Source organism: Aspergillus ochraceoroseus, assembly GCF_002846915.1.
Source record: "Aspergillus ochraceoroseus IBT 24754 chromosome Unknown P175scaffold_7, whole genome shotgun sequence".
Classification (NCBI taxonomy): Eukaryota; Fungi; Ascomycota; class Eurotiomycetes; order Eurotiales; family Aspergillaceae; genus Aspergillus; species Aspergillus ochraceoroseus.
The window spans coordinates 526,019-801,472 of record NW_024468482.1 but is presented as its reverse complement, the minus strand read 5'-3'; the positions used below and the strand labels follow the sequence as shown (position 1 = coordinate 801,472).

At 33.7% G+C, this 275,454-nt stretch overlaps 50 protein-coding genes across 50 annotated transcripts; 30 read left to right on the top strand and 20 right to left on the bottom strand.

Annotated features, from left to right (window-relative positions):
• Positions 1-91,224: 91,224 nt before the first annotated feature.
• P175DRAFT_0442543 (uncharacterized protein) lies at positions 91,225-91,383 on the bottom strand (the record flags this gene model as incomplete). The annotated part of the gene is made up of 1 exon (XM_040894126.1): positions 91,225-91,383. A coding segment is annotated over one exon (159 nt), but the record flags the coding sequence as incomplete, so codon positions are not given.
• Positions 91,384-126,793: 35,410 nt separating this feature from the next.
• P175DRAFT_0503467 (putative COP9 subunit 3) lies at positions 126,794-129,373 on the top strand. Its single transcript, XM_040897645.1, has 5 exons — positions 126,794-127,366; positions 127,435-127,671; positions 127,721-128,167; positions 128,234-128,386; positions 128,444-129,373. Exons 1-5 carry the CDS (start codon positions 127,205-127,207, stop codon positions 128,921-128,923), a joined length of 1,479 nt encoding a protein of 492 aa, XP_040750058.1. The 5' UTR covers positions 126,794-127,204; the 3' UTR covers positions 128,924-129,373.
• Positions 129,374-129,706: 333 nt separating this feature from the next.
• P175DRAFT_0443468 (glutamate-5-semialdehyde dehydrogenase) lies at positions 129,707-131,189 on the top strand (the record flags this gene model as incomplete). The annotated part of the gene is made up of 3 exons (XM_040894180.1): positions 129,707-130,007; positions 130,068-130,229; positions 130,291-131,189. The coding sequence occupies 3 exons, from the start codon at positions 129,707-129,709 to the stop codon at positions 131,187-131,189; spliced, it is 1,362 nt and encodes a 453-aa protein (XP_040750057.1).
• P175DRAFT_0503465 (60S ribosomal protein eL18) lies at positions 131,103-132,235 on the bottom strand (the record flags this gene model as incomplete). Its single annotated transcript, XM_040897644.1, has 4 exons — positions 131,103-131,503; positions 131,556-131,923; positions 131,994-132,098; positions 132,232-132,235. The coding sequence occupies 4 exons, from the start codon at positions 132,233-132,235 to the stop codon at positions 131,426-131,428; spliced, it is 555 nt and encodes a 184-aa protein (XP_040750056.1). The 3' UTR covers positions 131,103-131,425.
• A 517-nt stretch (positions 132,236-132,752) lies between these two features.
• On the bottom strand, positions 132,753-134,653 carry P175DRAFT_0503463 (putative mitochondrial carrier protein). Its single transcript, XM_040897643.1, has 5 exons — positions 134,127-134,653; positions 133,757-134,077; positions 133,428-133,706; positions 133,233-133,369; positions 132,753-133,161 (listed from the first exon to the last, which is right to left on the bottom strand). The coding sequence occupies exons 1-5, from the start codon at positions 134,223-134,225 to the stop codon at positions 132,939-132,941; spliced, it is 1,059 nt and encodes a 352-aa protein (XP_040750055.1). The 5' UTR covers positions 134,226-134,653; the 3' UTR covers positions 132,753-132,938.
• Positions 134,654-135,246: 593 nt separating this feature from the next.
• On the top strand, positions 135,247-136,376 carry P175DRAFT_0443268 (RNA-binding protein; the record flags this gene model as incomplete). Its single annotated transcript, XM_040894174.1, has 5 exons — positions 135,247-135,329; positions 135,639-135,695; positions 135,749-135,848; positions 135,903-136,272; positions 136,324-136,376. 5 exons carry the CDS (start codon positions 135,247-135,249, stop codon positions 136,374-136,376), a joined length of 663 nt encoding a protein of 220 aa, XP_040750054.1.
• Positions 136,377-137,688: 1,312 nt separating this feature from the next.
• On the bottom strand, positions 137,689-140,194 carry sac6 (fimbrin). Its single transcript, XM_040899031.1, has 5 exons — positions 140,108-140,194; positions 139,825-140,035; positions 139,062-139,753; positions 137,927-138,933; positions 137,689-137,893 (listed from the first exon to the last, which is right to left on the bottom strand). Exons 1-5 carry the CDS (start codon positions 140,128-140,130, stop codon positions 137,859-137,861), a joined length of 1,968 nt encoding a protein of 655 aa, XP_040750053.1. The 5' UTR covers positions 140,131-140,194; the 3' UTR covers positions 137,689-137,858.
• Positions 140,195-141,523: 1,329 nt separating this feature from the next.
• Positions 141,524-144,517, top strand: P175DRAFT_0443030 (DDHD family phospholipase; the record flags this gene model as incomplete). The annotated part of the gene is made up of 4 exons (XM_040894154.1): positions 141,524-142,174; positions 142,277-143,013; positions 143,099-144,280; positions 144,385-144,517. 4 exons carry the CDS (start codon positions 141,524-141,526, stop codon positions 144,515-144,517), a joined length of 2,703 nt encoding a protein of 900 aa, XP_040750052.1.
• An 813-nt stretch (positions 144,518-145,330) lies between these two features.
• On the bottom strand, positions 145,331-148,371 carry P175DRAFT_0442402 (PX domain protein; the record flags this gene model as incomplete). The annotated part of the gene is made up of 2 exons (XM_040894122.1): positions 145,331-147,827; positions 147,899-148,371. 2 exons carry the CDS (start codon positions 148,369-148,371, stop codon positions 145,331-145,333), a joined length of 2,970 nt encoding a protein of 989 aa, XP_040750051.1.
• A 605-nt stretch (positions 148,372-148,976) lies between these two features.
• Positions 148,977-149,776, bottom strand: P175DRAFT_0503460 (PaaI family thioesterase). The gene has a single exon (XM_040897642.1). The coding sequence runs from the start codon at positions 149,741-149,743 to the stop codon at positions 149,273-149,275; it is 471 nt and encodes a 156-aa protein (XP_040750050.1). The 5' UTR covers positions 149,744-149,776; the 3' UTR covers positions 148,977-149,272.
• Positions 149,777-149,956: 180 nt separating this feature from the next.
• Positions 149,957-151,062, top strand: P175DRAFT_0518107 (transcriptional coactivator p15/PC4 family protein). The gene is made up of 2 exons (XM_040899030.1): positions 149,957-150,486; positions 150,545-151,062. The coding sequence occupies exons 1-2, from the start codon at positions 150,202-150,204 to the stop codon at positions 150,776-150,778; spliced, it is 519 nt and encodes a 172-aa protein (XP_040750049.1). The 5' UTR covers positions 149,957-150,201; the 3' UTR covers positions 150,779-151,062.
• A 1,760-nt stretch (positions 151,063-152,822) lies between these two features.
• Positions 152,823-156,393, top strand: P175DRAFT_0511127 (uncharacterized protein; the record flags this gene model as incomplete). Its single annotated transcript, XM_040898569.1, has 3 exons — positions 152,823-153,560; positions 153,612-156,144; positions 156,206-156,393. 3 exons carry the CDS (start codon positions 152,823-152,825, stop codon positions 156,391-156,393), a joined length of 3,459 nt encoding a protein of 1,152 aa, XP_040750048.1.
• A 663-nt stretch (positions 156,394-157,056) lies between these two features.
• Positions 157,057-159,610, bottom strand: P175DRAFT_0483955 (putative C6 finger domain protein; the record flags this gene model as incomplete). The annotated part of the gene is made up of 2 exons (XM_040895552.1): positions 159,045-159,610; positions 157,057-158,877 (listed from the first exon to the last, which is right to left on the bottom strand). The coding sequence occupies exons 1-2, from the start codon at positions 159,192-159,194 to the stop codon at positions 157,057-157,059; spliced, it is 1,971 nt and encodes a 656-aa protein (XP_040750047.1). The 5' UTR covers positions 159,195-159,610.
• A 1,073-nt stretch (positions 159,611-160,683) lies between these two features.
• Positions 160,684-162,755, top strand: P175DRAFT_0325760 (uncharacterized protein). The gene is made up of 2 exons (XM_040892845.1): positions 160,684-162,614; positions 162,682-162,755. The coding sequence occupies exon 1, from the start codon at positions 160,994-160,996 to the stop codon at positions 162,440-162,442; it is 1,449 nt and encodes a 482-aa protein (XP_040750046.1). The 5' UTR covers positions 160,684-160,993; the 3' UTR covers positions 162,443-162,614; positions 162,682-162,755.
• Positions 162,756-162,782: 27 nt separating this feature from the next.
• Positions 162,783-164,377, top strand: P175DRAFT_0511126 (aminopeptidase P family protein; the record flags this gene model as incomplete). Its single annotated transcript, XM_040898568.1, has 3 exons — positions 162,783-162,946; positions 163,052-164,084; positions 164,177-164,377. 3 exons carry the CDS (start codon positions 162,783-162,785, stop codon positions 164,375-164,377), a joined length of 1,398 nt encoding a protein of 465 aa, XP_040750045.1.
• Positions 164,378-164,667: 290 nt separating this feature from the next.
• On the bottom strand, positions 164,668-165,779 carry P175DRAFT_0483945 (uncharacterized protein; the record flags this gene model as incomplete). The annotated part of the gene is made up of 3 exons (XM_040895551.1): positions 165,499-165,779; positions 165,266-165,398; positions 164,668-165,192 (listed from the first exon to the last, which is right to left on the bottom strand). The coding sequence occupies exons 1-3, from the start codon at positions 165,729-165,731 to the stop codon at positions 164,668-164,670; spliced, it is 891 nt and encodes a 296-aa protein (XP_040750044.1). The 5' UTR covers positions 165,732-165,779.
• An 800-nt stretch (positions 165,780-166,579) lies between these two features.
• Positions 166,580-169,009, top strand: P175DRAFT_0442722 (bifunctional aminopeptidase/epoxide hydrolase; the record flags this gene model as incomplete). Its single annotated transcript, XM_040894132.1, has 10 exons — positions 166,580-166,912; positions 166,978-167,062; positions 167,164-167,386; positions 167,438-167,555; positions 167,605-167,724; positions 167,782-167,907; positions 167,967-167,980; positions 168,037-168,265; positions 168,321-168,808; positions 168,883-169,009. The coding sequence occupies 10 exons, from the start codon at positions 166,580-166,582 to the stop codon at positions 169,007-169,009; spliced, it is 1,863 nt and encodes a 620-aa protein (XP_040750043.1).
• On the bottom strand, positions 169,001-170,597 carry P175DRAFT_0483940 (uncharacterized protein). The gene is made up of 3 exons (XM_040895550.1): positions 170,489-170,597; positions 169,965-170,367; positions 169,001-169,807 (listed from the first exon to the last, which is right to left on the bottom strand). The coding sequence occupies exons 1-3, from the start codon at positions 170,552-170,554 to the stop codon at positions 169,290-169,292; spliced, it is 987 nt and encodes a 328-aa protein (XP_040750042.1). The 5' UTR covers positions 170,555-170,597; the 3' UTR covers positions 169,001-169,289.
• A 610-nt stretch (positions 170,598-171,207) lies between these two features.
• Positions 171,208-172,699, bottom strand: P175DRAFT_0503451 (TIP41 family protein). Its single transcript, XM_040897641.1, has 3 exons — positions 172,290-172,699; positions 171,846-172,239; positions 171,208-171,793 (listed from the first exon to the last, which is right to left on the bottom strand). Exons 1-3 carry the CDS (start codon positions 172,619-172,621, stop codon positions 171,680-171,682), a joined length of 840 nt encoding a protein of 279 aa, XP_040750041.1. The 5' UTR covers positions 172,622-172,699; the 3' UTR covers positions 171,208-171,679.
• A 145-nt stretch (positions 172,700-172,844) lies between these two features.
• P175DRAFT_0503449 (aurora family serine/threonine-protein kinase) lies at positions 172,845-174,599 on the top strand. The gene is made up of 3 exons (XM_040897640.1): positions 172,845-173,081; positions 173,139-174,095; positions 174,151-174,599. The coding sequence occupies exons 1-3, from the start codon at positions 172,986-172,988 to the stop codon at positions 174,283-174,285; spliced, it is 1,188 nt and encodes a 395-aa protein (XP_040750040.1). The 5' UTR covers positions 172,845-172,985; the 3' UTR covers positions 174,286-174,599.
• P175DRAFT_0503447 (mitochondrial inner membrane protease ATP23) lies at positions 174,310-175,481 on the bottom strand. Its single transcript, XM_040897639.1, has 3 exons — positions 175,222-175,481; positions 174,872-175,131; positions 174,310-174,799 (listed from the first exon to the last, which is right to left on the bottom strand). Exons 1-3 carry the CDS (start codon positions 175,448-175,450, stop codon positions 174,572-174,574), a joined length of 717 nt encoding a protein of 238 aa, XP_040750039.1. The 5' UTR covers positions 175,451-175,481; the 3' UTR covers positions 174,310-174,571.
• Positions 175,482-175,617: 136 nt separating this feature from the next.
• On the top strand, positions 175,618-177,402 carry P175DRAFT_0503445 (glutamate 5-kinase). Its single transcript, XM_040897638.1, has 5 exons — positions 175,618-175,746; positions 175,812-175,999; positions 176,057-176,167; positions 176,222-176,317; positions 176,383-177,402. The coding sequence occupies exons 1-5, from the start codon at positions 175,710-175,712 to the stop codon at positions 177,205-177,207; spliced, it is 1,257 nt and encodes a 418-aa protein (XP_040750038.1). The 5' UTR covers positions 175,618-175,709; the 3' UTR covers positions 177,208-177,402.
• A 10-nt stretch (positions 177,403-177,412) lies between these two features.
• P175DRAFT_0503444 (putative beta-1,6-glucan biosynthesis protein (Knh1)) lies at positions 177,413-178,829 on the bottom strand. Its single transcript, XM_040897637.1, has 4 exons — positions 178,428-178,829; positions 178,256-178,356; positions 177,781-178,159; positions 177,413-177,688 (listed from the first exon to the last, which is right to left on the bottom strand). Exons 1-4 carry the CDS (start codon positions 178,644-178,646, stop codon positions 177,638-177,640), a joined length of 750 nt encoding a protein of 249 aa, XP_040750037.1. The 5' UTR covers positions 178,647-178,829; the 3' UTR covers positions 177,413-177,637.
• A 139-nt stretch (positions 178,830-178,968) lies between these two features.
• On the top strand, positions 178,969-180,398 carry P175DRAFT_0503442 (signal recognition particle receptor subunit beta). The gene is made up of 2 exons (XM_040897636.1): positions 178,969-179,334; positions 179,427-180,398. The coding sequence occupies exons 1-2, from the start codon at positions 179,113-179,115 to the stop codon at positions 180,174-180,176; spliced, it is 972 nt and encodes a 323-aa protein (XP_040750036.1). The 5' UTR covers positions 178,969-179,112; the 3' UTR covers positions 180,177-180,398.
• Positions 180,399-180,667: 269 nt separating this feature from the next.
• On the bottom strand, positions 180,668-182,466 carry P175DRAFT_0495004 (cystathionine beta-synthase CYS4; the record flags this gene model as incomplete). Its single annotated transcript, XM_040896047.1, has 4 exons — positions 180,668-181,291; positions 181,363-182,039; positions 182,103-182,137; positions 182,207-182,466. 4 exons carry the CDS (start codon positions 182,464-182,466, stop codon positions 180,668-180,670), a joined length of 1,596 nt encoding a protein of 531 aa, XP_040750035.1.
• Positions 182,467-184,138: 1,672 nt separating this feature from the next.
• On the top strand, positions 184,139-185,735 carry P175DRAFT_0442732 (hydrogen/calcium exchanger domain-containing protein; the record flags this gene model as incomplete). Its single annotated transcript, XM_040894134.1, has 3 exons — positions 184,139-184,953; positions 185,019-185,315; positions 185,399-185,735. 3 exons carry the CDS (start codon positions 184,139-184,141, stop codon positions 185,733-185,735), a joined length of 1,449 nt encoding a protein of 482 aa, XP_040750034.1.
• Positions 185,736-186,201: 466 nt separating this feature from the next.
• Positions 186,202-187,963, top strand: P175DRAFT_0443309 (uncharacterized protein; the record flags this gene model as incomplete). The annotated part of the gene is made up of 4 exons (XM_040894175.1): positions 186,202-186,383; positions 186,472-186,751; positions 186,811-187,293; positions 187,346-187,963. 4 exons carry the CDS (start codon positions 186,202-186,204, stop codon positions 187,961-187,963), a joined length of 1,563 nt encoding a protein of 520 aa, XP_040750033.1.
• A 2,285-nt stretch (positions 187,964-190,248) lies between these two features.
• On the top strand, positions 190,249-191,424 carry P175DRAFT_0534385 (putative RNA binding protein; the record flags this gene model as incomplete). Its single annotated transcript, XM_040900138.1, has 1 exon — positions 190,249-191,424. One exon carries the CDS (start codon positions 190,249-190,251, stop codon positions 191,422-191,424), a length of 1,176 nt encoding a protein of 391 aa, XP_040750032.1.
• Positions 191,425-192,449: 1,025 nt separating this feature from the next.
• P175DRAFT_0442168 (putative cyclin-dependent protein kinase complex component) lies at positions 192,450-193,214 on the top strand (the record flags this gene model as incomplete). The annotated part of the gene is made up of 1 exon (XM_040894110.1): positions 192,450-193,214. The coding sequence occupies one exon, from the start codon at positions 192,450-192,452 to the stop codon at positions 193,212-193,214; it is 765 nt and encodes a 254-aa protein (XP_040750031.1).
• Positions 193,215-194,392: 1,178 nt separating this feature from the next.
• Positions 194,393-196,790, top strand: P175DRAFT_0325434 (ankyrin repeat domain-containing DHHC palmitoyltransferase family protein). Its single transcript, XM_040892844.1, has 5 exons — positions 194,393-195,230; positions 195,290-195,362; positions 195,414-195,678; positions 195,726-195,838; positions 195,893-196,790. Exons 1-5 carry the CDS (start codon positions 194,454-194,456, stop codon positions 196,540-196,542), a joined length of 1,878 nt encoding a protein of 625 aa, XP_040750030.1. The 5' UTR covers positions 194,393-194,453; the 3' UTR covers positions 196,543-196,790.
• Positions 196,791-199,362: 2,572 nt separating this feature from the next.
• On the bottom strand, positions 199,363-201,433 carry P175DRAFT_0463389 (uncharacterized protein). Its single transcript, XM_040894815.1, has 2 exons — positions 200,449-201,433; positions 199,363-200,367 (listed from the first exon to the last, which is right to left on the bottom strand). Exons 1-2 carry the CDS (start codon positions 201,312-201,314, stop codon positions 199,734-199,736), a joined length of 1,500 nt encoding a protein of 499 aa, XP_040750029.1. The 5' UTR covers positions 201,315-201,433; the 3' UTR covers positions 199,363-199,733.
• Positions 201,434-207,286: 5,853 nt separating this feature from the next.
• On the bottom strand, positions 207,287-207,619 carry P175DRAFT_0534381 (uncharacterized protein; the record flags this gene model as incomplete). Its single annotated transcript, XM_040900137.1, has 1 exon — positions 207,287-207,619. The coding sequence occupies one exon, from the start codon at positions 207,617-207,619 to the stop codon at positions 207,287-207,289; it is 333 nt and encodes a 110-aa protein (XP_040750028.1).
• Positions 207,620-208,163: 544 nt separating this feature from the next.
• Positions 208,164-211,435, top strand: P175DRAFT_0443443 (tyrosine protein kinase SWE1; the record flags this gene model as incomplete). The annotated part of the gene is made up of 2 exons (XM_040894179.1): positions 208,164-210,644; positions 210,698-211,435. The coding sequence occupies 2 exons, from the start codon at positions 208,164-208,166 to the stop codon at positions 211,433-211,435; spliced, it is 3,219 nt and encodes a 1,072-aa protein (XP_040750027.1).
• Positions 211,436-216,340: 4,905 nt separating this feature from the next.
• On the top strand, positions 216,341-216,969 carry P175DRAFT_0503434 (cytochrome b5-like heme/steroid binding domain-containing protein). Its single transcript, XM_040897635.1, has 2 exons — positions 216,341-216,631; positions 216,731-216,969. The coding sequence occupies exons 1-2, from the start codon at positions 216,455-216,457 to the stop codon at positions 216,806-216,808; spliced, it is 255 nt and encodes an 84-aa protein (XP_040750026.1). The 5' UTR covers positions 216,341-216,454; the 3' UTR covers positions 216,809-216,969.
• A 388-nt stretch (positions 216,970-217,357) lies between these two features.
• On the bottom strand, positions 217,358-221,407 carry P175DRAFT_0511094 (putative nuclear migration protein; the record flags this gene model as incomplete). The annotated part of the gene is made up of 2 exons (XM_040898567.1): positions 217,358-218,253; positions 218,341-221,407. The coding sequence occupies 2 exons, from the start codon at positions 221,405-221,407 to the stop codon at positions 217,358-217,360; spliced, it is 3,963 nt and encodes a 1,320-aa protein (XP_040750025.1).
• Positions 221,408-224,670: 3,263 nt separating this feature from the next.
• Positions 224,671-226,162, top strand: P175DRAFT_0559449 (haloacid dehalogenase, type II; the record flags this gene model as incomplete). The annotated part of the gene is made up of 3 exons (XM_040900923.1): positions 224,671-225,565; positions 225,870-225,994; positions 226,113-226,162. The coding sequence occupies exons 1-3, from the start codon at positions 224,778-224,780 to the stop codon at positions 226,160-226,162; spliced, it is 963 nt and encodes a 320-aa protein (XP_040750024.1). The 5' UTR covers positions 224,671-224,777.
• A 718-nt stretch (positions 226,163-226,880) lies between these two features.
• P175DRAFT_0503429 (uncharacterized protein) lies at positions 226,881-227,200 on the top strand. Its single transcript, XM_040897634.1, has one exon. The coding sequence runs from the start codon at positions 226,994-226,996 to the stop codon at positions 227,174-227,176; it is 183 nt and encodes a 60-aa protein (XP_040750023.1). The 5' UTR covers positions 226,881-226,993; the 3' UTR covers positions 227,177-227,200.
• Positions 227,201-227,778: 578 nt separating this feature from the next.
• P175DRAFT_0463369 (uncharacterized protein) lies at positions 227,779-228,203 on the top strand (the record flags this gene model as incomplete). The annotated part of the gene is made up of 1 exon (XM_040894814.1): positions 227,779-228,203. A coding segment is annotated over one exon (246 nt), but the record flags the coding sequence as incomplete, so codon positions are not given.
• Positions 227,779-229,292, top strand: rasB (Ras small monomeric GTPase RasB). The gene is made up of 3 exons (XM_040897633.1): positions 227,779-227,878; positions 228,008-228,339; positions 228,431-229,292. The coding sequence occupies exons 2-3, from the start codon at positions 228,274-228,276 to the stop codon at positions 229,070-229,072; spliced, it is 708 nt and encodes a 235-aa protein (XP_040750021.1). The 5' UTR covers positions 227,779-227,878; positions 228,008-228,273; the 3' UTR covers positions 229,073-229,292.
• Positions 229,293-230,499: 1,207 nt separating this feature from the next.
• On the top strand, positions 230,500-232,810 carry P175DRAFT_0442906 (putative acyl-CoA synthetase; the record flags this gene model as incomplete). The annotated part of the gene is made up of 4 exons (XM_040894145.1): positions 230,500-230,878; positions 230,961-231,356; positions 231,422-232,303; positions 232,392-232,810. The coding sequence occupies 4 exons, from the start codon at positions 230,500-230,502 to the stop codon at positions 232,808-232,810; spliced, it is 2,076 nt and encodes a 691-aa protein (XP_040750020.1).
• Positions 232,811-233,049: 239 nt separating this feature from the next.
• Positions 233,050-233,699, bottom strand: P175DRAFT_0494992 (putative GPI anchored protein; the record flags this gene model as incomplete). Its single annotated transcript, XM_040896046.1, has 3 exons — positions 233,050-233,308; positions 233,386-233,468; positions 233,532-233,699. 3 exons carry the CDS (start codon positions 233,697-233,699, stop codon positions 233,050-233,052), a joined length of 510 nt encoding a protein of 169 aa, XP_040750019.1.
• A 997-nt stretch (positions 233,700-234,696) lies between these two features.
• P175DRAFT_0559445 (serine hydroxymethyltransferase) lies at positions 234,697-236,739 on the top strand (the record flags this gene model as incomplete). The annotated part of the gene is made up of 5 exons (XM_040900922.1): positions 234,697-234,825; positions 234,881-234,937; positions 234,997-235,090; positions 235,142-235,279; positions 235,349-236,739. 5 exons carry the CDS (start codon positions 234,697-234,699, stop codon positions 236,488-236,490), a joined length of 1,560 nt encoding a protein of 519 aa, XP_040750018.1. The 3' UTR covers positions 236,491-236,739.
• Positions 236,740-236,886: 147 nt separating this feature from the next.
• Positions 236,887-239,225, top strand: P175DRAFT_0503424 (putative Patatin-like serine hydrolase). The gene is made up of 3 exons (XM_040897632.1): positions 236,887-237,016; positions 237,081-237,660; positions 237,713-239,225. Exons 1-3 carry the CDS (start codon positions 236,956-236,958, stop codon positions 238,893-238,895), a joined length of 1,824 nt encoding a protein of 607 aa, XP_040750017.1. The 5' UTR covers positions 236,887-236,955; the 3' UTR covers positions 238,896-239,225.
• Positions 239,226-243,262: 4,037 nt separating this feature from the next.
• Positions 243,263-246,242, top strand: P175DRAFT_0534368 (uncharacterized protein; the record flags this gene model as incomplete). The annotated part of the gene is made up of 5 exons (XM_040900136.1): positions 243,263-243,349; positions 243,438-244,344; positions 244,425-244,619; positions 244,685-244,817; positions 244,871-246,242. The coding sequence occupies 5 exons, from the start codon at positions 243,263-243,265 to the stop codon at positions 246,240-246,242; spliced, it is 2,694 nt and encodes an 897-aa protein (XP_040750016.1).
• A 4,864-nt stretch (positions 246,243-251,106) lies between these two features.
• On the bottom strand, positions 251,107-252,427 carry P175DRAFT_0321085 (putative ATP dependent RNA helicase). The gene has a single exon (XM_040892843.1). The coding sequence runs from the start codon at positions 252,236-252,238 to the stop codon at positions 251,429-251,431; it is 810 nt and encodes a 269-aa protein (XP_040750015.1). The 5' UTR covers positions 252,239-252,427; the 3' UTR covers positions 251,107-251,428.
• A 45-nt stretch (positions 252,428-252,472) lies between these two features.
• On the top strand, positions 252,473-261,028 carry P175DRAFT_0443225 (putative translational activator; the record flags this gene model as incomplete). The annotated part of the gene is made up of 10 exons (XM_040894169.1): positions 252,473-252,593; positions 252,671-254,745; positions 254,798-255,479; positions 255,529-255,723; positions 255,779-259,603; positions 259,658-259,849; positions 259,907-260,062; positions 260,133-260,214; positions 260,270-260,411; positions 260,474-261,028. 10 exons carry the CDS (start codon positions 252,473-252,475, stop codon positions 261,026-261,028), a joined length of 8,025 nt encoding a protein of 2,674 aa, XP_040750014.1.
• A 486-nt stretch (positions 261,029-261,514) lies between these two features.
• On the top strand, positions 261,515-262,870 carry P175DRAFT_0503416 (60S ribosomal protein eL19; the record flags this gene model as incomplete). Its single annotated transcript, XM_040897631.1, has 3 exons — positions 261,515-262,033; positions 262,159-262,309; positions 262,425-262,870. Coding segments are annotated over 3 exons (573 nt in total), but the record flags the coding sequence as incomplete, so codon positions are not given.
• An 820-nt stretch (positions 262,871-263,690) lies between these two features.
• P175DRAFT_0534364 (uncharacterized protein) lies at positions 263,691-264,920 on the bottom strand (the record flags this gene model as incomplete). Its single annotated transcript, XM_040900135.1, has 1 exon — positions 263,691-264,920. The coding sequence occupies one exon, from the start codon at positions 264,918-264,920 to the stop codon at positions 263,691-263,693; it is 1,230 nt and encodes a 409-aa protein (XP_040750012.1).
• Positions 264,921-267,524: 2,604 nt separating this feature from the next.
• On the top strand, positions 267,525-269,339 carry P175DRAFT_0442278 (uncharacterized protein; the record flags this gene model as incomplete). The annotated part of the gene is made up of 2 exons (XM_040894116.1): positions 267,525-269,021; positions 269,094-269,339. The coding sequence occupies 2 exons, from the start codon at positions 267,525-267,527 to the stop codon at positions 269,337-269,339; spliced, it is 1,743 nt and encodes a 580-aa protein (XP_040750011.1).
• A 3,660-nt stretch (positions 269,340-272,999) lies between these two features.
• On the bottom strand, positions 273,000-273,689 carry P175DRAFT_0320515 (uncharacterized protein). Its single transcript, XM_040892842.1, has one exon. The coding sequence runs from the start codon at positions 273,509-273,511 to the stop codon at positions 273,152-273,154; it is 360 nt and encodes a 119-aa protein (XP_040750010.1). The 5' UTR covers positions 273,512-273,689; the 3' UTR covers positions 273,000-273,151.
• Between the last annotated feature and the right edge of the window lie 1,765 nt (positions 273,690-275,454).

Genomic DNA, 275,454 nt, shown 5'->3' with positions numbered 1-275,454 from the left:
AGTAGAATCTTATTAAGTATAAGATTTTATTTTATATTATAATAGTACCCTAATAAATATAAAATTTAAGATATTAATTTTTAAAATAATAAATTAATTTTAATTAAAGAACTTTAATATTAATTTCTTAATAAATTTTACTTTTAGTATTTTAAAAGTAATCTAGTAAATTAAAGTTTATAAAAATAAGATTTTTTTCTTTTTTAAGATAGTAATAAACATGAGAATTTATAAAAAATTTTTAATAAAATATTAATAAAATTTAATAAATCTTATAAAATTCTTAATATTAGTAACTATTTTAAGTAATTTCTAATTTATTATAATCTTAATTTTCTTAAGATCTATATAAATACCTTCTTTTCTAATAATAATATTTAAAAACTTAACTTTTAATTAATAAATTTTATATTTAAATATCTTTATATATAAATTATTATTTTATAAAATTTATAAAATTTATTTTAAATATTTAATATATTTTTTTCTTATATAACTATAGATTAGAATATTATTTAAGAATATATTATAAAATATATTTATATATTATTATAGGATATTATTTATAAAATATTAGAAGATAACTAGAATATTAGTTAAATTAAATAATATAATTAGAAACTTATATAGTCTAAAATAAGTTTAAAAAGTAATTAAGTGCTTTAATCTTTTTTTAATATAAATATTATTAAAAATAATTACTAGATTAATTTTAAAGAAATACTATATTTCTTATAAATTATTTAGAATTTCTTTAATTAGGAATAATAAATAATAATCCTTAATTAATATAGTATTTAATTCTTAATAATCTATATATAGGTAAAGGCTATTTCTGGATTTATTAATAAATAAAATTAGAAAAATAACTAAAAATAAATTAAAATATATAAAATCTTTTTTTAAAATCTTTTCTAACTATTTCTTTAAAATAATTAATTATATTTATAATATTAAGTATAATTTATTAAATATAGATTATTTTTTTTCTTAAATTTTAATATTATAATTATATAATTAGTATAATAGTAATTTTTTTATTTCTTAAGAATTAAATATATCTTAAAATTCTTATAATTCTAGGAAAAGTATAAGTAATAATTTAAAACTAATATTTTTATATTTTAATTCTTTATTAATTTTATTTAATAAGATTTAGTATAATTTTTATACTAAATAATAAATATATATAATTAATATTTTTAAAGATATTTAATATATTTTAATAAGTATAAAAGATTTTAATTCTAATAATTCTTTTTATTAATTTAATTACTTAAGTTAATCTTTTTAAAAGATATTTATTAGGGCTCTTACTCTTATAGGCTTAAGAAGTATACTATAATATTTATAGTAGTATTAGTTATTAAATATAGCTATTTAATTAGAGAAATATATCTTTAGATTATATATAATAAGCTAGGCTAGTCCTAGAATAATTAGGTAATAAGAGAGATAGATAATATAGAAGATAAATTTTTAATTATAATAATTATTTAATAATAAATTAATTTTTATATAATAAATTATTATATTTTCTTTTATTTTCTTATTATAGAAGCTAGATAAGAATATTAAATAAGAAAATAAAATAATCTTTAATTTATATATTTTTACTTATTAGTAATTTATAAAACTAACTTTTTTAATTTTAGAATTAATTATAGTATAAATTAGTATTTTTATATTTTTTTAATATAATTATATCTACTATATTATTAGATTAGCATATATATAATAAGAATTAGGAAAATTAATTAATTTAGTAATAATATAAAATAAATAAAATAATATATTTAATAGCAAGGGCTTTTATATATATTTTAGTATTAGATAGTAACTATAGCTAGGTAGACTCTATTTTTTAAGTTAGATAGAGTATTAAATAAGTATAATTAGTTAGATTCTTCTAGAATAATAAAAGGATTATTTTAAGCTATAATATAGAGAGTAGATAATATTATAGTAAGAATTAGGCTAGAATAATATACTAATATATTTATTTATTTTTAAATTTATATAAGATATTAATTAAATAAAAAATAATTCTTTATATAATATATTCTATCTTTATAATAAAAATATTTCTTATACTTATATTATTTTTTCTTAAAAAAATATAATATATAATAAATATAAAAATAAATTTATAATATTTAAATCTTTTCTAGGTATAGAGAGTATAATAGAATAATTAAATATAATAGAATTAGGGGGGTTCTTTAGTACTATAAAGCTAGAATAATAGAAGCTAGATATTAAATAAGAATAGAATATTTATAGCTAGTATTAATAATAGTAATTTTCTAGTAATTAAAAATAATTAGTATATTCTTAGAAGTTTTAAAATAAAATAGAATTATAAAATAATATATTCTAGAATTTAATTAAAATATTTTAGATTAGAAAAGATATTAAAAAATTATTAAATATTTTTTTTTCTAGAATAAAGTATTAAAACTTTATAAAATAAGTATTAAAATCTAAATTTCTTTATCTCTAGTTATAAAGGTAGCTTTAAATATTTTAAATTTAATTAGAATCTCTAAATACTATTTCTAGATAATTAAGTAAATTAAGATAGTCTAGAAACTAGAGAATATTAAATCTTATTTTAGATAGAATTAATTTATAAGCCTTTCTAATTAGATATCTTATTATATAGATTAGTTAAATATTAATAATTAGAAAATAGTCTAAATTAGTATCTATCTTATTATAGATTTATTATATAAAGTAATAAAGATTAGAATAAATATTATTAAATTTCTATAAATTAGGAAATTTCTTACTAAAATAAATATTAAAAAGAGAGCTAGTAAAAATAGGTATAAATACTCTTATTATATTAGCTACTATAGCTTTAATAAGAGAAGTATATTTAATAAAAATAAAGATAATAATAGAAGTAAATATAATAAGAATAATAATAATTTATAATATACTAAATATATATTTTAATTTAATTAATTTTTATTAAATAATTTCTAGTTTTTTTTTCTAATATAGTATTATCTTTTCCTTCTTAACTAGCTTTAGGCTAGCTTTATTAACTTAAATTTAGAGAGTATAAATTTCCTTTTCTAAGAAATTAATATAATTATTATAAGATTTAAAGTAAATAATTTAAATAATAAAATTATTAGTAATATAATTTATAAATTTCTTAATTAAATTTATAATTAAGAATAATTTAGATTATTCTAATATACTAGTAATAATTATACTTAGAGTAGGAGCTATATAATATTATAGTAGGCAGGCTAGTAATAAATATAGCTAATAATAAAGTATATATTCAGGCTATCTATATATAAGTCTAATAGGTAGAGATTAGATTAAGATAAGGATATAGCTTGGAGAGCTATAATAGGATTAGGAGTAATATAACTTAAATATAGGAATAGAGGTAGATAGTTAGGGCAGAATCTAACCAGATAGGTACACAGCTATGCTGTGACAAATACTATAGAATTTCTAAATATATTTAAAATATAGATTAGTTATATTTTTAGTATTAATTATTTTAATATAGGGGATAAAGTACTTTATCTTTATTAAATAATTAATTATAACTAGAATAATATTATAGCCATTATTTAATAATAAATATATAATAAAATCTATACTTATATCTTATTAAGTGTTAGGGTGCAGAGTTGGATTCAGATATTCATTAACTTAGGAGCTAACCAGACAGAATAACAGAGTAGCAGGTACTAGATAATAGACAAGACATAGCTTGAAGAGCTATAATAGGATTAGGAATAATATAGTTTAAATATATAAATAAAAATAGATAATCTAGGTAAAATCTTAATAAATAAATATTATAGTTATATACTATAATAATACCCCCTTCCTTAGGATTAAGCTCTATTAAGATTTAGAAAGAAAGTAACTAGGATTTCTTAAAATAATAAAAATAATAATTATTTATTAATTAATAAGTATTTTCTAAATATTTAGTAAACTTTTTAATTATATTATTATATTTAATTTACTTAATAATATACTATAGCTTAGATTTATTATAGCCTTAATAAACTTATTAAGAATTAAAGACTTCTTTAATCTCTTATTTTTCTAATTCTTTAACTTTAATAAGTAGTAGTAAATTAAGATATTAATTAGATAAAAAGTTATTAATAATAGAATAAAGTAAAAATATATTAAATATAAAATAAATTTTTATATTTTTAAATAATTTAAATTTATAAATATATAAATTAATAATCTTTTTAATATAATATAATCTAAAATTCTTTTAATTTAATTTCTTTTATAAGTAGAATATTTAAATATTATAAATATTTTATTAAATTTCTTATCTTATAATATAGTAATATATAGATTATTTTTAATAATTAGCTTATATTATATAATAAACTTAAATAAATAAGATTTTAATATAAATAAATTTATAAATCTTATATATAATATTAGTAAATTTCTTAATATTTTTTTTAATAAGATAAATAATAAGATAGCTTAGTTTAAATCTTAATATTAAGTAAAATTTATAATTAGCTATAAATAATAATACTTCTATAAACTTAAAGTAAATAGAATTAATAATAAATTTAATTATTAATAATTATTTAAACTAATTATCTTATAAATATAATATATATACTTATAAATATTATTTTAAAATAATATTAATATATTTAATTTAATTATTAATCTTAAGATAATAAATAATAGATAGTAAATTATAGATTTTTAAGTAAGATATTAAATATTTTTAAAAAGTAATAATAAACTAGACTCTATAATCTAATATAATTATTTTAAGAATATTATAGAGTTTTTAAATATACCTAAAATATAAATTAGCTATATTTTTAGTATTAATTATTCTAGTATAAGAAAGAAAGTACTTTATTTTTATTAAATAATTAATTATAACTAGAATAGTATTATAATTATTATTTAATAATAAATATATAATAAAATCTATACTTATATTTTATTAAATATATTTAAAAATTAATAAAAATCTTAATATTTCTTACTTTATTTTTTAAGAAAAAGTAATTTAATAATAAAAATAATAATTTTAAATTTATTAATCTATATATTTATAAATTCTGGATTAAAAATATTTATATAATATTAATTTATATATCTTAATTTTTCTAGAATATCTAGTAATAGGACTTTTATAATAAAGTCTTAATATTTTAATTTTTATTTTATTATAATTAAGTATATAAAGTTAATTTTAATATTTTAGATATAATCTAGTATATTTATAATTAACTAGTATAATATTAGAATATTTTAATAAATTATTTTTTAAAATATTTAAAATAGACTAGAGCTTCTTATCTTAAGAATAAGCTTTATTAAATAATAATTATAATATTAGTAGTAAGGAGATTAATTTATTAATAATAAGTTATTTAGTAAAGTATATTTAATATTAATTATTAATATTTAGCCTTAAGTTAGTAATAGTTTTAAATAATAGATTTTTAGATTTTTAGATAATCTAGCTCTAATAAAAGAATTATTTATTTCTTTTCTTAAATAAGTTCTTTAATCTCCTAATTAATATATTAGATTTAATACCTAACTTTCTAGGATAATAATATATTTAGAAATTAAATTTTAATAAAATTTTAGACTAGTAGGTTTATTAATAATTTAGTAACTTAATTAATATAAAATATTCTAGATTTTAGTAATTTATAATAATCTTTATAAGTAATAAAATTTCTTTTAATTTAAAATATTATTCTTTAAAATAATAAATAATAATTAGTAATTTTTTATTATAAATCTTATAATTATATTCTATTATAAAATATTTCTTAAAGAAAAATATAATAAAATATAATATATTTTTATTATTATATTATAATAGTACTTTAATAAATATATAATTAAAGATATTAATTTCTAGAATTATATTTTTTAACTAGTTAAAAGATTTTAATATTAGAATATTTATAAAAATAGCCTTTAATTATTTAAATATTTCTTAATAAATAAATATCTAGTTAAAATTAATATTTTTCTTAATTAGATAAACTAGTAGTCTAATAATTTTTAAAAAATTATAAATAAATTAGTAATAAAAGTTCCTAAAATTAATAAAAGCTTAAATATTAGTTAGATAAGTTAGTATTTCTTACTTAATAATTATTTTTACCCTATTAAGATCTATTTAAAAGCTATCTTTATCTATAATTAGTTTTAGAAACTTTATCTTATATATAAAAAATTTATATTTACTAAATTTAGTTATAAATTAGAATATTATTTAAATATATAATATAGAAAATATCTAAATAATTATATAAAACTTTATTAATAAATTTCTAGAATAATACTAAAGCTCTAGTAAATTTAAATAATATTATTAAAGATTTAAATAAGCTTAATTAAGTTTAAAAAATAATAAGATATTTTTATTCTTTTTTAATTTATAAATTATTAAAAATAAAAATAATATTAATTTTTAAAAAATATTTTATTTCTTTTAAATTATTTAATATCTCTTTTATTAATAGTAGTAAATAATAATTTTTTATAATAATTATATTTAGGATTTAATAATCTATATAAAATTATAGTCTTTCTTTAAGCTTTTTTATAAATAGAATAAGGGATATAATAGAGAAAAAATTAGGGTAAATAAAATCTTTTTTTAAAATCTTTTTAATTTATTCCTTTAAAATTTTTTAGTTTATCTTAAGATATACTATATAAATTTCTAAATAATAAGATTTTTTTAAATAATAATTTAATTTTATAATTATTAAATTAATAAAGTAGTAGGTACTTAGCCTCCTTTAATAAGAATATATTATAAAACTTAGTAAATTTAAGAAATAATTACTCTTATAATTTAGATTTAATAATAATAATAAGATTTAGAGTAGCTTTAATATCTATAATAATAATAATAAATATTTAATATCTATAGCAGGTATATATAGTATAAGTAATAATTAAGATTTTAATAATATCTTAATTCTTTAAAAATTTAAGGTAGAAATTAAGATATTAGGAAAAAATTTTTAATAATATATTATATAATATTAAAATCTTTATAAATTTTAAAGATATATTATAATATTTTTTATAATAAAAATTTTTAAATAAAATAATATAATTAGTAAATCTAATTTAAAGATTATAAATCTTTAATTAAAGTAAATTAAGAATAATAAAAAAATATATAAGTTAGGTTATAAAAAAAATAATATTTTTTTTAATATAATTATAAATTTTTTAAATTAAATAAATAAAATAAATAATATAACTAGATTTTATTAGAGTATTATTAACTTCCTTTAATAAAATAGGATTTTTTAATAATAATATCTCTAATTAATTATTTATAGTTTAATTATAGTTTATAAAATATTTATCTTTAATTTTAGAATTAATTATAGTAAAGATTAATAGAATCTTATTAGAAATTTCTAGATTAATAAATAAAATTAGTAATTAAAATTAGTAATTTTTTTCTTCTACTATTATTCTAATTATTATAATTTTTAATAAATAAAGAAAGTACTAGGAATATTCTTAATTATAATTTAGATTAAAGATACTTTATTTTCTAATTTAAAAAATAAGGAGTATTTAATATGCAGGATTCTAGTTAATAAGAAGTATAGATCTAGTTTAGTAATAAATATCTATTATTTATTACCCCTAATTAAAGAAATTTTAAATAATCTATAGGGAATATAGTACTTCTTTAAAATTAATTTAATAATTATTTTTAATAATATTTATATTAAGAAAGAATTAGAATACTTAATTACTTTTTAAATCTATTTTAAACTATATAAGTCCCTAATTATATTATTTAGTCTAACTAGTACTTTAGTTATTTTTTAATATTTTATAAATAATATTCTATAATAATATATAGATATATTCTATAATATATCTTTAAATAATATTCTAATTTATAACTATATAAAAAAAGAATATATTAAATATTTAAAATAAATCTTATAAATCTTATAAAATTATAATCTATATATAAAGATATTTAAGTATAAATTTTATTAACTAGAAGTTAAGTTTCTAAATATTATTATTAAAAGAGAAGATATCTATATAAATTCTGAAAAAATTAAGATTATAATAAATTAGAAATTACTTAAAATAGTTACTAATATTAAAAATTTTATAAAATTTACTAGATTCTACTAATACTTTATTAAAGGATTCTTATAGATTTTTATACTTATTACTACCTTAAAGAAGAAAGAAATCTTATTTTTATAAATTTTAACTTACTAGACTACTTTTAAAATACTAAAAGTAAAATTTATTAAGAAATTAATATTAAAGTTCTTTAATTAAGATTAATTAATTATTTTAAAAATTAATATCTTAGACTTTATATTTACTAGGATACTATTATAATATAATAATAATAAAATTCTATATCTAATAAAAATTTTACTTAAAGAAAATAACTTTAATTAAGTATAATTATAAGATATATAATAAAAAATTACTAGTAATTATTTATTATTTAAAAGAATAGATTCTAGAGCTAGAAAAATACTAGTATTTAATTAAGATTATAATTAATTATAGAAATCTAGAGTATTTTATAATAATTAAGATATTAAATTAAAAATAAGCCTAATAATTTAAATTTATATTTTATTTTAATTTTATAATTAATTATTACCTAGGTAAGTATAAGATAAAATTAGATAATTTAACTAGAAGATTATAAAATTTTCTTAAAAAAAGGAATAAATACTTACTATACTAGAATTAAATAATATTAAAAAGAAAAAATTTAGTAAATTTCTTACTTAAATATTTAGAGAAGTTATAGAACTAGTAAATACTATAATTAATCTAGCTTTAAATTATTACTAGAAAGAAGTTAGTATATTTCTAGCTATTTAAATTTAAAGAAAAAGAAGCTATCTAGTTCCTTAAATAATTAAGAAAATACTTAAATAAAAATTATAAATAAGATCTAGCTCTTAATAATATTTTAGAAAGTCTAGAAAAAAGTTATAATTATTATTTATTAATTATATTATTTAAGTATATTTACTATTCTAGATTCTTATTTTATTATAATTAATTATATATTCCTAATATAAAAGAATTAAAAATAAAATTAATATATAAATATTATAAAAATATAATTATTAATTATTAAGATAAATTAAAAATTTATAAATTATTATTAAAATTATATTACTAGCCTAGAATACTATAATTTATAAAATAATAAATTTATAATTATTATACTTATAAATAATCTATATTTTATTAAAATAAGTATTAAGATATTCTTTATTTCTTACTTATATTTAAGAATCTTTAAAAAGATATCTTTATTAATTTTATTATATATTTATTTTAAAGCCTAGACTTTAATATTATTATAATAATAATTAATTAATTAATAAAATTTTAATATTATATTTCCTATAATAATATTTATAATATTAAGAAAGTTACTTATCTATTTTAAAATTATATTTAGAAATTTTATAGATTTTCTAAATTTATTATATTTAATTAAAGATTCTAATTTATATTAATATTCTAGATATACTTAAACTATATTTTAAAAATAAGATTATTTTTATTTATTACTTATTATTCTAAAATTAATAAGTAAATTAAATATATAATTATTATTTTAAAATAATATTTATAAATTTATATTAATTATTTATAATAAAATTTACTACTAATAATACTAGTTCTAAAATTACTAGATACTCTTTATTCTTTACTTTATATAATTTTAACTTTTATATAGGGTTTAAGCTTATTTTACTTAATTATTATTTATAAATTTATAATACTTACTAGTTTATCTTAATTATAAAGTAAATATAGGAATATTACTATATTATTATAATTATTATTTAAGCCTGCTATAAATATTATACTAATTAGAAATATTATTTTACTAGATACTATATTAAAGGCTAATTAATTTAATTAAATATTAAGAATATTATAATCTTATACTTTTAAAAGAAATTAGACTAGAAAAATCTAGATCTCTTCCTTATTAAGAGGATTGTTAATTCTTATATTTATAAATTAGATCTACTTAAAAGTATAAAAATATATCTAATATTTTATATTAAATTATTATATTTAATTATTAAAAATTTATTATTTAAATAAAAGGAAACTAAACTCCTATATATTAAAATTAATAATATTAAGAAATAAGAAATTAAGAAAATAATTAATTCTTACTAAAATTATTATAATTAAAATAGCTACTTATATTTAAAATATATTATTAAATAGATTAGATATTTTATTATTACTAAAATTCCTACTAGCTACCTAGAGAATACTACTAAATATATTACTATTTTTTATTACTACTACTCTAGAAAGCCTGGATTCTAGAAATACCTTACTAGAGTTTAGCCTAAGAAAGGGGATATTATTATAATATAGTTATATACTTATCTAGTTAAAAATTCTACCCTAATTATCTATCTCTATTCTTATATTTAAACCATATTACTCCTAATCTTATTATAGCTCTTCAAGCTATGTCCTTATCCTAACCTAACCCCTACCTATTAGACCTATACACAGATAGCCTGAATATACACCCTGCTATTAGCTATACCTACTGCCAGCCTACCCGCCATGACATCTCGTATTAAAATATATATAGAAGCCCTTATTACTAAGTATATTATTTTATTTATTTTATACTATTATTAAATTAATTAATTTTTTTAATCTTTATTATATACATGCTAATCTAATAATATAGTAGGTATAATTATATTAAGAAAATTTAAAAATATTAACTTATATTATTATAATTAATTCTAAAATTAAAGAAGTTAGCTTTATAAATTATTAATAAGTAAAAATATATAAATTAAAGATTATTTTATTTTTTATTTAATATTCTTATCTAGCTTTTATAGTAAGAAAATAAAAGAAAATATAGTAATTTATTATATAAAAATTAATTTAGGGGAAAATCCAACCACACCCCTTCCCGATCCTGCGCAGCATACCCCCTGACCTAATAATGCCACACCTATTCATCACATGATGAAAATATTGCGTATAAAGTTAGATATCTATATTCTAATATATTTAAATTTATTAAAATAAGTATCTATAAAAGTTATTATTTAAGTAATTCTAATTATATAAATTATTAGCTAATTAAAAGCTAGTATTTAGAATTTATTTTCTTGTAGTAATATATTCTCTATACCCTTGGTTGCCTTCTTATTTTCTATATCTTCTACTATGTCTTCCACGCTGCGAGGTTGCTAGCTTAGTTACTGGCTTGGTTGCTAGATTAGTTGCTAGATTAGTTACTAGATTGGTTGCCTGTGAAGCTATTAGATTAGTAGCTTGTAAAGCTATTAGATTAGTGGCCTGTAAAATTATTAGCTATAAGTTTATTAAATATTATTACTCTAATTAAGAAGAAGAATACTAACTATTTTATTCTCTATAGATTAATAACCTCTCCTGCCTTCTCTACCTTCTCTACCTTCTCTACCTCCCCTGCCTCCCTTATGTTCCCTGCAAGGTATCAAATTCTCCTATACTAAGACATATTCATGATAAGATAGCTCTTTTTAAGTAGATTTATTTATATTGCTCTAGCATACTAGCTAGCTTACTATTAGGATATTTATTAAGCCTCTTAGATAGCTATAGATTTTATAGACTATAGGGTTAAGAACTAATAGCTATAAATTAATAGAAGGTAATAAATTAATATTTATATAAAGCTACTAGTATTAATAAAAATAATAAATTTATAAAAGCTTATTATAGTTAATATATTTCTTAATAATATAAATATAAGAAATCTTTATTATTCTTTTTATATTTTTATTATAATTTAAATTATATAGAGTTTTATTAGGCTCTAAAAAGTATTCTTTAATCTTTATAATATAGCTAAGTATAAATAAAAAGATTTAATTTAATATAATTTAGAATAAAAAATCTCTTATAAATTATAGTAAATACTTTACTTTATTATTATTATAGATTTATTATATTTTAATATATTATCTTACTATAGTATATTTAAAAAATTATTATATTTTTAAGAAATTATTTATAGAGATCTAAAGCTCTTATTTAAGTATCTAATAATTTAATTTATTATAAGAAATTATTATCTATATAAAGTATATATAATTTATAAAATAATAGAATAAAAAATAATATTAAATTTTATTATTTTATTATTTATTATTAATATATTCTATAGATTCTTACTAGATCTTACTATTATATATAGTTTTAAAATTATTAATTATTAAATCTTTTTTCTCCTTAATTTTTATATATATAATTATATTAAATAATATTTAGAAGACTTTTTATTACTAATTAATATAATTCTTATATTCTTTATTATTCTTTCTTATCTCTATTATATTATTACTATAGATTTCTTATATAATTTAATTAGTAAGAATAGGTTATACCTTTATAAGGATATTCTAATAAATATATTATATATAAATTAAATTATATATAAATAGAAAGATCTTATAGATTATATTTATTAAGATATCTTCCTTATTAGTAATAATAATTATAAGAGGAATAATATCTACCTATTAAAAGATTTTAAATAAATAATTTAAAAGATATTTATAATTTTTCTATTTTTTATTAAAGATAAATCTAAATCTAGTATAAAAAATCTTATTATAGGTAATTAATCTAATAATATCTAATAATAATATCTTATATTAATTTATATAATATATATAATTTATAAAGAAAATTATTAAATAATACTATAAGAGTTATAAGAAAGTCTTATAAATATAGAATATTATTATTATAATATTTAATTTATTTATTTTATATATTACTATCTAGTTATTAATTTTTAAAATAATAGAAAAAAGTATCTAGATAAGGATTTTATTATTAAGAAGCTTATCTTATAACTTTTACTTTTAATTATAGATATTATAATTTTTTATAATATAACTAGGATTATCCTTATATAGTATAAAAAGGATTTTACCTATTAATAAGCTAATATTAAGATAAGACTTAATATTAGCTTCTTTCTTTATTATTTTATAATAATAAAGCTTTATATATATTAAATAGGGAGTAAGATTATAATTATATAAAGTATTCTTAATCTTAAGATATTATATTTTATTATTAAATTTAAACTTTAAATATACTTTATATAAGTACTTTATAAGTTAAGTCTTTCCTTTTTAAGAATATTCTTTTTTATTAATTTAACTCTAGTATTCCCCCCTATAACTATAATATAAATAGACTAAGTATATCTCCTTCTTCTTATTAATTTTATATTATTTTAATTACTTAGTAGTTAATATATATCCTTACTATATAGTAAATAAATTAAGAAACTTTATAGCTGCTAGTTAGGATAGAAAGGTCTGGTTAATTAGTGGAGAAAGTAGCTAAGACCTGATCTTACTAGCATTCTTACTATTGTCTGAGCTCTCATATCTAATAAGATTAGGCAGCATTTTAGTAGTCTACATGGTCTGCATATATTTAGTATAGTTAATATTAATATTATAATATATATATAAATAGAAATACCTTATAAAATTACCCTAATACTAAACTATATATAGCAAGAAAAAAAATCATGTGATGAATACGTATGGTATTATTAGGTTAGGGGGTGTGGCAGGATTAGGAAGGGGTATGATTAGATTAATACAGGGTGTGGTGTTAATAAAACCCTTAATTTATTATTAAATAATTATTATAATTAGAAATCTATTTTTTATATTTTTTATCTTTTCTATTATTTAATTATTCTAGAACTAGCCTAGCTTATTATATATAATTTAAAGATATATTTTTCTAACTAAATAGCTATATTTAATAATTAATATTACTATAAATACTATAATATATCTCTTAAGTCTATAAGAGTAAGAGCTCTAATAAATATTTTCTAGAAAAACTAACTTAAGTAACTAAATTAATAAAAAGAATTACTAGAATTAAAATTTTTTATATTTATTAAAATATACTAAATATTCTTAAGAATATTAATTATATATACTTACTACTTAATATAGAAATTATATTAAATCTTATTAAATAAAATTAATAAGAAACTAAAGTATAAAAATATTAATTTTAAATTATTATTTATACTTTCTCTAGAATTATAAGAATTCTAAAATATATTTAATCTTTAAGAAATAGAGAAGCTACTATTATATTAATTATATAATTATAATATTAAGATTTAAGAAAAAAAATATTTCTTATTTAATAAATTATATTTAATATTATAAATATAATTAATTACTTTAAAGAAATAGCTAGAAGAGAATTTAAAGAAAGATTTTATATATTCTAATTTATTTTTAATTATTTTTCTAGTCTTATTTATTAATAAATCTAGAGATAGCCTCTACTTATATATAGATTATTAAGGACTAAATATTATATTAGTTAAGGATTATTACTTATTATCTGTCATGGTATGAAACTATAGTACCTATTTATTAAGATTCTACTTAGATTATCTACCTTTATTCCTATATTTAAGCTATATTATTCCTAATCTTATTATAGAAGCTATATCTTATTTATTATCTAGTATTTATTATTTTATTATTCTATCTAGTTAGTTCCTAATTAATAAATACTTAAGTCTAATTTTATACTTTAATATTATATAATATTTTTTTATTAAAAATTAATTATTACTATTATATTTATCTTATTATTTATATTATTTAAAGGTATAAAAGCCCTCTTATATAATATTTTTAATAAATTAAGATAATATATTACTAAAATATACTAGTTCTTTAATACTATTATAAAAGAATTTTATAAATTATCTATCTTATATTCTATTATTATTAATCTTCTTAATTATATTTAATAAAAAAACAATATAATTAAATACTAAAAAATATAAGTTAAAAAAATTTAATAAAAGTTATTTAAAGTATTTATTTAAAATAATATATTTACTAATATTATTATTTTTTTATTATTATATTTATTTTTATTATTTAAATCTTTAAATAACTTTATAATCTTAATAAGTTTAATAATTAATAAAATAATTTAAGATACTTTTTTTTAAATTTATTAAAAAATAATTATAAATTTTAATTATTTCCTAAACTTAAATAATTAAATAATTTATATAACTAATTACTTTAAAAAAACTTCTTATATCTAAATCTTATTATATATTTAAAATAAAACTTATAATTTAAATAATTATATTAAAATCTTAGAAATCTTAAAAAAAATCTTTAAAAATCTAAATTTAAAAATTAATATTTATATTAATTTATTTTATTTTTAATAAATTTATTATAAATTTAATATTTTTTTTACTAAATTCTAATATCTTATATTAGAAAAAAATATAAATAAAGATATATTATTTATAATTCTAGAATAAGTTATTAATTAAGAATTTTAAAAAATATTAATATATTTTAAAATCTTATTATAAGAATATTATATCTTTATTAATTATTTATAAAAATTAAAAAATTATTATTATTATTATATAAATATTATCTTACTTTTATTTATAAAAATTTCTAACTTTTTTAACTTATTTTAAAACTTATTCTTATATAAATAACTCCTATTATTTAGATTTTTATTATCCTTACTAATCTTATTACTATTATTACTTCTATTAAAGATTTAATAAATTTATTTACTATCTACTACCTTAATTATTAAATTTAATACCTATATTACTACTATAGTAGTACTAATTACTTGATAAATAGCTATTTATACTCTAACTAAAGACTAACTAGCTATATTTTTATATTTATTATTAAATTAAATCTATATTTCTTATTAATTAAAATTCTACTTACTAAATACTCTTTAAGTATCTATAATCTAAGTTATAATTAAAAATATTCCTAGTATTCTTTCTATTTATTAAAAGTTATAATAACTAGAATAATAATAAAAGAAAAAAATTATTAATCTAAATTAATAATTTTACTTATTAATCTAGAAATCTTTAATAAGATTTTACTAATTTTTACTATAATTAATTTTAGAGCTAAGAATAAATATTTTATAGATTATAATTAAATTATAAATAATTAATTAAAAATATTATTATTAAGAAATCCTATTATATTAAAAAAAATATTATTTTTTTTATAATTTAATTTATATACTTTCTTATTATTCTTAACTTATTTTAATTAAAGATTTATAATTTTTAAATTAGATTTATTAATTATATTATTTTATTTAGAAATTTTTATTATAAAAAATATTATAATATATTTTTAAAATTTATAAAAATTTTAATACTATATAATATATTATTAAATTTTTTTTTTAATATCTTAACTTCTATTCTAAACTTTTAAAGAATTAAAATATTACTAGAATCTTAATTATTACTTATACTATATATACTTGCTATAAATATTAAATATTTATTATTATTATTATAGATATTAAAGTTATTTTAAATCTTATTATTATTATTAAATCTAAATTATAAAAATAATTATTCCCTAGATTTATTAAATTCTATAATATATTCTTACTAAAGGAGGTTAAGTGCCTACTATCTTACTAATCTAATAATTATAAGATTAAACTACTATTTAAAATAATCTTATTATTTAAGAGCCTATATAGTATGTTCTAAAATAAATTAAAAATTTTAAAGAAATAGATTAAAGAGAATCTAAGAAAAAATTTTATTTATTCTAGTTCTTTCTTTATTATATCTCCTATTTTATTTATAAAAAAGCCTGAAGGAGGACTTAAGTTTTAAATATAATTATTATAAAAGATTATTATTTATTATTATTAATAAAAGAAATACTAAATAATCTAAAAAAATAAGATATTTCTTAAAAATTAATATTATTTTTACTTTTAATAATCTATAAATTAAAAAAAATAAAAATATCTTATTACTTTCTAAATTTAATTAGATTTATTTAAATTCTTAATAATATTATTTAAGCTTACTAAAGTCCTAGTATTATTCTAGAGATTTATTAATAAAGTCTTATATAATTATTTAGATATCTTTTATATTATTATATATTTAAATAATATTCTAATTTATAGCTAAACTTATATTAAATATACTTATTATATTTAATAAGTATTAAAATACTTATAAGTAATGAAATTTTATATTAAATTTAATAAATATAAATTCTTTATATATAAAATAAAGTTTCTAAAACTAATTATAAGTAGAAATAGCTTCTAAATAGATCTTAATAAGATAAAAATAATTACTAAATAAGAAATACTAATCTACTTAATTAATATTTAAGCCTTTATTAGCTTTAAGAACTTTTATTACTAATTTATTTATATTTTTTTAAAAATTATTAAACTATTAATTAACTTTAATTAAATACTTACTTATTAAGAAATATTTAAGTAATTAAAGATTATTTTTATAAATATTTTAATATTAAAATCTTTTAACTAGTTAAAAGATATAATTCTAGAAATTAATATCTTTAATTATATATTTACTAGAGTATTATTATAATATAATAATAAAAATATATTATACTTTATTATATTTTTCTTTAAAAAAATTAAATAATATATGAAAGTCCCCCTTAAACACCTGTAGTATGACCTGTACACCGTGCTGAGTTCTACGCGCGCCAGCAGTTTGGAAGAATTATGGCCTGCAGGGCCATCTTTTCCATACTATAGAATCTAGGGATATTAGTTAACCTATTAACTATAGAGATTCCTATATTATCTACTTTTATAAGCTATTATTATACTAATACTTACTTAAATATCTACTTTAATACCTACTTTAATATCTACTTAAATACCTGCTTTAATACCTACTTAAATACCTACTTAAATACTTACTTAAATACTTACTTAAATACTTACTTAAATACCTGCTAATACTTACTTTAATATTTATTTTAGTACCTGCTTTAATACCTACTTTAATATTTATTAATATTTACTTTAATATTTATATAAGTTTTAATTAATATTTACTTTAATACTTACTTTAATACCTACTTCTATACTTACTTCTATACCTACTTTAATATCTACTTTAATACCTATTTTAATTCTAACTTCCATACTTACATTAATATAGTAGCTATTATACTATAATTAAGACTATACTATTAGTTTGCTATATGCCCCAATAAGCTACTAAGTATAGCAAGGATTTAAGGCTAGTATTTTCTAGTAAAATATAATTATAAGATTTATAATAAAAAATTACTAGTTATTATTTATTATTTTAAAAAATAATATCTTAAACTAGAAGAGACTTTATTACTTATAAAGATTATTATAGATTATTAAAATCTAGAATATTTTATATTAATTAAATTACTAAACTTTTAATAAGCTTACTAGTCTAAATTTTTATTAAGATTTAATTTTTAAATATATTATTACTTTAAGAAGTTAGGTATTAAACCTAATATATTAATTAAAAGGTTAGAGAATCTACTTAAAAGCAAAGATAAATAATTTCTTTACTAGAGTTAGACTATCCTAAAATCTAAAAATCTATTACTTAAGACTACTATTAATTTAAGGCTAAATATTAATAACTAATATTAAGTATACTTTATTAAATAACTTACTACTAATAAATTAATATCTTTATTACTAATACTATAACTACTATTTTAATAAAGCTTATTTTTAAAATAAGAAACTCTAGTTTATTCTAAATATTCTAAAGAATAGTTTATTCTTAATAGAGCTTAACCTTAAGGAGGAGAGTACTATTATAGTATAAAGTTATAGTACTTATTTACTAGAATTCTACCTAGACTATCTACCTTTATTCCTATATTTAAGCTATATTATTCCTGATCCTATTATAGCTCTTTAAGCTATGTCCTATCTATTACCTGGTACCTGCTGTTCTACCATTCTATCTGGTTAGCTCCTAGTTAATGAATATCTGAATCTGACTCCACACCTTGACAAATAATTTATAAATTTTTAATTTACTCTAATAATTAATAACTATATTTTTATAATATTTATATATTAATTTTATTTTTAATTTTTTTATATTAGAAATATATAATTAATTATAATAAAATAAGAATTTAAAATAGTAAGTATACTTAAATAATATAATTAATAAATAATAATTATAGTTCTTTTCTAGACTTTCTAAAATATTATTAGAGACTAGATTTTACTTATAATTCTTATTTAAATATTCTCTTAATTATTTAGGAAATTAAATAGTTTTTTTTTTTAAATTTAAATAACTAGAAATATATTAATTTCTTTCTAATAGTAACTTAGAGCTAGATTAATTATAATATTTACTAGCTTTATAATTTTTCTAAATATTTAGGCAGGAAACTTACTAAATTTTCTTTTTTTAATATTATTTAACTTTAATATAGTAGGTATTTATTCTTTTTTTTAGAGAAATCTTATAATCTTTTAGTTAAATTATTTAATTTTACTCTATACTTATCTAGATAATAATTAATTATAAAATAAAAGTAAGATATAAATTTAGATTATTAAATTTATCTTTAATTTAATATTTTAATTATTATAAAATATTCTAGATTTTTATAAATAATTTTAATTTTAATTAAATATTTATATTCTTTTAGTTCTAGAATCTATTTTTTTAAATAATAAATAATTATTAATAACTCTTTATTATATATCTTATAATTATATTTAATTAGAATTATTTTCTTTAAATAGAATCTTATTAAGTATAGGATTTTATTATTATTATATTATAATAGGACTCTAGTAGATATAAAGTCTAAGATATTAATTTTTAAAATAATTAATTAATCTTAATTAAAGAATCTTAGTATTAGTTCCTTAATAAATTCTATTTTTAGTATTTTAAAAATAATCTAGTAAATTAGAATTTATAAAAATAAGATTCCTTTCTTTTTTAAGATAGTAATAAGTATAAGAATCTATAAGAATTCTTTAATAAAGTATTAATAAAATTTAATAAATTTTATAAAATTTTTAATTTATTATAATTTTAATTTTCTTAAAATTTATATAGATATTTTCTTTTTTAATAATAATATTTAAAAACTTAATTTTTAATTAATAAAATTTATATTTAGATATTTTTATATATAGATTATTATTTTATAAAATTTATATAGATATTTTCTTTTTTAATAATAATATTTAAAAACTTAATTTTTAATTAATAAAATTTATATTTAGATATTTTTATATATAGATTATTATTTTATAAAATTTATATAGATATTTTCTTTTTTAATAATAATATTTAAAAACTTAATTTTTAATTAATAAAATTTATATTTAGATATTTTTATATATAGATTATTATTTTATAAAATTTATAATATTTACTTTAAATATTTAATATATTCTTTTCTTATATAATTATAGATTAGGATATTATTTAAAAATATATTATAAAATATATTTATATATTATTATAAGATATTATTTATAAAATATTAGAAAATAGCTAGAATACTAGTTAAATTAAATAGTATAATTAGAAACTTATATAGCCTAAAATAGATTTAAAAAGTAATTAAATATTCTAATCTCTTCTTAATATAGATATTATTAAAGATAATTACTAGATTAATTTTAGAGAAATATTATATTTCTTATAAATTATTTAGAATTTCTTTAATTAGGAATAATAAATAATAATCCTTAATTAATATAATATTTAGTCTTTAATAATCTATATATAAGTAGAGGCTATCTCTAGGTTTATTAATAAATAAGACTAAAAAAGTAGCTAGAAATAAACTAAAATATATAAAATCTTTCTTTAGATTTTCTTTTAGTTATTTTTTTAAAGTAATTAATTATACTTATAATATTAAATATAATTTATTAAATAGGGACTATTTTCTTTCTTAAATCTTAATATTATAATTATATAATTAATATAATAATAGCTTCTCTACTTTTTAAGAATTAAATATATCTTAAAATTCTTATAATTTTAGAGAAAATATAAATAATAATTTAAAATTAATATTTTTATACTTTAATTCTTTATTAACTTTATTTAATAAAATTTAATATAATTTCTATACTAGATAGTAGGTATATATAATTAATATTTTTTAAGAATATTTAATATATTTTAATAAATATAAAAGATTTTAACTCTAGTAATTTTTTTTATTAATTTAATTATTTAAGTTAATCTTTTTAAAAAATATTTATTAGGGCTCTTATTCTTATAAGCTTAAGAAATATATTATAGTATTTATAATAATATTAGTTATTAAATATAATTATTTAATTAGAAAAATATATTTTTAAATTATATATAATAAATTAGGCTAGTCCTAGAATAATTAAGTAATAAAAGAAATAAATAATACAAAAAATAAATTTTTAGTTATAATAATTATTTAATAATAGATTAATCTTTATATAATAAGTTATTATACCTTCTTTTACTTCCTTACTATAGAAATTAAATAAAAATATTAAATAAAAGAATAAAATAATTTTTAATTTATATATTTTTATTTATTAATAATTTATAAAGTTAATTTCTTTAATTCTAGAATTAATTATAATATAAATTAATATTTTTAGATTTTCTTAATATAATTATACTTATTATATTATTAGATTAATATATATATAATAAAGATTAAGAAAGTTAATTAATTTAATAATAATATAAAATAGATAGAATAATATATTTAGTAATAAGAGCTTCTATATATATTCTAGTACTAGATAGTAATTATAGTTAAATAGACTCTATTTTCTAAGTTAGATAGAGTATTTAATAAATATAATTAGTTAGATTTCTCTAGAGTAGTAAAGTAGTTATTCTAAATTATAATATAAGAAGTAAGTAATATTATAGTAAGGATTAAGCTAGAATAATATACTAGTATATTTATTTATTCTTAGATTTATATAAAATATTAATTAAATAAAAAATAATTCTTTATATAGTATATTTTATTTTTATAATAAAAATATTTCTTATACTTATATTATTCTCTTATAAAAAAATATAATATATAATAAATATAAGATAGATTTATAGTATTTAAATCTCTTCTAGATATAAGGAGTATAACTAAATAATTAAATAAGATAGAACTAGGGGGGTTCTTTAGTATTATAGGGCTAGAATAATAGGAGCTAGATATTAGATAAAAATAGAATACTTATAGCTAGTATTAGTAGTAATAATTTTCTAGTAACTAGAGATAATTAATATATTTTTAGAAATTTTAGAATAAGATAGGATTATAAAGTAATATATTTTAGAATTTAATTAAAATATTTTAAGCTAGAAAAAATATTAGAGAGTTATTAAGTAATTTTTTTTCTAAAATAAAATATTAAAATTTTATAAAATAAATATTAAAGTTTAAATTTTTTTATTTTTAATTATAGAGAAAGCTTTAAGTATTTTAAATTTAATTAAGGTCTCTAAATACTATTTTTAGGTAATTAAGTAGGTTAAGATAATCTAGAAACTAGAAAATATTAAATTTTATTTTAAGTAAGATTAATTTATAAATTTTTTTAATTAGATATTCTATTATATAAATTAGTTAGATTATAATAATTAAAAAATAATCTAGATTAGTATTTATTTTACTATAGATTTATTATATAAAGTAATAAAAATTAGAATAAATATTATTAAATTTTTATAAATTAAGAAGTTTCTTATTAAGATAGATATTAAAGAAAAGACTAGTAAAAGTAAGTATAAATATTTTTATTATATTAGTTATTATAACTTTAGTAAAGGAGGTATATTTAATAAGAGTAGGAATAATAATAGAAATAAATATAATAAAAATAATAATAATCTAGAATATAATAAATATATATTTTAACTTAATTAATTTTTATTAAATAATTTCTAATTATTCTTTCTAATATAGTACTATTTTTTCCTTCTTAACTAGCTTTAGACTAGCTTTATTAGCTTAAATTTATAGAGTATAGATCTCCTTTTCTAGAGAATTAGTATAGTTATTATAGGACCTAAGATAGATAATCTAAATAATAAGATTATTAATAATATAGCTTATAAATTTCTTAATTAAGTCTATAATTAAAGATAGTTTAAGTTATTCTAATATACTAGTAATAACTATATCTAGAGTAAGAATTATATAATATTATAGTAGGTAGGCTAGTAATAGATATAGCTAATAATAAAGTATATATTTAGGTTATTTATATATAGGTCTAATAGATTAAGGTTAGGTTAAGATAAGAATATAGCTTGAAGAGCTATATAATAATTAGGATCAGGAATTTTAAGTAAGTCTCTGCTATAGGTTATATGCTAGTATCCATACTAGTATATGACTCTTAATCTACTGTCTCTAGTATCTAGATATCCATGGCTATGCCATGACACTATATCTCTATTATAAAGTATTACTTTATTTTACTTTAATTATTTAATAGATAGATAATCTAATTATTAATATAATAAGTTTATTAGTATAATAAGTATAATTATTATATTGTTTAAAACTAAAAATAAAATATTATTATTTTATATATATATTAATATTTTAAGTTATAATAAATTTCTAATTCTACCTTTATTCTTTTTATAGGTATTAGATTATATATTATATTTTATAGTAAATATTTCTATTATTACTATTACTTACTATTCTTTCTATTATTTAATACTTATTAATTTAATACTAGTAGATTTAGTATATTTATAGCAGGCATAATAGTATTAAATATAATAGAAAAGTTAATATTAGATTCTCTTCAACTTTATTCTTTATTATATTATATATAATATAGAAATATCTTTATATAGTTATTTTAATAGGATTATTACTTAAATTATTTAAAGTTATATTTATAAAGCTTATATTATCCCTTTTAAGTTTCTAACATATTATAGTAACTATTTAATAAGATATAATAATTATTTTTCATCTATTAAAAATATTTATCTTCTAGATAAAATTTAATATAAACTTATTAATAATTATATAATTCTTAGAAAATTATCTACAAAGATTTATAAAATAATATCTAGTAATAGTTTCTTTACTAATTTCCTCTTGCTTAAATATAGTATTTAACTAGCTACTATTTATAAAAGAAGTTCCTATAATTTATATTTAAGATTATTAAGTTAGGGTCTAGGAATATTACCTTTAAGAAGCTTATTTATTTTATAAAGCCTTAACTCTATTTATATAAATAAAACCTAAATTTTAAATTTAATATAATTTTCTAATATTATTATTAAGTATAGATTAAATATACTATATTTTAACTTTGCTACTTGGTTTTGGCTATTAATAATTAGGGTAGTAGCTATTAAAGGAAGGTATAGTAAATTAGGAATATTAAGATATCTACCAGGGATAGATTTAATTACTATCTTAGTTAAGTTATAGAGACTTTTTCTACTATGTTTTATACTATACTATTATTTAGGTAGGGTAATATAATACTAGGTAATTTACTAGGATCTCTATGTCATGGTGTGAAGCTGTAGTACTTATTTGCTAGGATTCTGCCTGGACTATCCACCTTTATTCCTGTATTTAAGCCATATTATTCCTAATCCTATTATAGCTCTTCAAGCTATATCCTGTCTATTATCTAGTACCTGCTATTCTACTATTCTATCTAGTTAGCTCCTAATTAATAAATATCTAAATCTAATTCTATATCTTAATATTATATAGCTCCTTTTTACTAGGAGTTAATTATTACTATTATACCTGCCTTGCTATCTATACTATCTAAAAGTATAGAAACCCTCTTATATAATGCTCTTAATAAATTAAGATAGTATATTACTAAAATATATTAATTTTCTACTATTATTATAGAAGAACTTTATAAATTATTTATTCTATACTTTATTATTACTAACCTATATACTACTAATATTAATCTCTTTAATTATATTTAATAAAAAAATATTATAATTAAGTACTAGAAGATATAAGCTAAAGAAGCTTAATAAAAATTATTTAAGATACTTATTTAAAATAATATACTTTCTTAATTATTATTTTTTTTTAAAAAAAATACTAATATTATTATCTTTTCTATTATTATTACTACTTTTATTATATTTATTCTTATTACTGAAATTTTTAAATATTTTCCTAATCTTAATAAATTTAATAGCTAATAAAATAATTTAAAATATTTTATTTCTTAAATTTATTAAAAAATAATTATAAACCTTAATTATTTTCTAATTTTAAATAATTAAATAACTTATATAATTAATTATCTTGAAGGAACTCTTTATACCTAAATCTTATTATATATTTAAAATAGAATCTATAAATTAAATAATTATATTAAGATTTTAAAAATCTTAGAAAGAATCTTTAGAAATCTAAATTTAGAAGCTAATATTTATATTAATTTATTCTATTTCTAATAAATCTATTATAAATTTAATATCTTTTTTACTAAATTTTAATACCTTATATTAAAAAGAAATATAAATAAAAATATATTATTTATAATCTTAGAATAAGTTATTAGTTAAGAACTTTAAAAGATATTAATATATTTTAAAATCTTATTATAATATTATATTTTTATTAATTACCTATAGAATTTAAAAAATTATTATTATTACTATATAAATACTATCTTACTCTTATTTATAAAAAATTCCTAGTCTTCCTAACCTACTTTAAAGTTAATTCCTACTATTTAAATTCTTGTAGGCCCTATTAATCCTGTTACTACTACTACTTCTATTAAAGATCTAATAGATCTATTTACTGCCCGCCACCTTAATTACTAAACCTAATACTTATATTACTACTATAGTAGTACTAACTATCTAGTAGATAGCTACTTATACCCTAACTAAAGACTAACTAGCTATATCTTTATATCTACTATTAAATTAGATTTATACTCCTTATTAATTAGAATCTTACTTATTAAATGCCCCCTATCCTCTAAATTAGAAAATAGAGTATTTCTAACCTAGATTATAATTAAAGATATCTCTAGTACTCTCTTTACTTATTAAAAGCTATAATAGCTAGAATAATAATAAAGAAGAAAAGTTACTAATTTAAATTAATAATTTTATCTATTAATCTAGAAATTTTTATTAAAATTTTATTAGTTTTTACTATAATTAACTCTAGAGTTAAGAGTAAATATTTTATAGATTATAATTAGATTATAAATAATTAATTAATAATACTATTATTAAGAAATCTTATCTTATTAAGAGAAGTTAATAATATTCTAATAAAGTTTAATTATATTAATTATTTTATTTATTTAATCTAGAGAATTTATAATTATACTAAAAAAAAATTATTTTTTTTATAATTTAACTTATATACTTTTTTATTATTTTTAATTTATCTTAATTAAAGATTTATAATTCTTAAATTAAATTTACTAATTATATTATTTTATTTAAAAATCTTTATTATAGGAAATACTATAATATATTTTTAAAATTTATAAAAATTTTAATACTATATAATTATATATATTATTAAAAGCTTCTTTCTAATATCTTAACCTTTATCTTAAATCTTTAAGAAATTAAAATATTACTAGAATCTTAATTATTACTTATACTATATATACCTACTATAGGTATTAGATATTTATTACTATTATTATAAATATTAAAGCTATTCTAAATCTTATTATTATTATTAAATCTAAACTATAAGAGTAACTACTCCCTAAATTTATTAAATTCTATAATATATTCTTACTAAAGAAGGCTAAATATCTACTATTTTATTAATTTAATTATTATAAAATTAAATTATTATTTAAAAAAATCTTATTATTTAGAAATTTATATAGTATATCTTAAGATATATTAAAAATTTTAAAGAAATAAATTAAAAAAAATTTAAAAAAAGATTTTATTTACTCTAATTTCTTTTCTATTATATCTCTTATTTTATTTATAAAAAAGCCTAAAGAAGGCCTATAATTCTATATAGATTATTAAGTCCTAAATATAATTATTATAAATAATTATTACTTATTATTACTAATAAAAGAGATATTAAATAATCTAAAAGAAATAAAATATTTCTTAAAAATTAATATTATTTCTACTTTTAATAATCTATAAATTAAGAAAAGATAAGAATACTTTATTACTTTCTAAATTTAATTAGGCTTATTTAAATTCTTAATAATATTATTTAAACTTACTAAAGCCTTAATATTATTTTAAAAATTTATTAATAAAGTCTTATATAATTATTTAAATATTTTTTATATTATATATCTAGATAATATTCTAATTTATAGCTAAACTTATATTAAATATACTTATTATATTTAATAAGTATTAGAATATATATAAATAATAGAACTTTATATTAAATTTAGTAAATATAAATTCTTTATATATAAGATAAAGTTCCTAGAACTAATTATAAGTAAAAATAGTTTTTAAATAGATTCTAGTAAGGTAAAAATAATTATTAAATAAGGAATATTAACTTATTTAACTAATATTTAAATCTTTATTAATTCTAGGAACTTTTATTATTAATTTATTTATAATTTTTTAAAAATTATTAGACTACTAGTTAACCTAATTAAGAAAGATATTAATTTTAACTAGATACTTATTTATTAAAAAATATTTAAATAATTAAAGACTATTTTTATAAATATTCTAATATTAAAATCTTTTAACTACTTAAAAGATATAATTCTAGAAATTAATATTTTTAATTATATATTTATTAAAATATTATTATAATATAATAATAAAAATAATTATACTTTATTATATTTTTCTTTAAAAAATATTTTATAATAAAATATAATTATAAAGCCTACTAGTTTAAATTTTTATTAAAATTTAACTTCTAAATATACTACTATCTTAAGAAGTTAGGTATTAAGCCTAATATATTAATTAGAAAGTTAGAGAATTTATTTAAGGAGGGGAATAAATAATTCCTTTACTAGAGCTAGATTATTCTAAAATTTAAAAACCTGCTACTTAAGATTACTACTAATCTAAGACTAAATATTAATAACTAATATTAAATATATTTTATTAAATAACTTACTACTAATAAATTAATCTTCTTACTACTAATATTATAATTATTATTTAATAAAGCTTATTCTTAAAATAAGAAGTTCTAGTCTATTCTAAATATTTTAAAGAATAATTTACTAAAATACCCTAATATTATACTAGCTAATTATAAATATACTAGATTATATTTAAAATATTAAGATTAATTTTATATACTTAATTATAATAAAATAAAAATTAAAATATTAAGACTTTATTATAAAAACTCTATTACTAGATATTCTAGAAAAACTAAAATATATAAATTAATATTATATAAATATTTTTAATCTAGAATCTATAAATATATAAATTAATAAGTCTAGAATTATTATCTTTATTATTAAATTATTTTTTCTTAAAAAATAAAGTAAGGAGTATAAAAATCTTTATTAATTTTTAAATATATTTAATAAGATATAAATATAGACTTTATTATATATTATTACTAAATAATAGCTATAATACTATTCTAGTTATAATTAATTATTTAATAAAGATAAAATACTTCCTCCCCTATATTAGAATAATTAATACTAAAAAGATAGCTAATTTATACTTTAAATATATTTAAAAACTTTATAATATTCTTAAAATAATTATATTAAATTATAAAGTCTAATTTATTATTATTTTTTAAAAATATTTAATATCTTACTTAAAAATTTATAACTTATTATTTATTATTTATTATTTTAAAATTAATAATTAAATTAAATATATTAATATTATTTTAAAATAATACTTATAAGTATATATATTATATTTATAAAATAATTAATTTAAATAATTATTAATAATTAAATTTATTATTAGTTTTATTTATTTTAAATTTATAGAAATATTATTATTTATAATTAATTATAGATTTTACTTAATATTACAATTTAAATTAAGCTACTTTATTATCTATTCTATTAAAAAATATATTAAGAAATTTACTAATATTATATATAAGATTTATAAATTTATTTATATTAAGATTTTATTTATTTAAGTTTATTATAAGATATAAGCTAATTATTAAAAATAATTTATATATTATTATACTATAAGATAAGAAATTTAATTAAATATTTATAATATTTAAATACTTTACTTATAAAAAAAATTAGATTAGAAAAATTTTAAATTATATTATATTAAAAAGATTATTAACCTATATATTTATAAATTTAAATTATTTAAAAATATAAAATTTTATTTTATATTTAATATATTTTTATTCTATTCTATTATTAATAATTCTTTATCTAATTAATATCTTAATTTATAACTACTTATTAAAGTTAAAGAATTAGAAAAATTAAAAATTAAAGAAATTCTTAATTTTTAATAAATTTATTAAGATTATAATAAACTTAAGTTATAATATATTATTAAATAAATTAAATATAATAATCTAATTAAAGAGCCTACTAAATATTTAGAGAATACTTATTAACTAGTAAATAATTATTACCTCTATTATCTTAAGAAGCCCTGGCCACTTTCTTTCTAAGTCTTGGTAGAGCTTAACCTTAAGAAGGGAAGTATTATTATAATATAAAGCTATAGTATTTATTTACTAGGATTCTACCTAGACTATCTATCTTTATTCCTATATTTAAGCCATATTATTCCTAATCCTATTATAGCTCTTCGAGCTATGTCCTGTCTATCACCTGGTACCTGCTGTTCTGCCGTTCTATCTGGTTAGCTCCTAGTTAATGAATATCTGAATCCGACTCCGCACCTTGACACTCTATCTAATTAGGTAAAGAATCTCTAATATAGGGGTTTTATAAGAGTTTTCAAGATCTATAAAGTATAAATAGAAGCTTAGGGAGGACTTATAACTTAATAAGAGGTTATTAAATTATAATAGTAGAATATTGACTAAAACAAATTAAAATTTAGGTCTAACTAGGAGAGAGATGGATGCTTCTTCCAAGCATGAAGATCTAGAAAGAACCAGTGCCCTAAATACACTAGGTCATGTGTCGCTATTCACTTAATGGTGATGTTGGTATTCACTGAATCCAGCACTCCAACAAGTATTAATTAGTAAGTAGGGTAAATTTTAAAAAAGAAAGAAAATATAATAGAGTATTATAATATTTATGAATATAATCTAGTTAAGTATTACTTTACTTAAAGATTTAAATATTATTATTATTTTCTTTTTCTAATTTTTCCTTTCTACTCATATCTAGGTTAGATTAATATTATTTTTTCTAAACTTAGCCTAATAACTAACTACCTTCCTAAAATAATATTCTACCTATACCTCTTTGTCTTGCCATAGCTTGCTTAAGGTAGCTAAACCACCATTCCCTCTACAGTCAGTAAAGGTATTTACTTAATTAGATATTTTTAAGTATTAATTATACTTAAGATATTAATAAATACCCAAGACCTTACTTATATAATTAACTATTTTTACATATTATAAATACTTAAAGTACTTATTACTTAAATAAGCTTATATAATATTATAGATTTAATATTTTCTTTTTTCTAGTAATTATATTCTTATAATTATATTTCTTATAGTAATTATTGCTAAGTTATATAATTATAAGAATTAGTTATCTTAATTTTTCTTAATTATACTATTATAATATTACATAACTTTAAAAATAATATAAAGAGCTTTATTTTTAACTAAATTAGGAAAATCTTAATATTAATATTACTTTATAATATAATAATATAATTTAATTATATTAAAATAAATAAGTTTTATATTTTTATATTTATTATATTATTTTATTATATTATTATTTATTATAAATAATTAGATTTGTTAATAATATTTTAGATTAAAATATTAATTTATTATTATAAATATGTTTCTTTTTCTCTCTTTATTTTAACTTTATCTTTAATTATTAAATATATATATTTTTTTTTTATTTTATTATACTCTTATTTTCATTCTTGATGATTATTATAAAGCTATATAATTATAATATTATTTCAATTATAATATTATTATATTATATTTTTTATTAATATTTCTATTAACAATTATATTACTTTGAATTATTATTTCTATTCTTTATTATTTTTTTACTTCTTTTACTTTTATTATTAGTCTTAATAAATATATAACTTATAATTTAACTCTATTTTTTGTAATTTAAAAATTATAGGTTTAGGTAATTAATCTTTATATATTACTTAACTTTAGGTTCTAATTTTTTATTATTATTTATTTTAGTATATTTAATTCTTACTACCTTATGTATTTACTTCTATTATCTTAATTGATATTATTAGTAACTATATAATTTATATAATTATATTTTTATTCCTATTTAAAATAAATAAATATTATATTTCTTAAAATCTAATTTTAGGCTATAATTTCTTTATTATTACTTATTATTTTTTTAATCTTTTAATTATTTAATCTTCTAATTTTTCTATATTAATTAATATTCTTAATAAGTATATATCTTATATTATTATATTTATAAAAATATAACCTTTATATAAAATTTTTAAAATATAATTTTTATTAAGAAAAATTATACTTCCTAAATTTATTATAAGAATTAAAAGAAATCTAAATAAATCTAGAACCTATATACTATAAATAAGTCATTAGAATATTTGCTTTATAAGATATAAATATTTTTACAGTTTACAAAATATGGTAGGAAATTTATTTATTAATATTCTAAGATTATTACTCTATTAAATAATATATTAAAAGAATAGTTAAAAAAAGGAAGAGTAAGTCTTTTAAAATAATAGAGAATAAATAAAATATTTTTAAGATATTAAAGTAAGTATTCTTTAAATTTTTAACTTTATAATATTTTAATCTAGAATTTTTAATTTAAAGAATACTAGTACAAAAGACTAGTAATAATAAATAAATTTATAAAATATTAGTAAGAAATACTAATTATATTAAAAAAATAATGAAGTAATTAATTAATTATTAAAATTATAAATAATAAAATAGCTTTAAAATAATATTAAATAAAAATAAGTTTATAAGAAATGATAGTATATTAATAGTAAAAAATTAAAATAATATAATAAGATTATTTATATTTCTTTTAATTAAATAATATATTAAGAATTATTATAGGTATATTATAATAATCTATATATAGATTATTTTAGAAAAGATATTAGATTTAATAAAATAAAAGTTTTACTAGAATATCTTATAATATAATATTAAGAAGTATATAGTTATTTAATATATTAAAATAAATTTTTAAATAAATTTTATAAGGCTAGCTTATAAAAAAGATTATACTTAAATAAAAGTATTAAAAAATTTAATATATAATTATAACTTATTATTTACTAGTAAATACTAGATCTAACTTTATTAAAGGCTCTAGATTAAAGAATAATTAAGTATTATATTTTATTATTAATTAAATAGCTAAATAAAATATTAAAATTAGATATTTAAAACTTATTTAAGAATTTATATTAATTATTAATAAATTAATAAATTAATAAATTAATAAATTAATAAATTAATAAATTAATAAATTAATAAATTAATAAATTAATAAATTAATAAATTAATAAATTAATAAATTAATAAATTAATAAATTAATAAATTAATAAATTAATAAATTAATAAATTAATAAATTAATAAATTAATAAATTTAAATAATTAAATAATTAAATATAATAGAATTTAAATATAATAATATAAGAAATATATTTTTAAAAATATTTCTTTTTAAAGTATAGTATAAATACTAGCTAGTAATATTATTTAAACTAGCTAATATTAAGGAATCTAATATAGTTATAATAATAAAAATATAATTAAATATCTTATAAATAAGATATAAGTAATTAAAAAAGAGCCTATATTATATTACTAAATAAGAAATAAGAAATTAGAATTAAAAATACTACTTAATTAAAATATTATATAGGCTAAAAAATATTATTACTATTTATAAAAAATATCTTAATATAAAGACTTAATAAGAAGTTAGATATTAAATATAAAGAGCTATTTAAAGTTATAGAGATAATAAATTAATAAAAGTATTATTTATAATTACTTAAATTATATAAGAAAATCTAGCTAGTCTTGTATATATAATTTCTTAAAAAATAAAATATAAAGAAAGATAACTTAATAATATTATTTTAATTAATTATTTTTAATAATAAGAAAGAATAAAATATAAAATAGATTATATTATTAATAAAATATTAATAAAATATTAATTACTTTATACTTAATAATATAGAAATAAATTAAATAAAGATATTAAATAACTTAATATATTATTTTTAAATATTTTAAAAAAGAACTAGTTAGAATTTCTATTAATTTATTTATAAATTTTATAATATCTAGCCTATTAATAATTATTATATATAAAATAAATCTAATTTTTATTAATAATACTAAATCTATACCTTAATAATATTTTTATAATTTAAAAATAATTTAATATATTTTAATAATATTTTAAATAATTAAGATAGATTATAAAAATAGTAATAATTAATAATATATTTAATATAAGAATCCTAATATAATTAGAGTTTTTTTTAGAATTAATCTTAAATAACTTATATTTCTAGAAACTAGCTTATTTTCTTTTTATTTTAAAACTTATATTATTTCTTAAGTATAAATTTAAAATAATATATTTTTACTTATTTTTTTAAGATTTTTATACTTATAATAATAAAATTATTTATATAGAAGATAATTATTAAAATTTTATTAATAAATAAATATTAATTTTTATAAACTAGCCTTAATCTAAATATTTTAAGTATTATAAATAGCTCTTTCTACTAAAATTATAGTAATTAATAAAAATTATAAAATATATAAAAGAATTTTATATATTTTATCTAATATTTTAATTTTATTTAGTATAATTATATAAATTAATTTATTTAATATTATATTTAAAAAGATATTTTTATATTATATTAGATTATATTTATATTAAAAATTATTATAATAACTATAATTATCTAAAATATATATATTACTAATATTATTATATATTTTTTCTTTATAAATTACTTTTAAAAATCTTCTTTAATATAAAAATAAGCCTTTATTTTAATTAAGTAATTTTCTTAATTAAATTTATATATAAAGATTTATAATAATAGAAATATAAATCTTTTTCTAACTTATTTTATTATTTTTATAATATACTTATCTATAATAATATAATATTCTTTCTTTATAGTAAGTATAAAAGTATTTTAAAGTAGATATTTAATTATTTTATACTAAAATTATAATAAGATAGGTAATTTATATTAATAGTATTAATAATTAGGATTCTAGATAATTAACCTTATTATATAGATAAATTATATTTTAATAATTTTATTAAAGAAATATATATATTATCTATTCTTATTAAATATTTTAATTATATAAATATTATTAAAATAAACTTTTTTAAATAATTTAATTACTAATTTAATAAGTCTTTCAAATATTTATTTATATAATAATAATAATATATATATATTATATAATTAACTTAAGATTAATATTAGTTTTTTTAAAATTATTTTTTATATTATCTTTAATAAATATTAGATAACTTTATAGTATAAATATCTTATTTATTAATATTAAATATTTATCTCTCTAATTAAATTTTATAATTTTTTTAATCTTTAAACTATATAAATATATTATATTAATAATTAATATTCTATTACTTAAAGATCTTAAATATTTTTTAATTTATATATTTCTTTCTTACTTTTTATAATTATATTATTTTTAAAATTCTAATAAAATTCTATTTTTTATATTTATCTTATAAATAAAATATTAATATAAAATACTAGTATAAAAACTATACTTTAAAATAAAATATTTAACTAATTTATACTTTTAAAATAGATTTAAATAAATTTTTTTTCTAAGATTTATATAATAGTATTCTCCTATTTAAAGAGTATTTTAATCTACTTTATTAAAAATTAGAAAATAGGACTAATTATTATATATATAAATTAATATTCTAGAATCTAGAATAAAGTTATTCTAAAATTAGTATACTTCCCTAATTAAGAAATTTAATAAGATTATAATTATTATTATATTTTCTAATTTTAACTTTTTATCTAGATTCTTTTAGATTACTTATTTTATAAAGTAAATCCTATTATTTAGTATTTAGTCTAGTTAATTCTTTATTAAATTTAACTTAAATCTCTAGGTCTAGTATCTAATAAAGTAATTATTTTAACTCTATTATATATAAATAATTAATAAATTAATATTTTTAGCTATAAATATATCTAAAATATACTAGTATAAGTTCCTAATTTATACTCTAGTTAGTATTTAGTCCTTAATTTACTCCCTAATTTATATCTTAATTTTAATTTTAATTCTAATTCTTATACTAGGCCTAATCCTTACTATCTAACCACCTCTTCTAACCTAGTCTCCAGGGTCGCGCCTTGCGCGCGCGTCCCTGATAGCTTAACACTTAGGATAGCTTAATTAATATAAAATACTCTAGATTTTAGTAATTTATAATAATCTTGATAAGTAATAAAGTTCTTTTTAATTTAAGATATTATTTTTAAAAATAATAATTAATAATTAATAATTCTTTATTATAAATCTTATAATTATATTCTATTATAAAATATTTTTTTAAAAAAAATATAATAAGGTATAATATATTTTTATTATTATATTATAATAATATTCTAGTAAATATATAATTAAAAATATTAATTTCTAGAATTATATTTTTTAACTAGTTAAAAGATTTTAATATTAAAGTATTTATAAAAGTAGCCTTTAATTATTTAAATATTTCTTGATAAATAAATATCTAGTTAAAGTTAATATCTTTCTTAATTAAGTTAATTAATAATCTAATAATTTTTAAAAAATATAAATAAATTAGTAATAAAAGTTCCTAAAATTAATAAAGGCTTAAATATTAATTAAATAAGTTAATATTTCTTATTTAATAATTATTTTTATCTTATTAGAATCTATTTAAAAGCTATCTTTACTTATAATTAGTTTTAGGAACTTTATCTTATATATAAAGAATTTATATTTACTAAATTTAGTATAAAGTCCTACTACTTATAAGTATACTTAGTATAAGTTTAGTTATAAATTAGAATATTATCTAGATATATAATATAAAAGATATCTAGATAATTATATAAAACTTTATTAATAAATCTTTAAAATAATACTAGAGCTCTAATAAGTTTAAATAATATTATTAAGGATTTAAATAAGCTTAATTAAGTTTAAAAAGTAATAAAGTATTCTTATCTTTTCTTAATTTATAGATTATTAAAAGTAAAAATAATATTAATTTTTAAGAAATATCTTATTTCTTTTAAATTATTTAATATTTTTTTTATTAATAGTAATAAATAATAACTTTTTATAATAATTATATTTAGGACTTAATAATTTATATAAAATTATAGCTCTTCTCTAGATTTCTTTATAAATAGGATAAGAAATATAATAAGAAAGAAACTAGAGTAAATAAAATCTTTTTTTAAATTTTTTTTAATCTATTTTTTTAAAATTTTTAATTTATCTTAAGATATATTATATAAGCTTCTAAATAATAGAATCTTTCTAGATAGTAGTTTAATTTTATAATTATTAGATTAATAGGATAGTAGGTACTTAGCCTTCTTTAGTAAGAATATATTATAGAATTTAGTAAACTTAACAGGTAGTTACTCTTATAATTTAGATTTAATAATAATAATAAGGTTTAGAGTAGCTTTAATATCTATAATAATAGTAATAAATATTTAGTATTTATAATAAATATATATAATATAGATAGTAACTAAGATTCTAGTAATATTTTAATTCTTTAAAGATTTAGGGCAGGAGTTAATATATTAAGGAGAAACTTTTAATAATATATTATATAATATTAAAATTTTTATAAATTTTAAAAATATATTATAATATTTTTTATAATAAAAATTTTTAAATAAAATAATATAATTAATAAATTTAATCTAGAAATTATAAGTCTTTAATTAAAATAAGTTAAAAATAATAGAAAAGTATATAAGTTAGATTATAAATAAAATAAATAAAATAATTAAATCTTAGCTCTAGAATTAATTATAGTAAAGATTAGTAAAATCTTATTAAGGATTTCTAGATTAATAGATAAGATTATTTATTTAAATTAGTAATTTTTTTCCTCTACTATTATTTTAATTATTATAATTTTTAATAAGTAAAGAGAGTACTAGAAATATTCTTAATTATAACTTAAGTTAGGAATACTCTATTTTCTAATTTAAGAAATAGGAGGTATTTAGTAGGCAGGATTCTAATTAGTAAAAGGTAAAGATCTAGTTTAGTAATAAATATAGAGATATAGCTAATTAATCTTTAATTAGGATATAAATAGCTACTTACTAGATAGTTAGTACTACTATAGTAGTAATACAGGTATTAAGTTTAGTAATTAAGATAGTAGTGTCATGGCGGGCAGGCTGGCAGTAGGTGTAGCTAATAGTAAGGTGTATATTCAGGCTATCTATATACAGGTCCAACAGGTAGGGGTCAGGTTAGGACAAGGATATAGCTTGAAGAGCTATAACAGGATTAGGAGTAATATAGCTTAAATATAGGAATAAAGGTAGATAATTAGAGTAGAATCTAACTAGATAAGTATATAACTATACTATAATAGTATTCCTTTTTTTAGGCTAAATTTTAATAAAATATTCTTAAGATCTAGATTTCCTAGAATAATAGTAATAAAAGATAATAATATATTTAATAATATTTTCTAGATAATTAGTAAGAACTTTAATAATAATAAGATATTTAATTTATTTAATAATATATTTTAAATATAGATAGCTACTTTAACTATAGTAATTTTAGTAGGAGTTAACTATTTCTTTAATCTCTTATTTCTTAATACTATTAATTTTAATATATAGGAATTTAATTTTCTTTTATCTAGATAATAAATTTTTAGTAGTTAGATATAATAATCTAATATAAAATACTAGATATATTTTTATACTTTTATATAGGTCTAGTTTATATATATAAAGAATTAATAACTTTCTTAATAAAAAAAAGGTCTAGATTTTTCTAGTCTAATTTTTTTTAAGAATATAAGATTATAATATTTTTAATATTTAATTAAATTAATTAGCTCTTAATATAATATTTAATAAGATAATATTTTAAGTTAATATAATATTTATAGTAAGCTTAAATAATAATTATAATAATATAGTTATCCTATATTTATTTTATAATTAGAATAAATTAATAAATATTATAAGTTTATAAATAATAATTAAGTAAAATAAGTTTAAATCTTATATAAGGGTTAAAATTATATAAAATAAAGAATAAGAAGTATCTAGTAATCTTAACATTAATATTATTAGTAATAAATTTTACTATAAATAATTATTTAACTTAATTATTTTATAAATAATTAATATAGATTTATAAATATTATTTTAAAATAATATTTATATATTTAATTTATTTATTAGTCTTAAGATAATAAATAATAAATAAAAGTAATTTTATTTTTAAAATATAATTTAGATATATCTAAAATATTAATATAAATTAGATAATTAAATATAATAAATTTAAGAAATTTATAAAATCTTTAAATATAATTTTAAAATAAGTAAGTAGCTTTCTTAATATTATAGGTATTATTATAGGAAATATAATATTAAAAATTTATTAACTAGCTAATTATTATTATAATAGTATTAAAGTCTAGGCTTTAGAATAAATATATAATAAAATTAATAAATATATTTTTGTAAGGACTCTCTAGTATAAGTAAGAAATAAATAATATTTTAATATTTATTTTAATAAAATATAGATTATTTATAAATATAGTAATTATAAACTTATTATTCTATAAATTATAATATTCTAGACTAGTAATATAATCTTAATAATAATTTATAAATCTTTAATCTATTTTAATAATTAATAATTATATTCTTATAATATTTATATATTAATTTTATTTTTAATTTTTTTATATTAGGGATATATAATTAATTATAGTAAAATAAGAATCTAGAATAATAAATATATTTAAATAATATAATTAATAAATAATAATTATAATTCTTTTCTAGACTTTTTAAAATATTATTAGAGACTAGATCTTATTTATAATCTTTATTTAAGTATTCTTTTAGTTATTTAAGGAGTTAGATAATCTCTTTTTCTTTAGATTAAAATAACTAGAAGTATACTAACTTCTTTCTAATAATAACTTAAAATTAGATTAACTATAATATTTACTAGTTCTATAATTTTTTTAAATATTTAAGTAGAAATTTTACTAAATTCTTTCTTTTTAATATTATTTAACTTTAGTATAGTAAATATTTATTCTCTTTTTTAAGAAGATCTTATAATTTTCTAGTTAAATTATTTAATTTTATTCTATACTTATCTAAATAATAATTAATTATAAAATTAAAGTAAAATATAAATATAAATTATTAAATTTATTTTTAATTTAATATTTTAATTATTCTAAAATACTTTAAATTTTTATAATTAATTATAATCTTAATTAAATATTAGTATTTTTTTAATTCTAGAATCTATTTTTTTAAATAATAAATAATTACTAGTAATTTCTTATTATATATCTTATAATTATATTTAATTAAAGTTATTTTCTTTAAGTAGAATCTTACTAAATAAGGAATTTTATTATTATTATATTATAATAATATCCTAATAAATATAAAGTTTAAGGTAATTTCTAAAATAATTAATTAATTCTAATTAAAGAATCTTAGTATTAGTTTCTTAATAAATTTTACTTTTAGTATTTTAAAAGTAGTCTAGCAAGTTAGAATTTATAAGAATAAGATTTCTTTTTTTTAAGATAGTAATAAATATAAGAATCTATAAGAATCTTTTAATAAAGTATTAATAAAATCTAGTAAATTTTATAAAATTCTTAATATTAGTAATTATTTTAAGTAATTTCTAATTTACTATAGTCTTAATTTTCTTAAAGTTTATATAAGTACCTTCTTTTCTAATAATAATATTTAGAAATTTAATTTCTAATTAATAAAATTTATATTTAAATATCTTTATATATAGATTATTATTTTATAAAATTTATAAAATTTATTTTAAATATTTAATATATAGATTATTATTTTATAAATTTTATAATATTTATTTTAAATATTTAATATATTTTTTTATATAACTATAAATTAGAATATTATCTAAAAATATACTATAAAATATATTTATATATTATTATAAGATATTATTTATAAAATATTAAAAAATAGCTAGGATATTAGTTAAATTAAATAATATAATTAGAGACTTATACAGCCTAAAATAAATTTAAAAAGAAATTAAATATTCTAATTTTTTTTAATATAAATATTATTAAAGATAATTACTAAATTAATCTTAAAAAAGTATTATATTCCTTATAAATTATTTAAGATTTTTTTAATTAGGAATAATAAATAATAATCCTTAATTAATATAATATTTAATTCTTAATAATCTATATATAGATAGAGGCTATTTCTAGATTTATTAATAAATCAGACTAGAAAGATAGCTAGAAATAAGCTAGAATATATAAAATCTTTTTTTAAATTCTTTTCTAATTATTCTTTTAAAGTAATTAATTATACTTGTAATATTAAGTATAATTTACTAAATAGGGGCTATTTTATTTCTTAAATCTTAATATTATAATTATATAATTAGTATAATAGCAGCTTCTTTATTTCTTAAGAATTAAATATATTTTAAAACTCTTATAATTCTAGGAAAAATATAAATAATAAGTTAGAATTAATATCTTTATATTTTAGTTTTTTATTAACTTTATTTAATAAGATTTAATATAATTTCTATACTAGATAATAAGTATATAAAATATTTAGTATATTTTAATAAATATAAAAGATTTTAATTTTAGTAATTTTTCTTATTAATTTAGTTACTTAAGTTAGTTTTTTTGAAAAATATTTATTAAAATTCTTATTTTTATAAGTTTAAAAGATATATTATAGTATTTATAGTAATATTAACTATTAAATATAATTATTTAGTTAGAAAAATATATCTTTAAATTATATATAATAAGTTAGGCTAGTCTTAGAATAATTAAATAATAAGAAAGATAAATAATATAAAAGATAGATTTCTAGTTATAATAATTATTTAATAATAAATTAATTTTTATATAATAAGTTATTATATTTTTTTTTACTTTCTTATTATAAAAGCTAGATAAGAATATTAAATAAAGAAATAAAATAATCTTTAATTTATATATTTTTACTTATTAGTAATTTATAAAGCTAACTTCTTTAACTTTAGAATTAATTATAATATAAATTAATATTTTTAAATTTTCTTAGTATAATTATACCTACTATACTATTAGATTAGTATATATATAATAAGGATTAGGAAAGTTAGTTAATTTAATAATAATATAGGATAGATAAAATAATATATCTAGTAATAGGGGCTTCTATATATATTCTAGTATTAAATAATAATTATAGTTAGGTAGACTCTATTTTCTAAGTTAGATAAAGTATTAGATAAATATAATTAATTAAATTTCTCTAGAATAATAAAAGGGTTATTCTAAGCTATAATATAGGAAGTAGATAATATTATAGTAAAAATTAAGCTAGAATAATATATTAGTATATTTATCTATTCTTAAATTTATATAAAATATTAATTAGATAAGGAATAATTCTTTATATAATATATTTTATTTCTATAGTAAAAATTCTTTTTTAAGGAAATATAATATATAATAAATATAAAATAAGTTTATAGTATTTAAATCTTTTCTAGATATAAGAAGTATAATAAAATAATTGAGTATAATAAAATTAGAGAGATTCTTTAATATTATAGGGCTAGAGTAATAGGAGCTAGATATTAAATAAGAATAAGATATTTATAGCTAGTATTAATAATAATAATTTTTTAATAATTTTTTAATAATTAATATATTTTTAAAAATCTTAAAATAAAATAAAATTATAAAATAATATATTTTAGAATTTAATTAAAATATTTTAAGCTAGAAAAAATATTAAGAAATTATTAAATAATTCTTTTTCTAAAGTAAGTTATTAAATTTTTATAAAATAAATATTAAAATCTAAGTTTCTTTATTTCTAGCTATAAAGATAGCTCTAAATATTTTAAATTTAATTAGGGTCTCTAAATACTATTTCTAGATAATTAAATAAATTAAGATAATCTAAAAACTAGAGAATATTAAATTTTATTTTAGATAAGATTAATTTATAAGCCTTTTTAATTAGATATTTTATTATATAAATTAGTTAGATCTTAATAATTAAAAAATAATCTAAATTAGTATCTATTTTACTATAGATTTATTATATAAAGTAGTAAAAATTAAAATAAATATTATTAAAGTTTTATAAATTAAGGAGTTTCTTATTAAAATAGATATTAAAAAAAAGCTAGTAAAAATAAGTATAAATACTTTTATTATATTTATTGTCACAGCGCGAAGCTGTAGTACCTATCTAGTTAGATTCTGCCTTGACTATCCGCCCTTATTCCTGTATTTAAGCTATGTTATCCTTGATCCTGTTATAGCTCTTCAAGCTACATCCTATCTATTACCTAATACCTACTATTCTACTATTCTATCTAGTTAGCTCCTAGTTAATAAATATCTAAATCTAACTTTATCCCCTAACATTATATAGCTCCCCTCTATTAGAAGTTAATTACTACTATCATGCCTATCTTACTACCTATACTATCTAAAAGTATAGAAACCCTCTTATATAATACCCCTAATAAATTAAAATAGTATATTATTAAGATATACTAGTTCTTTATTATTACTATAAAAAAATTCTATAAATTATCTACTTTATACTTTACTATTACTAATCTTTTTAACTATATTTAATAGAAAGATAGTATAATTAAGTACTAGAAGATATAAGCTAAAAAAACTTAATAAGAGCTATTTAAAGTACTTACTTAAAATAATATACTTTCTTAATTATTATCTTCTTCTAAAAAAGATATTAATATTACTACCTCCCCTACTATTATTACTACTCTTACTATATCTATTCTTACTATCTAAATCTCTAAATAACTTCCTAATCCTAATAAGTTTAATAATTAATAAAGTAATTTAAAATACTTTACTTCTTAAATTTATTAAAAAATAACTATAAACCTTAATTATTTCTTAATCCTAAATAATAGAATAACTTATATAACTAGTTACTTTAAAGAAATTTTATATATCTAAATCTTATTATATATCTAAAATAAAATCTATAAATTAAGTAATTATATTAAGATTTTAGAAATTCTAGAGAAAATTTTTAAAAACCTAAATTTAGAAATTAATATTTATATTAATCTATTTTACCTTTAATAAATTTATTATAAGTTTAGTATTTTTTTTACTAAATTTTAATATCTTATATTAAAAAAAAATATAAATAAAAATATCTTACCTATAATTTTAGAATAGGTTATTAGCTAAGAATTTTAAGAAATATTAATATACTTTAAGACCCTATTATAATACTATAACTTTATTAATTACCTATAAAATCTAGAAAATTACTATTACTATTATATAAATACTACTCTATCCCTATTTATAAAGAATTCCTAGCCTCTCTAACCTATTTTAAAACTAATTCCTACTATTTAAATTCTTATAATTCCTATTAATCTTATTATTACTACTACTCCTACTAAAGACCTAATAGATCTATCTACTACTTATTACCTTAATTATTAAATCTAATACCTATATTACTACTATAGTAATACTAACTACCTAGTAGGCAGCTACCTATACCTTAACTAAAGACTAACCAGCCATATCTCTATATCTATTACTAAACTAGACCTATACTCTCTATTAACTAGAACCCTACCTACTAAATACCCTATATTCTCTAAATTAAAAAATAGAGTATCTCTAATCTAAACTATAATTAAGAATATCCCTAGTACTCTCTCTACTTATTAAAGGTTATAATAGCTAGAATAATAGTAGAGGAGAAAAGTTACTAATTTAAATTAATAATCCTACTTATTAATCTAGAAATCTCTAATAAAACTTTACTAATCTTTACTATAATTAACTCTAGAACTAAGAATAAATATTTTATAGATTATAATTAGGCTATAAATAATTAATTAAAAATATTATTATTAAGAAATTTTATCTTATTAAAGAGATTTAATAGTACTCTAGTAAAGTCTAGCTATATTATTTATTTTATTTATTTAACTTAAAAAATTTATAATTATACTAAAAAAAATATTATTTTTTTTATAACCTAATTTATATACTTTCCTATTATTCTTAACTTATCTTAATTAAAAATTTATAATCCCTAGATTAAATTTACTAATTATACTATTTTATTTAAAAGCTCTTATTATAGGAAGTACTATAATATATCTCTAAAGCTTATAAAAATTTTAATATTATATAATATATTATTAAAAGCTTTTTTTTAATATCTTAATTCCTGCCTTAAATCTTTAAAGAATTAAAATATTATTAAAGTCTTAATTACTACCTATATTATATATACCTGCTATAAATACTAGATATTTACTACTACTATTACTAATATTAAAGCTACTTTAAACCCTATTACTATTACTAAATCTAAGTTATAAGAGTAACTACCCCCTAAATTTACTAAATTCTATAATATATTCTTACTAAAGGAGGCTAAGTACCTGCTACCCTACTAATTTAATAATTATAAAATTAAATTATTACCTAAAAAAATTCTATTTTTTAAAAATCTATATAGTATATCCTAAGATAAACTAAAAATTTTAAAGTAATAGATTAAAGAGAATCTAAAAAAAAGATTTTATTTATTCTAATTTTTTTCTTATTATATCCCCTATCTTATTTATAAAAAAACCTAGAGAAGGCCTATAATTCTATATAAATTATTAAATCCTAAATATAATTACTATAAAAGATTATTACTTACTACTATTAATAAAAGAGATACTAAATAATCTAAAAAGAATAAAATATTTCTTAAAAATTAATATTATTTCTACTTTTAATAATTTATAAATTAAGAAAGAATAAGAATATCTTACTACTTTTTAAATTTAATTAGGCTTATTTAAATCTTTAATAATATTATTTAGGCTTACTAGAGTTCTAGTATTATTTTAAAAATTTATTAATAAAATTTTATATAATTATCTAGATATTTTTTATACTATATATCTAGATAATATTTTAATTTATAGCTAAACCTATACTAAATATATTTATTATATCTAATAAATATTAAAATATCTATAAGTAGTAAAACTTTATACTAAATTTAGTAAATATAAATTCTTTATATACAAGATAAAGTTTCTAAAACTAATTATAGATAAAGATAGTTTCTAAATAAACCTTAATAAAATAAAAATAATTATTAAATAAGAAATACTAACCTATCTAATTAATATTTAAGTCTTTATTAACTTTAGGAACTTTTACTACTAATTTATTTATAATTTTTTAAAAATTATTAGACTATTAGTTAATCTAATTAAAAAAAATATTAATTTTAACTAGATATTTACTTATTAAGAAATATTTAAATAATTAAAAGCTACTTTTATAAATATCCTAATACTAAAATTTTTTAATTAATTAAAAAATATAATTCTAGAAATTAATATCTTTAATTATATATTTACTAGAGTACTATTATAATATAATAATAAAAATATATTATATTTTATTATATTTTTCTCTAAAAAATATTTTATAATAAAATATAATTATAAGATTTATAATAAAGAATTATTAATTATTATTTATTATTTTAAAAAATAATACTTTAAATTAGAAGGAACTCTATTACCTATAAAAGTTATTATAGATTACTAGAATCTAGAGTATTTTATATTAATTAAGCTACTAAATTATTAATAAGCCTACTAGTCTAAATTTTTATTAAAATTTAACTTCTAAATATATTACTACTCTAGAAAGTTAGATACTAAGCCTAATATACTAACTAAGAGGTTAGAGGACCTGCCTAAAAAAGAAAATAAATAATTTCTTTACTAGAGCTAGATTATTCTAAAATCTAAAAACTTACTACCTAAGACTACTACTAATCTAAGACTAAATATTAATAACTAATATTAAATATACTTTATTAAATAACCTATTACTAATAAATTAATTTCCTTACTACTAATACTATAACTACTATTTAATAAAACTTATTTATAAGATAAGAAGCTCTAGTCTATTCTAAATATTTTAAAAAATAATCTATTAAGATACTTTAATATTATACTAGCTAATTATAAATATACTAATCTATATCTAAGATATTAAGACTAATTTTATATACTTAATTATAATAAAATAAAAGTTAAAATACTAAGACTCTATTATAAAAATCTTACTACTAGATATTCTAGAAGAACTAAAATATATAAACTAATATTATATAAATATTTTTAGTTTAGAATTTATAAATATATTAATTAATAAGTCTAGAATTATTATTTTTATTATTAAATTATTTCTTTCTAAGAAATAAAATAAAGAGTATTAAGATTTCTACTAATTTCTAAATATATCTAGTAAAATATAAATATAGACTTTATTATATATTTATTATTAAATAATAATTATAATACTATCCTAATTATAATTAACTATTTAATAAAGATAAAGTACTTTCTCCCCTATACTAAAATAATTAATACTAAAGAAGTAGCTAATTTATATTTTAAGTATATTTAAAAATTTTATAGTATCTCTAAAATAATTATATTAGATTATAAAGTCTAATTTATTACTATTTTCTAAAAATACTTAATATCCTGCCTAAAGATTTATAACCTACTATCTATTATTTATTATCTTAAAATTAATAACTAAACTAAATATACTAATACTATCTTAAAATAATATTTATAAGTATATATATTATACCTGTAAGATAATTAGTCTAAATAGCTACTAATAATTAAATTTACTACTAACTTTATCTACTTTAAGTTTATAAGAGTATTACTATTCATGGCTAACTATAGATTCTATCTAATATTAGGATTTAAACTAAGCTACTCTACTATTTACCTTATTAAAAAAGATATTAAGAAATTTACTAATATTATATATAAGATTTATAAATTTATTTATATTAAAATTTTATTTACTTAAGCCTATTATAAAGTATAAGTTAATTATTAAAGGTAATCTATATATTACTATATTATAGAATAAGAAGTCTAGCTAGATACTTATAATATTTAAATATTCTATCTATAAAAGAAATTAGACTAGAAAAACTTTAGATTATATTATATTAAGAAGATTATTAGCTTATATACTTATAAACTTAAATTATTTAAAAATATAAAAATTTATTTTATATTTAATATATTTTTATTCTACTTTACTACTAATAATCTTCTACCTAATTAATATCCTAATCTACTACTACCTATTAAAGTAGAAGAATTAAAAAAATAAGAAATTAAAGAAGTTCTTAATTCTTAATAAATTTATTAAGATTATAGTAAACCTAAACTATAATATACTATTAAGTAAATTAAATATAATAAGCTAATTAAAAAGCCTGCTAAATATCTAGAGAATACTTACTAACTAATAAATAATTATTACTTTTATTATCCTAAGAAACCCTAGCTAATTCCTCCCTAGTTTTAATAGAGCTTAATCTTAAAAAGGGGGATACTATTATAGTATAAAGTTATAATACTTATCTAGTTAGATTTTATCTTAACTATCCACCCTTATTCCTATATTTAAGCTATATTATTCTTAATCCTGTTATAGCTCTTCAAGCTATGTCCTGTCTATTACCTGATACCTACTATTCTGCTGTTCTGTCTGGTTAGCTCCTAGTCAATGAATATCTGAATCTGACTCTGTCCCCTGACATTTATTACTATAACTTTAATAAGGAGAGTATATTTAGTAAAAATAGAGATAATAATAAGAGTAAGTATAATAAAAATAATAATAATTTATAATATAATAAATATATATTTTAATTTAATTAACTTTTATTAAATAATTTCTAGTTCTTCTTTTTAATATAATATTATCTCTTTCTTCTTAGCTAGCTCTAGGCTAGCTTTATTAATCTAAGTTTAAAAAATATAAATCTTCTTCTCTAGAAAATTAATATAGTTATTATAGAATTTAAGATAGATAATTTAAATAATAAAATTATTTATAATATAATTTATAAACTCTTTAATTAAATCTATAATTAAGAATAGTTTAAATTATTCTAATATATTAATAATAACTATACGTAGGATAGAAGCTATATAATATCATGGTAGGCAGGCTAGTAGTAGGTATAGCTAATAATAAAGTATATATTCAAGCTATCTATATATAGGTCCAACAGGTAGGGATTAGATTAGAATAAGGATATAGCTTGAAGAGCTATAATAGGATTAGGAGTAACATAGCTTAAATACAGGAATAGAGGTGGATAGTCAGGGCAGAATCTAACCAGATAGGTACATGGCTACGCCGTGACAAGTAGGTAATAAATAGATTTATTAGGTTTTTAGTAGGAGTCATAGTAATAATAGGATTAGTGAGAGTAATAAAAATCTAAGTAGTAGAAGTTATTTATATAAGAGTAGGTTTTAAGATAGATTAAAAAGGCTAGAAACTTTTTATAAATAAGAGTAAAATAGTATTTATATAATAATAATAGTAATTTTCTAGATTTTATAAATAATTAGTAAAGATATAATATTCTTATAATAGCATTTCAAAGTATATTAATATTTTTTAAAATTTTTAGCTAATAATTTATTCTAGAATTATAAATAATATATCTTTATTTAAATTTCCTTCTAATATAAGATATTAAAATTTAATAAAAAAAGTATTAAACTTATAATAAGTTTATTAAAGGTAAAATAAATTAGTATAAGTATTAATTTCTAGATTTAAATTTTTAAAGACTTTCTTTAGAATTTCTAAGATCTTAATATAATTATTTAAATTATAGATTTTATTTTAAATATATAATAAGATTTAAATATAAGAAATTTCTTTAAGATAACTAGTTATATAAATTATTTAATTATTTAAAGTTAAAAAATAGTCAAGATTTATAATTATTTTCTAATAAATTTAAGAAATAAAGTATCTTAAGTTATTTTATTAATTATTAAATTTATTAAGATTAGAAAGTTATTTTAAGATTTAGATAATAAAAATAAATATAATAAGAATAATAATAATAATAATAAAGATAATAATATTAGTATCTTTTTTAAAAAAAGATAGTAATTTAAAAAGTATATTATTTTAAGTAAGTATTTTAAATAACTTCTATTAGGTTTTTTTAGCTTATATCTTTTAATACTTAATTATATTATTTTTTTATTAAATATAATTAAGGAAATTAATAATAATAAAATATAAAATAAATAATTTATAAAATTCTTTTATATTATTTTAATTTATTAAAGATATTATATAAGAGGGCTTTTATATTTTTAGGTAGTATAAGTAATAAGATAAGTATAATAATAATAATTAACTTCTAGTAAAGTAAAGTTATATAATATTAGAGTATAAAATTAGACTTAAGTATTTATTTATTAAGAGTTAACTAGATAGAATAGTAGAATAGCAGGTATTAGATAATAGATAAGATATAGCTTGAAGAGCTATAATAAGATTAGGAATAATATGGTTTAAATATAGGAATAGAGGTGGACAGTCCAGGCAGAATCTTAGTGAATAAGTACTACAGCTTCACACCGTGACAAAATATATTATAAAATTATTTATTTTATTAAATAATAAATATATTCTAAAAGGCTAGTTTAATTAACTAAAATCTAGATATTATATTAGGATTAGTAATATAAGTTATTTAAATAATAAACTTATTTATTAATAAATATTAACTTCTTATAATAATTTTAGATTTTATATAATTTTTAAATTTATTAATTTTTATAAAAAGAATAATATTTTTTATTATTATTTTATATAAGTTATATTCTAATATTAGGGTATTTTATACCTAAAAGTATTAATATACTAAAATAATTATTATATAGAATATTTTAAAGATAAAAAATTTATTAAAATTAAATTTTTTTTATATTTATTATATAATTTAATAAAAAATCTTTAAAAAGTATATAATTATCTATAATTTTTAAAATATTAAAATTAAACCTTTTTAATCTTAAGAAATTTTATAATTACTACTTAAAAGATCTTCTACTTAATTAATTACTTCTAGTAATTCTAGATTCTTTTATTCTTTTAAAAGTATTTTTAAAATTACTAAATATTTTAAATTTTATATATAATATCTTCCCTAAAAAAAGAAATATAAATATAGCCTTAAAAAAAGTTAAATAACTTTATTAAAGATAATATTATACAAGCCTATCTAGTAGAATTATGAAAGAGTAAATTATAATATTATATCTAGATAAAATAGGCCTGCTATAAGTATATAAAGACTTTAAAATTCTATTTATAATAAGAAAATATTATATTTAGTTAAAATTTAGCTATAATAAAGTAGTTAGAAAAGAATTATAATATAAAGAAGAAATTATTAAAATTATAATAGTAATAATTAAAAGTTATAATAATTTATTATTTATATCTTAAATTAAGAAATTATTTTAAAGAAGTATTAAAAGTCTAGAAAGATATAGAAAATATAAAGATTCATTTATATTTGTTTTATATTAAAATATCTTTTAATTTAATTATACTAAATTATTTTAAAATTAAAGCTATATAAAACTAAGTATTAAGCTATTAAGGGCGCGCAAGGCGCGATCCTAGAGACTAGATCAGAAGGAGTAGTTAATTTATAGAAAGAACTATTAATTATTAATAAGTATTATATTTAAATTCTTATAATTTATATAACTTATAATAAGTTATAAAAATCTTTAATTTTTTAAATATAAATATTAGTATATTTATTATATTTATTTATTAAGAATTTAATCTATCTTTCTAGTATTTAGTCTAGATATTTTTTAAGCTACTAATTTTAATCTTAATATATTATATAGATGTCACGGAGGGCAGGCGGGCAGTAGGTGTAGCTAACAGCAGGGTGTATATTCAGGCTATCCGCGTACAGGTACAACAGGTAGGGGTCAGGTCAGGACAAGGATATAGTTTGAAGAGCTATAATAGGATTAGGAGTAATATAGCTTAAATATAGGAATAGAAGTAGATAATTAAAATAGAATCTTAATTAAATAGATATATAGCTATACTATAATAATATCCTCTCTTTTAGATTAAGCTCTAGTAAAGTATTTTTAAGATCTAGGCTTCTTAAAGTAGTAGTAATAAAAGATAATAATATATTTAGTAGTATTCTTTAGGTAACTAGTAAGAATCTTAATAATAATAGGATATCTAATTTATTTAATAATATATTTTAAATATAGATAACTACCTTAATTATAGTAATCCTAATAGGAGTTAACTACTTCTTTAATCTTTTATTTCTTAATATTATTAACTTTAATATATAGGAATTTAATTTTTTCTTATCTAGATAATAAGTTTTTAATAATTAAATATAATAATTTAATATAAAATACTAGATATATTTTTATATTCTTAAATAGATCTAGTTTATAAATATAAGAGCTAATAATCTTCTTAATAAGAAAGAGGTCTAGATTTTTTTAATTTAATTTTTTTTTAAAATATAAGATTATAATATTTTTAATATTTAATTAGATTAATTAGCTCTTAATATAGTATCTAATAAAGTAATATTTCTAGTTAGTATAGTATTTATAGCAGGCTTAAGTAATAATTATAATAATATAATAATATTCTTATATTTACTTTATAATTAAGGTAAACTAGTAAATATTATAAGTTTATAAATAATAATTAAGTAGAATAAGCTTAAATCTTATATAAAGATTAAAATTATATAAAGTAAAGAATAAGAAATATCTAGTAATTTTAGAATTAATATTATTAGTAGTAAATTCTACTATAAGTAATTATTTAATCTAATTATCTTATAAATAATTAATATAAACTTATAGATATTATTCTAAAATAATATTTATATATTTAATTTATTTATTAGTCTTAGAATAATAAGTAATAAATAAGAGTAATCTTATTTTTAAGATATAATTTAAATATATCTAGAATATTAATATAAATTAGGATTTTTAATTAAATATAATAAATTTAGAGAATCTATAAAATTTTTAAATATAATTTTAAAATAAGTAGGTAGCTCTCTTAATATTATAGATATTATTATAGAGAATATAATATTAAAATTTTATTAACTAGTTAATTATTACTATAATAATATTAAAGCCTAAATTTTAGAATAAATATATAATAAAATTAATAGATATATCTTTTTAAAGATTCTTAAATATAAGTAAAGAATAGAATATATTTTAATACTTATTTTAGTAAGGTATAGATTATTTATAAGTATAATAATTATAAATCTATTACTTTATAAATTATAATATTCTAGACTAGTAATATAATTATAATAATAATTTATAAATTTTTAATTTATTTTAGTAACTAGTAACTATATTCTTATAATATTTATATATTAGTTTTATCTTTAATTTTTTTATATTAAGGATATATAGTTAATTATAGTAAAATAAGAATTTAGAATAGTAAGTATACTTAAATAATATAATTAATAAATAATAATTATAACTCTTTTCTAGACTTTCTAGAATATTATTAGAGGCTAGATCTTATTTATAATCTTTATTTAGATACTTTTTTAACTATTTAAGGAGCTAGAAAGTCTTTTCTTCTTTAAGCTTAAGTAGCTAGAAATATACTAACTTTCTTTTAATAATAGCTTAGAGCTAGATTAACTATAATATTTACTAGCTATCACGGCGCGAAGCCGTAGTACCTATCTAGTTAGATTCTGCCTTGACTGTCCACCTTTATTCCTGTATTTAAGCCATGTTATTCTTGATCCTGTTATAGCTCTTTAAGCTATATCCTATCTATTACTTGATATCTACTATTCTATTATTCTATCTAGTTAGCTTCTAGTTAATAAATATCTAAATCTAATTTTATACCCTAATATTATATAGCTCCTCTTTACTAGAAGTTAATTACTATTATTATACCTGCCTTACTACTTATACTATTTAAAGATATAAAAACCTTCCTATATAATATTCTTAATAAATTAAGATAATATATTATTAAGATATACTAGTTCTTTATAACTATTATAAAAGAACTTTATAAATTATTTATTTTATATTTTATTATTATTAACTTTCTTAACTATATTTAATAGAAAAATAATATAATTAAGTACTAAAAAATATAAGCTAAAAAAATCTAATAAAAGCTATTTAAAATACTTATTTAAAATAATATATTTTTTTAATTACTATTTTTTTCTAAAAAAAATACTAATATTATTATCCCCCTTATTATTATTATTACTTTTATTATATCTATTTTTATTACTTAAATTTCTAAATAACTTTCTAATTTTAATAAGTTTAATAGCTAATAAAGTAATCTAAAATACTTTATTTTTTAAATTTACTAGAAAATAATTATAAATCTTAATTATTTTTTAACTCTAAATAATAAAATAGCTTATATAACTAATTATTTTAAAGAAATCTTATATATCTAAATTTTATTATATATTTAAAATAAAATCTATAAATTAAATAATTATATTAAAATTTTAGAAATCCTAGAAAAAGTTTTTAAAGACTTAAATTTAAAAATTAATACTTATATTAATTTATTCTATCTCTAATAAATTTATTATAAATTTAATATTTTTTTTACTAAATTCTAATATCTTATATTAAAAAAAAATATAAATAAAGATATTTTATTTATAATTCTAAAATAAATTATTAATTAAGAATTTTAAAAAATATTAATATATTTTAAGACTTTATTATAATATTATAACTTTATTAATTATCTATAAAATCTAAAAAATTACTATTATTATTATATAAGTATTACTTTATTCCTATTTATAAAAAATTTCTAGTCTCCCTAATTTATTTTAAAACTAATTCCTGCTACTTAAATTCCTATAGGCCCTATTAATCCTATTATTATTATTACTCCTACTAAAGATCTAATAAATCTATCTATTATTTACTACCTTAATTATCAAACCTAATACTTATATTACTATTATAGTAATACTAACTACTTAGTAAGTAACTATCTATACCCTAATTAAAGACTAACTAGTTATATCTTTATATTTATTATTAAACTAGACTTATACCCCTTATTAACTAGAATCCTACTTATTAAATACTCTTTATTCCCTAAATTAGAAAATAAAATATCCCTAATCTAAACTATAATTAGGGATATCCCTAGTACTTCCTTTACTTATTAAAGGCTATAATAGCTAGAATAATAATAGAAGAAAAAGATTACTAATCTAAATTAATAATCTTATCTATTAATCTAGAAATTCTTAATAAAATTTTACTAATCTTTATTATAATTAATTCTAAAGTTAAGAGTAAATATTTTATAAATTATAATTAAATTATAAATAATTAATTAAAAATACTATTATTAAGGAACTCTATTTTATTAAAGAAATTTAATAATACTTTAATAAAGTTTAACTATATTATTTATTTTATTTATTTAATTTAAAAAATTTATAATTATATTAAAAAAAATATTATTTTTCTTATAATCTAATTTATATATTTTCTTATTATTTTTAACTTATTTTAGTTAAAGATTTATAATCCTTAAATTAAATTTATTAATTATATTATTTTATTTAAAAATCCTTATTATAAAAAATACTATAATATATCTTTAAAATTTATAAAAATTTTAATATTATATAATATATTATTAAAAATTTCTTTTTAATATTTTAATTCCTATTCTAAATCTCTAAAGAACTAAAATATTACTAAAGTCTTAATTATTACCTATATTATATATACCTACTATAGATACTAGATATTTATTATTATTATTATAGATACTAAAGCTACTCTAAATCTTATTATTATTATTAAATTTAAGCTACAAGAATAACTACCTCTTAAATTTATTAAGTTTTATAATATATTTTTACTAAAGAAGGCTAAATATTTATTACCCTATTAATTTAATAATCATAAAATTAAATTACTATCTAAAAAAATCCTACTTTTTAGAAGCCTGTATAGTATATCCTGAGATAAATCAAAAATTTTAAAAAAATAGATTAAAGAAAATCTAAAAAAAGATTTTATTTATTCTAGTTTTTTCTCTACTATATCTCCTATCTTATTTATAAAGAAATCTAAAAAAAATTTATAATTCTATATAAATTATTAAATCTTAAATATAATTATTATAAAAGATTATTACTTATTATTATTAATAAAAAAGATATTAAATAATCTAAAAGAAATAAAATATTTCTTAAAAATTAATATTATTTTTATTTTTAATAATTTATAGATTAAAAAAAAATAAAAATATCTTATTATTTTTTAAATTTAATTAAGCTTATTTAAATTTTTAATAATATTATTTAAACTTACTAGAGCCCTAATATTATTCTAGAGATTTATTAATAAAGTCTTATATAATTATTTAAATATTTTTTATATTATATATCTAGATAATATTCTAATTTATAGCTAAATTTATATTAAGTATACTTATTATATCTAATAAATATTAGAATACTTATAAATAATAGGACTTTATATTAAATTTAGTAAATATAAATTCTTTATATATAAGATAAAGTTTTTAAAATTAATTATAAATAAAGATAGCTTTTAAATAGATTCTAATAAAGTAAAAATAATTATTAAATAAAAAATATTAACTTATCTAATTAATATTTAAGTCTTTATTAGCTTTAAGAACTTTTATTACTAATTTATTTATAATTTTTTAAAAATTATTAGACTATTAGTTAACTTAATTAAAAAGAATATTAATTTTAACTAGATACTTATTTATTAAAAAATATTTAAATAATTAAAAGCTACTTTTATAAATATCTAAATATTAAAATTTTTTAACTAGTTAAAAAATATAATTCTAGAAATTAATATCTTTAATTATATATTTACTAGAATATTATTATAATATAATAATAAAAATATATTATACTTTATTATATTTTTTTTAAAAAATATTTTATAATAAAATATAATTATAAAATTTATAATAAAGAATTATTAATTATTATTTATTATTTTAAAAAATAATATTTTAAACTAGAAAAAACTTTATTACCTATAAAAATTATTATAAATTACTAGAATTTAAAGTATTTTATATTAATTAAATTATTAAATTATTAATAAGTCTATTAATCTAAATTTTTATTAAGATTTAACTTCTAAATATACTATTATTTTAGGAAGTTAAGTACTAAGTCTAATATATTAACTAGAAGGTTAGAGAACCTACTTAAAAAGGGGAATAAATAATTTCTTTACTAAAACTAGATTATTCTAAAATCTAAAAATTTATTACTTAAGATTATTATTAATCTAAAATTAAATATTAATAGCTAATATTAAATATACTTTATTAAATAATCTACTATTAATAAATTAATCTTCTTATTATTAATATTATAATTACTATTTAATAAAGCTTATTTATAAGATAAAAAACTCTAATTTATTTTAAATATTCTAAAGAATAATTTATTAAAATACTTTAATATTATACTAGTTAATTATAAATATATTAATTTATATTTAAAATATTAAGACTAACTTTATATATTTAATTATAATAAGATAAAAGCTAAAATATTAAGACTTTATTATAAAAATCTTATTACTAAATATTTTAGAAAAACTAAAATATATAAATTAATATTATATAAATATTTCTAATTTAAAATTTATAAGTATATTAATTAATAAGTCTAGAATTATTATCTTTATTACTAAATTATTTTTTTTTAAAAAATAAAATAAAAAATACTAAGATTTTTACTAATTTCTAAATATATTTAGTAAGATATAAGTATAGATTTTATTATATACTTATTATTAAGTAATAATTATAATATTATTTTAGTTATAATTAATTATTTAATAAAAATAAAGTACTTCCTTCCTTATACTAGAATAATTAATACTAAAAAAATAATTAATCTATATTTTAAGTATATCTAGAAATTTTATAATATCCTTAAAATAATTATATTAGATTATAGAATTTAATTTATTATTATTTTTTAAAAATATCTAATATCTTGCTTAAAGATTTATAACTTATTATTTATTATTTATTATTTTAAGATTAATAATTAAATTAAATATATTAATATTATTTTAAAATAATATTTATAAGTATATATATTATATTTATAAAATAATTAATTTAAATAATTATTAATAATTAACTTTATTATTAACTTTATTTACTTTAAGTCTATAGAAATATTACTATTTATAATTAATTATAAATTTTATTTAATATTAAGATTTAAATTAAGCTACTCTATTATTTACCCTATTAAAAAAAATATTAAGAAATTTACTAATATTATATATAAAATTTATAAATTTATTTATATTAAGATTTTATTTACTTAAGTTTATTATAAAATATAAATTAATTATTAAAGATAATCTATATATTACTATATTATAAAATAAGAAGTCTAGCTAAATATTTATAATATCTAAATATTTTATTTATAAAAAAAATTAGATTAGAAGAACTTTAAACTATATTATATTAAGAAAATTATTAGCCTATATACTTATAAATTTAAATTATTTAAAAATATAAAAATTTATTTTATATTTAATATATTTTTACTTTATTTTATTATTAATAATTCTTTATCTAGTTAATATCTTAATCTATTACTACTTATTAAAGTAAAAAGATTAGAAAAATAAGAAATTAAAGAAATCTTTAATTCTTAATAAATTTATTAAAGCTATAATAAATCTAAGTTATAATATATTATTAAGTAAATTAAATATAATAAATTAATTAAAGAACTTATTAAGTATCTAGAGAATATTTACTAACTAATAAATAATTATTATCTTTATTATCTTAAGAAGCCCTAGCTAATTCCTTCCTAGTCTTAATAAAGCTTAATCTTAAAGAGGGGGGTATTATTATAGTATAAAGTTATAATACCTATTTAATTAGATTTTATTTTAATTATCTATCTTTATTCCTATATTTAAGCTATATTATTCTTAATCCTATTATAGCTCTTTAAGCTACATCCTATCTATTACCTAATACCTACTATTCTGCTATTCTGTCTGGTTAGCTCCTAGTCAATAAATATCTGAATCCAACTCTGCACCCTGACACTAGCTTTATAACTTCTTTAAGTATTTAGATAGAAAATTTACTAAATTTTTTCTTTTTAATATTATTTAATTCTAGTATAGTAAGTATTTATTCTCCTTCTTTAAAAGATCTTATAACTTTCTAGTTAAATTATCTAGTTTTACCCTATACTTACCCAAGTAATAATTAATTATAAAGTTAAAGTAGAATAGGAATTTAGATTATTAAACTTATTATTAGTTTAATATCTTAATTATTATAAAATACTCTAGATTTTTATAATTAATTATAATCTTAATTAAATACTAATATCTTTCTAATTCTAGAATTTATTTTTCTAAATAATAAATAATTACTAGTAACTCTTTATTATATATCTTATAATTATACTTAATTAAAGTTATTTTCTTTAAGTAGAATCTTACTAAATATAGGATTTTATTATTATTATATTATAATAATACTCTAGTAGATATAAAGTTTAAGATATTAATTTTTAAAATAACTAGTTAATCTTAATTAAAGAATCTTAATATTAGTTTCTTAATAAATTTTATTTTTAGTATTTTAAAAGTAATCTAGTAAATTAGAATCTATAAAAATAAGGTTCCTTTCTTCTTTAAGATAATAATAGATATAAGAATCTATAAAAATTCTTTAATAAAATATTAGTAAAATCTAGTAAATTTTATAAAATTTTTAATATTAGTAACTATTTTAAGTAACTTTTAATTTACTATAATCTTAATTTTCTTAAAATTTATATAAGTACTTTCTCTTTTAATAATAATATCTAGAAACTTAACTTTTAATTAGTAAAATTTATACTTAAATATCTTTATATATAGGTTATTATTTTTTAAAATTTATAATATTTATTTTAAATATTTAATATATTTTTTTCTTATATAACTATAGATTAGGATATTATTTAAAAATATATTATAAAATATATCTATATATTATTATAAGATATTATTTATAAAATATTAGAAAGTAACTAGGATACTAGTTAAACTAAATAATATAATTAGGAACTTATATAGCCTAAAATAGATTTAAAAAATAGTCAGGTATTCTAACCTCTTCTTAATATAAATATTATTAAAGATAGCTACTAGATTAATCTTAAAGAAGTACTATATTTTCTACAGGTTATTTAAGATTTTTTTAATTAGGAATAATAAATAATAATCCTTAACTAATATAATATTTAGTTTTTAATAATTTATATATAGGTAGAGGTTATTTCTAGATTTATTAATAAATAGGACTAGAAAAATAGCTAGAAATAAGCTAGAATATATAAAATCTTTCTTTAAGTTCTTTTCTAGATATTTCTTTAGAGTAATTAATTATACTTATAATATTAAGTATAATTTACTAAATAAGAGCTATTTTCTTTCTTAAATCTTAATATTATAATTATATAATTAATATAATAGTAACTTTTTTATTTCTTAGAGATTAAATATATTTTAGAAATTATATAATTTTAGGGGAAGTATAAATAATAATTTAAAACTAGTATTTTTATATTTTAATTTTTTATTAACTTTATTTAATAAAGTTTAATATAATTTCTATACTAGATAGTAGGTATATATAACTAGTATTCTTAGGAATATTTAATATATTTCTATAAATATAAGAAATTTTAACTCTAGTAATTTTTCTTATTAATTTAGTTACTTAAGTTAATCTTTTTAGGGAATATCTATTAGGGCTCTTATTTTTATAAATTTAAGAAGTATATTATAGTATTTATAGTAATATTAGCTATTAAATATAGTTATTTAGTTAGAGAAATATATTTTTAGATTATATATAATAAGCTAGGCTAGTCTTAGGATAATTAAGTAATAAGAGAGATAATAGGTAATATAAAAAATAGATTTTTAATTATAATAATTATTTAATAATAAATTAGCCTTTATATAATAAGTTACTATATCTTCTTCTACCTCCTTACTATAGAAGCTAGATAGGGGTATTAGATAGGGGAGTAGAATAATCTTTAGTTTATATATTTTTACTTATTAATAATCTATAAAGCTAACTTCTTGTCAGGGGGCAGAGTCAGATTCAGATATTTATTGATTAGGAGCTAACCAGACAGAATAGCAGAATAGTAGGTATTAGGTAATAGATAGGATATAGCTTGAAGAGCTATAATAAGATTAAGGATAATATAACTTAAATATAGAAATAAGGATAGATAGTTAAGATAGAATCTAATTAAATAAGTATTATAACTTTATACTATAATAATACCCTCCTCCTTAAGATTAAGCTTTATTAAGATTAGGGAAGAATTAGCTAGGGTTTCTTAAAATAATAAAGATAATAATTATTTACTAATTAGTAAGTATTCTTTAAATACTTAATAAGTTTTTTAGTTAGCTTATTATATTTAATTTATTTAATAATATATTATAGCTTAAATTTACTATAGTCTTAATAAATTTATTAGAAATTAAGAACTTTCTTAATTTCTTATTTTTTTAATCTTTCTACTTTAATAAGTAATAGTAGATTAGGGTATTAACTAGATAAAAAATTATTAATAATAAGATAGAGTAAAGATATATTAAATATAAAATAGATTTTTATATTTTTAGATAATTTAAATTTATAAGTATATAGGCTAATAATCTTTTTAATATAATATAGTTTAAAATTCTTCTAGTCTAATTTTTTTTATAAATAAAATATTTAGATATTATAAATATTTAGCTAGACTTCTTATTTTATAATATAATAATATATAGATTATCTTTAATAATTAACTTATACTTTATAATAAGTTTAAGTAAATAAAATCTTAATATAAATAAATTTATAAATCTTATATATAATATTAGTAAATTTCTTAATATTTTTCTTAATAAGATAGATAATAAAATAACTTAATTTAAATTTTAATATTAGATAGAATTTATAATTAACTATAAATAGTAATATTTTTATAAACTTAGAGTAGATAAAGTTAGTAATAAATTTAATTATTAATAATTATTTAGATTAATTATTTTATAAATATAATATATATACTTATAAATATTATTCTAAGATAATATTAATATATTTAGTTTAATTATTAGTCTTAGAATAATAAGTAATAAATAATAAGTTATAAATCTTTAGATAAGATATTAAATATTTCTAGAAAGTAATAATAAATTAGATTTTATAATCTAATATAATTATTTTAAAGATATTATAAAGTTTTTAAATATATTTAAAATATAGATTAATTATTCCTTTAGTATTAATTATTCTAGTATAAAAGAGGAAATACTTTATCTTTATTAAATAATTAATTATAATTAAGATAGTATTATAATTATTATTTAATAATAAATATATAATAAAATCTATACTTATATCTTATTAAGTATGTTTAAGAATTAATAAAGACCTTAATATTTCTTACTTTATTTCTTAGAAAGGAATAATTTAGTAATAAAAGTAATAATTCTAGATTTATTAATTAATATATTTATAGATCCTAGACTAGAAATATTTATATAATATTAATTTATATATTTTAATTTTTCTAGAATATCTAATAATAAGATTTTTATAATAAAGTCTTAATATTTTAATTTTTATCTTATTATAATTAAGTATATAAAGTTAGTCTTAATATTTTAAGTATAAATTAATATATTTATAATTAACTAGTATAATATTAAAGTATCTTAATAAATTATTCTTTAAAATATTTAGAATAGATTAGAACTTCTTATCTTATAAATAAGCTTTATTAAATAGTAGTTATAATATTAGTAATAGGAAGATTAGTTTATTAATAATAGGTTATTTAATAAAGTATACTTAATATTAATTATTAATATTTAATTTTAGATTAATAATAGTCTTAGATAATAGATTTTTAAATTTTAAAATAGTCTAGCTCTAATAAAGAAGTTATTTATTCCTTTTCTTAAGTAAGTTCTTTAACCTCCTAATTAGTATATTAGGCTTAATACCTAACTTTCTAAAATAATAATATATTTAGAAGTTAAATCTTAATAGAAATTTAAATTAGTAAGCTTATTAATAATTTAATAATTTAATTAATATAAAATACTCTAGATTCTAATAATCTATAATAATCTTTATAGGTAATAAAGTTCCTTCTAGTTTAAAATATTATTTTTTAAAGTAATAAATAATAACTAATAATTCTTTATTATAAATCTTATAATTATATTCTATTATAGAATATTTTTTAAAGAAAAATATAATAAAGTATAATATATTTTTATTATTATATTATAATAATACTTTAATAAATATATAATTAAAGATATTAATTTTTAGAATTATATCTTTTAATTAGTTAAAAAGTTTTAATATTAGAATATTTATAAAAGTAGCTTTTAGTTATTTAAATATTTTTTAATAAATAAATATTTAATTAAAGTTAATATTTTTCTTAATTAAATTAACTAATAGTTTAATAATTTTTAAAAAATTATAGATAAATTAATAGTAAAAGTTCCTAAAGTTAATAAAGATTTAAATATTAGTTAAATAAGTTAGTATTTCTTATTTAATAATTATTTTTACTTTATTAAAGTTTATTTAGAAGCTATCTTTATTTATAATTAATTTTAGGAACTTTATCTCATGCATAAAAAATTTATATTTACTAAATTTAGTATAAAGTCTTACTACTTATAAGTATTCTAATACTTATTAAATATAATAAGTATATTTAGTATAAATTTAGCTATAAATTAGAATATTATCTAAATATATAATATAAAAGATATCTAGATAATTATATAAGACTTTATTAATAAATCTTTAGAATAATACTAGAGCTCTAGTAAGTTTAAATAATATTATTAAAAATTTAAATAAATTTAATTAAATTTAAAAGATAATAAAGTATTCTTATTTTTTTTTAATCTATAAATTATTAAAAGTAGAAATAATATTAATTTTTAAGAAATATTTTATTTCTTTTAGGTTATTTAGTATCTCTTTTATTAATAATAATAAATAATAATCTTTTATAATAATTATATTTAGAGCTTGATAATCTATATAAAATTATAAGCCTTCTCTAAGTTTCTTTATAAATAAGATAAGGAATATAATAGGAAAGAAACTAGGGTAAATAAAATCTTTTTTTAAATTTTTTTTAATTTATTCTTTTAGAATTTTTAATTTATCTTAGGATATATTATACAGGCTCTTAAAAGATAAGATTTTTTTAAGTAATAGTTTAATTTTATAATTATTAAGTTAATAAGATAGCAGGTACTTAGCCTCCTTTAGTAAGAATATATTATAGAACTTAATAAACTTAGGAGGTAGTTACTTTTATAGCTTAAATTTAATAATAATAATAGGATTTAAAGTAGCTTTAATATCTATAATAATAATAATAAATATTTAGTATCTATAGTAGATATATATAGTATAAGTAATAACTAAAATTCTAGTAATATCTTAGTTCTTTAGAGATTTAAAATAGGAATTAAGATATTAGAGAGAAGCTTTTAATAATATATTATATAATATTAAAATCTTTATAAATTTTAAAGATATATTATAGTACTTCTTATAATAAGGGCTTTTAAATAGAATAGTATAATTAATAAATCTAATTTAGAGATTAAAAGTCTTTAATTAAGATAAGTTAAGAATAATAGGAAAGTATATAAGTTAGATTATAAAAAAAATAATATTTTTTTTAGTATAATTATAAATTCTTTAAGTTAAATAAATAAAATAAGTAATATACTTAAACTTTATTAGAGTATTATTAAATCTTTTTAATAAAATAAGATTCTTTAATAATAATATTTCTAGTTAATTATCTATAATCTAATTATAATTTATAAAATATTTACTTTTAACTCTAGAATTAATTATAGTAAAAATTAATAAAATTTTATTAAAAGTTTCTAGGTTAATAAATAAAATTATTAATTTAAATTAGTAATTTTTTTTCTTTACTATTATTCTAGCTATTATAGCCTTTAATAAATAAAGAAAGTATCAGGAGTATCCCTAATTATAATTTAGATTAAGAATATTTTATTTTCTAATTTAGGGGATATAAGGTATTTAATAGGCAAGATTTTAATTAATAAAGAGTATAGATCTAGTTTAGTAATAAATATAAAGATATAGCTAGTTAGTCTTTAATTAGGGTATAAATAGCTATTTACTAGGTAATTAGTATTACTATAGTAGTAATATAAGTATTAGATTTAATAATTAAGGTAATAAATAGTAGACAGGTCTATTAAGTCTTTAATAGAAGTAATAATAATAATAGGATTAATAAGGCTTACAGAAATTTAGATAGTAAGAGTTAGTTTTAAGATAGATTAGGAAGGCTAGAAATTCTTTATAAATAGAAGTAAAGTAGTACTTATATAATAATAATAGTAGTTTTCTAGATTTTATAAGTAATTAATAAAGTTATAATATTATAATAAAATCTTAAAATATATTAATATTTCTTAAAATTCTTAATTAATAGCTTATTCTAGAATTATAAGTAAAATATTTTTATTTATATTTCCTTTTAATATAAAGTATTAGAATTTAGTAAAAAAGATATTAAACTTATAATAAATTTATTAAAGATAAAATAAATTAATATAAGTATTAATTTCTAAATTTAGGTTTCTAAAAGTTTTCTCTAAAATTTTTAAAATCTTAATATAATTACTTAGTTTATAGATTCTATCTTAAATATATAATAAGATTTAGATATATAAGGTTCTTTTAAAATAACTAGTTATATAAATTATTTTATTATTTAAGATTAGAAAATAATTAAAATTTATAATTATTTTTTAATAAATTTAAGAAGTAAAATATTTTAGATTACTTTATTAACTATTAAATTTATTAGGGTTAGAAAATTATTTAGAGATTTAAATAATAAAAATAAATATAATAAGAATAATAATAATAATAAAAGAAGTAGTAATATTAATATCTTTTTTAGAAGAAAATAATAATTAAAAAAGTATATTATTCTAAATAAGTACTTTAAATAACTTTTATTAGGTTTTTTTAGCTTATATCTTCTAATACTTAATTATATTATTTTTCTATTAAATATAATTAAGAAGATTAGTAATAATAGAATATAAAATAAATAATTTATAGAATTCTTCTATAATAGTAATAAAGAACTAGTATATCTTAATAATATATTATCTTAATTTATTAGGGGTATTATATAGGAAGATTTCTATATCTTTAGGTAGTATAAGTAGTAAGATAGGTATAATAGTAGTAATTAACTCCTAATAAAGGGGAGCTATATAATATTAGGGGGTAAAGTTAGATTTAGATATTTATTAATTAGGAGCTAACTAGATAGAATAGTATAATAGTAGGTATTAGGTAATAGATAGGATATAACTTAAAGAGCTATAACAGGATCAAGGATAATATAGCTTAAATACAGGAATAAGGGTGGACAGTCAAGGCAGAATCTAACTAGATAGGTACTACGGCTTCGCGCCGTGACACTTCTTTAACTCTAGAATTAGTTATAATATAAATTAGTATTTTTAGATTTTCTTAATATAGTTATACCTACTATATTATTAGATTAATATATATATAATAGGGATTAAAAAAGTTAGTTAATTTAATAATAATATAGAATAAGTAAAATAATATATTTAGTAATAAGGGCTTCTATATATATTCTAGTACTAGATAATAATTATAACTAGGTAGACTCTATTTTTTAAGTTAAGTAAGGTATTAAATAAATATAATTAATTAGATTTCTCTAGAATAGTAAAGTAGTTATTCTAAATTATAGTATAAAAAGTAGGTAATATTATAATAAGAATTAGACTAGAATAATATACTAGTATATTTATTTATTTTTAAATTTATATAAAGTATTAATTAAATAAGAGATAGTCCTTTATATAATATACTTTATTTTTATAGTAGAAATATTTCTTATACTTATATTATTTTTTCTTAGAGGAATATAATATATAGTAGGTATAAAATAAATCTATAATATCTAAATCTCTTTTAGGCGCGGGGGGTATAACTAGATAACTAGATAAGATAGAATTAAAGAGATTTCTTGATACTATCAGGCTAGAGTAATAGGAACTAGATATTAAATAAAAATAGAATATTTATAGCTAGTATTAGTAGTAATAATTTTTTAATAACTAAAAGTAGTTAATATATTTTTAAAAGTCTTAAGATAAGATAGGGTTATAAAATAATATATTTTAGAATTTAATTAAAATATTTTAGATTAAGAAGAATATTAGAAAGTTATTAAATATTTTTTTTTTTAAAATAAGATAATAAAACTTTATAAAGTAAGTATTAAAGTTTAAATTTCTTTATTTCTAATTATAGAGGTAGTTCTAAGTATTTTAAACTTAATTAGGGTCTCTAAATACTATTTCTAGATAGTTAAGTAAGTTAGGATAATCTAGAAATTAGAGAATATTAAGTTTTATTTTAAGTAGGATTAATTTATAAGCCTTTCTAGTTAGATATCCTGCTATATAGATTAGTTAGACCTTAATAGCTAGAAAATAGTCTAGGTTAATATTTATTTTATTATAGATTTATTATATAAAGTAGTAAAGATTAGAATAAGTATTATTAAACTCTTATAAATTAGAGAGTTTCTTACTAAGATAGATATTAAAAGGAGGACTAGTAGAAATAAGTATAGATACTTCTATTATATTAGTTATTATAGCTTTAGTAAGGGGGGTATATTTAGTAGGGGCAGGAATAGTAATAAGAATAAATATAATAAAGATAATAATAATCTATAATATAGTAAATATATATTTAAACTTAATTAATTTTTATTAGATAGCTTTTAATTCTTTCTTCTAGTATAATACTATTTCTTTCTTCTTAACTAGCTCTAGGCTAGCTTTATTAACTTAATTATAAAGGGCATGAATCTTCTTCTCTAGAAAATTAGTATATCTATTATAGGATCTAAGATAAATAATCTAAATAATAGAATTATTAGTAATATAGCTCATAAATTTCTTAATTAAGTTTATAATTAAGGGTAATTTAGGTTATTTTAATATACTAGTAATAGCCATATCTAGAGTAAGAGTTATATAATATTATAGAGGGCAGGCAGGCAGTAAGTATAGCTAATAATAGAGTGTATATTCAGGCTATCTATATACAGGTATAATAGGTAGGGGTCAGGTTAGGATAAGGATATAACTTAAAGAACTATAACAGGATTAGGAGTAATATAGCTTAAATACAGGAATAGAAGTAGATAGTTAGGGCAGAATCTTAACCAGATAGGTACACGGCTACGCCGTGACAATAGATAGCCTATTAAAAATACTATATTATTAACTAGTAATATATTATAACTAGTCTTTTTAAAAAAGAGTATTTTTACCTCTTTCTTTTAATAATATTTAGGAAGGGCCCCTATTATCTTATTATTATATTAAAATATAGGCTATTCCTGATGTGGGAGATAGTATAATACATGTTATAATTAAATAAGTAAAGGTAGTCAAGGCCCCCCTATATTAGTACCTAAGACTGTTATCCTAGCAAAGACACATAACTATCTAAACTATATTTACTATTATATCTTTACCATTAAACTACTCCCTAGATGACCTAATATTAAATAATTAAGAGTCTTAAATACACCTAAACATACGTGAAAGAATCAAATAAGATAAACTATAATTATCTGAATTAATACTTACTATCATGTCTTTATTATTAAACTATGCCCTGGATTATTTAATATCTAATATATAATTATATAATTAGCTTAAAACTAGTATAATAAGCCCTTATCTTATTATATTCTTAAATGATTTAAATAATTTAATCTATATCTTTAGCCTCTTTTCTTAGTAATACTAGGTAGGTATTTATTACTAGTAAGATATTAAAATTAATTAAAATTAATTAAAAGTTTTTGAATTATATTATATAATATTGTATATAATATTGTATATTATATTTTCTAATTTTAATACAATTATTAATAATTTATTTTTTTAAAAAAAATCTTATATAATATAATATTATTAAATTATTAATAAAATATATTCATTATTTTATCTTTATTTTATTAAAGTTAACTATTTTATTGGATTTTTTTATATAACTTAGATTATACTATTTAAATAATTAGTTAGTAAAAATCCTTTTAAATTAATCTTAATTATAAGGATAAATTTCTCTATTTAAATTAAATAGTAAGTAAGAAGCTATAATAAGAGATATTACCTAATTAATTATTATATAGATTAATAAATATTATTATTTATAAAAAATATTTATATATAAAAATCTAGTAAGAAACTAGATATTAAATATAAAGAGCTATTTAAAATAATTAAGATAATAAGTTAATAACTATATTACTTATAATTACTTAAATTATATAGGAAAATTTACCTAGTCTTCTATATATTATTCCTTAAGGAATAGAATATAAAAAATAGTAATTTACTAGTATTACTCTAACTAGTTATTATTAATAATAAGGAAGAATAAAAGGTAGAATAGATTATTATATAATAAAAGCTATATAGTAAAAACTAATATCTAGTTAAATAGAAAGAATAGCTAATATATAAGAATATATAATAATTAATAAAAGATTTAAAAAATATATAAAATATTCTAAATAAATTTTATTATATAAATAAGATATAGGTAGGATACTAGTAAAATATTATAAATAAGTAAAATATAAAAATAATAAATTAATAGAATTAAAAAATTAAAAAGATTATAAAAATATATTAATAATATTATTTTTTCTCTTTTTTTTATTAAATTTTAAAATTTAACAAAAATATATTATAGGTATTAAGAAATCTTAAGAAAATAATTTAATTTTATTATATAAGAATAGAAATAGCAAGTATTAGTATTATAATATTAATAAATTTTTTACTTATTATATTTTTTTTAAATCTCTTTATTATTATTCTCTAACTTTACTATACTATCCCTAATATATTATATATTAAGTAGCTAAAAAAGATTATAATTAATAGATTATAGTAACTTCTTTATCTAGTTCTTAATCTTAAGATAATAAATAAAAATCTTAATAGTATAAATCTATTAAGTACATATTATTATACCTACTACCCTACTAGATATTATCTAGATCTTCTTAAGACTAGTATATATAGATAAGATAATAGGGAAATACTTTTTATATAAATAAATATATTAAGTATATTATTATTCTAGATTTAAGTATATATAGGAATAAATTTTTATAAGGCTATTATTTTTATATTACTAGAACTTAATATAATATAGGTAATATAATATTTATATAATAATAAATAAGTTAATAAGGGTAATTAGAATAACTAGAGTAGTTAAAGTTATAATAGTAGTAGGAATAATAAGAGCTAGTATAATAATAGTAGCTAGAATAACTAGAATTATAGTAGCTAAAGAGGTAGAGAGGAAGATAGTAGGAGTTACTATAATATTAGAGGTAGCTATAATAATAGAGGATATAGGGAAGATAGTCCTACTAAATAATAAAGTAGTAATAGCAGGGATTATAAAAAATATACTAGTAATAGTAGAAATTATAGATATTATAACTAGTATAAATATAAAAGAATTTAGTATAGAAGTCTATAAATAATTAATATATAGATCTATATTAATAGAATAAGAATATTTATAAAGAAGGAAGTAATAATAATAAGATAAGCCTTTTTTTATAGGGATATAGCTAGTATAGTATTTAATAGAAAATATTTAGAAAGAGCTATAAGATTTATAATATAGTTAGTTATTATTATAATACTTAAGTAATAATAACCTATTTAGAATAATATATTAATCTATTAAAAGGGACTTTTTAAAATATAGATTAGGCTAGAAAATATATATATAGAGAAGTATTTTCTTATAATATTTATATTATAATAATATCTTTATTTATTATTAATATATTTAATAAATTATCTATACTTACTTATTATTTTATTTAAAATAAAATATAATATTATTTATATCTTATTTAAAATAAAATATAATATTATTTATATCTTATTTAATAAAGTATAATTAATAAAAATAATATTATATATATTATTATTATCTCTAGTATTAAATAAAAAAGTAGATTATATTATACTAACTAGAACTAGTACCCTCTTAGTAAGGTACCAAGCTAGATTAAGTATAGTATATATAACATGTGGATGCACTATTAAGGAAAGGAAAGGTAATTATTATAGTAACTATATAATATATAACTACATGCTAGATAATTAAGGATACTTAAAAGAGGATAGTAATAATTAAGTTACTTATACTATACTAGTAACTTAACTAGATAATATAAATAGCAATATAATAATTCCTGAAGTACTAAGAGGCAATTACTTTATTTTATTACTTTTAATACCTTCCTACTATTCTTATACTCCATGTAGCTTTACTTCCTTTACTAATATTATTTATACTCAAGCACCTTGCCAGCGAGATGCTTACAGAATTATATAATTATTAATAAATTTATATTAGATATTATTTGAAAAATAAATACTTTTAATAAATAAATTAAAGATAGCTATAATATTATATTAAATATTTATAGTAATACTTTAGAAGCTTAAAAGGAGTAGTATAAGCTTTATAAATATAATTTTAAATAATCTAGATAAAAATTCTATTAAAAAAATTATAAAAATAATTTTATATAGTATATAAAATAGTAAAAGATAAAATTTAAAAGAATTTAATATTTCTTTATAAAGGAAATAATTAAGAATAGCAATATTAAATTATAAATAATAGATAGAAAGAATAATATTATTAATAGATTAACTAAGCTATTACTAATTATAAATTTTAATAAATTTAATAAAGGTTAGAATTTAGTATATTAGATATAGACTTTAAATAGCTTTATATATTACTAAGAAGGGTATATGATGTTGGAGGATTCAGTGAATGCCAACATCATCACTAAGCGAGGATAGCGACACGTGACTCAATGTATTTAGGCCACCATTTCCTTTGTAGACCTGTATGCTTTCTTCAAGCATCTCTCTTCATTAGTTTTAGACCTAAATTCAATTCGATTTGGTCAACCTTTCAACGTCATAATTTGACGACCTTCATCATATTATTAAAGAGATTTCTTCTTTTCTTTATTCTTTCCTCTTTATCTTTCTATCTCTTCTATCTCTTCTCTTCTCTCCTAAGGAAGTATTATTACTAAATCCTATTTATTAAGAATCTACTCTTCTATCTACTTTTCTTACTCTATCTCTACCTATTTATGTTTATTTTTTTATTTTATTACTAATTCTTCTTTTCTAAATCTAGGTATATCCTGCTCTATAGCTTTACTCCTTAAATAAAAGTATTTTAATTAATTATTATCTATAATTCCTATTATTCCTATTTTATTAAACCTTTCTAGTCTATATACTTTAATATTTATTAAAATTTTTAATATTTAGTATAAACTATTTTAGTAGAATTATATTTTTATTAAAGATTTAAGATCTATAGTATATTAGATATTTTATAATAAGATTAAATCTGCTACTTATAAGGGCTTACTCTTAGATTAATATTTTTAATTAAAATAATTCTTATTAACTTAAATAAATTTATTTTAAATAAAGTATAATTTTCTATATATTCTTATCCTTTCTTTTAATTTATCTTATATATATAATAATTAAATTAATAATTTAAACTAATTCTTATAAAAAGATAACCTATATAAATATCTTTAATTTAATAAGAAGAATAGCCTTTTATATTATAAGTATTTAATATAATATTATTCTTATATTTCTTTTAATAATAATTTATATAATTAATAAGATAGACTACTAATATATAATTTATTTATAACTTTTTTCTTTTATAAGCTTATTTAAACTATTCTTAATTATATAATAATATTATTTTATAATTATATTAGATTCTAGATATTATAGTAATATATTAATTTTTTAAATACTATATTTTATTATAAGTACTATTATTATTTTTTCTTAATTTTTAAGATTATTATTTATTATTACTTTTTAAGATTATTATTTATTATTACTTTTTAGAAATTCTAAACCTATATATTTAATATTTAAATAAAGAATAAGTAATAATAATAATATTTATTTATATAATTAACTTATTTTTTATTTAATTATTTATATAATCTCAAGTAATTATTATATAATTAAAATTTCTCTCTAATAATATATAGATAATATCTAGACCTATTATTTTAAAAAGTAGATTAATTTAAATACAATAAAGCTTCTTTCTTATCTAACTAGTATTATAATATAATCTAATATTTTTAATATAATTTTATATAAGTTACTACTTTATTATAATTTCTACTTTACTGATAATATTATATTAGCTAGTAATAAGTATTTTCTTACTCTTTATAATTACTTTTCTTATAAAGATCCTAGATTATCTTTTTTTTTAAATTATTTACTATATATTATTATACTAGAGTATTTTTATTACTTTACTAAAATAAATACTAATTCTAAATTATATATTTAATTATTTTCTTCTTTAATTATTTAAATTTAGCTAGTATCAAGATATCTAGCTTTTATAATATTATTAGATAATAAATAATTATCTTATATCTTTCTAAGTATTTTCTTTTTAATATCTCTATTCTTACTAGTATATTATTTTCCAGTAATTTTAGTAAAGATATTAATATAAGTATTACCTTTACTAGATTTATCTTTACTTAAATCTTTATAATTTATAATATATAAAATAATATAGCCTGCTATACTTTATTAAAAATACTATTTCTTTAAATATAATTGTTTTAAATATTAAATCTTTTTAATATTTTATTTAATACAATATTATTTATAGACTATATTTTATTAATTTTTATATATATATTATAAATATATATATCTATATTATTAGTTCTTATAATTTTTTAAAAAATATTTTTTTTACTTCTAATACTTTTTTAATTATTTTATTTATTATTTAAATATTCTTTTTCCTACTATCTAAATATTTTATATTAATTAGTATAGTAAATTTTTAAATAATTTTCTTATACTTATCTAAAGTAGATTCCTTTAATTATCTAGAGTAAACTCTATATTTTAATTAACTAGAATATTTAGGTAACTTATATTATTTATTAATTAATTAATTAGAGCCCTCTTTTACTTTCTTATTATTTTTTATTATTATTATTTTATTTATTATCTTTTCTTACTCTACCCCTTCTTTTACTAGAACTTATATATAAATTATAAGAATCTTTCTAGTATAATAGGCCTTCCTTAATCTTTTAAAGATAACTCTAGTTAAATATAATACTTATATTTATTATAATTATTTTTTTATAATATTTGAAAATTATTTTTTTATTTATTAATTTATAAAAATATTTAATATATATTATTATTATTCTTTATATTTATATTAAATTTTATCTTATATTAAAAAATTATTTTTAAAATAAAGTTTTTCTCTATACTATCTAATATAAATATATATATTAGAAAGGTAATATTTCCTATATTAATAAAAATATCTTTTATATAATTAATATATATATTCTTTCTTTTATTAGTCATTATAATCTTAATATATAGCTTATTATAATAGATTATTTTTAACTTATTAGCTAGCTACTTATTTATTATATTAAGCTCTAATCCTATATTTCTTAGAATCTTTATTACTAGCTAGTTAATTAATATAAATAAGTAAATTATTTAAATAATATCTAATTAATCTTTTAATATTAAAGAACTTTTATTTAATTTTTATTAATATTTAGGGCAGGTACTTTTTTAAAAAATATTTTATATAAGTAGTACAATAATTATTATAGTTTTAACTCTTTATTTTAGAATTTTATCTAGTATCTTATTAATAAAACTATTATTATAAGTTTAAGATAAGTTATTTTAAATAATAAATATCTTTATTATTATTACTATTCTTTATTATAGATTATTTCTATTTAATTTTTTTCAATTTTTTTTTCTTTTAGTACTTAATACTAACTATATCTTATAAATTTAATTATTAATAACTTATTATGAAGAAATTTTTACTTTCCTATTAATAATTCTATATTATAGCCTTAATGTAAGAGCATGTGATTCGGGCAACATGTCTAAACCATTGGACCAAAAGGTCACTATGATCAGACCTGATGTCTGATCTGCCCGAATCCCACCTTATATACCTAGTAATCATTGCCTTGGCACCAGTGCACCTAGTGCACGCCGTGACACTTAAATAATAACCTTAATATTAGATTTCTTATTAAAATTCTTAATCTTATTAATTATAATCCCTATTTTATCTATACTAGTAATTAGATTAGACTTTACTTGTATTAAGTTATCTAGATATATAATATTACTACTTCTAATATCTAGCTTTTAAATTTCTCTTTTATTAGTCTAATTATTAGAAAGCCTTTTCTTAAAATAATAAATAAATTATTATTATTTATTTTTCTAATATATAGATAACTAGTAATAAGATTAGAATAATATAAATTATTAATAATATTTTATACTCATATAAAATAATATAAAGTATAATAATTTAATTTTTTATAATAATAATAATAATTATATTCTAGTATTATACTAGTTCCTAACTAAAGTATTACTAGTAATATCTAGACTTATTTATTTACTTAATTAACTAATATTTTAAAAAAATATAATATTTAAAATAATTTTATAAATTCCTACATCTCTTTACTTAAATTTTTAATTATTATCAAGAAATTATATTATACTAAAATTTTAAAGTATTAATAATTCTAGATATAGATATTATTATATAAAAATTTAAATCTTTTTCTTAAAGTTTTTAAAATTTTTAAAAATAATAGATTCTTATCTTATCTTTATTATCTTAATTTCTTTTATTACTTATAATATATTTATAAATAAAAATAATTTTAATAATTATATAAAAATATATATTATTTATTAATTATATATTATTTATTTTTATATTTTTATTTATATTATTTCTTTAATTATCATATTATTATTTAAGATTTTATTTTATATTAGTAGATTCTTTATAATATTATTATTAAATAAATTTAATAACTTACTTAATTTAAAGTCTAGTCTAAATATATATTTCTTTATCTAGCTATATTAAAGATACTTAAGTACCTTTATACTTACTCTACTTACTAGACTTCTATCTTATTTAAAATCTTATATTTAGTTATAGTCCTTAATTATTTCTTAATTTATTCTAGTAATATTAGTCTATTACCCTAATATAATATTCTTTTTTCTTAAATTATTCCCCCCATTCAGCTCTAATATATAAAAAGAATAGTAGTTTAGCTACTTTAAGTAAGCTATAGTAAGATAAAGAGATATAGATAGAATATTATTTTAGAATAATAGTTAATTATTAAGCTAAGTTTAGAAAAAATAATATTAATTTAATCTAGATATAAGTAGAAAGAAGAAGTTAGGAGAAAAAGATAATAATAATATTTAAATCCTTAAATAGAGTAGTGCTTAGCTAGGTTATATCTATAGGTACTATAGTGCCCTACTACATTACTTAGGTTATATAATCTATAATATATCTTACATATTACTCACCTTCTATTATAAAAGGTTAGTAATTAGTTTTATATTATAGTACTATAGAATCTAACCCTTATATTCTACCTTATATCCCCTTATATTATAATATAATATTCCTATATTACAGCTCATGTATTTTAATTAGCGTATATTCTTAATAATAAGAATACTTAAGCTAGTAAGAAAGTTTCATATTAATATAAAGATATATAATAAATATATTAGTAAAATATTTATTTTCTAATATTCTTAAGTCTAGATAATAAGTCTTTTTCTTTAATAAAGATACTAGTTCCTCCTATCTTAATAAAAAAATTTTATTCTAGTAATAAATAGATTATATCTTTTTATAAGTATATTTTTATTTATTATTTTTTAAGTATAATTATATTAATAATTTACATTATTTAGGAACTTTTTTATTTCATTTTATATTATTTTAATAGCTTCCTAGTATATTATTAGATCTTTATTAGTAATTTTTTTAATTTAGGATTTCTTTAGGGAAATATATTAATATTATTATTTAAATAGCTCTTATCTTGGTTAATATAATCTAATAAAATAAACTAAAAATAGTATAAAACTAGGTATTTATTAGCAATATTTTTTAAGATATTTTAATCTTATTAGGATAGTAGATTATATTTTAATAAATAGAATATTTTTATATTTATTTAGTAATATTATTTTATCAATTAATTTAATAATTTTATATTTTATATTTTTTATTTCTATATTTTTTTAATTCTACATTTTTTAAAATATTTTATTAGAGAATTATTATAATATAGATTAAATAATTTTATTTTTATACTTTTATCATTAAAAATATAAAATATCTTTTATATTAAAAAATATCTTTTATATTTAAGCTTTAATAAGCTAGGCTAGTAATTATAATAATTTTTAATTTTATCCTTAATTTTTAAATTCTTATCTTTTAAATTCTTATCTTTTAAGCTCTTATCTTTTAAGCTCTTATTAATTTTAATAAAATAAATATTCTAAATTATAACTGCCTCTTCCAACCTAGTCTCCAGGGTCGCGCCTTGCGCGCCCCTAATAGCTTAATACTTAGGATAGCTTAATATATAATTCTTTAAAATTTTCACTATTTTATTTTAAATCTATTTTATTTAATTACTACCATGTCAGAAGACTATTACAAAGTTAAAAAATAAATTAAGAATACTATTAATACTTTATATTATTAAAAAAACCTAATATTTCTTAAACCACATAAGATTTTAATATATTAAGATACTATTATAAGGTATGCTAGAGGATTTATAAAATTTAATTCTAGTAATAACTAGTAACTATAAAGTTATTTATAACTTGAGATATAGCTATTTATTAATATATTAATAATTTAGATAATCTAGAAGTTTACTTATAGCCTTAAATAATTATAAATTTTATAAATTTTATCCTATAATCTAAGTATAAAGATCTAGAGATCTAATTATCTAAAATTAGTAAAAAATAATTTAATTAATAGATTTTATATAATCCTGGATATATAAGAAAGTAGGTAAGAATTATAGAATTAAATAAAAAAAGTAGAAGATAAAATTTCAAATAATTTAATTATTTAAAAAATATTGTTTTTTATTAAAAGTATTCTACCTAAAAATATATAATTATAATTAAAGTAATTAATATTATAAAATATATTATAGAGCTACTTATTTTATTAAGTAATAAGTATTATAGTAGGGTACTATAGATATAACCTAGCTAAATACTACTTTACTTAAAGATTTATATATTATTATTATTCTCTTCCCTTAATTTCTTCTTTCTATCTATATCTAGGTTAGGTTAATATTATTCCTTTTAAATTTAGCTTAATAACTAATTACTTTCCTAAAATAATATTCCATCTATTTTCTAGTATCTTACTATAGCTTGCCTGAAATAGCTAAACTACTATTCTCTCTATATATTAGAGCTGAATATAGGGAGTAATTTAAAGAAAGAAAAGTATTATATTAGAGAAGTAGGCTAATATTATTAGGATAAATTAGGAAATAATTAAAAATTATAGCTAAGAATAAGATCTTAAGTAAGATAAAAATCTAGTAAGTAAAGTATAGGGGCATGTATTCTTAATATAGCTAGATAAAAAAGTATATATTTAGAGTAGACTCTAAGTTAGATAAGTTATTAAATTTATTTAATAATAATATTATAAATACTAATATAAAGATTATTTAAATATTTTATTGGAATCTTTAAATGTTTTAAGAATAATCAATTCTTATCTTATTTTTATTATTTTAATTTCTTTTACTATTTATAATTTTAATAATTATATAAAAATATACATTATTTATTATATTTATATTATTTATTTATTTATTTTTTATCTTTTCTTATATTATTTTTTTAGCTATTATATTTTTAGTAGAAATTCTATTCTATACTAGTAGAGTCTTAATATTTATATTTAAAATTATTAATATTTTAAAATTTAAAAATACTAATATATTGGAGTGCTGGATTCAGTGAATACCAACATTACTATTATTAAGCGAATAATAACATGTATGTCACATAACTCTGTATATTTAGGCCACTATTTCTTTCTAGATCTTCATGCTTTTTCTAAGCATCTCTCCATCTCTACCTATCTCCTAGTTAGACCTAATATAATTTATTTTAGTCAATATTCTATTATTATAATTTAATAACCTCTTATTAGGTTATGAGCCTTTCTTAAGGTTCTATTTATACTTTATAGACCTTGAAAACTCTTACAAAACCCCTATACTAGAGATCTTTACCTAATAGAATAGAGATCCTAGTAAAAATTATCTAGTATTATATTACCCTACCTAGATAATAATATAGTAGAAAAATAGTAGAAAATCTCTATAATTTAACTAAAATAATAATTAAATCTATCCCTAGTAAATACCTTAATATTCCTAATTTACTATACCTTCCTTTAATAGCTACTACCCTAGTTACTAATAACTAAAATTAAATAGTAAAGTTAAAATATAGTATATTTAATCTATACTTAATAATAGTATTAAAAAATTATATAGAATTTAAAATTTAGGCTTTATTTATATAAATAAAGTTAAGATTTTATAAAATAGATAAGCTTCTTAAAGATAATATTTCTAGACCCTAACTTAATAATTTTAAATATAAATTATAGGAACTTCTTTTATAAATAGTAGCTAGTTAAATACTACATTTAAGAAATAAGAAACTAGTAAAGAAATTATTAATAATATATATACTAGACCTAGAAAGAAATTATTAAAATTAAGTATAAGAATTATATAATTATTAATAAGTTTATATTAGACTTTATTTAGAAGATAAATTAAGTAATTACTATAATATTTTAAGAGCTTAAAAAAATAATATAAGCTTTATAAATTTAATCTTAAATAATCTAGATAATAATCTAGATAATAATCTTATTAAAATAATTATATAGAAATATTTTTATATTATATATAGTATAATAAAGAATAAAATTTAAAAGAATTTATTATTTAATACTAACTTTTCTATTATATCTAATATTACTATACCTGCTATAAATATACTGAATCTACTAGTATTAAATTAATAAGTATTAAATAATAGAAAAAAATAATAGTAATAATAAAAATATTTACTACTATAAAATATAATAATTATAGATTATATTAATTATTAATTAAAATAATTTTAAAAATCTAGAATACTATATATACCCTTTTTATAAAGAAAAAAGATATAATATTAAGGACTATCTATATTTAATAATTAATAAGTAGAAGGAAGGGTAGAAACTAATTTCTATAATTTAGTATTTTAAGGTATATAAGTTAAAAAATAGGAATAATTTAATCTAAGCCTAAGCCTAAGGCCTAGCTATTTAGGCTATAGCTATTCTAGATACTAATAATTTTATATTATCTAGAATTAATATACTAATAGCTTTAACTTTAACTACCTTCAAGAATAAGTAATTATATAACTTTAGAGCAGGCTATATAGTATGTACTAATTATAATTTTTTTAATAACCTAATTAAAGATTTAAATAGCTTTAAGAATTATAATTTTATTATCTCTAATAGTAAGGTAGTATAGTATATCCCTAAGGTTATAGTAAAGTAATAATTTAATTTAAACTAGATAATAGTACTTTAATATTATACTAGATAGAATATTTTTTAGAATTTAAATATATTATATAATCTAATATATATAGAAAGAATAAAGATAGAATTAGGAATTTATTATAATTTAAAAAATTAATATATTTATAAGATAGTAATAGATAAGGTAATTAAATATACTATCTTAGATAATAATATTCTATTTTTAATTTTAAATAATATAATAATCATGCCTATTATATTAATAAACTTATTATATTAATAATTAGGTTATCTATCTATTAAATAATTAAAGTAAAATAAAGTAATACTTTATAATAGAGATATAGATATTAACTTAACTATTAATAATTTATTTACTAATTAAAATATTAAGCTATATTATAAAGAAAAAAATATCTTAAAACCCCTAATTATATATATTAAATTTTATAATTTATATATATAGACCTTTAAGAAATTAACCTAATTAGAAAAGATAGTATTAGATATATTCTACTAATTCTAGATAGTTATTCTAGATACCTTTTTATATAATACTTAAAAATAAAAAGTAATTTATTAAAGATATTAAAAGAACTATATAATAATTAGTTAAATATAATTAATATTTATATTAAAGGGGTTAGACTTAATTATACTCTTAAATTTAATAAATATACTAGATAAAGTAAGGATTTTAGGACTATATATAAACTAATATTATTATAAACTCTTAAAAAAAATAGTATTATTAAATAATTTAGTAATTATATAATTTAAATAGCATGCATAGTATAAAGATAGAATCTATTATATAATTATATAATATAAATATTATAATCTATATTTTAAATAGATTAATCTAAAATAATAATAATAAAGAAAAGTTATTTATATAGCTTTTTTATAAAAAATTTAATATTTTACTTAAAAATATTAATTTATAATATATTTATATATAAGAATATAATATATTTATATATAAGAATATAAAATATTTATAAATATTTTATATAAAAATAAAAATAAAAGTATAAAAATATTATTAAGAGTAAGAATAAATTAATTTATTAGATATAATAAAGATTATATTTATAAAGTATAATATCTAGATATAAGGAAAATAATTTAGTTTAAAAAATATAATATTTAATAAAAATAATATTAATACAGTAGATAGAATATAACTTCTTAAAGAATTAAAATTAATTAATAATAATTTATTCAAAGTAACTATATTAATTTAAATTAAAAAGAAAAAAATAACCTATAATAAAGTATCTTTTAAAGTAATACCCTTTTCTAAAGCTTATTATTAATTATTAATAATAAAGTTATTATAAGAAGAATCTAAATATTAATTCCTAATCTTATCCTATTATAGCTAGAGATAAAGGCTAACTTAATATATTTATACTTACCTACCTCTAAAAATATATCTAAGTAAAATAATTAACTAATTAATAAAATTATAAAGGAGAGAGTAAGATCTAATATAGAAGAATAATTTAGGTAGAGTAAATATAAAGAAATAATTAATTATTTTATTATTAATAATCTATATACTAGTTAACCTAGAATAGTATTTAAAAAAATACTTATATTATAGTTTATATGGTTAATATAAGGAGATTTTACTAATTTTAAAATCTTTTAATAATAATTATACTCTAATAACTATAGATACTCTCAAAAGGAAATATTTAAAGATTAGAACATTTATATTGTCATGGCATAGCTGTGGATATCCAGATACTAGAGACAGTAGATTAAGAGTCATGAGCTAGCATGAATACTAGTATATAATCTATATATAGATAGCCTAAATATATATCTTATTATTAGCTATACTTATTATTAGCCTGCCTGCTATAATATTATATAGCTCCTACTTTAAATATAGCTATTACTAGTATATTAGAATAACCTAAATTACTCTTAATTATAGACTTAGTTAAGAAATTTATAAGCTATATTATTAATAATCTTATTAATAATCTTATTATTTAGATTATTTATCTTAAATCTTATAATAATTATATTAATTTTCTAGAGAAAGAGATCTATATTCTATAAACTTAAGTTAATAAAGCTAGCTTAGAGCTAGCTAAGAAAAAAGAAGTAATACTATACTAGAAAAAATAATTAGAAATTATTTAATAAAAATTAATTAAATTAGAATATATATTTATTATATTTTAAATTATTATTATTCTTACTATACTTACTTCTATTATTATCCTTACTCTTATTAAATATACCCCCTTTACTAAAGTTATAATAATTAATATAATAAAAATATTTATATTTATTTTTACTAACTTTTTCTTTAATACTTATTTTAGTAAGAAACTTTCTAACTTATAAAAATTTAATAATACTTATTTTAATTTTTATTACTTTATATAATAAATCTATAATAAAATAAATATTAATCTAGATTATTTTTTAATTATTATAGTTTAACTAACTTATATAATAAGATATTTAATTAAAAAGGCTTATAAATTAATCCTACCTAAAATAAAATTTAATATTCTTTAGTTTTTAAATTATTTTAACTTACTTAACTACTTAGAAATAATATTTAAAGACTTTAATTAAATTTAGAATATTTAAAGCTATTTGTATAGTTAGAAATAAAAAAAAACTTAAATTTTAATACTTATTTTATAAAGTTTTAATATCTTATTTTAAAAGAAAAATTACTTAATAATTTTTTAATATTTTTTCTAGTCTAGAATATCTTAATTAAATTCTAGAATATATTACTTTATAATTCTATCTTATTTTAAAATTTTTAAAAATATATTAACTATCTTTAATTATTAAAAAACTACTATTATTAATACTAGTTATAAGTATCTTATTCTTATTTAATATCTAGTTTTTACTATTCTAGTCTTATAATATTAAAGAATCTCTCTAGTTTTATTTTATTTAATTACCTAATTATACTTTTTATACCTAGAAAAGATTTAAATATTATAAATTTATTTTATATTTATTATATATTATATTTTTCTAAGAAAAAATAATATAAGTATAAGAAATATTTTTACTATAAAAATAAAATATATTATATAAAGAATTATTTTTTACTTAATTAATATTTTATATAAATCTAAAAATAGATAAATATATTAATATATTATTTTAATCTAATTTTTATTATAATATTACTTACTTCTTATATTATAATTTAGAATAATTACTTTATTATTATAGAGAAATTTAACTAACTATACTTACTTAATACTTTACTTAACTTAAAAAATAAAATCTATCTAACTATAATTATTACCTAGTACTAGAATATATATAGAAGCCCTTATTATTAGATATATTGTCACAGCGGGCAGGCTGGCAGTAGGTGTAGCTAATAGTAAGGTGTATATTCAGGCTATCTATGTATAGGTCCAACAGGTAGGGGTCAGGTCAGGACAAGGATGTAGCTTAAAGAGCTATAACAGGATCAGGAGTAATATAGCTTAAATACAGGAATAGAGATAGATAATTAACCGCCCCTTCCAACCTAGTCTCCAGGGTCGCGCCTTGCGCGCCCCTGACAGCTCAATGCTCAGGACAGCTCAATACTTAGTTTTTTAAAATTTTAACTATCCTACTTTAAATCTATTTTATTTAACTACTACTATATCAGAAGACTATTATAAAGTTAAAAAATAAATTAAGAATATTATAAATACCTTATACTTTTAAAAAAAACCTAATATCTCTAAAACTATATAAGATTTTAATATATTAAGGTACTGCCTTAAGGCATGTTAGAGGGGTTATAGAACTTAATTTTAGTAATAACTAGTAACTATAAAGTTATCTCTAGCTTAGGATTTAATTATTTATTAATATATTAATACTCTAGATAATTTAAGAGTCTACCTATAGCCTTAAATAATTATAAATTATATAAATTCTATTCTATAATCTTCCTATAAAGATCTAGAGACCTAACTACCTAAAGTTAGTAAAAAATAATTTAATTAATAGCTTTTATAGAATCCTAGATATATAAGAAAGTAGGCAAGAGTTATGAAATTAGATAGAAAGAAAGTAGAAAATAGAGATCTTATCTCTATCTAATTTACTTATTTAAAATATATTATTTTTACTAGGGGTATCCTACCTAAAGATATATAGAATTTTTATAAAACTAGTTTTTAAATTAGAGTTAAAAAGAATTATTAAATTATCTAGCATATAAAGAAATATTAAAGGGTCTATATTTTTTTTAATTCTAATTAAAAATATATAATTATAGTTAAAGTAGTTAATATTATTAGATATACTATAGAACTACTTATTTTATTAAGTAGTAAGTATATTCTAAAGGGCTAGTTTAATTAATTAGAATCTAAATATTATATTAGGATTAGTAATATAAGTTATTTAAATAATAAGCTTATTTATTAATAGATATAAATATTTAACTAGTATATAAAATCCTATATAAAAAGTAAATATTAACTTCTTATTTATAATAATTTTAGATCCTATATAATCTTTAAATTTATTAATTTTTATAAAAAAATAATATTATTATCTTTTTTTTACTATCTTATATAAATTATATTCTTTAATCTTTTAATATTAGAGTATTTTATATCTATAAATATTAGTATATTAAAATAATTACTAATATAGAATATTTTAGAGGTAAAAAATTTATTAAGATTAAATTTTTTTATACTCTTTATATAATTTAAAAAAAAATCTTTAAAAGATATATAATTACCTATAACTTTTAAAATACTAGAATTATATCTTTTTAATCTTAAGAAGTTCTATAATTACTACCTAAAAGACCTTTTACTTAACTAATTACTTCTAGTAATTCTAGATTCTTTTATTCCTTTAGAAGTACTCCTAAGACTGCTAAATATTTTAAATTCTATATATAATATCTTTCCTAAGCAGAGGAATATAAATATAGCCTTTAAAAGAAGTTAAATAACTTTATTAAAGATAGTATTATACAGGCCCATCTAGTAGAATTATTAAAGGGTAAATTATAATATTATATCTAAGTAGAACAGGCCTGCTATAAGTATATAAAAGCTTCAAGATCCTATCTATAGTAAGAAGGCACTATATCTAGTTAAAATTTAGCTAAAATAAAGTAGTTAGAAAATAATTATAATATAAAGAATGTCATGGTGGGCGGGCGGGCAGTAGGTGTAGCTAATAGCAGGGTGTATATTCAGGCTATCTGCATATAGGTCCAATAGGTAGGGATTAGGTTAGGATGAGGACATAGCTCGAAGAGCTATAATAAGATTAGGAGTAATATAGCTTAAATATAGGAATAGAAGTAGATAATTAGAGTAGAATCTTAATTAGATAAGTATATAGCTATGCTATAATAATATTCCCTTTCTTAGGCTAAACTTTAATAAAGTATTCCTAGGATCTAGGCTTCTTAAGATAGTAGTAATAAAAGATAGTAATATACTTAATAGTATTCTTTAAATAGCTAGTAGGAACTTTAGTAATAGTAAGATATTTAATTTATTTAATAGTATATTTTAAATATAGGTAGCTACTTTAGCTATAATAATTCTAGTAAGAGTTAATTACTTCCTTAATTTCTTATTTTTTAATATTATTAACTTTAATATATAAGAATTTAATTTTCTTTTATTTAGATAATAAATCTTTAATAATTAGATATAATAATTTAATATAAAATACTAGATATATTTTTATATTTTTAAATAAATCTAATTTATAAGTATAAGAATTAATAACCCTTTTAATAAAAAAAAATCTAGATTTTTCTAGTTTAATTTCTTTTAAAAGTACAGGATTATAATATTTTTAGTATTTAATTAGAGTAATTAATCTTTAATATAATATCTAATAAGATAATATTTTTAATTAATATAGTATTTATAATAAGCTTAGGTAATAACTATAATAATATAGTAATATTTTTATATCTACTTTATAATTAGAGTAAATTAATAAATATTATAAATTTATAAATAATAATTAAGTAAAATAAGTTTAAATCTTATATAAGAGTTAAAATTATATAAAGTAAAGAATAAAAAATATTTAATAATTTTAAAATTAATATTATTAGTAATAAATTTTATTATAAGTAGTTATTTAACTTAATTATTTTATAAATAATTAATATAAATTTATAAATATTATTCTAAAATAATATTTATATATTTAATTTATCTATTAATCTTAAAATAATAAATAATAGATAGAAATAATCTTATCTTTAAAATATAATTTAGATATATCTAGAATACTAATATAAATTAAGATTCTTAATTAAATATAATAAATTTAAGAAATTTATAAAATCTCTAAATATAGTTTTAGAATAAGTAGGTAGCTCCCTTAATATTATAGATATTATTATAAAAAATATAGTATTAAAACTTTATTAACTAGTTAATTATTACTAGTATAGTAAGTATTTATTCCCCTTTTTAGAGAGATCTTATAATTTTCTAATTAAATTATCTAGTTTTATCTTATACTTACCTAGGTAATAATTAATTATAAAATTAAAGTAAGATATAAATTTAAATTATTAGATTTATTTTTAATTTAATATTTTAATTAATATAAAATATTTTAGATTTTTATAATTAATTATAATCTTAATTAAATACTAGTATTTTTTTAATTCTAGTGTTTATTTTTTTAAATAATAAATAATTACTAGTAATTCCTTATTATATATCTTATAATTATACTTAATTAAAGTTATTTTCTTTAAATAAAATCCTACTAAATATAGAATTTTATTATTATTATATTATAATAGTACTCTAGTAAATATAAAATTTAAGATATTAATTTCTAAAATAGCTAGTTAATTTTAATTAAAAAATCTTAATATTAGTTCCTTAATAAATTCTATTTTTAGTATTTTAAAAGTAGTTTAATAAGTTAGAATTTATAAAAATAGGATTTTTTTCTTCTCTAAAGTAGTAATAAATATAAAAATCTATAAGAATTATTTAATAAAGTATTAATAAAATCTAATAAATTTTATAAAATTCTTAATATTAGTAACTATTTTAAGTAATTTTTAATTTATTATAGTCTTAATCTTCTTAAGATTTATATAGATACCTTTCTTTCTAATAATAATATTTAAAAATTTAATTTCTAGCTAATAAAATTTATACTTAAATATTTTTATATATAAGTTATTATCTTATAAAATTTATAATATTTATTTTAAATATTTAGTATATTTTTTTTATATAATTATAAATTAAAATATTATTTAAAAATATATTATAAAATATATTTATATATTATTATAAGATATTATTTATAAAATATTAGAAGATAGCTAGGATACTAGTTAAATTAAATAATATAACTAGAGACTTATATAGCTTAAAATAAGTTTAAAAAGTAATTAGGTACTTTAACCTTTTTTTAATATAAATATTATTAAAGATAATTATTAAATTAATTTTAGAAAAGTACTATATTCCTTATAAGTTATTTAGATTTTCTTTAATTAGAGGTAATAAATAATAATCCTTAATTAATATAATATTTAGTTCTTAATAATCTATATATAGATAGAAGCTATCTCTAGGTTTATTAATAAATAAGATTAGAGAGATAGCTAGAAATAAACTAAAATATATAAAATCTTTCTTTAGATTCTTTTCTAACTATTCCTTTAGAATAATTAATTATACTTATAATATTAGATATAATTTATTAAATAAGGGCTATTTTTCTTCTTAAATCTTAATATTATAATTATATAATTAGTATAATAGTAGCTTCTCTACTTCTTAAAAATTAAATATATCTTAAAATTCTTATAATTCTAAAGAAAGTATAAGTAATAGTATCTCTATATTTTAGCTCTTTATTAACTTTATTTAATAAAATTTAGTATAATTTTTATACTAGATAATAAGTATATATAGCTAATATTCTTAAGGATATTTAATATATTTTAATAAGTATAGAAAATTTTAACTCTAATAATTTTTTTTATTAATTTAATTACTTAAGTTAGTTCTTTTAAAAAATATTTATTAGAACTTTTATCCTTATAAATTTAAAAAATATATTATAATATTTATAGTAATATTAGTTATTAAATATAATTATTTAGTTAGAGAAATATATCTTTAAATTATATATAATAAGCTAGGCTAGTCCTAAGATAATTAAGTAATAGAAAAAATAAGTAATATAGAAAATAAATTTCTAATTATAATAATTATTTAATAATAAGTTAATCTCTATATAATAAGTTATTATACTTTCTTTTATTTTCTTGCTATAAAAGCTAGATAAGAATATTAAATAAGAGAGTAAAATAATCTTTAATCTATATATTTTTATTTATTAATAATTTATAAAGCTAACTTCTTTAACTCTAAAATTAATTATAATATAAGTTAGTATTTTTAGATTTTCTTAGTATAATTATACCTACTATATTATTAGATTAGCATGTATATAATAGGAATTAAAGGAGTTAGTTAATTTAGTAATAATATAAGATAGGTAGAGTAATATATCTAGTAATAAGGGTTTCTATATATATTCTAGTACTAGATAATAATTATAATTAGATAGACTTTATTTTCTAAGTTAGGTGGGATATTAAATAAGTATAATTAATTAGATTTTTCTAGAGTAGTAAAGTAATTATTCTAAACTATAATATAAGGAGTAGGCAATACTATAATAAGAATTAGGCTAGAATAATATACTAGTATATTAGTTTACTTTTAGATTTATATAAAATATTAATTAGATAAGAAGTAGTTCTTTATATAGTATATTTTATTTTTATAGTAAAAATATTTTTTATACTTATATTATTCTTTCTTAAGGGAATATAATATATAATAAGTATAAAATAGATTTATAATATCTAAATTTTTTCTAGATATAGAAAAGATAACTAGATAATTAGATAAAATAAAACTAGAGAGATTTTTTAATATTATAAAATTAGAATAGTAGGAGCTAGATATTAAATAAGAATAAGATACTTATAGCTAGTATTAATAATAATAATTTTCTAGTAACTAGAGGTAGTTAATATATTTTTAGAAATCTTAAAATAAAGTAGGGTTATAAAATAATATATTTTAAAATTTAATTAAGATATTCTAGGCTAGAAAGAATATTAAGAAGTTATTAAATATTTTTCTTTCTAAAGTAAGATACTAAAATTTTATAAAATAAGTACTAAAGTCTAAATTTCTTTATTTCTAGCTATAGAAATAGCTCTAAATATTTTAAACTTAATTAGGGTCTCTAAATACTATTTCTAGGTAATTAAGTAGGTTAGGATAGTCTAGAAACTAGAGAATATTAAATCTTATCTTAGGTAGGATTAATTTATAAGCCTTTCTAGTTAGATATCCTACTATATAAATTAGTTAGGCTTTAGTAACTAGAAAATAGTCTAGATTAATATCTATCTTATTATAGATTTATTATATAAAGTAGTAAAAATTAGAATAAATTTTATTAAACTCTTATAGATTAAAGAGTTTCTTACTAAAATAAATAATAAAAAAAGGGCTAGTAAAAATAAGTATAGGTATTTTTATTATATTAGTTACTATAATTTTAGTAAGAAGGGCATATTGTCAGGGTGCAGAGTCAGAATCAGATATTTATTAACTAGGAGCTAACCAGACAGAATAACAGAACAGTAGGTATCAGGTAATAGACAGGATGTAGCTTGAAGAGCTATAACAAGATTAGGAATAATATAGCTTAAATATAGGAATAGAGGTAGATAGTCTAGGTGTCAGGGGGCAGAGTCGGATTCAGATATTCATTGACTAGGAGCTAACCAGACAGAATAGCAGAACAGTAAGTGTCAGGTAATAGACAGGATATAGCTCAAAGAGCTATAATAGGATTAAGGGCAATATGGCTTAAATATAGGAATAAGGGTAGATAGTTAAGGTAGAATCTAATTAGATAGGTACTATAGCTTCGCGCTGTAATAGTACCCCCCTCTTTAGGGTTAAGCTCTATTAAGACTAGGGAGGAATTAGCTAGAGTTTCTTAAAATAATAAAGGTAGTAATTATTTACTAGTTAGTAAGTATTCTTTAGATACTTAACAGGCTCTTTAATTAGCTTATTATATCTAATCTATTTAATAATATATTATAGCTTAAGTTTACTATAACCTTAATAAACCTATTAAGAATTAAGGACTTTCTTAACTTCCTATTCTTCTAATTCTTCTACTTTAATAGGTAGTAGTAGATTAAGATATTAATTAGGTAAAGGGTTATTAGTAATAGGATAGAATAAAAATATATTAAATATAAGATAGATTCTTATATTTTTAAGTAATTTAAGTTTATAAGTATACAGGCTAATAATCCTCTTAATATAGTATAGTCTAAAATTCTTTTAATCTAATTTCTTCTATAAGTAGAGTATTTAGATATTATAGGTATCTAGCTAGATTTCTTGCCCTATAATATAATAATATATAGGTTATCTTTAGTAATTAGCTTATATTTTATAATAGACTTGAATAAATAAGATTTTAATATAAATAAACTTATAAATTTTATATATAATATTAGTAAACTTCTTAGTATCTTTCTTAGTAAGGTAGATAGTAAGATAGCTTAGTTTAAACCCTAATATTAGGTAAAATTTATAGTTAGCTATAAATAATAATACTCTTATAAACTTGGAATAGATAGAATTAGTAGTAAATTTAGTTATTAATAGCTATTTAAACTAATTATCTTATAGATATAATATATATACTTACAAGTATTATCCTAAGATAGTATTAGTATATTTAGTTTAGCTATTAATCTTAAGATAATAAGTAATAGATAGTAGGTTATAGATTTTTAGGCAGGATATTAGGTATTTCTAGAAGGTAGTAATAAACTAGACTTTATAATCTAATATAATTATTTTAGGGATACTATAGAGTTTCTAAATATATTTAAAGTATAGATTAGCTACCTCTTTAGTATTAATTATCCTAATATAGGGAAGGAAGTACTTTATCTTTATTAGATAATTAATTATAACTAGGATAATATTATAGCTATTACTTAATAATAAGTATATAATAAAGTCTATACTTATATCTTACTAAGCATGTTTAAGAATTAGTAGAGGCCTTAATACTTCTTACTTTACTTTTTAGGAAGGGATAATTTAGTAATAGAAATAATAGTTCTAAACTTATTAATTAATATATTTATAAATCCTAGGCTAGAAATATTTATATAATATTAATTTATATATTTTAGTTTTTTTAAAATATCTAGTAACAGGATTTTTATAATAGAATCTTAGTATTTTAGCTTTTATTTTATTATAATTAAGCATGTAAAGTTAGTTTTAATATCTTAAATATAGACTAGTATATCTATAATTAGTTAGTATAATATTAAGGTATCTTAATAAACTATCCTTTAGAATATTTAGAATAGACTAGAGCTTCTTATCTTATAGATAAGCTTTATTAAATAGTAGTTATAGTATTGGTAGCAAGGAGATTAATTTATTAGTAATAGATTATTTAATAAAGTATACTTAGTATTAACTATTAATATTTAGTTTTAGATTAATAGTAGTCTCAGGCAGCAAGTTTTTAGATTTTAGAATAATTTAATTCTAGTAAAGAAATTATTTATTCCTCTCTTTAGGTAGGTTCTCTAACCTCCTAGTTAATATATTAGGCTTAGTATTTAACTTTCTAGAGTAATAATATATTTAGAAGTTAAATCTTAATAGAAATTTAGACTAGTAGGCTTATTAATAGTTTAGTAATTTAGTTAATATAAAATACTCTAGGTTCTAGTAATCTATAATAACTTTTATAGGTAATAAAGTCTCTTTTAGTTTAGGATATTATTCTTTAAAATAATAAATAATAGTTAATAGTTCTTTATTATAAATCTTATAATTATATTTTATTATAAAATATTTTTTAGAGAAAAATATAATAGAGTATAATATATCTTTATTATTATATTATAATAATACTCTAGTAAATATATAATTAGAGATATTAATTTCTAGAATTATATTTTTTAACTAGTTAAAAGATTTTAGTATTAGGGTATTTATAAAAATAGTTTTTAGTTATTTAAATATTTCTTAGTAAATAGGTATCTAGTTAAAATTAATATTTTTTTTAATTAGGTTAATTAATAGTCTAATAATTTTTAAAAAGTTATAGATAAATTAGTAGTAAAAGTTCCTAAAGTTAATAAAGGCTTAAATATTAATTAAATAAGTTAATATTTCTTATTTAATAATTATTTTTATTTTATTAGGATTTATTTAAAAGCTATTTTTATTTATAATTAATTCTAGAAACTTTATCTTATATATAAAGAATTTATATTTACTAAATTTAGTATAAAGTTTTATTACTTATAAGTATTTTAATACTTATTAAATATAATAGATATATTTAATACAGGTTTAGCTATAAATTAGAATATTATCTAGATATATAATATAAAAGATATTTAAATAATTATATAAAGCTTTATTAATAAATCTCTAGAATAATACTAGGGCTCTAGTAAGCCTAAATAATATTATTAAGGATTTAAATAGGCTTAATTAAGTTTAAAAGGTAGTAAGGTATTCTTATCCTTTCTTAATCTATAGATTATTAAAAGTAGAGATAATATTAATTTTTAAGAAATATCTTATCTCTTTTAGGTTATTTAGTATCTCTTTTATTAGTAGTAGTAGGTAATAATCTTTTATAGTAATTATATTTAGGGCTTAATAATTTATATAGAATTATAAGCCTCCTCTAGGTTTCTTTATAAATAAAATAGGGAATATAATAGAAAAGGAACTAGAGTAAATAAAACCTTTTTTTAAATTTTTTTTAATTTATTTCTTTAAAACTTTTAATTTATCTTAGGATATATTATATAAGTTCCTAAAAGATAGAATTTTTCTAGGTAGTAGTTTAATCTTATAATTATTAGGTTAGTAAAGTAGCAGGTACTTAGCCTTCTTTAATAAGAATATATTATAAAATTTAGTAAATTTAGGGAGTAGTTACTCTTATAGTTTAGATTTAGTAATAATAATAGGGTTTAGAGTAGCTTTAATATTAGTAATAATAGTAGTAAATATCTAGTATCTATAGCAGGTATATATAATATAGGTAGTAATTAAAACTCTAGTAATATCTTAGTTCTTTAGAGATTTAGAGCAGGAGTTAAAGTATTAAGAAGAAGTTTTTAGTAATATATTATATAATATTAAAATCTTTATAAATTTTAAAGGTATATTATAGTACTTTCTATAATAGGAATTTTTAAATAGAATAATATAATTAGTAAATCTAATTTAGAGGTTATAAGTCTTTAATTAAGATAAGCTAAGAATAATAGGAAAGTATATAAGTTAGATTATAAGAAAAGTAGTATCCTTTTTAATATAATTATAGATTTTTTAGGTTAAATAAATAAAATAAATAATATTACTAGATTCTACTAGAGTATTATTAAATCCTCTTAATAAGATAGGGTTCTTTAATAATAATATTTCTAATTAATTATTTATAATTTAATTATAGTCTATAAAATATTTACCTTTAGCTCTAAAATTAATTATAGTAAAGATTAGTAGAATCTTATTAGGGATTTTTAGGTTAATAAATAGGATTATTAGTTTAGATTAATAACTTTCCTTCTCTACTATTATTCTAGCTATTGCAGCCTTTAATAAGTAGAGAGAGCGCTAGGAGTATCCCTAATTATAATTTAGGTTAGGAATACTTTATTTTCTAATTTAGGGAATATAAGATATTTGGTAGGCAGGATTCTAGTTAATAGGAGGTACAGGTCTAGTTTAGTAGTAGATATAAAGATATAGCTAGTTAGTCTTTAATTAGGGTGTAAGTAGCTACCTACTAGATAGTTAGTGCTACTACAGCAGTAATACAGGCATTAGATTTAGTAATTAAGGTAATAGATAGTAGACAGGTCTATTAGGTCTTTAGTAGGAGTAATAATAATAATAAGATTAACAGGGACTACAGGAATTTAGGCAGCAGAAGTTAGCTTTAAGATAGATTAAGAAGGCTAGAAATTTCTTATAAATAGGGGTAGGATAATACTTATATAATAATAGTAATAATTTTTTAGATTTTATAGATAATTAGTAAAGTTATAATATTATAATAGGGCTTTAGAGTATATTAATATTTCTTAAAGTTCTTAATTAATAGCTTATTCTAGAATTATAGGTAAGATATCTTTATTTATATTCTTTTCTAATATAAGGTATTAAAATTTAATAAAAAAGATACTAAACTTATAATAAATTTATTAGAAATAAAATAAATTAATATAAGTATTAACTTCTAGATTTAGGTTTTTAAAAGTTTTCTCTAAGATTTCTAAAATTTTAATATAATTACTTAATTTATAGATTCTATTTTAGATATATAGTAAGATTTAGGTATATAAGATTCCTTTAAGATAACTAGTTATATAAGCTATTTTATTATTTAGGGTTAAAAAATAGTTAAGGTTTATAGTTATCTTCTAGTAGATTTAAAAAGTAAAGTATCTTAGATTACTTTATTAGTTATTAAACTTATTAGAATTAAAAAGTTATTTAGAGGTTTAGGTAATAAGAATAAATATAATAAGAATAATAATAGTAGTAAAAAGGATAGTAATATTAGTATTTCTTTTAGAAAGAGATAATAATTAAAAAAGTATATTATTTTAAGTAAGTACTTTAAATAACTTTTATTAGATTTCTTTAGCTTATATCTTCTAATACTTAATTATACTATCTTTCTATTAAATATAGTTAAGAAGGTTAGTAATAGTAGAGTATAAAGTAAATAATTTATAAAATTCTTCTATAATAGTAGTAGAGAACTAGTATATTTTAGTAATATACTATTTTAATTTATTAGAAGTATTATATAGGAGGGTTTCTATACCTTTAGGTAATATAGATAGTAAGACAGGCATAATAATAGTAATTAACTCCTAGTAAAGAGGAGCTATATAATATTAGGGAGTAGAGTTAGATTTAGATATTTATTAACTAGGAGCTAACTAGATAGAATAGTAAAATAATAGGTATTAGGTAATAAATAGGACATAGCTCAAAGAGCTATAATAGGATTAAGGATAATGTGGCTTAAATACAGGAATAAGGGTGGACAGTCAAGGTAGAATCTAACTAGATAGGTACTACAGCTTCGCGCCGTGACACTAGGTAGAATCCTAGTAAATAGATATTATAGTTTTATACTATAATAGTACTCCCCTCCTTAGGATCAAGCTCTATCAAGACCTAGGGAGGAAGTAGCTAGGGCTTTTTAAGATAATAGAAGTAATAATTATTTATTAATTAGTAAATATTCTCTAGATATTTAATAGGCTCTTTAGTTAGTTTATTATATTTAATTTATTTAATAATATATTATAGCTTAGATTTACTATAATCTTAATAAACTTATTAAGAATTAAAGACTTCTTTAACTTCTTATTCTTCTAATTCTTTAACTTTAATAAGTAGTAGTAGATTAGGATATTAACTAGGTAGAGAGTTATTAATAATAGGATAGAGTAAAAATATATTAAATATAAAATAGATTTTTATACTTTTAAATAATTTAAATTTATAAATATATAGATTAATAATCTTCTTAATATAATATAATTTAAAATTTTTTTAATTTAATTTTTTTTATAAATAAAATATTTAAATATTATAAATATTTAACTAGACTTCTTATTCTATAGTATAATAATATATAGATTATCTTTAATAATTAACTTATATCTTATAGTAAGTTTAAGTAAATAAGATTTTAATATAAATAAATTTATAAATCTTATATATAATATTAACAAATTTCTTAATATTTTTCTTATTAAAATAGATAGTAAAGTAGTTTAGCTTAAATCCTAATATTAGATAGAATTTATAATTAGCTATAAATAATAATACTCTTATAGACTTAGAATAAATAAAATTAGTAATAAATTTAGCTATAAATAATTATTTAGATTAATTATCTTATAAATATAATATATATACTTATAAATATTATTTTAAGATAATATTAATATACTTAATTTAATTATTAATCTTAAAATAATAAATAATAAATAATAGATTATAAATTTTTAAATAAAATATTAAGTATTTTTAAAAAATAATAATAAACTAGACTCTATAATTTAATATAATTATTTTAAGAATATTATAAAATTTTTAAATATATTTAAAATATAGATTAACTACTTCTTTAGTATTAATTATTCTAGTATAAGGAAGGAAGTACTTTATCTTTATTAAATAATTAATTATAATTAAGATAGTATTATAATTATTATTTAGTAGTAAATATATAATAAAGTTTATATTTATATTCTATTAAGTATATTTAAAAATTAATAAAGATTTTAGTACTTCTTATTTTATTTCTTAAAAAGAAGTAATTTAATAGTAGAGATAATAATTCTAAATTTATTAATTAATATATTTATAAATCTTAAGCTAGAAATATTTATATAATATTAGTTTATATATTTTAGTTTTTCTAGAATATTTAATAATAAGATTTTTATAATAAAATCTTAGTATTTTAATTTTTATTTTATTATAATTAGGTATATAAAGTTAATCTTAATATTTTAAATATAATCTAGTATATTTATAGTTAGCTAGTATAATATTAAGATATCTTAATAAACTATTCTTTAGGATATTTAAAATAGACTAGAGCTTTTTATTTTAGGGGTAAGTTTTATTAAATAGTAATTATAGTATTAGTAATAGGGAGATTAATTTATTAGTAATAAGTTATTTAGTAAAGTATATTTAATATTAATTATTAATATTTAGTCTTAAATTAGTAATAGTTTTAAATAGTAGGTTTTTAAATTTTAGGATAGTCTAATTCTAGTAAAAAAGTTATTTATTCCTTTTTTTAAATAGATCCTTTAACTTCCTAGTTAGTATATTAGGCTTAATACCTAATTTCCTAGAATAGTAATATATTTAGAAGTTAAATCTTAATAGAAATTTAGACTAGCAGGCTTATTAATAATTTAGTAACTTAATTAATATAAAATACTCTAGATTCTAGTAATTTATAATAATCTTTATAAGTAATAAAGTTTCTTTTAATTTAGAATATTATTTTTTAAAATAATAAATAATAGCTAGTAATTCTTTATTATAAATCTTATAATTATATTTTATTATAGAATATTTTTTAGAAAAGAATATAATAAAATATAATATATTTTTATTATTATATTATAATAATATTCTAGTAAATATATAATTAGAGATATTAATTTCTAGAATTATATTTTTTAACTAGTTAAAAGATTTTAATATTAAGATATTTATAAAAGTAGCTTTTAATTATTTAAATATTTCTTAATAAATAAGTATTTAATTAAAGTTAATATTTTTCTTAATTAAATTAACTAGTAATTTAATAATTTTTAAAAAATTATAAATAAATTAGTAGTAAAAATTCCTAAAGTTAATAAAAGTTTAAATATTAGTTAAGTAGGTTAGTATTTCCTACTTAATAATTATTTTTACCTTATTAAAGTTTATTTAAAAGTTATCTCTACTTATAATTAGTTCTAGAAACTTTATCTTGCATATAAAGAATTTATATTTACTAAATTTAATATAAAGTTTTACTACTTATAGATATTCCAATACTTATTAAATATAATAAATATATTTAATATAAATTTAGCTATAAATTAAAATATTATCTAGATAATTATATAAGGCCTTATTAATAAATCTCTAGAATAATACTAGGACTTTAATAAGCCTAAATAATATTATTAAGGATTTAAACAAGTCTAATTAAGTTTAAAAGATAATAAGATATTCTTATTCTTTCTTAATTTATAGATTATTAAAAGTAGAGATAATATTAATTTTTAAGAAATATCTTATTTCTTTTAAGTTATTTAGTATCTTTTTTATTAATAGTAATAGATAATAATCTTTTATAATAATTATATTTAGGGCTTAGTAATTTATATAGAATTATAGGCCTTCTCTAGATTTCTTTATAAATAAGATAGGAGATATAGTAGGAAAGAAATTAAAGTAAATAAAATCTTTTTTTAGGTTCTCTTTAATCTATTCCTTTAGAACTTTTAGTTTATCTCAGGACATGCTATATAGGCTCCTAAATAATAAGGTCTTTCTAGATAGTAGTTTAATCTTATAATTATTAGGTTAGTAAGAATATATTATAGAATTTAATAAATTTAGAGGGTAGTTATTCTTGTAGCTTAGATTTAGTAATAGTAATAGGGTTTAGAGTAGCTTTAATATCTATAATAATAGTAGTAAATATCTAGTATCTATAGTAGGTATATATAGTACAGGCAGTAATTAAGACTCTAGGAATATCTTGGTTCTTTAAAGGTTTAGGATAGGGATTAAGATATTAAGGAGAAGCTTTTAATAATATATTATATAGTATTAAAATCTTTATAGGCTTTAAAGGTATATTATAGTATTTTTTATAATAAGGGCTTTTAAATAGAATAATATAATTAGTAAATCTAATCTAGGGGTTATAAGTCTTTAATTAAAATAAGCTAAGAATAATAAGAAAGTATATAAGTTAGATTATAAAAAAAATAATATTTTTTTTAGTATAATTATAAATTTTTTAGATTAAATAAATAAAATAAGTAATATAGCTAGATTTTATTAAAGTATTATTAACTCCCCTTAATAAAATAGGATTCTTTAATAGTAATATCTTTAATTAATTATTTATAGTCTAATTATAGTCTATAAAATATTTATTCTTAATTTTAGAGTTAATTACAGTCGGTGATTACCTGACGCCCAGTCCCACCTAATGCCTGATTTCACCACCACTAGCAATATTAAATATGAAGTAATTTAACTATATATAATTATTATTATCACATAATCTTTTAGTAGATAAATATAGTTATTATTAGAACTTTATATATAGTTTTTAATTAGTCTAAAAGTACTATAGGAGCCAGATCTTATAGCCTTAATAATTTATTATTAGAGGGGCCTCTAGGACTTCTATAGATATTATTAGCCTAGTTTTTATAGATTTTTACTAGTATAAAGCTTTAAAGACCTTCTTTAAAGACTTTTTTACTTACTAGAAATTATTTTAAAGCTAGTAATTTATCTCCTTTACTAAGTAAGTATCCTCCTTTTATTATTTTTTTTACTCTATCTCTAGTAGCTATAATTCTTACTAGAATACTTAATTTCTTTTTTACTTTTTAAGTAAGTATTATTTCTCCTCTTTAATAAGCTATTAATAGACCTTTTCTTACTTCTTTAATATTTTAATAAGTTATATAACTTTATTTTTTTATATTTAAAAATTATAAGCCTACTAAATTTTTTAAAAAAAGTAAAAAACTATATTACTATTTTTAAGGGCTATAAGCTTAAACTATAAGGATTTTCTATATTAATATTTCTTCTTCTTATTCTAGAGGGCTAATTTAAGGCCTTAGTAATATAATTTTAGGATAATATTCTCTATAAAAAAATAATATATTATTAAGCTTAATTTCTTAATATTTTTATTATATATATTAATAATAACTTAATTTAAAAATTTCTTAATCTTCTACTAATTCTTTATCTATAGAATAGAGTATAAGGAATTACTTAAGAAAGATCTAGAATCTTTTTACTTATTAAATTAAACTAGAATTATTTCTAAATTTAGCAGCCATATTCCTATAGTTTATTATAAAGAAAGAATATTTTTTATTAATAAGGCTTATTCCTAGGCTAGCTAGAAAAGATAGAAGAAATCCTATTTAATAATATAACTAAGGCCTATTAATTTATATAAAAAGTTCTTAAGATTCTTACTATAAATAATAAAGAGAGGGCTAAAGATCCTAATATTAAGTAGCTATAATAAATAAGTTAAATAAGGTAGATATATTATTAATAAGATCTTATTAGTATTATAGTAATTAATAAATTTTATAATAAAATAAGATCTATAATTATTAAGAATAAGAAACCTCTATTACTTACATGCCTTATTCTTAATCTTATAATTAAATATATTAGTTAACTAGGTATATCCTAGCTTATTATTAGTCTAACTATTTATAAAAAAAGTAAAGAAGTAAGAATAAAGCTTAAGATTAAAATCTTAAAGCTAGAAATCTTATATATTACTAGTAAAAACCTAGTAAATAAGATCTAGTAAGAAAGAGATTCTATTAGTATAAATATAAGTAATTAAAATTATCTACTTATAATTCTTATCTTATAAGTATTACTTAAGCCCTTCTCTAGCTATATATTTCTACTTTAAGAAAATTCTAAGACCTTTAACTAGTATTCTAATAAGAAATCCTTTCTTATTTATATTATAGATATTTTCTAGCTATAGCTTATATTACTATATTTTCTAATTTAATAACTTAAAATATAAAGTATATTTATATATAAAATTAGCTTATTTTTATATAATATTAATAGCTATTATATAAGTTAAGATAAGATTATCTTAATAATATTTTATAAAATACTTAGGCTAGTATTTTCTAAGCTTCTTACTAGTAATTTTCTTTATAAAATTCTAAAATATCTTATAGAATATAAAGAGGCCTTACTTAATAAGCTTATTAATATAGCTTATTAATTCTTTTTTATATTAGTTAGTAAAAACTTACTATTACTTATATTAATAGTCTTTAAGGTACTATATCCTATAGTAGTATCTTAATAATATTATCTAATTAATACTAAACTTTTTTATAATCTTAGTATAATTAATTAAATTACTAATCTTTAATAAGTTGATTACTTCTATCACGGCTTTAATTAAACCCATATTAGTTGAGATATAAGCTGTTGAAAATTATTAAAAAAATAGTTAGTAAGGGGAAATCGGGCGTCAGGTAGGACTGGGCGTCAGGTGATCACTGACTGTATAGTAAAGATTAGTAAAGTTTTATTAGAAATTTCTAAATTAACTAGTAGGATTATTAATTTAGATTAGTAATTTTTTTTCTTTACTATTATTCTAGCTATTATAGTTTTTAATAGGTAGAGGAAGTATTAGGGGTATCCCTAATTATAGCTTAGGTTAGAGATACTCTATTTTCTAATTTAGGGGATAGAGAGCATTTAATAGGCAGGATTCTCGTTAATAGGGGGTACAGGTCTAGTTTGGCAGTAGATATAGAGATGCGGCTGGTTAGTCTTTGGTCAGGGTACGGGCAGCTGCCTACTAGGTAGTCAGCACTACCGCAGCAGTAACACAGGCGTTGGGTTCAGCGATCGAGGCGGCGGGCGGCAGACAGGTAGGAATTTGGACAGCGGGAGTCAGCTTTAAGGCAGGTTAGGGAGGCTAGGAATTCTTTATAGATAGGGGCAAGGCAGTATTTATATAGTAGTAGTAATAATTTTCTAGATTCTATAAGTAATTAGTAAAAGTATAATATTATAATAAGGCCTTAAAATATATTAATATTTCTTAAAATTCTTAGCTAATAACTTATTCTAGAATTATAAATAATATATTTTTATTTATATTTCCTTCTAATATAAGGTATTAAAATTTAGCAAAAAAAATATTAAACTTATAATAGATTTATTAAAGATAAAATAGGTTAATATAAATATTAGCTTCTAGATTTAAGTTTTTAAAAGCTCTCTCTAGAATTTTTAAAATCTTAATATAATTACTTAATTTATAGATTCTATTTTAAATATATAATAAGATTTAGGTATATAGAGTTTCTTTAAGATAACTAGTTATATAAATTATTTAGTTATTTAGAGTTAAGAAATAATTAAGGTTTATAATTATTTTTTAATAAATTTAAGAAGTAAAGTATCTTAAGTTACTTTATTAGTTATTAAACTTATTAGGGTTAAGAAGTTATTTAAAGATTTAGGTAATAGAAATAAATATAATAAGAGTAATAATAATAATAAAAAAAATAATAATATTAGTATCTCTTCTAAAAGAAGATAATAATTAAGAAAGTATATTATTCTAAGTAAGTACTTTAAATAACTTTTATTAGGCTTTTTTAGCTTATATCTTCTAGTACTTAATTATACTATTTTTTTATTAAATATAATTAATAAAGTTAGTAATAATAAAGTATAAGATAGATAATTTATAGAATTTTTTTATAATAGTAATAAAGAACTAGTATATCTTAATAATATATTATCTTAATTTATTAAGTATATTATATAAGAGGGCATCTATACCTTTAGGTAATATAAATAATAAGATAAGTATAATAGTAGTAATTAATTCCTAGTAGAAAGGAGCTATATAATATTAGGGTACAGAGTTAGAATTAGATATTTATTAACTAGGAGCTAACTAGATAGAATAGTAGAATAGCAGGTATCAGGTAATAGATAGGACATAGCTCAAAGAGCTATAACAGGATCAGGAATAATATGGCTTAAATACAGGAATAGAAGCAGATAGTCAGGGCAGAATCTTAACCAGATAGGTATATGGCTATGCCATGACAAAGAAGGAATTATTTAAATTATAAAAGTAATAATTAAAAATTATACAGGAACTTATTATTTATACCTTAAATTAAGGAATTATTTTAAAGAGATATTAGAAGTCTAGGAAGATATAAAAGGTATAAAGGTTTATTTATATCTATTTTATATTAAAATATCTTTTAATTTAGATATACTAGATTATTTTAAAATTAAAGCTATATAAAACTAAGTATTGAGCTGTCCTGAGCATTAAGCTATTGGGAGCGCGCAAGGCGCGACCCTGGAGACTAGGTCGGAAGGGGCGGTTAGGGTAGAATCTTAACTAGATAAGTATATAACTATACTATAATAATATTCTCTCTTTTAGGCTAAGCTCTAGTAAAGTATTTCTAGAATTCAGGCTTCCTAGAGTAGTAGTAATAAAAGATAGTAATATATTTAGTAATATTCTCTAGGTAGCTAGTAGGAACTTTAATAATAGTAAGATATCTAATCTACTTAATAATATACTTTAAATATAGGTAGCTACCTTAATTATAGTAGTCCTAGTAGGAATTAATTACTTTCTTAACCTTCTATTTCTTAATATTATTAACTTTAATATATAGAGGTTTAATTTTCTCTTATTTAAATAATAGATTTTTAGTAGTTAGGTATAATAATTTAATATAAAATATTAGATATATTTTTATACTCTTAATTAGGTCTAGTTTATAAATATAAGAGTTAATAACTCTCTTAATAAGGAAGGGGCCTAGATTTTTCTAATCTAATTTTTTTAGAGGTATAAGATTATAATATTCTTAATATTTTAATTAGATTAATTAATTCTTAATATAATATCTAGTAAGGTAATATTTTTAATTAATATAATATTTATAGTAGGCTTAGATAATAATTATAATAATATAATAATATTCTTATATTTACTTTATAATTAGAATAAACTAGTAAGTATTATAGATTTATAAGTAATAATTAAATAGAATAGGCTTAAATCTTATATAAAGATTAAAATTATATAAAATAAAGAATAAGAAATATCTAGTAATCTTAAAATTAGTATTATTAGTAATAAATTCTACTATAAATAGCTATTTAATCTAATTATTTTATAAGTAATTAATATAGATTTATAAATATTATTTTAAAATAATATTTATATATTTAATTTATTTATTAGTTTTAGAATAATAAATAATAAATAAAAATAATCTTATTTTTAAAATATAGTTTAAATATATTTAGAATATTAATATAAACTAGAATCTTTAATTAAATATAATAAATTTAAGAAATCTATAAAATTTCTAAATATAGTTTTAGAATAGATAGGTAGCTTCCTTAATATTATAGATACTACTATAGAGAATATAATATTAAAATTTTATTAATTAGTTAATTACTACTATAATAATATTAAAGCCTAGACTTTAGGATAAATATATAATAAAATTAATAAATATATTTTTTTAAAGACCTTTAAATATAAGTAAGAAATAAAAAATACCTTAATATTTATCTTAATAAAATATAAATTATTTATAAATATAATAATTATAAATTTATTATTTTATAAATTATAATATTTTAGATTAGTAATATAATTTTAATAATAATTTATAAATCTTTAATTTATCTTAATAATTAGTAATTATATTCTTATAATATTTATATATTAGTTCTATCTTTAATTCTTTTATATTAGAAATATATAATTAATTATAATAAAATAAAAGTCTAGAATAGTAAGTATATTTAGATAATATAATTAATAAATAATAATTATAATTCTTTTTCAGGCTTTCTAGAATATTATTAAAGGCTAGATTTTATTTATAATCTTTATCTAGATACTCTCTTAACTATTTAAAAAGTTAGATAATTTCTTTTTCTTTAAATTTAAGTAATTAAAAGTATACTAATTTTCTTCTAATAATAATTTATAACTAGATTACTTATAATATTTATTAATTCTATAATTTCTTTAAATATTTAGGTAGGAAATTTACTAAATTTTTTTTTAATATTATTTAACTTTAATATAGTAAGTATTTATTCCCTTCTTTAGAAAGATCTTATAATCTTTTAATTAAATTATCTAATTTTATTTTATACTTACTTAAGTAATAATTAATTATAAAGTTAAAGTAAAATATAAATTTAGATTATTAAATTTATTTTTAATTTAATATTTTAATTATTATAAAATATTTTAGATTTCTATAATTAATTATAATCTTAATTAAATATTAATATTTTTCTAATTTTAGAATTTATTCTTTTAAATAATAAATAATTATTAATAACTTCTTATTATATATTTTATAATTATATTTAATTAAAATTATTTTTTTTAAGTAAAATTTTATTAAGTATAAGATTTTATTATTATTATATTATAATAATATCCTAGTAAATATAAAGTTTAAGATATTAATTTCTAAAATAACTAGTTAATTTTAATTAAAAGATCTTAATATTAGTTCCTTAATAAATTCTACTTTTAATATTTTAAAAGTAGTCTAGTAAATTAAAATTTATAAGAATAGGATTTCTTTTTTCTCTAAAATAGTAATAAGTATAAGAATATATAAGAATTCTTTAATAAAGTATTAGTAAAATCTAGTAAATTTTATAAAATTCTTAATATTAATAATTATCTTAAGTAATTTCTAATTTATTATAGTTTTAATCTTCTTAAAATCTATATAAGTATTTTCTTTTCTAATAATAATATTTAAGAACTTAATTTCTAATTAATAAAATTTATACTTAAATATTTTTATATATAGATTATTATCTTATAAAATTTATAATATTTATTTTAAATATTTATGTTACGGCAACCACGTGACACGTAACCACATGCCAGATAACCAAGAGTACTTAGAAGAAGATAGTAATAATTAAGTTGCCTATACTATACTAGTAACTTAACTAGATAATATAAATAATAATATAATAATCTCTAAAATATTAAGAGATAAATACTTTATTTTATTATTTCTAATATCTTCCTATTATTCTTATATTATATATAACTTTACTTCCTTTACTAATATTATCTATATTTAAGTAACTTACTAGTAAGATACTTATAATTTAAAGTACTTCTTTAATTAAGTAAAGTAATATAGTAAGTATAAGAAGGACTACCTACTCCTTCTCTTAAGAAGTAGTAGATTTAAGCTCTATAAAATTTATAACTATAGTCCTAGAAATTATTATTAAGAAAGATTTAATAATACTAGTAACTCTCTAGTACTAACCTATTAAATTAATAAAAGATAATAAACTATAGTATATAATCTAATATATAGTATAAATTATATAAATAGGTAGGGAAAAGATACCTAAATTTAAATTTTTTAAAGTATAAAATCTAAAGAAACTTAATATTTTTCTAGAAAATTTTTAAGATTATTTTAAGTTATAAAAAAAATTTTATAAAAATAATATAATTAAAATCTATTATATTATAGATTATTTAAAAAAATAATATAAAGTAAATATAATACTTTAAATATAGAATAAATTTTAAAAAACTTATTTATATAAAATTTACTAAATTTTTATATAATTTTTTAAAATTAAAGAGAGATTATAAATAAATAATAATTTATTAATTCTTATATATAAGATAAGGACTATAATAGAGTATATAGATTTTAATAATCTAGATAGAGAAATTTATTCTAATAATTAAAATTATTCTTAAAAGATTTCTCTACTAGCTAGTTATTTAAATAGCCTAGCCTAAATTATATAAGAAAATCCAGCAAGATATAATAATATTATAAAGTCTAGCTAAAATTATTAAGCTAGAGATAAGGTATAAGAAACTCTAGAAATAGAAAAAATAGAAAAAATTAAATAAAATATAATTAAATTAATCTCTAGAATCTTATATATTAAAGAATAATTTAAGAAAAAGAAAGAAAAATAATAATAAAATAATAAATTTCTAATTAAATAAATTCTAGTAAAAAGAATTAAAGAAGGAGAAATAGAATTATTAAAGATAATAAAAGAAAGACTAATATTATTAATATAATTAAATTAGTTATATTATAAGAAAGTACTTCTAGTATAGTAAAGGTACTATAGGAGTAGAAGAATTAAAGAATTAGAACTAATAATAATTAAATATTCTAGAATTCCTAATACTCGAATAAAATAAAAAGATACTAGTAAGATTTCTTCTAGTTATTATATTTATTATAATAAATAAGAAATAAATTATAATAAGAATATTTATAAATACTAGAGTAAATAAAGATTTTATTTTTTATTATTTCTTAATTAAAGAGAGAATAAACTTTAATAAAATAAAGATAAAATAATCTATATATTTTATTAATAATTTAATAATACTATACTATATAAGATTCTAAATAAAGAGCTAAATTATAAATAGCCTTAATAAAATTAAAGAATTTAATATAAAATATTATATAATAAATTTAGAAAAAAAAATACTAATTAATTCTAAAATATAGCTAGGTAAATCTAATTAATCTTAATATCTCTTTAATAGTAAATACCTGGCGCTATTAAGAAAAAAAGCTAAAGATTAAGATTAAATTATTAAATTAATTTAAAAGTATAATAAGGCAAGAACTTACTATACTAGTCTTAAGTTAATTATATAATAATAATAATATAATAAGAATTTTTCCTAAATATTATAAAAAATAGAAATTAATATTTTTAAAGAAAGAAATAAAAGTATTTTTTTTAAAAAAAGCTAGTTATAATATATTATTAATTATTAGTATAATATTATTAATAGGCTAGCTATATAGTATATTAAGAATAGAGTTAGTAATTTTAAGGAAATATATTAATTAAATATTAGAAAAAAAATAAATCTAGCCCTTAATAAATATAGTAAGTATACTAGTACTTTTTATATAAAAGATTAATAAATTATTATAATTTTATATAGATTATAGGGGCTTAAATATAATTATTATTAAGAATTAATACTTCCTCTTATAAATTAATAAGCTAATAAATTAACTAGTTAAAACTAAATAATTTACTAAACTAGATCTATAAGATACCTATTACTAGATTTATATTTATTAAAATAATAAATAAAAGATAATATTTTATATAAAGTATAAATATTATAAATATTTAATTATATTTTTTAAATTATATAATATTCTAATTACTTTTTAAATATATATTAATAAGATAATAAAGAAAATTCTAGATAAATTTTATATAATATATCTAAATAATATTCTAATTTACTTATAAATTAAAAAAAAGTATAAATATTATATTAATAAAATATTATTATATTTTTAAAAGTATAATCTTTATATAAAATTTTTAAAATATAACTTTTATTAGAAAGGAGTATATTTTCTTAACTTTATTATAAAAATTAAAGAAATTTAAATAAATTTTAAATAAATATATATTATAAGTAAATAATTAGAATTATACTTATTCCATAATATTTAAATATTTCTAGAATTTATAGAATATTTTTAAAAATTTATTTATTAATACTTTAAAATTACTGTCCTACTAAGTAATATATTAAAGAAAATAGTAAAAGGGAAAAAAAGTAGTCCCTTTAAAATAATAAAAAATAATTAAAGTACCTTTAAAATAATAAAAAATAATTAAAGTACCTTTAAAATATTAAAGTAGGTATTTTCTAGATTTCTAGTACTATAGTATTTTAACTTAAAATAAGAGATATTCCTAGTAATTAATATATTAGGATTTATAATTATAGGAATCTTAATATAATATAATAATATCTAATTTATAAAAATATAGTATACTATTTAATAACTTATAGCCTTTTATTTAAAAAGATTAATTAAAATAAAGAGAAAATATAAGATTTATAATTAAAAATTACTAGCTATAATAAAATACTTTAAAATATAATATTACTATTTTAAAGATAACTTATATATAATATATATATAAATAAATTATATAAATCTAAAATATTTTTATATTATTAAGACCCTAAATTAATACTAGACTAGATAGATTAAGCTTCTAGTAATATATAATTTCTAGATTAAATATTAACTTAATAATCTTAATCTAATTAATATACTTTTAAGATAAAAGGATTATAAACTTATTTAATAAAATATAATTAAGGGACTCTTACCTATACTTTAGATAAAATTAAAAAGTTTATAGAATAATTAGAGTAAGAATAAGATAATAATTTCTTAAAAAATCTTAATTATATAGTTAAAAAATTTAAAAATTTTAACTTAAAGAATACTAGTATAAAGAATAGCTAGTAATAAGTAAATTTATAAAATATTATTAATTATTTTATAAAACTTACTTTAAAAAATATAATATAGAGATATTTATATAAATTAAATTTAAAATAATACTAGTAAGAAATATCTAATATACTAGAAATATACTTAAATAATAAAAAAAAATTTTAAATAAGAAATAATAAAATAACTTAAAAATAATATTAAATAAAAATAAATTTATAAAAGTAAATAATATATTAATAATAAAAAACTAGTATAATATAGTAAGATTATTTATATTTTTTTTAATTAAATAATATATTAAGAATTACTATAAGTATACTATAATAACCTATATATAGGCTACTTTAGCTAAAAGAAGATATTAAATTTTATTAAATAAAAGTTTTATTAAAATATCTTATAATATAATATTAAGGAGTATATAAAGAGCTATCTAATTTATTAAAAAATAAAAATATCTAGATAACTTTTATAGAACTAGCTTATAAAGCTTCTAGTACTAGAATATTTTTAATAAGACCTAATTCTAGACTTTATTATAAATTTATTATTATTAATATAAAAGAAATATATATATAATATTATTTCAATAATTATAAATTAATATATTAAGGAAGTTAAATATCTTTTAATAATAAAGAATATTTATAGAAGAGATTATACTTAAAATAAAGATATTAAAGAGTTTAATAAGTAATTATAATTTATTCTTTATTAATAAATATTAAACCTAACTATACTAGAGGCTTTAAATTAAAGAATAATTAAGTATTATATTCTATTTATAGATAAATAGCTAAATAAAATATTAGAACTAAATATTAGAGATTTATTTAAAGACTTATATTAGTTATTAATAAATTAATTAATTAAACTAGCTAGGTATAGTAGAATTTATATATAATAATATAAAAAATATATTATTAGAGATATTTCCTTATAAGATATAATATAATTACTAGCTAATATTATTTAAACTTACTAATATTAGGAACTCTAGTATAGTTATAGTAATAAGAAAATAACTTAACTACTTATAAGTAAAATACTAGTAACTAGAAAAAAGTTTATATTATACTATTAAATAATAAGTAAGAAATTATAATAAGAGATATTACTTAATTAATTATTATATAGGCTAATAAATACTACTATCTATAAAAAATATTTATATATAGAAGTTTAGTAAGAAACTTGATATTAAATATAAAGAATTATTTAAAATAATTAAGATAATAAATTAATAAGTATACTATTTATAATTACTTAAATTATATAGGAAAATTTATCTAGTCTTTTATATATTATTTTTTAAAAAATAGAATATAAGAAATAGTAATTTACTAGTACTACTTTAACTAGTTATTAATAATAATAAGAAAGAATAGGAGGTAGAATAAATTATTATATAATAGAAGTTATATAGTAAAAATTAATACTTAATTAAATAAAAAAAATAATTAATATATAAGAATATATAATAATTAGTAAAAAATTTAAAAAATATATAAGATATTTTAAGTAAGTTTTACTATATAAATAAGATATAAGTAGAATATTAATAAAATATTATAAATAATAAAATATAAGAATAATAGATTAATATAATTAAGAAATTAAAAAAATTATAAAAATATATTAATAATATTACTTTTTCTTTTTTTCTTACTAGATTTTAAAATTTAATAAAAGTATACTATAGATATTAAGAAATTTTAAGAAAATAATTTAATTTTATTATATAAAAATAAAAATAATAAGTACTAGTATTATAATATTAGTAAATTTCTTATTTATTATATTCTTCTTAAATCTTCTTATTATTATTTTCTAATTTTATTATATTACTCCTAATATACTATATATTAAATAATTAAAAGAGATTATAATTAATAAACTATAATAATCTCTCTATCTAGTCCTTAATCTTAAGATAATAAATAAAAATCTTAATAATATAAGTTTATTAAATACAGGCTATAATATTTACTACCTTATTAAATATAGTCTAGATCTTCTTAAGATTAGTATATATAGATAGGATAATAGAAAAATACTTTTTATATAAGTAAGTATATTAAATATATTATTATTCTAAATTTATATATATATAAAAATAGACTTTTACTAGGCTATTATTTTTATATTACTAGAATTTAGTATAATATAGATAATATAGTATCTATATAATAATAAATAAGCTAGTAGGGGTAACTAGAATAGCTAAAGTAACTAGAACTATAATAATAGCAGGAATAATAAGAGCTAGTATAATAATAGTAGCTAGAGTAGCTAGAGTTATAGTAGCTAAAAAAATAAAGGAGGAGATAGTAAGAGTTACTATAATATTAGAGATAGCTATAATAGTAGAGAATATAGGAGAGATAGTATTATTAGATAATAAAGTAATAATAGTAGGAATTATAAGAGATATACTAGTAATAATAAGAGTTATAAATATTATAACTAGTATAGATATAAAAAGATTTAATATAAAAATTTATAAATAATTAATATAATAAACTTATATTACTAGAATAAAAATACTTATAAAAAAAATAATAATAATAAAATAGGCCTTCTTTTATAAAAATATAACTAGTATAATACTTAATAAAAAATACTTAAAAAAAGCTATAAGATCTATAATATAATTAATTATTATTATAATATTTAAGTAATAATAACCTATCTAGAATAATATATTAATTTATTAAAAGAGACTTTTTAAAATATAGATTAGACTAGGAAATATATATATAAAGAAGTATTTTCTTATAATATTTATATTATAATAATATCTTTACTTATTACTAGTATATTTAATAAATTATTTATTTTTATTTATTATTTTATTTAAAGTAAAATATAATATTATGTATATTTTATTTAATAAAATATAATTAATAAAGATAATATTATATATACTATTATTATTTCTAATATTAAATAAAAAAATAAATTATATTATACTAACTAGAACTAGCTCTCTTTTAATAGGGTATTAAGCTAGATTAGGTATAATATATATAATATATAGATATACTACTAAAAGAAAGAAAGGTAATTATTATAATAATTATATAATATATAATTATATACTAGATAATTAAGAATACTTAAAAAAAAGTAGTAATAATTAAGTTACCTATACTATACTAGTAACTTAACTAGATAATATAAATAATAATATAATAATCCCTAAAGTATTAAGAGGCAAGTACTTTATTTTATTACTCTTAATACCTTCCTACTATTCTTATACTATATATAGCTTTGCTTCCTTTACTAATACTATCTATACCCAAGCACCTTGCTAGCAAGATACTTATAATTTAATATATTTTTTTCTTATATAATTATAAATTAGGATATTATCTAGAAATATATTATAGAATATATTTACATATTATAATAAGATATTATTTATAAAATATTAGAAAGTAGCTAGAGTACTAGTTAGATTAAATAGTATAATTAGAGACTTATATAGCCTAAAATAGGTTTAAAAAGTAATTAAGTACTCTAATCTTTTCTTAATATAGATATTATTAAAAATAATTATTAGATTAATTTTAGAGAAGTATTATATTCCCTATAGATTATTTAAGATTTCTTTAATTAAGAGTAATAAATAATAATCCTTAATTAATATAATATTTAGTCCTTAATAATTTATATATAAATAAAGGCTATTTTTAGATTTATTAATAAATAAAACTAGAAAAGTAACTAGAAAAGAACTAGAATATATAAAATCTTTTTTTAAGTTCTTTTCTAGCTATTTCTTTAAAATAATTAATTATACTTATAATATTAGGTATAATTTATTAAATAAGGGCTATTTTTTTTCTTAAATCTTAATATTATAATTATATAATTTATATAGTAGTAGCTTCTCTACTTCTTAAGAATTAAATATATTTTAAAACTCTTATAATTCTAGAGAAAGTATAAATAATAATTTAAAATTAATATTTTTATACTTTAATTTTTTATTAATTTTATCTAATAAAATTTAATATAATTTTTATACTAAATAGTAAGTATATATAATTAATATTCTTAAAAAATATTTAGTATATTTTAATAAATATAGAAGATTTTAACTCTAATAATTCTTTTTATTAATTTAGTTACTTAAATTAGTTTTTCTAGAAAATATTTATTAGGGCTCTTATTCTTATAAGCTTAAGAAATATATTATAGTATTTATAATAATATTAGCTATTAAATATAATTATTTAATTAAAGAAATATATTTTTAAATTATATATAATAAACTAGACTAGTCCTAGAATAATTAGGTAATAAGAAAGATAAGTAATATAAAAGATAGATTTTTAATTATAATAATTATTTAATAATAGATTAGTCTTTATATAATAAGTTATTATATCTTCTTTTATTTTCTTACTATAAAAACTAGATAAGAATATTAAATAAAAAAATAAAATAATTTTTAATCTATATATTTTTATTTATTAATAATTTATAAAGCTAACTTCTTTAATTTTAGAATTAATTATAATATAAAGTAGTATTTTTAGATTTTTTTAATATAATTATATCTACTATATTATTAGATTAGCATATATATAATAGGGGTTAGGAAAGTTAGTTAATTTAGTAATAATATAGAATAAATAGAATAATATATCTAGTAATAAGGACTTTTATATATATTCTAGTATTAGATATAATTATAATTAGGTAGACTCTATTTTTTTAATTAAGTAAGATATTAAATAAGTATAATTAGTTAGATTCCTCTAGAGTAATGAAAGGGTTATTCTAAGCTATAATATAAGGAATAAGTAATATTATAGTAAAAATTAGATTAAAATAATATACTAGTATATTTATTTATTCTTAAATTTATATAAGATATTAATTAAATAAAAGATAATTTTTTATATAATATATTTTATTTTTATAGTAAAAATATTTTTTATACTTATATTATTTTTTTTAAAGAAATATAATATATAATAAGTATAAAATAAATTTATAATATCTAAATTTTTTCTAAGTATAGAAAGTATAATAAAGTAATTAAATATAATAAAATTAGGAAAGTTCTTTAATATTATAAGATTAGAATAATAGGAGCTAGATATTAAATAAGAATAGAATATTTATAATTAATATTAATAATAGTAATTTTTTAATAACTAGAAATAATTAATATATTTTTAAAAATTTTAAGATAAAATAAGATTATAAAATAATATATTCTAGAATTTAATTAAAATATTCTAGATTAAAAAAGATATTAAGAAGTTATTAAGTAATTTTTTTTTTAAAATAAGATATTAAAACTTTATAAAATAAGTATTAAAGTCTAAATTTTTCTATCTTTAGTTATAAAGATAGCTTTAAATATTTTAAATTTAATTAGGATCTTTAAATATTATTTCTAGATAATTAAGTAAGTTAAGATAGTTTAGAAACTAGAAAATATTAAATTTTATTTTAAGATTAATTTATAAGCCTTTCTAATTAGATATTCTATTTTATAGGTTAATCAGGCCTTAATAACTAGAAAATAGTCTAGATTAATATTTATTTTATTATAGATTTATTATATAAGGTAATAAAAATTAGAATAAAAATTATTAAATTTTTATAAGTTAGGAAGTTTTTTATTAAGATAAATATTAAAAAAAAGGGCTAGTAAAAATAAATATAAGTATTTTTATTATATTAGTTACTATAATTTTAATAAGAGAAGTATATTTAATAGTAGTAAGAATAATAATAAAAATAAATATAATAAAAATAATAATAATTTATAATATAGTAAATATATATTCTAACTTAATTAATTTTTATTAAATAATTTTTAATTTTTCTTTCTAATATAGTACTATTTCTTCCTTCTTAACTAGCTTTAGGCTAGCTTTATTAATTTAGGTTTAAAGGATATGAATCTCTTTCTTTAGGAAATTAGTATAATTATTATAAGATTTAAAATAAATAATCTAAATAATAAAATTATTTATAATATAATTTATAAACTCCTTAATTAAGTTTATAATTAAAAATAGTTTAGATTATTTTAATATACTAGTAATAACTATACTTAAGATAAGAGCTATATAATATTATAGTAAGCAGGCTAGTAATAAATATAGCTAATAGTAAGATATATATTTAGGCTATCTATATATAGATCTAATAGGTAGGGGTTAGGTTAAGATAAGGATATAACTTAAAAAACTATAATAGGATTAGGAGTAATATGGCTTAAATACAGGAATAGAGGTGGATAGTTAGGGCAGAATCTTAACCAGATAGGTACATGGCTACACCATGACATATATTACTTTATTTATCTTATATTATTACTAAATTAATTAATTTTTTTAATTCCTATTATATATATATTAATTTAATAATATAGTAGGTATAATTATATTAAGAAAATCTAAAAATATTAATTTATATTATAATTAATTCTAAAGTTAAAGAAATTAGCTTTATAAATTATTAATAAATAAAAATATATAGATTAAAGATTATTTTATTTTTTTATTTAATATTTTTATCTAGTTTCTATAGTAAGAGAATAGAAAAAAATATAGTAACTTATTATATAAAGACTAACTTATTATTAAATAATTATTATAATTAGAAATTTATCTTTTATATTATTATTTATTTTTTTTATTATCTAATTATTCTAGGACTAGCCTAGATTACTATATATAATTTAAAAATATATTTCTCTAATTAAATAATTATATTTAATAACTATATTTAATAACTAATATTATTATAAATATTATAATATATTTCTTAAACTTATAAAGATAAAAGCCCTAATAGATATTTTTTAGAAAGATTAATTTAAGTAACTAAATTAATAAGAAAAATTATTAGAATTAAAATCTCTTACATTTATTAAAATATATTAAATATTTCTAAAAATATTAACTATATATATCTACTATCTAGTATAGAAATTATATTAAATTTTATTAAATAAAGTTAATAAGAAATTAAAATATAAAAATATTAATTTTAAATTATTATTTATATTTTTTCTAAAATTATAAAAGTTTTAAGATATATTTAATTCTTAAAAAGTAAAAAAGCAAGCTACTATTATATTAATTATATAATTATAATATTAAGATCTAAGAAAAAAAATAGCCTTTATTTAATAAATTATATCTAATATTATAAATATAATTAATTATTTTAAAGAAATAACTAAAAAAAATCTAAAAAAAGATTTTATATATTTTAATTTATTTCTAGCTATTTTTCTAATCTTATTTATTAATAAATATAGAGATAGCTTTTACTTATATATAGATTATTAAGGACTAAATATTATATTAATTAAGAATTATTACTTATTATCTCTAATTAAAAAGATTCTAAATAATCTATAAGGAATATAGTATTTCTTTAAGATTAATCTAATAATTATCTTTAATAATATCTATATTAAGAAAAGGTTAGAGTACTTAACTACTTTTTAAACCTATTTTAGGCTATATAAGTCCCTAATTATACTATTTAATCTAACTAATATTCTAATTATATTCTAATATTTTATAAATAATATCTTATAATAATATATAAATATATTTTATAATATATTTTTAAATAATATCCTAATTTATAGTTATATAAGAAAAAAATATACTAAATATTTAAAATAAATATTATAAATCTTATAAAATAATAATTTATATATAAAGATATTTAAATATAAATTTTATTAGCTAGAAATTAAGTTTATAAATATTATTATTAGAAAAAAAGATACTTATATAGATCTTAAAAAAATTAAGATTATAATAAATTTAAAATTACTTAAAATAATTATTAATATTAAGAATTTTATAAGATTTACTAGATTTTATTAATATTTTATTAAAGAATTTTTATAAATTCTTATACTTATTATTACTTTAGAGAAAAAAGAAATCTTATTTTTATAGATTTTAATTTACTAGACTACTTTTAAAATATTAAAAACTAAATTTATTAAAAAACTAATATTAAGGTCCTTTAATTAGGATTAACTAGCTATTTTAAAAATTAATATTTTAGATTTTATATTTATTAGGATTCTATTATAATATAATAATAATAAAATCTTATATCTAGTAAGATTTTACTTAAAAAAATAACTTTAATTAAATATAATTATAAGATATATAATAAAGAATTACTAGTAATTATTTATTATTTAAAAGAATAGATCCTAGAACTAGAAAAATATTAGTATTTAATTAAGATTATAATTAATTATAGAAATCTAGAATATTTTATAATAATTAAAATATTAAACTAAAAATAAACTTAATAATCTAAATTTATATCTTATTTTAACTTTATAATTAATTATTATTTAAGTAAGTATAGAATAAAATTAAATAATATAATTAAAAGATTATAGGATTTCTTTAAAAAAGGGAATAAATATTTACTATATTAGAATTAAATAATACTAAAAAAAAAGAATTTAGTAAATTTCTTAAATATTTAAAGAAGTTATAGAGCTAGTAAATATTATAATTAATCTAATTCTAGATTATTATTAGAAGAAAGTTAGTATACTTTTAGCTACTTAAGCTTAAAAATAAAGAGATTATCTAGTTTTTTAAATAATTAAAAGAGTACTTAAATAAGAATTATAAGTAAGATCTAGCTTCTAATAATATTTTAAAAAATTTAGAAAAAAGCTATAATTATTATTTATTAATTATATTATTTAAGTATATTTATTATTTTAATTTCTTATTTTACTATAATTAATTATATATTCCTAATATAAAAAAATTAAAAATAAAATTAATATATAAATATTATAAAAGTATAATTATTAATTATTAAGATAAATTAAAGATTTATAAATTTTTATTAAAATTATATTATTAATCTAAAATATTATAATTTATAAAATAATAGATTTATAATTATGATATTTATAAATAATTTATATCTTATTAAAATAAGTATTAAAATATTTTTCATTTTTTATTTATATTTAAAAGTCCTTAAAAAATATTTTTATTAATTTTATTATATATTTATTCTAAAGTCTAGGCTTTAATATTATTATAATAATAATTAATTAATTAATAAAATTTTAATATTATATTTCTTATAATAATATCTATAATATTAAGGAAGTTACTTACTTATTTTAAGATTATATTTAGAGATTTTATAGATTTTTTAAATTTATTATATTTAATTAAAGATCTTAATTTATATTATTATTCTAGATATACTTAAACTATATTTTAAAGATAAGATTATTTTTATCTATTATTTATTATTTTAAAATTAATAAATAAACTAAATATATAAATATTATTTTAAAATAATATTTATAAATTTATATTAATTATTTATAAAATAATTAAATTAAATAGCTATTTATAGTAAAATTTACTACTAATAATATTAATTTTAAAATTATTAGATATTTTTTATTCTTTATTTTATATAATTTTAATTTTTATATAAAATTTAAATTTATCTTATTTAATTATTATCTATAAATTTATAATATTTACTAATTTATTATAATTATAAAATAAATATAAAAATATTATTATATTATTATAATTATTACTTAAGCCTGCTATAAATATTATATTAATTAGAAATATTATTCTACTAGATATTATATTAAAAATTAATTAATCTAATTAAATATTAAGAATATTATAATCCTATACTTTTAAAAAAAATTAGATTAAAAAAATCTAAATTTTTTTTTATTAAAAAGATTATTAGCTCCTATATTTATAAATTAGATTTATTTAAAAGTATAAAAATATATCTAGTATTTTATATTAAATTATTATATTTAATTATTAAAAATTTATTATCTAGATAAGAAAAAATTAAATCCCTATATATTAAAATTAATAATATTAAGAAATAAGAGATTAAGAAAATAATTAATTCTTATTAAGATTATTATAGTTAAAATAATTATTTATGTTTAAGATATATTATTAAATAAATTAAATATTTTATTATTATTAAAGTTCTTACTAGCTACTTAAAAAATATTATTAAATATATTATTATCTTTTATTACTACTACTCCAAAAAGTCTAGATCTTAAGAATATTTTACTAGAGTTTAGCTTAAGAAAGGGGATATTATTATAGTATAGTTATAAATATCTAGATATTAGAGATAATAAATTAAAAGTTATAGACTAATATAGATACTAGTATATAATTTATAGTAGAGACTTACTTAAAATTCCTAATCTTAATGTAATTCCTAGGTCATCCAGCCACCACAAGTCATCCAGCCACCCACTAAATTTTCACGTGTTTAATTACATGTCACTATTCAAACTATTACCATGCTACCAAAAGCACGTTAATCAACTCGAAACTTGGTAGAGTAAGAGAGTAGGATCTAGCTTGCTATCCAAGTCTTTAAAAATAGTAAAATTCCAAGTATTTATTATGTAGCTATTATTTATAACATGCCTTAATCTACCTTAACTAATTACCTATATAATTACTAATATTAAGTAAAACTCTATAACTATAATCTCTAGCTATTTAAAATCTAGGAGGATATTCTATTAGAATAGATTATATCTAGAGATAAGTATAGAATTACTCCTAAACTAATATATATAGTAGAAATAGTTTATATCTTACTTTAATTAGGTAATTTAATTATCTAATTACTAATTAAAAAAAACTAGGTAATAAATTTTATTATATACTATAATTTAATTAAAAATTAATTTATAAGAAAATATAATTACTAATAAATTAAATATAAGGATTTAAAGGTATTAAATTAATAATTTAATTAATTATAAGCTACCTAATTATAATATAGTATTACTAATAAAAATATTTATAATTTTAATAAAACTAGCTTTATAATAAGTTTAATAGTAACTACTAGAATAGTTACTAGATTTAGTATACCTAGAAGATCTTATCTTATCTAACTAAGTAATTAAGAATAGGTTACTACTATTAAATATATTAATATAAGAGATTAGAGTTTATCTTTATATATTATCTTTAAAGAAAAATACTATATTAAAGAATAGTTTAAAGAAAACCTTTTACTATTAGATTAGAGAATTAAAGTTAGTATTAATAGCTAGATTATAGATAAAATAAGTCTTTAATAGTTTTAAAAAGTCTTTATCCTATTCTTTATAAGCTATATAGTTAAAAGATATTAATTACTAGTCTTAGATAGCTATAAAAGTTATCTAATACCTACTTTTAATAAGATATATAATAATAATAATATTATTGCTATCTATATACTATTCTATTCATCCTATCTTCTATAATTATTAGATATTAGTTGCTTTAGACCATTAAAATATATATATAGGGGCTTGATAGAGGTAAAGACCTAACTAGGATCTAATTATATTAATAAACTAGACTTCCTAAAGATCTATCTAGAGGCCTACTAGAAGATCTTTATACCTTAAAATATTTAAAATAGCTTTACTATAGCTAGAATACTACTATAGGATCCCTACTAGGTCCTTACTAAATTAAATATCCTATTTATATTTATCCCTCCTAGAAATTATAGAGAATCTACTAGCTCTTTTATTATTATAACTTCTTATACTATTTACTAGTTATATAAAAAGGTATCTTTTATTAAAAAGACTCTTTAAATTTAATTTAAAAGTCCTTCTTTACCTTCTAAGATAGTATCTAGAATAGTATTTAACTAGTTAGTTAAAGAATATAAAGTTACTATCTATAATATAACTTTAATAGAAGCTAAAATTCATAAACTCTGGTTAGAAAATATAAAAAAGAAGTAAAAAAAGAGTTGATCTAAATACTAGATAACTCCTAATAAAGGTATTTTAGTACAGGAAGTAAGAGATCTAATTTTATTATAAAATAGGTAAAATAATAGATCTACTAGTAAAAATATTGATCCAGTATTAATTAAAATACTATCTTTAGAAGGTTTAAAATATACTCTACCAATATACTCTAATTATAATATTCAAGGTTATACTAGAATTAGATATCCTACATATCTAAATAATTAGAATTAATAGAAATACACATGTTTTAGTAGTTAGGGATAGCTTCAAGTTTTTCAACAATTAGTAGAATTTGGTGGGTGGCTGGATGACTTGTGGTGGCTGGAGGACCTAGGAATTACGTTAACTATTATATAGCTCTTCAAGCTATATTCTTATCCTGACCTAACTCTAACCTATTAGACCTATATGTAAATAGCCTGAATATACACCCTACTATTAGCTATACCTACTGCCAGCCTGCCCGCTGTAACATATCTATATTAATACCTCTTATATAGATTATAAAAATAAAAAGTTAATAAAGAGTTTTATATTCTTTATATTTAGATTATTAATAGTATAAAGATTAGTAAAGTAATTACTAGTTACTTTAAGCTTAATTATTACTAAATTTATTATATAAGATTCTTATATATTACTTTTATTAATATTAATTAAAAAACTAAATTATACATCTCTTTTATAATAAATAGATATTTAATATTATTTTATAAAGAAAATAGTTAAACATAGTAATATTAAATTATAAATAATAAATAAAGAAGATAATATTACTAATAAATTTATTAAAATATTAGAATTTAATATATTAAATATAGACTCTAAATAGCTTTATATATATTACTAAGGAAGGTATATTAGAGCACTAGATTTAGTAAATATTACCATTACTACTAAGTAAGGTTTAGTAATATATAACTTAGTATATTTAGGCCACTATTTCCTTTCCTAGACCTTTATGCTTTCTTTAAGTATCTATCTCTCTTTAATTTAGTTTTAGACTTGAATTTGAATTTGAATTGGTCATAATTTCAATATCATCAAATTAATGATGTTCATCATATCATTATTATTATAATTTAATTATTATTTCAAGATTATATATTTGAATATCTATATTTAAATATTTTATATATAAATTATTAAATAATTTTAATAAATTTATTTTAAGATATATTTTTTAAATTTTTATTTTATAAAAATTATTACTTATTATTAATTATATAAAAATTTTTATAATATATTTATTATATTTTAATAAATAAGTTAACTAATCTTAAATTCTACTAACCTAATCTAATTAGTATATTCTAGTCTTGGCAGCCTATCAGGTTACCTAACCTGAACCTGCAGGTAGCACGGGCGGGCTGGACACCTCAGGCAACCAGCCTTGGGCGGGCGAAAGAGTGGACTGACCCGCCCGAACCCACCCATCTGCCAGTCTAAACCTGTTGGCTATGGAGATTCCTATATTATCTACTTTTATAAGTTATTACCATGCGAATACCTCCTTTAATACCTGATAATGCTTGCTTTGATACCTATACAGGTTTTAGTTGATACCTGCTTCGATACCTACTTGAATGCCTACTTGAATGCCTGCTGAGGTTGCGGCTCGCCAGGTCGCCAGGTCGCCAGGTGGCTACCAAATTTGACTAGTTGGGACCAGTAATAACCAAATTTCATTACTATATGTAACAATACTAGTGGTAAGTCAGTAATATATTCTATAAAGCTGCAGGATTCAAAATTATTTATCTAGTAGTACTGGTTATGACCAGTCATGCCTAATTCAAGTGGTAAAATACCACCTGGTGAGACAAGATTTGGTATGGTATACTTTTCATGGTATATTACAGTAGAATATATATCTAGTTATTACTAGTAATATCTAGAAGTTCTAGTACTACTAGTAATTACTAGTAAAATTAGAAGTTCTAGTTATTACTAGTAGGGCTAGTAGTACTAGAACTTCTAATTATAATTAATAAAAATAAATATATATTAATCTTTTCTAATAATCTATATCTTTTATCTAGATAGTAGTAACTAGAGATTCTAATAATTACTAGATATTACTAGTAATAACTAGAATTTCTAATTTTATTAGTAATTACTAGTAGTACTAGAACTTCTAATTATAATTAATAAAAATAAATATAGGGGACTGTTAACGCCACACCCTGTATTGATCCAACCACACCCCTTCCTGATCATGCCACACCCCCTGACCTAATAATGCCATACTTATTTGTCACATAATAAAAATATTACATGTAAAGTTAAATATCTATATTTAAATCTATTAAAATAAGTGCCTATAAAAGTAATAAAATATATATTATTTAAGTAATTCTAATTATATAAATTATTAGCTAATTAGAAGCCAGTATTTAGAATTTATTTCCGTGCAGTAGCATGTCCTCTATGCCCCTGGTTGCCTCCCTGTTTTCCATATCTTCCACCATGTCTTCCGCGCTGCGAGGTTGCTGGCTTGGTTGCTAGATCGGTGGCCTGTGAGGTTGCTAGCTCGGTTGCTAGCTTGGTTGCTAGCTTGGTTGCTAGATTAGTGGCCTGCGAGGTTGCTGGCTTGGTTGCTAGATTAGTTGCTAGATTGGTGGCCTGCGAGGTTGCTAGCTATAAGTCTGTTAAATATTATCACCCTGATCAAGAAAAAGAATACTAACTATTCTATTCTCTATAGGTTAATAATCTTTCCTGCCTTCTTTACCTCCTCTACCTCCTCTGCCTCTCCTATATCCCCTGTGAGGCATTAAATTCTCCTGTGCTAGAACATATTCATAATAAGATGGCTCTCTTTGGGTAGACCTATCTACATTGCCCTGGCTTGCTGGCTAGCTTGCTATTAGGATATTTATTAAGCCTCTTAGATAGCTACAGGTCCTATAGACTGCAGGGTTAAGAATTAATAGCTATAGATTAATAGGAGGCAACGAGTTAATATCTATATAAAGCTACTAGTATTGATGAAAATAATAGATCTATAGAGGCTTGTTATAGTTAATATATTCTTTAATAATATAGATATAAGGGATCTCTATTATTCTCTTTATATTCTTATTATAGTCTAGATTATATAGAATTTTATTAGGCTTTAGAAAGTATTCTTTAACCTCTATAATATAGTTAAGCATGAATGAAGAAATCTAATTTAGTATAACTTAGAATAAGGAGTTTCTTATAAATTATAGTAGGTACTTTACCTTATTATTATTATAAATCTACTATATTTTAATATATTATCTTACTATAGTATATTTAAAGGATTACTATACTTCTAAGAGATTATTTATAGAGATCTAAAACTCTTGCTTAAGTATTTAATAACCTAACTTATTATAAAAAGTCATTATCTGTATAAGATATATATAATCTGTAAGATAATAGAATAGGAAGTAATATTAAGTCTTATTATTTAGCTATTTATTAGTAATATATTCTATAAATTCTTGCCAGATCTTACTATTATATATAGCTTTAAAATTGCTAATTATTAAATCTCTCTCCTCCTTAGTTTTTATATATATAATTATATTAAATAATACCTGGAAGGCTTTCTACTACTAGTTAATATAATTCTTGTATTCCTTATTATTCTTTCTTACTTCTACCATATTATTGCTATAGATTTCCTGTATAACTTGGCTAGTAAGGATAGGTTATATCTCTGTAAGAATATTCTAATAAATATATTACATATAGATTAAGTTATATGCAAATAAAAAGACCTTATAGATTATATTTATTAAGGCACCTTCCTTGTTAGTAATAATAGTTATAGGAGGGGTAATATCTGCCTGTTAAAGGACTTTAGATAAATAGTTTAAAAGGTATTCATAACTCTCCTATTTCTTATTAGAGATAAATCTAAATCTAGTATAAAAAGTCTTGTTACAGGCAGTTAATCTAATAATATCTAATAATAGTATCTTATATTAATTTATATAATATATATAATCTATAAATAAAATTATTAGATAGTACTACAGGAGTTATAGGGAAGTCTTATAAGTATAGAATACTATTATTATAATATTTAATTTATTTATTTTATATATTACTATCTAGTTACTAATTTCTAGAATAATAGAAAGAAGTACCTGGATAGGAATTTTATTATTAAGAAGTTTATTTTATAACTTTTACTTCTAATTATAGATATTACAATCTTTTATAATATAATTAGGGTTATCCTTATATAGTGTAGAAAGGATTTTACCTATTAATAAGCTAATATTAAGATAAGACTTAATATTAGCTTCTTTCTTTATTATTTTATAATAGCAAAGCTTTATATATATTAAATAGGGAGCAGGATTATAATTATATAAAATATTCTTAATCTTAAGATATTATATTTTATTATTAGATCCAAGCTTTAAATATACTTTATATAGGTACTTTATAAGTTAAGTCTTTTCTTTTTAAGAGTGCTCTTCTTTATTAATTTAATTCTAGTATTCCCCCCTATAACTATAATATAGATAGATTAAGTATGTCTCTTTTTTCCTGTTAATTTCGCGTTATTTTAATTACTTAGTAGTTAAGACATATCCTTGCTATATAGTAAATAAATTGAGAAACTCCATGGCTGCTGGTCAGGATAGGAAGGTCTAGTTAGTTAGTAGAGGAAGTAGCTGAGGCCTGACCTTACCAGTATCCTTACCATCATCTGAGCTCTCGTATCCAACAAGATTAGGTAGTATTTTGGTAGTCTGCGTGGTCTACATGTATTTGGTGTAGTTATTAATACTATGATGTGTGTAATAATAGTAATACCCTATAAAATTGCCCTAATACTAAACCATATATAGCAAGAAAAAAAATCATGTGATGAATAGGTATAGCATTATCAGGTCAGGGGGTGTGGCATGATCAGGAAGGGGTGTGGTTGGATCAATACAGGGTATGGCGTTAACAGTCCCCTAAATATATACTAATCTTTTCTAATAATCTATATCTTTTATCTAGATAATAGTAACTAGAGATTCTAATAATTACTAGATATTACTAGTAATAACTAGAATTTCTAATTTTATTAGTAGTTACTAGTAATTACTAGAACCTCTAGTTATAATTAATAAAAATAAATATATATTAATCTTTTCTAGTAATCTATATCTTATTATCTAGATAATAGTAACTAAAGATTCTAGTAATTACTAGTAAATACTAATAAAATTAGAAATTCTAGTAATTACTAGTAATACCTAGTAATTATTAATAAGATTAGTTCTTTTTTAAAAATAATTATAATAATCTAATCTAGATATATATTTTACTTAAGTAAGTACTAGTCTTGACTAGTCTTAACTAGAAATAATATACTATATTATACCATAAAAAGTATACTATACCAAATCTTGTCTTGCTAGGTGGTATTTTACTACTTGAATTAGGCATGACTAGTCATAACTAGTATTACTAGATAGATAATTTTAAATCCCGCAGCTTTATAGAATATATTACTGACTTACCACTAGTATTGTCATGTATGGTAATAGAATTTGGTCATTACCAGTCCTACCTGGTCCCAACTCGTCAAATTTGGTAGCCACCTGGCGACCTGGCGACCTGGCGAGCTGTACATTCATGCCTGCTAATACTTGCTTTAATACCTGCTTTAATGCCTTGATACCTGCTAATACCTCCTTTAATATCTACTTTAATACCTATTTTAATTCTAACTTCCATACTTGCATTAATATAGTAGCTATCATGAGCGTAGCGATGATTTGAGGCTAGTTAATAAGTAAAGATAGTTAGGGTACCCCTATATTATATTAGCGCCTAAGACTATCATCCTAGCGAGAATACACATAACTATCTCTACCAATTTTTACTATAGTGTTTTACTATTAAGCTACCCCGAGGATTACCTAATAATCCAACAAGCAGCAAGGGTCATGTGGCGCGCTATACTACTTTATGCCCAGGCATCAACAGAAGCTGTGCGCGGGTAATGCATTCATCTACTAGCCCGTCCCCGCACTTTGAGCAACCTTGTCACTCACCATTTTGACAGTTCCAACTTAGCTTGATCCAACTGCCGGCTCTACCACAGGCAGTCGAATAATTGGTGATTTCCCAACTCCTGATCTCTCTCTCCCACCACTTCATTTACTGCCGGTTTCATCCGGGACTGTTTCCAAACGAGGTACCAGCCCAAGCTCCACGACACGTTATCGGAAATAGAAAGAAGCGGCAAACACATGACCCCTTCTCAATTCATGTCTATCCAAACAAGCTCCTCTTCGACATGACGGAGCTTCTTAAACGCCTTACTGCAGCGCCTTCACGCCGTTATCTCTCGATTAACGTGACTGACGAAAACTATGATCGCCAACTGCGAGACTTGGCCGTGTACTGCAAATATTCGGGCGTAGTTTCTAATATTACCGATTTTGATGAATATTTAGACGTATGAGACCCCCTTAATCAGGACAAAGAAATATAACTACAACGACATAACACGCTAATTGACTACAGAATATTAATCCATCAATCCATACCCTATCCTTCTTGCATATACTCCACTTTCAAATCCAATCCCTCCAAGCTAAAACAAAGAGCGACTTACCTGAAGACCTCCTTCCCGGTGGTAGATTGTGGACCCGAGTTTCAAAGTTCCTGAAGACATTTGATCCTATTCAGATTCGATATGCTGGCCACGAATGGCGCCAGCTTGTGGAGCTCGTAGCCAGGGCGGCGCATGCCGTTTCAAAGGCAAGGCACATCTTGAGATATCTCTAAACTACAACTAACCCATGAACAGCCACGCCTGGCAGTGAAGTTGATCCGAGATGCCTTATGCCAACTCGACCTGTCTTTCGGCGTCTTCACATCGGTACATCTTATTTTTGTCAAGCTCGCTCTGCGTTCGGCCTCGTATACAATTGCGCTTCCGATCCTGGACCGACTTCTTTGTCATTTTCCCACAGGAGTAAACACCATACATCACGAGTCGTTTCTATGTTCCGAGGATGACACGAGCGTGGCATTCATTACAGATGTATCCGGGCTTTCTGCCAAGTTAACGTATCGGGATCACCTCCAATATTATCTCTATAGCGGAATGATTTACATGGCTCTCAAGAAGTGGGACCAGGCATTACACTGCTTGAGCGCAGTAATTTCCTCACCCGCGCTAAATTCTGTCAGTAAAATTATGGCGGAGGCCTACAAGAAGTGGATCCTGGCAAGCTTGTTGGGTTATGGAAAGGTGCTCATCTCTTGTTTTATCATACTATGCTGATGAGCTATGAACTGACCGCACCGCGATTATTAGCTACAATCCCTCTCTAGGATGATCTCCCCCCATGTGATGCGAGTTTACCAGTCATTAGCCAAACCATACATATCCCTAGCGGACACTTTCGAAAAAGGTGATCTACAGAAAATGCGCGCGGAGATTGAACTTGGGCAAACTATATGGCGTATTGTAAGTCATAGTATGAATTTCTACTTTACTGCGTTACTCTTGCTGACAAGTCTCCAGGATAATAATGCAGGCCTCGTGTCTCAGCTGTTCGATGCATTTGATAAGTACACGGTCTTGAAATTAGGGAGAACCTTTTCTGCCCTCACAATGGCCGATGTGAGGCAACGGGTATCGGCTAGCTCGGGGAATTCCCATAATGTTGAAGGCTTTGTAGCATCGCTTGTGATGTCAAACGCTTTGAGAGCCACGTTATCGCATTTACCTGGCCTTGAAAGTCTCGCAATGCTGCGCTTTTCCTCGGCGCCCGAGTCTGCTGTTGTTCGGGAAGAGACCGTACGCATACGGCTGATAGAAGCCGGGCTTGCTGCGAATACAGTTTCCGAGAGAATACGACAAAGTAATCGTATTCTGGAGCTTTGCCAGGAAAACCTCCAAACTTTAGCCAAAAGCCAAAAGTGGGCGGATAACACAGGAAGGTCTAGTGAAGCAGGTGGTAGCTTTGACATTGATGAGGATCTTATGGGTGACGGTCATTGAATTGAATATTCTGGCCTTGCGTGTCGCATTGTAGTTCAGAAATATCATGGCATAGACTAGTAGGTCGGGAGAACTATCGCACACTTGTCGGTTCGGATAAACTGGACTCTGGGATTGCGGTAGATGGCTAATAACTATACGAGAGAGACGGGGGAGGAGCGTCTGATCGTAGAACTATCCGGGATACATCAATGGCAACTGATCATGTCTGTGGAGACTAGACCGGGATGATTTCCTCGTTAAACGAAGCCCATTCTAAGCAACGATGAGTATATTCCTCTCCGTCTATATGTTCTTAGTTATAAGCCAAGTGCACCACGTAGTAGGTAGTTTTTCTTCGTTACATTTCCATATACTCGGCATTCCTGGTGCTGGGGATTAGAGCCTGTTTATATGAAGGATTTGGATGGTGGGGTAGTGAAAGAAGCTATCATCTTGACTAAATGACGATAGATAGAATGATATACTTATTTTGGGTACTATTAGTTGCTGCTGTATTCTAGTGATTCCCCGGGTTTTCTAGGGGAGTGATTATATAGAAATGCTGGATGTTCTGCCCTAGAGTTGGTTTTGGGTGGATTTATAGTACATAGTTACCCCGCGGTCTGCAGTGACTCACGGTAAATAATTTAGTGGCCGAATCGAATTTTGTCGAATAGCTCGATCTGAAAGACACCCCCGCACAATTTCAAGGCGAGAACTTCCACCAATTCAACAATTGAAATTAATTTGCCTATCTCTGGTTTCCTAGGGGGTGATTAATTGATTCCCAGTACTTCAAGAATGTCTCTCACAGAATCTTCCGCGATTGACATTGCGAAAGCTGCATCCTCCGCTTCTCGTCACTTAGCAACTTTGTCTGAAGCGGATCGCAATGAGGCCCTAGTAGCACTCCATGATGCACTTTTAGCGAATAAAAATGCCATCCTGGAAGCGAACGCAAAAGACCTCCTAGCTGCAAAGCGAGATGTCGAAGGTGGCACTCTCACTCAAAGTGTGTTGAAGCGTCTTGACTTGTCAAGACCAGGTAAATATGATGATATGTTGCAAGGCATTCTCAGTGTCAAAAATCTCAAAGACCCGAGTATGTTCATATTATCTTCCAGTATTCCCACTGTTTCTCAACCCTCTAATTTAATCTCAGTTGGAAATGTCACATTAAGAACTTTACTGGATGATGGCCTTACTCTTGAAAGAGTGACCTGTCCTATAGGTGTCTTGTTGATAATATTTGAAGCTCGGCCTGAGGTCATCGCGAATATTGCCGCTCTGGCCATAAAATCGGGAAATGCTGCGATTCTAAAAGGTATGCCGATTGAATAATTGAATACTACTTGGCGTTGGTTACATTTCTGATCTCTGGGAAGGCGGCAAAGAATCGACCGAATCCTTTGTTACGATTTCGCACGTAATTTCCAAAGCTATATCGGGCACCCGCGTTCCGGGGTCATCGATTCAACTCGTGAAGACACGAGCCGCTGTGTCCGATCTGCTGGCACAGGACTCGCTAATCGATCTCGTCATTCCTCGTGGCTCTAATGACCTCGTTCGCTTTGTGAAGGAGAACACAAAAATCCCCGTTCTCGGCCATGCCGACGGCCTTTGTTCTGCATACATCCACTCTGATGCAGATCTGGAAATCGCGGTAAAAGTCATTGTAGACTCGAAAACCGATTATCCTGCAGCTTGCAATTCCTTGGAAACTTTACTTGTACATCAGGATGTCCTGAACACGATCTTTCCCGCGGTTGCTCGAGCCCTCATCGCTAAGGGCGTATGTCTCCGCTGCGATACAGCCTCTAAAGCTGTGTTACTACAAACGCTAACCTCTGAAAAAATGGAGATGGTTCAGGATGCGTCTGAGTCTGATTATCACACTGAGTTTCTTGATCTTATCCTAGCAGTTAAAACAGTTCACTCTCGCCCTCCACTCTCCGATGTCGAGGAGGTAATTGAGCATATCAATTCTCATTCTTCCAAACATACGGATATTATTGTGACCTCGTCCAAGGACACTGCAGAGCGTTTCATGAAGGCTGTTGATAGTGCAGGGGTTTTCTGGAATGCCTCAACACGGTTCGCAGACGGGATGAGATATGGGTTTGGGACTGAAGTCGGCATCAGCACCAACAAGATACATTCTAGGGGACCTGTTGGCTTAGATGGGTTGACTATTTATAAATACTTGATTCGTGGGGAAGGTCATAGAGCTGGCGATTATTTCGAAGGTGAAGGAGGCAAGAAGTGGAAGCATCAAAGCTTGTAAATACTGTAGTCTTTTATTCGGACTAATGACATTCAAAACAACATTTTCATTTTTCATTCCGTTCGACGTAATCTAACTGGAAATTCCGTGAATTGCCTCCACAGTCAAGCTGGATGGAGGAACTCGCGTTGTAGTGGCCCGAAGAGGTATCCCAAAGACAACATAGTCTTATGCCAGAGCCTCGATTAATCTAGGAATATCCCGACTGCCAAACAATCACAAGCATTCCCAATCCCTTAGACCTTGAAACCGCGAGACCTTCTCCGTCCACGAGCTCTCTCGAACTTCCGACCCTTGCTTCGGACATATGGTTTCTTTGGGAAAGTTAGTCGTAGATTACGGTCGCAGAGACAGAAAGGGACAAACCTTGTGGCTGTGAGGGCCGAAACCGAAGTGTTTCACGGCTTCCCGGGCGTTCTTGGGGCCACGGAGGAGGAGTGTGTTTGCTCCAGTAGGTGCCCTGAGAGCAAGTTGATCCAGGGTCAAAGTCTCACCACCAGCCTTCTCAATTCGGGCTCTGGCAGTGGCAGTGAAGCGCAGGGCAGCAATGGAAAGCTTGGGAACAGTCAGGAGACGGTTGTCATCGGTGATTGTGCCGATCACGACAACAGTCTTGCCCTGGTGGGAGTCGGTCACGTTGGAGGCGATGCGGGAGAGCGAGACAGGAGGGCGGTTGATACGGGACATAAACAGGCGGCGCAGCACAACCTTGTTGAAGTTTGATTCAGTGCGGCCTGCAAATTACACCCACAGTTATAATCCCACTTCTTCACATATAAAAAAAAAATTCGGGGAAAAGCTTACGGGCAAGGAAGCGATAGAGCTTCACCAAGACCTGCAAATAGACGTTCTCGCTCTTTGGCGCCTTGCGATGGGTGCTGCGCACATGGTGGCGATCCAAGTCGATACCTATACACACGATCATCAGTCTCAATCACTGCACAAATCTCGAATATTGAAAGCACGCCAACAAATAGAAAGGTGATTCCAATTGAATCTGCTTAATAGATAGTAAGGGCTCTGTTTATTCAATAATACATACCCATGGCTGCTGAGATTGTCGGACCTAGAAGTTAGCTGGCTGTCGCACCCGTATGCAAAGTGAAGCTGGTGAGGGTTTTGGTATACGATTTTCAGATGGACGGTGTGTGCGGGTTGAGCCCTACACTAGTACGTATCCGGAAGGAGCTGAAATGACGGTAACAAAACAAGGTTTGCCTCAAAGAACGGATGTATTATTTGGTATTCAGAGAAATTTACTTTATTCACGTGAAATTTTTTTCTTTGGGTCAGAAGATTTTTTTTGGGGCTGCTTACCTTATCTGTAGGCATTGTGACGATTACTATTATAATCACCTGACAAGTCGTATTACCACGCCGATTTCTGGCTAAGTACGGAGTATAATTTTTTGTACTTGCCACCATACATAGACATCATTGTGGCATGAAAGGCGATTGTCACTCTCTTTTCTAGTTGTCTTTTTTTTTTAGCTGACTAACACACAAAACAGAGGACACCAAAATCTGATATTCTATTTGAGAACGTGCGAAATTTCGTTCGCTTGCATCCTCTCTAAAAAAAAAAAGTGTATCTTTACAGAATCTTCAAGATATAGGCCATGAAGAGCCGCGAGCCTTCTGACTCGCTGCATTCGATCCAACGATCATAGAGCACTAGATCCATAGTTTCGTAGTCGACCTGTTCAAAATATTGGTCTGATGGGCAAGGTGATCCGCCGCCAATGATTATTACTTCTCGTCCAACTGAAGAAGAAAGTCCCGAATCAATTCAAAGCTAAGCCAGCTGCTCGCCATACTAGGCGCTACTTTGAGAAGATTGGGTGTAATGCCTTTAAAAAGGCCGCGGATGCCTTCTTCAGCAACAATAACTCTCACCGCATCCAGAATGGAGGTATATTGGTAACCCATACTGGACATCGTATTAATCTGAAAACGCCGTCGGAGGACATCACTAGAAGTTTATTAATATAATTGAAATTGAGGTCGAGGACGGAAACCTTGACAAGGTCCACAGCTGCTTACAATGGATATGTGAATGTTTGCGCTACTGCTCCCGAAATAGCTCCGGCGAGGAGCTTCCGCAAAGGACCCGGTGTGGTTTCTCCTTCGGGCGTTAGGTATTTTCGAACTGATTCGTACGTCATAAAATTGAGTCCGACCTATACTAAGTTAGCATGAAGTTATGCTACCGAGCTTCATCTTGTGTTTCGGTCATACATATGGCGCGACACCGGCGACAGTTGGTACAATGCCACGGTAAAGAGCAACGAAACCGCCCTCATTTTTATAAATTAAGACCATAGTCGTAAACATGCCCGGTAATTTTTCGCCAACATGTTCCTGTCTGAGAGCGGCAAAAGAAGCCGATTGAATAGAAAGTCTAGTCCGGACAATATCAAGAGGGTAAGTGACGACTACTGAGGTTATCCCAGCAGCTCCTCCGCAAAGAAGTCGGCGTAATGGGGATAGGTCCGCGTTTGGGGATGTTTCAGCGAACTGAAGATAGTTATTGCCCGTTCCTACATCATAGTCTTATCCAAACTTACTCTTTTGTAAAAGTTGTAGCTCCCGAACTGGACTGCGGAATACGGGATAATGCGAATACAGTTTGTCCCGTTTCCCCGTAGAAAACCACGCCAGCCCTCCTCCTTCCCAATCTTTTTAAGGGCTTTCCATATAGATAACTTATACTCTTCTCTGCCGATGCTTTGTATCTGGAGCAAAATTTTTAAACGTTCAAGGGGAGACACAATGGTTCTGGATACAGCACCCGCTACGCCTCCCGCAAAGAAGGCTGCGGTGATGGGCTCTGCAAGTCGAGTCTTAGCCTGATCAAGGAAGGTTGGGGTTTTCTCTTGAAATGTTTCCTAGGGATAGTGAGCGAAAATATCCCAAATTATCCTTTATCCATCCTACCTTGACAGTGTTTGAAGGGGGGAACTGTGAAAGTTTCGACAGAGCACCCTGCTCCGCCCCCCCATCGCGCTGAGCTGCTTCCTGGCGATCTAAACTCATGTTGGAATGAAGTCTGCGAAAAACTGATTCTATGGGCGACAAGAGCTTCTAGCCGTAGCTATCGCGTGAAGCCTGAAAACCCCCGCAATTCAAATGCCCCTTCCGTTCGTTATAATCTGAGTATGGAGCTTTATAGACAGAACAGGCGCCGAGGTGATATATATCAGGTGCGGGTGGCAGCGAGAAAAAGAGGTTGGAGGATTTGTTCCGTTGATCCTGCACTAGCCATGTGTGTATTATTATAGCTGCATGATGCAATGAGCGGGCGAACAAGTGGATAGAGACAGTCTGGTGTTTTTGAAGAATGAAGCGATCGCCCCGGAGACAGGCAGTGACGTGACGAATCGAATCAGGGTGTCAGTTAGTTATCAGGATGGTGATTACAAAGATGTTGGTTGTGGTATAAGAGTCTAGGTAATGGATCCTCCATACAGGGGTTACTTCCGGAGTACAGGAGGATAATATTAATAGCACGGCTAGTTAATAACTAAGTTCCTTATATCGGCACTTTGAAGTTGGAACCTTGCCTTGTACGAAGCTCGCTGATACTTAGTACTACTAACTAGTACTAGTAGTGTATTTTCGGTGGTAATTTACCCCGGAGTAGACAACTACGTACAACTAGAACTTCACGACCTATTCAAGTCAAGAAGGTTTGAAATTCATTCTGAAATCTGAAATTCTGGGGACTAAAATGAGTAGCACTGGTATTTAGTACTTACCACTACTACTACTAGTTACTACTTAGGTAGAGTTCTAATATGAATCACGGTCAAGATTTTACCGCCGGTATTATTTGGGTAATCTGATTTCAAGGGGTTAACTAAGCCAGAATTATTACGTATTATTCACGCCCCATATAAGGTTGCTTCGCTCATGGCACATCTAGCCCTCTGTAGCCCTCTAAAATTGCCCTTACTTCTTCGCTTTTGCTCCCAATTGTTCTTCTCATAACCTCATCTAGGCTCCCAAGCCGAACGCGAAACCCCATCCCACTTCTACGAGTATATTGAACAGAACAATGTCTCGCCCTGGTACCACCCTCTATGTCACCGGCTTCGGCCACGGTACCCGAGCTCGCGATCTTGCCTACGAATTCGAACGGTACGTCCCGCTCGTCGATTACCACACGCTACCATGAGAATATGATACGAATCGTATATCCATCCACCTACGCTTTCCTTCTCGGTCGGGTCTCGCAATATCGACGCCGGAGATATTTCCTGTCATGTTATGAGAAAAGCCTGCTTGTCCCGTTGATCATCTTCAATTTTTTCTCACCTCCCCGGGAACATCCCTTTCTTTCCCCGTTTTCCCCAGGACCTGGGTTTCCTTGCCTACTGTCTCTTTCTCAGCCACCATTATCTTCAGACTCATTTCCTGCAATGTACTTGATACTAATTTGATCACCAGATATGGACGCTTAGTCCGATGTGACATCCCTGCTCCACGAACCCCTTCCAGCCGGCTGTATGCCTATATATTATTCCCTTCCTTCATGTTCGAGCTTCTAACAACACCAGGTTCGCGTTTGTGGAGTATGAGAGTCGCCGTGATGCAGATGATGCGTACCATGAGATGCATAACAAGCGAATTGGTCGCGATGACCTATTAAAGATTGAAGTGAGATATCTTCTTATGCATGCATACGTTCTGTTCCCACTGACACATTCCCAGTGGGCTAGGACTCCCCCTTCTGCCTCTTGGCGGTTCGACTCTGGCCGGGACCGTCGTCGGGACCGTACACCTCCACGTCGTGGTCGTTCCCCATCCCCGCGTCGTGCTCGTGGGGAGTACTCGCCTCGTAGGGAGGATCGCTATGAACGCGATTACGACCGACATGAGCGCGATTATGAGCGACGTGACCGCGACTATGATCGCCGGGACCGTGACTACGATCGACGTGATCGTGATCGTTCTCGGGACCGTTCTCGCAGCCCCGATGAGAGGGATCGTGATATTAAAGAAGATCGTGAAAGACGCGACGACGATCGCGAGCGGCGCGAGGATGAACGTGAGAACGGTCCAAATGGTGAAGACAGAAAAGGTATTATCTCATTTATCAGACTGGCTGGTATACCTGTACTAACCAAAACAGTTGCTTTAGATCCCTTGACATCTGCGCATGATGAGCTTGATACTGCTGAGTAGATTCTTTCTGCGAACAGAGCATAGGGCCTAGACTCCACTTTATCGATCCTAGGTCATTTGTATGCTGACGGCTCTGACTGCCAGGCGTTAAGCCCCTCAATGCTGTCGCAAGGTGTACTAGTATATGGTCTAAAGGCTTGTTATTATTTGTCTCCTACATCTTCTTCTAGCCCTTCCCCTCTTCAATCACTCCCCTTCTTCACCCCCTCCGCGATTTCCTTGATCTCCTCGATTCAGAGGGATGTTCTTCCTTTTAACTTTGTTTTGCTTTTCCCGCCTCTGTTCTTTTTATTTTACTTTTTTTTGCGTGTTGCACTTCATTTATCGGCAGGGAAACCGAAGAAAAGAAGAGAAGCAAAGGCGGGGGAAAGATGCAACAGAAATTTACGGCTAAGTGTTTCATAAACTCTGACACCGGTTACTTATTCGACATGGTATTCATCGTCCTGATCAGCAGCAAGTAACTACCGATCGAACGTCGAACTGATTTTTTTTACCATTTCCTCCTCGCCGACCTTCTCGTCCCTGCGTTAATCCCGATAAAAGCGGATCGTTCGTTGCTCGCCTTGCGTCGCAGTTTAATATAAGACGATTAAATCCCCATTTCCTCGTCCTTCACGGTCTATTGGGATTATCGGTAGTCGATTCTCATTTCGGGCAGCGATTGTAATACTTTGACGTAGTTGTAGACTCCCATATACCCAGAGTGAGTCCAATCGATAAAGGTCCAAGCTATCTGCTCTGTAGGGAACATGGAGACGAGCAGACTCAGGTTCTGTAATTCCCAAACAGAGCGCGTTTTAACCGATCACAGGAGTAGACCCACCCTCCTTTGTAGAATGCCCGCCGCCTAAGCCTTCAAGTAGGTATTTACTTCCGTATTAGCATTCAATTCGGAAATGTCGCGCTGTACTTTCCCGATGGTAGGATCATATGTTATCTGCCTATACAGAGTACCGTGCCGCTGTGAAACGCGGCAGCAAAAAGACCTCTCCATGTTCTACAAAGTTTCTGCCACCAAGTCTACAGTAGAGCTTCTCAAGTTTGTGGTAGGAATTGAGGAATGCCAATCTAGCTGCTGAACCCTTGCAGATGGATATCGTGGGATCAAAATGACCTATAGAATCCCAAGCTATTACCCAGCACTATTCAGGTGTATGCCCCAACTTTATCGTATATTATTTGGGAGGTCTGTTAAAACTTTTAGGTTCCGAGATGTACAGTAGCACGGACAGGGCGAGCTCAAGAAGGGACAGAAATCCAGGCAAAGAAGAAAAAAAAAAAGGGGGTTTTTTCTTTTTTTTTTTTTTTTGAGACCAGAGCATAAGAAAATTAATTATCCTTGCTGTTTCATACTTACTGATTGATTCCTATAAAACACACCGATATGATATAAGAACATATAAATAAAACACAGGCATAACCAGGGAAGAAGAACCGATTAGTATCACCACCAGTGATCCATCAAATCACGCTGTCAATTCATTGCATTTTCTCATAGGTAGCCATAAGTGAGCCTTGCCAAAAACAGTCAGCATCTAGATCCATACGTGCGAGGACAAACCGCAACTTACCAATGAAAGTTGTAACAAGACGAGACCGGACCTGGCAGATGTCTTCGGGAACCAACCAAATAGTTGCACCCAGCTTTCTAGCAATACTAATGCTCAGTTTAGCATTCGCGTATGCTTGTTCCTCGGTGTGGCCCGGGGTCACCAGGTCATAATCAACATAAGAAGCTTTCATGCCGCTAAGCACATCAAGAAGGAACACGCCGGTTCCAATAGACTGATCCTTAAAACTGCGGATTGTCGAGGATTTGCCACCCTTTCTGGACATATCATTGGCCCATTTGATCATTTCTGAATCGGTAATTTCTCGCTTGCCCATTCGGCTGGCGAGACCAGAGAGAGTGTTTGTGATATCCCGTCGCATCAACTGCCACACCAGTCCCAAGGTGAGAGTCCGTTGGCCATCGGTAATATCAGCTCCTTGTACGCCCACCAGAGAGAAACCGTGGTGTTTTCCAAGCTCGATGGCGTAGTTGGTATTCTCCACTGCTTTAAAACGCATCATTTCCTGTCCCGATGCTGGAGGTTTGTTCACATGCCTCCAGTTAACGCTTCCTGGGATTACTTTGTCGTATGCTTGCATTAGGATTGTTCCGTCTCGGAGGTCATCAAACAGCGAATTGACGGCTGGCTGCACATCGAGCGAATTGAGCCACAGGGTGAAAACTCTAGCTTCGCGCTCTCCCTCGGCATCAAAGTCTTCAACTTCGAGCTTCTCTTCTTCTGTGATGGGGTCGAGGCCAGGAATAGTGTTGAACAGATTGGCGACGAAGGCGAGGTTGAGTTTAGGGTTTCCTGCCACGAGTGACGTGGGAGTCAGGAACTTCCGGCAGCCCAATGTTTCCGCATTTGTCAGAACCTCTTCTGCCCGTTGTAGCAGGTCCCGGGTTTGCAGGGGGCTTCGTGAGCAGGTTTCAGGTGCCAGTTGGTTGAGAAGGACAGTGTAATTCTCGCCATCTTTTACATCGGTAGAGAAGTTTGTCACCCTTACCCCCCAAAAAAAGCGTCAGCTATCTGGCTGTATGGAACAAGAGAGAGAGAGAGAGATGGAAGGAGGGAGAGAAAGGGGGGATCCAAGGGTGTCAATGATTGGGAGCGAGAATAAGAGACTCACCTTCTTCCCCAGCCGGCATTCTTCAGGTGATAGTTGAACCAGCGCAGCAAAATCTGCTCGGGAGGAAGTCGTAGAAACTGTTCCAGTGTCTCATCCTCCTCCAGCAGTCTGTAAAGCTCGGGGTGGAGTTTAATATCAATCTTACCGAGAAGCCCTCGGCGGATAATTTGCCAGATGAGACCTAGAATAAGATGCTCTCGCACTTCTATTATATCGCCACTTCCGATATTCACAACTGAACATCCAATTCCCTTGGCGGAGTTAATCACGATATTGTTGTTTTCAGTCATATGGAATGCGTTCAATTCCTTAATCTTCCTCCCGGCCTTATTCAGTACGCGTTCGTCAATTGTATCTGGGACGCTGTCGTTGATCAACTTCGCCAGCACTAACCCATCTTTGCTCTTATCGAACATTTCAAATGTATCGGTAGGGAATGGGAGAAGGTGCCCAATGTCCGGGTCGCCCGCGAGAACGGCATTGATATGTCTGGTGAATTCAGTCCTTTCATCCTCGTTGATTGTGTGTGTAACATTCGATGAGGACCCTTGGACATGGATCCTGCCTCCTCCGACACTTCCTTTGGAAACATGACGGGGTGCCGCAGCTCCAGTCCCGGGCCTGACCGTCGCAGAGACAGGGTCCTGGGTGGGAGCACTTCGCGTGGAGGCAAAGCGAAGTTTGGCGATAAGCTGGGCGATTTCAGTCAGTCATCACGGTTGCGCCGGTAGAAGCGGGGTGAGACAGGAGGTGGTGGGCTAACATCAACATAATCATCCAGCTCTACACGACGAGAGCTGTCGAGCTCGACTTCTTTCAGCGTCTGACGCACGACATCGTATGGTTGGCGCTCCGACTGTTGCGTGGCCTTGATGACAGTAGCCTCGTCCAAATAGCCCTTGTCGTCCAAATCTAACTTCCTGAACGCATCTTGCAGGGAGAAGATCTCCCCCTGTTCAAACTGCGGGTACTTTCTAATTCAGAGTGACATGATTAGTCGCACTGTAAGCTGTCTATGTGGTAGGGGAGAGGATGACCAGACAAACCGTTGGAGTTTAATCACGTTCATGTTGGGAGACGTTCTATCCGCCTTCTCTATTCCGATTGACAGCTGTCGAGGAGGGGTTTGCTTATGGAGAGTGGGTGAAATCTCCAGGGAAGAAAAAAAAACAAAAAAAAAAAGGGGGGGGGGGGGGAGGTGGAGGGGAGAGAATTGTAAGCCCGGTGTGAAGCTTGTGGTAGTACCCTTATTTAGGCAGAGAAGGATGAGGGGGGATTTTCAAAGAAATTATAAGAGAGAATTTATGTTTACTGGCAGAGCGGGGTGGGGGTTATCCCCCCGATTCCGAGTACGTGATTACACCTAGATTTAGGTACATCATATCTCCTAATAGATAAATAAAACAATCTCACCGTGTATCATCATAGCTATATTATTCTTCCTGACTTGTGGAAGATGGAAGTCGCTAGAATCCTTGATATTACCTCCTTAGGTGTTGTTATTATTCTCCTCAGCCACAATAGCTGCCAGGGTCGATGACGTAATCGGCTTACTCCCATTCCACCAGAGAATAAGAAAAGAATTAGTTATGGTTACATGTTATGTAGTTACCTAGAGGGATCCCGATTCTTTGGTATGTTCTGTTCTAGTGGTTCGAGGCTGAGTGTGCACTGCAATCCAGAGTCTGTAGTGTAGGTATACGTCATTGCGCTTCTCCCCTGTTCACTTTGGCTGTCCCCGAAAAGCCTCCTGGGAGTAGTAATTGGATGGTATTAAATATATTTGATTGTTCCTCTTGAGACTAACTGGTTTCCCGAATACTGTAGGGGGAGGGGGGTTTGGAGCGTTTCTGTTCCTCCTCTGTGTTGATAGGTATATATACATATATCTGGTAGTTTATATATCTTCCTCCCTCCTCATGCCAAGAACCTCAACCTTCCCTCAATTAGGTACTACCTAGATAGGTACTGGGTAGCTGTAGTATTTGTTCGTATTATTCCCGCCCCGTGGTCGAACCTATTGAACAGCGTCACCGGCAGCTGACAGACACTTCAAATTTAGAATCCGCCAAAACCTCAGAAGGAAACATGAATTCCCCTCCTAAATATTCTTTCCCACACTCTGCCACCACAACTCAAAAATAAAACGAAACCTTCTGATCAAGAACTGTTGCAGTACATCATACGGGTCCTGGGATCGCATGCAACAGAGTTAATGGATGGCACTTGCACGTATTCCGCGACGACCGACAGCATCTCTCCGAGTCCTGCCCGAGCCGCTCAATTCCCCTCGCTCTAAAACCCGCGGCCTACTCGTATGCTCCAAATAATCGTGTTTGAGTCTCCCTACGTTCATGCCATCTCTTGTTCCATCCGCGTCTCCGGCCTGGATCGTTAAAAACTGCTCCATCTCTGGTCCCCGTCACGCGCATATCTCGGTGGCCTCAACCATTCGGGCCATCATGGCAAAAGAAAGTCAAAAAGGAACATTCCTGGGGGCGATTCCCTCCTGGAGCACATCAAAAAATACACCGATACAACCGAGCGCCGGTCATAGCCCACTAGATCCCCTTCAACGATCTCAAGGTGAAGACCATACGGTCTCCCACAGGCAGAGACTGAGTCTACGCTACTACCCCAAAGACTGCCCGCCGTTGAGAGTCAGGTGGTTCTACGCAGTGGACTCTCCCAAATGGAAACCAAGCCCCCCAGACCAAAAGAAGGATGACTCGAAGCCCCCCCCGTCGCCGAAGAAATTCGTCCCCTTCACACCGAAAGATTCTCACTCTATCGAACAGGCATTCCAGAGGATATCCGATATCGAGATAGAAAGGGAAGAAGCCCATTACAACCGGCCGGTTGACACAACGCGGGATGTATCGGTTAGAGTGCCCGTCAATGAAGACTATCTCTTTGATGTGGACATACAACGCAGGGACTTGAGCCCAGCCTACTGGACTGGGCCCGTATACGAAGTTCGGCGTGGGACCTGGTTTGTCCAGGATGGATCAACATTCAAACCGTGTGAAGAAAATCTTGCTACCCAGCTGGAGGAAGGCTATTTGAAAGTTAAACCGTGGCGTACGGAGGACGCACAAGACTCCTTACCTCAAGTACTACCGACATTGAGAGCTCGCGAGCAAGGTAGGCTTGGTGATATACCCAAGGCTGATATATATATATACCTAGGGATTGTATACTAATTCACGATAGAGTCCGGGTGTCCCGCTAATAATACCGAGAGTACCGCGCGTGTCTCATCCGTGTCCACCAACGAGGCCCGAAAATATCGCTTATTCGGATCTTATATGAGCAGTATAGTCACATATCAGGATGCCTCATCAGCGCTGCTCGCAAATGATGATTTCATGTCTACCGTATATCAGAAGCTCGGAGGAGTCCCGGGAACTAGGCTGGTGCGAGGGTTTAGTGAGATGAAGAAGCAAAATGAGACCCAGGATATAAAGAGTTCGGATCAGAAATCTGCTCGCGAACCATCCCCCGCTGCTCCTAGGGATCTCGCCACCGGTTCGCCCAGCAAGCGCCCAGCTGAGCTTTTGAGATCTAGCACGCCTCGCAAGCAACCGGAAAACGACGATGTCACTGAAATGGACCCGGAAGAAACTCTGGAACGGCGTGTTTCGTCGCTCGCCGGCGGAAAAGATACAGCTGATATAGAGGAAGAAGCTCGTAGGCAGGAAGAAAAGGAGATGGAAGATTCAAGAGAGGCAGACAATGAGGACAGGGAGAGGGAGGTTGATCACCTGGTGCTCGTTACGCATGGCATTGGCCAACGACTGGGGTTACGTCTAGAAAGCGTCAACTTTATCCATGACGTGAATGTCTTGCGCAAGACTATGAAAAGTGTCTACAGAGCATCACCCGACCTCCAGGCCCTTAACTCCGAATTTCCAGATAAGCATAAAAACTGTCGTGTCCAGGTTCTTCCTGTGTAAGTGTGTGTGTGTGTGTGTTATGGGTTATCTCTCTGGAGAAGATTGGACCTGGCCTGTCTTCATTCAACTAACCCGGACTAGGTGCTGGAGGCATCTTCTTGATTTTCCATACCAAAGAGTTGGACAAAACCGCAAAGAACATGACCTCGGAGACGCAGACACGCTTGAAGATGATGTGTACCCTAATTTGTCCGACATCACACTCGAAAGTGTGCCTGCTGTCCGAAACCTCATCTCTGACTTGGCTGTGGATGTGCTTCTTTACCAAAGTAAGTACTGCGAACGCATATCTTCCATTGTGAAGCAGGAGTGCAATCGAATCGCCGAGCTGTATAAGAAACGGAACCCTAAATTTCACGGGTCTGTGAGTCTCTGTGGACATTCCCTCGGGAGCGCTATTCTGTTTGATATTCTCTGCGCCGAACGACCTGAGCCAATGTCCCATGGCTATAGCGGCACCAATAACGCTACCTCAGACCTCTCGTTGGCTTTTGAATGCGAAGAATTATTTTGCTTGGGTTCGCCGGTCGCACTTTTCCAGATGCTCAAGGGCAAGACGATTGCTGGGCGCCCTGCTTTGAGCCGTGGAAGCTCTAAGATATTTCCCAAGGAGAGTGACGAGTGTGCTGATCCACCCTCTTCTACATCCAAACGACAACCTGCAAATTTAAGCGCAGGCCTCAACCTAGGCGACAACCGGTCTTTACCAAAATGTCGGCAATTATACAATATATTCCATCCATCGGACCCCGTGAGCTATCGCATGGAGCCTTTAATATCTCCCGCGATGTCTTCGCTCAAGCCACAGCCCTTACCATCCGTTAAACGGAGTATATGGACGGCCTCTGGGCAAAGCCTTTCATTGATCAGCAGCCGTGTAGGCCAAAGCGTGGGGTCTCTCTGGACTAACTTTACATCTGGCGTTGCGAGCAGCCTGCTTAACCGCAGCCTGGGCCTGAGCTCTGAGGATAGCGTCTCCCATCAAAATTCGAGTGCCCGCCCGAAGTCACAACAATCCCCAGCTTCAGCTAGCCATAGCATTCATGGCGATCGAAGCCCTACCTTGATAGATCCCGAAATAGAGACCCTTTATGAAGGGTTCCAGAAGGCCAAACTTGGGCGCAGAAAGGAAGGCGCCGACTCCGAAGGTGACCGTGATATAGAATATCAGGAAAATGAGCGACGTTTGAGAAAACTAAAGCTTGAAGACGAAAAACTGAGATTATTGAACTCGAATGGACGGGTTGACTATAGCATACAAGAGTGAGTGTCCGAATTCCCCCTTCACCACCTTTTCCCCCTTTACATGCCGTGACGAGTTTTTGCAAGCTCTTTTCCATGTCCACTGAACTGACAACGCAAGAAAGGGGCGCCTTTGATATATCTTTGATTGCTAGCATCGCTAGCCATCTGAGTTACTGGGCGGATGAGGATGTTAATCATTTTATGCTCTCCCAAATGCTATGTAGAAAACGCCGACACCTAAATAACCATCCTTGATTTTAATTTCCGCAGACTTTCGGCGTTCTCTCATGCCACGATGGCTCGATTCTCCGAGTGTGTGATATCGTATCAATTATTCCCGAATACCGGATTCGTTGTCTGTGAATCCTGAGAGATCTGTCAGCCACCCTTTGTTGGTGAATTAACTGTCCTCTCAGGAGCCCCCCCCCCAACTAATCCAACCTTTTCTAGGTGCTTAGCCGTGATTTCTATCTTTATAAGGGGCATGCATTTCTTGGTGTTTGAGCATGATGATATATTGTATACAGTTAGCATTATAGTATAGATGAAATAGAAAGGCATAAATAGCCTGGCGGTACATAGCTAGCCGCGAGAATATCGATGATTGAACGCGTATACTAATCTTATTCCCCTAGATAGCTTATTCCTAGGCAGAATCTATCATATACTATATTACTTACTAGATGATAACTATATATAAATAATATACCTACCTGGTTGCTTCTTTATTTCTAGTAAGGAGACTGTTATAGTTACTTTATACGCTTAGCTTCAAGTAAATAAAAAACAAGACAAACCCTTTCGCTTATTGGAGCCGGAAGCCTAAAAGGACAGCCCATTTTCGCCTTGGGGGACTTAATCTAAGTACAGTAGATAGATATATAGGTATGCCCTGACAGAAATGTGGCCTCCTATGAGAGGAAAGCGCACAGTGGAAATTTGAATATTCATCCCAGGTAGGGCAAAGAAAAATAGTACATTTATAATTACCGCCATCGGCGATACACAAATAATAGGAGAGATAGTGAAATACTCCCTTGGCAACAACTACACGAAGCGACTATAGCACTATAGCACTATAGCCTTTAGGGCTTGCAAAAGGATGGAAAATACAAAGCCCCGGGCAATAACATCAACCTGGAGGCTATCAAATACCTTCCCCAGAGCTTCTCGACTAGCGGCAGCGCCCATGACGCCTGTTATTGCCTGTGGGAGTCCCTTCTGGACAAGAACGCGACGAGCGGTTTCCCGTAAACGCTCCTTTTCTGTATCGGTTGTGTCTGCGGGCCAGGAGCGGAGTTCCTCTTCGGTTGGTAGGGCGTTCTCGCGAAGTTTGACGAGATATAGCCCGATCGCTTCATCGGAGGTATTGCTGTCTATCATGGATTCTTGTAGTAGATTACGGATTGTTTCAAGACTAGGATTCCCTGGACGAAGTATGTAAGATTTTGCCGCATTCAACAGGGTTCGACGAATATTCCAGGCGGATGACAGGCAGTATAATTCGTTGATAACTGCGAAAATAAGTTCCACGGCCATTTGGGTTTCGTCTGTGGTGATTGGGTTGTTTTGGTTCTTGGGAGCAGGTCGTCCAGCGGTCTCTGCTTCCTTCTTGGGTTCTGGGAGAGAGTCCTGATTCTCCCCCTTGCTGGACAAACTTTCTGAACTAGATATGCCATTGCTTTCGTGTAATGAGATGGAATCAGTCGAGGTTCGATGACCATCCTTCTCAACATTAGCCTGTTCGTTACCAAGTGTCGCTCGTATTGATGTATCGGATGGGTTGGTTAAAGGTGTGATACAGCTTGGCGTCTCAAGCCCAGGAGTGCCGTTTAACTCCATGGGTTGAGATGACAGGACAGTGTCCCCTGTGTCCCTGTTCTGCTCTAGTGAAGATCTGTTTCCTTTTGGGCTCTCAGCCTTGAGTGGAAGATCGTTCTTTTGGGATAATGCAAAGCCATCTTTATTATTCTTCTGTGTGATTCCCGGGCTGGGCGTCGTTTTCTTATTGAGTCCACCACTAAATACCCCCGTAACTCCCTCAATGACAGCCTTTCCGCCCCCGGAGACCCCCTTCGGCGCGTTGGCAAACACACCCAAAACCCCCTTTCCGACATTCTCAAACGCAGCTTGACTTGGGAAGAAGAACCCAGGCTTTGTTGATGAATCTGAGGGATCAGGGCCAAGCCGTCCGTCTTTCTCGAGGAATCGTCTCATCGTTACGCTCTCAGCAAGCGGTTCATGTTGAAGGGCATCCTGAAGGTATCGTTCCAGATTCTGCGCCAAAGCTTGTCTGGTTTGACCCTTCCAGGGAGGCATGACTGGGTGGGTGTCTAAGAAGCTTCGGATTTCGTTTAATCTTGATATTGTTCCTAATGTGTCATGGATGGATTCAAAGTCCGTATACTTCTTGAACACCATCCACCCGCTGCTGCGCCCAGACGACGGTTCAACTTGAAGTAAGTAACTCGATGTCGGTTTTGATCGTAGGGGCGCTTTATCCCCGAGATCTGAGCCATCATCTACGGTTATTGAAGCCCGGTGAAGTGTGAACGAGGGTAATGTGGATGCATTTTCTGATGAAGGATGATTTGTTGAAGGGGAGATTGGAGGTTGAATCGATGAGGACGAAATCGATTCATTTGGCCGGTGTGAATTGATTGACTCGTTGGGATTGGCCGCATGGCTATCCGCGGCCTCTTCAGAAGAGCTAGTTTGTCGCGCCGCGTTATGATCGGGTAAGGCTTCCTTCCCATCAGCTGTGATACCAGAGCTGGGAGTCGATGTCGTTCGGTCTTCATCGTATATTTTGGGAGTTGCATTGCTTTGTTGCTCAGAGTACCTTTGTAGGTCCTGGGCCGCAATCATGTCGCTCAAACGTTTCGCTTCCACCATTGCGGCCTCTGTTGCCTTGTCCGATTTACTAGACTCCTGTCTCGAAATTTTTGACGGTAGAGTGGACTCGGCTATATTATTCCCTGTAGATGCTGAGGTGGGTGGGTTAACATCTGGATTAGTTGCTGTGATGCCATGACTTTGGGCACCTTCAACTCCAGCATCAATAGCACTCATGATTTCGGATTCGCCTTCGCTAAACAAATAAATAATCCAGCTGTTCATAAACTCAGGCCGTGACAGACTAGTAATTGTTGATTCGAAGACAACGCCTGCCAATATCTCTCGAAGGAAATTCCTCAGTGGGATACAGTTGTACACCTTGGGGTCAAGGAAGCGCGAAAGAATATCATCTGATATCATGATAAGTTTCTTGCGCTGTTGCTGATTTTCTAAGATATTCGCTAAACTGCTCTCAGGGTGCGATTCCAAGTAGCGCAAGATGGCGCTCTCTGATGAGACAGGAGGGCCAGCAACCTCGAAAGCGGCCGATAACTCGTTTAGGAATACAATAACCATGGACGATGAATTAGTGAGGAATTCTAGAAACGTATCCGCCGTTCGTTTACGCGATAAGTGAGATGAAATGGACGTGATAAAGCTGGTTAATGTCGCCTGACAGGATAAGGGAAATGTTGATTCCGACGGAAGAATCGGCTCATACCAGTAACTTTTCTCTCGCTAGTAAGCTCATCTTGTAGGATAGAAAAAAAAAAAAAAGAACAGAAGGCAAATACATACTTCACATAATCTTTCAAAGCCGCATCAATTAATGATGTTAGAGCAGCAGTTGTTGCGGGACCAAAGGTAGAGGTATCCAGCTCTACACTCAACTCGCTGCCAATTATCCCTCCCCCAGTATTATTCTCTTTAGTTTCGGAGATATTTGACTCGTTGCTATGCCAGTTGAGCAGTCTATGAGCCACGTTCAAGGAGAGCTGCTTCCTGCTGGATCTCTGCGACTCGGACGAATTATCGTTGTTGTGACCCTCCCATGATGCCTGGAGAAAGACCCCCAGGATTACCCCAATCAAAAGTAGCCCAAGCCTCCCCAAAAGAAGATATACAGCTCCCATTAAACAAATGATGACCAAAATCAACTTTTCGTTGCTGCATGTTGAAAGAAACTCCAATGTAATGTCCATAAGCTTTTTCGTTTGCACAGCACTTGGCGTGTGGTCTGCGACTTTATTATCATCCTTATCGAGGCTCATCGTGGCAATAGTGGAGGGAGCCGGGTTGTCCTGCTGCCTCTTATCCGGTTGGGACCCAATTGAAGTATCATTTAACTCATCCATATCTGTTGATATAACTGAACGTGGCATAAGCTGCGATTGACACATCCCCCCTGGAGACTCCGAGATTCTGGACGCCGCTTCTCTTAATCGATACCAAGATACTGTACAGGCGAGAACGAAGGGGATTGCAAGTTTGTCGCGGTCATATTTAGCACCAAATAACAAAGGTCTTTCTCGAGTTGGATTGTGTGCAGTTGGTGTACAAAGTAGGTATAATGCTGCTAGTTAGGCCATCGCCTTACATAATAAACCAACTGTCCGGAGTATTTTTCAATGACAAGGTTGGTTGTGGCTTACATGTCGATTTTTAACACCCACGACAACGAGGTCCGGAGGTCATCACGGGCGTTCCTTGGCCCACATACTCGGAAGGTACCGACAACCGACGTGTAGTAAAATAGGGGCTTGATCAGAATATGGGGAATTTTCAAATCCCTACGTGCGTAAACTACCGTTCGGCGTTCGATAGTTCGATGTAATTTATCTGCTCTCTACTAGCTAGAGCAAGCAATCCTCGTTCTGACGACTACGACTACCCCTTGTTCGGGGGAAAAACTAGGAAGAACAAAAGTCGGATCGAAAGACCACTGAGATATTATGTATGTATGTATGTATGTATCCATCATTTACTGTCTATCTCGTCTCATTAAACGACGAGATATGTCATGTAAAAAATGGAGGTAAATCTCCGCTATCCGAGTGAATCCGAGCATTCAAAGTACATGTTTTCCATGCCGGAGGTAAAGAAGATTGCGGGTTGGTTATCTTTGTTCGGGAGAGTCCCTTTGTTTTGGTAAAAGTCTAGATGGTATTCTGATCACCGTGTTCTAATGTATTTGGTATGGGATCCTTGTGCCACCAGGGTTTGCTCGCCAGAACTCGTGGATTTAGAGATGGTTATGGTTGTAAATGCAAGTGATTTGCCGACCTTGTTGGCACAACCCTCGATTTCGAGCCAGTCACCCGTAGTAGCCGTAGAAAGATAGGTAACATTGATATTGGTGCTTACACCGGTTGACTCAAGGCCACAGGATGCAATTGCTAGTCCGCCAGCCCAATCAGTAACACAAGCAGAGAAGACGCCATGCAGAGTGCCTTTTGAGTTAAGGTGCTGCGGAATCACCTGGAGTCTTGCCGAAAAGGCGCCTTCTTTGGCATGGTAAATTTCCACATCATTAAGCAGAAAAGCGTAAATAGGGCTGTTGACTCGAATACGTTCCCAGACTTTATGGACATTTTGCAATGCTGGATTCCCTTCCATGAGTGGAGATTTTGTGTTCTGTGACATGATTGTGGAGGATAAAGAAGCATTAGAGGGGTTGGGAAAAAAGAGGAATTGAAGGGGCAGGAGAAAAGAAAATTAATTTGCGCTACTCATGTGCAGGGCGACGCGTGAGCTTACCAACTTAGGTAGGCGGAGTGGTAGGCGGTATGCAGCTGTTGATTGTTATTATTTTTTTTTAAACGCGAAGCCGTCTTTCTGATAACAGGTTGACGAGAGCTACCAAACTATCAAACATATACGAGTTACCTACTGGACTGCCCCTGAGGTTTTTTTGCTGAAGGTCTTAATTCATTTAGCCAATATCACGTGATATAATGTAATCTACATCCTTGGGAAAGTCAGCGAGCAGCTCGACTTAACCTTACTTTTACTTCTTCAACTAAAATCTAACTCTCGATTTGACGCAGCCACGGGCTAAATATCCAAACATCCCATCTCTCCTTTACGATATTTCCCCCACAATGCCTTCTGGCTCTAGAAAACGCGCTTCAGATGTGAGCGATGACTTCATTGTTGATGACGAACCTCGTCTCAAGAAGTCTAAGCCCAATGCTATCAAAAGCGCAAACTCCGTCCATGCCGACAAATCCTCTGCGGGAGTGACGCGCAAAGTTGATACGAATGGAGATAATTATTGGGACATCGCAAAGATGCGTCGAGTTACTATTTCATCATTTCGAGGGAAAACCTTGGTGAATATCCGAGAATACTACGAGAAGGACGGCCAGGAGCTTCCTGGGAAGAAGGTATGCTTTCGGAGATGGAATCCGTGGAATTTTTACGGCTGCTGATGGTTTTGCGCAGGGCATTTCTTTGCCTATCGATCAGTTTTCCACCCTCTTGACTTTGCTTCCTGAGATTGAAAGTGCCCTGAAAGAAGGCGGAGAGTCGATTCCCCGCCCAAACTATGCGCATAATAGTGGACCTTCTTCAGAGGGTGATGATGGAGATGTTGGTTCTAGTGGTGAACATTCAGAAACACGCCCCTCGCGAAAGAATATTGATGCCACAAGTGATGAGGATGAGAGTGAAGAATAATGTTTCCAAAGAATATACTTCTCTCAAGTGGTTTGTGTTGTTTCTCTCTTCCCCCTGTTTCTTATTTTCTGCATTGGTACTTTTCAGTATGCAACCCTAGTACACTCTTCTTGCTCTGTTATAGCAGTAAACTGGTTACACTTAATTCGACCCGCCACACATATTTATCGGTCCAAATGTGTATCTAACTTCCGTAGCCTTTCGACTACCTTTCCGGTTCTTGGAATGATGTGGTAGGGTCCTAGGATTCAATCTCAGCACACCTGGTAGTTCAAAGCAAGATGGATTAAAATGCAATGTTTGACCCATTCTCTGCATGCATGCTCTACGCGAGAGACTACGAGTCATGATTAATAACAGTAACTTACCTGGACCCTTAGTCCCTGGAGAAGGAAGTAATCTTGAGTGACTTTGCTAGAAACGTGTTGGCGAAAATATCCACAAGATTCAAGGGAGCCTTGGCTATGATGAGGTATACGAAAATAGGTCCAGGCTGTTTTAATACTTGATATTAAGGCAGAGAGTAGGATGTATGGTGGAGTGGTATACTTATTTCTAGGTTAGTACTAACTATCTAGATCACTATCTCCATTAACTAGTTAATAGCTAACAGTATAAAGTTGTTCTAATTATTGGAATACGTGAATTTTAACCGTGACGCGGCAGTAAATAAGATTAGTTTGATTTGGTACCTCTAGGCTCTAGGTCTTGTCCCTGTCCCTCTGCAGCTCGGTTCCTTCGGAAGGTAGCCAGTTCCTTACTCCGTACCTGGCTACAATCTACTAGTTACTTAGTACTAGAAGTAGACTCGAGAGTTGACTTTGTACTCCGTGTTTGTCGGGAGTGGATCACCATTACCAAAGAAGCGTAAAACAATACAAAATACTGTATTCTGTACAGTTTCTTGTATTTGTATCGGGATGCGACAAACCGGCCCCCCTTTTCCCGTTCTTCGACCTTTTCCATCCTCATCCCCTAAGGATCAATTTTACTACTATCATAAATATTTATCCTGTTGTTGTTAATTGGAGGCGTTTTCTTTGTCTAAAAACTTGCCTCTTAACCCCCCCCTCCCAAACTCTCCAACATCCCAGTCAATATCACCTTCCAAGTTCCTGCGACAAGAAGCAGCCCAGCCTTAGGTGGTGGCACCTCGGGTCCACACTAACCACCCCCCCCCCCTGAACTATTCTTGTCTTCACGTTCCCCTCGATCGGTATCGGTGCGTCTCTCACTTGGTTTTTGATATATGTGTGATATTTCTCATTCCCTATCCATGCATTTCCCCCATGCATTTGTATTCAACGGACTAAAAATAACAAACAACTCCGCAGTGTGATCTTCATATAGGTCGTGTCTGTTCACCGATCCTCCTACCATCTCCGTTTCCTCCCCACCCGCCACCCCAATTGGAAGCAATAGGCGTGACCATATCTTCTTGCAAAATTGTCTTCTATTGCAAAGTTGCTGGAAATATAGAGCCGGAGCCCAGATATCATGCATAGCTTCTAGAGAGTTTACCCTACATCCCCGACCATCGGAAACAATGCGACAGTCTTGCAACATCCTTTTACAATAGAATAGACCTTGAGATACCATGCATTGAGCCAAATAACTACCAACAGCGGATCCAGAGGGCGCATTTACATCCGAAGCCAAGGGAATTTTCACCTTTTAAATAATGAAAGGAACGATCTCAGGTGCATCTTCTCTCATTGTTACAGCACAACCTATCTCCTATGAGGTATGTCTTCTGATCATTTCCCCCCTCTCCCGAGTGGCCTTTCTTTTTGCTCTCCCTGATTTCTATATCAGCCATGAAACTAATATCCGATATTATTGCTAGGCGGCCGTTGCCATTATCATATTTCCTAATTGTTCATAAGTTGCAAATCGGACTCTTCACCAATCCCTCTAGCCATTTTCAAAATCAGATACGCAAACGCGCCTTTCGTCCTTGCGTGTTGTCCCTTTAACTAAATACAAACATACCCGGCGGGACTGGATAGTGGATGAATTTACATCTGGCTTGCTAACAACAACCATGCCCGAGTCAGCTACAGGGGGTGTTTCAAACTCCCCCCCAAACACTGCCGACGATGGCAATATCCGCGAAGGGCTTGGCAGCTTGAACAGGTGGTCCCAGTCTACAGCATCTAGCAATTTATCGACCACTTACGTTAGCCATCGTCGACAAGAAAGTGCTCCTAGAGCGTTCATCGTAGATGGTTACGACTCCCACAAGCGGGGATTGAGCCTAGAAACTTCCACTCATTTACCCGCCCGGGCTTTCAATCCTGCGGATAATGGCGAGGAGATGCTGACACAATATCACTCGCAACATTCTATCCTACACGGCCACGCAGAGACCCCCCCGGCTGATCAGCCAGAAACGGGTATATTACCAAAATCCTCAATTGGTATGAGAACTGCAACGTCGTCGCAGTCTGAATCTATGCCCCTCGAATCTACGTATATGCCACCAGAAATCGTTTCGAAAAGACACTCCCCGGAAATGGAAACTTTGAATCAACCTGCTGGTGGCTATTCAACTCACACCGTTGTCCGACCATCAAGTCAAAACGAGAAACGTCGACAGGTTCATTCGCAGAAGGTTATGCTCTCCAAAGCGTTGCAAAAAGCAAATACCGCAGTTCTCCTTGACAATGCGGCAAACTTTGAAGGAGCAATGGAGGCCTATAATGACGCCTGTCAACTTCTACAACTCGTAATGCTTCGGAGCAATGGGGGAGAAGACGAAAAGCTAAAGCTCCAAGAAATTGTAAGAATTGATGGTCCTCCCAAAATTGCTGCCGTTTGCTAATTTCCTTAGCGGGATACATATATGATCCGAGTTACTGAACTTCAGCGCATGGACTTCGCTTTTCGAGATGCCGATAGTAAGGCTCTCCCTGAACGGCCACTTAGCCAGGAGTCATATGGTGAATATCTTCACCCAGTCCAAGACTATGACGATGATAATTTTGTCGATGAGGATCCGACTTTATCGCAACACAACTCATTTGGCGTCGCCCAGGAAAACTCTGGAGAATCAGGGAAATTAGCTCATGCACAAATTCCACCTAGACGCCAATCACTTTTACCTTTGGCTGTAGATGATGGGTACCACAAGTCCCCGCTGTCCCCGGATCCTAGAAACCAGGAAGTCCATCGTCCCCAGCCGGAATTATCCAGCCAAGCTCCTCAACATGTGCGAGAGAATTCAGCGTCCACATTCGCGGAGCATCCTGCCTTGGACAACGACGATGACGACGATGACGAAGGAATCATGTCCCACAACTCGCACTCCTCTGAATTATCCATGTTGAGTCAGGCTCGAGATGTTTATGAGTCAACCTCGTGGCTCGACACTATTGATGAATCAGGAGCGTCTTCGTCGGCTTCGGTGCGTTCCAAAGCCTCATCTATATATTTGCGCCGCAGACGAAGTAGCCGCCTCAGCCATGGTACCGAGGCTGACTTTGACGCCGCCCTTGATGCCGCCGTTGAGGCTGCTTATGACGATGGTCTTGAGCCGGCAAGCGATTTAGATGAGGACGACAGCAATGATGATATTTTCGTGAACGCCCGTCGAAATGTTGAAATAGCCAAGCAAAAAGTGAGGGAAGCGGAGCGGGAAGCGGAAGTGGCAATGACACGAGGAAGAGAGCTACGCCGAATACAAGAACAGGAAATGCTGTCCACTCCTATTGACCCGGATTTGGATTATCTTGATGAGGAAGCAGAGGAAGAGGAGCGCCTGTTGGAAGAGATGACTAGGGGATATGTGATGGATGACTTTGAGTTTGACCTCCAGTCTAAATCAGCACTTCCCCGACAATCAGGTTCGGTCAGCTTTTCCACGAGAATGTGGGAAGGGCCTATCGTACCCAATCCCATAGGTACAGGCCCACCGCTATCGACACTTGTAGAGGACGATGTCCTTCCTCCTGAATTCAACACACGCCCACATACGCAAAGCACTATTTCTTCCATCTCGCCCCAATCGGTTTCTCAGTCAACATCCGGCTCGGGCGTACGTGCGCGTAGGATGTCTGGCCAGAATAGAATAGAGCTGAAGATTGAAACAAATCCGCGCCTGAAGTCCGGTGCCATTAATGCGGAGCACGTTCAATCTTTGGATGCTCAGATAGATCGACCGCCAACCCCCATTGAAAAGGACGGACACCTAGCGAATCTCCCTGCCCATGCAAGCAAAAGCTCTGACACCAACTCCTCATTGCACTCAATACCTCCCATGAACAGGCGTAATATATCTATTGGGTCTATATCTGAAGATACATCAGCAAATTTGACTCTGGCTAGAGCGACGGCCACAGAGAATGATGAAGGAGCCGAACCTTCAAAAATTCTATCACCGCCACGCCCAATAGGAAAAGTTCCTTCAGCACCAGATAACTTGGGAAGGCCAAACCCAAGCATGCCGACTTTTCGACCAAGGAACGTCTCTGTACCTGGCATTGATTTCTCTAGCGACTCCCCGGGAACTCCTGCGAGTAGCGCATTTCCGACTTTGGATCTTCAGAAGGGAGCCGTCACTGCTCCACTGAATGTTTTACCTACACCAAGTGCTGCCAATTTCACTTCAAGCGGACTGCCAGGTGACGCGCTCTATCTTTTTGATAACTACATTCACTCGCCAACTAATCCTGGTTCCCCGAACCCGCTGGCTTCCGACTCTCCGCTTCCACTAGAGCCGTGCCCGGAATCTTTTCTTTTACGCCCATTTTGGCTCATGCGGTGTATTTATCAAACGATCGCCCATCCACGTGGTGGGTATTTGTCGACAAAACTGTTCGTCCCTTGTGATGTCTGGCGCGTGAAAAATGTCAAAATCAAGGGCGTTGAAGAAAAAGTGTCAAGTTGTGATCTGTTAACCGCGGCAATGCTTAAACTGTCTAAAGTGGACATGTACGATGCCGATGCCGTTCTGGAGGAGATGCAAGCATTTGAAGTTGTACTTGACCAAGTCCAGATGTCTCTATCAAAGAAGATAGGCAACGAGGTCGGCGTACAAGGGGCTATGACGATGTTTAAGGCTGCGCTGGCTTTGGACGATACTGCTACCCTTGATACCATTTCTTCAAGAGCCTCAACTGCAACAAGCAAGTCTTATTTGAGCTCCTGGCGCAAATTGCGGTCTAAGAACTCTGGGTTTGGCACCGGACCTTTACCAAGTTCGAAGGAAGCGAATAAAGACAATTTATCGATATCCTCGCTTCCAATGACTTCCACACCAATCCCACAGCTCTCCAAGCGAAATGTGGCACAGTTGCAGTTTAGCGGGCCTAATGCGAACTATATGAGTGCTTTAGCTAGGCTTTGCGATGCTGCTCAAGTATTAGGTAAGTTAAACTAACATCTCTCTAGACTCTTCATTGGGTTACTAATTTCTTTCTCTTGTAGATCAAATCGCCCAACAAGTCGAAGACCCGGGTCTAAGACACTCCTCAAAAACTCTTGTTGGCCTGGAGTTGAGTACGCGCCATGCTGCCGAATTCTTTGGCTTCTACATTTGCCGATTTGCCCTGAATGATATTGGCATAATGCTTGATAAATTCATTAAGAGGGGCAGTGAGTGGGTCCTCATCTAGGATGGTGATGACAAGCTTCTTTCCTATAATGTGTCGATCTTTGATTCGATTTTTATTATGCCCGCTATATACCCCCCATTCGGAAGTTCACGTACTTCCTTGTTTGCCAACGCTCTCCTGCTTTGTTAATGACCGACAATAATAGAACCCCCCCTTCCTTCCCCCTTCTCCCTTGAAGCGGGGAAAAATATTTCATACACTGTCTTTATGACTGTATATAAATATGATTATATGTATATATGAATGTATGTATATTATATTTATGATTATGTATCAGCTCTGGCTTCGCAAAGGCTTACCCGCGCCTTTCAGTTAACTAACCATCTAGCCAGACCATTTACAGTATTCATGCAATTAGTATAATATAAAAAGGACAAAACAAGACCCCCAAAGCAGTGTCAAACCATGGTTGTCTTGCTTAGACACAAAGAACGGCGGAATTATCATAATGCTATGCAAGGAGCATGTGCTGTTCTTCGTAGAATGGTGTAGGCATGGTATGGTGTATATCCCACTTCGCGACATCTCCTCGGGACGGACGATACTTCAAAGTCGAGCATATAAACAAAACACATGCACCTCGTGGAGAATGTAAAACCTAGGTCAGGCATACTCGATCAAATCAAAAACAAAGCCTTGTGATATCTCCCTTCTTTCTTCCTCTTAAGCTCGTTTGCCAGCGGATCTGAGGCAAATCTGGCGTCGTTTCTCCGCGTCTCGAATAATCTCACTGGATAGTTTCAGGCTCGGTGCAAGGTGTGCATATCTGTCGACCTCCGCAATCACGCTGGAGATTATACCGTCTACCCGTAGGGCAGAGGGGAGCAAGGTTGAAAGCGTGGGAGACATCGTGGCACCCATGATGAGCAGAGACTGTGAGACCATGGAGAGTGTGCCCTGCCACAGATAAGGTAGGTGACCCTCCCGATGGCTGGTGATATTCTCTAACTGATATAAGGTAGCCTCTAAGCACCGACGGCAGCATTCTCTGACGAGAAGGTCCGCGGAGGCTTGTTCGTTTTCGAAGACTGCTAGAATATAGGGACGGTAGATGATGGTGCGGCAGGCAAAATACCGAAGCCGGAGAACGGTTTGGACCGGGTTGGAAATGGGGGGTTGAGAGAGGGGGAATTGAACAGGTTGCGGGAGTCCCTCGTACCACTGGGATAGCTGGAAGTCTAGTTCTGAGACAATTGGTCCAAGGGAGGCGAGGGTGAGTGAGTTGTCTTTTTGATAGATCATGTGGCTTACTCGGTTGAGGAGGCGTCGGAGGGCGATTTCAGCAAGGAAGTACCAGAGCTCGTCGCGGCCAGCAGCAGTGACAAGCTTTTTTCTGGCGTTGTCGGCGTGGTTTCCATCATCGTCATCGTCATCGTCATTGTCGTCGTCATCACCTCCCTCTTCTTCGTCTTCGTCTTCGTCTTCTTCCTCATCGAAGCCTCCGGGAAGGTCGACGAGTTCTTCAAAGTGTACGATTCCGGAATGAGGAAGATCTAGTTCTGCCAGCATGTCACTTTCGTATAGTAGAGCGTTCCAGTACACCCTGACACTTAATTCTCTCCACTGAACGGGGACGCGAGAAGCATTACCAAACAGCAACTGGAGCTTCATGCTAGCATTTGAAAGTAGTGTCCATGCCTCTAGCGGCCGCACTAGGTAAAATAAATACGCTGCGGTTAGGATGATGCACTGGGCTGCGGCGACGGAATTGCGCATCATAACAGAGGGGAGAAGATTCCACGCTGTCATAAAATACGGTAACCCTGGTGGATCTCGATCCTTGGGAATCAGAGCGATACTGCCATATGAAGTAGCGCAACCAAGCGCCAAAACCAGGAGGACAACACAACTTTCAGGCCCTTCTCTAAAGCCCACTGAAACCGCCACATTATAGTACCGTGCCCATGTGTAGGGATTAACACAAGCGTACCAGACGTTGACTTGTTTGAAGAAGGCTTGAATGTAAGATGGTGCGTGGGTTAAGTCGAACGCCGCCGGGGAAGTCATTCTGAGTGGCTCACGAGCCATTTCTAGCTGCAGCAAAGTCTGCGGATCATAAGGACCGGCGACTAACTCTCGAATCAAGGGCCACTGTAACAGGTGTAGTGCCGGTGTTGTGTGCATTTTAGGCATTGTCGAGATGCTTGTGGGAGGGTTTGCCCACGAACCAAGCCCTACAACGGATGTTCTCCCGGAGACTGCAGCATGGCCAGATGATTTTACTACGACCTCATCACTGCCGATGTTTGTGTCATTGCTCGTTGTGGGAGAAGTGGAAGAGAGCGGGAAGTGTGGATTTTGTGCTGCAAGGCTGGATTGGAGCAATCCTTCAATTCTTGTGAGCCGTTCAATGATCAACTTATCCCCAGCATCGAGTTTGATTCCGGGTTCTCTATAGACACAGTCTGCATCGAGATCTGTGCAGAGCTGACATTTTGGGCGCGCTCCATTACATCTTGTTTTCCGTAGACGGCAGATTTGGCACTGCCAGGCTCATGTTTCATGGTTAACCAACATTTCGGAATGAATTCCAGGGGTACAGAAGCTTAAATCAAGAAGACCAGAGCTTGTGAGACTCTGGCGTTAGAAAATGGAAAAATAGAGAGCAAGGTAGATAACATGCTGGACGGGGGATATGGCATGTTACGTACGGCAATTGTAGCGCGCCTCCGGGGATATTCTGTCACTTCGGAGCTGGAGCGCTTTTTCTTGTGTATCTGAAAGTCATTGGAGACAGCCGAAGAGTTAGAATCCAGGATTCCATCCCTGTCCCTCTCCGGCGAAGGAGTCATGGTTTGCATTTATCCAGGGTAGATTCACATCAATACAGCAAAGAAACGCGGGAGCGAAACTGGACTCTCGTGGAATGAATACGGGCTTTTATGAGGCAAGAAGCTTCGTAAACAGGCACAATCCACTACTCATAATGTCAGAAAGACTAGTCAAAGCAGTACTTGAGTCTCTGGGTCCCTAGACATTTTTTACAGCCCAAAGGAGCGTAAAGATGCTTGAACAGGGCGTTGTTGCTGGTCTTGATCGCCAAATCATCTAGTAGATCAACAGTGGGAGTTGATATAATCACTGCCAGATAGACATGATCATTGAAACATGATCATATCATGAGTAAAGGATTAGAAAAGGGAGGGGCAAAGGGTCTTCTGGGATAAGAATAAGGATGACTTCCTGGTTGGTGGTTGGTGGTGGTGGTGATGGTGACGACGGAAATGAGGCAGAGCAATTAATATATCACGCCAGGCTAACAGTAAGACCACCACCCACCTAGAATAATAATTAATAATTAGAAGAATTAGGTATCCCCAAGGTTAAGGGATTGAGTGAAAGCAGAGATCGAGGGCTGTCCATCAGCTTATTATTTATTTAGTTATTTATTTTCTTCCCCCCCATTCTTTTGGTTTTCATTTACAAGGCGGGGGAAAATTGACAGTTCGTGTGTGGAGGAGGAGGAAAGAAAACAAGAAGACTACCTGAATAATAGTTAGTACTAACTAACTAGTTATAACTAACTAGTTAATTTTAATTCAAGACTTAATAACCATCAAAGGCGAATGATGGCCCAGAAATTCATCCGAAATTAGCGTGTTCGTTGGTCTTCCAATAATGAAGGTTGATATAGAGGAATTAAATTCTCCTTCGAGGGATACTGAAGGAGGAACGGGACGTGCGAGAAACAAGAGAGATCAAAGATCAACCCGGGGTGAGAAGATGAGAAATAATGCGGCCTAAAAGCCCTTCGATAGTCCCCCAGGATTCTCGAGATTGACTGAGGTTCAACCGTCTCCCAAACCTTCATAGGCGCCCTGCCTGACTCTAGGAGGGTATCGTTTTTACCATCCCCGATACGGTCTTTGGTCCGTGGTGGATGTTCGACGGAGCCCATGATTATTTTAGTTTGCTAGGGCATCGTCCGTTATGATCCTGATTACCCGTCGCCAGAGTAGGGAATCAGGCTGATCCGGCGATGTTTCAGGCACCTTCATCGAAACGAAATAGATACCTGCTAGTACTCTCTTGCGTTAACAAAGATAGTAATGGATCATGATGTGTGTGTGGGTGGGTGGCTCCGAGTACAAGCACCTGTATTAGATTGTCAACATCCTGTAACTTGAGAATCAGAATATTTCATGGTCTTTTCCCACTCGATACAACCGTACCTTAGTACCTGTGCACCATCATGATTTAGATAGTGGCACGAACGAATGTAAGAGCCTAGAAATGGGTCGGGTCAGCCTCGTGGCGTACGTGGGATGGAGAAATTCTGGGATCAACTAAAAATGGGGTACAGAAGACTCTTGAAGACGCTTCTGGACTTTGCAGGAGCCCTCTGATTTCCTGATTGGGTTAGTGGGACTCTACGCGTTGTTATCACCAAAACAAAAAGTGACGCGAGTCAACAAAAGCTCAATTTGTCCCCATTGACCAGACTCACCCGCGAAATAAAAACCAAGCTTGGTTATGAAAACCATATTCCTACATATTTGCTAAGAATTGATCAGTCCATCTCAAACCCATATCCAGAGTGAACTCGACCCTATCGCACTGTTTCTGTTTACACATATAGCACCAGCCGAAGCGCAAAAACATGCCTAGGCCACCTACAAGACGTAATCGCCTAACCAAACCGCTGGCCAACGCAAAACAAGCGCAAAATCAAGACCCCTCTCGAAATGATACCGAGTCTGGAGATCGTTCTGGATCGCCGACCAGCGATGCCGCAGCCACTTCACGGTTGGCACACAGCACTGATCCAACTGAGATCGTACGGCAATTAAGAAACCAGACACCACTAAGCAAAGCGCAAGAATTGGCAATTGCATCATCTCCAGCGGGGGAACATACGGCTACAGGAAGCCGACCACCTACACGCTCCCGTGGCTACTCATCCACCCTTTCTATCGCTGGCCGCAAAGGAGACCTAAGCTCGAGGATCCCGGGGACTCCGGCTTTTGAGAGCTCCATATTGAGCAACTTCAGACGACGACCGCGCCAAGCTAGTATTCTTCATATGATGCAGGATGATGATGGATCCTCTGATTTCGACGACGATGACTTCTTGGGCGGGTTGAGCCCAGAAGATGAATCAACCCCATTAAATCTTTCTAGAGGGAAATCACTGGTAATAAGGCCCGCTGTTTCGCCATCACCTGTCAAACCTTCCTTACCGTCTAGTGGTAAATCCTCAAAGCGGAAGAGGTCCGTCGATGAATCGGAAGCTCCCGAATCAGCTCTGCAGGTTGCGAGCAGCCCATCTGGGTCTCAAATCTCAGACACAGAGGATCATGACAGCGACGTTTCTGTCGACCTGCCACACCTCCCACAGTCACCGGCAGCTTTCAGTGAAACACAGATACCACCTATGAGCAGCCCTGCTCCAAGCCTCACACATGGCGTCTCCACGCCGGACTCACACCATCCATCATCATCTGCGAAGCGACCAAAGAATACCACAGTCCGAAAGACAGCCAAAAACAAGAATCACATCTCGACTGCAGATCTTCAAGATAAATTCCTGCCTCGACGCCGTCGGCGGTGGGCGGTACGCCTCAATGGAAACAATTTCGAAGTGTTGGGTGAGTCGGATGACGACGATATCCCCTCAGCTGCACATGAAGACGACGATGAATTAAGCTATCTGCCATCGCATAAACCTTCTCAATCGAGACGCAAACCAGCTAGCAAACAGAAGCCTCTGCGCAACAATCGGACTCCCCAGGAGACACAAACGAAGGAGGATACATACCTCGACGGCAATAAACCCAACCCCATCAAACAGTACGGATCCAGCTCGCACGAGCCGACCGTTGTGGAGAAGGAGAATGAGCTTGTAGTTGACATGTCCTCCCCGTTGTCGTCTGCGCTGGATTCGGATGCATTTGATTCAGATTTTCTCCTGGACAAGGTTCCAACTAAGACTTTTTTGAGTGACGAGCTGAGGCTACAAGCATTGAAATTCGCCGAGGTGGATAGATGGCAGATGGAGTACGAAGATGTACTGTTCTCCAGCACTCAAGAAAAGGGCACATTCCGGTGATGGAATTCATGTTTTGATGTTCGATAAGTGGAAAGCTGATTATCAAGTGTCTTTTGAATCCCGGAGAAAGAAATCATATGGTAAAGAACCTACTAGGTAACTAATGGATAATATATGAAGAAGGATGAAGCTGGATGAAGCTCCCGCTTTGATAAGCTCCTCCTAAATCAATGTAACTGTGTCTCCCGCCCCGCCATGAGGCCCCGCCAACTTTCTAACCGAGGGTGGCCGACTTGAAGGTGTTGGAAAGTATTGCGTAAAAAGAAAATTCTACGCTTTCTTTCTTTTTTTCTTACTTCCTTTCTTTCTTCCTTCTTGTTGGTGTATAGGAAAAGAAAGTATGACCTCTCTGGAAACCATTCTCGCTGCCAAATACCCGGCCAAAGCTCATGCTCGACGGGTTGCTGACGGCCTCAAAGCTCTTGGCCATAATGGTGGCGTTATCTACTTAGAAGCCCAGAAAACCCGTCTGATCGAGGACAATGATGAGCCGGTGCCTTTCAGGTAGGTAGGCGGTTGCTTATTTGGAGCCATGGACCTCTGCTTCTAGTCCTTGTTTACTCCTTGCGCTTTTTACCTTTACAGTACCTAATAAACTGAGCTTCACAGACAGCGTCGCCCTTTCTTCTATCTCTCGGGATGTTTGCTCCCAGACTCCGCCTTAATTTACAACATCGACGCCGACCAGTTGACTCTCTTTATTCCCCCTATTAGCCCAGACGATGTGATTTGGTCCGGTCTCCCCATGTCCCCCACCGAAGCTCTAGCCCAGTATGACGTCGACAATGTGCTCGAAACTACTGAAGTCAATGCGACATTGGCAACTATCGCTGCCGTAAATGGCGCCAACTCTATCGCATTCGCCATCGGTGAGCAGGTCTCCGAGGACACCAAGTTCCAGGGCTTTTCCACAATCAGCCTTGATATTCTGAAGGGGGTGATTGAAAAGGCTCGCGTGGTTAAGGATACCTATGAGGTTGCGCTGCTGAGGAAGGCCAACGATATCTCTGCGAAAGCTCATATCGCCGCCGTCAAGGCATCCAAGGCTGCCACAAACGAGCGCGAAATCGAAGGTGCCTTCATCTCAACTTGCATTGCGAACGGTGCCCGTGAGCAGTCTTACCATCCAATTGTCGCGTGCGGCAAGAACGGAGCTACTCTCCATTACGGCCGGAATGATGAGGACCTGATCGACCCATCTACCCAGAGAAGGAAGGATAATGTGCTCATCGATGCCGGGGGAGAGTACCGCACGTACTGCGCTGACATTACTCGGGTGTTCCCTCTTAACGGGAAGTTCCTGCCTGAGACCCGCCAGATCTACGAGATCGTCCTAGAGATGCAGTTAGAATGTATTAAGATGCTGAAGGAAGGCGTGCAGTGGGAAGATGTCCATGCGCATGCTCACCGCATTGCAATCAAGGGCTTGCTAAAACTGGGGATCCTGCGCGGGTCCGAGGACCAGCTCTTCGACAAGAGGATTAGCGTTGCATTTTTCCCTCATGGTCTAGGCCATTACCTTGGCATGGACACCCATGATACTGGTGGCAATCCTAACTACGAAGATACCGACACCATGTTTAGGTATCTCCGTGTACGGGGCAAGTTGCCTGCAGGATCAGTTATCACTGTCGAGCCCGGTGTAAGATGACCTATTTCCTATGCACATTCGGTTTTTTTTTTTTTTTCTCTCCCTCTCTCTCGCGCAAAATTCCTAATGATGTTTCGCTCTAGATTTACTTCTGCCCCTTCATCATCGACCCATTCACCAAATCCCCCGAGCTGAAGAAGTATATTGATGAGGACGTTCTGGCGCGATACTGGGCTGTTGGTGGAGTTCGGATTGAGGATAACATCCACATCACCAAGGAGGGCTCCGAGAACCTGACCACCGCTCCTAAATTCATTGAGGAGATGGAGAGCTTGGCTGCGTAGATTTCTGCTACATAATAGGGAACCGCATAGCTGCAATTTGGAACTCCATACATACCCCGTAGAAAGTCACCCTTGGCATTATATTCAAAGGTGGCTTCCTTTTCATATCTCTATTCTTCCTTCGCTTATCTTTTAATTGTTAGCTTTCAATAAGCGCAGTGGAAGATGAAATCTCATAAGGAAACCAATCGAAGCTGCAAACTGAGTGGGTGCCAATAATGTACAGCTGGAAATATCTATACAACTGACAGAGAAGATTGATGACAGCTCTGCCGCCTTCCTTGCAGATATTACAATCCACTCCTAAGCCTCTTCCTCGCACTCCCCCTCGTCCCGGATTCAGCCTCCACCTTATCATGTGCACGCTTCTCCTTTTGATCCAGGACGTGGCTCAAAACATCATAACAGAACTCCGGAACGTCAAGGCAGAGCTTTTTGAACTCCGCCCCGGTCTCATGACGCAGGACATGGCTCCTGCTACCCCAGAAGCTTGAGACGGGTTTACGAATCGTTGTGTCATCCGCAGGGGTATTTGCGTAAACGTAGCGCGCATACGTTAATTCGCCCAGAGATGTACTGTCGATGCGATGAATCTTGGAGTGTGCGAGGCTCCTGAGCGCGGGGATGCCGAGTTTCCCTGCTAGGGTGTATACGCGGGCGTGTTTGAGGAGCTGCTCGCCGCTGTTGTCGGGCCTGTCCCCAACAGAGTCGGTTTGTGTGGTAGCGCAGTCGGGGGTCGAGTAGTCGTGCGTATATTGGTACTGAAGGAAGCAGCCGAAGGCTTCAACGTCGTCATCGGGAAGTTCGATTTTTCGCTATTGGATTGAGAGTGATTCGTTAGACACGAGACTCGGATAGAAAGAGACAAAGAGGATTGATTCTGCATACTGGTCCATCGCCAAATGCCTTGACTTTCTCTGCGAGCGCAGGCGATTCCAATAGCAAGTTCTGGTGAGCGGTCATGGTGGTCCTATTATCTCCACTCCCAATCACAAGCTCGATAATTGGAGATGCTAGGAAACTAAACGGCGATGGCGTAGGTAGGACGTTAACTTTCTGGAATATAAAAGCGGAGGCGTAGATATGTAGGGGGGGGAGGGGGGGGGGTTTGTGGTACTTACTCCAGGAAATGAATGGGCTTCTTTTCAGCAGGCTGTGGTTCCTCTGTTGGCTGCGATTCCGCCTCATTCAACTCCGCATCAGGTAAAGTGATGTCTTGTGTTTGATCTGCTTGACTTTCTTCAATTGCGCCGGGAGCCAATGTTGTCTCTGTATCAACATTGGCTGTATTCTGTGTGCTCGGTGCGGTTACATCCTCCGAACCGGCAACTCGGACTTGCGGGGTGAGATCCATTTTGAGGACTTTCGTGCGTAAATGAGGATATATTGAAGAAAATGCCGTAAGGGGGGAGGGTCAGCCTTTACACTAGGTAATTGCGAAGGGTAGGTGAAAGCAGTGTCAATTGAAGATATATTGACCCAAAAGGGAGACCACAGCGAATGACGTTGCAAGTTCTGCAATGGAATGAGCAAAGCCAAAGAAATGAAATGTTTATTCAAGTGTATATGTTCAATAGGTTCCAAATCCAGTTATGTCATTGCGTGAGAAAGGACAACTAGACAAGCGCTTGAAGCTGGTAATAGTACTTGAAATTGAATGGAGAGCTCTACCTACTCTGTCTGTATTTTTGTTGGCCTGGGGCTCTGTTGCTGGAGAGATTGGCACACGTGATCCGTGCGGTCTCGAATCGGACTATGCCTAATTAGGAAATAGACTCTGTTAACCTTATAGTACTCTTGTTAGTGGTCTGACTATGTGAGTTTCTTTAGACTATAGGAATTCAATTTACAATGGGATAGTTAATGAAAAGAATTTTCTCCTGATTCTCAGGTAGTATTAGATACTCCGTACAGCATGGAAATCGGCCACTGACGGATAATTACGGGGGACAAGATGGCTGGAGCCGAAGATATCTGGATCCACTCACCAACAAACAATAATAAATCGCTTCTGTACAAACTTCTCCCCTCAAGAGGAGCCCTGATAAATACAACGCTCGTATGATCCGTTCGTCTTGGGTACATCTCTGCCGATTCGGTTCTGTCCCAGGCTCTGTCCGCAGCAACTTGAAAATAAATCCCCGCCTGTCCCTCCAGATTCATTGGGTTACTCCTGCAGCCTCTCAGGCCCCCCGACGTAGTATGGCGACGGCGACAGTCTCTCTTACCCCCCCCAGGGATCCCAACACCCTGAGCAACTATAACAACTGGATCTGTACCCATACCACCGCCAATTTTGAGATCCTTTTTGAACAGAAGAAGCTCATTGGAAATGTGATTCACAAGTTCACATCGACCACGAACGCTGAATCGAAGGAGATCATTCTAGATTCCAACCACGTGGATATTGGTGCCATCCAGGTTGATGGCAACCCCGCCAACTGGGAGCTTCTTCCTCCCGCAGCGCCATATGGTACGGCGTTGAAGATCAACTTGGACCAGCCTGTAAAGCTAAATGACACGGTTGAGGTCAATGTATGTGGTCAATGTCAAGCGAATTGCCCTTTCTTCTTCTTTCTATCAGCTAACAATATCCCTAGATTTCCGTCCAGACTACTGAGAAATGTACTGCGCTGCAATGGCTGACGCCAGCCCAAACATCGAACAAGAAGCATCCTTATATGTGTAAGTAACTCTCTCTCTCATACTGGGTTTACATCATTTCATATTTAATTTCCATCGTAACCACTCTGAAATGGGTGAACACAACTAATGCCGACGAATAGTTTCTCAATGCCAGGCTATTCATGCACGGTCAATCTTCCCCTGTCAAGACACTCCTGATGTCAAGTGTACTTTCGATTTCAATATCACTTCTCCTCTTCCCGTGATTGCTAGTGGCCTGCCTGTTCGTAATTCTTCGGGCGCACCACAGCCCGGAAGCAACGCCCTGTATCAATTCCACCAAAAAGTCCCAATCCCGAGCTACCTGTTTGCTCTGGCTAGTGGGTAAGTGCTACCTTGTACAACGCGGACTGGGATTCCTGCTGACAGGACAAGTGACATTACGGAAGCTGCTATTGGACCCCGAAGTGTTGTTGCGACCAGCCCTGATAAGCTCCGAGAATGCCAGTGGGAGCTTGAGGCAGATACTGACAAATTCATTAATGTGATAGAGGTTGGTATGCACACCTCTTGACTCCATTCTCTTTCTAACTTGGATTTAGAAAATTATTTACCCATACGCTTGGGGCGAATACAATGTTTTAATCCTTCCACCCAGCTTCCCTTATGGAGGTATGGAAAATCCAGTTTTCACGTTCGCCACCCCTAGCATTATCTCCAAGGTATTCCGCTGCTCAATAAAATGGATTTCTTTGCCCAATGCTTAGGGATGATTTTAGGACCGGGAAAATGTTGATGTCATTGCTCATGAGCTGGCGCACAGTTGGAGTGGTAACCTTGTCACCAGTGCCTCGTGGGAGCATTTCTGGCTTAACGAGGGCTGGACTGTTTATCTCGAGAGACGGGTGAGTTGTGTCTGATATGAGTCTAGATAAACCCTTTGATTATGCTAACCATGATATAGATACTGGCCGCCATGTGAGATACCAATGGCCCTCTGTGTCTAAAACCTCAAGCTAACCATTCAATCATAGACACGGCGAGAAATACCGCCACTTTTCCTCCATCATTGGCTGGAAATCCCTGACAGACTCCGTCGAACACTACGGGAAGGACCACGAGTTCACGAAACTAGTCCCAAGTCTTAAGGGGGTGGATCCTGATGATGCGTTCTCTAGCATCCCCTATGAAAAGGGATTCAACTTCCTCTTCCACTTGGAGAATCTTGTTGGCAAGGAGAAATTTGATCACTTCATTCCTTACGTAGGTTTTCGAGCGATCCTTAAGAAAGGATTACTTGCTGACTGATTTGCTCCAGTATTTCACTAAGTACAAGGGGAAGTCGGTGGATTCATATGAGTTTAAAGCCACGGTCCTGGAGTTCTTCCAGTCTGACCCCAAAGCTTCTAAGCTTGTACAAGACCTAGATTGGGATACCTGGTTCTATACCCCTGGTCTTCCCCCTAAGCCTCACTTTGACACCTCTCTCGTCGATGTTGTTTATGGGCTAGCTAACAAGTGGAAGTCTCTTCCTGGCTCGTCGTTTAAGCCTCAGGCAAGCGACATCCAGGGTTTGACTGCCAACCAAATCGTGGTGTTCCTGGAGCAGGTCCTGCAATTTGAGAAACCACTAGCCGCAGACCTCTCGAAGCTGATGGGAGAAGTCTACGGGCTTGCCAAGAGCGAAAATATTGAAGTTTCTAACCTCTATCTTCAAGTCGGTCTGAAGGCTGGCGATGAGAGTGTAATCCAGCCGACCACGGAGCTTCTGGGAAAGATCGGAAGAATGAAATTCGTGCGACCTTTGTAAGGAGACTCCGCTACCAATGCACTTGCTGGAAGCGAAAAAAAAAAAAAAAAAAGCTAACACCCCATTGTAGGTTCCGTACCTTGCAGAAGGTTAACCGCCCGGTTGCGATCGAGACTTTTGAAAAGTATAAAGATTTCTATCACCCCATTTGTCGGGGTATGGTTGAAAAGGATCTATTTGGAAAGAAGGACGCTTGATCTGTTTAAAATAGATATATTCAGATTAGCTCGTCATACCAATTCAACCAAAATTGTGATTGTATCTTTCCCTGTTTGGGAAACACAATTTCACAAGTCTGATTATTGTAGGCTCAAGTTCGGAACACTCAAGTGCCATACTCATGTTTCCACATATATAATACAATTGATATCTATCTTCTCGCACTGCGGAGTTAAAGATGGGGTAAAGTTGTACTGTACAAGACTAAACCAAAAAAAAAGCGCCTATTCCCCTACCAACCAAACATTATACCGCAGATTATTGCTTAGCTTCAACCAGCAATGTGTCTGCCGGTGAAGGTGCAAATAAACCGGGCTTTCCGCTCTTTCTCGTTCCTAAATGGAAGATCAAATCCGCCTCATCCACTTGCGAAAGTTCCGAGAGTACGCGGCGCATATAAGCAACCACGCGCGCAATCTTTTCCCATTCAATTTCCTCCCCATCAGGACCGGTATAGCTCGCTTTCCAGAGATTCCTCCAGACAGCGGCACCAAGAACCGCATCACCCTTGATCAACCCCTCGTCATACGCAGCAAGCACACCACGCCATTGGATAAATAGATCCTTCAAGAACTTATTCCTGATACCGCGGCTTGTGAGACCATGAAGAACATCCATGCGGTGCTCGGCGTTATGCGAGAAATGGTCGATCAAGTGACGCGAGTAAGTCTGGAGACTTTCATGGGTAGGCAGAGCCCGCAGCCGGACGGTCAACAGGTACATGTGCAAGAATGTAATCTGGGACCATGTCGAGAATGTTGGAACAAGGCCGAGTTCTGGACAGATTCAGAGAGAGATGTGTTAGCTCATACCTTGACAGACTCACTCACTCCCCCATCTATCTATCTATCTATCTATCTATCTATACCTTGGTATAAAAAAAAAAAAAAAAAAAAAAAAAAAAAAAAAGGCAAAACCGAAAATTAATCATACCTTCATACCACCAACCCTCACCAACACCGAGATCCTCTCCGGCCTCGGTTTTAGGCACCTGCGCTCCCTTTTCCTGTAGCTGCGGTATCCTGTAATCGCCCTGGCTGGAGCAAGCCTCAAATAGTTTCTGAGTCAATCCGTAGGCAACGTACGTCTCAGCGGCGGTACCCGGACGCGGCGCAATAGCGCGTGCAAGCCTAGAAGCAGACCTATAACTCTGCTGGCCATTGACGCTGCTGGCAAACGGGGCAGTGGCTGTTACTGTTGTTGCGGTTCGTTGTCGGAGAAAGGAAGAGCTCGGGAGATCTGAGAGGGCGAGGGAGAGTTGCGAATGAAGGGGGCGAGTGCATATTGAGCGCTGCGAGGATGTGAATGAGGCCAGGGGACGGCTAAGATGTTGAACCTGTGTACAAATTCAGTGAACTGTTATTGGCGAATTCCGTCATATCCGTATTATATTTATGGTGGCGATTTTGGATGGAGCTCCTCTGCTTCCAGCCGGGAAAGGGACGGGAGGGACGGACCTGAAGCTTAGCGCATTGGCTCTGGAGCTCTCGGGGCCAGAGGCTGCGTAAATTTTTGGAAGGCATTTTTTTTTGAAGCGTATATTATTAGACCGATCTTAGTTGCTAAAGCGTGAACTAGGTCCTCCTTCCTGGCTTGGTGGTGATACCGAAAAAAAACGGGAGGATTTGTGGATGTTTGCATTGTTTGCATATTTTCCCATACAGCATGTTTTTGTATAGGTTGGGGTTGGAGCATAACTATGGATCTTGATGACATGAGAAATAAACCACTATTTTATTGCAGTATAAACTAAATATGCTCTAATACTGTTTCTGCAAGATCTTTCATGTGAAAACGCCGCCTCAAGTTCGAGCACTATGATGCTTCATTTGCGCCTGCACACATCGTCCTCTGGTATTACCGCAGACGCAACTAAATGAGTATTAATGGGAGGGACGCCTGCGAACATGGCCGTTCTTCTACCCTTGCGTTTTGATAAGCTTGTTCCTCGATCAGTTGGTTCTTCTTGCCGATTCTACCAGGCCCGTGGGTATTTGCAGAGCAAGCAAATAGCATTACCATCCTTTAAGGGGCTGGCAGCGAGGAAAATGATTATAAACTTCAAGAGGTATCTTGAAAAGCTCTTGCGCCTCTGGTAAGCTTTCGGCTTGACCATACTTAAGTAAGATAATCTCTGGAAGAGACAATGGAAGAAGAAGATTTGTATAGAAGGGTGAGCATCAATGATCGAATCCTCTTTAGGGTTCTATTCTCTTATTTTCGCCCCGAACTATCTACACTGTTCTAATACTCAAAGTTATTCATGATAAATGATATTTGGATGCAAAGTATTGGGTATCATTGCTGGGTGGTTACCTGGGTATGGTCTGCCAACGGCATAGAGAAATGACGGAGTACATTAAAAGTAATGGAAGACTCGCACCACAACCTCTGCGATTGCCGACGAATCTCCTCGTCCTCTACTGATGCTCTCATTGAGGCTGAGTCCGTGACCAGATGAGCTTCTGAAGGCTGTTGGGTAAGGCTATGTGGCCTGATTCCGGTTTGAAATACCTTTGGAGGGTGAGAAAATGGGGCTAGCGATATCCATCTTTGGAAAGCGTTTTCTGCAATTCTTACTCATCGAGCTGACATTCTGCTGCCTATTTGGTGGATAGGATACTTGTATCTGAAGCTCTCGAAACCGGCTAGTTTCCTAGGTTGACCCGTTCCAGTCGCCTCTCGACGAGTGGAAGAATCTCGGAAAGCCTATTCGGATCTCTCATAATGGCGGGTATGTCATCTCTTAAGCTTGCAAGTTTCTAAATACTGTTAGCTCGCATGCTCTCCGTTTGGCTGTGGCGATTGGCATACTTGTCGAACTGTCTCATAGTCGGATTCCTTAGACTGATACTCTCTTGTGACTTCCATGCTTTCGAAATCTATATATACCCTTGTATCTCGGATTCGGAAGAGCACATTATCTAATCTCATGAAAAATCTCGAAAGCAGAAGCAGTCTGGCGGGCATGACGCGAATCTTACAAGAGAGCATAGCAATGCCATTATCAGCGAGTTCGTCTTCGTATAATATAACGTCGTCAAAAAATAGGATAGGGTCAGGGCGTTTAAGTAATTCGATCGGGATGGAATTCAAGGTTTCTTCGAACTGACGAGTCGTGGGGCAATGCACAGTGCCCGCGTAATCGGTACTGTACGACCAGTCGAATGGTTTCACGACCTCCTTGATACCTTCATGGGTTGCCTCTCTAGCTTCATAAGTACCAGGGTAATTAGGATGGGGGTAGATCCGCTTTACCTGCTTTCCTGCCACTCTTTCGAGTATGCGACCTTGAGCATCGACTCGCCCTTCTTATCGACTCGGTCCAGGGCATCGAACGCATTAAAGGTTATGCTCCACCCGCTCTTCTCGTGCTCGATCGAAACGTAATTATCGCCGAAAATCATCTCTGGTGGTGCGATCCCAAGTTTTTTTGTCATTTCCTCAATGGGATCAGCTTTGAGAATGGGGAGTTTCTGAGTTGAGATCTTGAAACCCTTGACATTGACGGAATTGGGTTTCTGGTGTCCTGGAGACACAGCAGCAGTATTTCCCATGACGGGCGGACGAGCGAGGTTGTTGGATGACATACTCTGCTACGAGTTAGACTTGCACGTCGTTAAACAGTCCTTTCGCGTTCTGATAATTATCGATAAGTATACAAGTCATGTCCTGCGATTACGCGGAGTTCTTTAGATACCCCGCGGTGGTCGGAGAAAGGTCTGGTCCGACGCGTTGCCGTGGTGATGCCCCAGTGAAGGTCCATAAACAGCTGAGCTTTGGACTTGAACTTCCGCTTTCTCTTCAATCGACCTCTGACCACGCCAACAACGACCGCAACACCGAATTTCACCAGCTGTGTGAGAATGTTTATGTAGAACATTCTGCTATTTGATCACCCTCGTCTCATTTGCTTCTCCTCTACTTTCAGCGCATTTTCCTTCACCCTGATCCATGGCGGGCAAGACTTTGGAAGCTCGTTTCGAGCACCTCTCTGTGAGAGATGAGAATGAAACCGGGAACAATGGCAGTGGTTACCTAAAGCATAAGGTATTGCGGCTACACGCCATGTGTGCGAAAAGCCTCCTGCTAATTGTTGCCTCTTAGAGCTCCCTATCAACCGCTGTATCCCTCTCGGGGCTGGGGGTTACAGGACAGCTGACCAGCGGCGCCAACCGGTCAAATCTGCTCAAGCTGGCCTTGCAGAATACAAATGAAAACAAAGTTAATGCGATGAATGTTGCCATGTCCCCAGGGAAAGGAGCTCAGAATCCATCATCACTTCGCAACCTTGACGAGAATGGGGAGCAGCGAGGAGCAAGCCTTTACGAGCAGCCGGCACCAAAGAAGCTACATTTGGGGATGTTCGAAATCGGAAAACCCTTGGGAAAGGGTAAGTTTGGTCGAGTATACTTGGCCAAGGAGCGTTCTTCTGGCTTTGTATGTGCTCTTAAGGTTTTGCACAAATCGGAATTGCAGCAAGGTGGTGTTCAGAAGCAAGTTAGGCGAGAGATCGAAATTCAGAGCAATCTACGTCACCCGAATGTCCTGAGACTCTATGGCCACTTCCAGGACAGCAAGCGAATCTTCCTGATTTTAGAGTTCGCTGGGAGAGGAGAGCTTTACAAACACCTCAGGAAGGAGCATCGCTTCCCCGAATGGAAGGCTGCTCAGTATATTGCCCAGATGGCTGCTGCACTCAAGTACCTGCACAAAAAGCACGTTATGCATCGGGATATTAAGCCCGAAAACATTCTCGTTGGAATTCATGGAGAAATCAAGATCAGTGACTTCGGTTGGAGTGTTCATGCACCAAACAACCGTCGACAAACAATGTGTGGAACACTGGATTATCTCCCCCCGGAGATGCTTAGATCAGGTGCCCAGGACAATTTCTACAGCGAGAAGGTCGACCTGTGGAGCTTGGGCGTGTTAACTTACGAGTTCCTTGTCGGCGAAGCACCGTTTGAAGATACCCCCGTCATGACCCAAAGGAGGATCACTCGAGCGGATATGTCCGTCCCTTCTTTTGTCACTCCCGAGGCCAAGGACCTCATCAAAAGGGTAAGTCCGCTGCATATTATCCATGGTCTAGATTTAGAATGCTAAAGTATTTTAGCTGCTCGTGCTTGACCCCGAGAAGCGAATCTCGCTGGATGAGATCCAAAAACATCCCTGGATTCTTAAGCACTGCGCTAAGGAGGACCGCGTCATGAAACGGAGTTCAGGTTCATCAAAGGAAGGCAAAGCATAATTTTGCGTTTGCATAGCAAGGGGTTTGGTGTTAGACTGTCATTTGGTTCATTTTAATCTGCTTCCTTATAGGCGTTTCTTAGTAGGGAGTTGAACTGGTGTTCCCGGAAATTTTGTTTATCAAGTCATTATTGTTTTTAGCATTGAACCCAAGGTGTTCAGAATATGTCATCAGCTCAGCGTCCTCGATATGATACATTATAATACAATTGAAACTGCCTTTTGCGCCACTAAGCAAACCGAATGAGGTAGGTAGAGAAGGGAGATTGTATATACATGGAATGGTTTCATCGGTAAATTTCGTCGAATGGTCGGGTATCCCTAAAGCAGCTGTCCCACACTTCATTTACAACCTTCTCAGCATGTTCTTTATCCTTGCATCCGGGCCGTGCTGAGACTGACAAAATAGCCCTTCGTCTCACGCATTCTTGGTGTTGTTGAGTCAGTTTCCACTGGCCTCGTCGGAAGAACTCACGCGCCCACCGACATTCACCACTCAGGGAGCTGGCTCGAATCTGTTCACTGTTAGTGCCTGGGACACCGGTGGCCTTCGAGCAACACGGAAATCACGAAAAGAGGGTCCGTACTTCTGTGCAAGCTGCATGCCTAAGGTTATTCGTCCAATCAACCTTGAATCTTAGGTGATCATAGGCATGAACCATCTCGTGAGCCATTGTATCCTCCAGATGACCCTGATCCTTCATTTCGTTTGCGCAGAGTAAGATGCCATATTCGGGATCAAACCCGCCTGCTTTCCTATTCGTACATCGACGGCAATAGATATTGTGACTTGATAAATCGCCTCCCAGCTGCCGAATATTGTCACTCAAGTAGCGGACGACAGGACCTTGCATGCACGTTCCCTATTAGCACAGGTTTGGGTCAAGTCATGAAGGTCAAGGAGAGAAATGAAAGAATGGAAAGGCTAAAAACTCACTAAACTGTAATAGATAGTCTCTTTGCTCTTCACATCGCTTGCAATCTGCAGATTCATTACGAAGATCTCGCGCAACACGGAACTGCTCCATTCCTTCGTCCGTCATCTTTCCCATCAGGATCGAGAAGACATTGCGCCATTGCGTAAATGTATCATCTCCAGGAACAAACCCTGTATCGGGCTTATTCCCAGCTGGTACCGAACTGCCTGGCTGCTGAGAATCTGACATCTTTGCCGTTAATGATAATGAGACAAAAGTGCTTCAAATTAATGATTGATTATTAGTTCCAGGGCGGATTTCGCCGAACCTCCGCATTTTACTTGGCGGTGTTTCAGGGCAGAAAGAAACCATTCTTCGCCCGCAAATGGAATAAGAGCAGTTCAGAGCAATTAAGACTTAAACAAGACAGATATTACTTCTCCTTGGTTCGGTTTTGGTATGGGTGTTATTGATTATCTTAGACCACTGGCTTGATTTTATTCTCACAATGGCTTCTGAGCGGCTCACAATTGTTATCAAATTAGGTGCGGGGAGTATACTGTCCTGTCCTTCGAAGCATCGGGAATTCTGACCTTATTTTCTGGAACAGGCACAAGCTCCATTGTGGATGAACATACCCATGAACCTATTCTATCAATCCTTACACTGATAGTGGAAACTGCTGCCAAACTTCACCGGGACGGCCACAATGTTGTCATAGTTTCTTCGGGTGCTGTTGGGGTGGGGTTGCGGAGGATGGATGTGGAAGAGAGGCCGAAATACTTGCCTCGCATCCAGGTATGGAGAGCATATATATACACAATTCCTAATCCTGGATTACTAATTTCTTTACAGGCTTTGGCCGCTGTCGGCCAGTGTCGACTGATGAGCCTGTGGGATGGCTTATTCTCTCATCTTCGCCTTCCGGTGGCACAGATCCTTTTGACTCGGAATGATATAGCAGACGTGAGCCCCTCCCCATCCTACCAAGTTTATACCTGTCTAATAATATGAGCATAGCGGACCCAATATATCAATGCACAAAATACATTTTCCCAACTCTTCGACATGGGGGTAATTCCCATTGTCAACGAAAACGATACACTGGCAGTTTCGGTGAGTCATTGCTTCCCTGTAAGACTGTCTCTCTCCTTGGTAATTTACTGACCAAAATCGTCAAGGAAATCAAATTCGGTGACAACGATACCCTATCAGCCATTACGGCCGCTATGGTTAAAGCCGACTATCTATTCCTAATGACGGACGTTGACTGTCTTTATACTGCGAACCCCCGCAACAACCCTGACGCACAACCAATTGAGGTGGTCTCAGATATATCCTTATTAGAAGCCGACGTGTCATCTGCCGGTTCCGCATTGGGAACAGGTGGTATGAGTACGAAGATCGTGGCCGCAAAATTGGGAACTAGTGCTGGTGTGACAACAATCATTACCAAGAGCTCAAAACCAGGAAACATTCACGAAATCGTGAGATACCTCCAGGAGCTGAAACAAAGAGAATCGAACCATGCGGAGGTCAGTAGTGAGGCTTCAGAAACACAAATATCTCTGCCTCCCCTCCATACTCGATTCCTTCCGTCCGATAGTCCCATCCAGTCCCGTTCATTCTGGCTGCTCCACGGGCTGAAGCCTCGTGGTACTATATATATCGACCACGGTGCTTATGCTGCCCTTCAGAAAAAGGCAAGTCTTCTTCCGGCAGGAGTGGTGGATGTGGACGGTCACTTCGGGCAGCAGGAAGCCGTCCGACTAGTCGTCGTCGAGAGAATTTCTCCAGATGCCTTGAATGGCGATTTCCTTCATCATGGCCAAGAGCCCAAGGAGATTGGACGTGCATTGGTCAACTATGGCAGCCTAGAGATTGCGCGCATCAAGGGCCACCGTAGTACCCATATTCACTCGTTGCTCGGCTACGCCGATAGTGAATATGTTGCTCTTCGTGAGAATATATCCTTCCTTGGAGCGGATGAAGCTGTGCGGCGGTAGACACCGTCAACCGCTCTCGCTGATTTACGTTGTCTTCATGAAAAGTAATGTTTATGCCAAAAGCGAATGATACCTCCTTCCTTTGTCACCTGGTTTTACCTCCCCCCCTCCCCCCCCCCTATTTTGCGACATGTTTGAGTTTTATTGTAAATAGAAGTCAGTTTAGATACGGACTTGGAAAGGTATAGAGATCGTGAGTTTTGTTTATATAGACTGAAGATGAGAGACTTTTAAGACATCTGATTCCAGTTACAACGCAACCGCTGAGGTTACTAAAAATCAATGTTCACAGGGAACCTAAACGCCAGAGAAACTAGGTAATTGAGCCAGCATTCCACATAAATAAAAAAGCGAAAGGTCCCCCCCGGGGCCAAGCTACTAGCAGTACAATTCTGTATCAAAACAAGTCAATCCCTCCATGTCTCTCCAACTATCGTTTCATTAGATGGTCATGGTCATGAGGATTTGGCGCAGGGGCAGCCTGCAGAAGAAAACACGTCAGCAATCGATATACTCAAAATTCCCCTCTCTACATAATAGCGCTAAAGGCCGAAACCTCAGCCCATAACTTACAGTATTCTCCATATCAATGAGAGTTCGAGTGTCAGTAGCCGTCAGCGTAGTCAAGACTGTAGCCGGCTCCAGGTAATGCGTAGCAATATTGTAAGGACTAGCCGGATACTGGGGCACTGGCGAGGTCGTTGCGATTGCGGTCCCGGGCCTTTTGGCCATAGGCGCGTATCTCGTCGGACCGGTTTGCAATGAATAAGGGACGGTGAATGGGTCCACGACGACTCGTCTTTTCTGTAAAATGTCTTCTGTATCTGTGCTGAAATCGGACTTGGTAGCCTGGAGACGCGGCGGAAATGACCCGGTCATATCGGTCAGTGTGAATCGTTCTGAGAAGTTGACGACGAATGCATCGGGTCCTGAGGCAACCATCTTTAGGAAGCTTAGAGTTGGGGCATTGTTAGCCTGCGGAAACGGACATAGCGACGCAACTATTAGGTACGATTGGGGGGGGAATCGGGGAACTCGTGTTTCTTACTATGCATTTGTGTCGTTTCCACCGAATTTAGGGTCGATAGCGAAGGAGACTGAATTACCGCGAGCCAAGGCAACGTCTTGCATGAGGAGAGCTACATCCTCCTAGAAGCGAAAATTGGGCCATTAGCAGCCAGATCTATCAATGTGATAGTAGCAGATGGAGGGGAACAAACATAGATAGCCGGATCGTCGCCTCCAGCGCAGAGAAAGAGATCATATTGCACCAGTTCAGAGATCCTGGGGGCTTTCCCAGAGTCTTTCCACATTGCCGTTACCACATCGCCACCTTTCAAAGTCGTCGTTGAATTTGGCACGGTGAACTCAATATCTGCTAACACAGTCGATGTCAACGTGAGGAAGAAAGTGGTCGTAAGTGAGCGGATGAGCCTCATACTGAGGATTCTGTATATAGTTCGACGGCCCAAGTAAACAATCGGCTGAAAGGAGAGAAAGACAAAGGAAGGAAGGGCAAGGCTGCAGTACAGGGAGATAAAGAACGACTGATTCAATAAGTCCCTGAATCACAAGAGAAATGCATTATTTTGATTGTGACTTACATTCACCCTGCCATCACCCCCTTCGAAACCCCCCAAGTATGCAAGCCTGGAGTTTATTGCTGGCCTGGAAGGAAAGGCATTAAGGCATCCAGTATCATTGTTAGCGCCGGCGATAACTAGCTCCCCCTCTGATTAGTGCAGATGTCCAGTCCCCAGAGTACAATGCCCTCAAAGAGCTCCCAGCCCACAATAATATTGACACATATGTGATCCAGCATCATATTTTCTTCTCCCTTTCTCTTCTCAATTCTAGCCCACACTAACCCTCGGTGGTTGCTCAGCAGACTGAGCATCACTCAAGATGAGCGAACACGATAGTACCTCTTGGGGTTCGGTCGTGGCACAGATAGCTACGAAACTGCTAGATGGCACCCCTTTGACTATTGTTATCGCCGTGTTCATTACGTTCGGAGTCCCTATTCTTCTTCATTTCTGTCTCTATCGCACAGTCGCTTCCCCTCCGTCGAGCAATTTCCTCCTCCTTGGTCCTAGCGGGGCAGGCAAAACCACTCTTCTGACTCTGGTAATTTCTACCTTCCTTCCTTCCTTCCTTCCTTCCTTTGGCTCTCTGAGACAGAGAAAACCACAGTAACTAACCAAGTTCACCTCTGATAGCTTGAGTCGAAATCATCCCCCGCCGCAAAGACACAGTCACAACCTACACATACATCTCAAACATCAACGCTTTCTACCATCCGCCTTCCCGCATCCGTCCCAACCGCCTCAAACAAATACCGATCCGTAAACGACCCATCCTTGAAGGATGTTTCTCGGAACCCAATTAAATACCGTATTAGAGACACACCCGGACATGGGAAATTGCGCGGACCTCAGGGACTTTCCGAGCTCCTATTTATGTCCTCAGCCAACGACACCAAGTCCAAACTCCGCGGTGTGCTGTTCATGGTCGACACGGCAACGATTTCCGAGATCGATTCCTTGAGAGACACGGCGTCTTACCTCTACGATATCCTTTTGATTCTCCAGAAGCGTGCCTTGAACAGGGGCGGATCCTCCTTGAAAGCAGCGGCGGAGATCCCCGTGCTCGTGGCGGCTAACAAGCAGGACCTCTTTACCGCCTTACCACCGGGATCGGTGCGCGAGAAGCTCGAGGCGGAGATTGATAGGATCCGCAAGTCGAAGAGCAAGGGACTGATGGATGCTAGCGCTGATTCTGGGACGGGCGAAGGAGAGGATGATATCTTGGGTAGTAGCGATGCACAGGATGTGTTCAGCTTTGATCGTCTGGAGGATGAAATTGGCTTGAAAGTTGACGTTGTTGGTGGGGCCATCAAAGGCGACGAAGAGGGTAATATCGGGGCTGGTGTACGCAAGTGGGAGGAATGGATCGGTCAATGTTTGTAAAATGCCTCGTAAATTGGAGAACAATTTGATGTGATTTTTGATGTTTGTGGAGACCGGATCAGTTACATATATCGACTACTCAATCTATCACACGGATACAAGCCTACCTATTATAGGTATCTATAAGGAGGAGGAGCACTTTTTGGGTTATCACCTCAACTTGCCGCTTCGACTCTGGGATTGCCATATTTATAATACTGTGTGTGCTACATAATTAACGGAAAGATCATGGCTCTTAAATCATAACTTGGCTATGCATATTAAACCTAAATTCATTTGTCCATTCATGACACCCCAAAACTCCGTCCTGTTTATATGATATGATGGCGTTGAACCCAATTCCTGGCTGTGTGCGTGCTCTCTCTATTCTCTATACCAGAAGAGCAGAAAAAAAAATAAGAGTAAAAATAAAAGGCAACAAAGGATGTTGAGAATCCAACCCAAACTCTTGAACCCCAATGCAATAAATGCAAATATTCCGCATATGTACTTCACGCACTGTTCTTCTTGTGGTGCAGCATCCAAGTCAGAAGGTCGACCTTGGTGACAACAGCAACAGGTCTGAGAGTTCCGGCCTCGTCCCGGTCAGTAACGACAGCGGCACTGTTCCACTCAAAGAAGCGGTTGAGAACACTCAAGGGTGTATCCAGGGTGATCTCGACAAACTTGCGATTCTTGACCTGGGGCCTGAGGGTTTCCGTTCCGGTATTGTCGGACTTGAGGTTATTAAGGCCCATATCTCTGGGATCAGTCACGACTTCCGAGATTCTACCAAAGTCGAACATGACGTCTGAAACGGGGCTTTTGCCAGTTGCACGGTTGTGTGTCAGTCGACTCAGGACGTTTCCTAGGGTGACAAGGCCCACTAGCTTCTTGCCGGAGGGAGCAAGGACAGGCAGTTGGTCGAATCCTCTGTCGCGCATAACTTCGATAGCGGTTTCGCAGGGGATATTGGAGTGAACGGTTGTAATGGGCTTCAGTCTCAGCGAGCTAACCTTCGAACCGGCGAAAGCATCCTCCTGCGTTGGAGTATGTTGTGTTGTAGATGTGGAAGTGGGCTTCGTGGGTGGCGATGGTAAGAGGCTGTTTGCGGCGAGCCAGTCATCATCGGCAAACTATGGAGAGTGTTAGATATTCGGCTTATGAGCAAAATTGCATATTTGTACGGTAATGGATATATTATTACCTTCGTAAGGTAGCTTCTGATGCTGTCGGGCATAACGACAACAACGATGTCATCCTTGTTGAATTTGTTGTCTTTGGCAGCCTGTGCCAAAGCCGCGATAGCGCTTCCACTGCTTCCACCAACAAGAAGACCCTCTTCGGCGATGAGACGGCGGGCATACTTGAAAGAGTCCTTGTCATCCGTTTTGTACCATTGGTCCACAGCGTTTCTGTCGAGCACGTCGGGAATGAAATCATACCCAATACCTTCAACTTTGTACGGTTCATTGGCATGTTCTTCGTTCAAAGCGGCTGGCAGAGCGAGAATAGAGCCCTGGGGGTCTGCGGCAATAACCTGCACATTAGGGTTATGTTTCTTGAGGCCACGAGACAAGCCGGTGATGGTTCCACCAGTTCCCGCGCCGGCAACAATCGCTTTAATGTTGCCATTTGTTTGAACCCAAATCTCCTCTGCTGTACCAAACTCATGAGCCAACGGGTTGTTCACGTTGGCGTACTGGTCTAGGATGTGCGCATTTGGAAGCTCCTTTTCGAGGCGCTTAGCAACCCCGATGTGAGACTCGGGGGAATCATATGCGGCCTCGTTCGGAGTACGGATAATTGTGGCATTGAGCGCACGTAGAACAGAAACCTTCTCTGCAGACATCTTCTCAGGAAGAGTGATGATAGTCTTATAGCCTAAAAATTTCGCGGGGATAATCAGCTGATGTTTCACGAGTTAACTCGCGCGCAATAACTAACCCTTCACAGCCGCAACAAGAGCCAATCCGATACCACTGGGACAGATCAAAGATTAGATGACGAATGACCAAAAAAAAAAAAAAACAGAACCCCGAATCACCTACGTGTTACCACTGGTAGGCTCGATCAGAGTGTCTCCCGGCTTAATTCGTCCCGATCTCTCTGCCTCCTCAATCATGCGCAACGCTATCCTATCCTTGACACTTCCTCCGGCATTGAAGTATTCAAGTTTGGCATACACAGTCGCTTCAATTCCCAGGCTCTGGGGAAGCCTATTCAGCCTCACCAGGGGGGTATTGCCGATGTGCTGAGTGATGGCATCGATGGCCACTGGCGGGATTCCTGGTTTGGTGATAGACGACATTGCGGCAGAAACTTCCTACCCGACAAGAGGAAAAAGACAAATTGAAGATAATTCCTCCTTAGACAAGAAATGTAAAGGGGATAATAAAAGTATAGAAAAAAATTGCGATGAGAATAGGTAATAGATATACCCCTGCGCCGATTCTAGCCGCTCGCCACTTTTTAGTCAGGTGGGCTGACCCGACCGAGGTTAGAAGAACTAGTTTTATAGGTACATACCAGACTTAAACACCATCTCCATCTGAACTGCCAGAGTCAATATTTAAGGGTACTGAGAGATCCACCAGGTCATTGGTAACTGTTTATTCTATACAACGCACGTCTGTGGATAGGGGGGTTTTTGGACCCCTTGTGACAGGACAACAGAGAAATATGGCAGATTCTGGGGTTTCTAGTTGCTCAAGGCAGTGTGCATGATGATCTCTTGGGCACAGTGCTCAGCAACGTCTTACTCCACCTGAAGCAGATGCTGTGTAATAGAGGATGTTCCAAAAAAAGTCAAGTACTCTGTAAGGTATTCTAATCTCACAACATTCTAGGGCTGAAGTACAGCACAGTTCTAGCTACTGATACGAGGTTTTTGCTTTTCCCAGGTGGTTCGAATTCTTTCAAAAGCCATTATTCACTGCCGTCTGACTGCTAGCTGCGGTACTACGACTCACTACAACTGCTAGAAAGGGGTCTGTAAACACTTTGTGTGTTTTTGTCCCCATCCCAGACAGGCCCTATACTCGTACTTTTCAACAGGGATCGAATTGAATAGGTCCGGAGTATCGGTATTCGGTAGCAATCGTCGCTGTGTTGCGATCATCATTCAAAAACGAGGCTGGCAAGTCTACCCATGGACCTCAAAATAACAGCATGGGAAACTTTCACACAAGATGTTCTAGGAATAATAATAATACTAATAGCATATCCTCGAGGAGCCCGCCCGAAGCATGCATCCTGCAGCAGGGGAAATCAGCCTTCGATCAATTGCACGAGTAACGAAAGTGGCCATTCAACCTCCACCTTTGACCACTCATACGGCCGTCCCTTATGTAGCCGAGCCTTGAGAAGTTGAGCCTTGAGAAGTTGAGCCAAAGTGGTTTCAAGACTGGCGCTGAGACGCCTGCCAAGGCCCGAAGGACGCGCGCATCGTGTCTTAACCCGTCAATAGTCTTGGAGGAATCAGGATGATTCCTCCCTCGCCCGTCATCACTAACTGCTCGCTAACTATTAATATTCCTCATGATTACCAGGGTGTCTAGATGTCAAAATTAAGGATGCCATTCGATTCCGGCTAACTCCCTTAAGCCCCAGAGCCCCTTGGCAGGACTCAGTTTAGTCCTGAAAGATTTTCTTAACTGTGCCACGTCTGCCAGCCCACCCCCCCCGATTTTCAGACAGCCTTCTTCGGGGTTATTTAGCCCCAGTTCAAAAGCCTGGGCATTAGATATAACTTTACTAGCCCTCTCTGGTCGAAGGAACTATCTTACATTGATTATGTTGATTTTTAGCATTCTCTTTTGAAAGTGTGCGTCTATGAATTTGCTTTTTCTTGCGGGTTGTTTGGATTTTATATTTTGCCCTTCTTCATCCCCAACTTTCCTCTGTATAATCGCACTTTCATAAACCGGCTCTTCACGAAGCTAGACTCCAAGCTTCCCCGAGTCTTTCTCGGCCTTGTAAAAATGGCACGCCCTGAAAGTCGAACCCCTTCGCTCCCTGAAGGCAACGAAAACTTGCTTATGTCGGATTTCAACCATCCTGCCGTCGTCACAGGGTATGACTCCGTACTCCCTACCCACAAAAATGAGAAAGATCTCAGCCATCGTGGGAGAATTTTTCGAATTCACACTGCTGGACAGAGTGGGCGAACCGGAATACACCCCATCTATTTCCTACAGGTGTGCTTTAGAAGCACCTGTACCCTCTCGATGATTGTCAACGTCCTCTGGCCTTTTGTCCCCGCTGCGATTGCTATTCACTTTGCCCGCCCAGCTCTTCATGTTTGGATATTTGTCTTGAATTACATCGCTATAGTTCCTTCTGCGAATTTGCTAGGCTTCGCCGGTGGTGAGCTTGCGAAGAAGCTACCCAAGGTTTTTGGTATCTTGGTGGAAACAACCCTAAGCTCAGTTGTAGAGATCGTCCTCTTTATGGTGCTGATTCATAACGATACAAATGGGAATCTCATTCCCGTCATTCAGGCTGCTATCCTGGGTTCAATTCTAGCCAACCTTCTGCTCTGTTTGGGTCTGTGCTTCTTCTTTGGTGGCCTCGGACGTGAAAACCAAGAGTTTCATGAAGCTGTCAGTGAAGTCGGCTCTGGTATATTACTGGTCGCAGGGTTTGGCCTGTTGATTCCCAGTGCCTTCTATGCGACTCTGAGTAGTAGGGTGGGATCAACCAGTTCTACCGTGAACCTTACAGAGGCAGAATTGTCCCATTCAGCATTGGTGATTAGCAGAGCTACTGCGATCATTCTTCTCGTCGCCTTCTTGATGTAAGTCTACATTCCCTGCAGCAACGGTTCAATCGGGAGAGTCGTTTCGCTCACCTCTCATCTAGGTTTCTGTTCTACAATCTTCATAGCCACCACACGATATTCGATGAGGTTCTAGAGCTCGATGAGCACCGGGATGAGGATCGTGATAAAGAGGAGAAGCGAGCCAAACTCACGCTGGTCGAGTGTCTTGTAGCTATCGCTATAGCCCTCACCTGCGTCTGCATGTCAGCCGTCTTCCTGGTTCAAGAAATTGAGCATATTGTGCATGAACAACACGTCTCAGATAATTTTATGGGTCTGATTCTTGTACCCGTGGTTGAAAAGGCAGCAGAGCACTTGACTGCAATTGATGAAGCCTGGTAAGTTTAGCATTGGGGGGGGTTTCTCTGATCAGAAAAATAGTATAAGCTGGGGAATATTTGCTGATGCTTCCTCATTCTAGGGATAACCAAATGAACTTTGCGCTTTTTCACTGCCTAGGCCCATCTATCCAGACTGCTCTCTTGAATGCGCCTCTTGCTGTCATTGTAGGCTGGTGTCTTTCTAAGGATGTCAGTCTGAACTTCGAGATCTTCATGATCGTTCTGGTGGTGCTCTCCATTCTAGTTGTCGGCAATTTCCTCCGGGATGGTAAGTCCAACTACCTTGAGGGAGGTCTCTGTGTCTTGGTCTATGTGATCATTGCCGTCGCCACCTGGTACTTCCCTCAATTGAGTGGAGGTGAATCATCTTCCTCTAGTCAGGAGGCCGAAGTGGCGGTCGCAGCTCATCGGTTTTAGCCTGCGTTCTATGTATGTGTTTTGGTGTGTTCTCCGAGAGAAGCGAGTTTTTTTTTCCTTTTGAGTCACTACAGGATCTGATCTTTGGGCGCAATATATTCCTATCACAAATTAGCAAATTATAGCGATGATAATTATAGCATAGCAATTAGACTAGATCAGTGTTGTTTAGAAGATGAGACAGATTTGGGTAAGACGCAGTCCCCATTAAAGCTCGTCAACACGTCCACCTACTACGTACTCCAGGTTGAAGCAGCATAATATCGATTTGAACCGGGGAATTCTCAACTAGAGGTTTCTTTCCAGCAATTGTTTCGGAAAATCGCGGTTGCGCAATATTGAGCTTGCCAAGGGGACCCCGTGCATATCGAGAAGATCAAAGGATGAATCTCTCAAACTTTGTCCCTCACCTTTCTCTTTATGTACACCAAGCAACCTCGAGAAGTCCGAGGCCATAATAAAAACTATGGAATCCGCACAAGATCCAGCACAAGTCCTTATGACCGCCCTTAAAGAAAGGAACATTCCAGCTAAGCGCGATGAGATCACGGCAGCTTTTTACACCGACCCCAACAACGCCAAGAATGCAGAATGGGTGAAGGAGCATCTTGACTCGAACACGCTGCTGTCGTACGAGGAGCTTTCACTGTGAGCCTTCCTTCCTTGCTTTCCTAAACGCCTAGTGTAGATGTATGCTAGGTTGAACAAAAGGCTAACTTAGCGAATTCCCTCCCAGATACTCTAAGCTTGAAAGCTCTGGTGCTCTGGCTCGTATCCTCCCCCGCGCGGATCTCGATGCAACGCGACCATTTCTGGACGAAGACATACAAAAAGCGATTGACTCTCTGAATGCGTCGACGGCAGAAATCCAAAGACAAACGGATATTTTAACTTCACAATACGATATTCTGAATCGACGGCTCAAACGGGACGAGGAACGGGAGTCAAGACAGAATCGGGAGGCTGAACGCCTACGGCGGAAACATGAAGCAGAGAGACAAAATACGGCCGCTGCGGTATGGCTTTCTCTCATGGCTGCACTTGTTTGGGTACAATGCTAAGAATGTGCATATAGTCAAGCGATTTGGCCCATGAATTGGAGATCAACCTGAAAAATGAATGCGAAAAATCCACGATGGATGGGAAGGGGATATTGTCCACTTTGACGACGCGGTTGAAAGATAACGACAAGATCCTCGCAGATATGGAGAGGCTTGCGGCAGGAGTAAAGTCCTCTGATAATGATGCTTCGATTGTGAAGCGAACATCCGAATTGAGTGCGACTCTTGCCCAATATGTCGCGGAAGAGATATACTACCGACTTGACCGACTATATCTTGAGAAGGCCCTAGACAGTCGCCAGGCCACCTCGGATGCATTAACAGACCAGGAGAATGATGCGATTTCTGGTCTTGAGGTAGAACTAGAATCTCTTTACCCAGAGATTGATGTTTTGGCTGAGATGTCCACGCAACAACAATTCGTTGAGCCTATCCTCAGGGAGCTCCAGAATCACCATGGTCAACTGCGCATTGCCTCCCATCAGAAGCTAGACTATGTAGGTTCCCCACCGGGTCTTCTTTTGACCTTGTCACTGATTTTGGAGGCAGATTTTGGAGGCGGTAACAGACATGACAGCTTCAACGGAAAGCCTTACTACGATTTTACAGGACCGTGAATCATTCTGTGCTGCTTTTGAAGCCTTTGTTTCTGCCTATCGATCGGAAATCGGCGATCAGACTCTGGAGTCGACAGCTTCACGCCGGGAGACCATGAGAAGATATTCTACCCAACAATTACTTGCGGCGCCCCAGGGCGGGAAGCGGGCTGGCCCCTTCCCTGAATCCGAGGCTCTAAGCAACGTCTTACGCCGTATAGGCCTGTCGCTTGAGGCTGTATTTCAGTCCGAAGAAAGCGACGGGGGTGTCAGCACTCTCCGCCAGGAACGGCAACACATGCTAGATGGGTTACGGAGTTATGGTATTGCCAGTGATTCGCCGCTAGTGGCTGAGTTACTTCCAACAGACAAGGCAACCCGACTTCTTACCTCCTCCTTGGAGGCAGATTCTCAGTTTACGACCTCACTCTCAAGTGTGGAGCACGAGAAGAGCCTCGTAGAGCTCGAGTCCAAGTTGAGCCGCATCCAGAAAGGGATCGAAAGGCTTAACCACGACACTGTCTATCAACGGGACAAAGCCCGAGAGAAGTTTCTAGAGAAGTGGGGATAGGAATCAAGGGCTGTATACCGCGTCTTGACTTCATGTTTTTGAATCAAATCGCTAGGGATATCTTGCCAATTCTGCCTTGCACTCCCCAAAAACGTATTGAGTGGCTAGTATGATCCGTTTAGTTACTCTGCTATGCAATATGACAGCCCGACCATCCACTCTAGCACTAAGGAAAGTATTGTGATGCCTGATCTGAGTGAAGGTATTGAGACACATAGCTCTCCATGCTGTACGAGACCAACAAGAAGAAACCTCATGTCTGATTCGATAGATGGGGCTGGTGCCACCAAGCGGCTTGATGGTGGCCAAGCAATTTTATTATAATACTTGGTGACGATGTAGCTCTGGGAAGGAATGAATTCTTTAATATCCAAGCTCTATTCTGTCTGTTTCTTATGAATTAGTTGTTTCCCTGCTAGCAATGGGATTTTCTGAGAGGCTGTTGTGAGCGAAATATAGACAGTTATAAAAGATATCACAATGTATATACAGTACACTCTACAGTACGATTATTTATTTATTTCCCATCCAAAGTCAATATACTTACTAAAAGGCATTTGACATACAAGACTGTGGCAATCTCGGGTTCCATCACATTAGTATATATACTATATAGTTAAGAGGTTTCCATCCAACAAAGGCCCCGAAATCTTCTGGAATCTTCAACAAGGCAATCTACACAGCCACAGCCTCACCAGATCCATCCAACTCTTGCTTTGTTAACGTTCACCCAAGTCCAATAAATATAAGCACCTAAGTATACTACTAACTACCTAGGAGGAACTTTCCCCTCCAATCATCTACAGTATTCTACATCCTCACATTTCTTTCCGTGCCTTTGTCCCTGCATTATTGTTAGAGACGATCTTTATATTCCACATTCACCCATTGTTGTTCATACGCCTCCTTCCTCTCTCTCCCCCCCCCCCCCCCAATCTCTTTTGTATGTCACATGTCTCTTTATTCCCGAGACCATACACATACCCACACACACCCACACCCACACCCATACACACACATATACACACACTCTCTCTCTCTCTTTGTTAATGCCCAGCTGACTCGCGCTTCTACACAATAACTTCACCCTACACTAGAGCAACTAATACAATACAAATGTGACTAAACTCATTCTACAAGCAGCCATGCATCATCATCCCTCCAGAGCATATGGCCCCATCTAGCTATCTGTGATCGTTCATGCGTCCTGTCCAGGAGGTAAATGAATAGAGCTGCTGAGCTAGGGGAGGTTGGTAGGTCATTCTTGAAGTTTCTTGTTAGAAGTAGAAGTGGTGGCTTGAAAGGGTAGTTAGTTAGTGGGTAGACAATGTAGGATGATAGAGCTAAGGCCTTTTTTTTTTTTCTTTTATTCTTTTATTCTTTTATTCTACTTGGTGTTCTTCCTTCCAGATAGTAAGTGGTATTGTATAGGTATGCACGAGGAGGTCTACCTAGGTAGGTTGTAGTGGTTGGGTGGGATATCCGATGAGGTCAGGCCGGTACCCGCCAGGTTTTTTTTTTATTTTCTTTTTTATTTTTTTCTGGTAAGGTAGAATCCAACTTGGATTGTCACTGGGAATTTCGCGTGCTCAAAAGAAGGAGGGAGAGGGGGGGGGGGTGTTGGAAGGGTTCTTTTCTTTCTCTCTCTCATTCCTACCACTATACAGGGTTGGTTTATAAAATGGGTAGGCATCCTCTTTGTATCTTTCAACATCCTTAGGAATCTTTGTTTGGCTTTGAAGTGAAGCAAGCCTTCAAGGAATTTGTATTGTCTTTCTTTCTGCTTCTTGTTCTCCCGGCTCCACAACGTTGTTGAGAGCCCTGAAAGAAAAGTTTCAGGTTCTTACAGCGCCTCTATACAGATTCCCCATCAGGCGCTTTGGACCCATGACTTCGACCACATGTTCTTCATTCATGATATATTTCACTGGGGATTCTCCGTCACCACAAGTCAAATAGATCAAGGGATTCTTCATTTTTGTTAGCTTCTATTATGTGGAGTCTTTGTTTCCTTTTGTTGTTAGCCCTTTGTTCGAGTATTGCACGCTTTCGAAAGAGAAAGAAGAGACAGAGAGGAAGTGTTTCATATTCGACCTGGACAAGCACCTGGATTTGTCATATATTTAAACTCGAGGCCCATCCCACCTACCGAGACTGTTCGTGTGCTTATCAGATATCCTATCCTTCCTTGCCATCGTGTGGACTTGACCGATCCTGCGACACTTCACGAAGTTGCGAGATAAAGGGTGCTCTGACTTTTCGAGACCTACACGAACGTATTTTCAATGGAGATTCGAAGGAGAAAGATTATTCGCCGATATGTGTACGGTGGCATGCGGACAACATGCAAGCGTAACGATACTCAAGAGCAAGACGAATTGTACCACCCACGGTATGTGTTGCCCAGGGATTCCGAGGAGCTGGACTCGCCGACATACCGCATGATCGAGACAAGGGAGCCCTTGAGCTCAAGGAGGAGCTTGAGTAACCTGTGGAGGCTGCGATCATCGCCAACTCGGAGTCAACCGTTCAGAATGTACTTGCCATTCATGAGACAGGCGACAGTGTCCGAAGAGGACATGGACATCACTGAGCGGGAGCCAAGAGGCCGCCGGGCATCTCCACGTTTGTTTGTGGTAGATTCTCCTGGCGAGATACGACATGTTTGGCCCCGGAGTGAGAGAACGCGGTCGCCCTCCCCACGGATTCGCTCCATTTCTCCACGGTCAAGATCTCTCAGCTTCCACAGAGACACAGCGATAACCATGGAAGATGCAAGAGAGCCGCGTTCATTAGAGCGACCAAAAGGTCCTAGACCGCCACGGGAGCGGACACCGGTTGTTGAGCGTGAGCCAATCCGGCGGAAACCACGCCAAAGCCCAGCGCGGACCGCGGAGGTTCGCCAGTCTCCAAACCGCAGTAGGGAGCGCAGCAGGAGCTCGGGTCGACAAGTTCGCTTTTCACAGGAGGTCGAGTATGAAGAAAGTAGAAACCGACCGCGTGGGCGACATGGGATTCGCCAGCCCGACAGTCGTGAAGTTCAAGGGCAAATACGCCGTGATATTTTCGGTCGAACAACGGCGGCCACCTCCGATATCAGTGACAGGGCGAGTCTTCGGTCATTATCGCCAAGCAGGACAGCATACTGGAGAGCCAGGTCTCCATGGCCTAGCCGACTAGCAGATACCGACAGAGCAAATAAACATAGCAGCCGTAGATCAGAGAACGTTCGACCGCGCGCGAGAATCATCCGGGACGGAAACCGTGAACTTTCAGAAGCAGAGGAGCGCATTCATGCCGCGGCTCGGAGACGAGGAAGCCGGGGAAACTTTCTTTACAACTTTGTGACACACTCTCGTTCGCGGCAGAAGCGTCGAGCAAACCATGCCCGGGGGTTCATCTCTGAAGATGAAATTACGCTCCGCCGAAGACGGTTTCGACGATATAGCTGTCGCTGCTGATAAAAGCAAACCCAAGCTCTATTGCTTTAGCGGGCTCTCCCATTGTAGATTGCATTTCATTTGTTTCATTTGCTTCGTTTGTCTTCTTTTCTCATTTCTCTAGAAGTCTTTCATTCATAGAATTTCTTTGGTCCTTGTTTTAGTTGGATGGTGGGATGGAAAGGTGTGTCTTGTCTGGTTGGAGTCTTGACATTAATTTCGGGCTATATCTGTCAAAATGGCACGAATAACGTGATCTGGTATCTAAACAGGTGTTCAATAATCAATCCCTTTTAGTTAGTAAACTCAAGCAATGAAAGATTGTGGTTGTGTAGTCATGGGTTCTAAAGACATGGAGGTAGATTCCAGAGAGTGGAAGAGAGAAGGATAGAATGAGGCCTGGGAGCTTGGCTGAAAGAAGCGTCGGGCGAAAGAATGCCCGATCAACCACTTCGACTCGAGTTCAAGTCATCAGATTACTTGCTTGTCTTCAGCATCATCCACCATGACCTTGGTAAAATGAGGTGGTGTCGGTGGTTTGATTCTATTAGGCTGTTCCAGCATATCTGTCTCCTACAAAAGGGTTTCTCCGTTTCTTGAAAGACATCTCTCGACCAGGTGCTCCTATATAGCCCAACTGTGGGTATTGTTCAATGAAAATCCGTGGATGGGAGCGCTAACAAGATTCGATTCTATTAGTTTGCCTAATATATCAGCTACCTACCGACGAAATTCTGTACTTTGATGAATTGGATCCTTTAGTCCCTTCTTCACCCGCGGTTAATTTGCTTATCGTTCCCTCCCCGCTTAAATTTCTCAGTCTCCCATCGCTTCTCGCTTCTTCTTCCTCTTTTCATCCCCTGTCTATCGGTGTGCGAGACATTTTTAACTCGCTCGGGTTTAGACTGTACGGGAAAAATATATTCATACTCAGGGCATAGTCCGACCATGCCCCTCTCACCCAAGAGGCCTCTATCCACCTATAGGTATAGGTGTGCGTTTCGCATCATTAGCTTTACTCTGCCGATTGGTTGCTACTTTTCGCAATGAACGGTGGGGAGGCCGTGGATAGACCTCAGGACCTGCCTGAAAATGCGGATACCCAACAGGCATCGGGGTTAGTTCCCCCCCCCAAGGATGCGGAACTCGACCCCAGCATCGACTTCACAACCGACGTATTTGACGTTTCTCCCGATACGGCTCTGGAACTCTTGTGCGTCACCATTGATAAACTTGCAGCGCAGAGGCGGAGTTCCCAAGGACCTGGTGCTCTCCGCGGAGACAGAGGGGGAGACGGCATATCGAGTGGGGAGGAAACACCGACGAGAATTACGGAATTGCATTTCACGCCAGCAAGCGACGATGACCTAGGTCGCGATGTGATGCAACAGTCTGTCCTGACCAAGAGATTTCTCTCCAAGCGAGAACCACCCATACCCATTAAAGAGTACTTGCTGCGGCTCCATCGCTACTGTCCGATGTCTACCGCCGTCTATCTTGCTGCAAGCCTGTATCTCACCAGAATGGCTGGCATTGATGGAATTATATCCGTAAACCGGAAGAACATGCATCGTCTCGTACTCGCCAGCCTGCGCGTGGCGATGAAGACACTGGAGGATCTCAGCTATTCCCATAGTCGGGTTGCCAAAGTTGGAGGAGTGACCGAACGGGAGCTGTCGAGGCTGGAGATCAGCTTCTGCTTTCTCGCAGATTTTGAGTTACGTGTGGACAATCAGATGCTCGTCGACCAAGCCAGGCTTTTGCAATGGAACATAGCTCTAGGGGGTAAGTCCAATCAGAGCCAGACCTAAGAACACACTACCCAGGATCAGCGTGTTCGATGAATTGGTAAAAGAAACTCGTTGGAGCTCCACATTTGGAGATTTTTCGCGTCCGAATAGTGCGCTCATTGCTCCTCCTCCTCCTCCTCATGTTTTTGTACTGTCGGATTATTTTTTGGATACCTCTCTGTATTTCGATGCACATTAATTCTTCACCCCGAAAATGATTTGCTGTTGTGGTATACCTACGAAAACAACGCGGCTGCCTAAAGATTTGTCCAGTCGCCAAACTCGGTTCGTGTTCAATCCGCTCAGTAATGAGATGATATCTTCTTGCCCACACGAGCGTCCGAAACAGGCGCAGTAGATCTCTTGAAAGAATTAAATTTAGATTATAAAGCTCTTCATTGGCAGATTCACTAGTTCCCGAGGCGCAATTGATGATGGAGAAGTGTCTGGGTGGCTGTACCTAGGTAGCGTGTCCGACTGCTCCGATTGTCAAGCAACGTAATTGATCGATCAGTTTTGCCTGGCTTTTCAACACTTTGTCAGGTTCAGGCATTGGTCTTTTTTTCTTCTCCCCTTTTTACTCTCCTTTTATATTTCCTCTGATTGTCGCAACCGTTGGGTCTTAGCATTGTTGCATTTAAAATTGGGTTGTTCCTGAACTCTCCGCCATGTTTCTTTAGTTAGGCTCTGTCGTCTGCTTAGTTACCGCCGAACGTTCCTCCGCCCCGTATTTGCATCGCTGCCACGCCTCTGCTTTCTCTTTCTTCGCCCTCATCTTCATCCAGGAGACTATTTTAAACCCGCGATCGTCTCTCCCCTCGAAGCATTCCCCCCAGACCGGAGACGAACATGTCCTCTGGGGTTTCAGCGACGGGGCCCCAGGCCGGTAGCAGTGCTACCTCTGCTGGCCTAGGCTCGAGTCCGCCTTCTGCACCCAGTGGTAAAAGCGCCGCTACACCTCCGAAAATTGCTCACGAAGACGTGTCAGTCGAAATGAAGACTTTGAAACCGGAGCGCAGTCCAGTCAAGGGTTCAATTCCGCTAGGAGAAGATATCATGCAGATTGCCCGAATAGGGGAGATCCCAGTCATGCAGAAGATGTTTGACGACAAAAAGTTTACGGCCAACCACAGAGATGAGGAAGGAATTACTCCATTGCACGTGTGTATCACCTTTCTTAAGGGAAGGAGAGAAGTGAGCAATGAGTGCTGACTTGATTATTCTTATTTCTAGTGGGCCGCGATCAACAACCAGTATGCGATGTGCAAGTTCCTGATAGATAACGGAGCCGACGTGAACGCCAAAGGAGGAGAGTCAGTTGCTACTCCCGCGATGTGGGCGGCTCAACGATGCCATTATTATATCGTCCACCTACTACTCCGGAACGGCGCCGACCCCCTTCTTACTGACGTCCAAGGGTATAATATCCTTCATCTGGCTACGATCGATGGAAATGCGTTCCTGCTTGTGCTCCTCCTACACCAAGAAATCCCGGTGGACGTTACCGACCAGCAGGGCCACACAGGTCTGATGTGGGCGGCTTACAAAGGGTATCCCGCTTGCGTGGACTTATTCCTGCGATGGGGTGCGAACGTAAACGCCGTCGATGATGGTGGACTCACACCTCTCCATTGGGCTTTAGTTAAGGGGTCGTTACCGTGTGTTCAAAAAATTCTTGAATACGGTGCAGATCGGTCTGCGAAGACAAGGGAGGGCAAAACAGCCGCTGCGGTAGCGCAGGAGATGAACACAACTCATGTCTGGTACCGTGCCCTGAATGAATGTGGCTACGGCTTCGATGGAAACAAGAAGGTTCTGCCCATGGGCTTGACTTCCTGGGTGCGAGACAAGAACATCATGTCCAAATATTTCTTTCTATGGCCTTTCTTTTTGATCTTTGTGGTGCTATGGATCCTCAGCAACTTGGTGATATATGCCGCTATTCCGCTAGCGATTGTGGCGGTGTTTGGGTTGCAGTGGGTAGCCCAGAAGGCTGCGAGTCAAGGTCCATCGGAGTATAGGGTACTGCAGAAAACGGTCTGTTCGACTCATGCAGCGGTTTTCCCTAATAGTTTTGCTGATGAACCGATTTTTAGCCCTTCTTGTCCGGTGTTTTTGCAGGTTCACTATTTTGGGTATTTATCAGATATCTACTTTACGTGCTTCCAGGTACGTTTTTGATATATCTTCCCGAAATCGGATGCTGATTTCTCAATTTAGCAACATATTCCTCGTCTCCTATCCTGAATATTAGCTTCGCGGTTCTCTTCTCCCTAACGACCTACTTTTATTTCTTCGCGATGGTCACGGATCCTGGATACGTGCCGAAACTTGGAAGTAGAAACCAACAAAGAACTGTGATTGCGGAGCTGTTTGAGCAGTGGAAATTCGACGAGGAGAACTTTTGTGTTTATTGCATGGTCCGGAAGCCACTTCGCAGCAAGCATTGCCGACGCTGTGTCCGATGTGTTTCGAAGCACGACCAGTAAGTTCCCTTTACACAGCTGAATGTCATGAGACTAAGTGATTTAGTCATTGTCCCTGGATCGACAATTGTGTTGGTGCGAATAACTTACGCCATTTCGTTCTGTACATTATCTGCTTGGAAATCAGTATTATTCTATTTTTACGCTTAACCTTTAATTGTGAGTACCATCAACTCTTAAAATGCGATTTTGGCTCCTGACCGAGACGATCAGATATCAATATTTTGCCTGCCCCGGCTGAACCGAAATGCAACATCTTGAATGATCAGATCTGTGATTTCGTCCTTCGCGACACCTTTACCCTACTTCTTAATTTTTGGGCCTCTATCCAGCTGGTCTGGGTTACCATGCTTTGCGCCGTCCAATTGGTTCAAATATCACGGAACCAGACCACGTACGAGAACATGCGAGGGCATTCCATTGATCGAAGCTACCCTAGCTCGCGTGCTTTTGCCTCTGCTGTCGCTGCGGGAACAACCTCTCTTGATGCGGCGGGTCTCTCGGCTTCCGGCCAGGGTCCAAATCCGGCGTTACCTCACGGTGGCCACTCGCACGGGCGGAGGAAAGGCTGCCTGAAACAGTGGTCATCTCTTCTTGGTATCGATGCATTCTTCGCAACGGCGCGGGACGGGTTACGGGACGGCCCACGGGCTGCGCGACCCAAAAACCCATTCTCACGCGGCGTTGTTACGAATTGTCGGGATTTCTGGTGTGATTCAGCACCATTGTTTGGAAAACGAGAGCCCGGGTCTGCCATGCTTGGTGGTGAAGTCGTCAACTACCACCGGATGTACGAGACTCCATTGAGAATTCACAGCGGCGGTGGGTATAGGAGCGTGGCAAACGACGAAGAGATGGTTTGAGTTATGGTTTCTCTGATAATAGATTTTGGTTTGGTGTGGTTTTTTTTTTTTTTTGTTTTACCATTTTTTGGGCTGGTCTTCGAGTGCGATATAATGGAATATCGGGTGAAGCTCGATTTATGTCCGGTTTAGTTACGACTAGTTCTCCTGTATAATGTTTGCATACCGAGCTACCTTGGTTGTTCAGTAGATATTATTTAGCATTAACATAATTTGAATGTGAGATATGTTGGGTGAATGTATTCAAATCTCAGTGTCCCCAGATGAAGTCCTACATGAATAAAATAAAGCTAACGACCAGCACGGATTTAGAGTACATATGTACTTGTACTACAGGTAGGCTGCTGCTGCTGCTGCCCCTAAGTAGCCAGGTAGCTGCGTACTAAACAGGACAAAAGTCAGTGCATCCACGCATGCATGCATGCATGCCAATATTCTAGAATCCAACCACAAACAAAAGGATGCAGGAGAGAAGCAAGTAGGACGATATTGGTGCCTGTTCCTGATCCGACAACTAGGTAAGGTAGATATACTTTCCTACTATAGATCACTGCTTTGCTGCTCGTTGCAGTTACATCTGACTGACTACCCAAGTCAGCATCTGAAGTCTCAAGGTAGGCAGCGTCCGTATACCAAAGCTAGCGAACTAAAACTACTAATTTAACAGTGGTTAAGTGAGATGGATGAGTAGTGCTATATTCTGGTATATATATATATGTATGTATGTATGTATGTATATACCTGGGATGGGATTTGAAAGATCCGATATCGCTATTACGGCAGCTGGAGGATAACGGTATTACCATTGTGGTATTTTCATTTCAATTCTCACTCTTCCTGGCCTGCACAGGGCTAGTTTTATTTTGCTACTACTACTCCATACCTAACGTACTACCAGCAACCAATGAGAGAGAGAGAGAGAGAGAGAGAGAGAGAGAGAGAGAGAGTACAGACTTACTTCTGAAGACCTCTCTCTCCCGCTCTCTCTACTCAGCCGTAGTTATAGCAGCACTACGTATATGGTACAGTACGTACTCGACATACCGAGTCCAATATAAGATGAGACGGACCACACTACATAACTACCGCTAGTCCTACTCCAGTCGCAGGCCGTAATGCAAGTAAGTGTAGTTGTGCTCCCCGTATTATCGTAAGTAATAGTTAGTTAGATAACTAACTACTACTAAGTGACGTGTTTCCCTAGTCGCTTTAGTCACAGCATCCATCCACACTTGGAAACTAGTACTATGTACTACTGTGCAGAGCAGCACTAGTAGGATTCGGATTCCTAGGACCCAAACCAGCCAAGACGTGGAAACACGGAAACCACCCGTGGATATGTGGATGATAATCTAGCTCTGGACTCTCAACCAGGGCTTCCTTTTTTACGTAGTGTATGTACGCTGGAGTGCCGTTGGGATCCCATACGAGTAACTGAACTGCTCCGTAGAGAGGACTGGTTCTGATTGATTAGGGTAAGGGTACGAGGACTATTATCCACCTATCTCGGAAGCACGTGGAGGTTGTACTGACTTCCAGTGATCCGAGAACATTTCCTTCTGCTGCGTGTTGTGTTGTGCTACTACATGGTCGTAGGAGCAGGAGTAGTTTCAAGTCTCCATAGAGTTTACTGTAGGAGAGTACCGAGCGAGGTAGGACCTGCCGTCGCCGGGCTAGTTACTAGTAGTTACTAGTAACTAGTCAGTACTCCGTATGGTCTGACTGATTACTTTACTCCTGAGAACTGAAGCAGCCCAGCCTCTCGACATTGTTGACTGACGAACTTAATGTTCTAAAGAAGGGGCCGTAACAGGATTTAATTTCCTAAGGGCTTGGTATTGTGGAGCCTGCCAAATTATCAATCAATAATCAATCAGTTACTTAATCAATCTGATAATCTGTCCCGCTTTCTCCGAGTTGAGTCCAAAGGATTCATTCTCGGTAAAACAGTCATTCGGTGGGTAGATACTGTCGGAAAGGGAAAATCTGAATACTTAGGACATAACCATATACTGTATATATATATATATATGTATGCATATGTGCTCGTACTAATTATGGTACCAACTACCAGGTAAGGCACTCTTGGTAGACTGCAGATCCAACCAACAAAGTACATACCTACTACCTACATAGGTACAGTAGTACTGTGGACCTTGTACATGTAGTGTATGTACCTGTATTGAAAATTGCAAAGCAAAGAAAAGACCAAAAAAAAAACTCTTCTCATCTTGGCATCTACTCCAAGAACAAAATGAACGAAAAAAAAAAAAAAAAGAAAGAAAAAGGAAAGAAAAATCGGAAAGACGGATGGATGGATGGATATCAATCGCAGGCGGAACAAGTGTGGGATGGCGCCATCAGATAACGAGTGAAAATTTTTATCTGATCAGATTATCAGAGACACCCAAACACGCTATTTTTTTCCCACCTACCGACCTACCTACCTTACCTACGTAGGACTCCGTATTGATGGATTGATGGATACTGTTTTGTCTCTCTCAGGAGACTATTGGCGAACTGTTGATTAGTGAGTGCCATTTTATGTTCCGGTAATTTCTTTTCTCGGGGTCCATACGAATCATCGCTTCACTGATGGGTAACTACTCCGTAGGATCTTCATCAGCAACAGCCCGTTTCGATATTGTCCTTGGCGTATGCATGGTATTTGGGCGCTGGAATCCTGGTGGGTGGGTCGGGCCGGCTAATAAATCATGGTCTGCAGAAGTGAGCAAGAGTAATACCGAGTAGGTACGTACGTTTCTTTCCCGAAAAAAAAAAAAAAAAAAAAAGGCTGGATGAAATAAAGAAATCATTATAGGAGTGAATAAACTAAGTCTGCACATTTCTCGGCCTCGTCTATCAAAATGGAATCAATCAAATCGCACGCGCATAGGGGGGTAAATAGTATAGGAACCATATGGAGTAGGTATATATGACAGAATAACAAGAAAAAAATATAAACATCCCGACCAATAAATAAAAAACAAGAAAAAAAAAAAAATACAGAGAGTACGAAATATTCCCCTGGCTAGTTTTAGGTCTTTCTCTCTCTCTCTCTCTCTCCATTCCCCGGTGGGTGTATCCAGCGCAATCATTACTACTATGTTAGAGCATTAACCAAGCGGGGGCCTCGATCCAGCCTTTTATTTTTCTCTCTCTTTTTTTTTTTTCCCACTTTGGTATTTCTCTTACAGCATAGCACGGAATCTGGTGTCCGGCACCGCCGCGCTTTCCAGCTGTTCTCCAAAGATCGATTCCACCATCTCTCCACCTCGCGCGGCCAAAACGGAAAGTAGACTGTCGCTTAGTCCATGTGTCTGCTCATTGCAACCTTGCAACCAGATTCCGGCCTCCGAGCTGACCTTGCTCCGGTCCATTTCAACCTGGTAGGTTCGGGTCGGGGTCCACCGATCCTGCCCCGCCGGTCGCAGGTGCTGCACCTGGCTGAGAAGCTGCTCGTGGGCGTTGCGGAAGTAGCCTGTCGCCACCATGAGCGCATCCACCTCCAGAACCTCCTTGCCGTCGCCGACAATGCTGTCATTGCCCTCCTTCACGGCCTTGACATGAACCCGCATTCGGCTCTTGGGTCCATGATGTTCGATGCGGGTGATCTTGCGGCCGGGGAGGATACGGTGCTGCCATTGGGTCTCGTCAGGGTTCTTGACGCGCTGGAGATACATATCGTTGAAGATTTCCTCGATCAGTTCGAGTCGGACAACGCTGTAGTTCGTAGCTTTGTCAGCCTTGAGGGAACGCTGTCGTTCCTCGGTAGACATCCCGTAGAACTTGTCGACTCGCTCAGGGTTGAAGAGCTCATTCACGCTAGGGTTATCAGCTACCGTAAGAAAGGAAAAAAAAAAAGGGGGGGGGAGGGGGGATTGGATCCTGAAAAAGGAAACTTACAAAGGAGAGTCATCGCTAGGTCGCATAGCGGTATCCCTCATAATAAGAGTGGTTCGTGAGTTAGGGTAGCGTTTCTGGAGGTTCTGGAAGATCTCAGCGGCACTCTGGCCGCTTCCCAGGACGGCAATGTTGTAGGGTTCCTGAGTATCCTTGAGCAAGGCCGGTAGAGTCGTGCAGTACTTGGAGGAATGCATGATTCGGGGGTCCTGAGGTAGCTCTGCTGGGAGTTTCGCGGTTCCTCCAATTGCCACCACGACCTTGCGCGCATTTCGGGAGGTGACCTCGCCGGTTTCCACATTTCGGGATCGCACGGTGAAGTAGTCCACCACCGAGTTGCTCTGGTCCATCTTCCCCGGGACCACCTCGATGACCTCCTCTCCATAGGACACGATATCGGAGAATTGCTGTGCACACCACCGCATGTAGTCTTCAAACTCCAACCGAGCCGGGAGGAAGGTGCCCAGATTGGTGAAGTGGATCAGGCGGTCCTTCCGGTGAAGGTAATTGAGGAAGGTGAAGCTACTCCGGGGGTCACGGAGGGTCGCTAGATCTTTAATGAACGAAATCTGCATTTTCGCACCAGGAACCAGCATGCCAGAGTGCCATGCGAACTGTTTCTGGCGCTCCACGAAGCAAACCTTGGGCTGCCAGTCGGAAGTCGGGGCAGAGCTGTTCAGACGCGGATCCAGGGAATCGTGCAACGCAATTGCAATTGCTAGTGACGCAGGTCCAAACCCCACACAGAGGAGATCGTGAAGCTCATCCTGAGGAGTTGGTCTCAACCGCTGGGGGTCGCGCTGCTGTGTAAGAGGCATCTTGCGATAGCTCTGGAAGCCAATCTCCGGCTTCCGCTCCACGGGTTCCATTGAAGCAAAATATAAAAAAGAAAGTCTATAGGAGAGTATAAAAGATACACGAAGGGAAAAAGGATATAGCCTCGAGATCTAAAATTGAAGAGAAAATAAAAAATTGAAAAAAAAAAAAACCAGAGGGGATATTCTTGAGTTAAGATCTTTGGAGACAGATGAAGGGAACCAACCAGTTATATATGTCTAGGGAGGGAAGAAACGTCGAGGAACAGGGACGACTAGAGCTCGAAAATAATCCATGATTTAATAATGAAAAATAAATAAATTGAAAAATGAAAATTTCCAACCCGAAAACAAAACACCGACAGTACAAGAATAACGCAACGGATCCAGGTGGTGGTTCTTCTTCTGACAGCGGGCCGTGAATGGCGTACTTGATAGTCCATTGGTTCCACCAGCAGAGGGAAAATGACGAAAGATGGTTTAATACCATTATGATTATTCTGGTGGTTCGATGGGGAGAGTGAGGGTAGTAGGGAAAGTCTCTGATACCTGTTCAATCAGGGCTTTATGCATGGAGAAACTCGTACTAGTTACTATGGGCTTTTTAGACTCCTCCTCCTCCCACACCACTCGTAGTCACAAAGTATAAAACTGGCAAAATAAAGAATTCGGTTGATGACGTCCGTAGAGTTTCACTTTCAAAGGCATTGTGCCGAAGACACGCCACCAGAGAGAGAGAGAGAGCGAGAGCGAGAGAGATGCAGGTTCCACTGCCGTCGGTTTGAAGCGAAGATGGAGCTCATCTAGAAGACCAAGTGTTCAAGAATCCGCAGAAAAAGCCATCTGGAGGGGGAGATTTCGGCCAGAGCCCCGCAGTCTGAACAGTTTCCCCCCCCCCCTGCTCTTGCTTGACCTTTCTGGTCGGTGATACGTGCAGGTGGGATGATGGACGCTTAGATTAGATCCGCTCTCGCCCGATGTCGGGAAAAGAACGCTAAAGCTTTCGTGACTAACCAATGCAATTGCTCAGTGGTAGGCAATAATAATAATAATTGTGGAGACTGGGCTCACGGAGGGTATTCAGATGCTCAATGTGTGAGTGAGGTATTCTGGATGTAACTGGGCAGTCACTTACATGTCTAGAAATACACCACCGGAACCTCCTCGCTTGTGCCTCTTCTTTCTTCTTTCGGGTGGAGAGGAGGATATCGTCCAGGTTAGTTCAACGGACTGCTTCATAAATACCCACGTTCCCATGCCAGGCCTAATATGATGGGCAACGGCGGGGTAAACTCGTCCAGGCATGAAAGACGGGTTGACGGAGGGAAGAAGATGCGTCCCTGCTTTCTTCGATGCATAAGTGGAACTCAACCTTTTGATACTGGGATTCATTTGCTTTTGTCTCTTACCCTCTATTCTGCCCGGTTATATGTTTCATTTCCTAGTCCCAGGATGCCCGGCAGAGTGTTTCTTCACCTATCACCGAATCATAACTATGTACAGTGTGCACACTCTTACTCACATAGAGGCTAATCAAAGTTCTCCACTTTTAGGTATTTGCTTCATTCTCATCCTGAGCTTGGGTATTCCTACCTATTTCTGAGGGACGTGGTTTGGAGAAGGGATCTTGGTTTCATGGCTCTCTGGCTTTCTCTCCTCTATTACCACTGAGATCCCAGTCCCATTTACTGTGTTTCCTTTTGATTCCTCCCCAGGTTTGTTATTGAATTTATAATCTACTAACCCCTCAGACAAAAAAAAAAAGAGCTCTAGTGGGGAGATCTGAGACTTCGAGATACCAGCCAGAATTAGGAAAAAGAATAAGATAGACAGTTTACCCTGAGAATTTAAGCAGGTGTGATACTCGATAGTTTCGCCCAGGTTAATACCAAGCCATCACTTTCCGTATACGGATAAAGGTGCAGAGTGAAATAGAATATTTGGAGATAGAAGGGAAAGAAACCCACTCAGTAACCTCCCATTTTGATGGTCATCTTACTCACTGCCTCGTCTTCTCGCTATTCATTCAGTCCGTAGAACGGATGCTCAGCGTTTTCAGGTGGGTTCTGCCTACGCTGTACAGAGTACCTACTGAGGGTTAGGAGCTAAGGCTGCATCTTGCATCTTAGCCAACCAAGATGCAGACATTTATAATCAGATCGAAGCAAACGCCCTGCCTGCTGCTCGGGAAAATCAATTGACGAGGGGTAAGGCATGCGAGGATAAACTTAGATCTCAGCAGCGTCAGGGCTGCCCCATCAAACGTGCCTTGAATCGGCCACATCGGGTCTCTCTACGGAACCCAAAGAGAACTTTATCGCGGATAGTACAACTGGTTCAGTTTGCAGATAACATTCTTCGCACCTATAGGAATGAGATCGGATTTCAAGGTTTTTGCCGAAGCAATGAACTCGACATAGGACCTCATATATCACGCCTAGCATGAGGGTATATCGCACCCTGGCCCATGAAGCAAAAATCATGATTGCTCTACCCACATCTGCAATACATGGATGAAGGCTGTACCCCAGTTTTGAAGTCTGCTCCTTTAAAGGGGGAAGACTATAGCAGGATACCCTTACTACTTGCAGGTTGGATCTTAGGATCGTGTCCATGAGCGTATGTCAAAAGAATACAATATTCCGAAGAACTTATTACATATTGCTTGATTCTCCTTGACTATCGACCCTTTGAGGCCATGGCCATACTGTATAGGTTTTGAGCTAGATAAATAAATGTCAAGTCCTTGATTGAGTGTCGTTCACTGACTCTAGATCTTGCTTGCAGCTGGTTGAAAGACATCCCCCTAATATTCCTCCTAGTATGGATATCAATTTGCCATAATCATAAGTAGCGAGTGGGCAGCATTTAGAGAGAGTTTTGTGCTTCTTGAGAAGCCTCTACAAACCATGAGTTAGGAACAAGTACATTTTGCATCAAAAACTACGTTGAAAACTCTTCCTGGTCTCACTTCTACCAGCGATGATCCTGACAGACTACTACAAAACCACACATGTCTAGAATTACGATCATCAAAGCCATCTCACGACTTCTAGGGAATAATAGGTAGAGCCACGGAATTCCTATATATTCTCACCCCTCTCCTGCCTTCGAGTCAATCCTCACTACAAATGCCTCATGCCGTCCATCTTGAGAGCCTTTTTCATCACGTTAGCCCTTGCTGCGAGAAGTCTTTGTTTTTTGCTTTGTGCCTGCAGACTATTATGTGACTTGAGTTCGGTTCAGTATTTGGCTTGACATATTCATCCGCGAGTTCTGGCAGGACTAGAGAATCAACCAGAAGTGTCCCAGCAGTGGTATTCCCTTGCTTCCTGTCATGAATGACATATTCAAGCCTACTGGAATCAAGAAGAAACATGAAGCTCTTGATTGAACGACTGTTTGCCATCCGTGTGGTTTGCTTAGTTACTTTTTCGACTCAGACTCACACAAGAACTTTCAACTGCCTGCCACTCGTATACAAGCAGTCAAGTTCCTTCCGGTCATTTCCTCTTAATTTTTTTTGTTCTGGATACGGAGGGAAACGGGGGGTACCTTAGCCGCTGCTTATTCCAAGTCAATGCCAGCAACAACCTTGGAAGATTATCCATCCATCCTTCTTAGGGTTATCATCCTGCAAGGGTTCACGATATTCGAAAATGCTGCTTGCCGGTCTACATAGTTAGTTACGACTTTCGGCACATTAGGTAACCCAATGCAAATCGCAGAAGACATTCATTCTCCCCACCAATCAACCCAGATCCCAGATAGGATAGTGGCACCGTTGTATCGGCCACAAAACCGGATTCCAGCTGGGTAAATAGATTCCAATCCCGTGCAGGAGGGTGCAACTCAACCCCAGCCACTTCTTCGGTAGGGTGACCTGTCATATCCAGCCGACAGCCGACAGTCTTCCTAGGAGATTAGATTCCGGCATCTACTTCCTCTGTAGGCAGGAGACGGATCCCAGGGAAGAGGAAGAAAAATCCGCTCCAATCTACTCCGTACGTTGATGGATATCGACTAGTTATGAAGTGAGATTAAGATGCGGTGTAAGGGCGACAATGGAGTAAATGTGCCAAATACGTGTACATTCTACTAGACCAAAGTAACTATAAACATTCAAAGTTTATGTATGCCTGCATGCATGGACAGAGCAATTAACTACCTAGGTAGTATCTTTAATCATTATCTTGGCTATCAGACTAACTATCTACCAACTACGAGTACCCGGTTACTACTCCGTCCTAGTGATTGACTGACTAGTTAGCCAGTTACTTGGTGGTCTTTTTTAAGGTTGAATTGGATCTCGATAGATTGGTTCTGGAATCAAGGGTGAACCGAGTCAATACTGGCGATCTGCTTAATTATTGAATTGTAGTGATATAGAAAAGGCGAATGAGGTAAATTTCACCAGACACAAATGTGTTTTGTTCCTAGACTTATGTAAAATATATACTACTACTACTACTACATATATATATACACACATGGGGATGAATATATTATGGGCATATAAATGGGCTGAACCCCAGCACAGCACAGTTTTACAACAGTATATGTAAACCAGCCAAATAGAGGACGGAAGATCATGGAAGAGCCTCAGGTGTATAAACAGACAGTCCTGTATAGAGCGGCACGCAGGACTCCGTGCAGCAGCGAGATGACCAAAAATCCGGATTGATTATCAAGGGATGGTTAGAGCAGCCGATCAAGATGACGATATTTTGGACACGTCGAGAATGCGCCACACGTGGAACTGAGGGGTTGGACCATGCATGTACTCCTTCTCCTACTACTGCTTTTACTTGTAGTACTGTTAGTACCTAGTACCTAGTAGTTGTAGAATATCACACACGACACGTTGTCCTGTAGGTATACAACTAACTACGTGGGAATCCATACTACAAACCGGGTAACTTTCAGGCTGGGATTGTCCCCTGTCGATGAATGTCTTGAGAACCTTTTACTATTACTATTACTATTACTATTATTATTATTATTATTTACTTATTATATTTTGGGTTATTGGAAAGGTTCGAACCTAATTATGGGAAGATGAGGCTACTAGTAGGATTATCATACTATCAGGCCGATGTTGAGTGACTAAGGTATAAACAGTGGCGAGTAAACAATAATCGGTAATATGTACTCTGTATCAGTAATAAATTTGGAGCACATGCAAGGGTGAATTCAGATCAACCCCCCCGCGTGTCTTATCAATATTATCGATAGGGTATTGTATGGTCTTTCCATCTACTCTGCACTGCCAGTGTGGTAGTAGGACTATGAACCAACCTGACATTTCCATCATGGTCCTAATCGAAAGATTTGGGATAGAGAAGAGTAAATGAACTCTATAGTACTATAGTAGTAGTATTTCCTTAAGTCCTTAAGGTATCCTGCTATCCGTACACGTATAAATAACAGTATGTTTGTATGTTTTGTATCGTATGATCGAGAAAAATAAAAATGACGCGTGAGGGTGACCGCACTAAACCCAAAACAGCCCCGAGTCAACAACAAACGACGCGACAATTGCGCGTGCGAAAAGAACCGCATCGAAGTCCCGCCTGGGGATTGGCCACTCACTCACTCTTACAACCAACGAAAGGCCTGTGAGCGCCATGTTGGATGTCACTCAGGCACAAAGTGTCACCTTTTTTTTTTGATCCTAAAAGAGACCCCTTTCGTATCTCTCTCCATGTGGCGATAACCTCCCCTTTCATCCACCTAGGCTCGACTAATTATTCTCTCTTATACCTCAACTTCCTATCCAAAGTTTAACCACCACCATCCACCCCTCCTCCCCGAATCAGCACACTCGTAAGGGAAATAAATTCCTCTGGCGATTTTCTCCAGTGAGGGCTTGCGTGCCTCTGCATACCGCAACTTCCGTTCCATCGGCAGCAGCCCCTCTTCCTATCCATCCATCCGTTCATCCCTTCCTTCGTCTGGCCTTGTCTTCGATTATTCCCTCTTCGCGTGGCTGTCTGGCCGGTTCTTTTTTTGGAGGGGGGCAAGCCTCAAACTATCAACCCCTTGCGCGCCTGTTCGCCGGTGTCTGCCTGAACCGCCCCGTTCATCCCGGGTTTTAAAGAAAGGGAGACGGAAGGGAGACACAGACAGACAGACAGACTGCTGGCTGCTTCTCTCCTGCGATCGAATCCTATTCGCCTCCTCTCTGCAACAGCCGCCGCTGTTGCTTCCTCCTCGCGCATCGGAAATTGTCGCGGGTCTTGCTGGGTTTCCTGGAGTTTCACCTTGTCCTCGCCACGCCTGTTCTCATCCTCACTCGCTCCTGCATCTTCGCGTCGCGCCTGCCTGTTTTGACGTTTTTTGTTGACATCCTGAAACATTCCTTATCGATCCAGTTTCGTCCGAATCGCTGCAAAGACGAGACGGTGTTTCAAGCGCGTGGCTGGGTGATTGGGTTGCTCGGAGGTCCCTCTCACTCATCAAGAGTGCATGGAAACATCACCAGGTAGCCTTTTGGAACTTCTCGGGCACATACCAGGCTGGTGATGTCAATCCATAGCTCGCGCCGCTTTGCTCACTTGTTTTGCCTTGACACAAATAACTGGTGTCTACTATACTTTTGTTAACATTCCAATACCCCCGGACTCTTCCTCCTTACTCTCTGACAGGCTCATTACAAGGGGAATAGAGAGGGCTGCCGTAGGCTGTACTTACCAAACCAGCCTTTGTTGTGATTACCTTGTCGCGGGTCCGGAGACCAGCGCCAGCCCCCCGTGTCGTGGATTGCGCGCAATCCCGTACGTACCGTTTGACTTGAATCGTCCACACATTCAGCTCTTCACATTCACTTCACCATTTGACAACACTATTTCGACATCTCGACCGCAATATTCTTCTCGATCGGATCGCCAAAGAGTTACAATCATGGTTGCGACCTTCTCACCACACCGTGATGCGGGCGGCACTCTCCATTTGCCCTCACACTCAGGAATTCACCATATCGATGCGAACTCGGCCATTCGGCAACTTCGTCGATCATTTTCCCGCTCACCGTCAAAGAGTTCCAATTTCTCCCTTCTAGCCTCGCGCAACCAGTCTCCATCCAAAAACACACCCTACGTTTCATCTCCTCTGTCCCCGTCGCGAAGGCCGGCCCAGAGTAACTTTGTACTCTTTCCCAGCTCGTCCCATCAGTCCCCCTTCGCTATCCCATATCCACCAAGTGCCAAAATTTCGAGACCTGCTATGCGCCGGACGCGTACATCGCCTCGAAGTCCGGTCAAACGCGCTCTCAACATCTCAACCGACCAAGGAAACGCGAAACTTTCACAGGGGATTCCCGCAAATCTCGGGGTGGAGAACTCACCCACGAATTCGGGAATTAGCACTTCACCAGATGAAGTGAGTGCTGGCACAGGGATCTGTTCTAGCGATACACCCACATGCGCCGACGGTACCGTGGCACCTCGCCCAACATTGTCGAGGATTGAGAAGCGGCGAAGTGGAACATTCGGCACCTATGTAACGGTCAGCCCGTTGAAACGAAGCGACGGGATCATGAACCTGGATCGGGCATCGCGAGGCAGTCCTTCAGCAAAAAGGCGGAGTGTCCATGCGCCTAATCTTTCCGAGGAATTCAGCATATTTGACAGCGAGAGCTCAACACCGGAGGTTCCGACAACGACTGAGTCTCCCTTGGAGAAGGATGAGTTATCTTTTCCCACGACTACCCCTCCATTCAGTCCCTTTGCAACTATTCCAAGACGCTCATCCTCTCTACGACGATCCACCGTCCAACAGCGCTCCAGTGATCGTTCACTCTTCTCTCGAGCCAGGGCTATGGGGGACTCTGAGGTCTCTGATGCTGGCACACCTCTCACGGTTCACCCGCGCATGTCCTTGGATAATACTCTCTTCCAACCAAACGGAGAAACCCTGTTTTCTTCCCGGCCCAACCCAGGAAGCTCTTTGTTCTCCTCGCTTGGAGCTGGCACTGCTCCATCGCGTCCCGCCGCCCATCCACTGTCCAGGACAATCACACAATCTTCATCCAGCTCCAGTCTGGTAGATGATTCTCCAACTCAGGAGCCCCTTCAAAAGAGTGACCGCCCTCGCGGGGTCTTCAATTTTTCCAAGTCTCTTCCAGCGGGGGCCACTCGACCCACTGCTGCCCGCCATCTCACCCGCGAGGACTCGACATCTTCTACCGACTCATTCGCTACACCCGAAAACTACAAATTAGTCAAGCCTCTGCCGGCAGCCTTTATGTCAACAGGCCTCATATCCAAGAAAAATCGCAACGCTGAGGACCCTCAGAATCTGCTTGCTTTTAACAAGAACATGCCCGAGACCCCGTGTAAGCGACCTGTGAGCCTCTTCCCTACGGCGCACAAGACCCAACCCGAGCGATCTCTAGAGAACTCGGGGTTCAACAGTTCGATAGATATGCCCCCTCCCTCCCCATTCAATCCAACAAACACAAGACCCAAATTGGGTCCTTTTGCGCGGGGTATGGGTATTTTTGGCAATTCATTCAATAGGCCGGGTATTTCGCGGCGTGGAAGTTTTGCCAGCATAGATGGTGATGATGGGATGCAGACCCAGTCGCCGTCTAATCGACAGGATGGCCAAACGCTTAGCGAGTTGGACTTTCCTCCAACTCCTACCAAACAATCATTCTTCCCCTCTCGAACTTACCCACCTACAGCTTCACAGATTGCTTCTCTTGAGCGATTAGCTGAAGCTCGAGGTACAAATTCGAGCCCGCTACATGATCGGTTTCTCCGTGGGTCTCCCCGTACACCCCGGGAACACCTCTATCCTCCGGACCCCAGTGGCCTATCCATTTCGGCCCTTAACGATCAGCAAGCAATGAAATCCGACCTGAATTCCTTCAACCTGCCAGCCACTCCCACTGGCCCGCGTGACTCATTCTTTCAATCAGGGAAACGACATAGCCTCCCTCTGAACATCCACCATGCCCCAGACGTGGATTCTAGCCTGACGTCCCGATTTGAGAGTGTTGAGCTGGTTGGTACTGGGGAGTTTTCCCAGGTCTATCGTGTCTCCCAGCCCAACGAGATGTCTCTGTCGTCGATATTCTCTACGACACCGCGGTCCCCTCGAGCATTGCCTGACCAGGTGTGGGCGGTTAAAAAATCCAAACAGCCGTACTCAGGCCTCAAGGATCGTGAACGTCGCATTCGTGAGGTTGACGCATTAAAGGCCCTCACCAATTCGGACCATATCATCAACTTTATGGATAGCTGGGAAGACCACGGGCACCTTTACATCCAAACCGAATTTTGCGAGGAAGGTAGCTTGGACGTTTTCCTCGCCCAGGTCGGACTTAAGGCTAGGTTAGATGACTTCAGGATTTGGAAAATTTTACTCGAGTTATCCATGGTACGTTGTTCCTCTGAATCCCCTCTCCACAGTAGGTCTAACAATGAGAGCAGGGCTTGAAACAAATCCATGATTCTGGATTTATTCATCTGGATCTGAAACCGGCTAATATCCTGATCACGTTTGAGGGAGTTCTGAAGATTGCTGATTTTGGCATGGCTGCTCGCTGGCCCGCTGAAGATGGTATCGAAGGCGAAGGTGATCGTGAATATATTGGCCCAGAGATCTTGATGGGCCGGTACGATAAACCAGCAGACATATTCTCTCTGGGTTTAATCATGTTTGAAATCGCTGGTAATGTCGAGCTCCCCGACAACGGTCTTTCATGGCAGAAACTCCGCAACGGTGACATGAGCGATGTCCCAAGCCTCACCTGGAGTTCCGAATCCACTATCTTCCGTGATGCGTCCGGAAACCCCATTTCGGAGGAGCCATCCTTCGAGGAATTATGTGCGTCCGACTTTGGGGACGATGATTTTAGTGTACCCGGCTTCTTTGGGGCGCACAAGCCCGACACCGAACGAAGGGCGGTTCCATTCACTCGGACCAGTGAACTTGTTGACCCTCCCGCGTTTATGGTCGACGCCACCCACGAACAGGCCCTCGACGGGATTGTGCGGTGGATGATTTCCCCAGAGCCACGAGATCGACCCACGGCCGATCAAGTTCTGGAGACCTTCGGTGTTCAGTTCGTTGCGTCTCGACGCCGGGCTGGGGCCACCGTTTATGAGGGCAACTGGGGTCCTGCGGATGATGTCCTCGCGGAAGATGCCGAAATGATCGACGTTTAATTAATACGACTTGACATATTATTGCATTTGGACGGAGTTGGTGATTTCTCTTTCTCGTACAATACCATCTAACGACGGCGTTCAAGCGGCCAACCGGGCATTGATTTTGACGTTTATTCTCTCTACCGACTCCCCACACAGTGACTTGCTTTTATGGAAGGGGGCGTATAATGTGCAACGCAACATACGGGTATGCCTATCTAATTGGAACAAGGAATCGGAGATCATAAAGTGACTCTGGATGTTCTTAATTTTTCTCCTCTTCTATTTTGCGATATCTCTCTCCTCCACATTGTGTTTGAACCGACTCCTCTTGGCTTACATCCGACCACTTTCCCGTCTATGGAAAGTTCCACACTCTTTTCAACATTTCCTTTGTTTTTTTTGTTTTTTGTTTTTCTTTTCTTTTGTACCACCAATTTAGCCTCGGTGCTTGGGTTTCTTCACGCTATGTATCTATATTTCCTCTGTGGTTGGATTTCGCAATATCACTTCCTTGCATTCACTGGGTTATTTTTTTTTTTTTTTTTTTTTTTTTTTTGCGCTTAAGGGGTTCCATGATGTAGTATATCCTTTATCCATATGTTGGAGTACGCTGAGAGTGATGCTTTGTTTTTCAGCTGTAACTTTCCTCTTGAAGCTGTTTCCTTGCATTTTATATGACCGACCTCCTTGACGGACCCGGAAAAGAGGATGTGTGATCAAGCGGGCTTGATCACAGTAATGTTTGTGATTTAGACTATTGAATGGATGGGAACATTCTGGACGCCCAGTTTTGATGTTGACTAGAATTGAACTTGATTGTAGTTATATACCGGTGTATATTATATTATATTCTGTATGGATGGTAAAATTGGAGATCGCCACGGGATCTTTTTCTTGGCATCGACTTGGGCGGTTTTCTTCTGCATCTGCAACTCCCAACAACCGACCTGTCAACACCTCCTCATTACTGTTTTATCATTGGCACACCCCCTCAAAAATGAGTGATTTTGCATAATCAATTCAGAAACAAGGGCAGCACACGCGGTGCGCGCGCGAGAATAATCTCCACCTTCCACCCAGCCGTCCGTCACCTAGGCCGTCGTCGCATGCGAATCAAATCGACAGCCACATCAATCAATCGGTCCATCTCATCTTTCTTTCTCGTAACGTACATCCCCCAAGCAACCCGACCCGGACTCTCAAAATGGACCACCGCACATTTGTTTCCGACTCCCTCCTCCGCCTCACCAACGCGTCCGATCCCACCGTCGTTGATTTCGTTCTTGCCACGGCCGGCTCCGCAAGATCCGCCTCCTCACTACAAGATAAACTGGACCCGTTTTTAGATGGGAATGCCGACGAGATCGGGGTGTTTTGCGCGGAGCTTTATCGCCGGGTGGGCAAGCGGGCCGCTACCGTCGCCGCCACCACCACCACCACCACCACCACTACTACTACTACTACTACTACAGGTGCTGGTAGTACTGTGGAAAAGGAGCGTGGGAATGGCGCGACTGCTTCTGCTTCCTCCGCGAGAACTCAGACAAAGAAGTATACTCTTTTAGATATGGATGAGGATTTGGGTGATGGTGCGCTGGGCCCGCGGAACGTGGAATCAGATCGGGACAGGAAGAAGCGGAGTCGGGATACAAAGGATCGGGAGCGTTCGCGGGAGCGTGGAACGGGTGAAAGTCAGAGTCGGTGGGAGAAAGACGGGGATAGCGGTCGGAAGCGGGAGCGGGAGAGGAGTGGCGATGATGAGAGGAAGGATCGAGATCGGTATCGGACCAAGAAATTACGACGGCGGGAGGTGGATGATTTCGAGGACCGCTGGGGTGATGAGGAGATTCCTGAGGAGGACTTGGTTGGGGATGAGGAAGGAAGGGGGGGGTTCCAGGAGTCTCCGTCGAAGAGGACGAGATTGGAGGATGGGTCTGCTTCTCCGCGGTCGACGACTAGTTCGGCGGCGAATCTGGATCCCGAGGAAAAGATGGAACGGGAGCGCAAGCGGGATTTGGAGGAACGAGACGAGTTTGCGAAGCGGTTGGCGAAGAAGGATGATAGTCGCAATAAGAAGATTGTGGAGGATAGGACGAGAGACGGCGAGGCTGCGCGACGACGAGCGCTGGCGGATGATGCGTCGGCCAGAGCGGCCGCGATGCCGGATCTTCGATTGCGCTCGCGCCAGGAGTATCTCAAGAAGCGTGAGACGGAGCGGTTGGCTCTGCTGCGCAAGCAGGTGGCGGAGGAGACGGCTGAGCTGCGCGAGAACCCGAGCCTCACCCGGAGGGAGAAGGAGGAATTCGCGCGCAACCGTGAAGTGCTTCGGATTGCTGAAGAGCGACTGCGCATTGACGACCACCGTGATGGATATATGATGCCCGAGGACTATATCACAGAAAAGGGCAAGATCGATCGCAAGAAGAAAGAGGAAGCGCTCTACAAGCGATACGTGGATCGCGATGAACACGGCCAGGAGAAGTTCATTACGGAGCACGAAGAATGGGAGTTGGAGCAGACGGCCAAGGCCAAGGCCCAGATCAACCGCGCCGAGTTCGTGGATGAGGGAGACTACGAGTATGTGTTTGACGATTCGCAGAAGATTAACTTCGTCATGGATGCGAAAATGGAGGGTTCTCGGAAGCTCATGACCCAAGAGCAACGCATGCTGCAGGAGCAGCTGGACGCCGCGGAGAAGAAAGCCCAGTCGATCGAGGACACCCGGAAGAAACTACCGATCTACCAATTCCGGGACGAAATCATCCAGGCGGTTCACGACCATCAGGTCCTGATCATTGTCGGTGAGACAGGATCCGGAAAGACGACGCAGCTCCCGCAATACCTACATGAGGCAGGATATACCAAGAATGGAATGAAGGTTGCCTGTACTCAGCCACGACGGGTTGCCGCCATGAGTGTTGCGGCTCGTGTGGCCGATGAAATGGGCGTGAAATTGGGCAATGAAGTCGGATACTCGATCCGTTTCGAGGACAATACCAGTGACAAGACCGTGCTCAAATACATGACTGATGGAATGTTACTCCGAGAGCTCCTGACCGAGCCGGACCTGAGCCAGTACTCCGCGTTGATGATCGATGAGGCGCACGAACGGACTGTTCCTACCGATATTGCTTGTGGGCTGTTGAAAGACATTGCAAAGGCACGACCGGACCTGAAACTCCTGATTTCTTCAGCGACCATGGATGCGCAGAAGTTCCAAAAGTACTTTGATGACGCGCCTATCTTCAACATCCCTGGGCGTATGTATAACGTTGATATTCACTATACATCGCAGCCAGAGGCCAACTACCTGGCTGCTGCGATTACGACGGTTTTCCAGATTCACGTCTCCCAAGGTCCTGGTGATATTCTTGTGTTCTTGACGGGTCAGGAGGAAATCGAGGCCGCTGAACAGAGTCTTCAAGAGACGGCAAGGAAGTTGGGGAATAAGATACCGGAGATGATTATCTGTCCAATCTACGCTAATTTGCCATCTGACCTCCAGACTAAGATCTTCGAACCGACCCCGCCAAAGTCACGAAAGGTGGTGTTGGCGACGAATATTGCAGAGACCAGTTTGACAATCGACGGGATCGTCTACGTTATCGACCCTGGTTTCGTGAAGGAAAATGTTTTCAACCCCCGAACCGGCATGGAAAGCTTGGTGGTGACACCCTGCTCGCGAGCGTCTGCAAACCAGAGGTCAGGTCGAGCAGGTCGCGTTGGACCCGGAAAATGCTTCCGGCTGTATACCAAGTGGGCGTACTACAACGAGCTGGAAGAGAGTACGACGCCGGAAATCCAGCGAACGAACTTGAGCAGCGTGATCTTGATGCTGAAGTCCCTTGGGATTGATCAGCTCCTGGAGTTCGACTTTATGGACCCCCCACCGGCGGAGACGATCATTCGCGCGCTGGAGCAGCTCTATGCGCTCGGGGCCCTCAACGATCGGGGCGAGCTGACGAAAATCGGGCGACAGATGGCAGAATTCCCTACGGATCCTATGCTTGCCAAATCAATTCTGGCGGCAGACAAGTACGGGTGTGTAGAGGAAGTCTTATCGATCGTATCCATGCTGGGAGAGGCCAGCGCACTGTTCTTCCGTCCGAAGGATAAGAAAATCCACGCGGACAGCGCACGCAACCGGTTCACCATCAAGGACGGTGGTGACCACTTGACCCTTCTCAACATCTGGAACCAGTGGGTTGACTCGGACTTTAGCTACGTCTGGGCCAAAGAGAACTTCCTGCAGCAGCGCAGTTTGACCCGGGCCCGCGACGTCCGCGACCAACTCGCGAAGCTGTGCGACCGAGTCGAAGTCACCGTCAGCTCGTGCGGATCCAGCAACCTGATTCCCATCCAAAAGGCGATCACCGCCGGATTCTTCCCTAATGCAGCGCGCCTCCAACGCGGCGGCGACAGCTACCGGACTGTGAAGACTGGACAGACGGTGTACCTGCACCCGTCGAGCACGCTGTTCGAGGTGAATCCGCGGTGGGTGATTTACTTTGAACTGGTCCTCACAAGCAAGGAGTATATGCGCAGCAACATGCCTCTCCAGGCGGAATGGCTCGTGGAGGTTGCGCCGCATTACTATAAGAAGAAGGATCTGGAGACGTTGGGGGTTGAGCGGAAGCAAAAGGGACAGGGGGTAGCGGGGGAGAAGAGCCGTGATTAGATGTTTTTTATTCTGTCGCCTAGGAATCTATCTATACCTTCCGCTACTATATTTCCTGTACTTAAGGTACGGAGTTACAATGTAATGTGGTAAATCCCAACCAATCACCAACTACACAATCCTAATATTAATCCCTTGAGGTCGACCGCGGTTCGGATCCGGAGCCGAGGTTGGAATCCCATCATCAACTTTTTTAACTTCTCCACACTCCCTCCCTAACAACCTCAAGTTCTCAACTACAACAACACAGTACAACCACGCCCCTACTCAACAACCAAATCCCTCCGATAGATATTCTTTTCCATACAAAGACAGACTGCCAAACAAAGACAAAGAAAGAAATAAAAAGGAAAGAAATGTCCAAATCCTTCACCCCCACCGAAGTCGCATCCCACAACACCCCCGAAAGGGGCCTGTACATCATCATCGACAACGCCGTGTACAACGTGTCCGAGTTCGCCGACGAGCATCCTGGGGGCGCGAAGATCCTGAAGCGCGTTGCGGGGAAGGATGCCTCGAAGCAGTTTTGGAAGGTGCGTAGTAGCTTTTCTTTTCTCTTCTTCTTCTTCTTCTTCATGGTCATGGTCATCATCTTCTTTGCGGAGGATATCGCTAACGGGTGGCTATTGTAGTATCATAACGATGGAGTGCTGAAGAAATATGCGGCCAAGTTGAAGATTGGTGATGTTAGGGATGCGGCTAAGTTGTGAGGATGTGATATGATATGATGTTTTACTATCTATCTATCTATCTATCTATCTATCTATCTATCGATCCAGATTACGCTACACTACACTACGTACGCTACGCTGCTATCCTATCCTATATCCTACGACGATTCGATACAATCGGCTTTAATATTATACCAGTACCGTTCTGGCTTCGACTTGTACTTGTCTTGTTTTCTATCAAGAGGTCTTGTACGGCATGGCATGCGCTGCAATTAAATCATCTATGTTTGTTATGTTATAGGTAGAGAGATATACAGTATACAGTAAACTATATATAGAGGGATATTATTTACAATCGCCGAACAGATCAGATCACCCGCTTAGATGGTATCAAGAAATGAGGTACGATTCATACTCCTGAACATGGCCCCAAAAAAAAAAAAAAAAAAAAGAAAGTCAAAAAAGGAGGGGAAAAAAAAAAAAAAGAAAGAAAGAAAGAAAGAAAGAAAGAAAGAAAGAAAGAAAGAAAGAAAGAAAGAAAGAAAGAAAGAAAGAAAGTAAAAAAAAGAAAGAAAAAGGAGAAAATATTTAGAACCCCCCGAACGGATCATCATTACGGTAGTTCTCTGGTTCCTCGTAGGGGAGGAAATCAAGCTCCGAGGACCCCTGGTTCACACTCCACGGACTCGACGCCTTGCGCGCATGTCGCGAGCGGCTGGCGGTCGCGCGGTGCCGGTTGGACTCAGCCTGGTCGATGAAGGCTTCCATGCGCACGGTGCCGATCGCGTCGAAGAAGTTGCTGGTGCGCACGCTGTTCTCGGAGGTGCGGCGGCTGAAGCTACTGCGGACGCTGTTGAAGCCGGGGGCGTGCTGCTGCTGCTGCTGCTGCTGCTGCGACGACGACGACGACGACGACACCGGACCGGGCGCGTCGGGAGAGCTGCGCCGCGAGGGGATCGACGGCATTGTGTTTTGGCTGGAGAAACTGCGGATCGTGGGGATGGGCATGCGCGGCGCGGTGTTGCTGCGTTTGCGCGAGTGGGTCGCGAACCGGGGCACGGTGGGGGGGTCGGCTGCGTCGGGCGTCAGAGAAGCAGCAGCGTCGAGGTTGGCGGGGAGTTCGGGAACCGGGGCTGGGTGGCCGGGGAAGGATCGCTTTCCCTTGGGGGTGGGGCGAGGACGTCCCTTGGCGAGGCGGATCGAGTCGCGGATCGGGTTGCGCCGCAGAGATGCGGTGGGTGCAGGACGGACGTACTCCTCCTGCGGTACTGGTGGTAGAGCCGCGAGGTCCTGGAGACCAACGGCGGAGTGGCTCAGGAACGAGAGGGCTGTCAGCCAGACGTAGTGTCGTTCGATGCTGGCCGCGGTGAATTTGAGCGCCCGTTGCGGTGTCAGGATCAGAATAGACCGGTTGAACTGGTTAGGACCAAAGCCCTTTGGTAGAGGGTTGTCGTCTTTGACGTCCAGCACGGATTGAATTATCACTGTAGAATCGTTAAGAAACATTTTTCACCAGAACAGAAAGAAAAAAAGAAAAAAAAAAAAAAAGAGAGAGAGAGATGAGAACGTACGTTTCCGACCACTCTTGCCGAGCAGCGCAGGCCCGCTGGTCGGTTGCTTGCTGCTCCACATAACGGCTCGTTCATACGGCGCCAGCCAGACCCATCGTTTATGCCGCGCGCCGCTGTTGGTGATGCTAGCAGACACCTCTTCGGCGTTGCGGCCTTCCCAGTTGTCCTTGGGCTCGCCCACTCCGCCAAACGACCTCCTGCGACGGACGTACTTGAACATCCACTCTCCAACCATGGTTTGAGCAATCGCGTCAACCACACTGGTCGGTTGGACAGATGTTGCCGTAGAGTCGCGTCGCTCATTAGCAAAAGCCCGCGACGCGGTAGGTCGATGGGCCGAGCGTCGCTGCGAGACTCGCTTATCCCTGGGCATTGTGATATCATCATAGGGCAAGGGAGGGTGCCGGGGACTATCTGGAGCATAGGAGGAAATAGACATCGCGGGAGAGGATCGGGTTCCAGTCTGCTCGGTCTCAGCTTGGGACATTGCAGCGGCAGAGCGCACGCGCCGCAGAGTCGGCCGTCGGATGATAGTTGGGCGTGGACGGTCTGAAAAGTGACGAGGATTCGATGGCGTGGGGCTTTGTCGTCCATCGCTCCCAGTTTGCGGGAATTTCCTCGAGCTGAAGCGGATCGGAACGGGGAATGGAGGGCAAACGATCGACGAGCCGCTACCAGTACCGCTGTCGATGCTAGGCTCGCTGGGGCTACGGGCTCGGGCCCTTTGGTGCGTAATTGCGCCGCTGGAGATCATAGCTGCCTTGCGCATGTCCTGCTGGCGGGTGCCAGATAGCCCCGCGCGTGGACCCCAAGAAGCACCTGGCAGGTCCTTGGATGTAGTACCACCCATACCTCCCTCGAAAAAGTGAGCCTCGGAGTCGAGATGCTCATCTACTTCGGGCAGCGGTGTCTCATCCAAGCTGCTGCGCTCCTGTGCTGATACTAATCTGCCTCTGCGCAGTATATACGAAGCAAACGGGCGGCTCATCAGCTCATCATCCGTAAATATATCTTTCGGCATCTCAGGCAGCTCATCGTCACTGGCCTGGTCGAACCCAGCAAAAAGACTACTGGATCGGAAAGGACGTCTCAAATCCGACCTCGAGTATTCTGACAAGGGCCCGTTGTCATTGTTGCCCGGATAGGCTTGGATATGGCCCACGGGCTTGCTGCGGGCCTCTCCATCGTCTGTTGGGGTATCAACCACCAGGCGCGACGATGGCTTTCGTTCGGCCTTACTCATCCTCGGAGGAGGAGCCTGGTATGGCTGGATGTGGTGGTGCACCTGTGACTTCGGGCTGGGAGGGAGGTCCGGAATAGCAGAAGGGAGCAAACTTGCCGTAAGTTTGACAGGTCGCTGGTCAATTTGCATCTCCTCAGTCTGGATCCCGACCGTTCGGGTATCGATCACAGGCTCGAAGTTGGCCTGGCATGAAATGCTTTTGGTTTGTGGTGGCAGAACCACACTGCCTCGTGGGGAAGAAGGTTCGGAGAGAGGCGGATGGATCGCAATCATCGGGACCTCGATAGTCAGTCGCTGCGCGTTCCCCGTGGGGTTGGATTCAACCTTCTCACGCGTCGGGGGTTGGTCAGTCTGAATTGAGACCGAAACCATGGGAGCGCGCTCAATGACTGGTGGTGGCGGTGGTAGAGGCGATGTCTCGACCATTGGAGTCCATGGGGGAGTGGGAAGTTCGCCAATTGTCTGACAGGACGACGAGACCATATCGGTAGCCAGAGTTGACGTACTGCTGTCTTGCGTCTGGTATAGGTGCAGTTTCGGGACATCTCCATGTCTCTCTGACCTCTCCTCGGGCAGACTTTCCGCATCCGCGGCGAGTGTGGGTGATGGTGGCGGGGAGTACTGAACCCCATTGTCCTGATAGGTGACGGAGATGGGGTCAGGTTTAAAGGAAGCTCTCAATTCCGCAGCGTCTTCAGCCCGCATGCCGTAGCTATCGATACTACCAAACGAAAGACCTAAGATTTTCCTGGCCTTGGCGTCCATCCCGAGTGGATGAGAGAGCTGGGATTGAACCGAAGCTGGGCGCTCTTCAGGGAGTGCTTCTGGGGACTGAGGGGTCATATCATCATCGTCCAGAGAGCCAAACTCGTCTTCCTCGTCGAATGCCAGCTCTTGTGCAAGGTTGAGGCCATCCCCTTTCACACCAGGCATATTCGCAATGCTCATGACAGAGTAACGGCCATTATGAAAGCCCCCATCGTCGCCATCTTGGCTACTCAAGCTCGTAATACTGGTGCGCCGTGGTCCCGGACTACTAGAATGAACGCTTGCCGAGTCACTTTCTTTGCTTGGGAACGCTTCTTTCATTTTGTCGTCCGGTGCATTATTCTCATTTGCGGTAGGACCGAATGCGCCAGCCGCTTGGGCGGCTGCTACTTCGTTCAACACCACTTTGAGACGGCCTTCCACCACATGGACTTTTCGTTCCAGATTTCTGCGTTCGCCATCCCAGGCCTCCTTATCACGTGCCCATAGATTGGCTGTTCTTTCTAGGTCTTCCTCTTGACTGCGGGCCTTTTTCTGGACTTGTTCAAGTTTCTTGCGGACATCAGATATGCTCTCCAGCGCCGCGTCTCGCTCTTTAGCCAGTTCGGTGAGAGCCGACGAGGTTCCGCCTTCCAGCAGCTGGAGATGGTGTTTCAATGATCGAGACTCTTTCGTATGTTTTGACAAACGCTGGGCGAGATCTTCGTTCTCATTCCGCGAATCGTCGAGACTTCGTTCCAAGACATCAATAGTCTTGGCCTTGCTCTCCACATCTCGCCTGAGGGACAAGATTTCAGAAACGAGAGAGGCATGCAGGGTTGGGGTAAACCGCCTCGGATCAAACGGCGACAAGGTATCCTCGTTTGCGCTATCTGAAAAGTCACTGCGTCCATCCGGGGAAAAATTATGGTGTGGGAGGGAGATGGGTGACGTCAACGGGCCAGGCGATGAATCGCCGCGGGTATGTATGGAGGGCGGCGGCCTCTGAGGGGTGGTAGAAGGTGTCGGGAACGCACTCGCCGCCGGTGGGCTCTGGTACATCGCTTCCGTATCCATAACGGTATGCAGCCGAATGGAATCAGGGTCCCCGCGAGTTTCTAAACCATCACCGGAGTAGGTTGAGACACGTTCAATCGGGGTTCGCAGCGGACAATCCTCCTAAACGCACTCAATCACAGTCACAGCGTCCGATTATGCAGCTCCCATTGACTAACTATACATATGTTGGTTGCTTTTTTTTTTTCGAAAATGATCTAGGGAACCCAGACCACGGCCCAGTCGCAACCCGGTTGCGTGCAGGATGCTGGCCAGCAGTACCGGGGTATCAACCAGCCCTTCGCTGCTAGTGTTGATTCTAGGACATACATACATAAGCCTAAATCCGCTCTCGGATGGGGTGGAGCTGGGGAACGTGGTTGCAAAGTCCAAAGGAATGATAGATAAACGTTGCACCTACATCTAGAACAGGGCTCAACGCCAGAATGCAAGAGAAGCCTTCGAGGGCCCCCCCTCAAGATCACCAAAGAAACCACGGAATATAGAGACGTGAACCGACGCGTTCTCCTTTCTTGCCAGCCAGTGCAGAAGGGAGGGGTGGTGGGGAGAAAGCCAAATGGAGAGAAGTCGATTCACAGAAGGGGGGTTTTCCAAGGGAAGAAGTAGGGAAACAGGAATAGATAAAAAAAGAAAAAATAAAATAAAGATTAACACTGCAAATGATAAAAAGAATCAAAGGACAAAAAGGATAAAAGTACAGGAAGGGAAGAGAGCAGAGGCTAAGAAACCGTGCCAAATCCCAATTTCGAGTGTATCTTCCTATCCCTCACTGTTCACAGGCAAGATCCGAGGGGGCGAAATGAGCGAATCCGAGAAAATCCTCTGGCGCAAGTACGAAGTATTCCGCACCGTCTCTTCCTCGGATACTCCAGACAGGACCTTTGGCCCGTTAGCTAGTTAACTAACTAACTAGTTAGATCGCGTCAATTTAATCAGCAACTGCGGTTTGCGGCAACAGGGACGAGAAACCTAGTCTGGGGCTTTGCATCGGTCAACGAGAACATGATAGACCAGCCATGCTAAAATTGGACTAAATGATTAGCTTCATCCAGGGGGTTTGGTTAGTCCGGAGTGCAAGAGAGAGAGACTGCGCTAATTAAGGGGTGAAGGGAGAGAAAGGCAGACCATCTGAGAGAGAGAGAGAGAGAGAGAGAGAGAGTAGTCGATTTCCCCACCAGAGCTGCCAGTGAGATTCAATGGGGTTCTGCTAAGAGGAGAAGAAAAAAAAAAAGAATGATTAGTTCTGAATACGGAGTCCAGGGGCCAAAAAAGAGAAAAAAGAGTACCTAGTCTACTAGGTATACTCCTTAGGTAGGTTAGGGAGAGAGTGTCGAAGGAGAAATCCAGGGCCAATGGATGGAGGGGAAAAGGGGGTGAAAGAAAAGAAGACTGCATCTGAAACCAGCCCAGAAAAAAAAAAAAAAAAAAAAAAAAAAGGAGTATTTCTCTTCCAACCTTCATGATTATTATTATGATTATTATTATGGAGTCTGCTGTCGTCGTCGTCTTGATTCTCCCATAATTAATAGTTGGAAATAGTGACTGGGTCTAGAGCGGTTCATGTCAGCTCTGGTACTCCACCCTCAATAGTTTGTTCGATACTGGAGATGAACCCATGGAAAGGAGAGAATAACTGAATGCGTTTCTCCAGTACTTTGTATACATAGTAGACTTTGGAGAATCAAAGGCATTGTTACTTGGTCATCCTAGCTCTGGGACTAACTAACTAGTTAACTGTATAATAAACGGCTTCCAACTTCTTTCACAGTCATGGAGCATACTCGATGTACTACTCCGTAGAAACTCGGATCCTGACTCCGACTTAGAGACTAGGGTTATTCTCGAGTCTAGAGGAGTCTTACGCCGTACGGAGTAGACTCAAAGGAATCATACGATAGGCGGGAAAGGGTTGAACTGATCGTCGCCAGGCAATTTCCCAGAGAGCCCATGGTCTGTGTTTCAGCATCCAATTTGGAAGTTGGAACCATGAGCGCATTCCGATTTCATCAGAGGATTTCTTTCGGTATGGTGAAGAAGGAAAACTGTTTGTCTGCTCAACCTGCAGTCACCATGCGTATGCGTGCAGGAGGAGGAATGTACCAGGAGCACAGAATGCAATACTGTATGCAGCAGCTCGAATCATCCACGTTTCCCCTCATGTTTCCTATCTGCTCCAGTCAGTTCTAAGACAAATCCTTCTGCCGTGTTTTCCTTTTTCTCTTTTTGGGAAGGAAAGCCCTCGGGAAGGATCCTTGGGTCCGCCACAGCTTAAAAAGTAACAAAGAGCTCTCCACACTTATTTCCACGGTTCGCGCCCTGCGGACCCCCAAAAATCCATCTTCTGTCCAGTGGCCTTTGGTCTCGGAAATTACCCTTCCTGGCTTGTTAACTATTAACAGTATTAGTTATATTAATCCTGCAAGAAAATTCCTTCCATCACATCACGATCCTGCACAGGCTGTCCCACAATGGCAGATACCCAGGGTCGGTATCGTGTCCGGTGCCTTGAGGGTTTTTCCCAACGCTTCAAAGCCAGGGAATCTGGAGAACCGAAAAACTTCAATGTCTCTGTTCAGGAGTTAGGAAAGAACCGGGATGGGAGAGGTTCAAACTTACAAAACCGACAGACTGCATATCTTATTCAAACTTTTGAGGAACGTGAGAGCAGTGACGGGCCAATGTGAGGCCCAGGCCCATTAGCGGCCCACAGGGATGTTTGTGATGAAACTTGACAGGTCAATGTGCGATATGATCATATTCCGGAGAAGGAGAAGAGCGTCATAAGTACTATTTGGATTCGATGTTCGAGACTCATAGTCGGACACGGATCGGGGAGGTAACGGTGAGTTCTCCGGATATCTCATCTTCTTAGACCTGTTTGGCCCGGGCGTAATCCAATACCAATAGCCTTGATCGAACTGAGACCAAGATGCGTGGGATCATCAAGCTGCAGGTGTCACGCCAATGATGCTCAAGTCACCGTCCTTATCGATTAACGGCGGCCAACGCAGGGACTGCAGGTTGTCAATGAGTGCACGGATGGCTATATTAATCTGAAGCAACGGACCAGGTGATAATGTGATAGATCCAAGTCTTTTCTTTATTGCCCTCGGTTCATGTCAATGATAGTCTTGAGTGTGTTATCAAAAGTTCAAAGCAGACTCACCTCCAACTTTGTTCTCGGATCCGATTCCCCCACTACCTGACTAATCAGACTCTACCTAGGTAACTAGTTAGTTAGCTAACAAACAAACAGAGTAATTAGTTACTCCAGAAATAATTATACTTCTAATCCTAGATACGAACCGAGGGGATCCCTGAATTAGCAAGTACCGATATACCGTTGGCCAGGCGAAAAGCACCACGCAACATGCCGCTCAACGCGCAAACGAAGGTCCTGTTCTTCGATATCTTCGGCACAACCGTGCAGTGGCGCACAAGCGTCACGAAAGCCCTCCAAGAAGCCAGCGCCAAAGCCCTGAGCGAGACCAGTCTACCCGGCGATGTCCGCGCCCAGGCGTCCGCCATGACAGACGACGACTGGCGCTGCATGGTCGAGGACTGGCGCGCCGCGTACAGCCGGTTCACACGTAGCTATGACCCGGCCCAGTCCCGGGGGCGATCGTTCGTCTCGATCGACCAGCACCACTACGATGCGCTCGTGGAGATCCTGTGCCAGCGACAGCTCGAGGGCCTCTTCCCCGAGGCGCAGCTCCGGGCCCTGGTTCTGAGCTGGCATGGTCTCGACCCCTGGGACGATACAGTGCCGGGATTGGCGCTGCTCGGGCGCCAGTTCCGCACGGCGGCGCTCTCCAACGCGAATGTGTCCCTGCTTGAGGATCTGGTCCGGCATGGGTCCCTGCCGTTCACGGATCTCGTGAGTGCGGAGACCTTTGCGGCGTATAAGCCGTCGCCGCGGGTGTATCTTGGGGCGGCGGGAAAGCTGGGGTTCCAGCCGGGTGAGTGTGCGCTTGTAGCTGCGCACTTGGACGATCTAAGGGGGGCCAAGGAATGCGGGTTTGGGACGATCTATGTTGAGCGAGTTGGCGAGGAGAAGCTGAAGCTGGAGGATGCGGTCGAGGAGGAGTATGTGGATTTGTCGGTGGAGTTTGGGAGCGGTGGGTTTGTGGAGATTGCGAGGTTGCTTGGGGTTCATGAGTAGTTTACCTAGGATGTATACAGAATATAACCACCTTTATTAAGATGCGAATAGGGACATATTGATGCGATGGATAAGTGTAGGTAACATAGGAGGCACCTGTACCTGATCTGGTCTGTTGGGAGAGAGACGGGACGTGGTATACTCGGTCCATCACAATTTGTCGCGTTGCTAACCTGGTGATCCTCACGGCTATCCATTTAATTGATCTGACAGACTTTGACATTGTGCTTGTCTGAGTTTGTGAGCGTACGTCGTTGTCGTTGTAGCACCTAGTTTACTTGCTGATCATTTACTCCATAGAGTACAAGATATCTACCTGGATACGTACGTCTTTGCTCCTGTTGAGCCCATTCAGAGACAGCTCCATGCTAAGAAATGCCTCATGCCTCATCACTGCTCTGTCCGTCCAGAGGATATCGTGTGGAGTATGTAACTAACAACGAACTATTGGAGATCGACCACGGTATACTTGCCACCTAACGGTTTCCCCCCCCTGCAGATCGCATTGTTATAGCATCATCCAATCGATTCTTGGAGTCATAGGGCAGCAAATAAAAGCATTCGGCCGAAGCGACAGCGGAATGAGCCTTTAGAAGCTTTCCAACGCCCAATCACCGAGATTATCCCTAGTGAAGGCTGTGCCGCAGGTTCATCCAATAAGGGACCTCAATACGTACTCTGTACATACCTACACTGATGATAACTACCTAGATAGGTAGAGTACACTGTATCTGTGGCTGACATTAGTTCTGTGGCGAGATGTGCTCCACTAACCAGGCTGGAATAATTCTATCTGCATGAGAAGGACTCCGTAGTTCAGCATCTCCTTAGCAGGATCCTGGCCGTTGCATGCGCTGGATCCCGATCATGCAGGCCCATGCAAGTTGGCGATTCCTCTCGGTACAATCATGTGTGCACCGTCCGTATTTATTATTACTTATTTAATTTGAATTTTAGAGAGAAATAAGCCCTCGGACCGCAAGATGGCCTGACGGAAAATGTGCCGTACTCCGTACAATGTTGGATTATATAGATGAGGCCTTAGTTCCCCACGTGGGAGAGAAAAACGGGCCCTGGGGCATTTTACTATTTAGTATTTTCCTAGTATTCCGTCTATGATCGATCAGGTTCTCAATTTGCATGATGGTTCCAGTTTTAGGTTGGGAAAAAGAATCTGAACAGTGTATACTGTATAGGCAATTGTTGCCCTTCTGGGTCTAGCTACTTGATAGCTTCATGCTCTCTTTTATGGCGTATTTCTTCGGATGCTGGCAAGTTGTACCTGGACCGGGCCGGACATGTATCTGCATCAGTACTCATATTAATAGGGGTACATCTCCACTCTATCTAGCATCATGGACCTGCCGAGGAGATAATACAGTAGTAGTCCCTTTTAGCCACGGCTGGAAGATGTACATATTTCTATGAAGACTAGAAAGATCATCTCTCTCCCCTTTTTCATTTTCTTTTGGCTACCCCTGGTACTCCGTAATTTGAGGCCGGAATATAATCCCGCCAGTATAGAGAGAGTCCCGAGAACCAGGGAGATGGTGATTAGCCTTCCCACTATTGTCCGCGGAATGTTCGATTTCTTCCGGTTGGAGTAAGAAATGACTGGTAGGATATCATAATTACCTCTCGCAACCTGACAATATGTATTATAATAATATCATTCATCTAATCTGTAATGTAGGTATATACCACTCAATCCTCCTCTCCCACCCCACGGTAGTTCCATGCTTGGAAATTTCAGCCCCTCTACCTTTGTTTCTTTTTCTTTCTTTTCTTTCTAAATCCTCCTGCTCTTACTTGCTGGCCAAGCCTTTTTTTGTCTAGGTCGTGTCCATTTCCCCCTCCTGACTCGCCAGATGAGATAAGAAAGTCATCATTCCAGATCTCTCTCTCGCTCTCTCCCTCTCCCTCTCTCCCTCTCTCTCTCTCTCTCTCTCTACACTGCTGGCGATCATTTTTCTCTCCTCCCCCTCACGTGGCAGATTCAGTTGTGAGGCAATCATTCTGTGTGTCTCACTCTCTTGTTACAGAGTACTCTCTTTCTGTAATATCCCCCCCCCCCCTCATTCTCTCTTTTCGATTCGATTATCACAATTATTATTATCCTGCATCTGCGCGGAGTTCCGGTCCAGTTGATTTGAGCTGTTGGTCGCCGCTCATTTGCGACAGCTGCTCGAGTCCCGAAATCTTTAGAGGTGAACTCGTTCTCTCGCTCTTATCCTTTCCTGTTTTCTCTCCCCCCTCCCTCTCTCCCTCTTCCTTCGCCTCCGCTGCACTCTCTGCTCGATCGGTCCAAGGTACGTGTGGTTTTGGCCAGCTGAAAATTTATCCCCTCCTGTCCTTCCCGGCATTGGCATGTGTGGTTGGACGCCCACCTAAAGCATCCAGGTTGATTTCTCCGGTGGCTAATCACACTACCCAAATAGCCCCGTTTTTTCTCTAGGCTCAGCGTTTCGCAACGCTCCGCTTCCGCGTGTCCGTCCGTGCTTTTCTTTCTCTGGAGCCTTGATAGATATCTTCACACCTTTTTCTTCCTCTCTACATTCAATACCTTTTTTTTTTTTTTTTTTGCCATCTCTCGCCCCCTCCCCGATATTATTTTTCCATCTCCTCTCCTCACCCTTCTGGGATCCCGTCCTATTATTCGTCTGCGTGATTTACGGCATCGAAATCGGCCGCCATGTCGGGAAAAATGACGTTGTATAAGTTGGTGGTGCTGGGGGATGGTGGTGTTGGAAAAACCGCGCTCACAATTCAGGTTAGTTTCTTGAACAACCCCCCACCTCCTCGCCGATGACAATCGCAATGGGCCTGTGACTGAACTCGATCCGTGGTGGGTGTTCTAATAGCTTTGTTTAAATCACTTCGTCGAGACCTACGACCCAACCATCGAAGACTCGTACCGAAAACAAGTGGTGATCGACCAGCAATCCTGCATGTTGGAGGTCCTCGATACTGCTGGTCAAGAAGAATATACCGCACTACGTGACCAATGGATCCGCGATGGGGAAGGCTTTGTCCTCGTTTACAGCATCACCTCCCGCGCCTCCTTCGCTCGCATAACCAAGTTCTATAGCCAGATCAAGATGGTCAAGGAATCGGCCAATTCGAGCTCTCCATCGGGCGCCAGCTACCTCAGCTCCCCTATCAACTCGCCCACTGGCCCTCCTCTTCCCGTTCCCGTGATGCTGGTGGGCAACAAGAGCGACAAGGCCGTCGAACGCGCAGTCTCCGCACAAGAGGGCCAAGCCCTCGCGAAAGATTTGGGATGCGAATTTGTCGAGGCGTCCGCGAAGAATTGCATCAACGTGGAAAAGGCATTTTACGATGTGGTGCGCATGTTGCGCAACCAGCGCATGCAACAACAACGACCTCAGGACCGACGACCGACCGGCTTGGGTCCGATGCGCGACTCTGGTCCCGAATACCCCAAATCCTTCCGCCCCGACCGTTCCAGACATCGCAGTGGGTTCCGGTGTACAATTCTGTGAGCTTGAGGTGAAGGTTGTCGATACAGTTAGGCCTGGTCGATTGATTTCTATTTCTGGCTGTCATTGCGAGTGGCTGAGATACGGCAGGACCCTTGCGGTTTTTCTTGTTTTTATTCCTTCGGTTTCGCGATCCTCCAGCCCACTGTTCGACCCGCCACCTCAGCCTCTTCTTCTTCTTCTTCTTCTTCTTCTTCTTCTTCTTCTTCTTCTTCTTCTTCTTCTTTTTTTTTTTTTTTTTTTATCTTACCCCTTTTTTTTTACATTTCTCTATCCAACCACTTTTTAGAGAGTTCATGCGAGCTTGCTCCATCTATATATACTTCTCTTGTTTATATTGGCTGCAAGAAGCCTTGCCGGTCCTCAGGCTCTTTACGCGGTGCTCAGTCTACTTTCTCTGTGCCTTCCCCTGTTACGCCTCATCTTTATTAGCGGAAATCTGCTTGGCTGCAATGGTGGATATGTGAATATGCTTGATGCATGAACTATGGATATTATCGTTATGTGTGGGAGGGGATCCCCTGAGTTTGTCGCAGGGTGTTTGGGGCATGTGGGCATCTTAACCGTATGTTTCAAGGGGCTGGGGACCCAAGATCTGTACTCGGACCATAGAGCACTCTTCCCCCCGGAACGCCTTGGATTTTCATCCTTCTACCTTTGATATCTTCATCCCCTTTCTTTTCGATCTATTTCCTCCTGAATCTCTCGGTTCCCCCGACTCTACTACTCCGACTCCCTGGATGGATGGTCTCGACGGGGACTGGAATTTCTCGGATAGAGATGGACTAGGAGGATTCCTCCCAGGTGGTTGAGACGAGGAGATTAGCTGGGTTTAGTGAGGGAGACTTGGTAAGGCGGGGGATGACGGGACGGAGCGGCAGAGTCGACCGTTTAGCAGGCATTGCGATATGATACCCTACGGCGGCTACTGAGCTTTGAGTTAGTGCCTTTTTTTTTTGTTCTCCGATGCATTTGCCCGCAAGCAATTCAACCGAAAAGATCCCGGATTTGATGAATACATTCGTGACCGATAGAACCATCCGCCATCCACGGAGAAGCATTACTAAAATTGGAATTATACATGCGGAGGACATAATAAATAAAAAAGAATACAATAATATCAGATGCTTCAAATTCAAGTTCTTTCCGGCAGTGTGTCGGTAGTTAGTCCTGCGTCCATACCCCAGACACGGAACAACCAGTGCGGGGAAAGCTCTCTCCTCCAAGCCCAGGGAAGATCCATTCATCATCCATCCACCCGACCCTCGGTTGGTCTCGATTCCTTCTTTTATTCTTATGTGAAAGGTGATCCGCTGGTGTCTCTTCCCGGGTTACTCCTCTTCTCGCAACTCGACTCCCCTCTATTCGGATCCTGTCAACACAGCGAGCGTACCTTGCTTGCATCATCTGGTACAGGAATCTATCCAACCATGCCTCTTCACCCCCAGCAGCAAGTGCATGCGGCCTCACTCCAAGACCCGGAAAGCTTTTGGTCCCGTCACGCAGAGGAGCTCCACTGGCATCGTAAGCCGTCCCGTGCACTTCATCGATCCACCAAGGCCCTTCCCAGTGGCGCTGTTCATGATCATTGGGCCTGGTTTCCGGACGGGGAAATTTCCACCACCTACAACTGTGTTGACCGTCACGTACAGAATGGCAACGGGGACAATGTCGCTATCATCTGGGACTCTCCCGTGACGAACACCAGAGAGAAGTACACCTACCGACAGTTGCAGGATGAAGTTGAAGTCCTCGCGGGCGTGCTAAGGGAAGAAGGGGTCCGCAAGGGAGATGTGGTCATCATTTACAGTAATCCCCTGGTTTTTTTTTATTTATTTTTATTCTCTCTCTCTCTCGTGACTGAGTGAAACCCCTGCTAATTCAAGTGCAGTGCCTATGGTCCCCGCGGCCCTGATCGGTGCTCTAGCAATTGCGAGACTGGGGGCTATCCATGCCGCCGTCTTTGGCGGGTTTGCAGCCAAGTCGCTTGCCCAGCGCATTGAAGCTGCACGACCACGGGCGATCCTCACGGCGTCCTGTGGAATTGAAGGCTCCAAGGGTCCCATTCCCTATCGACCACTGGTGGAGGGAGCAATTGAAGCTAGCAGCTTCAACCCGGAAAAGGTGCTTGTGTGGCAGCGCGATCAGCTGCGGTGGGACAATCCCGACAAGGTGCGAGGACAACGGGATTGGCAGTGCTTGGTGAAGAGTGCGCGGGTACGCGGTATTCGGGCTGGTCCAGTGCCGGTCAAGAGCACAGACGGGCTATATATCATCTACACCAGTGGTATAGTTTCTTAACAACCCCTCCTTTTTCAGAAAAAAAAAAAAAAAACTGATGATAATGTGCAGGTACCACTGGACTTCCTAAAGGAATTGTTCGGGAGGCAGGTGGGCATGCAGTCGGTCTCAGCTTATCGATCAAGTACCTGTTCGATATCCACGGGCCTGGTGATGTCATGTTCTGCGCTTCCGACATTGGATGGGTCGTGGGCCACTCATATATCCTCTACGCACCGCTGCTGGTGGGGGCAACGACCGTGTTGTTTGAAGGCAAGCCTGTGGGGACCCCCGATGCGGGGACCTTTTGGAGAATCGTGGCGGAGCACAAGGCCAATGTGCTGTTCACTGCACCCACGGCGCTTCGAGCCATCCGCAAGGATGACCCCGACAACCGCTATTTTGAAGCAGCTGCCGGGAACGGAAACCTACGGCACCTACGGGCTCTATTCCTCGCGGGCGAAAGGAGCGAGCCTGGCATTGTGCGGACTTATCAGGACCTGCTAACCAAACACGCCGCTCCTGGGGCTGTGGTCGTGGACAATTGGTGGTCATCGGAATCCGGATCTCCTATTTCGGGGCTGGCGCTTCGAAGCGCGGTGGGACGGGCGGCACCGCAGCGTGAGGAATTTTTTGAAGCTGCACCATTGGCTATTCGTCCTGGTTCCGCGGGGCTGCCAATGCCAGGGTTTGACGTGCGAGTGGTCAACGATGCGGGAGTAGAGGTGGCCCCAGGGACAATGGGGAACATTGTGATGGCCCCGCCGTTGGCTCCGACGGCGTTCACGAGACTCTTCAACGATGACGAGAGATTCTACAGGGGGTACCTCAGGCGGTTCAACGGACGATGGCTGGACACGGGCGACGCCGGCATGATCGACGGGGACGGGTATATCCATGTAATGTCGCGTTCCGACGACATTATCAACGTAGCCGCGCATCGATTCAGCACAGGTCTGTCTGTCTTTCTTTTTTTTTCCCCTTTCGATTCTAAGCGGAACTAATCAACACCGAAAAAAAAAAAAATTAAAAATAAAAATAGGCGCCATCGAACAGGTCATCCTCTCCCATCCGGACATCAGCGAAGCCAGCGTGGTGGGCATCCCAGACGCCCTGAAGGGCCATCTCCCCTTTGCCTTTGTGCAGCTCAAGCAGCCCCCCGGAGGCGCTGCGCTGCCGGCGCGCCCGACGCGAGAACTGTTCAACGCCGTCAACCAGCTCGTCCGCGAGCAGATCGGGGCGATCGCGTCGCTGGGCGGCATGATCCAGGGCCAGGGGATGATCCCCAAGACGCGCAGCGGTAAGACATTGCGGCGGGTGCTGCGGGAACTGGTGGAGCAGGGGGTCCTCCGGGGGGAGTACGCTGGGGCCGTGAGTATTCCACCGACGGTGGAGGATGCGTCGGTAGTGGAGGTAGCGCGGGAGAGGGTGCGGGAGTATTTTGCCAAGGCGAAACTCTAGCTAACTAAGTATACTTGCCGTCACTTAACTATACACAAGGGAAAGAATAGTAGTAAGAATTAAACAATTAACAAAATAATCAATATCCATCAAGAACTCGAATTGAAAGTAAGTAATGACAAAAAGGTATCTTCTCCTTCTCCTCCTCCTCCTCCTCCTCATCCTCACTCATTCATTCACTCACTTCATTCACCAAACAGTAAAGTAAAGTAAAGTGGAGTAAAGTAAAGTAAATAGCCTTACAAAAGATAAGCCACGAGCCCGAAAACCCCCGCCAGCCCGGCCCCAGCACCCACAGCCAGACGAGACGCCGCGCCCGTGAACGTCGGGCCCGCAGGCGAAGTGGCGGACCCGGTGGCGGCCACGTTGGTCGGAGCAGCGGAGACCAGGGAGCTCGAGGCGGAGGAGACCGCCGCGGCGGAGCTTCCTGATGCTGATCCTGAGCCCGGGATGACGGGGACAGAGGAAGCGGGGACGGCGATAGAAGTGGGGGAGGTGCTTTTTTTTTTATCATTAGTTTTTTTTTTTTTTTTTTTTTCAGGATTTCAGGAGGAGAAGAGGGCTAGGGGTCGTACCAGGTGGTGCAGCGGGTGACGGTGGAGGTGATCAGGGGACGAGTGACGGTGTAAGGGCCGTTTGAGAGGGTGACGATTCCGGCCTATTTAGTTAGTTTATATATATATTTCATGTATATAATTCAGAATGTATCATGGAAACGTACCGATGGCACAGCAATGGTCTCGGATCCAGCCGTCAGGGTCGTGGCTTCGGGACAGAACGTGGTATACTCGGTGACCACGACAGTCGTGTACTCTTCTTCGGCGGAGACAGAGGCAACGGCACCTGCGGCGAGAGCAGCAACAACGGTAGCAGCGAAAGAGAACTTCATTTTGGCTGAGAGAGAGAAGTTAAAAAAGGTATAAAAGGTTGAAGAAGAAAAGATATGTGAATTGAGAGTGTATAAGTTGTCAAGAGTGTAAAGAGTGTACTCGGTGCAAGACCGGAAAGGTTGGCAGACGGACGGAGGAAGTGAGAGACTGGAGAAGAAGAAGAAGAAGAAGAAGATGAAGAAGAAGGAGAAAAGAGAGAGATTAATATAACTCAGGAGTCAACTAACTAACTAGCGCTTTAGTTTGATTTCCCCTTACAATTGACAGGATCTCCACGTTCCCATTGCATGTGTTGGACCAGTTAAAGAGTCCCGTCCAGGCAATAGTCTCCTTGCTCTTTGTCCACTGGGATATGTATGTACTATGTTCTTTCAGTCTTACCACACAAGCAAGGCAAGTCTAGACTGTCTCGTACTTTTCGGTTCGCCCAGGAGAAAACTCAAGAGATAAAATGGTGGTATTCATTATTCTAGATCTAGTCTGCATCCTATTCCAGTACTCATCAACCTGACTTGGTCGTACACAACTTTCCAATCTGGTGGTTCATTGTCCCTAATGGATGGTGAGAGGCGGGGACATGGCCGCATCGCCCGGGAATCAACTCGAAAGCCGTTCCACGAGATCTGACCAGCAAGACGCCATTCTTCATTTTGGATTTAGTTGTGTGAGGGAAGAAATCCAAATTGCGAGACGGAGCCGATTTTAAAAAGGGGGGTTCCACGTGACACCCGTAAGCGAGGGATTATCGTTTGTCCGCTGCACAGACCATGTCGGAGATGCTATCCCCAATTCGGCTTAGTCCCGTTGGCTTCCCGCGGGCAACGGCGGACGTCACGTTGTCCGAAGATACGAACGGCGGAGAGAGCTGCCTTCCTATCTACTTACTTATACTCGCGCCTTTTCTTCTTCGTCTTCCTCTTTCTCTTCCGCTTTTCCTCGTTGTCTGCCTCCTTCTCCAGCTCTATCTCGCCTCAGATCCCCAATCCTATATTCGTCATGCTGGGTCGCTGTGGTCGACAGGCCTCGCGCCTGCTCCCGCGTCCTGCCACCACCACTCCTCTCCGACCGCTCCCCGTGCAATGGCATCGCATGGTGTCGTCAGCCTCTGGAGATGGTCAGCAAACGGTGCGCGATTCGATTTCTCCCAGGATGAGGCCAACCGCATAGCTAATTGGTGTAGCTCCTCTCCGCGTCGCTCAAAGAAGCTGACCCCACGGTTTTCAGCATCGTCCAAAAGGTGGGCCTGCTGCCGCCCTCCCGCGGGCGCATCGCAACTCCGGCTGACCCCAATTGCAGGAGAAAAAACGCCAGCAGCACTTTATCAACTTGATCCCCTCCGAGAACTTCACGTCCCAGGCCGTTCTGGACGCCCTGGGCAGTGTAATGCAAAGTTTGTGCTTGCAACCCGGCCATTGAGCCCTCAATACTAAGTCCCAGCTAGATAAATACTCCGAGGGATATCCCGGTGCCAGATACTACGGTGGAAACGAGTTTATCGATGAGGCCGAGAGGCTCTGCCAGCAACGCGCTCTTGAAACTTTCCGTCTGAACCCCGAGGAATGGGGTGTCAATGTACAGCGTGAGGCTGCCCGGGAAACCCCCCCCCTCGCCCCCCCTCCTTGGTAAAGAAGAAAGTTAACCTGGACAGCTCTTTCTGGTTCCCCCGCCAATCTGTATGCCATTTCCGCCCTCCTCAACACACACGACCGTCTGATGGGTCTGGATCTCCCCCATGGAGGCCATCTATCCCATGGTTATCAGACCCCCACCAAGAAGATCTCCTTCATCTCCAAATACTTCGAGACCCTGCCCTACCGTCTGGATGAGTCGACCGGTCTGATCGATTACGACGCCCTCGAGAAGCAGGCCCTGCTTTACCGTCCCAAGCTCATCATCGCCGGTACCTCGGCCTACAGCCGTCTGATTGACTACGCCCGCATGCGTCAGATTGCCGACCAAGCCGGGGCCTACCTCCTCAGTGATATGGCGCACATCTCCGGTCTGGTCGCCGCCGATGTGCTCCCCTCTCCATTCGCTTATTCCGACGTCGTGACCACCACTACCCACAAGTCCCTCCGCGGTCCTCGTGGAGCCATGATCTTCTACCGCAAGGGCGTCCGCCGGACGGACAAGAAGGGCAACCCGGAGATGTATGACCTCGAGGGCCCCATCAACGCTTCGGTCTTCCCCGGCCATCAAGGTGGCCCTCACAACCACACCATCACTGCGCTGGCTGTTGCTCTGCAGCAGGCGCAGTCGCCCGAGTTCAAGGCCTACCAGGAGACGGTCCTGGCCAACGCCCAGGCCCTCTCCGAGCGCCTCGGCGGTCCCCTCAGCAGCGGGGGGCTAGGCTACAACATCGTCTCCGGCGGCACCGACAACCACCTTGTCCTGGTTGACCTGAAGAACCGTGGCGTGGACGGAGCCCGCGTCGAGCGTGTCCTGGAGCTGTGCGGGGTTGCCAGCAACAAGAACACCGTCCCCGGTGACCGCTCCGCTCTGAAGCCCGGCGGTCTCCGCCTGGGAACGCCCGCGATGACCACTCGGGGATTCCAGCCCGATGACTTCCGCCGGGTTGCGGATATTGTCGACCGGGCCGTGACGATCACACAGAAGCTGGACAAGACGGCCCGGGAGAGTGCCACTGCCAAGGGAGTCAAGAACCCCAATACCGTCAAGGCGTTCCTGGACTACGTTGGCGGAGGGGAGGAGATTTCCGAGATTGTGCTGTTGCGACAAGAAGTGGAGGATTGGGCGGGTACCTTTAGTCTTCCATGGGCGAAGGATTAGATTTTTTTTTTTTTTATGTATTATGTTTCAACACTGATGAGAGCCTCAACGTTAGATTTCTTTTTATTTCAATATCCTACTTTATTTATTACTGAATTAAGAACCTCCACGGAATTTATATCACGTCAAACTGTGTCCGGTGCTAGAGCTTAGATGATTATGCGACCGGTGGATGCCCAAATATTTCCCTTTGCGGAAAAAACTGATGGTATACAGAAATTCGGCTGCCTATTTTTTCTTGTAATGCCTATAGTTAAACTGGTTAATAATAAGATAAAATAAAAATAACATCATCATCATCATCATCATCTACGGAGTAACCGTTATTAGCCACAGCTGAACTGACGTCGGCTGTGCAAGATTCTTAACCTCTCCATCGTTTCTCTCCCTTTTCTTCTCTCGTCTTCATCCTCTCCCTCTTCCTTTCTTCCCCATCAACGAAATCTACCTTGGACTACGATTTACATGGATCAAATTCGTCGTAAAGATACCACCAAGGGCCCTCCCCTGAGGATCCTGTCGCTGGGTAAGACTCGCCACTTTCCCCTCTCCCTCTATCCCCCTCCAGACACCCAACACTAACGGATTAGACGGCGGTGGCGTGCGAGGTTACTCCATGCTTATCCTCCTCCAGGAGCTCATGCATCGGATCTATGTCGAAACTGAAGGAAAGCCCCCGCATCGCGACCAGATCCCCAAGCCATGCGACTATTTCGACCTCATCGCCGGCACCGGAACGGGCGGCTTGATCGCTCTCATGCTGGGGCGCTTACGCCTCGACCTCGAGACCTGCAAGGATGTCTACGTGCGCATGACTCGCCGTGTGTTTGAGACCGACAAGACTATCGCCGGCATCCCCTTCCGGTCGACCCTGTTCAAGGCCTCGAAGTTGGAAGACGCGATCCGCGAGTGTGTGCGCGAACATACCGTTTTCGAGGCCGAGGGTAACGATCTCTCGTCGAATAATCCGACTAGCCCGACAGATGCCCCGTTCAGTCCGGCGTCCTTTTCTACGGCTTCGATTCCCCAACGGTCGGGCAGCCGCGCCAGTATTGGTAGCCAGGGAACAGGCCATTCTGCGACGAACCGCAACTCGGCTTTTATTAATGGTCTGCGCTGGGGCAATCCAAATGCGCTTCTATATGACAATAGGGAAACCCGGACAAAAACGTATGACTTCTCTCTTTCCTTTTCCTGTTTCGGTCGTGCTAACCGTTCCCAGTGCTGTCACTGCCTTGTACAAGGGAACCCCCAAGAATGGGGCCGCCGTCCTCCTCCGATCCTACGATTCCCGCCGAGAGCCTGCTCCCGAGTTCAACTGTACCATCTGGCAAGCTGGTCGCGCTACATCCGCGACTGGCCTGGCTTTCAAACCCATTCAGATCGGACAGCACATGTTCATCGACGAAGGCCCCGGCACGTACAACCCCTCGCCCCAGATTCTCGACGAAGCGACCGTCAACGAATGGCCGGGCCGAGAAGTCGGCGTTTTCATCAGTGTCGGGACCGGGAAGCGCCCACCAAACACGAACAGTCGCCAGCACGAGTGGTGGGAGGACTTTTTTGGAGACGCTCTCGGAACATTCGCCGAGGCTCGTCGTCGGCTGATCTCGAAGATCGAAGGCTGCGAGGATATCCATCGGGACATGCTTCGCGATCATCTCCCGAAGCGCAACGTGAACAAGGACCACTATTATCGGCTGAATGTGGAAGTTGGCGTGGGGGAGTTCGGCATGAACGAGTGGAACCGCCTGGCCGACATCAGCACCAACACCCGCCGCTACCTCACCCGGCCGGACGTGAAGAAGATGATCCTCGACGCCAGCGTCAAGTTCGCAAAGATCGAGCGCATGCACCGCCGGCTTGCCGCCGCCGCCGCTGCCGCCGGGGGCCCAGGGTTCGACCCCAACTCGATTCTTTACGATGACGACCATTCCTCCTTGGCTCCGAGCCCTCAACTGTCGGCCGTGACGCCGGCGGGACCACCTCCACCGCCGCACCCGATCGCCTTCGAACTGCCTGCCGAGCTACCGGGCGACTTTTTCCCACTCCAGTATCCCTCGGAAGACCAGATCACGCGCCCATCCTCTGGCCGAGCATCCGGCAGCGACCTCGTCTCGCCAGAGCACAGTCGGCCGCCATCCCAGGCATACGGGTCGCCGCCTCTTCTGAGCGTCGAGCAGGGCTATGATCCCGGCCGTCTGACGAACCTCGCCCCGCCCGTCCCTCCCAAGACACCGATGCCATATCCGGACCCGGTCGAGTTACCGGGGATTCCCATGCCGATGCCATCAATGGGGGGGGGAAGTCACCCCCCGATCGCGTCGACCGCTCGACCGCCGTATCCGATTGACGAGGCACCGGTGGTGAACAAGCAGCGGAAACCGAGTTATCATGTGCGATGAATTTTTTTTTTTTTTTTTTCTATCATTATTGGCGTTGCATGTATATATATATATACCCTTAGAGTAATGGATTATGACTGTTTACTTATCGATGGACTACGTATGTAGATGTAGATATATACTCTTCAGTCGTAGTCGTAGTCGTAGTCGTAGTATAAAGTACCAACTGTAGTTTTTGCCATAGTTCACCGAACCCGCCACGCATATGCACCACGGGTTGTTGCAGCTGAAACGGCACCAATCTTAGTATATATAACTATATACTCATATATTATATACTCATATAATATACTCATATAATAATTATATGAGTATCAGAGTCATTTCCATTCTATTGATTTATACTCTATACCCTATAATTAATCAGAATCAAGGAATCAAGGAATCAGTCGGGATTATGTAACAAACAAATACAAATCCCAACCAATACAAGGAATATATATATATCACTTTCTCCCAAGGTACTGTACTACTCAGAAGTACTCCGTATCTCGCACAAGATCACATTAACTTACCTACCAAACGAAACTAGGTAGGTAGGTCCATACGTGGTTGCTCTCCCGGCCACTCGATCAAACGGGATCGTCTGACGGTGGATGAACCCAACCAATCAGGTCCCTACCTACCTACCCTGACAGCTTTCTTTCTTTCTTTCTTTCTTTCTTTCTCCTTGGGTTCGATCACGGGCGCAACGGAGTACGCCGTCTGTATGTGTACGGAGTACTCGTACTCTGTATGTATGTATGTATGTATGTATGTATGTATGTCAGGATGGATGGTCGATCGCGCACGGGTAACCGCGGAACATGCAATGTACGGTTATTTACTGCTTGCAGAGCCCACCGGTTAAGTACTAGTAGTAGTACTAGTAGTAGTACTACTAGAGTCTAGTAGTAGTAGTAGTAGAGTCGTCTGTATTACCGAGTCGAGGTATTAACTCGTGAACTCGTGAACTAGTTAACCATGGGCACGGACTAGTGGAAGCTATGGCATGAGTAAACTTATACTTGTAACTACTTAGTCTACTTGTATGTAGATAGAAAGGTGATCATTTTTTTTCCTGTGTACGGAGTTCTCAGATGTAGGCTGCATGCCGGCTGCACGGCTGCAGGTACGCCGGACTTGATTCCGGAAGAATCTCTAGTATATAGTTATATATATATATATATACTTATGTCGTCTAACCTCATAATCGCGAGACATGTGTCCTTCTGAATCGAGTAGGAGCCTCCGGGTACCCTTACCCTAGGGCCTAGTTCTAGGGCCTAGGGTCGAGTTGAATTGTATTGTGACGGTATGAAAAAAAGAACCCACATAATATTATATGATATTATATATATATATATAATCATATCATATTATCATAACTGAAAAAGGTGCATTTACGCTCTCCGTTCTAGCGCTGACTGGGAACCTCCCCATCGTCCAATGAATCTTCGGATACTCGCCCGCCAACAAACAAGACCATTATTGCTAGCAGGTAAACAGCTCTGGATGCGCTGTCAAGTCACTTAATCGTCACAGTGGAGTAAGAGTGGTCAGCTGGTCATTTTTACTTTACTTTTCTTTTCTTTTCTTTTCCTTCTTCCCAGACAAGACCACGTACATACTGCGAGCCCTGGAGGACTCTTCTGTTTTTTTCTTTGTCTTCTAGAGAGCCCCGCAAGATCTGCTTGCTGTATGTACGCGGCTGCGGGTGTCGGGCCGTCCGTAGCGGATTCCAAGGCACTAGTAGTAGTAGTAGTAGTAGTAGTAGTAGTGGTAGTATCCTCATCTTCTATCGCAGGAGCTGGATGGAGATTGTAGTATTACAGAAGACTGAGAAGAATAGACTCGATGTCGATCCGATCAAGTCCTGTTTCTCGCACAGCACTAAGAAGACTTAACTAGTTATTATTATCTCCCCCTCTTTTTTCTCCTGCTGACATGAAGAGTCAAGACTAACACGGGCCGCTCCGTGCATTGTGCTCGAGATGGTGCGAGATTGCATCCTCTGGTCTAGTAAGGAGTCAAGAATCTGGAAAAAAAAAGGTATATACCATCCGATTTTTTCCACCTATCTACCTCGTCGATGTCTACCTAAATCGAGGCCCCCCCCCCCCCCCCCTCTCCACTAGTTTCCGGAGTTGGGGTCAGGGTATTATATTATATACCTGGTTCTCCCTGGTAGGTTGACCGGGGCATGTCGGCTGTACGTAGGAGCTGCTAAGTACCACCTAGACTAGCTAGGGTAGCAGAAGCTAGGGTAGCTAGGCCATCTTGAGACGCAGGAAAAGTTACATTCACGCAAGGGGGGGGGAGGTTAAACAAAAAAAAAAGGGTTCCGGACCTATCATTCCCTACCCAAGTCTTCAGTCAGCCGAGCCATGGACAACTGAACTGGATTTGGAATGATAGGATTATCAGGCGAAACAGCGGTGAGGCCTATACTACTCTTCTTTCTCTCTCTCTCTCTCTCTCTTTTCATTTCGTTTCGTTTTCAAGTTCTCGGCCTGAGGGACTCCGATGGTCACACTGTATTCGCCCGTAATGAAAATAAATAACCGATTCCCCGGGGGTTATTGTAGACCGGCTTCCGTATTCGTTCTCTTGGAGATAGAATTCATAATGTGAATATAATAATATATTATGAATATATTATGAATATACAATCGAGACCACTCCTACCTCTCATGTACGGAGGGTAGTTGATGATGATGATGATGATGATGATGATGTACATACATACATACATACATGTATGTATGTATGTACATGGGATTTGCACCTAATCTAATTAAGTCACATCTCAACTACTACTCCATCGCTCTAGATGGAAGAAATTGCTTCGGACTAATTTCACTCCAGTCCATCGGCATCGATAGTGTGACAGGATGCTGAACTGGCCAGCCAGAACCAATCGTTGACGCGTTGCCATCGGTTGGGTTGGCGGGGGTTAGCATTTCAAGGAAATGAACGGGGTTGGAATCGTTTTTTTTTTTTTTTTTCCCCTTGACCGACTCGAATCCGTCTGATACATCCAACTGGGATTCCTCTTTTAGCCATGAGTATCGATAGATAGTATCGAGCAGTTGATCGACTTTGCTCTCTCGCGCCCACTTTGGTTTCGTGGTGCATTCTGGGCCACTGGTTCCTCCTGCTGGCTGCAAGAATCCCTGCCGTCTGTGCAACAGTCCTTCTTTTTTTTTTTCTTTTCTCGCGTGCGTGCATCTCCTCTGGTTCTGTTTAGAATATGAATGGATTCTCGTGCAAGTCATCTTCTTCTTCCCAATCGTCTCACCACTCTCCCCAACTCGTCAGCATGACCCGTCATCATCTCTTTTGCTCCGATCGTGTGGTGAGTCGTGACTTGTCAAGCCCCCGTCCGTCCTTCCCTGACGAGAATACGATACTACTACAGAGAGAGAGAGAGAGAGAGAGATCCACTTGGGCGGGAGGCTTTCTCTAGCAAGAAAGCTCGGTGACAGCAGTTTAATTTTCGGGATTATTATTAGTATCATGAGTTGTAACCCTTGTCCGGACACCGCCATTTGGATTCCCCCTTTTATGAAGCTTGGGGTGTCCGTCCCTTCAAGGGTTCTAGTTATTGATTCGATCCACCCTGGTTAGGACTACACAAATCTTGCATTGAATAACTCGAGATAAGTCTGTTCTGGTAATCACAGTCAGCACTCTGATAACTCACTCGACCGTGGAAGAGCGCGGGATGGTCCTGGGTTCGATAACTATATATCATCCACAGTGGTTAATTCTCTTCAGCCTTGCTTCGTCGACTCGTCGGTTGTCATCTGGATCCACCTTTTATTGGATTTCCGTTCAGGTTTTTTTTTTTTTTTTCCTGTAAAATATAATACTATAATAATAAGAATAATAAGAATAATAAGAATAATAAGAATAATAATAATAATAAGATTGATGATTATATGATGGTGATTCGGAAATTGCGGTTGATTTCTTTTTAAGACCAGTACAGGGACTGACGAGATCGTTTATCCTCTTCTTTTTCTCCTCTTCCCCCAGCAAATTCATTCCCTTGCAGCAGCAGGTCTCAACAAGAAACTGGTGATCCAACCCATTTACACGTGTGGTCCGTTCCTTTTCCTTTCTCTTCGTTTCCCCTCTTTCTCGGTCTATCTGAGTCTACTCCGTATCTCCTTCATCCTCCCTTTCCCCGCCTCTTTTTGTTTGTGCTCCCAGCCTCTCCCTCTCTCTCTCTCTCTCTCTCTCTCCCCCCTCCCTTTTGCATCTTCTGTCATGATCGCCTGCCGAAGAACTTTTCTTTCTACCATCATCATCCCTTTCGTTTGACGCCTTTTATACATACTCTCCCCGCTCGTCGCTCTTCTCTTCTCTTCCTCAATACTCTAATGACTGGAACGCTCGACTCACGATTGCTTGCTGCGGTTTTTGTTTTTTTAGACGGTTCCTCCCTTCTCCACGACTTGCGACGACTGGTGATTGGGACCTCTCCCCGCCCTTTTTTTTTCTTACGACTTGAAACGAGACCCATGATTTCGTCCTTCTGATTCTTCGTTGAGCGAGCGTCAACCCAAAGCGTTTTCACGGTTACGACGTTCCACGAAGCTTGCCACGATTGCATCTTGCATTTTTCGCATTGCCTGTTGGAGCCTCTGCAGTATTGACTTTTGCCCTTGTAACGACTTTGCATCTGTTCTCCCATTTAACCGCGCAACCATTTACCTGGCATTGGATTTATTTTTCTCTTTCCTCCTGTCAATAACGTTGGACCTTGTCAAGTCTGACGTTCAACTACGGGTTCGTTTCTTAAACCGTTTCCCCCCCACCGAAAAACTGGAGCTACCGTCGATTTCCCAGGTCCACACTCGAGGTCCTGTTGACATTCCCTGGTATAATCATCACGCGGCAGAGAGACCTCTGTTGTCTGGCGACAAGCTTCCGGCTCTCAGTTTACCCACGGCCTCGCAGCCGCCCCTATCGGGCCTGGCCTATCGGACGAGCTACGAAGACGGGTCCGCGTCGTCTACCAGCAGCAGCGCGCGAACGAGTCTGTCTGGTCCCGCGCCGGTGATCGAAGCGAGAAGTCCTCCGTCCTCGTCTGCTGATCTGCCCGGGTCAGCCCCCCCGGATTACAGTCTCCCCCCGAGCTCCGTGGCCGAGAGCTACTATCCAAGCCAGACTCAACTCACCACCAGTATGAACCAAACACAAGCGTATATGGACGTGCATTCGTCCCATCTGTCGTCCGGACAGCCGTATGCATCCCATGCTGCAACCGCGGGAGCACTGGCGCATTACCCGCAGTACCATCAGCAGCCACCGGTGCTTCAGCCCACAGCCACATATGGGCCAGCCAGCTCCTACTCACCGTATGCTTATCCTAATGGGGTAACATCATCCCAGTCCGCGCCACAACCTCCAACCACCTCGATGAGCAATCAGGTTCCGGCTCAATTACTCCCTCTACCAGGTAAAGCTTTTTTTTTTTTTTTTTTTTTTTTTTTTTTTTTTTATATATATTTCAAAGAGTATTCTGACTGACCGTTGTAGTGACCAACCATGCGGTCGCGGCCCCAGGCTATGGTAATAGCACCGGCACTCCGATGCAAGGGTACGTTTATGATACCACGGGGCAAGTCGCACCTCCGGGCGCCAAACCCAGGGTCACTGCCACGCTATGGGAGGACGAGGGAAGTCTTTGCTACCAAGTGGAAGCTAAGGGTGTATGTGTTGCCAGAAGAGAAGGTGAGAGAGAGAGAGAGAGAATCCAGATGGGGTCGGGTGAAAAGAATGTGGGCTAACGGTCGTAGATAACCATATGATCAACGGAACTAAACTGCTGAATGTTGCAGGCATGACCAGAGGCCGGAGAGATGGCATTTTGAAGAGCGAAAAGATTCGCCATGTTGTCAAGATTGGCCCCATGCACTTGAAGGGTGTTTGGTATGTCTCGCTGCCCCTTTTTTTCTCCTGTGGCCTCTTCCTGATGAGCATAGGATTCCATTCGAACGTGCCTTGGAGTTTGCCAACAAGGAGAAGATCACAGATCTGCTATACCCCTTATTTGTCCACAACATTGGTGGCCTGCTGTACCACCCAACCAACCAAACGCGAACCAACATGGTGGTTCAGGAGTCACAACAGCGTCGACTCGAAGGTCCCCCACCAGCTCGCACCTCTCAAGGCCCTCCTCAACCTCCTAGCCTCCATCATCACCACCACCACCACCACCATTCCTTGCAAACCCCCGTCCCGACTCATATGCCTCAACCCCATGCCATGGCGTCCCAGCCCGGAGGCCGTCCCTCTTTGGATCGCGCTCATACATTCCCCACCCCACCTGCGAGTGCCTCGAGCCTCATGGGGATTACCAGCCAAGGCAGCTCGTACGAGTGGAACCAAGGGATGAACTCGGGCGTGCCAAATTCACAGCCTCTGTCGATCGATACCGCGTTGAGCCGGTCGATGCCCACCACGCCCGCCACCACCCCGCCCGGCAGCAATCTGCAAGGAATGCAGTCGTTCCAGAATCCCGCGGGCTACGACAGCTCCAAGCCCTACTATTCCGCGGCTCCTCCTTCCCACCCCCATTACGCGCCGCAGCAACCCTTGACGCAACAAGCCATGGCACCATATGGGGGCCACCCGATGCAGACCAACACTTACCTCAAGAGTGAAATGGCACCGCCTCCCTCGGGACGCCCATCGGGACAGTCCGAGACCGACGCGGCTGATGTCAAGACGGACCGTTATGCCCAAAGCAACGGACATGTGACCGGGGGAGCCCCGGAGCCTGTCCCTGCGGAGCACGAGTCGGAGTATGTTCAGCAGGACAACTCTGGGTACAATGCTAGCCGCGGTTCCTACACTTACACGACAAACCCTTCCGTTGGTAGCCTTGCCGGGGATCCCTCTCAGCTCACACCCGACATGACTGGTTCCCCATCTCAACCGAATGGTTCCGGACGGATGACTCCCCGCACCAGCGGTGCTGCTCCTCAATGGCCGTCCGGATACCATACTCCTCCGCCGCCTCCTCCTCCTCCTCCCCGCCCTGCAGCGGCGGGGAGCCTGTACAATATTGTCAGCGACACTCGAGGCACTCCTTCCGATACTTACTCGGTGGCATCCACCTCAGCCTCGGCTTACTCAACCGCTATGAACGGATCTCTCGGATCCAACAAGCGTATGCGCGACGACGACGACGATGTGGATCGCATTGTTCGTCCTGACAGCCGTGGCGGAGACTATGAGAGTAAGCGCCGCAAGACTTTGACCGAAGCGACTGTGGGCGGCCCCGTCGGCGGCGTTCCTCTTGCTCTGCAACCCATGAAAGCCGGTGGGGGTGTGATGGCTCGTCGTCGTTAAAAAATTCTCTCCCAAAGACAATCGACACACGGACAAAAGAAAAGAAAAGAAGAAAAAAAAATTCCTAAAAAAAATCCTAAAAATGGGAACAGAGCACAGACAAAAAAAAAAAAGGATGGTTGGACTAGGGTTGAATCTCTTTGGGGTGCATTGCGGTTTTTCTTTTTTTTTTTTTTAACTCTAATAGAATACGTTTCCCAGCGTGCTCATGTAATCTGGCGGGGTCTCCCCCGTCGGACTTGACATGTCGGCACTCGGAACATACATATATTGGGCTTTTTTTGCGTTTGATCATGCTACGGATGTTAGACATGACACGGGTGGTGTCTACGAAGGAGTCTGCTTGGTCTGGGTATGGACCAGTTTCCGATCGGTACTATCTTGGGATTTGCTTGTGCGGGTGTTGATTGGCCATAGTTACATGTCGAGTGGATGACTTACCACTTTGACTACTCCCGATGCAAAAGTGGGATATGTTTTCTGGTGCAGCGTTCTTGAAGTCCTGTCTCTCTGGCCTTTGTTTTGGCGATTGTGCGATTGTTTTTGTGCCGGGGCTTATATTTACGACCATGATTGAGACGAATTTCCTTATTGAGATTTCTTTCTTTATACTGTTGTGGCTTTGCACTTGCATGTGGGTGGTAGTGGCATAAAAATGGATTCTTAGGTTTATTTCTGAGTAGTCAATTACTGGTCCTCGAGTTAACTATAGATAGTGCTCCCATCTAGTAACTATTCTACCATATACATATAAGCTTGCATTATCCATAGCTAATAGTTATAGATCTTAGAACATGACACTTTTTCAATGACATGGACAACTAACATGGACAACTAACATGGACAACTAACATGGACAACTAACATGGACAACTAACATGGACAAAATAACATGGACAAAATAACAGTTTCGTGACAGATTTACCGAGAAGCCACAGCTTTCTAAATTGAATTGGCAAGAAAAAAAAAATGTAGAGATAGATAGATAGATAATAGATATAGGGGGGGGGTTATTGTATTGTATTGTGTTGTATTTTATTTCTCCAGTTAATTTATGTTTTGTAGGTGAACAACACCCCCCCCCCCCCCCCCATACTCAAACAAGCCACGATTGCGTTTATCTAGCCGCCGCCGCCGCCGCCGCCCGGCAACGAAGTAAAGATCCGCTGCCAGATCTCCATCCACTGCTGCTGTTTGTAGGACAGAGGCCGCTGCGGATCGCGGAACATGGCCGAGAGGATTTCCCGGATCCGCGCGCTGAGGAGCTTCAAGGCCAGCATGGACTTGCAGTCGCGGACTGAGAAGCGCATGCGGTTTGCGTCGATGGAGACCACGCCGGAGTACATCTGCAGGATATAATTCATTAATAATTAGTGGTTCCATTTTTTCCTAGAGTGATTGAAAAGGCCCGCGGGCGGGGAGGGGGAAGGGAACACGCCTTGTAGTCGGCCTCGCCGCACAGCAAGGCAATGGCAAAGTCGTCGGCCGCGGTGGTTTCGAACGCGTTGTAGTTCCGGGTCCGGGTCCGGGTCCGGGTCCGGGTCCGGGCCTGCATGGTGAGGATGTGGTAGTAAGAGAGCCATTTGACGGAGCCCCGGTCGGCCTGCTTGTTCACTGAGGTCGGGTGCAGCGTTACGGTCTGGTTGTTTGCGACGTTGCGCCAGCCCTTGCCGTCGCGCGTGAGCAATTTCGGGTAGAAGCTCCACGCGATCACCGAGTGGATGATTGTGTCGTTGGCGCTGTTGGTGTCGTGTTCTGCGGGGATGGTGAAGAACTGTCGTTGGCGGGTTGAGCGTGCGCTTCTGCTGGTTAGCTTTTGTTGTTTTGTTTTTTAAAAGCAAAAAAGCGGGGGGGAAGGGGGGGATACCGGTTGAGAGCAACTTTCTGGGCTGCGTCGAGGGTGATTAGTCCGGCGTCGGCGATGGACACGATGAGCTGGAGTTTGACGTCTTCGATGTTGAGCAGAGTCTGCGAGCTGAGGAAGCTCTTGCGGCAAAAGGCGTATTCGTTGGTCCCCGGGGTGCTTCGGATGCGCTTCCAGGCGCAGTAGGCGTTGTACACCGTCAGCAGGTCCGAGTCGCCTGGTCGCTTGATTAGCTACGTACGGACGGGGCTTTAGACCCTGCCGGGGAATAACGTTAAAAACTTAACGTACCTCGTCTGAAGGATAGCCGGGCAACTTCCTTCTGGGTGTTGGATCCCATTGTATTCACAAAGGGGGACTTGCAGGACAGGATTGCTGCAATGCTGATCGCTGCGTCTAGGCACTTGAACCCCGCTCCGTGGATGATGAGTTTGCCGAGGAAGACGTCCAGCGGTAGCTTGGCGAGCTGCATCCCTAGTGGCGTTAGATTCTCCGCGTTCGTCAGAGCCTTGACCTCCTTGAGTGCGTCGATGGCCCTGCGGATGTTTTTCGAGGACGGCGCATCCAAGGCTTCCAACAACGTGGGCTCCACCTCTCCCAGCTTGCAGATCTTGACGCGCAGTACCAGATCCTGCAGTGATAGGCGAAGCATTTCTGGCGTTTGTTGCTCCGCGAGCTAGCTCTCATTAGATCCGGGATCGCTAATTACAACAGCCCAGGAGAAAACGTACCAGTTTATCATGTCGACGCTTCGTGAACAAGTGGAAACAAATACCCTTCTGCACTCGACCCGCGCGTCCTCGCCGCTGTTTGGCATTTGCTCGTGAGATAAATGCTTCTACCAGTCGTGACAACTGTCGCCGTTCGTCGAATCGCATTGTCTTTTCCTTGCCCGCGTCGATCACGGCGGTGATATCCGGGATTGTGATTCCCGTCTCCGCGATATTAGTGGCGATCACGATCTTGCGCATGCCCTCGGGGGGGACAACGAATGCCTTCTCTTGCTCTTCGCTGGCAATCGAAGAATGAAGAGCATGTATGATCCATCCTTGTTGAAAGATTGGTTCGGAGAGGATCTCGTCGTTTAAGCGACGAATCTCCGCCATCCCGGGCATAAAGACCAGAATAGCTTTGCTGTAGTATGCCATGTCCGGAGCAGTCGCAAGCTTGATTAGAAGCCTTCTGATGAGCTGATAATCCAGTCGGTATTCATCGAAATTCAGCACTGTTTCCCGTGTTTGCTTGGAATACGCATCCAATGTCGCCAACACACCACCAGCGTTGTTCTCCTGGTTAGCTTCCATGTCATCATCATCATCTTCTTCTTCTTCTTCTTCGTCGTCGTCATACGCCACGTTAGATTCGCTTTCAGACAGTCGGTACTGCGTCAGCTCGACCGCATCTTCCAAGAACTTTGTTTCCACTGGGAAAGTCCGCCCGGGGATATTCAGGACAGGCACGCCTCCAAGATATGCTGAAAACCGATTAGCCTCAAGCGTAGCCGACATGAGAATGAGCTTTAGGTCAGGGCGTTTCTGCATCAATCGCCGGAGAACAATGAGGAGAAAGTCACTATCGATAGAGCGCTCGTGCACCTCATCCAAAACCACATGAGTCACGTCTTGAAAGTCGTCTGGGCGCTCTAGCATTCGCACCACAACTCCGGTAGTCCTTATCCAGAGTAAGCGTAATCCTCGAAAAGCGGTTAAAAGAAAGACATACGCAAATACCAGCCTCGTTGCTGAACTGACCTTGCTCTCCAATCGGACGGCAAATCCGATAAGAGAGCGAGATGTCCCTACATCGGCCTTACTTTCGCCCAGCTCCTCGCTTACCCTACGTGCAAGGGATATAGCGGAGATTCGCCGCGGCTCGGTTACATAGATCTTGCAGGGCCGTCCTTGCTGCATCTCATGCTCCAGGATAAACGAAGGTATCTGGGTACTCTTGCCGCTTCCCGTCTCACTACAGATAATGAGCGCACGGTGAGAGTCAAGGGTACGGAGAATCTCATGTTTGAATTCCCAGATGGGGAGATTCATCCGGCCTTGAACCATGTACTGAAATGAAGGGGTCGATGACTTCTCCGCCCAGATTCGTTCCAGCTGGTTATTTTGCCCTAATGCATCTCTTGTCCCTGCTCTCACCGGAGAGCGGTGTTTGTTCGGTGTTCCGTTCCTTCGGCGGAAGTTGTCGGAAAGAACAATATCGTCCTCGAAGGTGCCCTGGTTTTCCTCTACCAGTTTTCTCAACTCCTTCACAACCTTCTTATCGGCTTCGTCTTCTTGAATCTTTTTGCTGTTTGCGAATTCGGTCCATAGCTCTCTCCAGGCCGCTGGAAGCCGCATGTAGGCCTTTCCTTCTTTCGAGTTCTGCGGGAAAAGAATGAAAAGTGCGAGGGTAGAAGCGAAGGCCTCGGCTTGCGGCGAGGTCGGAGTAGCTATTTGATCCATAGAGACGAACGTAGCGTATGAGCTGGAGTTGTGGGTGACTCCCTCTTGAGAAAATGGAAAGGGGACCTCCTGCGATTTTGACCATCTCACCTCCAATGCCATTCTATTCAAATGTGATGAAGAGGAGATGTCTTTGAAAATGAATTTACACCCAGAGTCCCTAGAATTATCATCAGCAGCAGCAGCAGCAGCAGAGACTAACAAGGCAGAGGAGACTCTGCGCATACCTCGCCTTACACGCCTCTTCTAGGACACGCCTCGGGCTTAGGCCAGTCCATTTTCCAAAATCCCGAACTGTGATTGAAGCCTTGTTGAGTTCTTCCGTGATCACACCCAATTCGAGGGTGGGCTCTTCGTCCTGGAACATGTCCCCCAAAAGATTACCAGCGTTTTCATCATCATTATCCGATGAATTGGTGGTAGCCTCCCGCTCCGGGTCATTCTTCTCTATTTGCTTGGGATCGATACTCTTCTCGGGGGCAGCACGCCGGAAGATAGCGGCCTCCTTTCTGAGGTCATCCAGCTTCTCTCTCCAAATGTACTCGGCTTCTTTGCGGTCAAATAATACATCGTTTTCAATGCTAGCAATTTTGCGCTGAAGCCTGATTACTTGAGGACCGTTCACCCCCGCTTCGGTGGCTTCGCGGCCGGCTTTCTTGCCTTTCTTTGGCTTGTCGAAAATTTCAGGCTGGATGTTATACAGCTGTGTTTGGAGATCCAAGTATTTCGGAACCAGGGTGTCGGGATCAAGAGAGCTATCCGAATCATAGGGACTTGACTGTGGAATACTTGTTTCCTTGACAACGGGCTTTGGCTTTTTCACCTTGCTATCGCCTGAGGCTACTTTAGGAGTGGAAGGTTGTGATGGCTCACGATCTGATGCTAGTTAGCTCTCTCGGCTGTATGCGACGCCAATACCTAGGGTTACCGGAAATCCAGGAAACGGGTTTATCCGCATCTTTGCGTAGCGGAGCACTTGTCTGGGTGTAGGAAGGAAGTTCATCGGGGCTGCAGTGCATTGCGAGCCAGTCGAGGGCTTCTTCCAAATTGCACACAACTTCCCGGTTAGTGATGGAAAAATTCCCCCAATAGTATAATAAAACGTGCTTCAATGCCTCCTCAACCCTCCCCTCAGGAAAGCCCAACTTTACGAGAGTCTCCTTAAGAATCCATAGCTTCATGCATACTTCTTCCTCCGAGACAGCCTTTTTTATACCCCCGACATCGCGTCCCGACTGAGAACTTTGTCCGTGCTCTTCTGCTTCAGCGAGACGAAGTATAGAACCAGCCACATCAGACGGGAGCCATTCCAGGAGGTTTAGAGGAACAGCCTGTTGCCTAAGCACTCTCCGCTCGGTCTCTAGTTTCGTAGCTTGGCGAAGGGCATCACTCTTGCATTTCGCCGCATACTTCTCGACCAGCAACTGTAATTCGGCGTCCTCTAGATGTCGCTCCAGTTCCTCCGCGGTATAGTTCTGGAGGGACGGCACCTCGCTCGCCTCCGGAGCCGGTTGCTTTGGTTCGGCAGGCGTTGGCCGCTCACTCTCCGATACCGACTTGGAGTCAACGGTCGAAGCAGGCCCGGACGAGTCAGTCTTTACTTTGGAGGGAACGGAGACCGTTGCGAAACCGCGGGCAGGGTTAGAAGCAGGCTTCTTCTTTTTCTTGTTCGCCGGCATAACTGCAGCGCCCTTGAGTACTTTGTTTTCCAAAAGTTTCAAGGACCACTGAACGGGTTAACGACTCGATTCCAGAGGTGGTTGTGGTTGACTGAAGTGTTAAAACTTGGGATCGTGAAAGTGGGTGGACGCAAAGGCGGCGAAGCTCTTCTTCCCCACACAAACCACCGAAAACTCTTTGTAACAACATCATAGACCAAAGAGCAGACGGCATGGTCCCGGCCACCTATTAACATGGACGAACTTCCATGGGATCAGGTGAAAGCAGGAGACCTGGAGAGCCTGCAGGTCGTTCTCTTCTCCAGCTCGACTGTCCGCAGAACTCGCGCTCTTCAGGATCTCCGTGAGAAAATCGGTACTTACCCTCCCCCTCCTCCCTCTATTTTACATAGCCCAATTCTGACTTGCATGCCTCCATTGTCGCTCTGACAGGGTCTGATCTGCCGTTACAAACTCGCCAGCCCCTTCTCGGTCTTCTTTTGAAGACTTTCCCCCGATACGTCGATCGTCCCTCCCGCCAGGCCGTCCAGCAATGTCTCCGTTCGCTGCTGAAGGCACCCGTCCCGACCGACGATCTCAAATATCTCGCATTGAAATTGCGGGCTGAGGCTTCTAAAGCTAGTTTAGATGCGGGTTCTGCCTTGGTTCTCGTCGAATGGTGCTCAATTATCCTGCAGATTCTCAAAGGTGACCCGGAGACACCGCTGTCTGTGGTGTTGGAGGTCATTGCCCTAGATGCCAGGGCCCTGGAGACCTGTCTGGCTGCACGCCCCAGGCCGCCAGTGAAACAGTCCGCTCTAAGAGTCACCAGGCGTGCTCTCCGTGCAGTCTTCTCCTCGAACACCTGGGGCGCCGATGCAGTTCGTCAATCCGTTCAACGGCTGACTAGCGATGTGGTCGCTGGGCAGAAGAACGCACCATTCCTCGGTGTGATATCCGGCGTCTGTGCGCGCATCCCGGACAAGAAGGCTATCCTAGAGGAGGAGGAAAAGAAGGCGATAATGACATTTGTCACCAAGGAATTGATTGCATCGAAGTCTGCACCACCCTCGCACATTGCAAACTCCATGTCCGACTTCTTCATCTCGTTCGTTACTCATGATGATATTATGTCGGAGCTGATCCCGCCTCTCGAGAAAGCCATCCTGCGGTCTCCAGAGGTAGTTTTCAGTGGACTGGTGCCAGCGCTGTTTTCATCATTGCCAGAAGAGATCGATCTATCCGAGGTTCTCTTCTCTCGACTGCTGAAACACCTCCTATCGAGCATGAAATCAAACAACCCTGCGATCAGGCAAGGAGCCCTCGAGTCTTTTGAATCGTTACTTTCTCGATCTAAGACGGAAAGCTGGCTTGCGAAGATTGTTAGCGAAGTCATTAGTCCCCTGAAGACACAGAAGATTACGAATCCAGAACAACGTGCGATATATGCTCAGGCGCTTTCCGCAGTCTCACCGTCAGTCGACCTATCGAAGGAAATTGTACAGGGCTTCGTACCGTTATTCTCCCGCGAGTCCAATGAGGCTGCCCTAGAAGAGGAGATCAAGGCTTTTTCCAAGCACCTTACATACCTCATTCAATCAAAGGCCAAAATTAGTGACGAAGTGGTCAATGCAATTGTCAAGGGATCTTCCGATAAAAAGATTCCTTTCCGAAAGCTGTGGCAGCTCAATGTCGGCGAGGCGGTTTGGCAAGCTGAATCTTCTACCCTAGCGAGCCCAGAGGTCGAGCCATTTGTAACCAAATTCTTGGACAAATTGAAGGATATGTTCAAAGAGGTTTCATCCAACCCACTGCCATCGGCTCAAAGTGGATCTCTTTCCACTGCCTACGTGTACCTCGCTCTCTCCGGACGATTATCTACGCTGGAGAATTTCGATAAGGCGGCCTGGGAAGAAACAGTCGGCCAGTCGATGGTGCTTCAACCCAAGCCTTCCTTCCTCTTAAACCCGAAAGCTTACTCGAAGCTGACCTCCCAAGCGGAAGTCCAGTGGGTTGTGCGAACTCTTGCTTCAGTTCCCTCTGCGTCCAAATTCGAGAAGGCCGAAACAGCAGCCAAGAGTGCATGGGCTGAGGCATTCATATACGCTATCACAGCCCCAGGCCTCCATAACAAGTTCAGAGATGAATCTGCTCGTTCGCTCTCCGGTGTACACCAAAAGGATATTGGAAGTATGGGTCGAGTCGTTGTGGATGCTCTCTGGGCTTGGATCCTTTCCTTCAGGAGTGGAGAGAAAGAGTCTGCTGCAGTGTCTGCTGGTCCTCAGAGTGAAAAGTTCCTCCATCTGATTGCCAAGGCAATCTGTCCTCCGGCTTCCAATGAGGAGGCATCGACCCAGACTGGGGCTGACCTGAAGACCCAACTTATTGAAATGCTAGTCCTTGCTCGACCGGAGTTGATCCCAAATGTTTCTTGGATCGATCTTTGTCTGAGAACTGGTACCGACCCTGGCAATCTTGTCCGTGAATTTCCAGAAAACTGTATGAAGCAGTTGATCCGGGTGCAAGAGGTCTGTAAACTTATCTAGACAAGTCCATAGTACAAATGCTAACCAACTGCAGGATCCCGTTCAGTCTAAGGTTCCCCAAGTGGACGCCGCCATGTGGAGTGCAGCAGGAGATCTAGCATTTGTGGCTCCGGATGACATGGTCCGTCAACTTGTCAATCAGATCAAGGACGATTTGGATGTTTCGCGCTCATCCAAATTTACCCCCGCAGATGCGGCGATTGCTAGAACTCCCGAAGGAACAATGTTCGTTGATGTGCTAAATAAGTCAAAACAGCCTGCCTTCGATAAGAACACCAAAGATTACGACATCCTCAAGTGGGAAGAGGAAATGCGGACTCAGTTGGCCCTGAAAAAGGGCGAGAAACCGAAGAAACTCACCGCGGACGAACAAGCTAAAGTTAAAGCTCAGCTTGCAAAGGAAGCCAAGATTCGCGAAGAGGTTCTACACGAAGCGAGAAGAATTGAACGAGGCTGTGGCATTATTCAGGGTCTTGCCGCCGGTCCTGCTGTCGATGCCGATGGCTGGATTAACACCGCTGTTACCTCGTTGCTGGGATTGGCAAAAGCGGGAGCAGGATTATTCACCGGCGATGTCATTTCGAAAGCGTATCTCAAATGCTCGGAGAAGTTGACATCACGTCTTGGTCCCCTGCGGCCTTTCGTGGGTGTTGCCACACTCCGGGCAACCGGCAAGACCTCGCTTCCTCTCGAGATGGAGGCAGAGCCCCTTGGAAGTAAGATTGACAGGATCCTGCTAAAATGGGTATGCTAACCTCGATATAGAGCTTGTGACAAGAATTCTGTATCGTCTGCGCTTCGCATCTGAACAACGCCCTCTCGATAATGCATCGCTGGCTTACGTTCTTCCCTTGATTTTCATGGTTCTCACGCGCAACGGTATTGAGGAAGACAAGGGCCACGAAGAGGGTGAGCAGGTTTTGCTAGCCATCGAGTTCCTGTCCTTCCACTCAAGTTCGTGTAAGATTCCTCTCTATTAGAACAAAAAGCTTTCCCGCTCTGACCTCCTTTCTAGTCACGGATGACCGTCTTCCTCGAGTCGAGGTTCTGAACCAATTGATTACCGCGATGCAAAGATATACACAGCACTACAAACTTATCAAGGACACTCTCTTTGACTTCTGCAGGGGTATCTCGCCAAATATTCTCAAAGAAGAGCTGGGCATTCTTCTCAAAGGCACGATCGTTCCCGACACATCCGTGCGGCTGTCGGTTCTGCAGGCTATCGAAGCCGAAATTGACCTGACTGACCTTGATTTCTCTGAGCACATTTGGCTCGAATGTCACGATCAGGCCGAGGAGAATGCCGAGGTCGCTGAGAACATCTGGGAAGAGAATGCATTGGAAATTGACGATTCTGCCTACGGCAAACTCATCCCATACCTTGACTCGCAGGACTCACAGCTCCGCGGAGCCGCCGCTCGTGCGCTGGCCCATGCAATCGAGTCCAACCCGTCCGTATTTGAGGATATTGTCTCTCAACTTCAGTCAAAGTACGAAATTGAGATTCGGCCCAAGGAACCCGAAAAAGACATGTATGGAATGCCAAAGAAAATGGATATGATCGACCATTGGGAATCCCGAAGCGGTATTGCACTTGCTTTCGGGGCCATGCAGAACTCCTTTGAGGGCGAGCAGATAGTCTCGTTCCTCCGATTCCTGATTGAAAGAGGTCCACTCATTGATCGAAATGCTGTAGTGAGGTCTCAAATGGCCGATGGCGGTAGGTCTGTCATCGCTGCACGTGGTCAGCAGAAGGTGGAAGAATTGATGAGACTTCTGGAGACAACCTTGGAAACTTCAGACAAGGGAAGTGAGACGTCGGATCTTCTTAACGAAGCCGTGGTTGTTTTGTATGGATCTCTTGCCCGTCACCTTAAAGCAGACGATCCGCGCTTGCAAACAGTTATCAAGAGGCTTCTTGCTACCCTTCCAACGCCTTCCGAAACGGTGCAATCCGCTGTCTCTGAATGTCTTCCGCCATTAGTTCGACTTGCCGGCCCGCAAAGCGGGCAGTATGTCCAAGAAATGTTGGATCAGCTTCTACAATCGAAGAAGTATGCCACTCAACGCGGAGCCGCTTATGGACTGGCCGGGATTGTCAAGGGCCGAGGTATTACTACATTACGCGAGTTCCAAGTCATGTCCCACCTGAGAGCAGCCACCGAAAATAAGAAGGAGCCACATCAAAGACAAGGAGCTTTATTAGCTTATGAGCTTTTTGCAACCATTCTTGGGCGCACCTTTGAGCCATATGTCATCCAAGTGGTCCCGCAGCTTCTAGGCAGCTTCGGAGATCCAAATGCTGATGTTCGTGATGCTTGTCTGGATACCGCAAAGGCTTGCTTCTCAAATCTCAGCTCGTTTGGAGTCAAGAAGATTCTTCCAACACTTCTTGATGGCCTGGATGACACTCAGTGGCGTAGTCAAAAGGGTGCCTGTGACCTTCTCGGAGCTATGGCCTACCTTGACCCACAGCAGCTGGCGGCCAGCCTCCCCGACATTATTCCTCCGCTTACTGTCGTCCTTAATGTTACTCACAAAGAGGTACGCAACGCTGCAAATCGCAGTCTCCAGCGATTCGGTGAAGTTATTAGCAACCCTGAAGTCAAGTCCTTGGTTAGCGTGCTTCTGAAGGCCCTGAGCGACCCTACGAAGTTCACGGATGAGGCGCTTGATTCTCTTATTAAGGTGTCTTTCGTCCACTATCTTGATGCACCGTCTCTCGCACTGGTCGTTCGTATTCTCGAGCGTGGTCTTGGTGATAGATCGGCGACGAAGCGCAAGTCCGCCCAAATTATCGGCAGCTTAGCTCACCTTACCGAGCGAAAAGATCTTATTTCGCACCTGCCCATTATCGTTTCTGGTTTACAATTGGCGATTGTCGATCCAGTTCCTACCACTCGTGCTACTGCATCCAAAGCCCTTGGTTCGCTCATTGAGAAGCTCGGAGAGGATGCTCTGCCTGATCTCATACCCAACCTCATGTCAACGCTTAAATCAGACACCGGGGCTGGCGACAGATTGGGTTCTGCTCAAGCTCTTTCGGAGGTTCTGGCGGGTCTGGGCACAACCAGACTCGAGGAGACTCTGCCAACTATTTTGCAGAACGTGAGCAGTTCAAAGCCCGCTGTTCGGGAAGGCTTCATGACGCTCTTTATCTTCTTACCTGCTTGTTTTGGAAACAGCTTCGCGTCCTATCTCAGCAAAATCATCCCCCCTATCCTTTCTGGTTTGGCTGATGACGTTGAGTCCATTCGTGAGACTTCTCTCCGAGCTGGTCGTTTGCTGGTTAAGAACTTCTCTTCGAAGGCTATCGATCTGCTGCTTCCCGAGCTTGAACGCGGTCTTGCGGATGACAGCTACCGCATCAGATTGAGTTCCGTTGAGCTGGTCGGTGATCTTCTCTTCAGCCTTACTGGCATCACGGCGAAGGTCGACGCCGAGGAAGAGCCCGAAGAAGCCATCCAAGCCGGTCAGTCGCTGCTCGAAGTCCTCGGAGAAGAAAGAAGAAACAAGGTTCTGTCATCCCTGTTCATCTGCCGTTGCGATACTTCTGGCCTTGTCAAGAGTGCGGCAATGGGTGTCTGGAAATCTCTTGTCGCCTCTCCAAAGACACTCAAGGAGATGGTTCCTGCCTTGTCTCAGCTCATCATTCGACGCCTTGGCTCTTCCAATATGGAGCAAAAGGTTATTGCTAGCAATGCTCTTGGAGATCTTATCAAGAAGGCTGGAGAATCTGTCCTTGCCACTTTGTTGCCTTCCCTTGAAGAGGGTCTACAAACTTCGCCAGATGTGGACGTTAAGCAAGGTATTTGTATTGCGCTCAAGGAAATCATCAACTCCTCCTCCCCTGAAGCCCTTGAAGATTTTGAAAAGGTTCTCATCTCAACCGTTCGGGTGGCGCTGGTTGATCATGACGAAGATGTTCGCGAAGCGGCTGCGGAGGCCTTCGATGCCCTACAACAGATCCTGGGCAAGAAGGTAGTGGACCAGGTTCTGCCCCATCTCTTGCTCTTATTGAGAAACGACGAAGATGCCGAGCAGGCGTTGTCGGCGTTGTTGACTCTGCTCACCGAGCAGACCCGCGCCAACATCATCCTACCCAACCTTATCCCTACTCTTCTCACATCCCCTGTCTCGACATTCAATGCTAGAGCTCTTGCTTCCCTGGCTGAGGTTGCTGGCTCTGCAATGTCACGTAGACTACCTACCATTTTGAACACGCTTATGGACAACATTATCTCATGCACAGATGATGAACAGCAAGAAGAATTGAGTAGCGCATTTGACACCATCTTGGTGTCTGTGGATGAATTTGACGGACTCAACGTGATGATGAGCGTGATGATGACCCTTATTAAACATGATGATCATCATCGCCGCGCACGCGCAGCTATCCACCTGAAGAAGTTCTTTTCGGAAGCAGAAATCGATTTCTCCAGGTACCATCAAGATCTTATTCGCGTCCTGCTCATTTCTTTCGATGACAGCGACAAGGATGTTGTCAAGGCCGCATGGGGAGCCCTTGCCGAGCTTACATCTCACTTGCGCAAGGAGGAGATGGAGGTTCTCTCCGTATCCACGCGCCAGATCCTCAGGGGCGTTGGAGTGCCCGGAGCGGACCTTCCTGGCTTTGGTTTGCCAAAGGGTATCACAGCTGTCCTGCCCATTTTCCTCCAGGGCTTGCTCAATGGCAGTGTCGAACAACGTACCCAATCTGCCCTGGCAATTGCCGATGTTATCGATCGTACAGCCGCGGATTCATTGAAGCCATTTGTCACTCAAATTACGGGTCCGCTTATCCGTGTTGTTTCCGAGCGCTCAGTGGATATCAAGTGTAAGTCCATTCCTTACCCGCCGTTCTGTCATTTATGCTAACAAACCCTATCAGGTGCTATCTTCTTCACGTTAAATAAACTCCTGCAGAAGATTCCTCTGGCTGTTAAGCCATTCTTGCCCCAGCTTCAAAGGACATTTGCTCGTGGTCTAGCCGATCAGACTAGTGAGACTTTGCGCAACAGAGCGGCCAAGGGTCTTGGAATCCTAATCACGTTAACACCCAGGGTCGATCCTCTTATTGCCGGTATGTAATTCGTTTTTTACGTTATAAGAGCATACAACATACTAACTTAGTAACTAGAACTCATTACGGGAACAAAGACAGCCGATGTTGGCGTGCGAAATGCAATGATGAAAGCTCTCCAGGAAGTAGTGGGCAAGGCTGGTTCAAACATGAGCGAGGCTTCGAAGAACTCAATTCTCTCGCTGATCGATGATGACGCGAGCGACCAAACTGGTAGGCTTTGTTTTTTTTTGCATTTACTAGTCGAATGACGAGCATGCCTTTAAAAACTAACGTGTCCCAGATACCGTTGCAATCACAAATGCCAAGTTGCTCGGAGCACTTGTAAAGGTTCTTCCTCCGGCTACTGCAGGCCCGCTTATCAAGTATGTTCATATTTTCATTAATCTTAAAATCTCGAGCTAATGATTTTCACCCAAGGGGACGCGTTCTCTCTGCAAATTTCTCTCACGCGTCAATACTGGGACTCAATGCTTTGCTTGTTGAATCTCCCTCGTCCCTGACAGAGCAATATGCTACAGAGACTCAAAACTTGATATGCCAGGGGGTCACCCACAAGGATGTAAGCTCCTTCTAAACCCTCAACCTAACTTGTCAGTATCAAATAATGCTAATTCCATATAGCCCTTCATTTCAGAAAACAGCGTCATCGCCGCTGGAAAGTACCTGTTGCTTGAGGAACAACATAGCTTCGAAACCAACAAAGCTATCTTTGAGGCCTTGGCACCTTGCATTCAGCCAGGCACACCTTCCGACACCCGCCGGTTGACGTTGGTTGTGATACGTACAGTGAGTCGACTTCGCCCAGAGTTAACCCGGCCCCATCTCGCCCTTCTCGCGCCACCCATCTTTGCCAGCGTTCGCGACCCGGTTATCCCTGTCAAGCTGGCAGCAGAAGCTGCCTTCCTGTCCATCTTCTCGGTGGTGGACTCGGAAAGTGCAGTCTTTGACAAGTATATGGCTGGGCCGGGTGCTGAACTGGCTCCTGGACCTAAACGGAGTATGTCGGATTACTTCAAGCGTGTTGCGCTTCGCCTTGCCAATCAGGCCCGAGAGCGAAAGGAGGCTGAAGGTGGACAGGGCGGACTGGGTCTTTCCAATGACGAAGTGGAGGATGAAAGGGAAGTGTGGAGCGTTGGAAAGGTCGAGCTTGAGGAGGGGTCATTTGGCGAAGAGTGATCCTAGTTCTGCATAGCTACAATGTTTATAGATAGATATATACCCTTCTGTTCTACGGGGGATGTCTATATCTGAGAAAAGTCGCTTCTACATGTCAATGATGATTTCTTCATGTTTAATATTCTCTGCTCTTCTGCCTGTGGTGCTAGGTCACCTGATTTATACGGGAAAGGTCACGTGCTTCTACGGGAAGCGAAGATTCCAAAATTCAAGTTAAAAACACCACGGCGATGGAGATGATGATGAAAGCGGAGAAGAAAAAAAATAATGTCAGTGAACTAGACCCCAAGAAGCAAGATCCTGGAGGAACGAAACGTGCTACGACAATGATTGGCGACCCTCGAAAAGTCCCAAGGAGAAGAGAGACTCGTCTGGGGCACAAGCCCTAGAGTGGATTCCCTCGCTTAGAGCACAGTCGCTTAGCTAATCATCCGCCCGTATCTCAAACTCCTCACTTCTAGGAATTCTACCCGTTGTCGAGTGCAACGAACATCATCCGCCAACGACCGTCGATACGCCGACATCAAGATGTGAGTCCATCTCCCGGAGTTGATATTATCGTTATGTGGAGGAAATACTGTTCCTGGATGGCCTTTTTGCCCAGTGTTTCGCCCTCTCGACACTGTTCCAGCTGGGCTTGTGTTTTCCTCCACCTTTGTCTTCGCTCCTCGCACGGATTTCTTTGAGAGATGAGAGAAACCTCAAGCTGACCGCAGTCGTTTTCTCACTCAACAGGGTCAACCTTCGCACCCAGAAGCGCCTGGCCGCCTCCGTGGTGGGCTGCGGCAAGCGCAAGATTTGGCTCGACCCCAATGAGATGACCGAAATCTCCAACGCCAACTCCCGTCAGTCCATCCGCAAGCTCGTCAGCGATGGCCTCATCATCCGCAAGCCCGTCACCATGCACTCCCGTTCTCGTGCCCGTGAGCTCGCTGCCGCCCGCCGAATTGGCAGACACAGGGGTCTGGGTAAGCGTAAGGGTACCAAGGAGGCTCGTATGCCCAGGTATGGTCTACCCTCTTCCTCTGGAGTTTGAGAAGGATACTTTGGGAAAATGGAATACGATCACAGCTGTGTTGGATGGTTGGCATCAAAGAAAATTGCTTACTGATGGGTCGGTTGTAATCTAGCTCTCTCCTGTGGATGCGCCGCATGCGTATTCTCCGTCGTCTCCTCGTCAGATACCGTGCCGCTGGCAAGATCGACAAGCACCTTTACCACGAGCTTTACCACCTGAGCAAGGGTAACACATTCAAGCACAAGCGTGCCCTGATCGAGCACGTAAGTTGCCCTCCTTCACCGGCTATGAATCCTTTTAGCTGGGTTATGCTCTGCACGCTCGAACCCATCCTCGTACCATACAATACAGGTGAACTGATGTTTTTTCCCTCTACAGATCCAAAAGGCCAAGGCTGAGAGACACCGTGAGCGTGTCCTCAAGGAGGAGATGGATGCTAAGCGTGCCAAGAACAAGGCTCTCCGTGAGAGACGACAGGAGCGCATCGAGGCCAAGCGTAACGCTCTGGTCGAGGAGGCTCAGGAGTAAATGCTTTGATTTATTTTCCTTCGTTGACGAATTTTGGCGGTGCGGAGGTTTGAACTGGGGGAATCGATCAGCCAAGCGATATCATTTCAGGTCGACCAATCCACTTTTTTCCACATTCCAGGTCTGGCTCGGTGCGATTGATTCATCCGGGAAACCCTGGGACTGGGTTCGGGAACAGGGGAATCGTCTCTTTTCTTTACTTCTCTCTTTCTCAGGCGAATGTGGATCGGAGTGGGAGAGAAGGTAATGACAAGGAGGCAAAAAAAAGGAATGAAAAAATATGAACAAATATTTTAAACCAAATCAATGGCATGGCGCTTTGTGTGTGATATGACAACTTGGATTGATTGCATTCTACTCTCATCTTCTGCCCTCCAACCTTACCGGATGTTTGTGGGATCCGATGTTTCTAAAATATAATGTCGTAACGTTCATATCTTGGGGACTGAAGCTGTAGGCATAAAGTTGTAGAGAGAGGCTACATATAATTTGAGGATCCTAACTCTCAAGTGTCGTCTCTTGACAGTCCACCAGTCTCATACAGCAATAGTGTATTATTTCACCATTATCTGCTGATGAGGGTTCAAATATATATATACATGTACATAGACAAGTCAAAATGTACAATTCACTACCTAGGGACCAGACCATCCATCCATAACTCGACGGTGTCTTTTAATTATTGCCTTTGACTATCTACAATTTGAAGATCCCGTATATATATAACTGCCCTCGTCTGTTTATATAGGTTTCTTGCCTATATTGTCCTGTGCAGCTATATGCTCATAGTACCCCAGGCATTCATTGAGAATTCTAGGAGCGTTTTTTGAAGTTTCCAGGCATAGGATAGAATAGGATATCCTGCAGATAGTAAGTAAGTAGAGACAAAAAAAAAAAAACAGATTGGATTAGACGCGTATAGTTAGTTAACTAGTTAACATAACATGCTGATTAAGTCTTTTGTAGCCTTCCCCCTCCGTAATGGCCCCCGAAATGCGTTAAATCTCAAGTCTATAAACATGCATATGTTTTTCCTGTGCCTGTACGTATGTCCGGTTCGGCAAGTCAGGGTGCTGACTACTATACAGGTTATCGTACAACAAGATACACCCGTCACTATAATAAGGAGGTTGGAAGAGTGTTAGAACTCCGCCTGGACAGGGTGATTCGGACAACATCCAAGTCGAATTGATCACTTCGCGTGCTATTCCTCGCCGAGTCTCTCGTGGCTGCTTCGATTGGATATGATGGCTCATTCTCGGGTGGCGCCGTCATCATGGGGAAGCTGATCCGGCGATAGCTACTGCCTGTGCTGCTTCGACCGGGGAGAATAAGAGTGCTGCCCAGGCTGTCGTCGCTATGCATGGACGTCCTATCTACGGTATGGGAATCCTCGGGCCGTGTTATGTCTCCGGGGTTTCGAGGTAACAGGTCTGGTGGGGCGCGGTTTGCTGCTCGAGAGATTTCCGACCACGGTGGTGTAGATGCCTGTGCATCGCCATTGAGTGGGCTGAGAGTCGAGTTTCCAGCCATGCTCGGGATAATTGGGGGGTCGGCCCAATGCGTTAGCTCTGTGGAGTCCGGAAAGCGGCTTGGACCCCGAGGGGAGATTGGGGAGATTGGATCGTGATATGGACTTGCGCCTCCGATGAGGAGATTGAAGGTGGAATCAACGGGGGACGTATCCAAAAGATACGACATGCCGGACCGGTACTCCCTGCGTAAACTTGTCGTAGAGTCTACTGACCCGGCGGATGCTCGAGTCTCTCGGATCCCGCGAGAGCTCCAAACTCCAAATGAGCTTCGCTTTGATCGCCGTTGGAAGTAGAAGAAAAAAACCAGAAGCACCACGGCTATAAACCCCAGTCCACCAAATAAGCTGCCAAAAATTGCGCTTAGTGAAGTCCCGTCTTCATGATCTTGTTGAAATGTGTTGCGAAGAGGCTGTAACGAGGGTATGGCAGTTGGGGCTGTTGCCAAAGTCTCGGTGGCTAGGGTGGTGGGAATCGTGGAGCTCTCTGTTCTGGCTGGGTTGTGTGTCTCAGGAGATAGTTCTGGTAAAGAAATGAGGGATGTAAAAAACGATGCTGTGCTTGTACTCGGCGTACTAGAAGCCGTAGAATGTGCACTTTTAACGAATGTAGAATCGGTACTTGGGGATGGGCCAAGCGGTAAGGTCTCAGAGAACGAGGTCGGATTTGATGCCGTTTCCTGCGATGTAGTAGAGGCAGGAGGAGAGTTGGATTTGGAAGTAGTGAGAGACATCACAGCAGCAGTCCTAGGCTGCCGTGGAACCTTTGTGCATCTGAAACCCTGATAAAAGATAATCGAAGGGCTTGACGACATGTCGACAAGCCCGAAGGCTGACTAGGGCTTCCGGACACACACACACACACACACACACACCGCTAGATCAATACTATAACGGGAGGGATTAATATGTATTGTATGAAAAGCTGGAGCTTAATATAAGAGCAGGAAGGAATGGACGCCAGATGGGAAACAGCATATAAAAGTTCGATAACGTTTACTTGCAACGGCAATGAAGAGATTGACGAGAAGAAATACAATAAACCAAGGACAAACACGATCACGTTCGATGCCTCCTGGAAAGCCAAACTTCAACCCCGGAGAAAGGTAGCCAGTCCCATTGTCATGCGTGCAGACGTGTTTATCCCGCAAAACCTAGCTCCAATTCCTAGGAGGGCAGGAGACGACGTAGAGAGGGGGTGGAATGATGATTACCACTAACAGGGAGCACCGAGGGGAAATTAATCAATGAATACAACCGGGAGAGGGAATAAAATAAATACAAAGGACCCAGGCAAATCCAGACGAGTGAGCATCGAAACCCTAGACGCCACCGACGCTTGGGCTGTATGTCAGAAGCCACAATCACGTTGCTATAAAAAAAAAAGAATGTGCGGAGGCGGCGAACATTTTGATTGCTTCCGATCCTCTCCACCAGTGGATATCAATCAAAGAGGAGATCCAGGTTCTTAGTCGAAGGAATTAGATCGAAGGAAAGGATGAAATGGCGTCTAACCAATACGTAACCCTAAGGTGCGTTATACGAGAACAGCCTACAGTAAGCTACATACAGGGGCGGTGTGAACATTAGTCGACAGTAGAGGCCCTCTCCGACTCGGAAGGGAACGGCATCGCGTGCGCTTGACTAGAGATTGAGCTTCAAGGTATAGATAGACCCCAAGTGTGATCTTAAAATTAACCTTGCGTTGTCCAAGAATGAGAAGTAACGAAGTGGTGCCTAATTGGACAGGCACCAACAAGGAATCAAGCCCAGGCTGGCCAAAAACGGACTAGTGCAAACTCGATGAGGAAATGATGTCATGTGTGTTGCTGACTCAGCGAATTCCGGTCCGAATCGCTATTTTGGGAAAGGCTTCAGATTTCGTGTTACTTTCAACTGCTTCCAGTTGGTCTCTTCACTGAAATTGATTTATCTTCTACTCTCATCAATTCAGCTTTTTCATGATAATTCTACCATGGGAACCCTCGCCTCTATGAAAAACAAAAGCCTCCCGCTGTCAGAGCTAGGGAAAGATCGGGCTGAAGCCAAAAGCCACCGCTAAGGATTATGAGACAGGGGAGCACACGAATTCTGCTTGGCTCAAGCTCCACTCAAAGAGCATGGACTGTTGTTCGCGTTTAACTAATAACTAGTTCGGTCGACGGTTTAATTAAAAAAGTGTCCTCGGCACTTTGTCCAGTACAGTAATGATCTCAATTCTGGACCACCTTTGGCGGGCTTCAATACAACCGAGTACCAAGTCTTGGGTGATGCGAGTTCAAAAAGTCCAAGACACTCTATCTCCACTGTGCACGAATATTGACAAGTGACAACTTGGTGGTGGAGATGGACCGTGTTGGGGCAGGGGATCATCCATGCCAGGTGCCTATAACATCCCAACACCTTTCACACTAGTCCGGCGACTAATCCACCCCATTTGTGTCTTGATAGGCTGGGTGACCATGATCCCAATTCCCCTCTTTTCCTCCGTCCTGTACTTTGTACTTCGCGGCTGCCGGGGCGCCTCTATATCCTTTCCCTTTGGGACCAGCCAGCCTTCTCCCCCCCTCTGCCCCCTCCTCCCCCTTCCTCTCACAGCTCGACCATGGGATTGAATCTCCTGTATGTGCCACATCCTTTGTTTGCTACAGAGGATTCTTGCCCGGAGTCGTTATTCTTCCTGTTTTCCTCGCTTTCGCGGCCTTCCCCTCCTCTTTCTTGCAACCCCACCGCCACCAAATTATCATACTCGGCAACTAAACTCTCACCTTTTTCTTTGAGTTCCGAGAAGCTTTAGATGCAGGTGATCCTCCGATATTATTTCATTGGCACAACCTCCTTAGTTGATCAGATCCGATTGGGTTGGGTTTCGTTTCACGATTAAAGTAGAGAGAGAGAGAGAGAGAGAGAGAGAGAGAGAGAGAGAAAGCGCAACAGAGTGATTTATTTCCTTCAGGTTATCATTATTAAAAGACCCGGAACCCTGCATCATGTTTGGGTGGTGTAGTTCTCTGGGTAAGGCTTCCATCCCTTTATCAAAATCAAGAAAGGAGCCCTACATTTTCTCTACCGTTGATTTGTTTCCCTCCTCCCTTTTCTCTTTCCCCCTCACATCAATGATACCTGGGATTCAATTACCACCCTGGATATTTATCCACTCCTATGGAACTCGCTTCGACCCCACCTTCTAAGCGATCTAGGCTCTCGTGATGCTTCATGCGTGTCTTGCAGATTCCGCGTTCGGAGATCAAATTGGACACTAGAGGCCAAGATGAAGAAGAGAGACTAGTTATCTAAAGCACCATCGTTCCTCTAGACACAGAACAGAAGACAAACGAGCTTCCACAATGGCATTGTTTCATCTCTTTAGAACATATCCTGAACACTGTGGACAATCATGATGCCATCAGCACACCTCCATGCTAACAATCACTGCAGGTCTCCCTGCAATGGGATCAGATCCAGAGGAAGAGCGCTTCCCGCCACCAACCCCAACGCCTCTGGATTTCCCCATCCCCAATCCCCCCGATGTCCCCGAGACAGCCTCTGAATCCTCCTTGCGGGGCATGCAAGCCGTACTTGCCTCCATCAAACGCCCGCAGGATATCTCCCGACACAGATTCAAAGACCTCAATCTGAAAGTGGAGTCCGATATCCCCGCGACAGAGATCGTCTACTGTCACGATAGAGCCAAATCCGCCCCACCTTTACCATGGGAATTGGACTCGTCTGACCCCTTGCGTTCCTTGGGGCAGGCAGTTTCGGAGGACGGATCGCTGATATTCATGGAGAATGGGAATGCGTATCCGCCAAAGGAGAAATTCGAGGCCTTAGAGCGAGAGCTTTTGATCGAGAATGATGATGCGTTTCGCGAGGTTGCAAGGCTGCCGCCTCGTCCGGGCCGGGATCGTGTCCGGGTCACCCAAGCGAGGAAGTTCTGGACGGCACTGGAGCGGATGTCTCAGTACTGGGATGACAGTTTGGATGAATACTTTGAGCGTCCTAAGACGCCGGAGCCAGGGCCGCAATCCGAGTCGAAGCTAACGGGAGAAGGGAGGCCAGGCAATGATGATCAAATGCAGACAGATGATGCTGTGGCTGCTTCTAACCAGTCCCAGTCCGATGCCCAAAGGGATCTGGACAATGACTGTGCGCCACGCGCTCCAGCGTCTGGAGAGAGCGAGGACCCGAAGGACGAAGAACAGCAACCAGTGAAACAGCAGGAACTGGTAAAGCGGTACCGCGGCCGTCGCATTGCTGCAGGAACTGACATGCCAGAGGATGTCCGCGAGGAAACCGTCCGTGCACTAACTGAGATGGCCGCCTGGCCCTTCGGATGCCAGGTTTCGCTCCCCATCATGCCGCCCCGATTAGCTGTGGGTACGTTACTTTTCCCCGTAAGGAAAACGTTTGAGGCGACGAGGGCCCCCAAGGACCGGCAATTAGCGAGGAACGGCATGCTGGAGGGCCCTGTCTTTGTTGCTCAGTGTCGGAATGAAGCGTCGTTCCGCGGCCCAGAGGAGGCCCCTGGCTCCGGGTTCGGCGATACCTGCGACCTCATGCGCGAGGTCGGGTCGATGTTGTTAGCTGCTCAGGAACGAGCCCGAGAGGGGAGGATGGAGGTCAGGCCCGGCGAAGGCAAGTGGTACACAACTACGCCGCGGTGGGGAGGCGCGCCGAATGATGCTATCGGCGACAGTGCCAAAGTACTCAGTGAGCAGGAAAGGCAGGCATCAGGGAACAACCGCAAGCGGTCCAAGTATGAGCATTCGCTGTTGGGGTCTCGTCGACCAGGTATCGCGCGGAAAATGAGTAACAGCGAGAAGTGGAAGATCGTCCAGCCGGGTCCTCCGTTATGGGATAGGCGAATGAGATATATTCAAATTGGGAAGCCCAAGGACAGTCCTTTTGATGATGTACGTTGGCAGTTCGGGGATCTCTCTCTCTCTCTCTCTCTCTCTCTCTCTCTTTCTCTGACAAACTCTTAGATCTATATGCTATCCTCCATAAATCACCATCTTGCCATCCTCCACCTGCGAGTTCATCGCAGATATATTGATATTCTTGCCACAGGGAAGAGCAACTTCTCTGCCGACTCGAACACATCGGAGCAGCCATGGCATGTACTCCAACTCCGACGAACGAGGTGGTTTGATTTGTTCGACACCCAAGATCGGCTCGAGGTGTTTAGGGGGATCTGGACGTTGTTCCATTGTCTTTTACGGAGCATGTAATTACTAATACTGTAGATGATTCTACCATGCGGAGGGTGCTCCTTGGTGGAAGGCGATGCGAGGCGTCTTTGTATAGTTGATAGACTACAGATTTCACCATATTCTATTATTTGCACCTGCTCTGTACTCTATAGTTACCACGGCTTAAAACGTTATTCACTCCTGATATCTACGTATGCCCGAAGTCCAAAGATACATATACATATGGATGCTATACCTTTCGAGCCAAAGCATTTAAACACATCACACACATACATAGCCAGAAAAATGCCTAGTTGATGGTCGAACTCCCTCTCTACTCCATACACCAAGAGCGATCTGATCTGTACAGTGTACCTCCCTCCCAGATCGAGATCGGGTCGATTTCACCGAGTATCTCCTGAGCGAGATGGTACCGATGGGATTACTGCTCTAGTGGTCGTACATCACATCACATCACATCACATCACATCCCCCGATACCAGTCCACTACCGGGCTCTCTCTCCCTATCCTGCTATTTCTGTAGACCGCAGCACATACCAACCAACCAAAACAGAAAGAAGATGGACCCAGTTCCTGCCTGCGCCAGAAATATGGATACCATCGCAGAACGTTCAGGCCGCGGGCCTGCGTTGGATCGAATAAGCCTGATTGGTAGATCTGGAGAACCAAGGTCGATAGATAGATTGGTTTCCTCGGCGGATCATTATTGATTAACTAGTTATTTGATTTTCATTGAATGAATGGGGTTGTGATTCTCTGGGTATTATCTATCTGTATATGTGTGTATACAATGATCAGAAGACCTAGTCTAGTGTCTCTAGAGTAACTATGTACGCAACGTATAGAGATTATATAGATATATATATATATGATGGAAGCTGAGGCGGGGACCAGCGGCGCCGCACAGAGAGTAAGGTAAGTGGACGCAGTTCACATTTATCCAGGATGAAATGAGACGAGTCGAATCCTTTCTTTCTTTCTTTCTTTCTTCCTTTCTTTCGTATGTCTGTGTCTGTGTCTGATTTGCGATTCCTCTGATTTCTGGATAGCATGTTGGCTGCACGGTACCGAGTAACCTAGTTAGTTCTTGGGACTGGAGCGGCAATTGGTTATTCTTGGATTATCTCTGGACGTATTCTGTATTTTATTTTTATTTTTCACTTGGTTCTGGCTTTGTTTCTCTGCTTCTTGTATATATCATATCATATCATATCGTATCGTATGGTATCGTGTGATGCCCTCTGTAGGTGTCTACCTATCCTGCACTATACTTAGTTACGGAGTACCTCTCGGACGGAAGGTTCTCTCTCTCTCTCTCTCTCTCTCTCTCTCTCTCTCCTCAATGGTATAATCGGATCGATAGACTAGATATCTATTCATGTACGGAGTATATCGATACACCAGGAAAAGAAACCAAGCCAGACAGGCCCAGCGGGCTCCTCCTCTCCCGGCCTTTTTCCATCTAGAAGGGTCGTGATTTATTGCTGATCATAGAGAGACACATGGCCGTTGATCAGGGGGAAGCGGGAGAAGGGGCCGGCGTACTTTTGTCGATACTGACTGCTCAATAAACAAAGCCCGGGCAGAAAGAAGGCTTGTACCTATGTATCTACCCAAGGTTATAACGCTCCATCCACGAACAAGGTTGAGGGCTTCCAGACCACCACCGCCAATATCAACCCCGGGTCTGGAAAGGTCAATTAAATCAAGATCATCGGTATAATCCGCCTTCTACCGTGCGTTGCGTTGCTGACGGGGGAAGAGGGGGATCTAGGCACTTCTAAAGGCTGACCATCTGCCGCTTGTCTTGTTGAAGAAGATGTCTTCGCACAGCTCATTGGATAACGCAAGCATATACAGAGTAGCTAACTATTCAATAGGATATAGGTTGGTTAGGTTGGAATTATCCCCCCCCCCCCCTTCCCCTTCCATGAATTCTCGTTATCTCGCAGTGGTATCCTTTTTAGATTTTTTTTTTTTTTTTTGAATCGGATATCCATACCCACTCGTTAACTGACTTAGTTAACTACTACTAGTATAGTGTAATAGTAGGTAATTATCACGATCAAGATCAATACGGAGGACTACCGAAGATACTCTGGGATTTCGGGCTGCAGTTTCAGCCCGTTGCTTGCTAGGACCATAACCTAAATCTAATCTGAACCTGGGCATATATAATAAATAATATATATATTGGGATCATCATTTGGCGGGAATACCCGAAGATCGGGCGGCGAACGGTCTGAGACAGCATCTACTAACTAGGTATGTACATGCACATGGACGGAGCAGCAGCCCAAGTATCTACCCCATACTCCAGAACGAGAATGCTAATCAGGTCTGGCCATGAGGGCTGACGCTGTTTGTCTCGTGGAAGGGCGGTGCTGGATTGCTACAAGGGTAACGTAACCTAACCACCAGGATGACAATAATAGGGTTCTTATTGGCCTGCAGAAGGGGGGGGGGGGCTGTGCTATATAGAGTACCGAGTACGAAGCCAACAAAATAAGGCGCTGGGTTAGTTATCAGTAGACGCCGTCTTTTACCTATATTAATATATCCTGCAAGTCTCTTTCGGTGGATCCTTCTCCAGACAGGGCAGGAGTTCGATTGCTATCAGGTAACAACAAGGAAGTATACCGAGCACACACAAGTGCATCATCGACGACCTTCAGGGGGATTCCCGCAAATGTCATGGAGGATGAGTGGCGCAGATTTCCTGCTGAGCTGGAGCACTGGAGTATACGGAGTACGTACGTACTCCGTAACTCCGTCGTAACAAAGCTCAGCGGCGGGTTCAGTGCCACGGCCCTTGCATTCAGATTTCCAGATTCACGCTGTACCCCACCACGCCTTTCCCAAGCAACAGGGTCAACGGCGAAGAAAACTCTGTGGCACGACCCCTGTTTTCCGGGTCCACGGTTCGTAACAGTGTGTCTCGACCCCTTACCCTTCTTCTTTTCTAGGCAGTGCGCAGAGAATTGTACTCTACAAACAGTATAAGAGGTAGTGCAGCCTAGTATCCGAATGAGGACGAGGGCTGGATTTGACCTCCACGGTACGGAGTACAGATGATCAAAAAGGCCAATCTGGACTATTAGCAAAAGGATGCTGGTATGTTTCTAAAAGTAGGATCCAGGTTAGCTTTGCATCCAATCGAAATTTGGGCAATAATACTCTATAGGATGACCAGCCACGATGCAGGAACCGTGATAGTTCCGGGGCAAATATATGACAGTTACTTTTCCTGCTTTAATTGAAAGTATTGCATGCATTGTAGCTGCGGCGACAACCGGCCAAGGATGCGATCAGAGTAGTTCTGGAATTGGAATATTTCGACCATAACAAAGTGTTGCCTCGGGATTTGAAATGCAGCAGTTTTGGCAGGCCTGATTGCCGTACTATGTGCATTATATGGAGTAAGCCACAGGGGTAAAAAAATACCCAGAGCTGCCACAATCCTTCAATGGATGTTGTCCGGTGTCGTGCAGAAAGCGGGTGTGGGGACGGCACTGTCCTTCGGATACCGACAATAATAACAGTCCATATGACAGGACGGCACTTGGAATTGGTGTACGGAGGGAGTACGGAGTAGTACTCTAAAATAATGTAATTTGGCGGTTTTTAACGCCGGGGTTGTTCGGCGTGTTTTTTTTTTTTTTTTTTTTTTATCTTTTTTTTCTGGCCTATGAGATGGTTGCAGATATTCCAGGCCAACGGAAATGTGATAGGTCTAGTGGCGTCCTAGGGAAAATGTATACCTCGGAGATGTGTGAATAGGGAGCATCGCTAGCGTCCAACCGTGAGTGCAAATCACCTTCGACTTTCTTCATTTTTTTTCGATGCAGTCGAAGCTATTTTTGCACCGTTGGGGCCGGAGGAAATTCGGTCGTTTCAGCGATAGACTGACGATCTGACAGTGATAGTCTGGCATGAGAATAGAACTGCAGAGCACTTGGGATTTGAAAAGGGGCCACCGTATCTGCTGCAACTCCAAGTGAACTGGTTCGAGAGGCCCCGTCCGGAGTGCATCAGAGAGCTTCTGTGGAACACGAAACAAGCCTGCATAAAAAGCACACATATGCACAGGGATCATGCACACTGCTATTGGATATAGACTCGCCGCTTGGCCATATGTCTGTGCGTCGAACCCAAGCAATTGGCTAGCATTGCTTGTCTTCAAATCCATCCTGCCAGGGAGGAGATAATGTGTATTCTAAACAAGATATAGATCGCATTTCCAATCTGACTGTGAACCACTGCAGTTTAACCCCATATTCTGGTCGTAACCCCTGGTAACCTGGACAGGGTTGGAGGTTTATTTCCAAGGCATTTATATCTATCTATCCCAGCGAGTTAGTTAGATCAGATGCAGCTGGAAAGCCAAACTCACATCCGTAAACGCCTGCAGAGACAAGAAAGTCTTCAGGAGTCCCCACCAATTGGAAAGGCAGATCGAAACCATGATCCAGGACCTTGGGAAAGTATATGAATGGATATCAAGATGGATCGGGATAGTGACTGTCCAAGATGTTCACCCACTTGCCGATAGAGTTTCAGCCTCTCGTCGCTGTGTCTCCATGGCTTTGGCCTTCAGATGTGAGTCCGATTCAACTGAATAATGGGTATGTCGTACAGATCCAGTCTGCAGGAATGGGTCTCCGTGCAGCCGCAAGACTGCTGATCGGATCCATGAATGCTGTTTGAGTGCTGTTTGGGGGGGGGGGAGTATCGCTGGAGCAACTGGACGGACACATTCCGACAATCGAAAGCCTTTCTCGCTATATCTCGAGAAACCAACGATTTAAGTATTCGATGCCCGACGCTCATCATTTGATGGACTGGAATAACAACACAGAGTACACTTGAAGACATAGCTCAGTCGAACGGAAGGGGACGTTCTCCATTACCCACGTTGGTTATCACGCTGTCTATAATTCTCCATGGAATCTGTCTCCGAAATCAAGTTCTCACCGCCAAGGTCCCATGGCGCCATATTAATTAATTATAACTTAGTTATCCTAAATTTCTCCTAAATTATGGAGTATGCAATTGGAGCTCATATTTGCGGGGAGGAGACAAGTGAGGCGGAGAGAACTCACTCCCATATTTCAGTTTTTTTCGTCGGAGTCGCCGTGACTCTCGTCCTGCTGACGGCCAAGGTAAATTAATTTGGGATCATGTTGTCAAATTGTGTTTGGGTTTCAATTTAATGATCGGGAACTCTGGTTCTGGTATAGGACTATTACCTCCAGTAGGTCGTCAGTGGCCTGGAGGTACACCAGCAGTTATACCAAGGTAGGTATATCGCAAGTGGCTCGTGCCAGGTCCGCAATCGCGCACGCATCATAATGAAACTCCGTCTCCTCGATCCGGAAAAAGAAGAGAATAAAGCAAAGCCACAAAATAATTCAGCAACCAATAAGATCGAGACTTCGGACTCTGAAGAAAGGGAGTGGGAAAACAAAAATCGGGCTGACGCTATTTCTCCGTTTAGATCCTTCCACCTAGCCAGCCACCAATAGGTACCTTACCCCTAAGGAAGTTATTCCCAAATTTGCCTTCAGGATCTCTCCAGGAGCCCAGCTCTTGCCTAGCCTCACTTTTCTTTTTCTTTCTTTTTGGTTTTGGTTTTGTTTCCATTATGCTCCGTGGTCCGGACGGCGTACGCCCTCGCCAATTAAATTATGATCCGCCCTGAACCATTCCATCGGGGTCACTAGACGGGCTATCCCGCTGTCAGATATTGGGTAGAACTTGGAAGACTTCCCTAGGCACTTTGGAAATTTAGAGTCCTGTTCTTGTCATCATTTGGGTTTGGATGGACGTGGGTATACACTTTGTTAGCTTGCTAGTTACCTAGGTACCAGGTAGATACATAGCTGGCCACTTGTTGGGTTATTTTCTGACTGGCAAAGAAGTAAGTCACCGAACAACTGACCTACTAGGATAGACTACCTGGTCAGGCAATACTAAACAGTTCCTCCGTACCTGCAAGACTCTCGACTTCTGACGGACAGCACTGAATGAACAACATACGTCCCCACTTCATGATGGTCGTGCGCAAAGTCAAGGCGAACTCATTGCCAGAGACCAAACCTACAGATACTTTGTACTCGGTAGTAGAGGGAA

Coding starts and splice junctions, on each gene's coding strand:
- P175DRAFT_0503467 (XM_040897645.1), top strand. CDS start 127,205: ATGACGGAGCTTCTTAAACGCCTTACTGCAGCGCCTTCACGCCGTTAT. Junction 127,367..127,434: donor ATTTTGATGAATATTTAGAC/GTATGAGACCCC, acceptor AATTGACTACAG/AATATTAATCCATCAATCCA. Junction 128,387..128,443: donor GGCAAACTATATGGCGTATT/GTAAGTCATAGT, acceptor ACAAGTCTCCAG/GATAATAATGCAGGCCTCGT.
- P175DRAFT_0503463 (XM_040897643.1), bottom strand. CDS start 134,225: ATGAGTTTAGATCGCCAGGAAGCAGCTCAGCGCGATGGGGGGGCGGAG. Junction 134,078..134,126: donor CCCCTTCAAACACTGTCAAG/GTAGGATGGATA, acceptor CACTATCCCTAG/GAAACATTTCAAGAGAAAAC. Junction 133,162..133,232: donor CAAACATTCACATATCCATT/GTAAGCAGCTGT, acceptor ATAAACTTCTAG/TGATGTCCTCCGACGGCGTT.
- sac6 (XM_040899031.1), bottom strand. CDS start 140,130: ATGAACGTGATTAAACTCCAACG. Junction 140,036..140,107: donor AACGTGATTAAACTCCAACG/GTTTGTCTGGTC, acceptor ACTCTGAATTAG/AAAGTACCCGCAGTTTGAAC. Junction 139,754..139,824: donor AGCTGGATGATTATGTTGAT/GTTAGCCCACCA, acceptor GAAATCGCCCAG/CTTATCGCCAAACTTCGCTT.
- P175DRAFT_0503460 (XM_040897642.1), bottom strand. CDS start 149,743: ATGTCACAGAACACAAAATCTCCACTCATGGAAGGGAATCCAGCATTG.
- P175DRAFT_0518107 (XM_040899030.1), top strand. CDS start 150,202: ATGCCTTCTGGCTCTAGAAAACGCGCTTCAGATGTGAGCGATGACTTC. Junction 150,487..150,544: donor AGGAGCTTCCTGGGAAGAAG/GTATGCTTTCGG, acceptor GGTTTTGCGCAG/GGCATTTCTTTGCCTATCGA.
- P175DRAFT_0325760 (XM_040892845.1), top strand. CDS start 160,994: ATGCCTAGGCCACCTACAAGACGTAATCGCCTAACCAAACCGCTGGCC.
- P175DRAFT_0483940 (XM_040895550.1), bottom strand. CDS start 170,554: ATGCCTTCCAAAAATTTACGCAGCCTCTGGCCCCGAGAGCTCCAGAGC. Junction 170,368..170,488: donor GCCAATGCGCTAAGCTTCAG/GTCCGTCCCTCC, acceptor ATTTGTACACAG/GTTCAACATCTTAGCCGTCC. Junction 169,808..169,964: donor TGAGGGTTGGTGGTATGAAG/GTATGATTAATT, acceptor GAATCTGTCCAG/AACTCGGCCTTGTTCCAACA.
- P175DRAFT_0503451 (XM_040897641.1), bottom strand. CDS start 172,621: ATGTCATCCAACAACCTCGCTCGTCCGCCCGTCATGGGAAATACTGCT. Junction 172,240..172,289: donor AAAGAGTGGCAGGAAAGCAG/GTAAAGCGGATC, acceptor TTATGAAGCTAG/AGAGGCAACCCATGAAGGTA. Junction 171,794..171,845: donor ACTATGAGACAGTTCGACAA/GTATGCCAATCG, acceptor AACAGTATTTAG/AAACTTGCAAGCTTAAGAGA.
- P175DRAFT_0503449 (XM_040897640.1), top strand. CDS start 172,986: ATGGCGGGCAAGACTTTGGAAGCTCGTTTCGAGCACCTCTCTGTGAGA. Junction 173,082..173,138: donor GTGGTTACCTAAAGCATAAG/GTATTGCGGCTA, acceptor GTTGCCTCTTAG/AGCTCCCTATCAACCGCTGT. Junction 174,096..174,150: donor CCAAGGACCTCATCAAAAGG/GTAAGTCCGCTG, acceptor AAAGTATTTTAG/CTGCTCGTGCTTGACCCCGA.
- P175DRAFT_0503447 (XM_040897639.1), bottom strand. CDS start 175,450: ATGTCAGATTCTCAGCAGCCAGGCAGTTCGGTACCAGCTGGGAATAAG. Junction 175,132..175,221: donor AGACTATCTATTACAGTTTA/GTGAGTTTTTAG, acceptor CGTGCATGCAAG/GTCCTGTCGTCCGCTACTTG. Junction 174,800..174,871: donor GGCATGCAGCTTGCACAGAA/GTACGGACCCTC, acceptor AACAGTGAACAG/ATTCGAGCCAGCTCCCTGAG.
- P175DRAFT_0503445 (XM_040897638.1), top strand. CDS start 175,710: ATGGCTTCTGAGCGGCTCACAATTGTTATCAAATTAG. Junction 176,000..176,056: donor AATACTTGCCTCGCATCCAG/GTATGGAGAGCA, acceptor ATTTCTTTACAG/GCTTTGGCCGCTGTCGGCCA. Junction 176,318..176,382: donor ACGATACACTGGCAGTTTCG/GTGAGTCATTGC, acceptor AAAATCGTCAAG/GAAATCAAATTCGGTGACAA.
- P175DRAFT_0503444 (XM_040897637.1), bottom strand. CDS start 178,646: ATGAGGCTCATCCGCTCACTTACGACCACTTTCTTCCTCACGTTGACA. Junction 178,357..178,427: donor GCGACGATCCGGCTATCTAT/GTTTGTTCCCCT, acceptor TTTCGCTTCTAG/GAGGATGTAGCTCTCCTCAT. Junction 177,689..177,780: donor TCATTGATATGGAGAATACT/GTAAGTTATGGG, acceptor TTTCTTCTGCAG/GCTGCCCCTGCGCCAAATCC.
- P175DRAFT_0503442 (XM_040897636.1), top strand. CDS start 179,113: ATGAGCGAACACGATAGTACCTCTTGGGGTTCGGTCGTGGCACAGATA. Junction 179,335..179,426: donor AAACCACTCTTCTGACTCTG/GTAATTTCTACC, acceptor CACCTCTGATAG/CTTGAGTCGAAATCATCCCC.
- P175DRAFT_0325434 (XM_040892844.1), top strand. CDS start 194,454: ATGTGCAAGTTCCTGATAGATAACGGAGCCGACGTGAACGCCAAAGGA. Junction 195,231..195,289: donor ATAGGGTACTGCAGAAAACG/GTCTGTTCGACT, acceptor ACCGATTTTTAG/CCCTTCTTGTCCGGTGTTTT. Junction 195,363..195,413: donor TCTACTTTACGTGCTTCCAG/GTACGTTTTTGA, acceptor TTCTCAATTTAG/CAACATATTCCTCGTCTCCT.
- P175DRAFT_0463389 (XM_040894815.1), bottom strand. CDS start 201,314: ATGGAACCCGTGGAGCGGAAGCCGGAGATTGGCTTCCAGAGCTATCGC. Junction 200,368..200,448: donor CCTAGCGATGACTCTCCTTT/GTAAGTTTCCTT, acceptor TGATAACCCTAG/CGTGAATGAGCTCTTCAACC.
- P175DRAFT_0503434 (XM_040897635.1), top strand. CDS start 216,455: ATGTCCAAATCCTTCACCCCCACCGAAGTCGCATCCCACAACACCCCC. Junction 216,632..216,730: donor CCTCGAAGCAGTTTTGGAAG/GTGCGTAGTAGC, acceptor TGGCTATTGTAG/TATCATAACGATGGAGTGCT.
- P175DRAFT_0503429 (XM_040897634.1), top strand. CDS start 226,994: ATGAAGACTAGAAAGATCATCTCTCTCCCCTTTTTCATTTTCTTTTGG.
- rasB (XM_040897633.1), top strand. CDS start 228,274: ATGACGTTGTATAAGTTGGTGGTGCTGGGGGATGGTGGTGTTGGAAAA. Junction 228,340..228,430: donor AAACCGCGCTCACAATTCAG/GTTAGTTTCTTG, acceptor GTGTTCTAATAG/CTTTGTTTAAATCACTTCGT.
- P175DRAFT_0503424 (XM_040897632.1), top strand. CDS start 236,956: ATGGATCAAATTCGTCGTAAAGATACCACCAAGGGCCCTCCCCTGAGG. Junction 237,017..237,080: donor CCTGAGGATCCTGTCGCTGG/GTAAGACTCGCC, acceptor CTAACGGATTAG/ACGGCGGTGGCGTGCGAGGT. Junction 237,661..237,712: donor AGGGAAACCCGGACAAAAAC/GTATGACTTCTC, acceptor AACCGTTCCCAG/TGCTGTCACTGCCTTGTACA.
- P175DRAFT_0321085 (XM_040892843.1), bottom strand. CDS start 252,238: ATGCCGGCGAACAAGAAAAAGAAGAAGCCTGCTTCTAACCCTGCCCGC.
- P175DRAFT_0320515 (XM_040892842.1), bottom strand. CDS start 273,511: ATGGATTTGAAGACAAGCAATGCTAGCCAATTGCTTGGGTTCGACGCA.